The 280,293-nt window shown below is 50.2% G+C and overlaps 11 protein-coding genes, 1 long non-coding RNA gene and 1 pseudogene across 43 annotated transcripts in view; 6 read left to right on the forward strand and 7 right to left on the reverse strand.

Annotated features, from left to right (window-relative positions):
• Window positions 1-32,254: 32,254 nt before the first annotated feature.
• TIMM29 (translocase of inner mitochondrial membrane 29) lies at window positions 32,255-33,865 on the reverse strand. The gene is made up of 2 exons (XM_033133827.1): window positions 33,659-33,865; window positions 32,255-33,585 (listed from the first exon to the last, which is right to left on the reverse strand). Exons 1-2 carry the CDS (start codon window positions 33,750-33,752, stop codon window positions 32,897-32,899), a joined length of 783 nt encoding a protein of 260 aa, XP_032989718.1. The 5' UTR covers window positions 33,753-33,865; the 3' UTR covers window positions 32,255-32,896.
• Window positions 33,861-39,508, forward strand: YIPF2 (Yip1 domain family member 2). 2 transcript variants are annotated; one of them, XM_033133825.1, is made up of 10 exons: window positions 33,861-33,987; window positions 34,136-34,196; window positions 34,574-34,719; window positions 34,811-34,891; window positions 35,863-35,950; window positions 37,153-37,269; window positions 37,349-37,515; window positions 37,589-37,771; window positions 37,861-37,992; window positions 38,091-39,505. In XM_033133825.1, exons 2-9 carry the CDS (start codon window positions 34,166-34,168, stop codon window positions 37,972-37,974), a joined length of 927 nt encoding a protein of 308 aa, XP_032989716.1. In that variant the 5' UTR covers window positions 33,861-33,987; window positions 34,136-34,165; the 3' UTR covers window positions 37,975-37,992; window positions 38,091-39,505. The 2 variants fall into 2 exon arrangements, with proteins under 2 accessions (XP_032989716.1, XP_032989717.1); XM_033133826.1 differs by having other exon boundaries at window positions 33,979-34,196; window positions 37,622-37,771; window positions 38,091-39,508.
• On the reverse strand, window positions 39,501-78,212 carry CARM1 (coactivator associated arginine methyltransferase 1). 3 transcript variants are annotated; one of them, XM_033133822.1, is made up of 16 exons: window positions 77,977-78,212; window positions 53,851-53,976; window positions 51,981-52,087; window positions 50,924-51,028; window positions 48,635-48,745; window positions 47,280-47,457; window positions 45,275-45,365; window positions 45,034-45,115; window positions 41,608-41,693; window positions 41,351-41,440; window positions 40,779-40,916; window positions 40,606-40,695; window positions 40,408-40,520; window positions 40,184-40,261; window positions 39,838-39,906; window positions 39,501-39,682 (listed from the first exon to the last, which is right to left on the reverse strand). In XM_033133822.1, exons 1-16 carry the CDS (start codon window positions 78,197-78,199, stop codon window positions 39,540-39,542), a joined length of 1,830 nt encoding a protein of 609 aa, XP_032989713.1. In that variant the 5' UTR covers window positions 78,200-78,212; the 3' UTR covers window positions 39,501-39,539. The 3 variants fall into 3 exon arrangements, with proteins under 3 accessions (XP_032989713.1, XP_032989715.1, XP_032989714.1); XM_033133824.1 differs by lacking the exon at window positions 40,779-40,916; XM_033133823.1 differs by lacking the exon at window positions 39,838-39,906.
• A 1,474-nt stretch (window positions 78,213-79,686) lies between these two features.
• Window positions 79,687-97,720, reverse strand: C18H19orf38 (chromosome 18 C19orf38 homolog). 4 transcript variants are annotated; one of them, XM_033134003.1, is made up of 9 exons: window positions 97,601-97,720; window positions 92,155-92,473; window positions 90,312-90,411; window positions 88,949-89,254; window positions 86,864-86,956; window positions 86,177-86,204; window positions 85,405-85,448; window positions 84,201-84,238; window positions 79,687-80,327 (listed from the first exon to the last, which is right to left on the reverse strand). In XM_033134003.1, exons 3-9 carry the CDS (start codon window positions 90,340-90,342, stop codon window positions 80,178-80,180), a joined length of 690 nt encoding a protein of 229 aa, XP_032989894.1. In that variant the 5' UTR covers window positions 90,343-90,411; window positions 92,155-92,473; window positions 97,601-97,720; the 3' UTR covers window positions 79,687-80,177. The 4 variants fall into 4 exon arrangements, with proteins under 4 accessions (XP_032989894.1, XP_032989893.1, XP_032989895.1 ...); XM_033134002.1 differs by lacking the exon at window positions 97,601-97,720 and adding an exon at window positions 92,970-94,088; XM_033134004.1 differs by lacking the exon at window positions 92,155-92,473.
• Window positions 96,654-98,942, forward strand: TMED1 (transmembrane p24 trafficking protein 1). Its single transcript, XM_033134006.1, has 4 exons — window positions 96,654-96,920; window positions 97,612-97,709; window positions 97,844-98,027; window positions 98,687-98,942. Exons 1-4 carry the CDS (start codon window positions 96,741-96,743, stop codon window positions 98,903-98,905), a joined length of 681 nt encoding a protein of 226 aa, XP_032989897.1. The 5' UTR covers window positions 96,654-96,740; the 3' UTR covers window positions 98,906-98,942.
• Window positions 98,943-99,687: 745 nt separating this feature from the next.
• On the reverse strand, window positions 99,688-179,499 carry DNM2 (dynamin 2). 13 transcript variants are annotated; one of them, XM_033133999.1, is made up of 21 exons: window positions 179,156-179,499; window positions 155,115-155,188; window positions 145,059-145,208; window positions 143,473-143,676; window positions 140,600-140,698; window positions 136,094-136,254; window positions 133,013-133,155; window positions 128,625-128,760; window positions 127,125-127,192; window positions 126,390-126,528; window positions 124,005-124,091; window positions 121,948-122,018; window positions 118,769-118,820; window positions 117,910-117,921; window positions 113,973-114,086; window positions 108,551-108,660; window positions 107,323-107,434; window positions 106,609-106,773; window positions 103,005-103,237; window positions 101,736-101,987; window positions 99,688-99,818 (listed from the first exon to the last, which is right to left on the reverse strand). In XM_033133999.1, the coding sequence occupies exons 1-21, from the start codon at window positions 179,314-179,316 to the stop codon at window positions 99,779-99,781; spliced, it is 2,583 nt and encodes an 860-aa protein (XP_032989890.1). In that variant the 5' UTR covers window positions 179,317-179,499; the 3' UTR covers window positions 99,688-99,778. The 13 variants fall into 13 exon arrangements, with proteins under 13 accessions (XP_032989890.1, XP_032989889.1, XP_032989883.1 ...); XM_033133998.1 differs by having other exon boundaries at window positions 102,996-103,237; window positions 179,156-179,463; XM_033133992.1 differs by lacking the exon at window positions 99,688-99,818 and adding an exon at window positions 100,259-101,172.
• Window positions 179,500-181,073: 1,574 nt separating this feature from the next.
• Window positions 181,074-190,455, reverse strand: QTRT1 (queuine tRNA-ribosyltransferase catalytic subunit 1). Of its 2 annotated transcripts, none has more exons than XM_033133464.1 (10): window positions 189,976-190,455; window positions 189,670-189,738; window positions 189,436-189,574; window positions 183,822-183,900; window positions 183,589-183,704; window positions 182,785-182,884; window positions 182,428-182,503; window positions 182,207-182,316; window positions 182,003-182,090; window positions 181,074-181,916 (listed from the first exon to the last, which is right to left on the reverse strand). In XM_033133464.1, the coding sequence occupies exons 1-10, from the start codon at window positions 190,216-190,218 to the stop codon at window positions 181,764-181,766; spliced, it is 1,173 nt and encodes a 390-aa protein (XP_032989355.1). In that variant the 5' UTR covers window positions 190,219-190,455; the 3' UTR covers window positions 181,074-181,763. The 2 variants fall into 2 exon arrangements, with proteins under 2 accessions (XP_032989355.1, XP_032989354.1); XM_033133463.1 differs by having other exon boundaries at window positions 181,700-181,916; window positions 182,746-182,884.
• Window positions 190,456-199,500: 9,045 nt separating this feature from the next.
• Window positions 199,501-229,583, reverse strand: ILF3 (interleukin enhancer binding factor 3). 6 transcript variants are annotated; one of them, XM_033133333.1, is made up of 21 exons: window positions 229,285-229,580; window positions 218,884-218,971; window positions 218,001-218,094; window positions 216,993-217,222; window positions 216,652-216,829; window positions 214,463-214,610; window positions 212,943-213,034; window positions 212,469-212,564; window positions 211,711-211,822; window positions 211,190-211,287; window positions 210,503-210,614; window positions 210,293-210,403; window positions 209,757-209,956; window positions 209,230-209,397; window positions 208,669-208,806; window positions 208,385-208,561; window positions 208,136-208,289; window positions 207,936-207,989; window positions 204,203-204,571; window positions 203,394-203,522; window positions 202,871-203,007 (listed from the first exon to the last, which is right to left on the reverse strand). In XM_033133333.1, the coding sequence occupies exons 3-21, from the start codon at window positions 218,001-218,003 to the stop codon at window positions 202,871-202,873; spliced, it is 2,706 nt and encodes a 901-aa protein (XP_032989224.1). In that variant the 5' UTR covers window positions 218,004-218,094; window positions 218,884-218,971; window positions 229,285-229,580. The 6 variants fall into 6 exon arrangements, with proteins under 6 accessions (XP_032989223.1, XP_032989226.1, XP_032989225.1 ...); XM_033133332.1 differs by lacking the exon at window positions 218,884-218,971 and having other exon boundaries at window positions 199,501-203,007; window positions 229,285-229,579; XM_033133334.1 differs by lacking the exon at window positions 218,884-218,971 and having other exon boundaries at window positions 202,339-203,007; window positions 208,669-208,794; window positions 229,285-229,579.
• LOC117037398 (uncharacterized) lies at window positions 229,003-230,924 on the forward strand. The gene is made up of 2 exons (XR_004425518.1): window positions 229,003-229,117; window positions 229,750-230,924. It is a non-coding gene; the product is annotated as an uncharacterized LOC117037398 (long non-coding RNA).
• A 6,752-nt stretch (window positions 230,925-237,676) lies between these two features.
• Window positions 237,677-260,628, reverse strand: SLC44A2 (solute carrier family 44 member 2). 6 transcript variants are annotated; one of them, XM_033133968.1, is made up of 22 exons: window positions 260,488-260,628; window positions 248,480-248,528; window positions 247,229-247,302; window positions 247,029-247,113; window positions 246,373-246,457; window positions 246,082-246,192; window positions 245,951-246,011; window positions 245,737-245,860; window positions 245,543-245,626; window positions 245,337-245,449; window positions 243,874-244,005; window positions 243,677-243,776; window positions 243,510-243,602; window positions 243,249-243,336; window positions 242,377-242,639; window positions 242,198-242,292; window positions 241,545-241,648; window positions 241,356-241,429; window positions 241,200-241,270; window positions 240,979-241,067; window positions 239,758-239,842; window positions 237,677-239,316 (listed from the first exon to the last, which is right to left on the reverse strand). In XM_033133968.1, the coding sequence occupies exons 1-22, from the start codon at window positions 260,516-260,518 to the stop codon at window positions 239,195-239,197; spliced, it is 2,133 nt and encodes a 710-aa protein (XP_032989859.1). In that variant the 5' UTR covers window positions 260,519-260,628; the 3' UTR covers window positions 237,677-239,194. The 6 variants fall into 6 exon arrangements, with proteins under 6 accessions (XP_032989859.1, XP_032989861.1, XP_032989860.1 ...); XM_033133970.1 differs by having other exon boundaries at window positions 237,677-238,939; window positions 260,488-260,627; XM_033133969.1 differs by lacking the exon at window positions 260,488-260,628 and adding an exon at window positions 248,958-249,140 and having other exon boundaries at window positions 237,677-238,939.
• LOC117037687 (PRELI domain containing protein 3B-like) lies at window positions 259,821-263,739 on the forward strand (annotated as a pseudogene).
• A 3,855-nt stretch (window positions 263,740-267,594) lies between these two features.
• Window positions 267,595-276,546, forward strand: AP1M2 (adaptor related protein complex 1 subunit mu 2). Of its 2 annotated transcripts, none has more exons than XM_033133973.1 (12): window positions 267,595-267,752; window positions 268,946-269,102; window positions 269,336-269,403; window positions 270,814-270,944; window positions 271,056-271,203; window positions 271,298-271,424; window positions 271,878-272,026; window positions 272,106-272,177; window positions 274,327-274,485; window positions 275,055-275,180; window positions 275,631-275,706; window positions 276,116-276,546. In XM_033133973.1, the coding sequence occupies exons 1-12, from the start codon at window positions 267,711-267,713 to the stop codon at window positions 276,136-276,138; spliced, it is 1,278 nt and encodes a 425-aa protein (XP_032989864.1). In that variant the 5' UTR covers window positions 267,595-267,710; the 3' UTR covers window positions 276,139-276,546. The 2 variants fall into 2 exon arrangements, with proteins under 2 accessions (XP_032989864.1, XP_032989865.1); XM_033133974.1 differs by having other exon boundaries at window positions 271,884-272,026.
• A 1,276-nt stretch (window positions 276,547-277,822) lies between these two features.
• Window positions 277,823-280,293, forward strand: part of CDKN2D (cyclin dependent kinase inhibitor 2D) — a 2,516-nt gene continuing 45 nt past the window's right edge. Inside the window, exons 1-3 of one of the 2 annotated variants that reach the window (XM_033133357.1) lie at window positions 277,823-277,982; window positions 278,258-278,413; window positions 279,395-280,293. The exon at window positions 279,395-280,293 is cut by the window's right edge and continues 45 nt beyond it. In XM_033133357.1, coding sequence (XP_032989248.1) covers window positions 278,273-278,413; window positions 279,395-279,754 — 501 coding nt within the window. In that variant the 5' untranslated portion in view covers window positions 277,823-277,982; window positions 278,258-278,272 and the 3' untranslated portion in view covers window positions 279,755-280,293. Of the gene's footprint in view, window positions 277,983-278,007; window positions 278,414-279,394 lie in introns of those variants that run through there. The other variant, XM_033133358.1, reaches the window with a different exon arrangement.

The raw sequence follows: 280,293 nt of genomic DNA on the forward strand, positions 1-280,293 counted from the left end.
ACTCAAAATGTCAGTGACACTGTGGTTGAGACCCTTGCCTTAGATCGTCTTCTGACAAACCCTTGAGAAAATGGACCCAACGTGGGCCAAACCCCAACATACACCTCCTGCTGATTTTCTCCTCAGAGAGGGGGGTAGATGCTACATTTTAGCTGTTTTCAGTTCACACTCCCTGTGGCCAGCTTCACCCTGGCAAAGGAGAGAAAACAGAGCTCCTCTGCCAGCCCTGGGGACAAAGATTGAATTTGTCGGTATGTCCACTTTGGGAGACAGTTTGGCAGTTCCTTACAAAACGAAACATAATTATCATTTAGGTTTTTACCCAAATGAGTTAAAAACTTATGTTTATGCCAAAATCTACATGTGAATGTTTACAGTAGCTTTATTCACTAATTGCAGAAATTTGGAAGCAACCAAAATGTCCCTCAATAAGTGAATGGTTGACAAACCCTGGTATATCCAGACAATGGAATATTATTCAGTGATAAAGAGAAATGAGCTATCAAGCCACCACAAGAAGACATGCAGGAACCTTAAATGCATGTTACTAGGTGAAAGAACGCAATCTGAAAAGGCTGCATACTGTATGATTCAAATTCTATGACATTCTGGAAAATCTACATGTGAATGTTTACGGAAAACTGGAGACAGTAAAAAGATCAGGGGTTTCCAGGGTTAAAGGACAGGGGGAGGAATTAAGTGGAGCACAAAGGATTTTTAAGGCACTGAAACCATTCTGTATGAATGATACTATATTGATGGATACATGTCACTACAGCTTGTCTAAATCCATAAAATGTACAACACAGAGAGTGAACCCTAATGTAAACTATGGACTTTGGGGGGTCATGGTGTGTCAATGTAGGTTCCTCAATTGCAACAAATATACCACTCTGGTGGGGGTGATGCTAGTTGTAGAGGCAACAGGTGTATAGGAAATCTCCGTACTTGCTGCTCAATTTTGCTATGAACCTCAAAATGCTCAAAAAAATAAAGCCTATTAAAAAAACAAAAGTGGACAGCATCAAGAGTGAACCCTAATATAAACCGATGGACTTTAGTTCAGGATGAATCAAAATGGGTTTGATTGTAATAAATTTCAATTGTAAATAATGTTCCACATTAATGCAAGATGTTAATAATAGGAGAAGCTGAAATCCATGGGGTGGAGGGCTGAGGAACAGGGAGTGTGAGAACTCTGTAATTGCTGCTCAATTTTCTGTAAACTAACACCGCTCCGAAAAATAAAGTCTATGCGTTTAAAAACTATATGTACTTACTTATAGGAGCACGATCCTCACCAAACCCTATGCTGTACCTACCATCGCCTGCATGTTATAGTTGGAACTGAGGCACAGAGAGGGTTAATAATCAACCCAAGGTCAAACAGTCCTAGCAGAGCTGGCTTATTCACACCAGGGCAGGCGGACTATGGCATCGGTGCCCTTAACCACTGCACTGTACCACCTGCTGCAAATGACAGAAGCAAAGGGAGATGCAGAGCTAGAGACAGGGACAGGAATAGCCTGCCTGCAGGTGACATGTGAAGCATGGAAGGAAGAGGACCCCAGGTGACTGCTGTCACTTGTGCCTAATGGTCTGTGACAGTGCTGGGGTTGGTTTCTTTAGAAGGTCTCCTCTTACATACTATTATTCGTCAGTGTTCTCCAGAGAAACAAAAATAATAGGGTGTGTCCATAGATAGAGATTTGCTATGGAGTTGTGTCCCCAAAAATTCATATGTTGAGGCCCCAACCCTCAATGTGACTATATTTGGAGATGGATCTTTATGGAAATAATTGAGGTTAGATGAGATCATGAGCGTGGGCCTTGATCTCATAGGATTAGTGTCCTTATAAGAGACACCAGAGGGCAATCTCATATTCATTTTCTCTGCCATTTGAGGACACAGTGAGAAGGTGGCCATCTGTAAGTCAGGAAGAGAGCCCTCACTAGAAGTTTCTGGCACTTTGATCTTGGACTTCCCAGCCTCCAGAACTGTGAAAAAAAATTAACTTCTGTTTCGAAGCCACCCAGTTTATGGTATTTTGGTGTGGCAGCCTGAGCAGACTAATAAGACACTGATTTTAAGAAATTGGATCTGGTGATGATGGAGACTGACAAGTCCAAAATCTGAGACCCAGGAAGAACCGATGCTGCAGTTCAAGCCCCGAGGCCATCTGCGGGCAGAATTCCCTCTTGTTCAGGGGAAGCCAGTCTTTTGATCGATTCAGGCCTTCAACTGATTGGATGAGGCCCACCCACATTATGAAGAGCAACCTGCTTTACTCAGAGTCTGCTGATTTCAATGTGAATCTCATCCAAAAACACCCACACAGAAACATCCAGGACAATGTTTGATCAAATATCTGGGCACTGTAGTCCAGCCAAGTTGACAGATAAAATTAACCAGCACAGCACCAAAATAGGCTAGAAACATGTGGGCACAGGACACTGTGTTTGCTGGACACTCTGGACAACTTTGGTGTGGACGTATTCCATTGTCTGGATGGACCAAGTTTGGTTTATCCATTCACTTATTGAAAGCCATCTTGATTGCTTCCAAGTTTTCACAATTAGTGAATAGAGCTGCTGTAAACATTCATGTTCTTGCATGGACATAAGTTTTTAACTCATTTGGGTAAACACCTAGGAGCATGATTACTGGATCATATGATAAGAGTATGTTTTGTTTTGTAAGAAACTGCCAAAATGTCTCTTAAAGTGGACATATCAACAAATTCAATCTTTGTCCCCAGGGCTGGCAGAGGAGCTCTGTTTTCTCTCCTTTGCCAGGGTGAAGCTGGCCACAGGGAGTGTGAACTGAAAACAGCTAAAATGTAGCATCTATCCCCCTTCTCTGAGGAGAAAATCAGCAGGAGGTGTATGTTGGGGTTTGGCCCACGTTGGGTCCATTTTCTCAAGGGTTTGTCAGAAGATGATCTAAGGCAAGGGTCTCAACCACAGTGTCACTGACGTTTTGAGTCAGACAATCCTCTGTTGCGGGGGCCATCTTGTGACTGTAGGATGTCAAGCAACAACCCTGGCTTCTATCCATCACTGCTCAGCACTGAGACCAGAGCCCAGGCTCGCCTCGGGTACCACCCTGGGCTCAGGCTTTGTCTGGCCTTCCCTGTAGAAGCTTCCTCACGACAGGGGGCCCAGTGTCCTGGGTTCCTGTTCTTTCTCTTCTGTTTGGTCCTTTACTGTAATTGACCATCTCACTGTCTGGCGACTGCTCAGATGATGATTGGTTTGATGTGAGCCAGTGAAGAAAGATGGGATTGGGTTTTATCTCTCTCCTCTGTGTCCTCTCTCCTCCATGTCTTCTCTCTAGAACTACCCATGTCCCCACCACCAGGACCTCGTCGGTTGTTCAAAAGACTAAGAATAGGAAGGGGAGACAGTCTCAGGCCCAGCAGCTCCTTTCAGCCTCCAGCTGGGGGTCCAGGAGCAGGGATAACCCTTCAAAGACATCTGCTCCCTTGCCCTGCCCTGCCCTCTGCACTTCCCCGAACATGGGTTCTAGACTGATCTCTCACCACTTACAGATGTCTGTACACTGACTTGGGTACAGAGCCTGGGCCAACAGGGTATGGGACTGTCTCTACATGTTGATGTACAGAACTTTATCAGTCTACAAGACGAATTAACTTATAAAAATTCAGTAACTAGTATTTAATGCTGATCCACTATTATAAAGTATTCTATAGGAAAAAAAAGAAAAAAGGATTCTACATTTATATGACTTCAGAAACTCTTATGTGATAAACGATACCCTCCCTCCAGGGTCCAATGTCCAGTTCCAACTCCAGAGGGGGGACAGATTTGCATATTTATTTGTCTGTTATATAGGTTTACATGTCCAGAATCCTGTTTAAGGTTTTAGGATGCCTTCAATACTTTCTGAAATAAAAATATTTCCTATTTTAAAAAATTTCACCTCTTCGATCCCTGGGTTCTGACCACCAAAAAAATGTCTCCAAACATGGCCAGATGTCACTCGGAGGATAAAATTTGTGTAGCTAACCATCCTTTCACCTTAACCTATTCTTTGGAGGATCACAGCAGGAATGACTCATCACCCTGCCCCCGGGGTTTGTGCAGACCCTGCAGGAGAGCAGGGGTGTTACAGAGCCAAGTGGCTGTCCCATCCACCCCTTTCCATCCACCTCCTCTTTGCCTCCCCTGTAATATCTCCTCCCTTTTCTTCACTGACCTCATTTGCAGTGCAAATTAAACCTGGGAGTGGCATCTGTGAGATTGTGGCAGAACAGGTTGTCCAACCCTGAACTGGAGAAACAAGAACCTGTCTCTGCCAGAGCTGAGGGTTCCATGAACCTCACCTGCACTTATGCTCCTGTCTGCAGGGTGACCTTGGGAAAGGCACAGTGGGTGGGGCCTAAATGGCTCTGCTTCTCCCAGGGGAAGGGTTTCACTGTCCTGGGTTTCTCTGGCAGTTACTTCTCCCTGGGGCTGCTCACCAGTTCTAATGACTTTATAAACCCAAAACACTTCTAGGAAGGCAGAAGTAGACTCTTAACACTGGGAAGTGACTACCACCTCATCTTCGTGAGGGTGGCTACTATTAAGAAAACAGGGCCGGCCCAGTGGCTCAGGCGGTTGGAGCTCCGTGCTCCTAACTCCGAAGGCTGCAGGTTCGATTCCCACATGGGCCAGTGGGCTCTCAACCACAAGATTACCGGTTCGACTCCTGCAAGGGATGGTGGGCTGTGCCCCCTGCAACTACCAATGGCAACTGGACCTGGAACTGAGCTACGCCCTCCCCAACTAAGATTGAAAGGACAACTTGAAGCTGAACAGCACCCTCCACAACTAAGATTGAAAGGACAACAACTTGACTTGGAAAAAAAAATAAAAAAAGTCCTGGAAGTACACACTGTTTCCCAATAAAGTCCTGTTTAAAAAAAAAAAAAATTGTAAAATTATTTAAAAAAAAAAAGAAAAGAAAACAGAAAATAACAAGTGTTGGTGAGAATGTAGAGAAATCAGAGCTTTTGTGCACTGTTGGTGGGAATATAAAATGGTTCAGCCACTGTGGAAAACAATATGGCGGTTCCTCAAAAATTAGAAATAGAAGTACCATATGATCTAGCAATTCTGCTTTTGCATATATGATCAAAAGAATTGAAAGCAGGGTCTCAAAGAGATATTTGTACACCCCTGTTCATAGCAGTGTTGGCCTTAAAAATAAAAGTTATTTTACCAGCAAAAATGGGTTTATTCAGAAATAGCAGAGAATTGCAATTTGGGACATGCAAACTATAGCAAAATCATAGGCAGTCAGAGAACAAAGGAGAAGAACTGTTCTTTCATAGAGGATAGGGGTTAGTTGGGAGAACTTTTATAACCAAAGTGCCTATTGGAAAAAAACTGAGGGCTTGGAGTGTAGTGGCTTTTCATTGGCTGGGTTGTGACAGTCTCACATTGGCTGAGCTGTTGCCAGGAAAGAGAAAAATCTTCCTTCCTCCTGCTGGGATATAGCGTAGAAAACATTTTCCTCTTGGAGATGCAAGGTACATCTCTTCCTGTTTGGGGCAACCAATGATGCATGGTAGGACATGAAAGCTCCCCCTACAGGCCCTCCCTACTCCAATCTTAGGTTTCCTTTATTAATTTTCATAGCAGCATTATTCTCAATAGCCAAGAGCTGGAAACAGTCAAGTGTCCATTGACAGATGAATGGATAAACAAAATATGAGTATATCCATACAATAAATATTATTCAGCCTTAAAAAGGAAGGACATTCTGATACTTGCTACAATGTGGATGAATCTGGAGGACATTATGCTGAATGAAATAAGCCAGACACAAAATGACAAATATTGTATGATTTCACTTATAGGGGGTCCCTAGAGGACTCAAATTCAGAGACAGAAAATAGAATGATGGGTGCCAGGGGCTGGGGGAGGGGAATGGAGAGTTCGTGTGAATGGGGAGAGTTTTAGTTTTACAAAATGAAAAGAGTCCTGGAGATGGACGGTGTGATGGCTGCACAACGATGGGAATATGCTAACTGCACTGAACTGGACACTTAAGAATGGTTATGATGGCAAATTTTAGGTTATGCATATTTTACCTGAATTTTTTGAAAACCTCATAAGCAATAATAAATCCAAGTCACCTATCTCACCTCCGCTGAGCGCAGCCATGTCGTCATGACCAACCTCAGATGCAGGCCGAGAGATGTAAAGAATCTCCAAATGAGAAGCATCAACTCGATCGACTCTACTCGCTTATCCGGTCACTCTGAAAAAAAACATGGAGACAATTTTCATCTGATCAAGATCATGACAGTTGGGCCGGCCCGGTGGCTCAGGAGGTTAGAGCTCCATGCTCCTAACTCCGAAGGCTGCTGGTTTGATTCCCACATGGGCCAGTGGGGCTCTCAACCACAAGGTTGCCAGTTCGATTCAGCCTGAAGAGAGCATTGTGAAGGGGACCTCCAGGTCCCCTCATAAATAGACTGTGTCTCATCTGACAGGATGGAATTATGAAAGCGCCAGCCAGTCCCTGAGTCAGCGCGCACGTGGTAATTACTGCTGGCGGCTGAATCCACCACCAATGGCCAATGATTTAATTAATCGTGCCTATGTAAGGAAGCCTCCGTAAAAACCACAAAAGGACAGGGTTCAGAGAGCTTCCAGTTGGTGAACCAGGTGCATCCACATACTAAGCCCCAAACTCCATGGGGACAGAAGGACCTTGCCCTATATATCTTTTCAACTAGCTTTTGATTTGTATTCTTTAATATCCTTTGTAATAAACCAGAATCTAATAAGTGAAATATTTCTCTGAGTTCTTTGAGCTGTTCTAGCAAATTAATCGAACCTGAGGGCCAGCTTATGGGAACGTCTGATCTATAGTTGGAGGGTCAGAAGCACAGGTGACGACTTGGACTTGGTGATTGGCATCAAAGGGGTGGGGAGGTAGTATTAGTCTTGGGCGATAGAGCCCTTAACCTGTGGGGCTAGATGCCCCAGGTGGGGGGTGCAATATGGATCTCATTCTCAAACTGTGGCTGTGCAGTTTGGTCTGTCCTCAGGGCCCTCTACCCAGGGACTAGCACAGAAGCTTGCTTTTGTTTTATCCCCTCAGAGCAGTCCAGGATGAGGCAACTTCCCAGGTGGCATCTGTCAAAAGCTATAGAGACATATGCTACCCACCGCCATCTCGGGCAAAGGATGGCAGAAGGACCAAGCAACAGACAGATAGATCAAAAGCCTATGAAAAGGAAATGAGGGTGGGATCAAAATGGGACACTAGAAAAAAAAGCCAATCAAACACAAAAGAAGGCAGTAACAGAAGAATGAAGGAACAAAAAAGAGATGAGACATAGAGAAAAGAAAATAGTCCCATGTATTTCTCAGCAGATGTTTCCCCAGCACTGACCATGGCCAGACACTGGAAATTTAACACTGAGAAGTTTCTGTTGGGCACAGGGATGCATCGTCCTCCACACACATCAATTTGCAAAAATAAGCGAAGATTATTGCCAACCAGGGAAGCACAGCCAAGTTTCAGTGTTCAGAGTTTTTCCTGGGGTTAGGTAAGCATCACTGATTGAATTGACTCACTGAAGCATTTCCACGTGGCTCAGTCTCTGGCGCCCTCTCCCTTTTCTGGAGCTCCAGCTGATATCACATGGCTCATCCATCTAATCACGTGGTTGGTCTTCCTGGTGTGGCCAGCCCTCATTCTGAGTATCTCCTTAGCCTAAGTGATCCAGGGTCCCACCATGAGTCATCTAAACAGCACAAACTACCAAGTGTGGCCCAAGGGGCCCACCATGAAGCAACACACTCCTGTCACAGGGAAATCCCAAGGGATTAGGGGTTACCTCCCAGGAGCCAGGACAGAGGCCAGACCTTTCTTTGGATAATTCTTCACTATACAATGTTAAAGTTGAATTTAAAATTTGTCAAAATAATAACTCCTGTCTAGATCAATTGTAATAAAACTGTAAAACATCAAAAGCGAAGAGATGACTTTCAGATCAGCCAGAATAAAGAGATTATCCTCAAAGAAACAACAATTATACTGACAGCTGACATTGCAGAAGCACCATTGGAAGCCAGAAGACAGGGAATCATATCTTCAATACACTGATTTTAAAAAAAACAGTCGACTTTGCATCAAAAATAGTTATCAAGAACACAGTGAAATGAAGACATTTGCAAGCAAATAAAATAGAGTTTGCCACCAGCCAACTTTCATCAAAGGAAATTTTAAAGGACATTCTCCAAGCAGAAGAAAATTTACCCCAAACTTCGGAAGGGCCAAGACCCAAGAAGGAACATTGAATGAAAAAAAGTGGTAAATGTGGTTAAATATAAATGGATGTTGAACTTGAAATTCTAGTAATAATGAAAAATATACAGGTTAGAACTATTTTTTTAAGTAGTATGCTGGCCAGAGTTCAGCCAATGTTTCCCCAGCACAGGAAACAGACCGCATCCCTGATGTTTACGTGTCAGGATGGGCATGTGACATGGGAAACATAAATGTACGAATCCCTGTGTGATCTCCTTGTGGCGAGCGCTCTGAAGGCTGAGGGTCTGACCAGGGGCTGGACCCCAGAAAGTTCTCTAGAATGATGCTGCAGGGACAGCTGAAGAAGGAACTGGCGTTAAGGAGGTCGCGATGGGCGGAGACTGTGTAGAGAGAGCTGGCCACTCAGGACAACTGGTTTCTGTGAAAATGAAGACTGTGAACTTACAACATAGTGCATGTCAGATGTGGTTGTGCAGACTGCCACCTGCCCTCATGCACCAGCTGAATTTATGTGTCTGTGTGCACTGGGCCGCCTCCGTTTGCATTCAAAGCCTGGCACAGGTGTGTGGCGCTACTGCACAGCTGGTGTTGTGTGCAGGGAAGTGTGCCATTTGTTTTTGTTTTAAGTTGAAAGAAGCTGTGCTTCAGCCCAGAAGACGGGTAAGAACCAATCTGGGCGTCGCTTTCATCTCTGAACACAACATGTGGCTGTCTGTTATATAATTTGGGTACTTGTGTGTGATCTTGAAATAATTCCTAACTTAAAAATACTTTCTCAACAACACTAATCATTAGGGAAATGCAAATCAAAACCACAATGAGATACCACTTCTCATTAGGATGGCTATTACATTTTTTTAAATGAAAGAAAATAACAAGTGTTGGGAGGATGTGGAGAAGTTGACACCCTTGGGCGTTGCTGGTGGGAGTGGGAAATGGTGCAGCCACTGTGGAAAACAGTTGCAGCTTGCTGTAGCACATGTCAGAATTTGCTTCCTTTGTAAGACTGAATATTATTCCATTGTGTGCATATATCACATTTTGTTTTCCCAGTCACTCATTAATGGACACTTGGGTTGTTTCTACCTTTTGGCTCTTGTGAATAATGCTGCTGTGAACATGGCTGCTCACATGTCTGGTCAACACCCTGCTTTCAGTTCTTTGGGTACATACCCAACAGTGGAATCCCTGGATCACATGGTAATTTTATGTTTAATTTTTTTTTTTTAATTTATTGGGGTGACAATTGTTAGTAAAATTACATAGATTTCAGGTGTGCAATTCTGTATCACATCATCCATAAATCACACTGTGTGTTCACCACCCAGAGTCAGCTCCCCTTCCATCACCATACATTTGATCCCCCTCACCCTCATCCCCCACCCCCCAACCACCTTACCCTCTGGTAACCACCAAATTACGTTCCCCAGATTAATTTTTATGTTTAATTTTTTGAGGACCTAACTGTTTTCCATCGTGGCTGCAGCATTTTACTTCCCACCCGTAGTGCCAAGTGTTCCAATTCCTCCACATCCTCACCAACACTTGTTATTTACTATATATATATATGTATATATATATATACATATATATATACACACATATATATATACACATATATATATATATGTATATGTATATGTATATATATGTATATACTGGCCATCCTGATGAATGTGAAATGATAATTCATTTTGGCCATCCTTATATTTTGAAAAGTGTTTTAACTCTGTAACAGCTTTCATAAACCCCCAAAGGGTGAGACTTACAGGATTATTTCAAAAGCCTACACCCAAATGCTTAACTTTTCAGGAGAAGTAGGGAGACTTTTCAGAGGACTGAAGGCCACAGATGAGAAGCGAAGCTGGGAAAAAACAGAGCTGCAGACGTTAATGGCCTCGCCGAAGACGAGCGCAGTCTCTGCAGGGATGCCGAGCACTTCCCACAGACACTGTCGCAGGAGTGACATCTGAACTGGCCCACACAGCACACGGCCTACTCTGTGGCTGGCCAGTGCTTAGCAGGACCCAAACAGTGGAACATTCTAAAAGTTCAAGCATGAATAGCATCCAGGAGTGCTGGTTTTTCAGAGCACCCCTCCCTGTTTTCAATTCAAAGGACTATGAGAATTTCAATTAAATACAGAGGGTACCAAAAAAATGTATGCACATTTTAAGAAAGGAAAACTATATTAAAATTGTAATACTCAATATATACCGATAACAAAAGATGAATACAAGTCACATTTGACTTCTGCAATTACAAGAGGTGTTCAAAGCGGTTACCATCAGCGTCCAGACACTTCTGATTACGGCCAACTACTGCTTGAGTAACGTTGACCAAAGTCCATGTTGTATACATTTTTTGGCACCCCCGGTATTTTTCATTTAATTATTTGCTGTGAAGGTTTAGAGCCAACTACAATGTGTAAGAATACAGTCCACTCAAGACTGCCTTCATTTCTGATATTAATTGCAACATCAGAAGTCCTCAAGACCACCCAGGGGTTTGATAATTTACTGGAAAGACTCATAGAACTGACCGAAAGCTGTTATACTCATGGTTATGGTTTACTACAAGGAAAGGATATAGATTGAAATCAGCCAAGAAAGAGGAACAGAGGGCAGCGTCCAGGGGAAGTACCAAATGTACAGTTTCTGTTGACCTTTACTCTCCTGGCATCAATTTGTGACAATACACACAGAGTATGACCAACCAGGAAAGCTCACCCAAGCACAGGGTTCCGAATTTTTACTGGGGCTCCATCATGTGGGCACAATTGCTTCAGTGGTTGATTACCCAGGTCCACTGATACCACATGACCCAAAGGCCCCACCTTAAATGACATAGTGGATCTTTCTGGCCTAAATCATCCCAAGGCCCCGAGGCAAACAAAGACACTCCTATTAGGCATGGCATCTTAGAGTTGACCTCCCGGAAGATGGGGACAAAGGCCATACCTCTTTTGGGGCAAGGTTAAACTCTTACTACACAGTTTCCCAGTCCATTTTCTTCAGAAAATGGATAACTCCATGAAGGCAGAGACTGGAGCAATCTTTGCTGTCTCCCAGTGCCAGGGACTTTGTTGGATATAAAGAGTGGGAACCATTTCTTTTTTAAAAAAAGATTTCTTCCAGTATTGAATCAAAGGACAGGGTGTGAATGTGCCACCAATGACGGCCTGGGTCCTCAGCAGGAATCAGAGGCTGCTAACTTCCGGCTGCCCTCTTAGCTGTTGTCCATAGTAAAGGTTCTTCCTTTGATGGTAAAGGCCACTGCAATGCATTGAATGCTTGTGTCTCGCAAAATTCTTACGTTGAAATCCCAATGCTCAGTGGGATGGCATCAGAAGGTGGGGCCTTTGGGGGGTGATTAGGTTATGAGGGTGATGCCCCCATGAATGGGATTAATGCCCTTATAAAACGGACCCCACAGAACTCTCTGGCCTTATTTCTGCTATGTGAGGATACATTGAAAAGTTGGCCATCTACAACCCAGAAGAGAGACTTCACATTGTGAACAGGCTGCCATGAACACAGGTGTGCAAGCAAGTATCTGTACAACATCCTGCTTTCAATTCTGTGGTGCATATACCCAGAGGTGGAATTGCCGGATCATATGGAAATTCTATTTTTTTCTTCCTGGGGACCACCATACTATTTCCCATAGTGGCTACCATCACATCTGTTTTCCCTGTTATCTTCTAATTAGAACAAGTGATGCTGTCTGCCATGTATGATGACAATAGAAAATTTACTTTGAGAAAATTCATTAGATGAAATGGTGAAGTTACTGAAATAAAATTAAAATTCTGCTAAAAAATCTGGGTGTAGAGCATGTAGAGGTATACCTCCAGCTCTCTGACTGCTTCAGGTGATTTATAGACCAAGCATGAACTTCCCAGGTTGGCTTTTTTTTTCATTCTTTGCCTTATTTGTTTTGTTTTTGTTCTTTTTTCATTTATGTTTACAACTAATGATGCAAACATTTCTGCTTTATCCTGCTAATAATATGGGACAAACCTCCAACAAAGGGGTAGACTAGAAGCTTTTTCTGACATCTTTTCTGTCAGTTTTGTATATTTCATTTTCGTGATGGTTCCAGGCAATATTCACGGATTTGTCAGTAGAAACACAAACTAACACAGACTTTTGGCAGTACATATCCTAGGAGCTGCTGGCATATTAATTGCTTCCCGCCCTTTCTTGCCATGACTGCAGCTAATAGAACCAGGCCCCGCTGTCTCGATGGTAATATTATACCATACCAACGTCACTGTCATCCCTACAAGAACATGGTCATACAGCGGTCCAGGGAGAGCCAGGAGGTGAAAAAAATACTGGTACAGTTTTTAAAGCTCCATTTAAACAATTTCCATCTCTGTAGGTCAAGTTTACAATGCTGTATGAGCAGAAAGACTCATAATGGGCTTCGATTGTTTTGCAATGTAGCATTTCAAAGCAGAGCTTCACGGAGCAATGAATGGCCTAAAATCGAACAGGCAAAGGGACCTTCCCCTGACCACATGCTAAAGTGGAATAACCTTCAAGCTATGGTCTCAAGAGCAGAGACAATGAAGAATCTTACTCTTTGGGGGGGAAAAAAAGGTAGCATTATGATGGTAAGAAACCTAAACATAATCTATGGCCACCAGGATCTAATGCCTGGGATCCAGTGTCATTCATTGCTCAATGATTGGACAGGATGTTCCATTTGCAGCAAATCAGGCTGTCATTTGAGGTCACCTCAAATCTCTCCCTATAAAAGCTATGCTGCAGGATCTAAATTCATGCATTTAACTACAAATAATGACTATCTTAGTCCATTCAGACTGCTGTAACAGAATACCATAGACTGCGTGGTTTACAAACAACAGGCATTTATTTCAGCTCTGGAGGCTGGGAAGTACAAAGATCAAGGTGTTGGCTAATTTGATGTCTGGTGAGAGCTCGCTTTATAGAGGGACATCACACGGTGTCCTCATATGGTGGAAAAAGAGGCCAAGGGAGCTGTCTGGGGTCCCCTTATAAGGGCACTAATCCCATTCACGAGGTCTCCTCCCTCATGACCCGATCACCTCCGAAAAGCTCCGCTTCCTAACACCACCTTGGGAGTTAGGATTTCAGCACAAATGGGGCTTGGGCACAAACATTCAGACCATAACGTTGACTATGTACTACAGGCAGGCACCTGCTCCTTCGTGCCTTCATGCAGTGTGGGTGATGGACAGAGAAAACGTTAACAAGTGCTCACCAGAAAGGCAAAGAAGGGCAAGAGGCAAGAGAGTGATCTCAGACAGGGTGGTCAAGCAACACCTTTTTAATAAGGTGATGCTGAGCAGAGCCCAGAATGAAGGGACGGAGCCAGGCAGTTATATGGGAAAAACAGCTTTGGGGTGGAAGAAACAGCAAATGCAAAGGTCTGACTGTGCTCTGTGTACTTGTGTTTGAAAGGCACTAGGTACTGCATGGGCAAGGGGAGAGAAGTGACAGATGAACCAGGAGGGGTTTACAGGCCACTGTGAAGCCTTTGGTGGTTACTGGATAATCTGTTGCCCTCCCAGGCACCGAGGAAGCATTGAACAAGAGCTGAGGGCTGAAGAAAAGGAGGCCACTGTTTTTATCCCACAGTGTGGTATGTACTAAAAATGAGTTACCTTAAATTGCTTCCTGAACAAGATAGACAGAGGTTTTTTTTTCTTTTTCTAGTTTCTTTGAATAATTTTTTTTTAAGCCAGTAAGCAGCTACAGACACAATTAAAAGGTAAACAAGCTTTAAAAAAAAGGAGATGAGAGACAGCAGACACATCCTTCACAAGCAGGACTCTATTAGTGTTCCCCCACATCCCATAGGAGGCCCAGCTCTCCCTGTAGTCAGCAGTTCTCTCCATTATTGTGCAGGGGGATCAGAGACCATTGTCACGCAGGGTCACTGGTCCTGCTCCCCGCACCAGAACACAGGATATGGTGAGGCCAAAAAGGAACACCTACAGAGCCATGGATAGGGGGTTCATACCATTATATTCTCGCTGGCAGCTGGGTTGGAGACACAGGAGGCAGGAGCCACACTATCCGCAATCCGCCGTCCACTTCTCTGCCAACCAACCAACCTCCTAGCATAGCCACGACAGTTATAGTGGCTAATGGCTCACTGGTTACAGCTGACGGCCAGCTAGCCACAGTGGATGGCCATCTGATTACCGCTGATGGCCATCTAATAACTGAGCCAGTACCTTTCCACGTGAGGCCGAGAGCCCGGAAACTGCTCTCCGGGCGTCTGTCCCCACAAGCACTCAGCATGATGGAGTCAAATGGAAGGTGTACGGGCCCTGCTGAGATCAAGGTCTACAGGTTGGGCCCTAGACTTGAGTGGGGGTTGATCACCCTTAATCTCTTCCAGGCTGTGCTGGATTCCAGAGCTGAAGTCGACAGCAAACCCGACCAGCATCCAGACCCCAAATTGGGCCCAGGTGCCAGCTATCACCTGCATCATAAGGCAAACATTCACAAGACGCTCATCCGTGGGAGGAGAGGCAAAGCAGACGCCTTCCAGTGAAGGGGAGTGGAGCTCGGTGCTGTCTCCAGAAGACCCCAGGCGGCCCAGTAATGACCATCAGGAGCTGCACGCCACTGCAATCCACACTGGGTCTCCAGACAGCAGTGGAATTGGCCACTGGGCCAGCACCAGGCAAAAGACACTCAGCAGTAGAGTCCGCAGTGAGGAACAAACATAGACAACTCAGCCAGAGAGTAGAATGGGGAGGGAGTAGACAAAATAGTCCCTGTAAGGTCAGCTCTTCTGCTTCAGGTATCTTCTCCTCCTGCAATGCCACTTTTTGTTGTATTTTTTGTTTTGGATTTTTTTTTTAGGCTAAGCTACATGGTCTCACTTTAACTCATGTCATCTGATGGGGTCTCTTGCATCCTGGGCCTTGTATCCTCTTAGGTAGCTACTAACCAGGAAGTCCCAGGGTGGTGTGCACCACAGAGCCCAATAAAGGTGATGACATGGGCAGTTATGAAAACTGGCATTATTTTAACAATGGTTTGTAACTCCACTGTTTGTTTTCTACATGATTTAAGAGATTAATACATTTTCTTAAAAATGAATTATTAGCCTAAAAGCCAGTATTATTGTAATGTTGGTTTGTAGGCTCTACATTTTTATACATAATTTAAGAGACTGATACATTTTTTTAAATTGTTTATTGGTTTTGGACACACAATGTATAAAAATGTAATTTTTTGACACTAACAACTGAAAGGAGTGGAGATGTAAAGAAGCACAGTTTTCATATGCTATCGACAGGAAGCTGGTATAAATCCAAATTACAGTGTTATATCTTTAGGATGTTAAATGTAATCACCGTGGTAACCACAAAGAAAATAGCTATAGACTATCCACAAGAGGAAATGAGAAAGGAATTTAAATGTTTCACTACAATCAATTAAAACACAAAAGAAGACAGCAAAGCAGGGAATAAGGAATATAGAAAAAGCTATAAGGTACATGGAAAACAAATAGCAGTATGACAGAGGTTAAGTCCCTTCTTATCGATCAGCTTTAAGAAGGAAGGAAATTCTGACACGTGCAATAACGTCGATGAACCTTGAGGACATTATACTGAGTGAAATAAGCCAGTCACAAAAAGACAAATACTGTGTGAACCCATTTATGTGATTTCCCTAGAGGAGTCAGGTTCATAGAGACAGAAAGTGGAATGGTGGGGGCCCAGGGCTGGGTGGGAGAGATGGGGAGGGAGTGTTTAATGGAGACAGTTTCAGTTTGAAAATATGAGAAAGTCTTGGAGATGGATGGTTGGTGACAGCTGCACAACATTTGTACATGTTTAATACCACTGAACTGTACGCTCCAGAATGGTTAAGATGGCAAATTGTATGATACGTGTATTTTACCACAGGTTTTTAAATTGCATAAAAAAGAAGAGATAGCCTTCGTGGGGACAGAATTTCAGTTTAGGAAGATGGAAAAGTTTTGGAGGTGGTGGTGGTGGTGATGGCTGCCCGGCGTGCATGTGCTGAGTGCCACTGACCTGGACACTTAAAAAATGGTGATGATGGTAGATTTTATGTTACGTGTATGTCACCACAATTAACAAACAATTATGTGAAAACTAAAAAGAAAAAAAATAACAGTTGTCAAACTATGAAAAGACATGTAGGAAACTTAAATGCATATTGCTTAGTGAATGAAGCCAGTCTAAAAACACTACGTACTATATGATTCCAACCATAGGATATCCTGGAAAAAGGCAAAACTATGAAGACTATCAAAGATCAGCATTTTCCAGGAGTTTGGGGATGAGGGAGGAGTAGGTAGAGCACAAGAGACTTTTAGGGCCATGGAACTCTTCTGCAAGTTACTGTGATGGTGGATGCACGTCACTATACACTTGTCCGAACGCATAGAACTGTGTACCACTAAGAGTGAACCCTAATGTAAATTATAGGCTTCAGTTAATAATAGTCATGTATCGATATTGGGTCATTCTTTGTCACTAATGCAAGGTGTTAATAAGGAGCAATTGGGATGGGGAGAAGTGCGGGTGTGTGTGGAAACTCTCTGTACTTACTACTTAATTTTTACAAAAACCTAAAACAGTTTAGACACGGAAGGCTATTAATTTTTACAAAATGCTTGTCTCATCCCAACTGCCTGGGACCAAATCCAGCTCTGTACCAGGGCCAAGGTCACGGCTCCCCCAGGTTGGGCTCCCCAGCAATCTCCCCTTTTGATCCGCGGCCCCTCTGGCTTCTGGTGCTGGCAGTGATCTAGACAAGATGTCGTGTGACGGTCTGAAGAACCCAAGTATCACAGGCATGGCTGTGAGCTGGGTTTTTTAAAGTCCCCTTTAAGGTCAATTTATCTTTGTTCTGGTTGCTCTGGATTTACCAAAATGGGTTAAACTTAAAAAGCATGAGGGAGCGAGACCAGGAAATAAGGAATGAAAAAGAGGTAAGAGTTCCGATTTCACTCAGGTTTCCATGGGAACCCTTAATTGGCATTAAATGCCTTATTTCCCCTCAGTTGGATTCAGTCTGTAATAATGCATCATGAATTAATAATTAAAAACCTATCTGTGGGTATAAATCCATGCCCCTTATTATCCTAAGCCCTTAATAAACACATTCTTAAAAAACAATCAGTATTGGGGAACAGGCAATATCTCCCCTACAGAGCCTGACAACACAGGGTAAACAAGGCGTGTCACTGCTGTGTGGCCTGTCACTCCTGCATGGAATCCCCTGGGGGAGGCCTGCCCAGGGAAGGGAGCTCCAGCGCAGGTGACAACAGCCACTCAACGTGATCACTAGATGGAGGAAGACATCCTCTCGAAGTGGGTCCCTCAGACCAGAGCGAACCCACGCAATTCCCAAGTCATCTCCTCTTCTGCTCAGCCCCTGATTTCTCATTCAACCAGACACAAGCATCCACAAGGGGCTGGTGGCATCACACTCGTGTGAAGTCAGGACTTGGGGCTGCTTTTCTCCTTCTCATCTGTACAGTTGGAAGATCTAGCTGGCACTTCAGTTAACTTCTTTGGGTGCAAGACTCTGGACAATACCTGAATGTTGAAGCAAGAGCCGCCCCCACCATCAATTCCATGAAACCCTGAATTTTATTCCAAAGGAAGCAAGTCCAACGTAATTTTTACCACAAGTGATTTCCAGATCAATCCTTGTTCCTGGCAAAGGCCAGATCAACCTGAATGCAGGGAACAGTGCACTGACTAAAACTGATGGGGAATAAGAGACCCAAGATGATGAAGTAGGTAAACGCTGTGCTCGCCTCATCCCATGAACACATTAAAATTATAACTAAATTAAAGAACAATCAACCTGGAGAACCATCTGAAGTCTAGCTGACAAGAAGTTTTGTTACTAAGGATATAAAGAAGAAGTCACATTGAGACTGGTAAGAGGGGCAGAGACATGAAATGGGCTGGTCCCCTACCCATGTGTGGTGGTTGAAAATCAAGAGAGATATCTCTGCCACGGAGGTTCCTCACAAAGGAGTGAGGGACCCCAGCCCCCTACCCACACCAGGCTCCCCAGGCTGGTGTACAGGTGCTGAGAAGACAAGCCCCTACAACTCCTGGGGATTCTGACCATCCGGGTGGGACAGAAGGCTGCAGGAAACCCAGACGCCCTCTTAAAGGGCCCGTGCAGGTACTCACCCTAGGCTCCGGCGGAGATGGTGACTCTGGAGGTGTCAGAGACATGGGGAGAGACTGAGTTGTGTAACTTCAGGGGGAGGCATGGAGGGACAGTCCTCATTTTCCCTGTGTAGGGCTCTGTGTCCATGCAGCTGGCTGGCAGGCACCATCTTTCCTATGTTGAGCCCACCCACCCACAGGCCAAATCTGAATCTGATTGGCCTGATGAGCAGATCTGTTGGCTGACTCACTGAGATCCCGCCTCGCTTCCACTGCAGGAGGCTTTATCAGCGGCTGAACCTTACGGGAGCCAGTAGGGGGCAGCAGGCCTCCGAGTGTCCTGGCTTTTTGCAGAGCTATCTGAGACTGGTACTGGTGACAGCCATTCTCAGTTCACAGCATGGCCTCTCCCTCGTGCCTCCAGGTCCAGCACAGGCAGCAGACAACCCCTGCATCACTTTGTATCTCCTACCAGGTAGTCCCCGGCCAGTCACAGGCAGTGGCTGACCTCGGCCTGCACTGGAGCCCCTCCCAAGAGGCGGCAGAACCAATATACTTGGACGTTGGTTTCAGACCTCAGCAGAGCACCACCCAATTAGCCCCCCTAGTGGCACACCCAAAGGGCAATTTCAACAGACACCATAGCAGCCCATAAGCTGTGTACATAGCCAAACCCCACATCAGCCTGAGGGCCAATACCACCTCCTGACATGCCAACAGCAATCAAGGCTCAACTATAACAGGAAGGCACATACAACCCACACAAGAGACACTCCTGGAGCACCTGGCTCAGGTGACCAGGGAGACTGTGCCACTGGGCCCACAGGACCCCTACTATTTAAGGCCACCCAGCAAGACTGGGAGACAGAGCAGCCCTACCCAATACATAGAAACAAACACAAAGAGGCATCCAAAAATGAGAAAACAAATACGTCCCAAATGAAAGAAAAGGAGAAAACTCCAGAAAAAGAACTAAACAAAATGGAAGCAAGCAACCTACCAGACACAGAGTTCAAAACAATGCTTATATGGATGCTCAAGGAACTTCAACAAAGAGATAGCAAGCATAATAAAGGACAAAGGGACCACAAAAAAGAACCATTCAGAAATGAATAATACAGTAACTGAAATGGAGAATGCACTGGAAGGAATCACCTGTAGACTACATGAAGCAGAGGATCGAATCAGCGATTTGGAAGACAAGGTAGCATAAAACACCCAATCGGAACAGCAAAAAGAATCCTAAAGAATGAGGATAGTTTAAGAGACCTCTGTGACAACATCAAGCATAACAACATTCACATGATAGGGGCACCAGAAGGAGAAGAGAGAAAGCAAGGGATTGAGAATCTATTTGCAGAAATAATGACTGAAAACTTTTCTAATCTGGCAAAGGAAATAGACGTACAAGCCCAGGAAGTGCAGAGAGTCCCAAACAAGATGAACCCAAACTGGCCCACACCAAGACACATCATAATTAAAATATCAAAGATTAAAGACACAGAGAGAATCCTAAAAGCAGCAAGAGAAAAGCAGTTAGTTTCCTACAAGGGAGCCCCCATAAGACTGTCAGCTGATTTCTCAACAGAAATTTTGCAGGCCAGAAGGGATTGACAGGAAATTTTCAAAGTGATGAAAAACAGGGACCTACAACCAAGACGACTATATCCAGCAAGACTGTCATTTAAAATCAAAGGCGAGATAAAGAGCTTCCTAGACAAGAAAAAGCTAAAGGAGCTCATCACTACCAAACCAGAATTACAAGGAATGTTAGAGGGACTTCTTTAAGATGGGGGGGGAAGATAAAAAATATGAGTAATAAAATGGCAATAACTCTATATCTAACAACAATTGCTTTCAATGTAAGTGGATTAAATGCTCCAATCAAAAACATAGGGTGAAAAAAAAAACACAGGGTGGCTGAATGGATAAGAAAACAAAACCGTTACATATGCTGCCTACGAGAGACTTAATTCAGATTGGAAGTCACACAGACTGAAAGTAAAGGGATGGAAAAAGTTATTTCATGAAAATGGAAACAAACAAGCAAAAAGCAATACTTATACCAGACAAAAATAGACTTTAAAACAAAGGCTATAACAAGAGACAAAGAAGGACCCAGTAATTCCACTTCCTGGTATTTATTTGAAGAAACCCAAAGTGCTACTTCAAGGGGACGTGTGCATCCATATGTTCATTGCTGCATTGTTTACAATGGCCAAGATGTGGAGGCAGCTTCAATGTCCATTGATGGATGAATGGATAAAGAAGAGGTGGTACCTACATACAGTGGAATATTGCTCGGCCAGGGAAGGGAGTGGGTTCTTGCCATCTGCAGTGACATGGATGGACCTGGAGGGTATTGTGCTGAGTGAAGTATGTCAGACAGTGAAAGACAGATGCAATGTGTCTTCGCTATATGTGGAATCTAAAGAACAAAATAAATAAAGAAACCAGAAACAGACTCATAGATACAGAGAACAATTTGATGGTTGCCAGATGGGAGGGATTGTGGGAGTGGGTGTAAAAGGGGAAAGGATTAAGAAGTACAGATTGGTAGTTACAAAATAATCATGGGGATGTAAAGTACAGTATAGGGAATATAGCCAAGGATATGGTAATAACTACATATAGTGCCAGGTGGGTACTAGACTAGTCAGGGGGATCACTTCTTAAATTATATAAATGTCTAACTATATGCTGTATACCTGAAATTAATATAAAATAATATTGAATGTCAACTGTAACTGAAAAATTAAAAGGGGAGGAAAGGTGAAGGGGAATAAATTGTCCAAATCTCCAGGTATAAAACCAATAAATCATGGGGATGTAATGTACACCATAGGGAATATCGTCAATAACATTGTAATAGCGTGGTACGGATGGTTGCTGGACTTATCATGGTGATCACTTCTTTAGGTATAAAAATGTTGAACAACGATTGTATACACCCGAGACCAGTATAATATTGTATGCTAACTATATTTTTAATAAAAATCTTTTTTAAAAACTGATAAGGAAGTGGCTGGCGCCCACCCCAGGAGATAGAAAAGGGGGGAATCTGATGCCCTCTGGTGGTCACCACGTGCCACACACTTGTCAGTTCCACTGCCACCCATAGCCCAAGTCAATTGATGTCACCGTAATGTCCTTCAATAGGTGAATAGATAAACTGTGGTAATCCAACTAAAGGAATATATGCAGTGATTTTAAAAACTGAGTGATCGAGTCACAAAGACATGCAGGAACCTTAAATGCATATTAGTACATGAAAGAAGCCAACCTGAAAAGGCTCCATACTGTATGATTTCAACTTACCTGACAGTCTGGAAATGGCAAAACTGTAGAGACAGTAAAAAGATCAGTGGTGGCCAGGTGTTGGGGTGGGGAGGGATGAACACATAGAGCGCAGAGGATTTTTAGGGTAGTAAAACTATTCTGTATGATACCACATGGTGGAGACATGTCATTCATTATACATTTGTCCAAACCCATAGAATGTACCACACAGAGAGTGAACCCTATGTAAACGATGCACTGTAGGTAATAATAAATGTATGAATACTGGTTTATCAATTGTAACAAATGTCCCCCCACTGAAGCAAGATGTTAATCATAGGTGATACTAGGTGGTAAGGGACAGAGTATATGGGGGGGGCTGTCTATACTGTGTGCTCATTTTTTTGTAAACCTAAAACTGAAGTCTATTTAAAAAACAGCTTTATTGAGGATAACTGGCATAAAAACTAACACCAAAGGACAAATACTGTATGACTACACTTACATGAGGTTCCTAGAGGAGTCAAATTCATTGAGATGTAAAAAAGGATGGGTGGCAGGGGCTGGGAGGGGCGGATGGGTAGTGAGTGTTCAGTGGGAACAGAGTTTCGGTTTTGCAAGATGAAGAGTTCTGAAGCTGGATGGTGAAGACAGTTACAATGTGAAATGCAACAATGTGAATATACTTAATGCCACGGAACTGGACACTTAAAAATGGTTGAGACAGTCAATTTTAGGGGTATTTTAACACAATTAAAAAAACTTAGAGGGGGAAAAATGGGAAATCATACAATTATTTGAAGAAACTGGAAAAATCCCTTTCTAAACTTGGCATAGGAAAAGCCTTTCTAACTATGGCTCTAATTTATTTAATTTATCAGTAAAATATTGATAAATGCAGCTACATAGAAATGAACTTTTTTGTGACCAAAGTCAATAACTAATTGAGAAAAAAATATTTACAACTCAGGCCACAGGGAAAAGCCTAACATGCTAATATGAAGAATTCTCATCAATAAGTAAAGATTAATAACCAAAGAGGAAAAGAGCAAAGGACATGATCAGTCACTTCACAGAAAGCAAAATGAAACCACACCTCAAAATACAAATGACTTTTAAACCTATCAACCTCACGCCTAAAAGAAATGCAAATTACATTTTTCAACTATCACATTGACAAACTCCAAAAACTTGGTAACAGGCCCAGTGGTAGAGGCTGTGGGACAACTGGCATTCCATACACTGCTGGTGGGAGGGAAAAATGGGCCGACCCCTGTAGGGAAATGGCAGTACTGACCAAAATGACAATTGCACACACATGAAATTTACCATCTTAACCATTTTTAAGTGGCATTAAGCACATTCACATTTTTGTGCAGCCATTACCACCATCCATCTCCAGAACTTTTTTCATCTTGTAAATATGAAACTCTGTCCCCACTAAACACTCACTCCCCATTCCCCGTCCCCCAGCCCCTGGCACCCACCATTCTACTTCCTGTCTTTATGATTTTTGCCTACACTAAGTACCTCATATAAGAGGATTCATACAGTATTTGTCCTTTTGTGTCTGGCTTATTTCAGTCAGCATAATGTCCTCAAGCTTCATCCACATTGTAGCAGGTGTCAGAATTTCCCTCCTTCTTAAGGCTGAATAATATTCCATTGTGTGGATGTATTCATATTTTGTGTATCCACTCATCCGTCAATGAACACTGAATCGTTTACACCTTTTGGCGACTGTGAATAACGCTGTTATAAACATGGGTGTGCAGATAGCTGTTTGTGTCCACGCTTCTAATTCTTTTGGTACATCCCTAGGAGTGTCCTATTGCCGTGTCATATGGTAATTGCATGCTTAACTTTTTGAGGAACCACCAAACCGTTTTTCACAGCAACTGCGCCATTTTGCTTTCCCATCAACAGTGCACAAGGATGTCAGTTTCTCCACACCTCACCAACGTTTTTCATTTCTGGTGTTTTGAGTTATACATATTTAGACAAATATACTTTTTATGGTGATACTCCAAGAAATACAGTCTTCATAGCCTACTTCCAAAAATCCAGCTTTCACTTTTTTTTTTTTAAGATTTTTTTATTGGGGAAGGGGTACAGGACTTTATTGGGGAACAGTGTGTACTTCCAGGACTTTTTTCCAGGTCAAGTTGTTGTCTTTTCAGTCTTAGTTGTGGAGGGTGCAGCTCAGCTCCAGGTCCAGTTGCCATTGCTAGTTGCAGGGGGCGCAGTCCACCATCCCTGTGGGAGTCGAACCAGCAACCTTGTGGTTGAGAGGATGCGCTCCAACCAACTGAGCCATCCGGGAGCTCAGCGGCAGCTCAGCTCAAGGTGCCGTGTTCAATCTTAGTTGCAGGGGGCGGAGCCCACCATCCCTTACAGGACTCGAGGAATTGAACTGGCAACCTTGTGGTTGAGAGCCCACTGGCCCATGTGGGAATCAAACCGGCAGCCTTCGGAGTTAGGAGCATGGAGCTCTAACCGCCTGAGCCACCGGGCCGGCCCCAGCTTTCACTCTTAATTTGCTAAACTGTACTAAAAGACAGGAGTCCAGGGATGGCCGGATGGCTCAGTTGGTTAGAGCACAAGCTCTTAACAACAGGGCTGCCGGTTCTATTCCCACATGGGATGGTGGGCTGCACTGCCCACAAATAGATTGAAAACGGTGGCTGGACTTGGAACTTGGATGGGGCCTGGAAAAAACACTCTTACCCAATTAAAAAAAATGTTTTTAATAAATAAAAGACAGGAGTCCATGGGCTATGTGCTCTCAAGCAGTCGTTTGGTCTCTGAAAACTCTCCTCCAAAATGACCCAAATTTCTGTGTTAATATATCTGCTAAGGGGATAAAGGTAGTTCCACACTCATCTTTAACTCCAAAGTGGAATTCTCCCGTGACCCCAAGCTTGGGCAAGGCGAGTGGCTGACCCCATCTGCTGAAAAATGTAAGGCCAGCAGGCTACTCAGCTGTTGTTCCTTGAACCACTCCCAGTTTTGTTTGATGTCCTAGATTTTACTCTACACAATGTAAGAGATGCAAAATGTATAAAGACTAATCCAACCAATATCCAAATACTCGCCACCCAGATCTTCCACTATAGCTAAAGTCTCCAGTGTGCTACTTCCCCATTTCCTGCCCTGGACCCTGCCGGAGATAGTGACTGTCCCAAATCTGGGGTTTAACCTACCCTGGCACGATTTTACATTACAGAGAAGTGGCTTTTGTAGGCTTTTAAACTTTATTGCTTTTTGAATGTGAGCCTTCCTGATTTGATTGATCCTTTCAATAGCATGGTTTCATCTCTGAAATCAATTGAACACTGGTTACTTGGGTGACTAAAATTTCCATTTAAAAGGGCTGGTTCCTCACAAATATTCTTAAAGCTTCTCCTGCAAACTGTCCAGGTCATGACCTTGTGAGGATCTCCTAAGGTTCAGCCGGCTGTTGTCCTTTCAATCTTAGTTGTGGAGGGTGCCATTCAGCTTCAAGTTGTTGTCCTTGCAGTCTTAGTTGTGGAGGGCGCAGCTCAGCTCTAGGTCCAGTTGCTGTTGCTATTTGCAGGGGGCACAGCCCACCATCCCTGTGGAGTCAAACGGGCAACCTTGTGGTTGAGAGGACGCGCTCCAACCAACTGAGCCATTCGGAAGCTCAGCAGCAGCTCAGCTCAAGGTGCCGTGTTCAATTTTAGTTGCAGGGGGCGCTACCCACCATCCCTTGCGGGACTCGAGGAGTTGAACCGGCAACCTTGTGGTTGAGAGCCCACTGGCCCATGTGGGAATCCAACCGGCAGCCTTTGGAGTTAGGAGCACAGAGCTCCAACCGCCTGAGCCACCGGGCCGGCCCTGTTGTTAAACTTTTGATAGAAGGCATTATGCTATACGTAATCAACTTCAACTTGCTTTGATCTCACCCCACGTTATGTTTGGGTCAGGGGTATAGAGGCACATAGAGGTGGTTCATTCATCTTCACTGCTGAACGATGTCTGACAGGGTCTGAATCTTCGTGTGCCCCCAGATTCATACATGGAAATCCCAACCCCCAGTGTGATGGTATTAGGAGGTGGAGCCTCAGGGAGGTGGTTGAGTCACGAGGGAGGAGCCCTCCTGAATGGGATTAGTGTCCTTGTAAAGGCACTCAGGGGGCTTGGCCCTTTCACCACGTGACGACACCAAGAGAAGTCTACAATGCAGGAGAGAACCCTCAGCTGACCACGCTGGCACTTACATCTCAGACTTCCAGCCTCCAGAACTGTGAGAAATAAGTTTCTGTTGTTTATAAACCACCCGCTCTGAGGTATTTTGCTGTAGAAGCCTCGACAGACTGAGGCCGCCCCCAGGATCTGCACATACCACATTATCTATATATCCATTGACGGAGACGTCATCGTTTCCTTTGGACAGTCCTGAGGCATCCACGGAGTTCTCTAGAAATATCATACCTGTGCTCACAGCAGCGGAAGACACACACGTGCTTTGACGCGACTGTCAAACAGTTCTTCTAGGTGCTGCACTAATGTCCATCCCACCAGTTGTAAGAACGCCTGGTTTCTCCACACCTTTCCACACTTGGTACTGTTCGACTTTAACGTTTGCCAGTCTGATGCCTGTGAAATGGCATTTGTGTTGGGATCGCCGTCCTCCTTTTCCAAGCTGACTCAGGTCCACGTGGGCATGCCGGGAGACTGACTAGAGTAAGGACAATGTGGCTGTGGTCTCCACCCGACCAGTCCCACTGCCTCTTCTGGAGACTGACTGGAGGCTGGGACAGCGGCTCTCAAGCGCCTCTGTCAACAGCCTCTCAAAGCCTTAAAGAAAACAAAGATCAATCACTGAGCCAGTTTTCTGAAGAAAAAAAATCTGATTATCTAATTAGCATTTCTTATTACATCCTATCCAGTGATATGCTGTCACTGGGATGTCTACCAAACAGCTTACGTGGGTAGTTTTTTGGGGGGTCAATTTAACTTGACTTCCTGTCTTTGGTTATATATATATATGTATGTTTTAAGGCTCTGGTGAGAGTCTGGAAGAATATGTTAACTCAGGGGGATGGGATTATGAGGCCGAATTTCTCCTACTAATTTCTGTATTGTTTTGATTTTATACAGCAAGCATATTGCCTTGGGAAAAAAGAAGAGTTTTTTAAAAAAGCTTTATGACAAGGGATATCAAAGAAATACTTGCACACAAATGTTCACAGCAGTACTATTCACAACAGCTCAAAGGTGGAAACAACATAAATGTCCATCTTTGGATGAACAGATAAACAAAATGTGGTCCGTCCACGCAGTGGAATGTTACTCAGCCATGAAAAGGAACGGAGCCCTGACACACGCTGTAAGAGAACCTTGAAAACACAGGCTAAGGAAAAGAAGTCAGACATAAAAAGTCACGTATTATATGATTCCATTTATATGAAATATCCAGAGTCAGTAAATATTTAGAGACAGGAAGCAGATTGGTGGTTGACAGGAGCTAGATGGAAGAGGGAATGGGGAGTGACTGCTTAATGGGTACAGTTTTATTTTGGGGTGATGAAAATGTTTTTGAAATAGACGTGGTGCTCACACAATGATGCGAATGTTTTAAATACCCCTGCATCGCACACCTTAAAGTGCTTAATTTCATATTATGTGAGTTTTACCTCAATAAAAATAAAAATTAACAATAAAAAAACTTACAGCCTTACCAAGGCCAACTATCCTAGCATTTTTTCCCAGATTCAAAGTGAGTCGCAGAAGAAAAACGGGGGTAGGGAGGGAATCCCTGGCACATCTCTGTCAACTGCAGTGGATCTAAGAAACAGTTGCCGTCAGGCCCTCCTTGGCTGCACACAAGTAAGATGCTTGCAGCCTCCTAGGCAGCTTCTGGTTCCAGCTGACTCTAGGATGGCTCCTGGCTGTTGCCCTTGTTCTGGCCTCACCTGGTCCAGAGGTGGCCCTCCTCACAGATATTGTTTGCAATAATGAATGACTGTTAGTAGCAGCCATCTGTTCTGCCTCAAGTTGGAGGAAGAGACACGGCACCCTTGCAGCCGCCCTCCGGGAATTCTCCAAAGGGCAAGTCTGGGACTTGTCGTGGGTGGCAGCAATCTCTCCCGAAGTCCCATCTGGTAGCTCATGGTAAATCAATGACAGCATATGGATGGATGCCTGTGCCTCATCAACTCCACGTAGGATTGCAAGAACTAAAGTACTGGGCTCCATTCCACTGGGCCCCTAGTGACATGATACACGCATTTTATCCAAAAGGATAAAGTTGTGAGAAGAAAAGCAGGAAATCTAATGGGAGGGACCAGTCTTACACAGTGGGACACCCAGACATGGTATGCCTCTCCATGTGATGCAATAGTAAACAGCAGCACCCCCTAGGAAGGAACGTGCTGGAACACTTGAACGGGATTCTAATCAAACCTCAGCCCTGACTTCAGCCACCATCTACCTACCATCTCTAAAGAGCAATACACGGACGTGTGCTGACAGCACTACCTACAATGCCGTTTCGCAGAACAAAAGCAAACTAACTGGTCAGCGGTTCCCACGGGGTAAGCCTGGAAGAGCCAGCCGGCTTCTCTGAACCTCGGGTGCCCTCTGCTGGTCTCTCTGATTACAACAGCCGGCACTAAGGACATTCTGAAGGCCAATTGCAGGCCTGGCCAAGCGGGGCCAAATGATGAAAGCGAATCAAGAATACATTTTAAGAGGAAGGGAGAACTGGAACGTGCTCATATTAGATTCAAGTGTCTTTTGGCCCCGAGCGACGCCCACACCCAGGCTCCGGGCTCGATGGGTCCTCCATTTACTGAGCTCTCCCCAGGGGGCGGTCCTGAGCCAGCTCCATGCCAGCAGGCTGGGCTGTCCACAGCTGGGGAGGAGCAGCTGCCCCTCCAAGGTAAAGCAGGAAGGGCAGGGATGGACTGAGAGCCTCAATCTTCCCCACACAGCCACTCCACGGACTGCGAAAGCTTTCGTGTGTTTTTTTCTAACAGTCCTGAGCAGAATCATTCCCATTTACAGGTAAGGAACTTGAGGCAGAGACGTCACTTCACCGCTCCCAGGTGAGTCACAAAGCTAGTGTGAAAGCTGAGATTCAAGTGCTTTTTTTTTTTAAACATGCAACACAGTATTAACTGTAGTCACCACGCTGTACAGTACAGCCCCATGACTTATTTATAAGTGGAAGTTTGTACCTTTTGACTCCCGTCACCATTTCACCTACCCGTCCTCTCAACAGCAACTAATCTGTTCTATGAGCTCATTTTTCTTTTTTAGATTCCACATATAGGAGATCATATGGCATTTGTCTGACTTATTTCACTTAGCATAATGCCCTCAAGGTCTATCCATATTGTTTGCAAATGGCAAGATTTCCTTCTTTTCATGGCTGAGTAATATTCCATTGTGTATACACCACATCTTCTTAGTCCATTCATTTACTGATGGACACCCAGGTTGTTTCCATATCTATTGTAAATAACGCTGCAGTGAACATGAAAGTGCAGGTATCTTTTCAAGTGTTTACTTCAGCTAAATATCCAGAAGTGTAATTGCTGGGTCATATGGTAGCTCTATTCTTAATTTTTTGAGGCATCTCCATACTGTTTTCCATAGTGGCTGCACCAATTTACATTCCCACCAACAGTGCGCCAACACGTTATTTCTTATCTTTTTGATAATAGCCATTCTGACAGATGTGAGGTGGTATCACGTTGTGGTTTTGCTTTGTATTTCCCAGACCAGTGATACTCAGCACCTTTTCATGTACCTTTTTGGCTGGCCATCTGTGTGTTCCGTGGACAAGTATCTATTCAGATCCTCTGCCCATAATTTTTAATTGGTGTTTTTGCCATTGAGTTGTATGAGTTTTTATATATTTTGGATATACATGATTTGCAAATATTTTCTCATTCATCAGGTTGCCTCTTCATTCAGTTTATGGTGTTTCTCTTTAGTTTGATGTAATTCCACTCGTTTTTCTTTTGTTGCCTGGTGTCAAATCCAAAAAACCACCAAGATCGATGTCAAGGAACTTATTGCCTATTTTCTAGTTTTATAGATTCATTAATTTGTGACAAAAGAGCCAAGAATGCACAATGGGCAAAGGACAATCTATTCGGCCACATGCAAAAGAATGCAATTGGACCACTATCTTACACCATACACAAAAATCAAGTCACATGGATTAAAGACTTGATTGTAATAATGGTATTTGTGTATCTAAACATAGAAAAGGTACCACTATTCCCCGAAAATAAGACCTAGCTGGACCATCAGCTCTAATGCATGTTTTGGAGTGAAAATTAATATAAGACCTGGTCTTATTTTACTGTAATATAAGACCCGGTCTTATAGTAAAATAAGTAATAATATAGTAAAATAAGACCGGGTCTTATATAAATATTATATTAATAAAATACTGGGTCTTATATTAATTTTTGCTCCAAAAAATGCATTAGAACTGATGGTACGGCTAGGTCTTATTTTCGGGGAAACACGGTATGTTTATCTGAACATAAAATACGGTACCGTGTGTAGCCTAAGTGTACAATGTTTCAAAGTCCACAGCGGTGTACAGTATGTCCTAGGCCTTCAGTCAGTCACCACTCATCCAGAGCAACTACCAGTCCCGCAAGTTTTATTCACGGTAAATGCTCTATACAGGTGTGCCGTTTTTTATGTTATACCGTATGTTTAGCTAAACATACCTTTTCTATGTTTAGATACACAAGTATTTTTACCACTTTTACAACTGCCTGCAGTATTCAGTACAGTGACATGCTGTACAGGTTTGTAGTCTAGGAGCAGTAGGCTCTACCGTGTGGCCTAGGAGTGTAGTAGGCCGTACCACCTAGGTCTGTGCAAGTGTACTCTGGGATGTCTGCACAATGACGAAATCCGCTAACGACACACTTCTCAGAACACATCCATCATTAGGTGGCACACGACGATAGTGATAGTTACTTATGATTTGCATGCCTTTTTTCTTGCCTAATTGCTCTGGCCCAGGTCAGTTACAAAGCTAATGAGTGTGAAAGCTGAGGTTCAAACCCTACTTTAAAGCTCACTTCTTTCCCAGATCCTACTGCCCTTATGGAAACCGAGACAGTATGTCCACTTTGCTCTTTGTGGCTCTGGGCAGGGCTGAGACCAGAAGGCCTCTTCCCCTGGGCTGGCCAATGGAAGGGGAGCCAACCTCGGTCCGCTTGCCACTTGCCAGCCTGACCATACCAGGTCCCACGCACAATGGCCATGGGTAGTAACTCATTTAAGTCTTTCCACATTTGCTGGGGCTCACACTGGGCTGAGCACTGTGGGGAGATGGGAGCTCATCAGTGAACAAGGAGACCTGGACCTGTCCTATGGGAGCCTGTGTATGGTCCAACATGCAGAGCATGAGGAATACCTGGTCCCCAGTCTAACAGCTCTGGTCCACACGCCTTCGATCAAACTCACGAGGCCAGAGCTCCTGGAGTGGGGAGTAAAAGTATGGTAGAATTCCTCGGGAAAGGCCAACCCCTCCTACCAGAGACAAAGCCACACGGACTTCAGGTCTATAGCAAGCCCCTTAATTCCTATGAACACACTGCGAGTTGTTTAGTTTGTTGCCAACCACTGCTGAGCTTGTTACAGGGGGTTAGCCCCATGGAACACACCCGGGCAGGAAGTCAGAAGTGGCGCTTAGTAACTGACTCAAGCAATGGAGACGTGCAGTCAGTCCTCCTTCAATACTTCTGATCACGGTGAGGAACAAGTCTCACTTTGATGCCAATTGGCTTAAACCCTTCCCTGAAGTTGGCTAATCTCTCTCTCTCTTTCTCTTGAACAAAAATGTCAGGATTTAGGTTCAGAGCCTTTGGCATGTCACACTGTAGGATTAGAATACAGTATAATATTATTTGTCTTTTGTTTTCATTGCATTTTTAAATATTTATTTCGTTTTCAAATTTTATTTATGGCTAATGATAGCAGTACTTAATTTCTGGCAGGATATTATCAGGATCAAGGATGGTGCTGTGAATTTGAAAATTAACTGAGAGGGTTGGGAGTTACAGTTTGAATCTTGGCTCTGCCACAGTCTTGGAAAAATAACAAACTTTTTGAACCTCACTTTTTCCTTTGTAAAATGAAAATGCTGACTTGGAAAACACTCCCCTGCCCCCAAAATAAGGATAAAAATTACCATGTGTCGCATGCACCCATAGTACGAATGGAAGGTTCAACTACCAAAACTTAATAGCAAAGCACACGAATACAAACATGGTAACAAAGCTGGCTGTTTCATCTCCTGGTTTTATTAACTAGCCACAGGCCACCTCGTTAGTCTCATTCTTCTAATAATTTAGTTTTTAAAGTATGATTACCATAACCTAGCTAAGTACCAGCTATGCACACTAACATATTCCTTTCCATAGGATTCTGTTTTCAACATTACTATAGTATAACAAAGGCAGAGTCTGATTCCATATAGACTTCCAGTTCAGAAAACGTTTTATCCTTCCAAGTTTCTTTAATATCACTATCAATTCGCAAATGGTAAAAAGCAGCTTGTTTTTGCAAAAAGTTTCCCTGTAAAATCCAAACAGTCCTACAATGTCAATCTCTAGTTTGGTATTGCTTATGTAAAATGTTACCATTTGGGGGAAGCTGGGCAAAGGGGAAACAGGATGTCTCCGTATTATTTTCCGGTTTCCTATGGGACTATAATTATTTCAACATTAAATTAAAAAAAAAAGTTACTCATGAACATGAGAGTATAAACATCACAGCTAAAAATTTAAAACAATAATCTGAAAGGCCTGAGAGATATACTATACCTCCAGGGGACTGTGAGGCCAAATGAAATAGGCTTACTTATGTGTAAGGCTCATTACAAATTCTGGCAGTGATAAACATATGGTCGCTCTGCTCTCCCAACTCCTAGACCAAGAAGGCTCTGAATTAGCTTCAGCTAACAAGGAACGATGTGAAAGGAAAAAAAGACCCCCTAATTATATGAAAACCCAGCGGGGGAACACTCTGCATGTTATTCAGTCACTCTGCACTTGAGGCTCACTCACACCAACTGCATAATCCGGGCAAAAAGTCTGCCAGGGCTCGTAGCTGCGTTGGGACCTTGCCCTCACTGTGTTTCATCTTGGGCCCTCCGACTGCATAAGCAAGTCGACCTGGCTCAGGGCCAGCTTGTCCTTCTTCTCCTTCTGCAACACCTGCTCCTCCCACAGCGCCTGGTCCACCTGATCGTTGGTGAGCACGACAGGCAGGTATTTCTCGTCAAAGAGCCGCTCGTTGGCCTCCGAGTGCAGCTGATGGGGCCCGACGACGCGCAAATGTGCCGGCAGGTGGAGGAACTCGTCGTCGTTGATGTCGCTGTCGCGCATCCGAGCCCCCAGCACCCACCAGCGGCCCACGAAGCCCACGTCCAGGATCCGGTCCGGGAACTCGTCCCAGCGGGGTTGCAGGTAGCGGCAGCGGGCCTGGTAGAGACTGGCCTGGGCGTCGTAGGGCGCTTCATACACCAGCGAACAGAGGCCCAGGTTCACGTGGCGCAGGCAACCGCGGCCCCGCAGCCAGAGCAGCCGCTGCACGTACGCTTCTGAGTCGCGATTGCGCGTGGCCGGCGCCAGGAGCAGAAGGGTCCCCGACGCATCCAGCAGCGCCTCCTCGAAGGATGCCTCGCTGGGCGCCAATGCGCAGCAGGCCGCCGCACCGCCCAGCAACCCCACGTACACGGCCGCCCTTACTGGCCGGGCCCGCGCAGCCGCTGCCGCGTCCCCGCAGGCCTCGGCGTAGTCCCGGAGCAGCGCGCGGGCCCAGACGCCTAAAAGGAGAGAAGCGCGGTGAGAGAGGTCCAGCCGCTGCGGCTACCTTTCCCTCTGCTAGCGGCTACTCACCCAACCGCGCCCACGCGCCTGGCTTAGAGGCCGCCGCGTCCTCCACCTGTCCGCGGCTTCGCGACCAAAGTCTCTTCAGAGCGGCCGCCGCCATTCCCTTCCGGCTTAGCGACCGTTCTCCGAAGAGAAACGCCAGGTGTTAAAGTAAATGGTCCGGGCAGTCTTATCTGCGCAAGCGCTAAAATTGCCGGAAGTGGCTTCCCATCGGAAGAGGATAGAAGACGGACAGGCTCCGGATGTTGCTCTCTGGGCCGAGCTGGATTGATTGACCAGTAGGCGGGCCGCGCAGGCGCAGAAACCCCTGGCCACGCGAGCTGAGACGGCCTCAGGTAAAGAGGGGGGTGTTGCACCTGTGGGGCAGGGACGGCGAGTTCACGCCCGGGTGAGTGCGGTTAGCCGCCAGGCCCGGCTGGGGGCTGACTCCACGAAGGGTGCCGCGTGGGATTGCGGGCGGGCCTGATTGGCCTCTGTCCTCAGAGCGAGGTCCGGTGATGCCCCTGAGCGACCATGGCAGCGGCCGACGAACTAGCCTTCCATGGTGAGTGCGGCTGCGACCTGGCCAGAACCTCCTATCCAGGTCCCAACCCATATCTAACAGGAGCAGCAGTCTGTTGTAAACCCTGACTCCAGGCATGAAACCGAGCCCTAACTCAAACCCCACTCCAGCCCTGAACTCTGACCTCAAACCCAGACCACTACCCCAGACCTGACCCCATCCTAGAACCAGCCCTCAATTGCAGTCCCTTGTTAGGAGTGAGAGAACACACCTTCCTACTCCCCAAAATTGGCCAGGCCCTGAGTTGGGGAGAGCACTGGGATGACCGTGGTTAGTCTTGGACCCCAGATGAGCAGTGGACCAAACCCAATTGTCTTGACCTCATACACATGCCTGTGTCCCATATTTATTCTCGGTAGAGTTCGAGGAAGCCACTAATCTGTTGGCCGAGACCCCAGATGCGGCCACCACCAGCAGAACTGATCAGCTGACCCCACAGGGGCACGTGGCTGTGGCTGTGGGCTTGGGAGCTGAGGATGAGGTGGAGGAAAATGACAAGACTTCGGTGAGTCACATAAGTCCCTGTGCCCCGCCTCCGTCCAGCCCCCCGTTGACCCAGGCTGGAAGGGTAGTCACTGAAAGCCCGCACTGTGCAGCTTCTACAGGAGGAGAAGCAGCAGCCGGGATTCTGGACCTTTGACTACTATCAGAGCTTCTTTGACGTGGATACCTCGCAGGTCAGGCCCGGGAACCTTGGTGGGAGGGGCTCAGAGTCACGCTTAGGGTTCAGCTACTATTTACTGAGCGCTTCCTGTGCACCTGGGCAAGTTGCTGGAGATACACATGTGGAGAACAAGAGCTTACACCCAGGCTAGCAGAAGTAACAGGTGCACTATGAGGATTATGACGCTATAAGGATTATGACGTGATGACGGGGGCTTTTGGAAACACGGGATGCGCCTGGTATGTTAGGTTAGAGAAAGGCCTCCTGGAGGAGGTGAGGGATTTGCTGAGACGTAAAGAAAAAGGAAGACGTGTCAGGGCAGAGTGGAAGGAAGCATAAGTGTGTTCCAGGCACAGGGGACATCGTATACAGAGGATCAAAAGATGACAGAAGGCATGAACTATACTCAATCTGGTTGGAGAGAGAGGTGGGGGATAGGTAGGCAGAAGCCAGATCACAAAGGGCCTTGTTAGCTGTGTTAAGGAGTTTGGGTTTTATTTTGAGAGTGCTGGAGAGTCATGGGTCTAGAGCAGAAGATTGAGTGGAACGAGCAACGTGGAAGGTGGATCAGAGGCCCCAGGCCAGGGTGGAAGATAATAAGCCAGGGTTAGAGTAGGAAACCTGTTGGAGAGACATGTGGGGAGGAGAATACTCAGGACTTGTTGACTGACCTTACCGGCATTAGAGGAGGCAGCGAGGGCGGCCTAGCGAAGAGGAAGACGGCAGGCCCAGAAGTCCTTCAGAGTAATGGAACACTGGAATATTGAGTGGGGTCTGGCCAGGGGAAGGGGCTCCAGGCCATGGGAACAGCCCATTACAATCCCAGAGGGAAGAACTGATTCCTTTCAAGCAGTATGGAGAGGGGTGGTGGGGGGGGGGGCAACAGAAAGCCTCTAAGGCCAGGGGAGGAGCTTGGCCTCTTTCCTCTGTGGGTGGTGGGGAGCCCTGGCAGGCTTCCATCCTGGGCCCTGGCCTCGCCTCCAGGTTCTCGACCGGATCAAAGGCTCGTTGTTGCCCAGACCCGGCCACAACTTTGTACGGCACCATCTGCGGAATCGGCCGGACCTGTATGGTGAGTGAGGTTGTGCTTTCAGCTCATTCAATTATTCATTCAGCAACTGGGAACTGAGTGCCAGGCCCTGGAATACAGCTGAGAAGAAAACAATCACTCACGGCGAGCATGAAACTTATACTGTGCAGGGTGACAGAGACAAACGATTGCAGAGAGCGATGTGCAGGAAGAGAAGCAGCTGGTGTAGAGGAGGAGAGTTGCCACTTTGCATGGGTTGCTCAGGGAAGGCCCCTCTGTGGATGGTGAGGGAATGAGTCTTGTTGGTGTCAGGGTTGGAGGGAGGGGAGACCTAGGGGAAGAACACTCTAGAAGGGGCATGAGCCCTGTGGCCAAAACACACCTGAACTGCAGAGCACCATTGTCATTGGAGCAGTGACCTGCCAGGAGGCCACCAGGGTGACAGATGGCACAGGCCTCCTAAGCCTCAGTGAGAAGGGATCTTACTTCAGTGCTCTCAGGTGCCCTCTGGCCACTGTGCAGGGCGAGGGTGGCAGCCCTGGTTCAGCTGTGGGATGGTGCTGGGTCCAGCTCCAGGGGAAGGAGTGCTGGGATTTGGGTCTGTGTCTTGACGATAGAGCTGATGGGATTTGCTGACCCACGCGGTGTGGGATGGCCAGAGAACAGCCAGGGACGACACCAAGGTTCGTGCCTGGACTAGGAGGAGGGTGGAGTTTATTGATGGGAAAAGCTGGGTAGGTTTGAGAGGCAAGTGCGAGCGTGGAGGAGGAGATGCACATGTGGAAACATGGACTGTAAACCCAAGATTCAGGGTAGAGGCCCGGACTTGAGACGTTTGGGAGTCATCCGCCCAGAGGTGGCACAAAGCCTGAGATTGAACAAGGTCATGCGAGGGGTGAATACAGATGGAGAGGGGGCCAAGAACTGGGCCCAGCTGGCTCCCTATTGTTAAAGAGGTCAGGGTATCGAAGACTTGGAGGAATTGCCGATGACATGAGACAGAAGCCAAGAATGTGGAGAGTGTTTCCAGAAGGAGGGAAGATCAGCTACGGCACTGTTGAAAGGCCAAGAAAAGTGAGGACTGAGAGCTAGTACTGGATTCAGCCACCAGGTTGTCACGGGTGTGAGCTGAGTTAGTTGGGGTGGAGACAGCCCAGAGCTTGGGAAGAGGCTGGGACAAAACAGGGCAAGGCAGCTGTCCTAGGAGCTCTGGGCCTGGGACCCTGATCGCACCCCACCCGCAGGCCCTTTCTGGATCTGCGCCACACTAGCCTTTGTCCTGGCCATTACCGGCAACCTGACCCTGGTGCTGGCCCAGAGGAAGGACCCCTCCATCCACTACAGCCCCCAGTTCCACAAAGGTAAGCAGAGCAGGCAAGGCTCAGCCCCGGGGTGGGGGGCGGCGAGGCTCCGGGGATGACTGCCTGCCTTGCCCTGCAGTGACGGTGGCTGGCATCACTATTTACTGCTACGCCTGGCTGGTGCCGCTGGCACTGTGGGGCTTTCTGCGGTGGCGCAAGGGCGTCCGGGAGCGCATGGGGCCGTACACCTTCCTGGAGACCGTGTGCGTCTATGGCTATTCCCTCTTTGTCTTCATCCCCACCGTGGTGAGTGCGGCCCTGGAGGGTGGGGGGCAGGTGCCGTGGAGACACCTGTAGCTAGCTGCCATGTCACTCCCAGGTCTTGTGGCTGATCCCTGTCCCGTGGCTGCAGTGGCTCTTTGGGGCACTGGCTCTGGCCCTGTCAGCCTCTGGCCTGGTCTTCACCCTCTGGCCTGTCGTCCGCGAGGACACCAGGTTGGTAGCCGCTGTGCTGCTGTCTGCCGTCGTGCTGCTCCATGCCCTCCTGGCCGTGGGCTGTAAGGTACGGGTCTGGGGTGGTCACAGCTGGGCCTTGGGGTTGGGGGGTCAGCTTGCTGGCCCCGATGCTAACCCCAGGGGGTCTCGGTTCAGTTTTATTTCTTCCAGCCGCTGCCTCTGGAGCACATTGCACCTCCACCCCAGGCCATCTCTCTGTCCCCAAATACACTCCTGGCATCCACCTCACCAAGGACCATGGTGACCTAGGAAGGCACGAGCCTGCAGGTAGGGAACTGTTTCCAGCTGTGGCTGAGGGGCTTCCGGCCTTCTCCTTCCCCTCCAAGTGAGAAGTCAAAGGGTCACTGCTAGTTTCTCTTTTTCAGGTCCAACACGAGGATGCCCTTGCCTGCCCTGCCCCCCAACGATGACTGAAGGCTCCCTTGACACCTCGAGATCACTCTGCTACTTTCCACACTTTTCTTACAAAGCAAACACTTTTATTTTCTATGCAAAGGTGATTCAGAGAATTTATATAAAGGCGGGAGAGGGGTGGCTGAGCAGGGAGCGTCCAGTGCAGCTGTCAGCCCGGAGGCCGCCCACTGCGCATGCTGCTTTCCCCAACAGGACAGGCAGGAGAGCAGACAGGGCCTCCCTAGCCTCCGCTGTGCCCACCCTTCCCAGCGTGCCCAGTTCGCAGGGACTGACCTCAGCTCCACCACATCCAGTCTGGGGATGTTGGAATCAGGGCGGGGGGCAGAAGTAGAAGAAAATTGCCTGTGCTGAAACATACATTTCCTTATTTATTTTGTTTTTTCTATTTTTTGGAGGGAAAGGTCCCTGCAAGGTCCCTTCCCAGGCTGGGAAGGGACCAAAATGCCATCATTATAGTAGGGACTGAAACATCTACAAATATGGAGGGAAATACACAGGCCTAATTTTCGCTACAAGGAAAAGGACGCCTTCCATGACAGATCCTTGAGGTTTCTGTGTCTGCCCCCAGCGGCTGACAGTGACCCTCCCCATCCAGGCCCGCCTGTTCTAGCTCTTACTGGGGGTGGGGGACCCGCAGGGACTTGGGGACAGGACAGCAGCAAGAGGCAGGGGCCAAGGACGGAGGGCCTTCCCGACAGCCAGGGTGGGTTGTACATTCAAGTGTGAGGTGAACCCTTTTGTGGGAGGGGCTGTGGGGCTGCGCAGGCCCAGCCCCACCCTGTCCTGAAGATCCGGCAGGGCCACCCCTCACCACTAACCTCTGAGTTGGGGAGGGGATGCTGGCTCGGCCCGGCCGGCCTGGTTTCTCAGAGGGTCTGTGAATTGACACTGGTTCTTTTCGTAAAAAAATAAAATTAAAAAAAGCAGCATGTCACGCCCATCGTGACCAAGGCCTGGTAGTTGAAGGGAAGGCCCTGCCTGGCCAGGACTGCTTTCCCGCAAGACAGGCGAGCAGGGCAGGCGCCCGGGGAAGGGGCGGCAGCCGCTCCCCACAGGGCCACAGCTGTCAGGCCTGGACACGCCTGTTAGGGGCGATGTTAAACCCAGGTCAGGGTGGAGGGCAGGAGAGGGAAACAGGGCTCCCACGACATGATCTTCTGTAAAACATGGCAGCGACACGCCATATTTGGATGGAGGGCCAAGATGTGGGTGGGTGGTAGGGTGAGGGTGGTAGCGGCAACATTGTGTAAAAAAGTGTCCGAGTTCCCATAGCAAAGAGGCTGTGACCGGTGCTTCGGCTTCTCCAGTACAGGGTTGAAAGCCGCCTGGGCGGAGGGGTGGGTGGGCAGGGTCTTCATTTGGTTTCCTGGTGCTGTCAGTCCATTCCCCGCTGGAGGGGCCTAGCTCCCATAGTGCATGGTGTTAGTTGGGATGGACATGGGCGAGGCCATCGAGATGGCGGGGCCACCCATGGTGAACTGGCTGTTGACCGCATAGTGGGCACTGGAGCTGCCGCCACTGCTGCCCTGGGCGCCGGAGGAGCCTGTGGGGCGAGGCGTGGACACTGAGGGCTGGCTCTGTCCCCTCGCCCGCCCAGCCCCACAGCAGAGTCAGAGGGAGAGAAAGAGCAGGCGAGAGGGCGGGTGGGTGGCCCGGCGGTCAGAGCGCTCACACCCGCGGGACCCACTCCCTCGTTACCTTGGACAATCCCCGTGCTCATTATGGAGCCCATCCGGGAGTGGGTGTGATTGACAATCCCCGTGTTGGCTGCGCAGCAGAGGGAGGAAGGAAGGGAGACGGCGTCACCGCCCCCGGCCAGCCCCAGCCCACGTTCTGCCCGCAGTGGGTGCTGCCACTCGCGATTTCACACCAGGGTGCAGAGAGGGTGGGCGCAGTGGCGGCAGAGCGAGGCAGAGAGGAATGGAGAACCTCAGCCAGGAGCCCCAGGAAGAGGAAAAGGATAACGGCGACGGTGATGCAGAGGCCCAAGTACCCAGGCCGTCCTGGGGGGCACCCCCCCGCACCCAGACCTGGGGATACTCACCTAGAGGGATCAGGTTGTTGTGGCCCACGCTGGAGCCACCGGCGATAACACTGCTCAGGTCATAGGCGGTCGGCATCCCTGTGCCCAGAAAGGGAGGCGTCAGGGGAGGGGACAGGGTCCTGGGTGGGGTGTGAGGGGCCAGAACTGCCAGCTTTTCCCTGGGAGCGCAGGCAGGTGTGACCAGGAAGTGGCCCTGCTGCCACCCACCCGCACGGGGGCCTCACCAGCCACGGCCATCCCACTGCTGAGGTTGTAGCTGCCGCCCGTGTTCCACATGTTCTCCGAAGGGGACGTGTAGTGGGAGCCAGGCGGGGGCGACGGTGTCGTGCCTGTGTATCTGCGGCAGAGATGGACCCATGGGCAGGGCCGATGGGCTGTGGGCCAGGAAGGCGCCCCCCACGCAGGCCAAGGACCCATCGTACCTGAAGAAGGGGTTTTTCAGATCTAGGAGGTTACTGGATTTGGAGCCCGTCTGGTCTACCTGGGCCACAATACTGATGTCGTAGCTCTGTCTGTGGGGAGGGCAGGGGAGAGCGGCCATGAGCTGCTGGGCGCCGGCCCCCTGCCTCCCCCAGCCCTGGGCGGCAGCTCACACCTTTTGTTGGCAATAAGCAGACATGTCCCTGAGAGCGTGTCCCCGGCCTTGGCGAACAGTGGTGACTGGAACAGGCACCGGACTTGGTACCAGTGGGTCAGGGGCTCTGTCGGGGCCGTGGACAGCCACACGGTCATTCTGCCGGGCAGGGACAGGCATGTGCTTTACCGGGCTGGAGCTGCTGCCCTGTGTACCTTCAGCTCTCTCCCCCCAGGTGTCTGCCTCTGACGGGGGTACCCTAGGGCCCTGCAGCTAACAGGCTGGCCATGCACACACACACACGGGGACCAGCCATGGGTGCCCGTCCACCCTGACATCTGTGCCAAGAGACAGACCAGGCCCCGTGAAGGACAGTCACTCAAAACAGGGTAGACACGTTCCCCTCCACAACCACCTCTGGCTCAAAGGCAAGCTCTCACTGCCTTTTGGAAGGGACGGGGGAACGTGGAGGGGTCGCGTGCTGCCCTCCCAGCCCCCAGCTCAGCTTCCGAAGCAGCCAGGCCTGTGGATCACAGCTGCAGGGAAGTCCTGGGAGGCAGGGGGGACAGCATGCTCTGCTCTGTTGCACTCACATGGAGCCAATGAATGCGACGTCAAACCAGAAAGCCAGACCATGAACCAGCCCGGAATGCAGCATGTGAAATTTGAATGGGATTTCTATCCTAGAAGACAAAGGGCAGTGGTTGCCGGGGAAGCCAAATGGGCTGCTAGGAGAGCAGAGGTTTTGGCTGTGCGCAGTCCTGGACCCCGCCCGCCCACCTGCCCTGGGGCAGCAGAATGCCTCTGGGAGCCAGCAGTGGCCCGAGAGGAGGGGCACGGGGGCTAGTACCTGTGCAAATCCCCTTCTTTGGCTTCTAAGAAGTTCACTGTGTACTTGACAGACTTGGCCATCAGGATCCGGATGTCAAATGTGTCCTGGGAGAGACCACAGGGGCGATCTGGCTTCAGGCTCGGGGCCAGCGAGACACGGGAGAGCCTGCCCTATCCTCGAGTGTGACTATGGCCTCTAGGCCATTCAGCAGCTTTAACAGTTCGCCCTTCTCAACCATACTGGGAAGGATGAATAGGTACGACACCATGGAGGACAATTAGGTGACAGCTCTCAAAATGACAAGCATTCATACGGATTAAAGACATGGCAGTTTCACTTCCAGTCTAACCTATGGGTAGATATTCACATATACAAACTCACAAGCATAATGAGATTGTCTATAGCAGTGACGCATTAGAAATCCTCTAATTAAGTCAACGATGGCCCATCCATAAAAGGCTGTGCGTACATACAAAAGAACGAAGAGGCTCTTTATGAACAGATGGAGAAAGATCTCCGAGATAAATTGTTAAGCAAGTCCACAAAAAAACCAAGTTAGAGAACTGTGTGCTGATGTCCGTTCCCAGCTACGATGGAGATTCTCTATCAGACTAATAACACTCTGGCCAAGAACTGTATGAGCCGAATAAAACACAGAAAAAAACCCCAGTTGTTTGAAAGCACTGGAGAGCGACTGCAGCAGCCACAGCTTTGGGGGCCAAGAGCCTAGACAGGAGATGCTTTTTGGCCTGCACCTTTCCCTTTGGGGTGGGACCTTTCAGCAGCCTCCCTGCATGGGGAAAGCAAAGTGGGGGCTCCAGGTTACCAAGGAAGTTGGGACTCAAGGGGCCAAGAGTTAAAAGAAAAGGGAAATGTGGAAATGCAAGGTGGACGTTCTGCATGTGATTTCACATCGTGGCATTTGCCAAGCCGTGAGTTGTGTAGGGGGTGAGGGTTAGAGGCCAAGACACCAAGCAGAAGACCACTTCTAAGTCACTAAAAATCCAAGGAAAGGCTCAGTAGTATTGGCGCTGGGAAGCTGGAATGAGGGGCTCTGGGAACCCCCAGGCTCACTGGGACCACTGAAGGCTCCTGCCTAAAGCCCTGGTTCTCCAGGTGTGGTCCCTTCCAGACTGAGCACCCTCAAGGTCAAAACTATTTACATAATAAGACTCAGATGTTTTCTACCTTTTCCATTCATTCGCTCACCTGTGAGATCACAGCAAAGGAATGCAGAAGCAGAATCCAACCGTCTTCTGTTAAGCCAGATATTAAAGATTTGCAAATCTTTAAAAACCCACTATTCTCGCTGAAAAGTTTTGGAAAATAGTTTTTTCTTAAAAATACTATTTATGTTAATTAAATGAATATTTTTAAATTTCTTGGGCTTAGTTTTTAATACCCATAGATATTGACAGTTATCAATATATACAACACACTTAAACAAAAGTTATTTGGGATTCTCCATTTTTAACAATGTGAAGGGGTCCTGAGACCAAAATTTTGAGAACCACTGTCCTATAGGGAAGCAAGGAAATATACCAGCCAAGTAAAGTCTGAAAAGCAACCACCAAATATCTCAAGTGCATGACAGGACCAAGGTGATCTGTCCATATGGCTAAATGCCTAAAGAAAACAAATCCTTGGAAGGAAAAACATCATCCAGAACCTCTATAATTTCTCATTCTGGCGTTGGATGGCCAGGCACCAAGAGACAGGACCAAAGGATGAGAACAAAAAACCAAGAGAATAAAACAACAGAAATACACTTAATACTTAGCCAGATACTAAAAGTGATCAAAGACTTATAATTAATATATTCAAGAAAAAAGGTGATGTTTCACAGAGAACTGAAATAATAAAAAATAAGCCAAATAAAATTCTAGAACCGAAATTAAGAATTAGAAAATCAGATTAGACATAGCGAAGAGAGGATTAGAACTGGAAGGTAGATCAGTAGAAAATAGGAAAATGACACATTTGAGAGAATAAAGGATGGAAAACAAAGAATAGAGTGTAAGACTCATCTGAGACATGATGAAAAGGTCTAATGTACATGTAATTAGAATCCTGGAAGAAGAAGGAGAATGGTGTGGAGGTATATTTAAAAGAGATACGGCCCGAGAATCTCTCGAAAATAGTGAAAGACTTCAAGAGGAGAAAGCAATAATATAGACTATATTAAAACAAAAGAAGGCAAGAAAAGAGTTAAAAACAAAAACAGGATAAATAGAAAAACAGTAAAATGACAGATTTATACCCATAAAGAGCAGTATTCACAGTAAATGTAAATGGTTTAAATATTTTAATTAAAAGACAGAAAACATTAATCTGGTTCAAAAACAAAACCCAAATATATTCTACTTACGTAAGACAACCCTTAATAAGAACACAAAAGACTGAAAGTAGAATGGCAGAGAAATATATATTATACAAAAATTAACCAAAATAAAGCCAGAGTAGCTGAACCACTATCAGTAAAAAAATAGACTTTAAGGCAAGAAATACCACTCAAGATAAAAAGAGCCATTTTTAATAATGACAAAAGGATCAACCCAACAGGAAGATATAATAATCCTAAATCTGTACGCTCCTAATAATGTAGTGTCCAAAAATATAAAGCAAAACCTATCAGAACTAAATCGGAAAATAAATCTACAATCACTGATAGATAGGAAAAGGAGATCGAAAAATCACTAGAGACAGAAGATTTGACCAACATATTAACAAATGCGAGCTAATTGACAGTAATATAATTCTGCATAATATATATAGTAATATATATAGTAATATAATATAACTCAAGTGATTGATACACATTTTTCTCACTACACACAGAACATAAACCAAGAGAGTTTCATACAGCAACTCTCAAATTTCAAAGGACTAATATCATACAGTGTATGTTCTCTGACCACAAAGTACGAACAGTATGTTGATTATGCTGTATATATATTGAGAAAGAAAGGTTTACACACAGGCGCACACACACACATTTACGTATAAAACTTCTGGAAAGATACAAGAAATACTGTTTGCCAATAGGAAGGAGAACTGTGTCTGGGGACAGGAGTTGGGAGGCTTCACACTTATACTTTTTTGATTTTTAACCATAGAGTCTATATAATCAGTTCAAAAATCTCAATAATTAAAGTCAATCAAATAAACTCAGTTGACCAAGGACCAATTCATCTAGTAACAGTTCACAAGTACTGCATGCCTGCTGTGTGCTTAGCCCTCTTCATGCCTGTCACTTTATTCCTGACGTCTCTGTGAGAGAGCTCTGTGTAGGGGCAGAAGTGAGAACTCAGAGAAGGAAAGTGGATTCCCTAGGGCTGCACAGCTTGCACGAGGCCTGAAGGAAAGCCTGTGCCCCCCACCCGTCACCGCCGAGGAGGGCCATCTCCAGTGCTAACGCGACAGCAGCCCAGCTGCCCCACTCACCACCACAGGCTGCCGGAAATACTCGTCCACAGCGGCGCCTCGAAGGGCCGACAGGTCCACTCCATGGAAGGATGGCTGGTACCTGCAGAAAGCCCCCGCCCCCCACGGCAAGGTCACCAGAGCAGGAGAGCCAGGTGGGGCAGCCTGCCTTCTCTCCCAGCTGGCCCCCGTCCTGCAGTCCTACTGAGAAGGGGGGAAAGAGGCGGGGCTGCCCCTGAGAAGGCACCACACGGGCACTCACCAGAAGTTGGCCTTGGTGAACTGCTCCATGTACAGCTGTTCATCGGTGAAGGGCGCGAGGTGGACATCACCAATGGTAGGGAACATGTTTCCTGGGAGGCAGGGAGGGGTGCTGGCGTCATGGTGGGACATCCCTAAGGCCTGGCAGAGCCTCCAGCGGGCCCCAGAACCCCCTTCCCAGTCCCTCATTCTTTCCTGCGTTCGTGTGACAGGTACTGGGCACCTACTCTGTCAGCGGCCGTGACGAGCACGGACATGCACTGTCTCACTAAACCCGGACAGTCAGCTGGGACTGTCCTTATGTCCCATCACTATGGCTGAGACAGGAAGTTATCCACTAGTCTCAGGGGTAAGTGGCCACGCCTCCAGGGCCCTGCTCCGTAAGCCAGGCAGTGCCTCTTGCACCAGCATCCATGGCCGTGCAGCCTGAGAAAGTGAAGCAGGGGGCCCTGGACAGAGTGAAGCTGAGCCCCAGACTATAGCACTGGGGCCTTAGCTGAGGCTGGAGGCGGGGAAGGGCGTCAGCTGCATCGCCACGGCTGGGACAGGCTCTGGCAGGAAGGTGGACAGCTTGGCCACCCTGTTCGGCCCATGGCCTGAAAGGGGAGCGGGGCAGGGTCTCCATCTGCGTGGCCCAAGGAACAGGTGAGTCAAGGCCAGCAGCACGGAGATACGGGGCTCCCTAGGGAAGCCCAGGCGCCGAGTCACCTGGCCTCAGGTTTGTGGGCCTCCCTCCCTCCTCCTCTGCGGGGAGAGGGCTGAGGCACTAGCAGGAATCAGGCAGGGAGGAGAGCTGTTCCACTCTGGTCCAGAGGTCACTTGTGGGGCCACCTGCCAAGGAGGAGACTGCAGGACCCCTGGCGACATCATGGAAAAGTGCCCCAGCCCTGAAGGCACCAAAAGGGGCGCGTCCTGAGATGGAAGGAAGCCACACTCATGCGGTGGACAGGGGTCAGCGCTGGTCCCGGGCTACTTGACAGGGTGGGGGGCTATGCAGCTGCGCGGAGAGCCTGACTCCTGTCCGTCCTTATGTCCCGTAAGAAAGACCCACTCTGCCAGGGCCTCCACCCCTCGCCAGGCTTAGCCACCTAATGGGCACAATGGGAGGAAAGTGGGTACAGACAACCCCCACCCTGGGCAGCCTGGCTTCCCACACTTACACCTGGGATATGAGACACAGGACACGGCCGTGGGAAATCCAGGAGTGGGGCCCGAGGCAGATCCCTGCAGCCTGAATCCAGGAAGACTGGAGGACCAAAGTGGGTGCTTCCCGCTGACTAAACCACCCCTACCCTCCATGAGGACACCGTCCCCTGGCTTCCCACCCATGTCCTGGCCAGGTACTCCTGTGCCACACGCACACGTGCATATACACACCTTTGTTTGTATAGAAATACTCAAAAACACACACCCAAACTGAAAAATGGATACACGAGCAGACCTTCAGAGCCAGGCGCAGACCCCCGGGACAGATGGGCAGGCACAAACCGTGATTTGATGACCCAGGAGCACTGTCCATGTCCAGGCAGTGACACAAACAGGAGCCACAGATGGCATGCCAGACAGCTACCCCCACTACACACCGACCCCCACCCTGTCTCCCTGGCCCAGAAGAGCACGGGCCTGTCCGGCTGAAGGCCAGGGGCAGGGCTGGGAAGGAAGGCGACCCGTCAGCTCCTCTGTGCCCACCACAGAGCACCTTCCACACCTGCCACCTTCCCGGGACACCAGGCAAGGCACGAGATGGGAGGCATCTGACCTGAGGGCAGCCCCTCTGTACCCTGACCAGGTGAACTGGCAGATGGACGTGTGGTCTGTCTGGGGCCCAGGGTTCCCAAACCACAGCCGGCTGGGGAGGGGGGCTTTGGGGGGCAGGGCCAAGGCCCCAATGCCCTTAGCACCCCCGGACACTGAAACAGGCTAGCAGGGCACTGAACCACCACTGTGCCCATTGAGCAATTGCCAGGGGCTCCCCACGGGGGCCCCAGGCCGGCAGGGACACTTACCGCCAGGCCTCAGGTACTTCTTGGCATGGAGGTAGCTCTCGAGCATGCGCTCATTGAAGAGCATGTAGCCCATGGGCTCCGAGATAATAATGTCCACCTGCTCGGGGAGGGAGACCTCCTCCACCTTCCCAGGGATGACGACGATCCGATCGGTGAGGTTGTTACTCTTCACCAAGACCTGCAGGTGAGAGGGCCGCCGGGTCACGGGGTCCCCGAGCCAACCGCCTGCCGCACGTGCCCAGAGAAAGGAGGGCCTCCAGCCACATGCAGCCACCCAGTCCCTTTGCCTCTGTTGGCACCCTCCCCACGGCCGTGACCAGCCACGGGCCCAGCCCTCCCTCAGGGCTTTCCCTGCTGCAGCTCCAGGTCCCCTGATGACAACTACTAATGGGAGGAGAGGTGGGGGTGGTGGGCTTTGCTACAGCCACCAAAACCGAACTGGGACACACCTTCCACCCCAGCAATTCCAGGGCTAGAAATCTGCCCTATAGACACAGTTGCACAGGGGAGGTGACACGTGTATGAGGAGTTCAGTATGGAATCTGTGCTGTAAGAACTGGAAAGCAGCCTGAGTGGCAATAATAGTCTGTGTCTAAACAAAAGTGGTCCGTCCAGGCAAAGGGACGCTCTGTGACCACTAGAAAGGCAAGGAAGCTTCATGATGACAAGTGCAACAAGCAGGAAGGGAGCAGAGCACGTGCAGGATGGTGGTGGGCTACCATCTGCGTAAGAGCCAGGCGGGGGAGGAGCACACGCTCGCCTCAGGAGCCCCCACTAGCTCTGGAGACTCATGCTGCTGCCCTCTCCCTCTGACAGGGCTGCGCAGCTGGGAGCCGGGGGTGGGGAAGGAAGCACCTTCACTGTTCACCCTTTTGTGGCTTTTAGGTTTTGAACCTTCTGAATGAAGGTTTCAGCGCAAAAGGGAACAACAAACAAATGATAGCTTAAACTAATGAAATGAAACCCTGTTGTTACTCATATTTCACAAGTGTGGGAAGTGGGGTTCAGAGAGATGGGGCGTTCGCCAGGGCTGAGATCCCACCCTGGTCTGTGTGACTGCACAGTCCCCTGAAGTACGAGGCTGTCCAGCCTCTAAAAACCCCAAACGTCCCCTGAACCACTGGTAGGTGACCACCAGTCATGGAGTGCACACCACCTCAGGTCCAGCAAGCCTCTCACTCCTGTAACCACTTGGTTTTGGGGACAAGAGACCAAAGTAGAGAAATGATGTCTCCAGGTTCCCCTGGATCTGGGGTTCAGGTCTCCTGGGGGCTCCCAGCAGGGCCAGTTTCCCCAGGCTGGAGCGGGCACCAGCTGCAGGACGAGAACAGGCTGGGCTCACGTGCGCTGCTGACCTCTGCGTGCTGGGCCATGGTGCTGGCCTCTACCGCGTAGATCTTCCTCGCTCCAGCTTGGGCGGCGAAAAATGACAGGATCCCAGAGCCACAGCCAACATCAAGAACAATCTAAGGGAGGAGAGGCCAGTGAGAAGGAAGCCCCGAGGAAGCAGCGGTGGTCGCAGATGTGCACGTCACCAGGCCCGGGCTCCTGCAGACCCACGCCGCCGAGCGCACCCGGGTCCTGCAGACCGCCTCCCACAGCACGCGCAGCTGCCCACAGCGTGGTTTCTGAGCGGCCTGGAGTACACGGGGGTCCCCGGTTCTGGATCTGGAGATGGTAGAACAGGATTTCTGAAGTCAGCTAGGCTGTTAAGACCATCACATGCTCTTGGACCCGATTCAAGAAGGACTAGTTGAGGGGTGGCCGGTTAGCTCAGTTGGTTAGAGCGTGGTGCTAATAACACCAAGGTTGCCAGTTCGATCCCCGCATGGGCCACTGTGAGCTGTGCCCTCCTTAAAAAAAAAAAAAAAAAGGACTAGTTGAGCTTTGAACTATCTGTGTAGCACAGTGGACACCTGGCTGTCAAACGTGAGCCTGTAGTTTCTCTGGGAAAGAGCGCTCACAAGGGAAGGACACCTCTGAGTCCCTCAATGTGACCACCGAGGTCCACACAGCAGGCAGGAGGTGGGCAGCCTCTGACCCCAGGCCCCTCAGGATTTCCCCACAACCTGGGAGGAGCCCCCGGGGAAAGCCAACACTACCCAAGCCCACAGGCTCCATGGCCTCTGAATCAGCCAGGCCATGCTGTGGTCCTCCCTAGAAACTGGCTCGGAAGCTGAGAGGTGTCCTTCTGGGGCCTCTGCAGCCCTCAAAGGGGGTGTTAGGGGTGTTGATGACAGTATCTCCCAGTTGCGTGCTGACCCCAGCCCAGAGAGGCAGCCAGTGCCAGGGCTGGGGCAGGTGAGCTGCCCAAGCCCTGAGGCCGCTGGGCACAGTCTCAAGAGCTGCTGGCCCCCGTGATGTGGGCTCTTGGAAGAGTCCAGGCTAGTGTATGGTAGAGCATCGCTTATTCTGGATTTCTCTGATTGCTCCTGTGTTAGCGGAACCTGGATAAAAGTTCCTGGTGGACATGTGCACCTGCTTTCTAAAGCAGAACTGCTCTGGGCTGGGCACAGCAGCGGGCAGAGTGAGCGCCCAGAAGGGACACGGGGACAGTTGGACAGGAGGGCCTCAGGGTGCCTCTCAGAACTCAGGATGAACCAATAAGTGGACCCCTGTCCTGGGAGAGCTGGAAGGTACTTTGCTGAAGGAGTGTGCCATTGCCGGGCCCCACGCACTGCTCCAGCACGGCACAGCAGCACACACCAGGAAGCTTGGGGCGCCAGGAGAGTACTGAGAGGCTGCTGCTGTGTCCAGGACAACCCCTCCCCAGATTGTGGGGGTCAAGCCGTGAGGCCCAGGGGGCTCTGTCCTGAGGGAATTCTCAGCAATGTTCGGGGGGTATAACCAAGGCAATGGATGAGGCAGATCCACCCAGACCACGCTGAGAACCCCCAAAGATAAGTCGAGAAAAACACAAGCTCCCATTTAGTTCAAAGGGGGAAAAGAAGAGAATGAACTTTCACTTCTGAACACAGGTGCCCTGTACTGCTCTTTTTACTGCTCACGAGTATACTGCGTGTCCTCAGCTAACGTGATTTCATTCAACATCGTTCATTGCGACATGGATGAGATGCTATAGGAACCTAACTCCCGTTTATACCAATTAGCCGACATAGAACTGATCTCCTTATACGTCATTTCGCCTTAAAGTCGCAGCATTCATCAGCACTGAGGACCTACTTTACACTACTTGGTAATATTGAAAAAATATTAAAAGGAACAACAGAAATAACTAGGTAGTTACACTATATCCATGTGACTTGATAGTATGTGTCAAGACACACAGTTAGGTGGGAAAAAAGTATTTTGCCGGAAGAGCACGTAGTAGAACACAATCTGATTCTATACATATATAAACAAGATTAAAGAACTCTAAAACACGTATGCCGGTACATGCGTGGGAAACATCGGGCAGTGGTTGTTTCGGAGGGAAATGACGGAGACCTTTCATGTCTATATTTGTACATGCTGGGTTGAGTTTTTACAATAAGTGCATTTTGCTTTTGTAATCTGAAAAAATTAAAGATAAAATCCATAAGCAAAGGTAAAAGAGAGAGGCACCTGCCACGGCGGGGTGCGCTGGAAGCCTGAGGGAAGGGGTGTGAGGGAGAGGAGGGGGAGGCAGGGCAGGTTCCGCTCACCTTGTCCTTGAAGTCTGTGTGGTTCTGCAGGATTGCGCGCTGGTAGGTGCCCGTCCGCACGTAGTCCTGCATCATGTTCTGCTGCTGGGACAGGTAGCCATAAAACTGGAACAGAGACACGCCAATGGCACAGGGCACGCGGCAACACAAACGGCCAAGGCCCCGGCCGGCCCTCGACAGAGGAGGGCCCACTTTGGGCACAAACCTCCCGAGGAGGCCGCACCCCCTCTGCCAGCCCAGACCCTACTGGCAGCTGCTGGCTGCTCTGGGAGAGGGACCGGGAAGCCAGAGGCAGCCCCCAGGAGGGACACCGCCACCATCACCGTGGCCAAAGGACACAGCTGGATGCTACCTGCACCTGGAAGCCACCAGGAGAACTCAAGATTTGCCACAGGCAGTGTTCTGGGATCAGGGGCTACCTGCCCCATCTTAGGGGCCCCAAAGAAGTGGAGTAGATCAAAACAGGACCCTAGGACTCAGAGCGCCAGGCGGGCGAGGTGCTGCGGGGTCTCTCTGTAAGACAACGGGCGATCGGGAGGCAGCGTGGCACCTGGGCAGGGGCACAGGCTTTGGCATCAGGCAGGCCTGGCTTCCCATCTTGGCTCTGTTGCATAATAGCTGTGTGACTTGGAGCAAGTCACTTAACCTCTCTGAGCCTCAGTTTTCTCATCTGCAAAATGGGGACAATAATAGTACTTACCTCCTAGAGTTGTTGGGAGGGCTCAAGTGCTTCTGTACCTGTGAAAGCGCTTGCACCACTGCCTGGCGTGCCCTACGTGGTCAGTACATTCTAACTATGCTACCAGTACTCAAAAAAGCCTGTGCACCTGAACTTCACCTGCACTCAAGTCCTTCCAGCAACCCTCCTAGACAGGTCCTGGCATCTGTTTCACAGATGAAGAAACTGAGGCCCAACAGGTGGAGGAAACCTGCCCAAGGTTACGCGGCTAGTAAGGGGCAGAGCCAGGAGGTGAACCCAGATGGGCCTGCCCTGTGCTGCGCGGCCTCCCGGGGGCCACTGGTGGCAGTGGCCTGGCCGGGGACAGCACGTACCCACCTGGAAGTACTGCACGGCGGAGGACTCCTCCGTCCGCTCGCTGAACACCGACCGCTCCAGGGTATGGCCCCGGCAGGTCTTCAGGATGTTGTAGAAGGAACAGAAATCTGGAAGGGGGAAGTCAGGTCATGCATGGCTGTCTCAGGGGTGGGAGGGTTCAGATGGGCCAGTGGCCTTCTGCCTAGCTGTGTATCCTGACTTTCTTCTGTTGAGCATGTGTGACTTGGCAATTTCTTTTTTCCAAAAGCAATGTTGAAACTTAAGGAAAAGAAGGGCAGCCAAACCCGCCACTTGGTGGCTGACACAAGAAGGTGGGTGAATGTGCTCCACACGGCTGTGTGGCCAGAAATTTTGCAGGGCATAAGCCCACCGATCAGGGAGTCAGACTTCTGGGATTCACCCCAGCAAGTAAGTGCAAGTGACACACAGCAGTGTCTGAGCACAGCAGTGGACACAAGGGACGCCACCTCAGTGTCCTGTAACAGAGGACTGGCCAGACCTGAGTGGACACAGAGAAGCACGTCAGGGAACTGACTGCCATGGGTCTGCAGGACTGGATGGTGTCCAGCCTTTCAAATGAACTCTATTCACAGAGTGGTGACCACTAACTGTATCAAGGATAAGAAAGCAGAACAAAATCAGAGACAGACAGTGGAATGGTGGGTGCCAAGGGCATGGGGAGGTAGATGGGGACTTAGTATTTAATGGGGACAGAGTTTGGGAAGATGAGAAAGTTCTGGAGATGAATCAGTGGTGACAGCTGCACAACGTGAGTATACTTAATGCCACTGGGCACTCAAAAAGGGTTAGAGTGGTCAATTTGTTTTGTTACATCTCTGTTACAATTTTAAAAACATAGGAATGAAAGAAAAAAGTAAAATATAAATATCCACGGAGTAGAAAAAGACTACTGGAGGAGTTGACAACACCAACTCTTAAAGGTTATTAGTGGTGGTGTTTTTTCTTATTTTTCTAAACAATGAATTTAAATTTTTTATGTATATAAAAAAAGGAAAGGAAGTATGGAGCATAAGAATGCCTCCGGGTGGGGGATAGTCCCCCACCTAGCTGCTTTCTCCACATCCTGGCCTTCTCTGCAGGTGGCAGCTCTGAAACCTAGTGCACGAGGGTGGGTGGCCCTAGGCTGGCCCAGGCACGGGGAGTCCCCTCCATGGTGGCACTGAGCCAAGCGAGGGGGCTCTGAGGCGCTGCTGGTGGCCATGGGCAAATGGCCTCTTCAACTAGGGCTCTCCCCCAGCCCCAGGGCCACCACCAGGCCCACTGACTTCCGCTCTGCAGTGACCAAGTCTGCAGTGATTAAGCAGTCTCCAGTCTTGGGCGTCCTACTTCCTCCACCTGCTCACCTCCAGCTACCCAAGCCCTCATCAGTAAGCTCATGTGTCCACTTGTGTCCCTGCAGACAGGTCTGCTTAGGACCCTTCAGTGGCTTCTCTCTGTGCTCAGAACAGAGTCCCCACTTGCCTCAGGCCATTGTCTTGCCCCTCCTGTGCTATCAGGAAAGTCGGGCCCCAGGCCCCACCCCACAGGTTCCTCCTGGAGGCCTGGGGTGCAGCCCAGCCAGGCGGTCTGGACAGGCCTCTCAGAGGAGGGGACTTATAAGCTAAGCCCAGAAGGAGCCAAAGGAGCCAGTGAGGGAGGCTCTTGGGCATTCGTTCTAGGCATCGAGAATGTGCTCTGACCAGGACAGACCTCCACGTGGGAATGTGATTCTGAATGGCAGCAGAGCCTTCGCTGGGACAGAGGGGCGGCCTGGGATTTAACGGGCGCCAGGCCCCCAGCAGCCGTCGCCCAGAGCCTAAGCCCCTGGCGCTGGGCACCGTGCGCGCCACCGGGACAGGAGAGCACGTACCGTTGGGGGTGGCGAACTGGATGAGGACGCTGTTGCAGCCCAGGGTGATGATGAAGGACTGCTTGCCCACTCGGCTGCACTCTGTCTCGCGGGACACTGAGCACTTGAACACACACACATCTTCATCTGCGAGGAGAGAGGCAGGCGTGAGCCTACGGCCCCGGGCCAGCGAGCAAGGTGCCTGCCGGCGGCCTTCCAGTCTGGTCCTCACCACCCTCTGCCTTCCTTGGTTCCCCCGTTGCTTCCGGGGTGCCACAAATCCCTCCCTGGAAGTGCAGCCGCGTGCCCTGGGACACAGGACATAGCCTGTCCAGCGGGAGAAGACGGCTGCCCTCTGGGGAGCAGGACTGAGACGGCGGGCTGCCAGAAGCTGTGGGGCCCAGCAAGACATCTTGGCCCAGGACATTCCCTCCTGGAGCGAGTCCTGGTACTAGGTCCCCTGTCCATCCAGCAGACACTAAGGTGGGAAGACAGTGACAAAAGGGCAACTTTGGCAGGGTCAGAGGGTCCCAGGACCTGGCAGAAAGCCCAGGCCCAGATGAGGGTGTCAGGAGTTCACTCTCCTAATGTTCGGTGTCACATGGAGGCAGGGGACCAGCAGCCTTCAGGGCTGAGCGGGGCTGGGGTAGGTAGGGGTAGTCAAGAAAGAATTCTGGGTGACACCTCTGCTTCCTTCAGCTGAGCCCTCTTCTCCATGCATTTATGTGATTATAACCGTGGCCACTGGAGGCAGACAGCCTGGACGCACGTCCTGTCTATGCCGCTGAGTGTGTCACTAGGACAGATCACTTAGCCTCTCTGAGCCTTGCTTTTCTCATCTGTCAAATGGGACTAATGGTGGGACAGGCACAGGGCCCAGCACACCTGCGGGATGCACTGCATCATGTGCCGCCACTATTACTGTCACCAGTCATTCATTCACAGGCACACAGTACGTCCACCTTGGCCCGACTCAGCATCACCAGGCACAGGACAAACCCACAGGACGCTGTGGCTCTGATGTAACGCAGCAGGACAGACGTGGCATCTGTGATGCGTTTTTGACACAAATTTTACCCTGGTCCTATCACAAGGGGACACCAGTTAGTATCAGATCGTGGGACAGTCTTCAATACAACCTGCCTGGTCTCCTCAAAATGGCCAATGTCAGTAAACACCAGAGTTTCTGAAAACTATTCCAGAGGGAGGGAGACTACAGAGACGTTGACCATCAAATGCCAAGTGTGACTGGACTGGAGCTGAAGGAAAAACTTCTCAAAAGCTATAAAGGACGAGTGGGGAAATGTGAATGTGGACTGTAGATGCGATCATTTTAAATGATTTGGATGTGACGATAGCACTGCAGTTCTGCAGAAGAATAAGAATGCCTTTATTCTTAGAAGACACATGTGCAAGTATTTTGAGTGGATTCTTGTGATGTCTACAACTTGCTTTCAAGTGGCTCATCAAATCCTCAACAAAATACACGTATAGAGAGAAGCACAAGTACAAATGTGGCAAAAGGTTCCCTATCACCCAGAATAGCCAAAACAGTCTTGAAAGAGAACAAAGTTGGAAGACTCACACTTTCTGATATCAAAACGTACTATAAAGGTATAGTACCGTGTTTCCCCGAAAATAAGACCGGGTCTTATATTAATTTTTGCTCCAAAAGACACATTAGGGCTTATGTTCAGGGGATGTCATCCTGAAAAATCACTCTAGGGCTTATTTTCCGGTTAGGTCTTATTTTCGGGGAAACACAGTAATCAAAACAGAAGAGTCCTGGCAAAAGGACAAACATATAGATCAATGGAATAAAACTAGAGTCCAGAAACAAACGCTTATGTTTACAGTCAATTGATTTTTAACAAGGGTGCCAAGAACAATCAATGGGGAGAAAATATTATCTTCAATGAATGGTGCTGGGACAACTGGATCTCCACCTGCCAAAGAATGAAGTTAGATCCCTACCTCACACCATATTAAAAAACCTAACTCAGATGGACTAATGACCTCAATGTAATTGTGACAACTATAAAACTCCTAGAAGAAAACACTGGAGTGAATCTTTATGACCTTGGATTTGGCAAAGGATTCCAAGACATGAAACCAAAAGCAAGAATATCAAAAGAAAAACTATATGCATTGAACTTCATCAAAATTAAAAACTTTTGTACATCGAGGACACTATAAAGTGAAAAGGCAACCTATAGGATGGGAGAAAATATCTGCGAATCATGTACCTGATAAAGATCCAGCGTCCAGAATATACAAAGAACTCTCAACAACAAAAAAATAAACCCAATTCAAAAATGGGCAAAGGTCTTGAAAAGACAGGTTTCTCCAAAGACGACATGCAAATGGCAACAAGCCCATGAAAAGACATCATTAGCCCTTAGGAATTGTACATCAAAACCACTATGAGACACCACTTCATACTCACTAGGATAGCTGTAATTTAAAACAAAAAAAAGGGTGGGGGGATAACAAGTGTTGGCAAGAGCGTGGAAAAGTTGGAACCCTCCTCGTACCCTGCTTGGCAGGAATGGAAGATGATGCAGCGTCTCTTTTCCACAGAGGCTCCACAGAGGAGATTCTTCAAAAAGTTAAACATAGAGCTACTATTTGACTCAGCAATCCCACTCCTAGCTATATACCCAAAAGAACTGAAAGAAGGTATTTAAACAAATACTTGTATGCAAATATTCAAAGTAGTACTAGTCACAATAGCCAAAAAGTAGAAACAACTCAAATGTTCATCAACTGCCAAATGGATAAAAAAAATACAGTGTTATCCACACAACGAATTGTTATTCAGCCATAAAATGGAATGAAGCCTTGACACATCTAACAGAATGAATGAAGCTCAGAAACATTATGCTCAGTGCAAGAAGCCAGACACAAAAGGTCACATACATATGATTCCACTTATATGAAATATCCAGACTCGGCGAATCCAGAGACAGAAAGTAGACTGGTGGTTGTCAGGTGCTGGGAGGAGGGAGGATGGGGAATGATTGCTTAATGAATGTGAGGTTTTCTTCAGAGTGATGAAAATATTTTGGAACCAGACAGAGGTGACAGTTACACGATACTGGGAATGTACTAAATGCCATGAATTGTATGCTTTAAAATAGTTTGTTAAAAAAATAGTTTATGCTATGTTAATTTTATCTCAACAGAAAAACGTTCCCAATGGGTGAATGTAGATATGAAGGGTGTTCACTGGGCCCCCTGCCCTCCTCCTGTGTGGACTGGGCCGGGGCCAGGCCCTGGAGGAGGGCTCCCAGGACCACAGTGCAGGTTCTGCCAACCGCCTCACACCTCAGGAGCCAGGTGCCGCCCTGCTGGAGGGTAGGGGCACCGGGTATGGCCAGCCTCCTGACCACACATAGGTAGGAAGAGCATATTGGCAGGGCACCGCTACAGGCTCACAGGGGACCCAAACAAGGTACTCCCAAGTCCAGCTATAAGCGGGTCCCAGGAAGGGACCCCAAATGTTGGCATGGTGCCCACGCCCATACCCCTTCTGGGGCAGGAGATAAGCCAATCTGTCAGCTGCGCCAGGGTGACAGCAAGCAGACCAGGGAGGACCTCTGTTTACGAAGCAAACCGATCAGTTGCCCTAGGTGCCCTGCAAGCTGGCACTAGGCAGGCAGCCACAGGACCTGTGGCTGAGCAAAACTTGGCTGCGTCCACAGGGCCTGGGCTTGGGCCCGGGAAGCTGGAGCTGAGGGCAACCCACCTGTCCCATCATCGCAGTGGCTCCCAAAGCCCTGAAGCCAGTCTTCTGTAAGAGTCACAGCTATGCCACCCCACAGGCCAGTCCCTGGCACACAGGAGATACTCGATAAATATTTAACAAACCAAAAAAAAAAAAAAAGAAAAAAGCTGGACTATGTTCCTACGTGCTTTGAAAAGCCTCAGAAGACCAAGCTCTCAAACTGGTAGTGAAGGCCCTGCGTGACCTGTACCCCTCATTCCCCCACCTCTCCACTCCCCAGACCCTTCCCCACGGCCACACTCCCCGTCCCACAGACCAGCTCTGGACCTTGGCACATGCTGTTCCCCTCTGCCCTTCGCTCGCTAGAGCCAGCCCTCAGGATGATGGCACATGTGGTGACATGCCTCTGCCAGCTGCACATGGCGCTCAGGCTTGCCCACTGCCATGACCTGCAGCTGGGCAGAGCACAGCTGGAATGTACACCCTGCCTCCCGGCTCCCTAACAGCTCCCCAAGGGGAGAGCGTCCCCCCCAGGAAAGGGAGCCTAGGGCCCAGAACACACAGGGCCTGGCCCGCAGTGATGATTAGGTCCCAGCACAGGCACCATCCTCTTGTCACCCTCTATTCAGCCATCGGTGGGCGAGCCACAGAAGAGGCAGGCACTTGAGGCCTCTGTGCCTTGCCCCCAGAAACCAATCTAGAAAGCACCAGCCTTATCCCATCAGCCGGTGTTTTCGGCGGCTGTGTGCACACGGCCGGGAGAGGTGAGGGACAGGGAAGCAAGTGGGGCTAGCACGCTGCTGTGACAATGTAAGACCACAAAGGGGGCTGAGGCCAGGAGGCTGTGCTGGGGTCCCTCCAACGGGAGTTGGCAGAGTTGTGTTTCTTTTCCTTGCAGTAACAGGAACCGCAGGGACCAGGCCCACAGGGGACCCAATCTTCTCCCAAGAGGCTCTCCCAAGGTAGGGTGTGAACTCAGAATGTGAGAGAGACCAACCCAGACCAAGGGACGTTAGCCATGGCATGGATGCCATAATGTGTGCCCTGCTCCTGGGCCCAGCTGCGCGCCACGGGCTGGCCTCCCACCTGCCAGTCAGCCATGTCTGTGCTGCTGAAACTCAGGGGCCCGCAGATGAAAGCCTGGAATCACCAGGGACACCACCACTGGGTTGCCCAGGGGGAAGCCCAGTGAGGTCGGAAAGTCACCCCACCTGCCTTGCTCCCTGAGATGCAAGACCCCTGTAAATCCATGTCACAAAAACAGAGTTCCCATGGCGAGCCAGGCCCGAAACCCAGACACACCCTGCGGGGGCTGGAATGTCAGGATGTCAGACTGCAAGCAATACTCTCCAGGTGCAGGCTGTTCCTACGCTTTACCTGAACCCCTCAGAGCACCCTTGTGAGTATCTACTGTCACTGCTCACATGGGCTCAGGTGAGGAAACGGGCTCAGACAGGTTAAGTATCTGACTCAAAGTCACACAGCAAGTGAGTGGCCCAGATGACTGGCTCTAGGTTGGACCCAACGTGCTGTCCAACCTCTGTGCTTCCAAGAGCAGGAGTCGGCCAACTGTCTCTGTAAAGGACCAGACAGTAAATATTTTCAGCTTTGTGGGCCGTATAATCTCTGCTACTACAACTCAACCCTGCCACAGACAATATGTAAACAAGGAGTGTTTACATATTTTGTGCCAATAATACTTTATTACAAACCCATCAGGGGCATCTGGAGCTGCAGGTGCAGCGAGGCTGAGCGCTGAGCTCCCTTCTGCACCCACTTCCTCATCTGCTCACCAGACACTGAGCATGGAGACACCGTCCCCATCCCGGAGAAGGTGCGGAGAGCGGGTGGCGGTGCCAGGGACGAGGATCTGAGGCCGTGATGAGTGCTGGGGCTGGGGGACAAGGCCACCGTGGGAACCAGCGGTGACACCTGAGCCAGACTGGGAAACGGACTGGGGAGGAATCCTCCCGAGAGGAAACGGCACGTGGGATGGCAGGGACAGTGGGCTGTGGAACTGTGATATGTCATATGCATTTGGTCCCTGGCACAGAGCTCCCAACACTCTTGGAATTTCCTAAGTGATAAGAGTGATAAAGGCCTTTTTTGATTCGTAACAAGCCACTTTCAAGCACTTCAGAACTTGTCAGTAAGGTGACTTTCAGAAAGCCCCTAAGAATCAGGGGGACCAACTAAGTAATTAGAGTTGGAACTTGCAGTCTCCACCCGGTGGCTGTCAATAGCCAATGATTTAATCAAGAATGAAGCCTCCATAAAAACCCAACAGGACTGGGTTTGGAGCGCTTTCGGGCTGTGGAACCCCAGGAGAATCGGAGACAGTGGCAGCCCTTCCAACACACCTTCCTTTTTGTCTCTTCCATCTGCTGTCCTGAGTTATATCCTTCTGTACTGACCTGTAATCTAGTAAATAAAATGTTTTCCTGAGTTCTGAGCCACTCTAGCAGATCTGTCAAACCTGAGGATGGGTTATAAGAAAACCTGCCGTATAACCCGTCGCTCGGAAGTGCAGGTAACAACCTGGATCTGTGACTGGAGTGGGGAGAGCGGGGAGTCCTGTGGGACTGAGCCTTTCACCTGTGGCAGCTGATGCTCCCTGCAGGTAGCAGTGTCAGAACTGAACTGAAATACACGGCACCGAGCGTGGGGTGTGGGAAGCCGGCCCCCCCCCCCACACACACACATTTGGTGATCAGAAGCGTTCAGTGAGACACACAGGAGTGATTTTCCTTGGGAGGGCGCCAACAGGGAGAATGGGGGTGCCTGACGGGGGCCCGGGGAGGTTGCCAAGACAGACTCGCAGGCAAGACGGGTGGTTTGTGGGAGGGTTGTTGAGGGGTCTCAGGAGGCTGAGAGGCGTGACTCAGGCGTCTGGCTCCTCCCACAGCCACAAGCGCTGAGAAAGATAGTCGACAGGGACAGAACTGGGAGGAGACATGGAAGGCTGGGAAGGAGACAGCTCCAGGGGGCACAGGCTCCCGCCCCCCAGAGCCCACCTCCTTGTCAGCTCCCCAGACAGCAGAATCTGGGGGACCCTGAAAGGCAGGGGGCTCCCTGGGCCTGGTTTGAAGGAAACTCCCTGCTCACCACCTCACCCTGGGTCTGGCCCCCGGAAGGGCCTCAGGAGCCAGCATCCTCAGGAAGAGGTGGACACAGGGACACCCGGCTCAGGGGCACTGACCAGCGGTCCCAGGGGATGTGTGAGCCTCCAGTCCCCCCTAGTCACAGCGTCTAACGCAGCTCATCTGCTGTGGTCTCCTGCCTGCTTACGACCCCTCCATGGTTTCCCAGGGCCTTCTGGAACAAGTCCAAACTCCTTACAGGGACCATGAGCCCTGCCGACATCTGCAGCTTCGCCACACCTTTCGGTCTCCCTGTCGCACCCCACCTCCAGGCAGAAGGACTTCTCTCTGGCCTCCATGCTCCTCAGACCCAGAGCACCCTTCCTCTGTTTCCAAGTGTCCCTGTCACCTCCTGCTGGAGGTCCTTCAGCACTTCCTGGACAAGCCTGCATCGCAGGATGGCTCCATATTTACCTCCCATCTTGTACAAACCCAGGGCTCCGCGCGTGGGGGCACTCAGGGATGCTGAGCAAGGGCACGTAGTCAGGAGGCCGGCCTCTTCCCTACATGTAAGAGGCAGGCAGCCAGTATGGGGAACCTGGTACACGGCCCGAGGAAGATCACTTAGCGGCTCAAAGACACTGGACACTGGGCAGCCCCACACCGTAAGTAACCTTTCTGCTCCTACTGTCCTTACCCTGCCTCTGGCTTCTGGAAAACAATGGAACGGGGGGTGTGGGGGTTCGAGCCCTCAGGCTGGACAGACCTAGGTCAGAGGGACCCAGTAAAACAGGGACAAATGCCTGGAATTAAACTCTCCTCCCGGAGAACCTTCCATCCTCATGCAAGATGGGGGAAGTTCTTTCTCTCATGGAGAACAGGGAGGTGGAGCACAAGATGGGAAAGCAGCCTCTAGCTCAGGGGAAAAACAACAACAAAAAGGCCACATTTCAAGTCCTTGCTTCTCTAGCAGGAAAACTATCACAGCCATCAAATGAGAAATAATTAAAGCTATTTATCTTGGCAGACTTGGGGGAGTGGTGGAGGGAGCAGAAACACTTGTCCAAATGTGAAGTCTTTTATTAAATTGCCTCCTGCTGCCAAATAAAATATAGGCTATTCACCTTCTAAAGGAAAAATATTCCAAGTAAAGGGGGGAGTTAGGTGAAAAGAAGGATGAGGCACGGAAAACTCAAGGTGCTCTCCCTGCCTGCCCAGCGCCTTCCCTCTGCTCAGGGCCCCGGGCACTAGCACCTGCCTCCAACCGCCCCGCGCCAAACGCAGACACAGGGACCCCAGAGGTGAACAGGACTCCAGGCCCTGCCTTCCCACGCTGGCATATGGTATGCCAGTGAGAAGGTAGGGTAAGAGGGGCTGGAAAGAACTTGGACTGGGGGAGTTTGATCACAGATGTGGGGTACAATGCAGATTGTGGACTGCCTTGGGGAGCTGGCAACGTCCATGTCAAGCCAGGTGCTGGGTGACGCAGGGCTCGGATCCTGGAAGGGCCTCCCGCCTCCCAGAGGCACAGGCCCCACTGCCCAGGCGGCAGCAACCGAGTTTCCAAACTGTGAGCCCTGGAAGCTTCCCTGTGTCCCTGCGTGGCGTGGTGCCTCTGTGGCCAGGAGAGGGAAGAAGTCACTCTCCGACCACCCAGCAGGGAAGGCTAAGAAGGGCAGTGGTTAAAATGACGCAGGAAGGTGGACCTGGGTTCGGGGCCGGACTTGCCGTTCTCCTGTGACTGGAGGCCTGTGTCCTCCTCTGTCACATGGCGATCATGACAGCCCGTGCTGTGAGATGACACAACCCACATGGAAGGCCCGGAAGCTGGGCTCACCACCTGCCTGCACCCCCGACCTCAGGAGCCCCATCTGTGAAATGGGAATGAAATGATGATAAAGCCCCTCCCTGCTGTGAGAATTCGCTGAGATAGTAGAGGTGGCAGTAAGTATACTAAGTACTCAGGGACCAGGAGCAGCCATCATGGCTGTCATCAGATCAATCCCACCCCGGGAATCCTAACCCAGCCCGGCCTCCCTCTCCAGCGGTAACCGAAGCCGGGTGCTCTGGTGCTGTCCTCAGAGACATTCCGAGCAGCTGCTGCCACACACTGCCCAGAGCCGGGTATTTGAGGACCATGAGGTCACCCGAGGCCCCATGGGCCGGCCCCACGCACCTGCAGCCTGCATCTGGGCACCTCTTCCCAGGACAAACTGTCAGGCCCCGACCTAGCAATCCAGTGCCTTCCTCCACAGCTCTACTTGGAAATGTCACACAGGACCTAACTGGATCGACTGCTCAGAGCAGCAGCAAACCTAAATACGCACTGAATAGTGAACGAGGGTGCGGCCAATGAAGACACAGACTTTAATCTGTACAGGCAGCCACGTTAAGATGACTGAGCCACACCGTCAGGGACAGAACAGTGTAAACTACAGAGGGTGACAAAAAATGAATATATATTTTAAGAAAGGAAAAAACTGTATTAAAATTGTAACACTCAATATATACCGATAACAAAAGATGAATACAAGTCATGTGTATACATTTTTTTGGCACCGCGGCATATGCGCCATAGGTGTAAAATTGAGGTGGGGAGGGAGGAGCCAGGGGCACTGCACACCTGGGGCTTGTCTAGAAAGAAACACAACAGAATGACTTCAGTGGCTGCCTCGGGAAGGGAGGCACACTTTTCATGGACCCGCTCCTCTCCCATTGTTGAAACTGCAGAACTTTCAGCACAGTGGGGTTCTGGGACAGATTTATGCATGCGTGCTTGCATGCGCCTAAAACACCGCGCAGGACAGTCCCACCACGAGACCAAAGTGTAAGGACAGGCCAAACTCGGGAAGGAAGACAGACTTTTCACATTACATCCTCCTGAATCTTTGGAATTTTTCACTTTGTACTCAAAAGATAACGAGACAAAAGGCAATCATTACATCACCGAGACCCTCCCGGAAGTGAGCAGGTGTGACTAGGTGCCCCTCCCAAACCTGCTGGGCCGGGAACTTGGTGGGAACAGGCCCTGCGCCCTCTCCTCTGCAGCCTTGGGCCCTGTGTGACCTAAGGGCCTTCTCGGGCTGGAGGGTAGAGGATACAGGTATCTCAGCCTGCAGCCACTCTATCTCCCAGAGCAGGCCCACCCCCACCCACTCCCTCTTAACTGGGGTGTGATGGAGGCGGGGCAGCAGGCTGGCCAGGTCAGGGCGCCCATGGCCACGAGAGGCTTGGGTTCTAAGCCTGGGGCAGTGGGCCTCCATGTCCAGCAACTGCTACCTGGAAGGCAGGCCGCATAGCAGGGTCCAGTTACCAGAACCCTGGTTCTGGAGTCAGTTAGGCCGAAGTTTGACTGAGTTCTGCCAGCTGCAAACAAGGGGACCGTCACCCCTCCCAAAGCCTCAGCTTTCGCGTCTAAAAATAACGCATTCTCAGTGTGGTCATAAAGACTAACACCCTGTGCCCACCCCAAGACACAAGGGCCACAACAGGTGGCGTTGGCCACCATGTCCCTAAGGCACTGTGGCCAGATGGAAAGAGACCCAGAGAGAATTCTGGCCACAAGACCATGCTGGGCCCAGACCAAGCATCTGGCCCTGTCCCCAGCCTTGGTGACCAGACCAAGCTCCAGGACGCTCCTCAGGAACACGGGAGCAGCCACGGGGCAGCGGCTGACACACACCGGCCTCACACGGTGCCTGGGCACATATTCACTTAGGTTGGGTTTTCAGGCCAGGTCACAACAGCCCCTGGTGAAGACTGACACCCCGAGCAGGGGGAAGATGAGGTGACCTCCCTGGGAGGAGACGAGATGGGGGGGCCTTCCTCTTAGTGGCGTTTTATTTCTTAAGGTGGGGGTGGAAACAGTGTTTGCCGGATTCTCCTTCATTCCTTTCAAAATATTTTGCAATAACTCAACACAGCCACCTCTGCTGGCCCAAAAGGCTTACACTGAGGTCCAGGGTTGGCAATTTACAGGGCAGCTCAAAAAAAATCAAACAGTTAAATCTACTCTAAGAGGGGCCTGAGAATACAGGTTTCCCATGAGGGCTAATCATTTCCAAAGTCACCCAGCGGCAGAACTCCAGGGGGTGCATGAGCAGGGCTGAGGATGGAGGCTCCGGGACTGAGAGGTAGCCATCTGGGGGCGGAAAGGGGGTGCAGAGTTGGGGGGTGAAGGAGGCAGCAACTCCCAGCCTACGCGGGCTTCCTGTTGGCCTGTGGGGAAGGCAAGCCCCCTGCAGGCCCAGCACTACTCAGGCCACAGGCCTCCCCACCTCCTGCTGGGTCTCAACTCAGCTACTGGCTGGGGGTGGGGTGACGACACCCTGAGAAAGGCAGGCAGGCCCACCCTGGGCTGCCCCCGGGCTGCCCACAGGATAGAGAAGAGCCCCTGCACTAGAGACACCCAAAGTCTGTAAATCAGCTATGGTTTGCTTCCCAAAGTCAGAGGCCAGAGAGGGGATACTCAGCAGGGGCTCCTCTCCATGGGAAGGGCGGGCGGGTGTGGGGGGAGGGGGGTGTGAAGACCTCTGCCTTCAGGGGTTAAAGGCTTCTGGCCCTGTAGCCCTGGTCTGGAGGGGCCCGAAAACAAGTCTAATTACGGGGCGTTGGAAGGGCAACCCCAAGCAAAGGAGGCCCAGACAAAGAAAGGGCCTGGCTTTTCTGAAAAGAATCCCAGGGCACCGATTGGGCGGGAGCTATTACATGCAAATGTCTCCCCATCCATGCTAATCAGCCGAAGCCTGGCTTTGTGAGCTACAAAAGGGATGGCAGATGTGCGCCAGTTCCTCGGCCCCTGAAAGCACAGGGGCTCAGCGGATAATTATGAAGAAGGCGGGGGTGGGGTGAGCAAGGCAACAAACAGGCCGCCCCAGCCCCTCGCTGCTCCACAAGCTGGGCCTCCAGCCTCCTTCTTCCCCTGACCTCTCTTTCCCAGCCATGACTTTGAAGCTGTAATTTATGCAATACTAGGCACACCTACTGCCACGCAGTGTGTTAGGTAATTTTCCCAACCACATTCTGCAGAACACTTAGCTTGTTTCTAAGAGGGGAAACTGAGGCACAGAGTGACGACATGCCGCGAGCGGCTCAGCAGCTTGTAGGAGACAGCCTATCCACACCCCGACCTCTGGGAGATTTGGGCCTGGGAGGCCAGAGAGGGCCAGCCTGGGGCGCTGGGAAGGACACAGGCTCCGCGTCGGGGTGGAGCCAGACTGCAGACAGTGTCCCCGAGCCACGACGACAGGGAGGCGATGAGCCTGCCTCCTACAGCTGTGAGGGGGCACCCAAGAGTCCCCACCACCTGCGACACATGGCAGCTGGGAGGGCAGTGCTCTGCAGGGACAGAGGTGGGCAGGGGAGGCCCCTGGCAGACGAGACACTTAAGGAGGCCTGGGAAGCCAGGGTGGCATGAGGTGTGTCATGCCACCCAGGCTGTGCTGGGGGACTGGCCCTCAGGGCAGTGGGTATACTCCACACTCTGGCTCCTGCCGCTGCTGGGCACAGAGTACCCAGGGCAGGAAGCGGAGCCGGTCACGGGTCTGAGGAGTGTGAATGTGGCTCATAGGAGTGGGGAGCTGCCTCGGGCAGCTGAGGGGCCTCAACCCGAAGCCCGAGTGGCTGGGGAGAGGCAAAACCGGTAGAGGCCGAAGGACAGGGCAGGGTTAGCCTCGAAGAGAAACGAGTGACAAAGGAGACTGCAGCCCAGGGCTGAGGCGACTGGAATCCTCACCAAGGGCCCATGTTGAAAGAAAGGTTTGACCACTGGCGCAGAGGTGAAACCGGACGTCCTGAGGCCGCACCACTGGTGGAGGGGCCTCCGCCAGACCCCTGAGGCTCCAGGAGTCCCGCAGGATGCACAGCAGGCTCAGAGGACAGGAGGTCTGAGGTAGGAGGGCTGCCTCCCACCCACCTCACCAGATGTGACTCCAGATGTAGCACAGGCAAGAGGGGACACCGTAAGGACTCGGCAACTAGGCAGGAATGAGGAAAGATTGGCTTTGGGCTCCAGAAGAGCCTAAGGGCCACTGCCCTGACACAGGCAAAGGACGAGGTAGGTACGTCCTCCACATCAGGTGCAGGATCTCCTGGTCACCAGCGCCCAAGAGGCAACAGGGCTGATAGAGGCCCCTGAGCCCACCTGGGGGGCATCCCAACTCTGCTGCCCACCACCACACAGTGCCTCAGTTTCCTCGTTTACAAAACGGGAGTAAGAGCTGTGGCTCCTGATGGGCTATACATAGTGTAGGGAGCAGAGAATGGGGTGAGCTGACTCACACCTGTGCCAAGAGCACACAGCAGTCAGCGCCCTTCAGAGCTGTTCTATGGTTAGGCGAATCAATGAACGTAAAGAGCCTGGCACTGGGCCTGGCTGACACATGCTTGTGCTCGGTAAACATTAGCCATGGGAGGGCCTGGAAGCGCCCATGAGCACGGCCTGGAGATAAGGGGAGTCAGAGCCACGCCGCGAGGAGAGGCCGCGCAGGCACAGAAGTCTGAAAGCTGCAGCCTGCCTCTGCCTTCCCCTCCAGCCCCAGGAAGAATGTGGCGAGATCTCTGGAATGTCCCCTTGGGTCTGCAATAGGCCCCCCAATCTGTCTCTGATTACAGATTCCTAAGCCCCCTGCGGGGCATCACAAGAGCATCCCTTTTTCATTAAGGTGCTGATCTGCCAGAGTCTTTTCCTCGCTCAAAATCCCACCCATGCCTCGTTGTCATGCAGGTTTCTATCCATAAAACCATTCCCCTCTGACATGTGTAACGCATCCAGTAAAAACGAACCCCAGCCACAGCCACAGGAATACAATTAGCGGGGGAGCAAATCCACTAACAAGCTAAAAGAAAAACGGCCCAGACCCACTCTTGCCAAAGCTGTCGGTGATGAATCGCTTGAAAGAGACAGACAAAAACAGGGAATAAAAAGGGGTTCTCCCCTCTCTATGCAAGGAGTGGGAAGAAGACAGAGCCCCTCCCCCCAAAAGAAAAGTCTGGACTCGTTTTCACGAATGCCCAGTGTGGCGGCCAGGGACAGACCCGACAAAAAGTACCCAGAGGCTGAGGCGGTGGCCTGAGTTCTAGTCTGGCTTTGGTGGCAGTTGTGCAGGTGTACACAGCTGTCGGGTGCGCCAAACAGAGCACCTAAGGCCTGGGTGTCTGTGACTAAACAATTAAAATAATCAAAAGAATAACCCACCCAAGGAGACACACGAAGGCCACGGAGTCTCCATATCCGACTCCTGCAGGCCTGGGTGGATGGAGCTCGGTCTCAATTTCCTTCATATAACTGGTTTTCTGGGAACAAAGGGAATAGGGGTGGGGGAAGTCGGGAACTCCAGATTTCTCACCCAAAAGGCAGAGCTGGGCAGAGGAACAAGCATCAGGGCAGGTGCCATGGTTTCCCTGGGCAGAAGGTGCCCATGTCCCCGCCCTGCACTATTCTAGGTCCTGAATCCTGGAACTCCCAAACCAGTCCCTGAAGAGAGGACAGGAGGGTGACCACACAAAGGGAGGGGTTCCCTCCGGAGTCACTGCGGACCAGAAGGGGCTCAGGCAGGCTCTCCGAGGCCACTTGTCTGTGCCCAGCTCAGCTCTCCTTGTCCTGGGTTGAATGATCACCCCCACACCGAGGACACATCTCCTCTTGCAGACCAACCAGCAGCTTGAGGTGATATTTATAATACATATTATACTGTGTATTACTCATCTGCTGTGTGTGCTGGGCTGACACTAGCACACAAAACCGCCCTCCATTTTCCGGAAAGGAGACGACAGCAGTACCTAGGGTCACTTGGCCAGGTCACAAAGTCACATCAAGGTTAGGCTCCCAGCCTATGCTAATCATCCAACAGCTTTTGATCCAGAGCCAGGAGGGGGAAGGGAGAACACTCTAGCCAGGGAATGCAAAGCCGGGGAGAGACAGGGACCCATGAGAGCAGCAGGACTGACCCAGGGACACTGCAGACCCCCGCGGCCTGGGAGCAGGCTGGCCTCCCAGCCGAGCCACTGGCCTCTTATCCTAGTTAGTTCCCTCCTTCCCACCTCAACTCTCTCTCCGGCCTGAGCCTCCTGGCCGCACATTAAGCTCATCAGCTGCCATTCTCTTCATCCTGGGCCTGTGAACCACATTCCCCACAGTGGGAGATGGGGCTCCTTCTCTGCCTTCTCTCTGCTCCCCAAGACTGGACGTGTGCCGCGGGTGGGGATCGCGTCTGATTTGTGCAGCAGGGCTGTGCCTACAGTCCAGGCACAGACATCCACCCTCGCCAAGGCCACCTGCCACCCACTCAGCCCCAGTGAGGCGAGGGAGCCGAGATGCGGGCGTCTAAGGCGCCCCAGGATCACCCTGCTGGGAAAGAACAGGAGACAGAACGGGACTGGCCCACTGTCACTGGGGTCATTCCCCTCCCAACACTCTTGGAATAAACGCCGAGCCCCTTTTCTGGGACCACCCCTCCCCAGGTGCCCTGCACCAACCACGCGGGCCACTGGCTCCTCTTGGCCATGCCAGCCCACAGGCTCACTCCTAGAGAAGGTCTTCCCTCCTGCTGGAGAGCAGACCTATTTCAAACACTTTTACTTCTATTAACTCACAACAACCCCCCAAGGTAGACACCATCAAGATCCCCATTTTATAGTGGAGGAAACGCAGAGAGAGGAAATGCGGACGGTGAGGCCTGGAGGTGGGACTAGGCCGCAAGCCCCCACCTGCTTTCCCCCTGACAGCTTCGATGCCCCATCCTGAGCAGGACCTGGGGATTCCACAACCCTGTCCCGGACCCACCACCCTCCCCTGGCGACCCCGAGCTACAGCGCATGTTATTTTCTCCCAGGCACGGACCACTGGGAGCACAATCATATTCGGGTACTTACTTAGCACATGTCACACAACACCCCCAGTCCCCAAAATGTGGGACCACGTGCTTACTCAGGTGTCACTGTATCCCCAGCTCCTAAAACAGTAACTGGCACACAGCAGAAGCTCAGTAAAATTTTGCTGTTTAAAGTTAGATGCATGGTACCAACCACATAAAACAACAGCAAGCCCACGCTCCATATACTTTTCCAGTTGAAGGAATGAAAAATCGGGTCTCCCCATCTTCAAAGAACTGCTGGGTCCTGTCATCGTGGGTGAGGTCAGCTCCTCTACCTCTCTCTCTGTGCCCCACCCCAGACCTCCCATCTGGCTGGGTCCTGCCCCCACCCCAGCCCTCCAAGGGGGGCCTCCCAGCAGCAGCCCACACTGCAGACCTTATTCCTACCCAATGAAAGCCACTGCCCCAGACCGCAGACATAGAGTGCCTTCCTCTCCCACTGCTCACGCCGCCCCTTATGAGCCAGGGGCACCGTCTCCACTCCCCAATCTGGTCCTGTCCTCCAGGGGCGGTCAGCCTTTCTTGGGTCACAGATCCCTTAGAGGGACGTCAAAAGCAGGGGAGCTTCTCCCTCCCACCAAATGCACAAAGAACCAATGGCAACGCTACGGCTCCAGTTTACCAGATACAAATGGAGTGAAGCGTATTACATGTGTTCCCTCCAGAAAGGTGCCCTTTCTGTCACCCTTTTCTACAATCAAGAAGGCTCCTCCGAGGTCACAGCCACCAACTCTCGTCCCTCTACCCTTACGCAAAACGGCACACAATTTCAGGGGCTCATGAGTCACTTCTCCACCCCAGGAGCCTTGCACAGACTGCAGGTTAAGAGCGCCAGCTCTGAGGCTCCACCCTCCACCAGGAGCAGCCAGCTCTGGCCCCGGTCTGGCCCTCCAGCCCACCCTCTCTGGGATGGGCATCTTGCCCAATGCCCTGGCAAACTGAACTTACCCCCTCCCTGGGTAGCAGGTAGATCCCAGAGAGGGCTCCCCAGAAAAGGAACCCCATTGCCACTAAGGGCTCCTGAGCCTCCTCCATTCTGCTAAATCTGGCCTGATCCAAAGTCCGCCACCTGAGTCATCGTTAAGTTCACACAATCCTCCTTCTGCCGAAAGGCCCTGTACCCCCACCACGTCCACACCCCCACATGTAAGGCTTGCTTGCGTGCCACGTGATGCCTACTTTCCAGCTGTGATCTCACATACAGGCCCCGACAATCCCCACAGGGGTAGCAGGCCGAGCCCGCAGCCCCTTGCCTAAAGCACGTCGGCCCAGTGTTTTTGGATCACAGGCTGACTTCAGAGACAGTGCGGGTTCAGTTCCAGGCCACCGATAAGGCGGGGATCACAATAAAGCAAGTCGTGACGTTTTTGCTGGTGGAAGGTCTTGCCTTCAGTTTGTAAAAAAAACAAAACACCTGTGAAGTGCAATAAATGAAAGCACGATCAAATAAGGTGCGCCTATACCAAACTTTTCAGTTTTATAAAGGTAGCAAGGTGCAGAGGATGCAGACCGTCTCTGGCAGAGCATGGCCTGTAACCATGTTTTGCAGGGAAACATGGGACCAGTCCCACTAAACGGTACGCGGAGATAATAAAGAGCCCCACGTGGCAGAGTTCGGGTCAGGTTAGATTCTGCTGTCAAATGAATAGTAGCCTAGGTTTTCTTAACTTCTGGATTTCCAAATTACCAAGGAGGGGCTGTGGGCCTGAAAAGGTGCAGGTGGAGGTGAGCAGGGGAAGGGGCTGGGTGATGGGTAGTGGGTGGGGCCTGAGACTGGAAACCAGACCAAGTTAGGACTTGGGGCAGCAGCCCCCACCTGCACAGGGCTCAAATTCAGCCGTTGGATGGAGTGTCTGGGGGCCAAAGGAGGCTGTAAGCTAAGGGAAAGATGGCTTCCCACACCCAATGGAGACCTGGGTTCAGAGAAATTCTTCTCTATTTGAAGAAACAGACCACTGCAAGTGAGAGGACAGATGGCTACTGGCGCGAGGACTGTGTTGGGGCGGCATGACCAGGGCCAACTGGGGTGGCACGCCCCTTCTGAAGGTGGCACCATGATCTACCTGGTCTCAGGGCATGTAGGACTGGGGCTGCCAGGCGTTCTGATTTTTCAGAAGTACAAAGTCAGATTTTGATGAGAAGTCACCCAATTTAAAAAATATTGGATGTCTACTTTTATTTTAATCGCACAGCCAAGCAAACTCTACGGGCAGGTCACTTACAACAACCCTGATCAAGGGTCAGGGCCTTTGCCATCTTGTCCCCAATGCCCTGGGCAGAATTTACCTTTTGTTCCATATCACAACTTCTAGACCTGCTTCTGGGGCAGGCTAAGGTGAAACTTATTTGGTTACATTCCTGTTGCGTTCTCTAGTTTGGAAGCTTCCACAGGCTTCTCTCTCCCTGCTCCCATCTATACCACAACCTGCTACCAGAGTAATCTTCAGAAATACCATTTTTATCATGTTAGGCCCCTGTGAAAAATGGCAGACAATTCCTGACCATATCCAGGAAAAGGCCCTGTCACTTGTAAAACGTGACTTGGGACCAACTCTGTTACCTCCTCTTTAGTGCCTCCGTTCCTCAGAGGGATCCCTTTTGCTCCGTGCCAGTCTGCTGTCATCACCCGCCATCCACTTGACCATCTCTCCATAAACCAGGAATGTGCTCCCCAACACTCTGCCTACATCCACATCCTACCCACTGTGGCCAAGGGGACTATCTCCCAGTGTCTGTTCTCCATTTTACCTACAGGAAGAGAAATCCTGAAATTAGCTAAACACATAGTCACTCGGACTAAAGACTACATCTCCCAGCCTCCCTTGCAGCTTGTGGTAGCCACGTGACTGTATTCTAGGCAATAAGATGAAAGGAGAAGCCCCCTCAGCCAGCTTCTGGGCACCTCCTTTAACAGACACCCGGCTTGTGCCCTTGGTATGCTTTGTCCCTTCTTTATCCTGCTGCCTGGAAACCAGGGTGTAATGGCTAGACTCCAGCCACCATGTTGATCCGCAATGACAAGACGTCACTCCAGGAAAAGTCTGGGTCCGAGAAGTTCCTTGAGCAGAAGCTCCACACCAGCCCTGGTCTGCCAATCTCCAGAGTTTAATACAAAGAGCATGAGAAATAAAATGCCATCTTGTTTAAGCCACTGCTGCTTTGGGTCTGTGTTATGCACAAACTGAACCCTAACCACCTTTCTTCACTGAATCACTCTGCAGTGAGATGGCAGGTCCAACAGCTCTGAACTCCAAAGCCAGCTCTGCTGCCTGCCAGCCATGTCACTTGGTCAAGCCTTTCCACCTCTGGTTTTCCTCCAATAAAATGGGAGTGGTGTCCTTGACCTCCCAGGACTGTTTTAATGACCACTGGTAACATACAGCAAGGGCCATACCTGTCAGGTCAACTGGCCCGCAATCCAGAAAGTGTATTCTATCTGGCCTGGGCAATCAGGACCCGGCACAATCAAAACAGACACACACACAATGAAAGGCTTTCTGCTTTCTCTTAAAGCTGTGGCACCCCTGGCTGAGGCCAAGTTCCCACAGTGCCCCCTCCTCCTGCCCGCTTCATTCATTTATCCCAGGGGTCCACAAGCTTCTTCTGTCAAGGGCTAGCAAATAAATATTTTAGGTTTTGCACAACACTATGGTCTTGATTGAATATTCTTCTTTAGGCTTTTTTTCTCCCCCTTTTTCCGCCCCCCCCCCCCACTCCAGTTCAAGCCATTGTTTCTCAGTCTAGTTGTGTAGGACACAGCTCCCAGGCCCATGCTGGTATTATGAGCTTTGCGCTCCCCCCGGCTGAGGTAGTCGTTGCCAGCTGTCGGTCAGACGCTCACAGCAGCTCACGGCAGCTCTCGCCAGCTGCCGGCCACTCACACTGGCCACCGGCCGCTCCTGGCAGCACACAGTAGCCCGGAGCAGCACAGAGCAGCCCACAGCAGTTCATGCCAACCTTCAGCAGCCCAACTCCAGGGAGAGCCGTTGTTCACAATCTTAGCTGTAGAGGGCGCAGCTCACTGGCCCATGCGGGAATCGAACCCGTGACCTCGGCGCTAGGAGCAGGGCGCTCCAACCACCTGAGCCGGCCCTAGGCTTTTTTTTTTTTTTAACTTTTTTTATTTACTTAGGTGTGTTTTTCCAGGACCCATCAGCTCCAAGTCAAGTAGTTGTTTCAATCTACCTGTAGTTGTGGAAGGTGAAGCAGCTCACAGTGTCCCATGTGGGGATCAAACTGGCAACCTTGTTGCTAAGAGCACCAAGCTCTAACCAACTGAGCCATCTGGTGGCCCCCTTTTTTTGTTTTCTGTTTTTTGTTTTTTTAAACCAACCCTTCAAAAATGTACAAACCTCCCCTAGCTCTGACTGCAGGCCTGGCCTGGCCCGCAGCCCACAGTGCCCACGGGCCCTAAGTTATACCATGATCCTTGCCCCAGCTGCCCCCAAAGTCAAGCACTTCAGTCTGCCAACACAAGTTCATGCAGAGCCTGGGACACAGTAAATGCTCAATAAATGACAGTAGCCAGTAGCAACTCATAGGCACCAGTGATAAATGTGAATGTCCTTTCAGTGAATGCCCTCACTTGTCACCTCAGCGTGACACTGAACGTCCTAAAGGCTAGGCACACAGGACAAACTCTTCTGTGCCCACCCCCCTCCCCCAGCTGTCAGGGCGGCTACCAGGAGCGTGACTGAAGAAGTCTCCAGGGTTCCCAATCTGTGGGAGCAGGCCATTCTTCACCTTGTTTTCACAGGGGGTTTTTCTCTGGGGTTTCCGCACTCTGGCATGCCCCCCCACAAACTGAAATTTAGCCTCTGTCAGAGCCAGTGCTGCTCTATATCTCTTCCTAGCCAAGGGGGAAGAGAGAGTCCAGAGAACCAGCCTTACTGACTCGTGCTGACCAAGAAAGAAAAGTGACACAGTCATCTCCAGAAAGGCCGCCGTGGGGCTGAGGAACTGAGAGAAGACTCTGCTCTCCTCCTCGGCCACCCCATCATGGGCTTTCCCGAAAAGCTACCTCCTTTCAAGGGGAGGGCAGCCTGCCTCCAAGAACTCCAGAGGCTGTGCCAAAGCTTCCTTAAGCCCAGGAAGCCTGCACCTCTGCCCAGGGAAAATGGCCTGCTTTTGGTAGCTGCCATTTAGCCAGTGCCATGGACACAGGCCAGGGTGACCTCAGGTGGCAAGAAGGGATGGGGAGAGTTACCCTTCACTGCAGGGTGACTGGAACAGGGCCTTCTGCAGATGTCATTGCTCCTACATGGATGGTGCAGACATCAAGGAACAGGGATGGATGTCCTACTACCCACAGCCAGCTCCCAGCCCTGCCTCCTGAGGCAGAGGTCGCAGCCCAAGGGTTCCTCTCCCATCTGCTGGGTGAGTGAGACAGCTGGGCAGCCCTGAGGCTTAAGAGCTTCCCTCCTAGAAAAGCCAACTTTTCACCACTTCACAACAATCACACCACTGTCGATAGTATCTTAGAAACATCGACTGTTTACTGCTAGACACCCTGCTTCACACCCCCACGGTCCACTTCACCCACATTCCCAGGTCCCAAGGGGCAGGAGTCCCACTGCAGATGAGGAAAGTGAGGCTTTGTGCAGGTGTGTGTTGCTAGAGGTGAGGAAACAGGCTTGGGGAGGTAAAATGGCTAGTTTAAGGCCACACCAGTCAGACTCCATATTCAGAACCCTTGCCAACACTCGAGGTTGCCTCTGTGAGCCTCTCATATGTGAGCCACTGGGAGATTCACGCAGGTGTCCTGGCCAATCCCCCTCCTCACCCAAACACAGATTCGAATCCCAGGGGGTGTCCTGGAAGCACAAGCAGCTAGCAGGACCCCACCTCATGAGAGACAAGCGAGCAGAACTGGGCTCCTGACGCCTTCTCACCTGGCCAAAGCATTCAGGTCCCAGAAGGGTCCAGGTGGGAAAATTGAGACCAGGGAAGGAATAAGTTCATCCCACAAGAAGGCCTAACGCTCCCAGCAGCCGGTTCACCCACAAGTCCTCCCCAGCTGTCCCGTCCCCACACGTCCAGTGGCTGACCATGTCTGACCTTCTCCAGGGGACTGTTGGCCAGCACTCCACACCCTGCAGGCAGGCTCTCACATCCAGGAGCAGCATGCAGCCTACAGCCCAGCCCTGGGACTTTGCACTCCCCGACACCCTTCAGAGCAATGTGTTCTGTGCACCCACCCTCTCCAGGCCTGCTCAGGAACCAGTGCTGCCTCACCCTCAGCAATAACCCAGCCAACTTTGAGGCCATCGCCAGCCCATTATGGGAGCAGGTGCTACCTCCAAAGAAGTGTTCATTTATTGAGGAAACACACTGTGCCACACCCCCATTCTATCGATAAGGAAACTGAGGCACAAAGACACACGGCCACTGGAAGGGCACCAGTCTAGCCCACATAGTAGACCAATAAAAAATATACCCAAGCCCTATGCTCCAGAACCTATGAAGGTGACCTATTTGTTAAAGGGTCTTTGCAGATGTCATTAAGGATCTCGAGATAAAATCATCCTGGGTCTAGGGTGGATCCTTAATCCAAAGACAAGTGTCCTTATAGATAAAGACACAAAGAGAGAGGAGAGGCTGTATGAAGACAGAGGCAGAGATTGGAGTTCTGTTGCTATAAGCCAAGCAACACCTGGAGCCACAGAAGCTGGAAGAGGCAAGAAAGGGTCCCCTCCAGAGACTCTGGACAGAGCGTGGCCCTGCCAACACCTTGATTTTGAACTTTTGGCCAGGAACTATGAGAGAATACATTCCTGTTGTTTTAAGTCACCAAGTGTGTTATGTCAGCCCTGGGAAACTAATACAAGCAGGTTCAGCTGACTCCAGAACCCTGTTCTCAACCCCACACCAATGTTATGTGAGCATAAAAGGGAAGAAAATCTTTCAGACTCCTGGGACTCTATCATCCCAGACTAAGGATCTCAGTTTGAGAAACAGACTTTTTCTTGTTTTACAAACAATGTATCAGTTACGAATTACCTCGAAAAGAGAAGTGTTATCTTCATAGCATGTAACAATTCAAGATTATCAACAAAAGCAGAAAAATAAAAGCTCTCCTGGACAAAGATGTGAATACGGGAAACTGGGTATGGAGTAGATATATGGAACTCTGTGCTATCTTCTCAGTAATCCTATAAACTTTGAACTGTTTTAAAGTAAAAGAAAAGTTTAAGCTGGAGCTTAAGTGTCTGTCCTGAGCTCTGATGCCCACCTGGGACACCCTTCTTCCCTCTCCTCGTCTGGTCCAAAAGACCCAGCTCTGCCCCAGCAAAGACAGGTGCGGCATTGGGGAAACAGACCTAGCTCCTCTAGTTTGGGTTTTTCAAGTCAAGGCACGGGGAGAACCCTGTGTGAACCAACTGCTCCACAAACTTCTCTCACACCCCATTCCCGAAGTGTAAAACAAAAATCACACAGACCAATGCAAATTAAGGGACCCGAGTGACTTCCCAGCACATCAGTGCAAGAAACTCTGAGAAACAAGGCTGAATGAAACAGAATAGCAAAAAGTGAAGGAGGAATCAGGAATGGGAGAGAAGGGATAAGAAAGTGTAACAAGAGGAAGAAAAAGGATGAACTCGGGGTCCTTGGCAAACACATTTGTATTTTTTTTTCCCACTGAAATGTCAGTTTTGAAACTAGCTTCTGAAAACATACCCAGCTTCGCATATCCCCTAAAAGGAAGATCAGAGGACTGGTGGCGCGGGAGGAAACTGCTACCTCTTCGAAGCCCGGCAACATGAAGGAGCCCCACTGGTCCACGTTTTTACCAGGAGCACATCCAGGGGCTCGCACCACCCTCGCGTGGGCCCCTCTCCCCTTATCTAGAAGTTTCCCACTCAGGCTGTGCGCACACCAAGCCCTCTTAAAGGGTGAAACCTGTCCTCTATGTCGTCCCAGACTGGGCACCACTTTCCAACTGTCCTTAGCAGTCCAGGGGGGTCCCCTAAGATGGCCAGAGGCTGCCCACACGGCTCCCTCCAGCCCGCCAGGGTGGCCACACCCGCCCGCGAGACTCCTACCTCTCCCAGGGCCCCCTCCTTCCCATCCAGCCCTCACAACCCCGGCTTCCTCCGAATTCACCTTCCATTCTCGGCCCCCCACTTCCTGTCCACCCCCTCCCAATCTCAGGGCCCTCACTCCCCGATTTCCCGCTTCCCTCAGCACTCAGGGCACCTCACCTCTAGCCACCACGCACGCCCTCTTTTCTCCCTATGCCCCTTGACACGTTCCTCCACACCCCTCACTCAGGGCCCCCCACACCCGGCTCCCTGGGCACAGCCCCACGCACCCCACACCAGGCCCCCACGGCTTGGGGCCCCTTTACCCTCCGGACGCCGGCCCCTCACCCACTGCGTCCCTCCCACCCCGGGCCCCCCGCCCGGCCTCGTGCGCAGCCCCCGCGCGGCGCACGGCCCACGGCCAGGCTCCGGGACCCCGCACTCACGGCTGTAGAGGGCGATGCCCGCCGCGTCCGGGCCGGCGCGCACCTCGAGGCGCAGCGCCTGCTGCTCCGCGTGCCGCTGGATCTCGCCGTTCGCGTCGCCGATGGTGAGGAGGCGGGCGCCGGGGAACACGGACACGGCCGCGCAGGGCCCCGCGACGCCCGTGCCCGTCACCCCCACGACTCCCGTGCCCGGCCCCGCCGCCGCCGCCGCCGCCGCTGCCATCTTAGACCCGGCTCCAGGCCCCGCCGCCGCCACCGCCGCCGCGCCCGGGCCCAGGCCGCCGCCGCTGCCGCCGCCGCCGCCGCTGCCGCCGCCGCGCAGGCCGAGGCAGAGGCCGAGCCCCGCAGCGCCGCCTGCCGACTACGCGCCGCCTCGCTGATAGCGCCGACGGCCCGGGCCCGTGGCGCAGCGCCCTCTGCCGGCGGCCCTGGGCGCAGGGAGGGAGCACGCCGGGGGACGGGGCCAGCCCAGCCCCGCCCCGCCCCGCCCCGCGCGAACGGTCGCCGCTTTGTGAGGTGGCTCCGCGTCCCAGGAACGGCGGGGGCGGGATCGTGCGTCAGAGGGCGGTGCTCGGACGCACGGACACGCCCCTAGACCTGAGACCCGCCCCTAGTGCGGCGCGGCTGGAACGGCCGCCCTAGTAGGGCGGTGCGGGTGCGGAGGCCCAGGAGGGGCGGAGCGGGAGCGCGCCAGGGAGCGGTACTCGGCGGTGTGACACGCTCCGGGTCCCGCCTCGCGCAAACCGCAGCGCTTTGTGAGGCGGCTCCCCTGCCCCTGGAACAGCGGGGGCGAGCCTGAAGCCCAACAACTCCGACACGCCCCTGAAACTGGGCTCCGCCCCGTGGTCCTGCACGGCTTTGTGAGGCGGCTAGTTGAAGTGCGGAGTCCAGCTGCGATGGGGCCCCGCCCCTGTACCGGCCCTGCTCCCTCCCACTGGGCCTTGCTTTGCTTTGTAAAGCATCGGCGCCTGGGGAGAACCAGAGTGAGGGGCGGGGCCAGGGCCTGGGCCACGCCCCCAACTTGTGGCCTCCCCCACCCCTAGCCCACCCTGCTGGAAAAGCAGTTCCAGGTGGGACTTGGTCTCTACCCCGGACCTGAACCCCTTGGGAATGCTCCCTCCTGCGGCACTCCTTCTCTCTTCCCCATCATCTCCATTCCCGTCCCACAGCGCTCCTTTCTCCCATCCTTGGCCCTTCACTGCCTTCACTGTCTCCTCCCCCACAAAACATTCTTGGACCCCCTCCCTCTGAGCCCTTCACTTGGCCCCTTGCCTCCCCTAGTTAACTCTCCCCTCCCCCAATGATGGCTGGCTAGTTGGTCCACCAGAACATGGCCAAGTGACCCTTTTCATACACACACGTATACACACATCCATCTTCCCTCCAAGTACCCCCCTCCATTGCTCCAGGGCCCCATTCCCTTTTGGGGGAGCCAAAGAGGCTTGCGGACACTTTCCATCTCCTCAGCTTCCACCCTTCCCATACCTCCTCATTTACTACTACTCTTTTTTCCCATGTCCCTCTGCCTCCACACCCCATCATTCCACCTCCTGTATCCACCAGTGCTAGGACTTCAGCAGAGACTCTGTGGGGCACTGTCCCCTCCTTGTACCCCATGGGCCTCCCCACACACCACACTGCCTGCATGCAGTTGAGGGGTACTCCCCCCACCCACCAGCTTGAAGGATTCTACTCCGTAGAGGCCTTGGGAACAGCTCAACACGTGCTATAATTAATAACTTAGGCATGCCAGCAGGGCAGACACACAGAACACACCCTCAGGTACCCTATGTTCTAAAAACCCAGTTGGGTTGGCCAAGTCAGGTGTGGCAAGGGAAGAGGAAACCATAGGGCTGTGTGGAGAGCTCAGACCTCTTGTGGCCCAGCTGGGGGCCAGAAGGGATCCTAACATTTCCTTCCTTGGAGATCTGAGAAGCTGGGAATCCAAAGAGAAGCTTCCTGCGTGCTGTCCAGCCTCTGGGCTAATGCCTGCAGCCCCTCTCCCATTCCTGCTCCTCTGTGAGGAAGGTCCCAAGGCCAGGGGTCCCTTTGTCACTGTTCAGTTCCCTGAGAAAGCAGCAGCCAGAACCCCTCAAAGGAGTTGAAGGGACCTTGGGCCCCACGCAGCCCAGCCAGTTCAAATGAGAGAACGCGGAATGGAGGGCAGAGCACGCAGAGAGAGAGGGACCCAATCCTCAGCCTCACTGGCAAGCCCGGAAGGTGCTGAATTCAGGGGGCTCAGGCGAAGATGATGTGGAAGTGGGCCTCTTCCGGGGCCCAAAGTTGCCAGGAGTCGCAGTGGAGCCTGAGAGATCATCCAGGGTGGCTGCATCTCCTTCTGAAGTAATTTTCTTTGTCCATGGAAGAAAAGTAGAGAGAACCGGGTGATTTGGGGTTTCAGGGTCTAGAGTTTCCCCATGTTCTGAGCCTGAGACTCCCTAGTCCATCAGGTCTCATCTCATGCACATACACATACCCCACAGCTTCAGGGCGTTTATCTGCCTTCTGTCCTCCTGCCTTCCTCTCTGCTGAATAGGGGACCAGGCAGCCTGGGTTCAAATCCCAGGTCCAGCACTTCCTAATGGTCTGACCACAGTTGAGTGATCTAACTCCTCTGTGCCCAGTTTCACCTTTTGCACAATGGAGAGAACGCTAACACCCCCTCCTGGGGTTGCTATAAAGCATAAAGGAATCAAATAGATAAAGCACCTGGCCTATCATAAGCACTAAACGTTTGTTAAGTGAACCCAGTTATTACTGTTACCTCCAGCCCCTCCCGTTCTGGGCTTCCTCCACCTTGAAGGCTCCTTGTCCCAAATGCTAGTCAAAAAGAAGTTTGCTGAAACTGAAGCCACTCCCAGTCCTGCTGCTCCCTAGCTAGGTGACCACAGTACAGCCCATAGACAGCTTCAGTCACCTTGTTAAAAAAAAAAAGTCAGCCACACCCCATAGGGTGTGACAAAGTCAATATCAGTGCAGTAGCACAGGATAACCTGGAGTCCTAACAGCTGCTTCATTTTCATTTCAGCCAACAGCACAGCTTTCTAACACTTGTAAAAGAAACTAGAACTGAAAGCAAGGACTGGAACACATACTTGCAGACCCCTTTTCATAGCAGCATTATTCACAATAGCCAAAAGGTGGAAGCAACCCAAGTGTCCATCAGTGGGTGACTGGATAAACAAAATGTGGTGTATACATACAATGGAACACTATTCAGCCTTAAAAAGGAAGGAAATTCTGACTCGAGTTAAAACACGAATGAACCTTGAAGATGTTATGCTAAATGAAATAAGCCAGACACAAAAGGATAAACATTGTATGGCATTATTTCTCTATAAAATGTCCAAAAAAGGCAAATCCCCAGAGACAGAAAGTAGGGTGGTGGTTGCTAGGGGCTGAGGGGAGGTCAGATTGAGAAGTTAATGTATAGTGGTGACAGAGTTTCAGTTTTTCCAAGATGCAGCCTGGAGATGGATGGTGATGACGGTTGCACAACGTGAATGTGTTTAATGCCACAGAACTGCACACTTAAAAATGATTACAACGATACATTTTGTTATGTATATTTTCCACAATTCTAAAAAAGAAACTAGAAAAGATCACTAGAATTTACAACTAAGGAAAAGAAGCACCGTGCAGTGTGTCTAGCATGCTCCCATTTGTGTTGAAAAGGGTGAGCATACACATTTGTTATTTTCACCTTTGCTTGCATTTTCCAAGAAGCTCCTAACAATGGTTAGTTACTCTGTGTGGGTAGAGAGAGAGACCAGTGGGTGGAGAAGGGTTAAGTGATAGAAGAAAATACTACTGTATATATAACTTTGACATGTGGATGTATTTCCCAAAAAAATTTTAATTAAAAAAAAATATGGGCAGTCAGTTGCCTCAGTTGGTTAGAGCACAGTGCTCATAACACCAAGGTCGCCAGTTCGATTCCCACATGGGCCAGTGAACTGCACCCTCCACGACTAGATTGAAACAACTACTTGACTTGGAGCTGATGGGTCCGGGAAAAACACACTGTTCCTCAATAAATAAATATAAACATATTATTTATATATATACATATTATATAAAAATATTAAAAATATATATATATTTATATATTATATATATCAGAACAAAAACACTGAGAAATAAGTTGTTTTTCTGTTTTTCATTGTTTCATTTTAAATATATTTGTAAAAAAGGAAAAATCACCAGGCTAGTGCCTTAAGCCTCGTGGCTTCTCACGGAAAATTTTAGAACTTGCCCTGCCTGCTAGCTTTTTCTTAACAGTTCAGGATTTGTTCCCTGAGCAGACCTCTAAGGGCTGAACAGACTGGCGCCAAGCTCCTTCCTTGCCACCACCTGTTTACTAGTGACTGGGTGGCCAGTTTAAACTTCCCTGCTTCTTGCTCCAGAACTCCAGACTCACGTCTCCATCTGCTCTTGGGCATCACCGGCTGAGGTGGCCAAGCCTGCCCCTCCCTAGAACTCCCCACGCCGCCTCCTTCTTCCTCAGCCCGCTTATCGAATCCAAAATCAATGCGGTGTTTCCCATCCGCAGAATCTACCTGATCTGCGTCTGTTGCTTCTTCCACCTCAGCCGCAAATACGCTGGATCAAACCACTTCACGTACCCCGCCCATTACGTCCACACCCTCCAAATCTGTCCTTCCAGCAGCCGCCAGAGGGCGCCTGTGAGCATCTGACTAGGTTACCCTCCTCTGCTCTGAACCCTCCATGGCTCCCACCTCACTTGGGGTAAAAGTTAAAGTTCTCTGCAGGCGTCCTCAACTCCCCACTTCGTTCCATCCCAGTTATATGGGCCGTGCCATGAACGTGTCCTGAGCTTGGATCAATCTTCCACAGCTACCTCCTGTTTGCCGCCCATCTCTGAGACATCTTGGATCTTCTAAGTGAGAAATGAGCTTCCTGGTCACTCCTAGCCCATGTACTATCATCTGTCTCCCCCCACAGAATTAAGAAGCTCTGAGGGAGTGCGGCTTCGTCTTGTTCTTCTCCAGACACCTAGGAAGGGTATGTTGATCAATCCAATCCTCCCCCCGCCCCCACCCCCCCCACCCCTATTTCCCATCACGGTGCCTCAAGCTGACTAACTCCACCCCAGATGTCCTGACAGCAGTCCTAAGGCGTCCACTTGTCCAAATGGGATCTCTGAGGCCACCTCAAGTGGGACCACCTGCTCCCCACCTGTACCTCTCTCTGTGTGGAGAGGAGCAGCTGAACATTTTCTTGATCCATGGTGTTCCATGGCTTAGATGTCTCTAATTTAGTTTAAACAAAAAATAGTAATAAAGTACAAAGACCAAGGCCACCCCAAGATTCAGCTATGCAGAGGAGTCCTATAGCCCCAGGTTCAAATCCCAGCCTGTGTGACCTGGGGGAGCAACACCTCTCGATAAGAAGTGTGTGTGCAGTGAGAGTCCTTCCCCACTAAAATGGAAATGCACAACTGGGACATTTAAGCTGAAGTCCCAGAAACTGAACGCAAAAGTAGGCTTTTATTTATACCGAGAGGGGACCACAGTGTGCATCAGATTGTCACAAGGCTCCATGACCCCGAAAAACTACCAGGTCACCCAGAGTCCCCTCTGTCACCATTCTGGGGGGTTGGCCCAACTGAATGCAAAGGCAGTGCTGACCCTGACAGCAAGAACCCCCATAGCTCTGCCCATCGCCACATGAAGGCCTGGACATGGCTGCCTCCAATCCCCCAGGATTTCTCAGAGCCAACTCTGAGCTCACAAACAAATCCCTGCTCGGCGATTCTGGGCTTTTTCCAGGCCCCTGAAATTCAGAGAGAGCAGGTGGACCAAACCCGGTGGTGGCCCCCGCCTCCCTGGGGTTAAGACAGTTAGCAGAAAACAGGGACTAAGAAATGAAATGACTGAGCCGGCCTGGTGGCTCAAGCAGTTGGAGCTCCGTGCTCCTAACTCCGAAGGCTGCCAGTTCGATTCCCACATGGGCCAGTGGGCTCTCAACCACAAGGTTGCTGGATCAATTTCCCACAAGGGATGGTGGGCTGCGCCCCCTACAACTAGCAATAGCAACTGGACCTGGAGCTGAGCTGCGCCCTCCACAACTAAGACTGAAAGGACAACAACTTGAAGCTGAACGGCACCCTCCACAACTAAGATTGAAGGGACAACAACTTGGAAAAAAATACACACTGTTCCCCAATAAAGTCCTTTAAAAAAAAAAATGAAATGACTTACGGTCGAGATGGCAAACAGGGAGTTATCAAAGGACATGTCTGAAAGATAAAGAGAGAGGAAAACCAGGACTGGAGCTAGTTTAAATTCCCTGCTCCGTGTCCTCCCCCCAAGCCCACAGGCACAATGTCAACCCAGAGGCAGGGGTGGGATCTATCTCCCAGAATCCTCTTTGCTCCCTTCCAGCCCATTCTGCAGGGTGAACCGTTCATAGCTGAAATTCACAGCTGCAAATTGCATCGTGTTCCTCTCCTGCTCCAAGCCTTCCTTCAGCAGCCTCTCACTGCCCTCCAGAAAACGGGTGCCTCATCTCAACTCCCACTTTCTGGAACACCTTTCAGCTCCTCCCCCATCACAGTTTCTCCCCAAAGTGCCTCATGCATGTCTGCTTAAACATCATTTTTGGGGGGAATCACCTGCCTAGCCCCAGTCAGGTCTAGCTGGCCATAGGCTGTTTTCCCACTGGAATGTGGGCTTGTCTTGGTCATCGACAGAGCTCCCCCAGATCTCAACACACAATAGGTGCTCAACAAATATATGGGGCAGCGAAACAAGTAGAGAGAACGGAGTTTCTCCGTTAGGGCCCTTCCGGAGCATCGTACATCACAGACTGGCTGCCCCTCGCCCCCTGGTGGAAGCCGGCAGAACGACACGTTTGGACCACAAGTGGGGCTCCATTTAAGGACGGCGCCAGGCACTGTGAAAGCACCCGGCTGCCCTGGTGGACAACACAGACTCAATCTGTCCCCGTGGAGCTGACAGTCCCGCGATGGAGGCGAACATTACATACACAACAAGCAATGATTACCTGATTGTGTTTTACTGAGGGGTAAGAATGACAGGGTGCCTGCCCAGCAGCCGCCAGAGGGCAGCGTGGTTACTAAGTGGAAAGTGCAGATCCTGACTAGGGAGTCAGGGGAGACTTCCTGGAGGAGGTGATCTTCAGACTGAGACCAGAAGGATGAAGAGTGCTCTAGGCAGAAGGCAGAGTGTGTGAAATGCCTGAGGATGGGGCAAGGAGAGAAGATGAGAGGTGAAACCTGGGGGAGGAGGTGAGCAGGAAAGGAGAAGGGTGTGTTCTTGACCCTAAGGAAAGTCATCAGCCCTAGAAGAGGTTCAGTAGTAAATAGTGAGGCCTGATGGCATTTTGAGGCACCCCCCACCTGGGGGTGGAGGGCGGGTACAGGAGGGAGAAGGAAACACAGACCTGTGGTGGTGAAGTTGATCTGGGCCCAGCAGGATTCTTGCTCTCTGCAAAGGGATTCAAGAGACAGTGATGACTCACCCATCTCAGGGAGGAGGCTTGTTCCAAGGCCCTCAACTTGACCTTCACTCCCCACCCACTCTCATACTTTCACATCCTCTGTGAATCCTATCAGACGGAAATTCTCTTTCAGGAGCCCCACAAGCCCGATGAAGTCATGATTAGATCTTGGGGCTGCTGCTAGCTCTCTGCCACCAGACAGCAGGGTGTTCTGGCCTTAGGAGAAACTAAGTCCAGGACCAGATGGGACACCCTAATGTCGAGGAACCAGGGCATCAAGGTGGGCACTGCACAACCCCAGGGGACACCACTCGCCTCACCCCACTATCAATTTCTAGATTGACTAGACCCTTTGGAGGTAAGCGGAAGGCTCAGCTACTTGCTCCCTGTGTGACTGAGTGCTGTGTTTCAGTCTCCTTGTCTGTAAAATGGGACTGTTCATAATGCCTGCTTCCAGGGCTGCTATGAGGCTAGTGGGAGCTCCAGTTTCAGAGTCTCCTAGCACAGTGCCCCACACACCTGTTCTTAGTAAGAGGTCCTCCCATCAGAGGGTACTGTTTGGAGTGGAGCTGTCACCCAGCCAGGGAAGTGCCCTTATGTTGCCAGGACCTGGCCAGCTTTCAGCATCGCTAACACACATCAGGAACTCCTGCCCTGGGTCTGATTATTTCTTTCCCCCAAGCCACCCTCTGAGGTTCTCCAGAGATGGTCTCACCTTTTCTTCTGCAATTTTTTAACTTGCACTGGGGACAAAAAATAAATAAGCATTTGTTAGATTTTGGTCCTGGGTGCATCCTGGTTGCAAGTTTCTAAAAGCCAAGAAACCAAAAGCCCCCCTCAGACATTTCTGACCCAGCCTTGCTTTCTCCGCTGGCAAATTGGCTACTCAACAGGAGAGTTACTGCAAACATTTATTTTCCCCAAGTACATGAGTAATGTGTGTTGCTAAATACTTGAAAAAGCATGTAAAAAAATTTTTTCCCCTCCAAACAATTTTTTTAATATTAATTTTCGTGGATGCCAAGGGCAGGGTAGGGAGATGGGGAGTTAGTGTTTAATGCGGACAGAATTTCAGTTTTGGAAGATGAAAGAGCCCTGGAGATGGATGGTGGTCATGGCTGCACAAGAGTGTAAACGTGCTCAATGCCACTGACGTGGACACCTAAAAAGAGTTAAAATGATAAGTTTTGTATTATGCATATTTTACCACAATAATATATATAAATTTCCCCTGCCCACCACCAATGTTGTATTTCTGGAGGGTTCTTCACTGCTAAGTGTTGGAGTAAGACCTCCTCAACTCCATGCTCCTAAAAAATGAGTGTGAGTGGGAGTGCATTCACATGTTCCACGCGTGGCACATTGAAGCCGGTGGACCATGCTTTCTTTGCTGACTGGTTACCTTTCCTGATCACCACGGCAATGGTCACCAGTCCAGCAAGGAGGAGGAAGGCTCCAGCCAGGCCCAAGGAGAATGGCAGGATCCACGTGGCCGCTAGAGGAAAATGGAAAAAGAGAGAGTGGTCAGGTCATAGAGTTGTGACAGGGAGGAGGGATACCTGTCATTCCTGCAGGTTATCTTGGGGGAGCCATCCTGCCTCCCATAACCCCCAACTATGTGGCTTGGATGTAGCTGGATCCTAGAGACTCAGCAAACCTTGTGTTTAGCCAAGTAGCATAGTCGCTCCCCTGGTCATCATGAATGATTCAGGGATGGGCATGTGACCGAAGCTGAGCCAATGAGAGCTAATTCTGGGACTTTGGATAGACCACTGCGAATAGAGGTTTACTCCTCTGGCCAGTATTACAAAGCTGGTAGGATATACATCTGGAGCTGCGGGGCATGATTTTACCACCATGAGGGGTAGGGCTTGCCTGAGAATAAGACACAGGAGAAAGCAGAATTGAGAGGTGGCAAATGAGTCCTGACACCTTTGAGCACCTGGATCCAGCCATGCCTGAAGTCAGTGCGTGAACTGACTTCAGTTCAGTGAACCAACAAATCCCCCTTTGTTGCTGAAGCCAGTTTGAATCAAGTTTTCAGTTACTTGCAGCCTGAAGAGTCCTGCTGGCTTCAGTCTAGATATCAGGGGGTCAGAGGACATCCACCCCAGCCTCACAGTGGACCCTGAGGCCCACGTAGAGGTCAGCCGCAGAAGCAATGAAGCCCCAGCTTGAGTTTCCTTCTCTGCAAAGGATTTGGATCCCTTCCCTGGAGAGAGAAGGGATCTCTCAGGGCAGCCAGGAGCAGATGCCCTGACCCCAGTGGAGGTCAGGAGCTAAGCCAGGAGGGGGAAGGAGAGACGCACACTTGGTATTCTCACAGTGTTAGCCCTTGTTCATTCATTCATCTGGGGCAGGACTGGGGTTGTAACCTCCCCATGCTGAGACCACAGGACCAAGGTGATAGAAGGGGGCCTTTGACAGTGGAACTCAAGGCCAGAAAAGACACAGAGACTGTTCTGTCATTACAACATGTGAGCCTCTGATGGCAACAAAGTTCTCTTTGCAGCTAGAAAGTCCCAGCTGATGGTGAAGCACAGGCTCCACCTGGAGGCTCCTCCATCCCTCCCATTCCTGGATCCAGAGCCCACCCTCTCCCTCATCCTGGAAAGACCACAGAAACACAGCAGTCCTCCCGGGACTCTGTCCCACTCAGATGACAAGCCGGAGTCTCTGCTGGAGCCACAAGGCCCTGCACAATCCTTTTGGCCGTATCCCTGCTCTCGTCTCCTTCCACTTTCTTCCCTGCTCACTAGGCTTCAGCCAAGGGTGCCTCCATGTTCCTCAAATACCCCAGGTGCACACCAGCCTCAGGGGTTTTGCACAGCCTGTTTCTTCTACCTGGAACCCTCCTACCCCAAACACCCATGTGGCTGGCTCCTTATCATTTAGGTCTTTGTTCAAAAATCACCTCCTCAGAGAGGCCTTCCCTGGCCACTCTCCTCTGTACTTAAAATGACACTCTTCACCTGGCTGTATTTCATCCTTGGCACTTTACTTGCCCCCTGCCGGCAGGTTGTATATTTATTGGACTCCTTGTTTATCGTCTGTTCCCATCCCCTCACAATGTCAGCTACAAGAGGGCAGGGACATTGTTTCGTTTACTGCTGAAACTGCACTGCTGAGGACAGTGCCTGGCACACATACACACAAATGTATGTGGCCAGGAGCGGGGGGGTAGCAGAGCATGCAGGTTTAATGTGTGGGGTTTGGAGGCCAGTGGAACCCCAGCTGTGCCTCCTGCTAGCTGTATGACTTGGGAAGTCCCTTCATCTCTTGTGCCTTGGTTTCCTTATCTGCAAAATGGGAAGAATCATTGTACCCATTGCACGACGATTAAAGAAAAGGTGAGTAAGTCCTGGCAAGTTGGAAGCCTGGCTCATCCTGTGATAACTTCCAAGCAGAGGGAATGAATGGCACATGGAAAGGCTTGGCACTGAGAAAATGGAGCCCCGGGCAGTGAACGCCAATGGGTGGGTCTTACCTGGGAAGGAGACATTCACCAGCTCACTGCGGTCTGACAGCTGAGGTTTCCTGTGCTCACCTAGCACACCGTACTGGCAGTAGAATGTTCCTCCCGCAGCCTCCCTGCCGCCACTTAGGTTGAAGGTGACCCCAAGCTGGTCTGCAGGGGCCTGCAGGAACTGGACCATATTCTCCTCTTGGTACAGCGTAAAATTGGCCCCTGGGAAGCCCCTGGGGGCCATGCATTCAATGTAGATGGGGTCCTCCTGGCTGCTGGGGTGTGGGGGTAGCAGTAGGATGGATGGCGCTGGGATTGCCATGGAGCCTGCAATGCAGAATAAGGGAGGGTGGGTGGGTGGGTAGCTAGAGAGGAGGCCAACCTGGTTGTGTACTTGGGCAAGTGGCTCGCCCTCTCTGGGCCTTGGTTTTTATGTACTACCGGAGGCTAGTCATCCCACCCCCACTGCAATGTTGAGGGAATCAAGTGCCTAGCATGTGGTGAGGGGTCACTGCTTTTGAGTCATGTTATTATAGTAAAAATGGTTGTTACACAGCGACGCAGTTACACTCTTGTTACTTCAATCAACAGCACTGACTATATGCCAGGCCCCGTTTTAGGTGCTGGGGACAGAGCAGTGAGTGTAACAGACAGGCAGGCAGGCAGACAGACATGCCTGCCTCGGGGAGCTGAAGTTCTCAAGGAGGTAAGGAGTGCTGTGCAGCACATCAGAGTAATGAGAAGGCTGCGTTAGCTGGGGTGGCCCCGCAGGCCTTCCCTGAAGAGGTGACACAGAAAGAGCTGGGGGAAAGCATTCAGGCAGAGGGAACAGCTTGGGCAAAGGCTGGGAAACTGGGAGGGGCTTGGGGTGTTCCAGGAGGCCAGGGTGGCTGGAAGGGATGAATAGGGAGAGAGTGGGAGGGGAGGACAGAGGGTTTCTATCTTGCTTCCCAGGCTGTGGTGAGTTCCGAGTTCGGTTTTCTGCAGGAGGGACCAATGTCTCCCCAGCTGCCCGCCTCCTGAGCAGAGTGTCTGGCTCAGGTGAGGGCTACACAAGTCCTCCCTTGTCCCCCGGCAGATCTCCGGCTGCCCTGGCCTTGGAGGCCTCAGGGGCCCAGCAGGCTGAGTCATAGGGCATGGGCCCCACTGTCTCCAGCGGGGTGCTGTTTCTGATAGCCGTGATGTGGGGGTAATGAGGGGCCCAATAAGAGAAAGCCATGCTCCTGGGGCCTTTCCAAGGCTCTAGGGCAAATCTGTCAGGGCTCAGCCTTCTCCAGTATCTGGGCAGGGCAGCCCCGCACTGGTTTCTGTCCCGAGAGCAGAGGCCAGGTGGGTGGGCATCAGGGGGAGCGGTGTCGGGGTGGTGCAGGGGTGGAAGGCTCACCAGCTGCAAAGAGCAGGACAGTCCAGGGCATAGCTCCTCCTGCATTTGGCCGAGCAATCTGGCTGAGGCCAGCACGGCCCACAGCTCACCACAACTCCTCCTGTGAGGCCAGAGAAGGGAAAGAAGATGGGCTAATTTGAGTCGAGTGTTTCCTCACTGGCAGGAAGTTGCACACACACTAGGGTGCTGAAAGGCTCTCTCCTCTCCCCACCCCTTCCATGGACACACTGGCATCTCTCCGTGTTTTGGTGGCCATGGTTCTGCAGATAGGAGGGACAAACAGATGAGATGGTTGGGGGTGTGTATATATTTTTTCTAACCCTGAGAGGACTCCTGGAAGTGAGGAAGGGCAAGGGCCATGGACTGTTTGGGAAACTAACTCATGCCCAAGGTACACACCACAACCCAACCAGTGCCAAAGTTCATACACACGTTGGGCAGAGGTGGTAAGGCATGATGGTTAGAGCTTGGCTTCTGTGACCTCAGGCAAGACACGGTCTTTGAAGCCTCATCTTGCTGCTCTGTAGAATGGGGCTAAAAGAAGCAGACAGAAGATCCAAAGAACTCATGGTATGAAGTGCAATGCCTAGTGGGGTGTGAGCCCTCCCAATGTGAAGCCACAGGAAAGAAAAGCCTCAGGAGCTTCACCAGCCAGGTGAAACACTAGCTCCAGAACTGAGGTGATGATATACTTTGCAGGATAAATTGCCTCCCATTTACAGAAACTTCCAAAGGTCTCTCTGACCAGTAGGTTTGCTTAGGTCTCTAAACATTTCTATTCACATCAAGCAGGTCCACTTGGAGGTTTACACCCAGGAAGGATGCAAGTGTGTGGTCACCAAACACCAAAAAGGGCATAGGAGTAGCCTTTTTTCTTTGGACACACAAAGCTCATTCCAACCTCAGGGCCTTTGCACATGCTGTCTCCCCTGCCTGAGATACAACTCTATCACTCTGATCAAATCTCACTTTTCCTTCAAGTCTCAGCTTAAATACCATGTTTCCCCGAAAATAAGATCTAGCTGGACCATCAGCTCTAATGCATCTTTTGGAGCAAAAAGTAATGTTAAGACCCAGTCTTATATAAGACCGGATATCAGTCTTGTATTAATTTTTGCTCCAAAAGACGCATTAGAGCTGATGGTTCAGCTAGGTCTTATTTTCGTGGAAACACTATATTACATCTGGGAAATCTACCCAGATCCTTCTGAACTTAGAAGAAAAAAATCCCCTTGCTAAAATCTCCCATAGTGCCTTGTAATTTTCTTTTCCTGCAATTAGCATGCTTGTTATTTCCAAGGAATTTGTCCATTTCATCTAAGTTGTCAAAATTTATTGGTATAGAGCTGTTCATAGTCTCTTGATAGCCTTTTAATATCTGTAGAGTCTGTAGTGATGTTCCCTCTTTTATGCCTATTGATAATGTTTTCTCTTTTTTCTTGATTTGTCTTACTATGGGTTAATCACTTTTATTAATCTTTTCAAAGTAGCAACTTTCGACTTTGTTGTTTTTCCTCTATTTTCCATTTCTTTGCTTTTTGGTCTTATCTTTATTTTTTCTTTCTTCTATTTATCTTGTGTCTAATTGGCTGTTCTTTTATTACCTTCTTAAGATGGAAGCTTAGATCACTGATTTTAAACCTTTATATTCTAATATAAGCATTTAAAGCTATAAACTTCCATCTCAGCACTGCTTTAACTACATCTCATATTTTGATATTTTGTGCTTCATTATCATTGTTAGAAATGTTATCTTATTTCCCTTGAGAATTTTTCTGACCCATTTTTATTTAGAAGTTGTGTTTCTTAATTTATAAATATTTGGGCTTTTTTGATAACTTACTGTTAGTGGTTTTTTAATTTAATTCCTTTGTGGTCAGAGAATATACTCCATATAATTTCAATCCTTTGAAATTCATTGATTTTTTTAATGGCCCAGCATATCTTGATCCACATTCTATGTGCAGTTGTTTGATATAATATTCTATAAATGTCAATTAGATTAGGTCAAGGTCGTTCACAGAACATGCTTGAATGTATTGAATTCATCCAGCGCTCTTCCTCCAGAGGCACAGGGCTGGGGTCCTTGCTCTCTCCTGCAGTTTCCCAATGCCTACCAGTGCTTGGCACACAGTGAACCATAAATATCTCGATTGTGTGACCTGAAAGCCAAAAAACATTCATTCAGTCTATTTTTGTGGTCCTACCCTATGGGTGTAGAAGACAGAGTTGAGAGATTCCTTCCAGATATCTGACTCCAAAAGCCTGAGGAGATGGAAGAGGGGCATTCTAGGTAGAGGGAATAATGTATGTAAAGGGCTTTAGATATATGTAAAGACTTCATCTTGAGAGCATTTAGTATGGTGCAGGAATCTATAACCTGGAATTCTGAGTTCAGAAAAACACCGATACATGCCTGTATTGGTCAGCTCTCACACTGCTGTCACCCTTAAGAGGGACAACTGAGGAGTCATGGGCAGGGTGAAGGGAAATCAACAAGGGATGGTGACTCCTGGGGGTCTGGGGGCTGTTACCAGCCCAGGCCTGAAGTTGCTGGGGAGGAACCAGTCCTGGCATTTGGAGAAAGCTGGGATTGCAGGCCTTGGTAGAGATACAGACCAACAGGGTGGGAGCCAGGGGATATATACCTAGACTTACCTTTCCTCCAGGACTCAGATCTCCTGCCAGGGCTGAACCCAAGTGGCCAGGTTGATCCAGTGTATAGAGATCACCCTCCTGGGGCACGGAGTGGTGCAGGGAAGGGTGAACAGCTCTGGTGTGGGGTACACAATGACTGCTGAGCACATACTGTTGGAATCTTTTGGTTATAATCTCAGGGGATCCCTGAACTTCAGAAGCCAGTCTGCAAACTCCCCATGGTTGTAAGAACCCTAGGCTAAGATTCTAGGCCAATACTACAAAAGGACCTTACATGATGTGGCCTCTGCTGACAGCTCCCATCTCTTCTCTGGTTACTCTTCTCACCTTCATCACCCCCTCACCTCCTTTCTGCCCCTGGAGCCCTCTGAGTACTTTCTGACCTCAGGGCACTGTTCTCTCTCTTCGCCTTCTCCTGCCCTTTCTACTTCCAGTCTGAGCGTCAATGCCACCTCCTTAGGGAAGCCTTCCCTGACTCCATCCAGGCCAAATGAGCCATACCACCTATAGCCCAGCATTAACTTCTTAGTGCCTGTGACTACCTGAAATCATCTTAGTGGAGTAACACTAGCATGATAGCTCCACAAGGACACGGACAGTGTCTGTGATTCACAATGTCAGACCTCAGTAAATATTTGTTGAATAATGGGGGAGGGGAAGAGTTTTTGTTTTTGTTTGAGGGAAATAAGAATCACCCATTCAGAGCCCAGATGTCAGTGAAAATGAAGGAGTCATTAGCTCCAAGTCCCTCCAGAAACATTGACAAATCAAGCAAAAACAGTCAGAATCAATTTTATCTGAACTCTGGAAAAGAGCCAAAGGTTTATGCCAACCAAGCAAATGCTCATTTGGGAAAAAGGCAACGTGAACATGGCAGGAAAGCTTTGTGGTGTTTTCCCTTTCTCTCATTTCCTTCCCCAGCATGGTGGGTCTCGAAGATAGCAGCCTGTGCCCCCAATATGGGGCCCTGCTCCCTCCTTCCTGAGGGAGCAGAGCAGCCCTCCTTCTCATAGTATTGTTTGTCTGTTCTGACATGTCTGGGAGCTACCTTCAGGACTGACTCCATATACTTGTCTGTTTGATTTAGAATGCACTCCTAGAAAATGCTGTAAGGCAAAGGGAGACCCACAGCCACCTGGGCAAAAGATTACAATTGAGGACAATGACAGATATGCCAAAAGCTGGGAGGAAAAGCTGGGGTGAGAGCTGCTTTGGGTAATTAGAGCATTCAAAAGTACCCATATATATTGGGGAATTTAGAAAGCAACATGCATGACTGGAGCAAAACAAATCCTCAGAAAAGACCTGAGAAGACAAGCTTTCACTTCTGGCGGATCTCTAGGTTCAGCACAAACAGGAAGCGAAGGTTAAGGCAGAGCTGAAAAATGCTCTGGTGAAGTGTTGAAGGAACGCTTCACAGGTTTGCAGAGTGGGAGAGGTTTTTCATTGTCTGTTTTTCTTCCTTTTTCTCTCCATAATATATAAATAACTCTTATAACTTAACAGCAAAAAGACAACCTGATTTAAAAATGGATGAAAGACTTGAATAGACATTTCTCCAAAGAAGATATACAGATGGCCAACAAGCACATGAAAAGATGCTCAACATCATTAGGGAAATGCAAATCAAAACCACACCGAGACACCACTTTACATCCATTAGGATGGCTATAATAAAAATAAAACAGAAAATAAAAAGTGTTGATGAAGATATGGAGAAACTGAAACCCTCCATACGTCGTCGGTGGGAATGTAAAATGGTGCCACTATTGTGGAACAGTTTGGCAGTGCCTCAAAACATTAAACACACAATTCCCATGTGATCTAGGAATCCCACTCCGGGACATACGCTAAGGAATTGAAAGCAGATACTCAAACAAATACACATGCATGCATGTTCATAGCAGCATCATTCACAATGGCCAAAAGGTAGAAACAATTCAAATGTCCATTAACAGATAGATAAATGGATAAACAAATGGTGGTATACCTATACAATGGAATATTCAGCCATAAAAAAGAATTAGATACTGATACATGCTATGATGATAAATCTTGAAAACATTATGCTAAGTGAAATTAGCCAGTCACAAATGATCATATTCCACTTACATAAAATATCCAGCATCAATAAATCCACAAAGGGAGACTGGCTGTTGCCAGAAGCTGGGGTAAGTGGGGGAATGAGGAATAACTGCTTAATGAGTACAGGGTTTCCTCTTGGGCTGATGAAAGTGTTTTGAAATCGGCAGAAGTGGTAATTGCACATTGTGAATGTACTAAATGCCACTGAGTTATTCACATTAAAAGGGTTAATTTTATGTAATGTGAATTTCACCTAATTAAGAAAAATCCATTAAAAAAAAATCACCCATTTTCCACAACTACTTCAAAACGTCCCAGCAGAGTCTGAACAACAGAAAAACTTGAAGTTTCACAAACATGACTGAACATCAACTTTGACATTTAAAAGTGGCATTATGTTCCCCAAGTTCTCCAAATACAGGAAGGAGCTAACAGCCACCAGCTGTATTTGAAGAGTAACTGTCACCACCTGCCAACTTTTCCCAGGCCTATCTTTAAAAGACTCAAAATTTCTGTCTAAACATTTTTTCTTATATTTAGACAGAATCAACCAGCAGAGTCCATTTCTCCAATGACTTCTTTGCTTATCTGTCTGCTTCCCAGAGGAAGGTCGCCTCCAAATCCTCTAAGCCAGACTGAGGGGCAGGTTAAATGGTTGGATGATAAACCTGGAATATAACAGATAATATTTACTGATCGCCTATAACGTGCCTGAAAAAGCATTATCTCAATCATCACAACAGTTCAATTAGGTAGGCCTAGTATCACCCCCACTTTACAGATGAGTAAATTGAGGCACAGCTGGGTGACTGCTTCAAGTAAAGGGTGGGGCATGGTTTGAACTAGGTAACCAGGCTCCCAGGCCCACTCTTCACCTTTTCTCTGCTGATTCTAAGCACCTGGGCTATTCTTCCCCTGGGCCACTTCAGTCACCCTGCTTACGTGCCGGCCCCTCCCTGAGTTTGAGACTCTTGGGGTGCCGGGTGGGCCCACGCCCCTCTATTGACTGCAAGGAAAACCAAGCGCTATGGGCCAGCTCTCATCTCGCTAAATTCTCATCATTTCCAACCCAAAGATGAGGAAAGTGACAGAGTGACGGTTCTAAGGAGCAAAGATAATGAGGGGTTGGATTCCAATTTGGGGAACACGCTTACAGAAGAGGGGAAACACGATACCCGATTAATATTGGAAAAGTCTCTGCCCGGCCCCAGTTGAATCTTTTTATACGCGAGCCCTACGGGTCGCGCGCAGGGACGCTTCCTGCCTCTATTTTGGTCGGGCTCCATAGTCCGGATCGCCCAGCTGTCCTGACCCGCGGCGTATTCTGGGAAAACCGCAGGGCCGTGACTTATTAGAAGGACCCGGCCGCCTCCACTTTAGTTGTCTTAAGGTTTGCCTGAGAAGAACGCATCATTATGGTACTTATTTTTTTTTTATTTTCCATCACCAGCAATTGAGACTAGAAGTGGAGGCCTTTCAGAAAAACGTCTCCAAAAGGTTTAACTTTTTCGAGAGCATCAGGGATTCATTCGGGCAGCTACACTCTCGGAGGTAATTCACTCCCGACTCCGCTGGTTTCGGACAACGAGGAGGAGGGGCTGCCAATGAGCTCCGCCGAGTAGCAGAGGGGGCAGGGCTAGCCCTTAAAGGAGCCGCTACCCGTTAGCAGACCGGAGGGTGACCCGGATGATGGCGGCCGGCGCGGCCCTAGCCTTGGCCTTGTGGCTACTACCGTCAATAGGGGTGGGAGGTGCAGGACCCCCACCAATCCAGGACGGCGAGTTCACGTTCCTGCTGCCTGCAGGAAGGAAGCAGTGTTTCTACCAGTCCGCGCCGGCCAACGCAAGCCTCGAGACCGAGTACCAGGTAGAGGGGTCCCGGCCGAACAGCGAGTAGAGTTAGGGGAGGGGGCGTGGCCAAGCAGCGACGGCGAGGCTTGCATTAAAGAGGGAAGGAGGAGGAGCCCCTACGTTAGGAACGCGGGGGCGGAGCCCGGGACAGCGAGACGGAGAGGGTGGGACAGCGCGTGGGAGCGGAAGGGGAAGGAGTAATGGAAGGCGGGGCTAGAGTGAGACCCCCCCCTCGGGGCGGGGCAATAGGGAATTGGAGAGGAACCCTTCAGGGGATCGGACCCTCGCGGGTGGGCGTGGCCAAAGGGTTGTGTAGTATTGAGTTGGTGGAGTGACCAGGATTCGCTACGAGAAAGGGCGCGGTTTTTATCCGGGATTGGGCTGAAGGCTGGACCCTGTGGTTTTATATGGGGCGTGGCCAAGTACGGAGTGTGGCCAGGTAAACGTCGATCAAGGACTCCCGATGGGGTCGTGACCAGGTGAAAGAGCCGATCCCAAAACTGTCCTATCAGTGGGAGCGGAGCCAAAGCAAGGGGCGCGGCCCGAAGGACGGGTAGGGGCAGGACCAGGTTGCAGGTGTAGGTGTCAGCACTCAGGTAGGCCGTTGGTGGTCTGTATGGGTCTGTGCGGATTGTCCAGCCCTGGCCTTCTCTGAGCAGTGCCCTTAGCCTAGCCCTAGCCCTCTACCCATCTTACCTGCCCCCCAGGTGATAGGAGGTGCTGGGCTGGATGTGGATTTCACGCTGGAGAGCCCTCAGGGAGTGCTGCTGGTCAGTGAGTCCCGCAAGGCAGATGGGGTGCACACGTGAGTTAAGTCCTGCTGCCTGCTGGGGTTCGGTTACAGCCCTGCCCCTCCCCAGCGGCCTCGGGTTACCGCCCTGACTGTTCACAAAGTCCAGCGAGCCGGCCATTCAGGGTCATGTCTGTCTGTCTGCCCAGGGTGGAGCCCACTGAGGCCGGGGACTACAAGCTGTGTTTTGACAACTCCTTCAGCACAATCTCCGAGAAACTGGTGTTCTTCGAACTCATCTTTGACAGCCTGCAGGATGATGAGGAGGTTGAAGGCTGGGTAGAGGCCGTGGAGCCAGAGGAGATGTTGGATGTCAAGATGGAGGACATCAAGGTGTGCCCAGGCTGAGCTGGGGCCACCTCTCCCAGATCTCTGGCATTGGACAGCAGTATGCCCCTGCCCTCCCATCTTGGCTGGGGTCCTCCTTGACCTGACCCAGTCTCCTCTAGTAGTAGTATTCCCAACTTTGTTATATTACCAGTAGCAACTCAGTTAAAAATAGCACATTTCTACGTGTAAACCCTGTTTTAAGGGCTTAAATAACTGTTTAAATCTCCATTAACCATCCTAAGAAGTAGGTAATGTACTTATTCACCCCCCATTTTATTGAGGCACAGGATGGCTAAGTAACTGTCCTAAGGCCACACAGCTAGCAACTGACAGAGCCAATATTTGAATCCAGGCAGTCTGGCTTCAGCAACTGTGCTTTAACCACTAGTAAATACATTCTTTACACTTACTTAAGCATTCAGTTCTCATAGCAATCCTGAGGAGTGAATTGAGACCCAGAGAGGGTAATTAACTTGCTCATGGTCACACAGCCAGTGAATGGCAGAATGAGGATTTAGACTCAGGCAGGTAGCCTGGTCAGAGTCTGTGCTCTCAGCTCTCTTCCCCTTTGCAACATGGACTCACCCCATTCCCTCCAGTTTTATCGGTCTCTGCTCCTCAAAGGACTGAGGCCTGACTCTGCTCCTCTCTATGCCCCACAGGAGTCTATCGAGACCATGAGGACGCGGCTAGAGCGCAGCATCCAGATGCTGACACTGCTGCGAGCCTTTGAGGCACGTGACCGCAACCTGCAGGAAGGCAATCTGGAGCGGGTCAACTTCTGGTCAGCTGTGAATGTGGCTGTGTTGCTGCTGGTGGCCGTGCTACAGGTCTGCACACTTAAGCGCTTCTTCCAGGACAAGCGCCCCGTGCCTACATAGCCCCTGCCCCTGATGAAGTACAGCGAAAAGGAATGGCAGCAGGGTGCATGCGTGTGAGACTTGAGGGTCCCTTCCTGAACTTAGTTTCCTACGGAAGGGAAGGCTGTGTAGTCCGGGCCTGAAGTGGGGCCCTATGCGTGTCTTGTCTTCTGGGCCGTGAATGCTAGCTGGCTTGCAGGAATGAGCCATCCAGAACGGGTGGCTCAGCAGTTGCACCTGCTTTCCTGGAAATTATGCACAGGGGGCATTGTAGCACTTGAATGCAACCCTGGGATTTTTCTGGCCCCACCTGTCCCCTACTGTAAATGTGCCTTAGCCTGAGCCTTCCAGTTGCACCAGCACTGCCTGGTGCAGGAACGGGCCCAGGAAGCAAACTTCCCCTTCCCTTCCCCACTGGCCCTAGGAGCCAGGTGGTGGTGGGAGGGGGGCTTGCGGCTCATGAGACCCTATGCCTTCCTCTCCTTGTCACTCAACCTGAAGCCTGTTGCTGCTGCTGGGGTGGCCAGCTCATGCCAGGGGCTGGGAAGGAGACGAGACTGCAGTGTTCTTGCCAGGACAGTCACTTTATTAACAGGAAGGGGCCCAGCCCCTCGGCCCAGCAGGGGTGGGTGTGAGGTCTGGTAACAGAATTCCAGGAGAGGAGCCTGCAAGACCACCCGCCCCTCCCACTGCAGGGGCCCCAGACAGGGTTGAAGGGTAGCCCAGCCTGCACAGGAGCCTCACAGAACAAAGGGTAGTCTGCCTGGGGACTGGAGCCAATAAATTATGATCATAAAATCACAGAGCCTGGTGATTGGGGCTCAGGGAAACCAGCTGGGACAGACCTGCCCCCAAGGGGGCAGCCAGGCAGGCGGGAGAGGTCTCCCACGAAGCTCAGAAGAAGGGTCTGGCGGGAGCCGATGGAGGTGGTCGCCTGGGCATAAGAGAAAAATCAGAAAGCAAAGTTTAACTGTGTCATCGGCTGGGCCAGGCCTGGGGCCCTGAGAGGGGGAAGTGCTCAGGACTGCAGGGTGGAAAGGGGGCCTGACCACTGCAGTTTGGGGTGGAGGGCTAGGATCCCTTTTCCCTTCAGTGATTCTGACGCCTGCCCCAGGCCTCTGTGTGTGTACTGTGGTGGGGTGGTGGGGATTATCTGCCCCAACTCCTGAGTATTAAGGAAAGCAAAAGCTGTCCTCTCTAGAGCATGGATTCCTCTAGAAGTGAACCCTCATGAGTGAGGTGTGGGGGGAGCCCATGGTAGGAGGGTGGGGTGGGGTCCTCTTCAGCGGTCTCCTGGGGGAAGGCCCTGCTCGGGGAAGGCAAGCAGCCCACGTCCTCAGCCTGAACACCAACACAAAAGGCCCACACAGCAGCCACCAGAAGCTTCTTCCCTTTATTTTAGTTTATTAATAGGATACAGAGTGCAGGCACTTACAGTGGTCAAACCGAGCGAGGAGTGAGCGAGGGTCTGCTCAGAGACTGGCCGCCTGGGGCCCGCCCCATGGGGGAAGCCTTGGTGGGAGCCAAGAGGCCCCCGAGCCTCCGCACCCACTCCGCCCCAAGCCCAAGCCACCCTGGGGACCCAGGAGGAGAAAGGGGCAGAGAGAGGAGAAAGACAGCGAGGCCGGCAGTGCTGAGGGTTCCGGACCTGGCAAAGGCACCTCTGGCAGCCGAAGCTGGGCCGTGCAGTTAATACGGCCAAGGAAGGAATATGTACAACTCGGGCAGGGCAGGCAGTGCTAGGCTGGTGGGCCTGGCTTGCCACCAGGCACTCCCGCTGCTGAGAATCGGACACACTCCTTGCGCCCCAGCAAGGACTGAGGGTACAGGTACCCTTGGTACCTAGTTTTGAGAAGGCCTGGTCTACTCAGGCTTTCTAGTCCAGAGAAGCCCCTTGGGCAAGACTTCCCCATCCCAGCTGGGATTCCTCATTCAAGATGGCGCTCGGGGTACAGCTCCCTTCTCTGCTACCAGATGCCCCATCCCCCAAAGTGCAACACCCCAGCTGCCCCCGCCCCGGGGATCCAGGGCCCCTTCATTCAGTGCTGTGTCCAGCTGGGGATGGGGGCCAGGCCAGCCCGACTGGGCAGGGTATGGAAAGAGTCGGGGAGCCTGGCCCCGACATGGGGATGGGAGGACGAGGAGTGGCAGAGGGCCCAGACCACTGAAGCTCCGGCACCAAAGGTGCACAAGGACCCCCCGAGAACATGCCCCCCGCAGCCTAGTCGAGCAGAGACGGCTCGGCTGGGCGGATAATGGTGGGCCGGCTGGGCGCAGCCGGGGGTCTTCTGCTGCAAAGAGAATAAAGACAGACAGGGAGGGGGAGACGCCAGTGAGGCAGGAAGCAGGGCAACAATGAAGACCCAGGCCCACCACCCTGCCCCGGGTGCTGCCCTCTGCTGCCAGGGTTCCAGGTAGGAGTCTGCCAAGCCCAGGCATCGGTATCCTCGCCGTCCCTCGTTCTGCTACTCTGGGCAGGTCCCCCACCCACCCTGGACTCAGGTTCCTCATGGGACAAATGTGGGAGTCTGGCATGCAGGGTGGGGAGAGGAAGGCCAGGCGGTGCCGTGACTGACGTGTGTGTGTCCTGAGTAAGGAAGCAAAGGCCAAAACCAGGACAGTCCCCACATGAGGAGTCTCAAGATCCGTGGGGGGGTCTACCCGCTCAGGCAGAGGCCAGGCCTGGAGCCCTGGAGTCACCTGACTCGACCATTCCGTGATTTTGGGCAAGGGACTTGGCTTCTCTGGGCCTCAGTTTCCACACCAGTCAAATGGAGATGCTGGTGACTCCACTTCCTGCAGGGTGTAGGCTGGTGGCTCTAGATGGCAGGTAGTGAGGGGGCCAGCTTACCTGGGCACTCCAGGGGGGATGCCGGGTGGAATCCGAACGGGCCGAGATGGGATCTGAGGCGGGGCCGAGAAGGGGTCATTATTGGCAAACACGCTTTGGGGTCCAGGCCGGGATGGGATGGGGGGTGCTGAGAAGGAGGCTGCTACCCCCACGGGCACGGGCATCATGGGAGGCCCCGGGGTGGGGCCCCTCACTGCTGGTGGCCGGCCTGGCGGGTGCACGCTGGACGTGGGTCGGCGCTGTGGAGTGGGGCTGTGGAGGAAGGAGAGGGTGTGAGCTGGAGATGGTGAGCAGGAGCACCAGTCATGCCAGTATGGCCGCCTCTGTAACGGGCGGGCACCAGCTACCACCCGGGGAGATGCGAGTGAGTGCCTGGTCCTGGGCATGGGGCAGTGCAGATGGACTGCGATCCTCCGCCCATCCCCGACCTGTCCTCCCGCCCAAAATGCCTGGCCACCAAGGGCTCCTGCTTCCCTCTGACCTCACTCCCGCAGACATTTCCCTCTCACTGGCCTGGCTCGGGCCTCCCTACCTCCATGACTCCTCCAATCCACCCTCCATAGTCAAAGATCCTACCACAGCCCAGCCCTGCCCTGCAAATGCTTCCAGAGGCCGCAAGCCCCTGCCCTACGAGTCCCACAGGCTCCCCCTGGGCCTGAGCACCTGCTGCTCCCCAGGCTGGATCCTGTGTCTTCTCCCTAAGTAACTCCATGGTTCCCTAAAGTCTCAGTGGGGCTGAGACCTTCTACGAGCTTTCCCTGACCTACCCTCTCCTCCTACCATCTGCCTCCTAACCGTTCCACTGGTTAGGTGTCCCTGCCAGATACTCTGTGAATTGCCCACGTCAGGGTCTCACTTCCATCCAACAGCTCTGGGGCAGAGGGGAGGGGATGTGCTCTTTATGTCCTATGCCCCTCCCGGTGTCCCTGCACCTGTGATTGTAGGCTGTACTCTGTGCCTCAGGAGACTGACCCCTATGGCTGGTGTCGCCCAGGCCTCTTGCCCTCTCTGGCTTCCATTTGGGCTAAAGCAATGGAAGGCGCAGGAGACAGCTGGCACTTGAACCCTTCTCTCTTCTGGTCCCTTCAGGTGAGGTGGGCTAGCAGCTCCCATTCTCACTAGCCCTGGGTGCTGTGCCATCCGGGTCAGGCCCCTTCACCCTGCCCACCCGTGGGTTGTACCCTGATGAACACACGGGGTGGGGTGGAGGGAGCTGGGAGCCCGTAGGCAGCAGCCTCTGTAGCATGCGGGTGACCAGACCTCTCGGACCTGTGGCTGCTGGTGTTCTGGAGCCAGGTGTCATCAACAGGTGGGGGCACAGGCGTGGACACGGTGCTGGTGCTGATGTCCCCGATGATGTTGAGTGCCTCCTTGAGCGCATGGTACATGCGTAGCATGTCGTCCCGCCGCTGGGCCTGGTCGGCCGACTCCTCCATAAGGCTGCCCTGGTCTGCCGACGAATATAGGTAGGCCAGGAGCTCGTGGTGGATGAAGGCCTTCGTCTGGGGACAAAGGTCAGAGAAGTCAGGACTTCCCACCACACCGCCCGTGAACTCAGCCGACCATTGCAAATGGCTGGAAAAGCAGCCACCATACTGGGTCGGGCATTCTTTGTCTTTAATTTATCGCAGAACACATTAAGATATTTAAAATGCAGGTGAGCTTTCCACCCAGCAGTGTTCCATATGATTCAAGGACGCTTTCAAGTGTTCTTCCAACCCATTTCAGGAGATTCTTATTAAACTTATTCCTAGACTCTTACTTCTTTTATTGCTATTTTTTCTGCCATCATTTTGTCTTCAAACTGGCTTTTGTTAAAAAACAACAGCAGGTTCTCCAATAATGTTTGTTTATACTGTTGATGCAATGTCATAGGAACCTAACTCTTATTTATTTATATCAATTAGCCTATAGTATTTTTTTAAAATTTAAGTATAATTGGTATACAATATTATATTAATTATATTAGTTTCAGGTGTAAATCAATTAGCCTATTGTAAAATTGTTTGTTTTTTTTTTAAAGATTTTATTGGGGAAGGGGAACAGGACATTATTGGGGAACAGTGTGTACTTCCAGGCCTGTTTTCCAAGTCAAGTTGTTGTCCTTTCAATCTTAGTTGTGGAGGGTGCCGTTCAGCTTCACGTTGTTGTCCTTTCAGTCTTAGTTGTGTCGGGCGCAGCTCAGCTCCAGGTCCAGTTGCTGTTGCTAGTTGCAGGGGACACAGCCCACCATCCCTTGCGGGAGTTGAACCGGCAACCTTGTGGTTGAGAGCCCACTGGCCCATGTGGGAATCGAACCGGCAGCCTTCGGAGTTAGGAGCATGGAGCTCTAACCGCCTGAGCCACCGGGCCGGCCCCCTAAAATTAGTTTTGTTATACCTTATTTTGCTTAAAGTTGCAGAACCTATTGATGGTAAGTGAGGACATACTGTACTAGTTTCTGTTCATTAATTTTATACTTAGTTCCTGAATCCTCCTATGGGGTACAGTAGTTTTTCAGTTTCTCTTCTTGGGGTTTCTAGGTTCACATGTTCATGTGTACATAAGCTTCAAGAAATAGGAACAATTTTTCCTATTTTTATAATGTTCACACCTCTAAATTATTTTTGTTGTCTAAGTGCATTGGCTAGTAACTCAAAAGAAAGTTAAATAAAAGTAGAAATGGCCAACTCGTTCTTGATTTTAGAGGGGATGCTTCCAGAGTGTCCCCATTCAGGTCAAGAGTGGCCTGAGACTGTAAATACATAAATTCAGTGGCTATCCAATACCTGTTATGAGGTGTCATAACAGAAGACTCCTATAAATTGTCTATATTGGAAATTTTCTCAAACTTTCAACATTTGCAAAGATGATCATAGTTTTTGACTTGCGAACCATGTGAATGCATCAGCTATTTAAACACTTAAATTTTGAGAAACTAGTAAAAGGAAAAATAAAATATAATCTTAAGGTACAGTGAAAACTCCTTTGTTTACTCTGGCCTTAGCTCCCGACTTCCCCTTCTAAGAAGCTTATACAAACTCCCAGAGATTTCTATGCGTATACAATATGTATGTATTTCCCCTCGGTTTTTACACAAATGGAGCCTTCCTGTATATTCTGTTTACTCCATACCTTTTGCACTTAATAATGAAAGTAATTATAGATATGGAGATATTCCTCATTCTTTTTTTATGTCTGATAGAATGGATATTCATTAAACAGGGTATATTAAATGGATGGAAATTTCCAATATTTGGCCACTACAAAACAATGCAGAAAAGAATAACCATGTATGTGCTCAACTGTCATGTGGCATGTCTCTGTGGGAGAAATTCCTGTAAGTAAAACTGAAGGGTCAAAGCATATATGAATTTAAATTTCAGAGCTGCAGAATGATTTATATCATAAATCTCATCTAGCGCCTGCCCAGTGGCTCAGGTGGTTGGAGCGCACACTCCTAACGCCGAGGTCGCTGGTTCGATTCCCACATGGGCCAGTGAGCTGCGCCCTCTACAGCTAAGATTGTGAACAACAGCTCTCCCTGGAGCTGGGCTGCCATAAGTAGCCAGAGATTGGCATGAGCTGCCGTGGGCTGTTGAGTGCTGCCTTGGGCTGCTGACTGCTACCGCGGGCTGCTGAGTACTGCCACGGGCTACCATGTGCCGCCATGAGCGGCCAGCGGCCAGTGTGAGTGGCTGGCAGCCATCATGAGCAGCCAGCAGCCAGCAAGAGCTGCCATGAGCTCCTGCACACAGCCGACTGATGACCAGCGACCGACTGCCTCAGCCGGTGGGGAGTGCAAGGCTCTTAATACCAGCATGGGCCTGGGAGCTGTGTCCTACACAACTAGACTGAGAAACAGTGGCTTGAACCAGAGTGTGTGTGGGGGGGGGAGAAGTGGAAGAAGTGGGGGGAAATCTCATCTATATGTGAAGAATATACCAGGGCACCCACGAAACTTAAGACTGTGAAGAAAGGAGCGAAAGGGAAGAGACAGGATTTTTGCTTTAGATGCTGTTATACCCTGTTTCCCCAAAAATAAGACCTAGCCGGACAATCAGCTCTAATGCATCTATTGGAGCAAAACATAATGTAAGACCCGGTCTTATTTTACTGTAATATACGACCGGGTCTTATCTAACATAAGACCAGGTCTTACATTAATATTTGCTCCAAAACATGCATTAGAGCTGATGATTCGGCTAAGTCTTATTTTCAGGGAACCATGGTAGTTAGAGCTTTTTAGTCATAACACAAATCAAACCTGGTCTAGATAGATTCCTGAATATATACTGCCGAGCAAAAGGCCTGAAAGTGTGAACCACTGAACCCTCCCTCCCAGCAGCCTAGAGTGGGAAAAAATATAGCTGCATTTCACCAAAGAGAAGCCTAAAGCCCTGAGAGGCTTGCGAGCCCAGGGGGTAGGCAGGTAACTCCCTAGAGTAAAGGTAGGCTGGGCCACAGGCCATCGGGGCCGAGGCTGCCAACACCAGACAACAATTGGGGACAGACTCAGTCTGGCTTTGAATCCCACCTCCCACTCCTCTGAGTGGCTTTGGACAGGTTTCTTGACCTCTCTGGGCCTCTGTTTTCTAGTCTACAAAATGGGGGTGATAGCAGTCCCTCTTCTACGGTTATTGTAAGACTAAAAAAAATAATTTAGAGAAAGTGCACACGTGTTGTGTTAGCGTCAATTACCTGATTAATGGGAGCGTGGGCTCCATGTGGCCTGCACCTTCCAATTTCCCAGGACAGGCTAGGAATCCTGAGTTTGATGGTTAAAAGGTGGTGACTCACTAATTTTTGATTTGATAGTGTGTTCAGGTCAAATACAGCTGTAGCTGCCTGAGGCCCTCTCCGAGACTGGCGGCCCTGGGGGACAGGCACTCACGTTATTGATCATGAGGTGCATGATGGTCTTTGGCATGAGGTCGCGGATGGACTTATTGATGATGGCCACGTACGAGTCCACCAGGTTGCGAATAGTCTCCACTTGGCGCTCCAGCTGCGGGTCCATGGAGAAGGTGTTCTCCTGTGCTCCGTCCTCGTTTTCTGCCTACAAGTGGGGAGGGGAGGCGGTGAGCGGTGACCTCAGCCTCAGGCGAGCGTGGGGAGTCTCCCGTCTTTGGAAATTGCTTGCCCTGTCCCACCCACAACCAATCCTCCAGGGCTGGCCCCCGATGGCCACTTTGGCACCATGTGGCCCTGCCTACCCTTTGCCTGAGCTGCCCAAACGGGGGGACCACGGCCCAAAGTGGACTAGATCTTCTCACAGGGGGACTGTAACAACATGTTAATTTGGGGACCGAGGGTGGCCATGTTCACTCTGCCTCAAGGACAGGAGGAGACCAGATCAGACAGGATGCAGTCCCTATGCATCTTGTCCTTGCCTTGAGCTGGAGAATCTTCTGGGCCCTGATGACAAAACCCTCCCCTACCTTTCTGCTTTGTTTGCTCGAGGGTATTGGGCTATGTGCCTTCAAAGAGTTATGGCAAATACAGCCTGGACATAACCCATCCTGTGAGACCCCAGTCCCCGTCCTCTACAAGATGGGGTTAGCTTAGCCAAAGGTATGCCAGCCAGACAGAGCGGGCGGCTCCTCACCTGGTCCTTCTCGGGGTAGACGCCAGCTCGGAGGAATGAGGCCTTCCAGCTGTCCACGTCCTCCTGTGAGTCACAGGCCAGCTCTATCTGCCGCAGGTCCTTATAGACGTTCCTGTGAGGGAGACGCACGTGCTGACCCTGACCGTGGGTGCAGGGAGCTCCGGGGTCTGAGTGACCGGGATTCACTTAAACCAGACACACACACCAGAGGCTCCAGGATGGCAGCAGCACCTGTACCCTATGCTGTCCCACAGGGAAGGCATGGCTGAGACGGCCAAGCTGCCCCAAAGCCTTGGTGTGAGATTTGGGTTTGAGGTTAGGCACGGCCCTGTGACAGAGCTCTGGCCAACTGGTGATCAGTAAGTGGCTGCCCTGAGACTTCTGGAAGAAGTTGTGAAGGGAAGGGCATGCCTTTGTTGCTATTCCTCCTCTTCCCTGCTGCCTGGCACATAATCAGGATGGCTGGAGTTTCCCATCCAGGGCAGCCAGCTTGGATAGAGAAGGAAAGCTGAGGAGTAAGGAGGGCCTAAGCCCAGATGCCTGTGGAGCTGCCCTGGATGGGAAAGTCTGAACTTGATTTTTATAAAACCCCAAAACTTCTATCTTGTTTCTGCTACCATTATTCTGGTTTTTCTGAACTCTTAAATGATACATTCGCTAATATCTTCACCCCCTGCACTGGGGGCACAGGGCCAGGGAGGTGGGATAGCTGCCTTGATGTCACACAGCCCAGAAGAGTTTCCCAACAGGCCTGTCCCACTGCAGAGGCAGGATCTCCCACGTGCCCCCGAGGGCTTCTTAGGCAGAGGAGGGAGGGGGGAGGCAGATGAGCCTAAAAGAGCTATAAAGGTTTTTGGAGCCAGCTAATGGCCAAAGTAGGTCTCAGAGCTTCAGACCTGTCCAGAACAAAGCAGGACAGAGCTTTTCTTACACAAAACAGGAGGCTTGACTGGAACTGGTGGTACAGACGGGGGCGCCTGTGAGCACCTGGGTCAGGTCCATCCCTCGCCTGCTCAGAACTCTCCGCGGCTTCATCATTTCATCCAAGTCTCTGTGCAGAGAGGTCTTCCCTGACCACCCATGGCATTTTTCTGTTTCTCACCTGACTCCCTTTCTAGAATGTAAGACTCCATGGCAGGGACTATAAACCTCAGAAGTGCTCAGTGGATGGTGTTGAATGACTGAAAGAGGCCATCGATTCCCCCCCTGGGGCCCCATGGGCCCTCACCTCTGCTCTGTGTTGAAGATGGCAAAGACGTGCTTGTTGGACATGAAGCCCTTCTCTACATCACGGATTTTGAGGTTGTCCAGAGGCAGCATGTACTTCTTCTCTTTTTCCTGAGGACGGAAGGGGTAAGGTCATCCTGGGTTGTTTAACTGAGCACGTGAGGATGCCCAGGGCTGGACTCAACCACGAGGACCACTGCTAACACCTGATGCTTCCCATCCTGGTTGCTTTACTCAGATGAACTCATCAGCCACCATCATCCCCTGCCTCAGCCCTGCCCCAGCCCTGCCAGCCTCCTTGATATTCCCTGAACTTCTGAGGCGAGCTCCGGCCCCAAGGCCTCTGCACATCTGGGGCTGCTACCTTGAATGTTCATCCCTCCCAATGCCTTTGTGGCTCCCTCTTTGCCTCCTTCAAGTCTTTGCAAAGAGGGGACCCTCCTGGCAACACCTGCCCTGCCCCTGCCTGGATCTCCCTCCCACTCCCACTTCTCCCCTTGGCACTTCCCCTCACGACACAACACACCATATATCTTGCTCATTAACGTAGGTTGCCATCTGTCACCCGGACTGAATTCATCAGATCCTCGAGCGCAGGGACTCCTATTTTAGTCACTGCTTACATTTACACACAGTGACTGCTCAAAACTGGCCAGCTCTGACTCTACGCAGAATCCACTTCTCCCCTCCAGGCTGAGGGAATGAAACCATTAACTCGGCTATAGCCTCACCACAAGACTGAGAGTGCGTTATCACTATGTTCCCACTTACAGAGGGGAGACTAAAGCACAGAGGGGCAGGCAGGGTGTCAGGGGCAGGGCTGGGATTTCGGATGATCCCAGAGCTGGAAAGCAAGGCCCCACCAAACTGATGCCTGAAGCTTGAAACCACAGAAGTGTCACTCGCTTCCTAAGGGCAGCCCCGTTCAGGAAATACCAACCAACGGCCGGGCACAGCAGCCTTGATGGCTTCTGAAGCAACTCTGAGAGGACAGGTCCCTTGGCCAAGGGCATGGGCCTGGTGAGTCACACTCCAGAGTCCAATGCTCACCCACCAAGCACTTACTGTGTGCCCAGCACGGGGCTGGTGCATCATTGTTAGTCCTCACAGTAGCCACCTGTGGGTGTGGTACGCATGCACATACTAACTAGGTTTTCACATGAGGAAACCAGAGCACAGAGCCACGTGACCCACAACAGCTCTCAAGGACCAATGAGAAGTGCTGTTTGTCCATCAGCTCACAGAAACCTCCCCATGTCTGCCAGGGAAGCATGAAGCTCAAAGAAGGAAGTTGGCTGCCGGGGCCACACAGAAGGCAGAGTGGACCACACTGGGACATGTGCCCCAATGCCAGATTTTCTCCACCGCCCTCCTGGCCTTTTACCTTCTAGGCAACTTTGGAGACCCACTCCCTCACCCAGCAGTTCACTTCTTTTCACCTATCTTGTCCTTGGCTCACAGTAAGGCCCCTGAAAGAAGCCCCATATGGCTGATGCTTCCAAATTTAAGAGCAGCCAGTGATGGAGGGAAGGGGGCCGGGGCTCCATGGCTGGTGGGGGCTGGCTGAGTTTCAGGATTATGGACAGGGAGGCAGGAGCAAGCGGCAGGCTTGGTGCGTGGGCTCAGTCCTTTGGTGTTAGGAGCTCAGCGAGCTCTGTCCCTCCTTGACCATGTGTCCTTGGGCAAGTCACTTCCCCTCTGCCTCAGCATCTGTCAAAGGTAGACAGGAGTCGTGCCCTCCTGGTTTGAGGTGAGGATTCACACAATGTCACAATGTGTGAAAGTGCTAAGCATGAGCCCACCATAAAGCTAGTGCTTACGAGGCACCAGGGGTTTTCTTTTGTCTGTCTCGCCCTCGTGGCTCAAGGATCGGCCTACCAGGCTTTAAGCAGGGGGCGAAGCAGGACAGAGCGCTCTTCAGGCTGAGCCACAGTCAGACAGGAAGAAGGGCCTGGAGGCCACTGAGATAATAGCCCCTATATTCAGGCTTCAGATTCGGAGTCCAAGGGAGGGAGAGTGGTAAAGAAATGGTGTACCAGTTATCCCAGGCAAGGCCTGGGATCCTCCTACTTCTCAGGGAAGTTTTGGGGGCTTTAGAAGGGGCCTGACCAGAAGTTTTAGAAGGACCTTCCTTGCCCCCACCCTGCTGTGTCATGAGGAAGGAAGCTTCCCGTCAGCCGGACAGGCCAAGGAACTGAGTCAGTCCTTTCAGACCCCAAGCGAGACGCTACATCTGGAACCGTTTATAGTGATTCCACCCAGTGTACGGCGGCTGCCTCCCTGATGTTGCTGGCGCGCGCGCATGCGCACACACATACACACACACACACATAGAGGCATGTGTGCGACACACACACAGGCACGCACGCACACACAGAGGCATGTGTGCGCCTGCCCCCACCCTGACCCCCAAGGAGACCGTCTCCTGCACACAGAGGCTACAGATCCAAACCCTCCCTTCTCCCCACCCCCTCCTTAGGATTTCCTGAAAACCCACAACTTTCTCCAGATGCAAGCCGGCCCAGCCTTGCCACGTCAGAAGAGCCAGAGCAGATTGTCACGGGCAAAGCAGTGGCTTCCTCGCCTGCTTGGAGGTGCTGAGGCATGGTGGCCCTGCTGCTGCCTGGGGGGCCCATGGGATGAACAGCCGGCCCCGCCAACCCAGTGTTCAGACTACCTGTTCAGGGGGCTCTGAATGTGTACAGTAGTCTGCACATTGGTTAGGCTGGGCTCGGGCCAGCGGCACGTCAGGACTGGGCCCCCCAAACTGCTGCCACCCCCTCAGAGAGGCAGACCTGGAGGTGAGTGTCATCGCCCACCACCCTGTTTCCCACCGGGGTGGAGACTTGGACAGAAGATTCTGCAGTCCAGAAGGGCCTGGGGGGTAGAACAGGCACCAGGGAAGTCAGAAGGAGCCCCAACACTGAGGTTGGGGGTCCCTGGCTGAACCACCCTACTATTCCTACCCTGTGCTATAACCACTTCCTCTTATTTATTTTTTAAATAAAGCAATGTGGATAGACGCCTTGCCCCTCTCCCAGGCTTCTCTAAGCCACAGGGGTGGCCGCCATGTGTGACTGAGGGTCCCGACTGAGACACTAACTTGGGAGGGGTACAGGACCTCACTCCTGCCCCTCCCGATCTGAGCCTGCTTTGTGTCTGGGGCACACACAGGGCCTCTTTCACAGGCCTGCTGGTTCTCATTACTGCCGGCGGGTGCTCCACTTTCTTCCCAACACTGCCCCTGCCTCTGGTCTGGGGCCCCAAGGGAGAGTCTGGGGCTCCTGCTTTCAACCCCCAGATGAGGGGAAAACAAAGGGACCCTCCTTAAGTTCAAGAAAAGAAGCTCTGAAAATTGGACACACAATGGCACCATACAGCGCACTAAGCTGGGGTTTGGGCCCAGAACTTATTCTACAGCTGCTCAAGGCTGGTGTCAAGCCCTGGGGACTCCCAAGCCCAAAGGCGGGGACCAGCCCTGGGCTTGCCTGACAGCTGACAAACCACAGAGCAGGTTGGGTTTCAGACTGTGGGGGCGGAGAGACGGGAAAATGCAAAAGCGTCACCTCACCCCTCACCCGGCCATTTTGAGGAGCTAATCGGGCCACATGGGTTCCTTGAGGAACACCTGGTTGCTCTCCCTCCACATCCCAATACTACGATGCTGTGGAGTCATGGACAACCCCGCACCCTCGTTTAGAAACAGCCACCCAGGCAGGGTCCCTCCCTTTGGGGTATCAGAGCTCCTGAGGCTTCCAGAATATTCTAGGGGTGAGTTTCTGGCCTTGTGTGGAGTAGGATGATTTTACCCCTTATACCCTCCCTTGGAGGAACCACATCCAGCCTAGGCTGTGGGGCAGTGGTCCAGGCCTGGGCTGAGGTGTCTCATGGGTCAGAGAGCTCATGCTCTTACCCATCATAGGAACCCAGTTTTGCTCTGTGAAATGGGCAGAGTCACAGCTTGGAGCTTCAGTTTCCTCACTGACAAAGTGTGAAGATTTCCTGAGGAGGAGGAGGAGGAGGGTGCCCTTTACATGTAGCCTTGGTGGGCTCCCCAGCCAGTGAGCCTGGAATAGGATGTGGGCTTCATAAACAAAAGGGCCACAGACGGGCCTCAACAGACCTCTACCTGCCTTCTCTCAGAGCCTAGGCGGAAGTATACATGGTTGGACCCAGGCCTGCCTGATCCTGCATGGTGTCACTGAGGCATCTGGTGTGGGCCACTTCTGCAGGGGGTCTTCCTAAACCCCAGGTAGGATGGCTCCAGGGGCAACGGGAAGACTGAACTCTCTTCCAAGGGCATCTGCCTGTGCCATCCCAGTTGAGCAGGACACACAGCGGCCATGTATCCAGATTCTGGTCAGGAACACATGAGCACCCTTATTTCCGTTCTTGGGGACGCTAGAGGCCACATGGTGACGGGCATGGGGGCAGCCATCTTGGACTGTGAGGGGAGGCAAAGCCTAGGCTCTGGACAGCCTCGAAGCACAGGACCCCCAAACTCACCAGGGGCCAGCAAGAAACAGACTTCGGTGTTTGTAAGTGCCTTCATTTTGGGCTTCTGTCACAGACATCTACTACCGCCCTGGCCAACAGGGTGACGCAGGAAAATGACAGACACACAATGCCCTTTGCAGGTGACCCTCAGCCCGTGACAGTGGCAACAGGAACCAAAGGAGTGGTTTCACTCCTCGGCCACTATGCCACAGTTATGTTGTTCCCTGAAGAGAACTAAGTAAAGAAATGGGACACCCAGGATGGGAGGATGGGCCAGGGCAGAGGCGGAGGAGGGACACGGACAGACAGGCTGCCCACTGGGCCGGGGGTGCACTTACTCACAGCCGCCTACCCACAGGTTTATGGAGACCAGAGCAGAACTCAGCATGCAGTGCTGTTCCTGGTGCTGTTTTGTGAAGCTTCCCTCTGTCCTTCTCATAAGGACAAGCACATGTGCAATGTTCTAAAGACAGACACTATGGCTAAGCACTTCGCAGTTGGCAGGGGCCACTCTACCCACTTCACAGATGAGGAAACTGAGGCCCAGAGAGACTATGGGCCTGGCTGAGTCTATGTAGGTTGTAGATCACAGAATCCCAGCACCCCAGAAGTCTGCCTGTGAGCCTAAGTCCCTGACATTGGGCTGTGTCCCCTCAGAGCCAGGGTCCCCCTTGCTGTGACTTTGGAGGCTGACGTTAATTTCCAGCCTGCCAATGGCTCCAAAGGGCTGGAGATGTGCGATGCCTGGCACACCCTCCATTAATGGTGAGCTCTAGGCACAGTGGCACTTGGGGAACCTTTCTTTAATGAACGAATAAATGAAAGAACAAGCCAGTAAGTAAATGACTAAAAGAGTGCGTGGACAAGTAAACAACCACCCAGACCACCCATTTTCGCCCTACGGCCACATCATGCCGGCTACTCACCTCCTCATCCTTGTACCAGGACAGAGACTCAGCCGTCAGCACAAACCAGTACTCCTTGGAGCCACCCTTCATCAAGCTGATGTTGTTGATGGTCAGCCAGCCCCTGCGGATCACCTAGGGGGAAGGGTGCAGCTCAGTGGGGGACCCATCGCCCAGCCCGGCCCACCCCCAGCACAGCAGCCAGTGCCCTCGCGCCCAGCAAGGCGGGAAGCCAGGGGACCGTGGCACAGACACCTCCAGCCCAAAAACAGACAACCCAACTCCGCCTTGCCCCAAGTACTTCCCGCTGGAAACTGGCATGAGGCGCTCGGGTAGACAGTCACCCATGCAATGAAGCGGCTCTTTTTCTCTCTTTTCAGGAGCCAACCAGCAGATGCTCAACTCGCAGCCTCAATTCTGCTGCCTGCTCTGTCAGCTCATCTGCTCAGCTTGCCAGGGCGGGTACTCAGTGGGTATAGGGACCTGCTCTGACAATCCACCCCCCCGATCCTGGGGCTCCTTTCCCCACAGGCTCTTTGCAGAGTATAAGGATACAGGGACGCCTACACACAGAGGGCTGGGGACAAAGGTTTGAGCCCAGGGGACCTGCATGGTATATGCTCCATGCTAGCCTCAAGCCCCACGTCCCACTTTTCTCTGCCTGACACGTTGGGGTTCTGGGCTGGGACACCCCATGGAGGGGGCTTATCAGGCCGTAACTGTCACCTGAGTGAGAGGCAGAACCCAGGCCTGTGCAGGAAACTCACCTGATAGTTAAATGCAAGCAGCCTGGGGGGCCATGCTCCCATGTTCCCTGGACCATGGAGGCACATGTGGGTCAGAGCCCTCCACCACTCTGGACGGGGGACCCCGGGGCAGTGGGAAGCACATGGAGGCACAGGAAGGGTCGCCCCAGGCCAGGAGAGCGACAGACTGGGCCAAGCTGCAGAGGGTAGGCTGCGTGTGGCTAGACAGCTGGGAAGGGCTGGTGGTGTGATCCCAGATTGGGGTGGGGCAGGAGCACCCTAGATGGGGCTGCAGGGATGCCTCTGGGGCCCACATACCTTCCTAGTAGGTGGGTCTCATGAGGGGCTTCGCCCTGCCTACTCTAACCTGCCCCCAGGCCTGTTAAATGTTAATAGGTGCCCAGTCCGTGGCCCTCATCTCTCCTGGGACTGAGTGTGGGGCTCTCAGCACAGAGCCCATGAAGGTGGAGGTGGCCACAGAGCGCCCAGAAGTCCCTGCCCAGGCTGGGGACAGCATGAGCTCCACCTAGGAGCCCTTGTTAAGGCCAAGAGCACAGACTTCTCCATATCTGGGATGATGAGACCAGCACTTGAGTGTTGTGGCCATCAGGAAGCAGGCAGTGACGTCTGGCACCTGCCCACCCATGGGCTCCCTGGTGGGCGAGGGGGCAGAGGCCATCAGCCCCAGCAAGATCATGGAATCCTCCCCGGCATCAGGGTGACCAACTCACCCCGCTTTGCCCAGGACACTCCCGTTTAGCACTAGAAGTCTCGAATCCTGGGAACACCCTCACTGCTGGGCAAAGCAGGACAGCTGGTTATGCTGGGGTAAGGCTGGTCTCCAGACTTAGGCCCAAGGCCATTCTGCATGGGACCTGGGAAGGAGCCCCTGCATCTGGCCACCAGCGCCAGCCCGAGCTGTGTGGCTCTGGTCATGCCTGTTCCTCTGCTTCCCCAGCGGCAGGTGGGGGGTCTTCCCTGACTTAGTCCCGACCCACAGAGTGGGTGCTTCTAACCTTCAGTTCAGTCACTGATTGACAGCCAGGGGAGGGAAAGAGGCGGGGTGGAGAAACAGGTTTTCCAGTGCTCCCCAGAGTTCTCCAATGGCGAGGCCTCCACATTCCCGGGTCCAACCTGGTTTCCGAGGGCAAATGTGCCCTGACCATCCCTTGGTGGCCTGGCTTGCCTGCATCCACCCTTGGTTAACAGTTGCCACAGCTAGCAGGCAGGGCCTTGGCTGTGCTGTAGGGCATGTGGCCACGGGGTGCAGGCCACGCCAAGAATGGCGCATCTGAGCCTCAAGGCAGGAGGTTGCTTGTCAGGCCTGGAGAAACCCCTGAGGTCTCTTCTCCCTCAAGCCACCCAAAGAGCTACCTTCATGGGGGCCCAACTGGGGTCAAAGACTAAATTCCACCCCAGGATGGTGCAAGCTGTGGGTGGCGGACACAGGTGCTGAATCTAGAGGAAAAGGAGTACTTGGTCCTCCTCATCCAAAAGCCAGATTTGTGCCCAAGGGGACTGGGCTTAGAACGAAGTGGGGGACGGGAGTGGGGTAGGTAGGGGAGACAGAAGAGGCAGGCGGGGCTCCCACACTCTAGGGTGTACAGCAACAGGCATGCCGGGGAGGGTGCAAGGGCCACAGGGACAGACAGCATGGGCAGCAGGCAAGAAGCAACACAGCTAGGGACCACCAGCAGGGTGTACCAGCCTCCTACTGGGTAAGGGTCCCAACCCCCGTCGCCTGGTCAAGGATGGCAACCAGAGCTGGGATACTCAGGGACCGGTCACACTTTGTGGCCAGGGGTGTGGAATCCATCAGGAAAAGAATGACTAAGCCTCTCGGGTGAGAGGGTGTAGGGAGAAGCAGGCCCCTGGGTTCTTTAGAGGCAGGAAGTCATTCAAGTTCAAAGAGGGTTGGGGGTGACACATGGGAAAATGGGAACCATGGGCCAACGGTAATCCATTTATCCTGCCACTGTCCCACCACCCCACTTTGCCAAACCCTGGCCCTTTCTGCATCTTTTGAGAGAATTCTAGGCCCTGGGCACAAGTGAGACCCAAGCACAGTATCAGATCAGCTACTAGAAAGATCCTGGGGCCTCCAGAAGATCCCTGCCACAGGGCAGCAGTGGGGCCAGACCACTGCCTCAGTGGCTGGGGTGGGAGAGTATCCTGGAAAAGGAGGCCTGTATTAGGGCTGGAGGCCCAAGCCGTGCTTTCCGAGGTGGAGAGCTGGGGCTGAAGCCAACTGCCCAGAGGTGGGCACCTTGAAAAGAACTCTCAGACATGTGCAGTACCTGCTCCCCACTGGGCTGGGCCACACACGGAGAAGAGATATAACCTACAACAGGGATGGCAAATACCACTCAATGTGGGGGCTACACCAAACAACGGGTAGGAACTGCCCGGAGTCCTGTACTGAGAATTCAAGGCTCAGTGGGAAAGGTTGCTAGAATCAACTAGTGAGGTCTGCCACAAGCAAAGGTATGGGATGGGGACAAGAGGAACAAAAGAGCTTAATCCATCTTCATATCTGCCATGGAGGCAGGATAGTGGCAGCATTCAGAAGAGAGATCCCTGATCAATTAGTCATGTCTGTCATGGGACTGTGTCACATACAAAACTATCACATGGGAAAAAAATTTTTCTTGCCAGTTAGTCACATCTGCCACAGAACGGGGAGTGGTGGCATGTTTAGGAAAGAATGGCAGGATTGATTAGTGGTGTCTGCCACGGATGGGCACATGAAAGAAGAGAGGCACAAGGGAAAGAGTGCTGCTGGATCAATTACTAATGTCTGCCATGAGCACAGGAGAGGAGAAATTTCTGCATGGTGATGTCTGCACTGGAATTGGAGTGGCGGCAGTGACAAGTTCCAGCAGGGCTTGAACAAAATCTTCCCTGGCCAGGGATGTGAGGGGAGGGAAGTGTGGGGTGTTACCCGAGTATTTGCCATCCCTGACCTACAGGAAACCAGGTCAACGTGTCAGGAATGGGCTGGAGGGGTGGGCCTCTCACCAGGGCATGTTAGTGTCTGTGAGTCAGCTTATGCCCAGGGCAACACGACATTGGGCATCAGCTGTGGCAGGGGGTTTTAAAGTTAGATTTTTAGTTGTTTTGTTATTTTTGGGGGAAGGGAATGTTAAGGGGTGGCAGGATGTCCACCCTACTAGATTCTCTAATGTTTGCTACCACACTAAGTGGGTACTTACCAAAATCTCCCCCTTTGAAAATGCAAAGTTAGGATTGTGGATAAATCAAAGAAGAGCAGGCGGAGGAAAAGAGACGTAAGGGACATGAAGGAATGGAAAAAAAGCAGGAAAAGCACAAAAATGGGAGGAGAGAAGAGCAGAGGAAAAAAACAGCAAAAGAAAAAAAATTACATGCTATTAATTATATTCATGGTGTTAATATTTAATTCATTATCATCTCCTGAAACAAAAAAGCAACAACATATGTATTACCTACAGCAAGCGCAAAAAAATCATGCAGTGGTTACAGCCTTCTTTTCCAGAGGGCTCTATAATCGTGCAAGATAATCAGCAGAGTCCCACCTCCCCCAACGATGTGGAGAAGCAGGGGATATTGGCAGAAATTTTTACAAAGATGATGATTTTCTCAAAAAAAAAAAGTACCTAATACTCGCAAATATAAGGCTGTTCCTATTTCACAGGCCTCTGGCTGGGCACAACATCAAGGAAGAAAACCCTGTGTGTGGCTTAGGGTTTCTCCAGGTGTGGGGGTCAAAGCACCTCCAGTCTCCTCACTGCTCGTCACAATGCAGCCTCCCATAGGCTCCAAGTCCTCGGAGCTGGTAACCCAACGTGGCCACAGACACCATGAGTGATTGGGCTGCCCTGAGGGTCAAGTTCTAACCATGGCCTTAGATGTTCAGACAGGGCCTTCCAGATGCATAAAATCTGCCCCCTTGGCCCTGCCAGAGCTTTCTTTGGCTCTCAGAATCTGGTGGGACGGGCCACAGGCCAAGTGCCATCACCAGGCTCAGTGGTCCCTTAGTGCCCTCCCGCCCCTGCCCAAGGGTGGAGCTGCGGGCCCTGGAGGGGTGGCTACCTGGTTGGGAATGGCTCTCTTCTTGTTCAGCTGTGTGCTCCTCTGCTGGGCGCTGAAACCAAAGCACAAAGAGGCTCGTGTGGGCAAGACGCCAGGAGGACAAGGAGCAGGAGGCTTTCATGGCCGCATGGGCTATGCTCCCACATGAGGAGGCCAGTGACCAGTTACGGGCCGAGTCAGAGAGAAGTCCCCCTGCACACAAAGGGCTGCCCAAGGGAAAGAGCTCAGGTTCACGGGATGGGAAAACGCACGGAGTTAAACCGAGGCTTTTAGGCCCTGACATCAGCCACTCCTGAGTACCAGCTATTTCCAGAAATCAGTGGGTCCTGGAGCCTCAAGAAGTGAGCATGAGAAACTGGATTCCCAGGTGGCTGGAAGGTAACCATGGTGGCTTCAGAGTAATCTGAGCGCCAGGCTGTTTGGGGGTCCTCCCGCTCTCAACCCTACCCCTGACCCCAGCCCAAGTCCTAAGTGGTTCTGACTTGAGAGATCAGACTGTGGGACAGCTGCTCGCCAATAAAACATCACTCATCTTGGATGGCTGCTGGCCCAAACCAGAGGACACTCAAGGTCAACAGGGAGTGTTTCTACAAGGTCCCTTATTTGTCTACAGTCTCAGATCTTTTTTTCATCTATCCTGTTTCCTAGCTAGTTCATGCCAGAAAATGACTGCAGATGAAGTCCGCATATCTTGTACATGGGCAGGGCACCTACTCATCTCGCTTATTGTCCTAATACATTTCCTACTTGGACAATCATATCACCATCTGCAAACAATTGACATCTCCTATTACTAAGACGTCATATTTTCTTATCGTATTGCTTTAGTTGGACTTTCAGAACAATACAAAAAGGCAAACCACCTTATTTCATTCCTTTACTGACTGCCTCTGGGGTTTTACCTTAAAGATCAAGCGGGCTGCTGGGTAAGCTGTGTGTGTGTGCACGCGCAAAGGAAACAGCTTCTGTTTCAGTAAAAGTTGAAACATTAAGAATGGTGGCAGAATTTTACCCAATGATTTTCCCAACAATGAGTTTATTCAATACGGTTTTTTCTCGGGGCCATTTTTAATGTTTAGAGGACAGTGGGAAGGCAGCCCAGAATATCTAAGCAAAGGAAGAAATTTGATCAATGTCTGAAGCAGACAGGACCAAGCTAAGCCACACATGGTGATGGCTGAGTGCTAGAGAGGTCCCAGATATGGTATTTCCTAAGGGCTTCCTGGCTCCCTCCTTTTCCTGGAGCCACCGTGGCTGCACCTGTCCCTTGCCTGTGCCCAATCAGAGATTCCTCACTGCCCTGGGCAGGGGTTAAGTCCAGTCTTTCCCTTGGTTTGCAGGGGCCTCCTGGTGATGAGGCCTGGCCTCTCACCTCCTCCTTGCATAGGTCTCTCCATGCTCCTGCTCCTCGGCTTTCCTTTCCTGTCTTATAATGCTTTCTTGGAGTCCCCTGCCTGTCATCTGGCTGTCATAACTTCCTCAAGAGGGTCTCTCCAGGACTCGTGCTTTATACCCCTTTCCCACAACCCCTCACTTACTCTACTTTCAAACTCGCATCTTCCTGTGACACTTTGCTCAATGACAAGGCGTCCCGAGCCTCTGGGCTCGGAAGGGGCAGGCCCAAGCTGGCTTGTTCACTGTGCTAGGCCAAAGGCTCTGAGACAGCACTTTATGGCTGTTCAGTGGGCCCTGGGATACCCCACCCAGGGCTGGAGCCCTGGCTTATACCTGGGCCCCAACCCCAGCCATTCACACACCGGGAAAGGCACACAGCAGGCAATACCCACCAGGTCACCAGCTGCTCAGTATGGTAACAGCTGGGGGAGGTGGGAAGGCCCAGGAATCCAGAGGAAAGAGTGGAGTGGTCAAAGGAAAAACAGGAGAGATTGTGAGAAGGAACTGTGGATGAAGTGTGAGAAGCAGAAACATCAAGGTGAGGAAAACAGCAGCAAACCAAAGAGGGGGAGCCGGCATTTTCAGCCCACACACATCTGGCTGCTAGGGGACCAGAGCAGGAGGGGCTACTCCCCAGGTTCTGAGAACCCCACCGGAGGGGCGGCCCATGGCTAGGGCCCCTCAGCCCACCTCCAGCAGGGACAGCCCAGCTGGGGCCCAAAGCTTCTGATCATGCCTTCATTCATTCACTCATTCATTCCACTCACCTACCCTGTGCTCAGCACAGAACAGCTGCCCAATCAACTGTGTCGAGTGCACTAATGAATGTTCTACCCGGGTAACTACTTAGCCCAACAGAGAGATCCCTGAAAGACCCTCTTGCCCCAGCCTGCTAGCCCAAGACTGGGCTCTAGCAGGCCCCTCCTCAAAGAAGCCCCCCGCACTCCCAAGGCCATGCCAGAAGGCCGCCTTCTGGACTCCCATGGGCCCTCCACAGCCCTGCCCTGTCACTGAGCACACTGTATCTTAACTGCCCATGTGCATGTGTGTCCCCAGCACAGGACTTTCCTTGAAGGCTGGGGATCTGGATCTGTGCTTGCTCACTGCTGTCACACAGGGTCTGGCACGGAGAAGGCACACCAGCAATATTTGCTAAATCATACAAGGGAGTTGGCTACCAATGGTCTGTTATTTTATTGGGCTCAGGCAAGATCTTTGTGAGCTACCAGAACAATCCACATGGCACCCAAGCTCGCTGAGGGGGGCCCAGGAGCTGATGGAATAATTGGATGACGCCTGAGACCACCAGCATTTATGTCTATATCCAGCTGAAATCAGAGCTCCCTGATCTGGCCCTTTATCCAGGTCCCACGGAAGATTCTGGTTTAAAACCTATATTGTACGGATGGATGCCATGGGCAGTCCTGACCCCGTGAGACACAAGTAAGTATGGGGAGTCTGGGAAAGCTGCAGCAGTCCACCAACGGTTCTGAGAAGTCCCGTGGGAGAGGAAGCACGGGATGCTGGCTAGCCCTGCCCCCTCCTAATGAGTCTCACCCCAGGAATGTCTTTTCTTCCTTCACCTAACCACAGGGCGCCCCACAGGAGGTGCGCTGGGGACAGTGGGGATGGGGCCGCTCCTGGCCCAGGCAAGCTTCCAGATACTCTCACCCCAGGACCCCGATAGACCCTCGTGCCCCAGCCCACCGATGGAGTCCGAATTCGACTGTGTGGGAGCTACACTGGAGGCCGCCCCACCAGCCGCTATTCTGAAAAGCACATACTTGGCAAATCCGATGAAGTCCTCGTGATTTGTGTTGATATAGGACTGCTCGATGTCGATGAGAAGAAGAATCTGAGGGAAAGAAGGGGTCACTGTACGTTCAGACGGTCCCTGCCTTCCCATGGTTTGATTTACGACTTTACAATGGTGTGAAAGTGATACACAGTCAGTAGAAAGCGTACTTCCCATTTTGAATTCTGATCGTTTCCCAGGCTGTCGACATGCGGTACGACACGTTCCTGAGATGCTGGGCAGCGGCCGTGAGCCGCAGCTCCGCGTCAGCCACACGATCACGAGGGTAAACAGCCAATACTCTGCAGTGTATTCTTTGTGTTAGATGACGTTGCTCAAGTGTAGGCTGATATAAGTGTTCTGAGCACTTAGTAGGCTAGACTAAGCTATGATGTTCTGTAGGGTAGGTGTTAAATGCATTTTCAACCTACAATATTTTCAACTAACAATAGGTTTATCGGGACCGAACCCCATTCTAAGCTGAGCACATCAGCTGGAGCACTTCTCGCACCAGCCAGCAGGGGGAGCCCAGAACCACACTGCTTCCCAGGCAGAAGAACACGGGCAACACATACATGTTGGGGAAGGGGACACGGGTGCTTCCAGACGTCAGGGCCTCACAAGTAATACTGGGCCAACAGAGCAGAGCAAGGCAGTCCAGCGTGGTGGCCACGGGCACAACCTCTGGGGCTGATCACCTGGGCTGCAGGTTCAGCTCAGCCACTGCCAGGCTGTGTGACCCCAGCCCTCATATTACCAAGCCATGGAATGGGGGAGACAAAAGCCATACTTTAAATAATTCACGGTCTGTGAAGTCTTAGCTAGCACTTAGCATTTCCTAAGTGCCGCATTTAAACAGCAAAGATAATGTGGTCAGTTAAGAACATTAAAATGAAACACACGCACATACACACAGGCACACGTAAGCCAGTCGGATGTCATCTCAGATAAGGGGCAGGCCCTTAAACAAACCGTACCCTGTCGGTTCCTGTCACCTCACTGCGCCTCCAAGCCCTCGAGCATAGAACGGGCTGGACACTAGTCAGACTTTGTGGGGTTGCGGGAAAATACTGGGGTGCTCTGTCCATAGGATCCACTGTCGCTGGTTTTATAAAACCTGAATCCTGTCACCCTGGAGCCCATGGATCGACCCTGGCAGTGTTGACGGTAAGGCAATGAGGGGCTGTGGTGCGTACAGAAGGAACAGCAGCACCCTTGCCAACAATGCCAACAAAACGAATTGGAATCTTTCAAGCTTTTTTGATACAGCTTCCAGTCTACAGAAGCTACGAAGGAACAGGGCACTAGATGGCTGGGGAAATCCTCTGTGGGACAAATGAGCTGGTTTCTTCTCCATCAATGTCAAGGGAAGAGGAACCATTCTAAACAAGGTGATATCACAACCAAATACTACACGTCAGCTTGTTTCGGTTCTAGTTTGAACAAACGGCTGCCAAGAGACCACTGGGTTCGGGAAAGTGACTCAGAACGGGTGTTGGGCCGTGTGCAAACAGAATGAAGGCCCTGGGTGCATTCAGCAGGGGACATGTGAGACTCATGCCTGACTACGTGGAGGAGTCCGACTCTCCACCTGTGTGTGTGATTAGATGGTCTTCACAAGAAAATTAAAACGCCTCTGGCAGGCAAATAGATAAACAAGCTGTGGTTCACACATTCAATGATCAAAAGCAACAAACTTTGATAAACCACAAACAGGGATGAATCCCGAATACACACAGCATGCTGCGAGAAGGAAGTCAGAATGAAAAGGCTACATACTGCAGGAGACCATTCACAGAACATTCTGGAAAAGTCAAAACCACAGGGATAGGGGCAGTCAAGTGGTTGCCACGGCCTGAGGTGACGGGAGGGGTTGCTGACAAAGGCGTAAAGGATGAGAATTTTAGCGGGGTGGTGGTGATAGAACCATTTTATATCTTGATTGAGGTGGGGTTACTGTATGCATTGGTCAAAACTCAAAGAACTGTACACTCCAGATTTATTGCAAGTAAATTATACCTGAAAAGTAAGACAAAAAGCCAATACCTGATCCTTGGTTCTCCCCTCCCGTTCCCGGATGTAAGTGGTGACAATTCGCTCTGTCTCCTCTCTCAATCGGGGGTAGGAGCTGAGCTGGGGGGAAAGCAGAGTGGCAGCGTTGGCTACGTCCTCATGGAATGGGGAGCAACATGAACCACACCAGAAACACAAGGGAAGGTGGATGACATGGGGTGGGCCCACCGAGTCCCCACCCCTCTCCTGTCTCATAGCTGCTCTAGCTGGGAGACAGGGGGACAGTGGGGAGACAGTGGGCCGGAGAGAGCAACTGGGTGAACACGCACAAGCAGAGAGGCTTTTCGGGAATGTGATTTGGAGGTGGAAAGTGGCAGAGAAAGTGGGTGACAGCCACCCCCTCCCCCCCAGCACTGGGTGAGAGCAAGGGCACTGAGTGTAATTAAAGCCGCCAGGTGACTGGGGCGAGAGCTCTCAGAGCTTGTGAGTACGTAGTGCTTGTTCTAGGATGGTGGGTCAGCATCTGGGCCATCTACCTCGGTGGGACCCCCTTGTGGAAAAGTGTTCCCCATCATCTCAGCTTTGGAATCCACTCCTCCAACACCCCCAGAGCCTCAGCCTTTACAGCAGTAACCAAACCAAACACATGGGGAGCCCACCTTCCACAGTTTGGGTTACGTCCCCAAGTTGGGGAAAATTGAGTGAACAGTCAAAAACTCATGGAAAACCTATTAAATGTCCCATGACATAAGAACACAGGTCTGCACATTGCAATGTTTCACTGCTTTGGTGATAGTTCAGAAACCCCCTTTCCTTAAGGGTTCCAGGAATGGGCACTGACTCTCATCCCCACCGCCTACTTAGGCAACGCATTTGGCAACACCGAAGTCCTCCCAGCCCCTTTAGTAGCCCAATCTGCAAAGGTGGGCACACGTGCATATGTCCCCCCTTTTGTCTGCCGATGCAAAGTTGAGATGTCACTAAATGACAAGGGGCCCAAAGGAGGGGGTTCCTGCCGAGGCAGAGTCTCCCAGATGCGCAGGTTAAGACTAACAACAAAGGGAGCAGATGGGAGACGAATGCATAGGTGATAATAACAAAACCTTCTGTTACCTTCTCGGCACACTTTTTAATGACCGTGGCCAGTTCTGAGACCACGAGATCAACACACTTCAAACTCGGCTCTTTGAGTTTTACAATCTGTTTTTTCACAATGGCTTCAAAGGCCATGTCGGGGGTGAAGAGCCCCGTCCTGGGTCATGCGGAAGGTGGGACCAAGTAGAAAGACACCCAGGGACAGTGTAGGCCACACACCCGGGACGGGAGACAGAGAGAGAGAGAAACGAGAGTCAGCTGGTTAGTGACATGCATGGAGGAGCCTGTGCCCGCATTTGCCCCGGAAGCTGCTTCAGATCAAAGAGGCGTCCTGGGTCCGAAGGGTGGGCTTGGTCTGGGGTTTACTTATAGAAGTGCTTTATCGGTGTCATCGTACAGATGGATAAGGGCGTGCGGATGCCTTAAGTTTTCATATCTGCGACAACAGGCTCCAGGATGATAGTCTCCAACCCATCTGCGTTTCTTTCCCCTCCCTTTTCCAATCGAAGAAGCTTAAGAAGCAAATGTGGGCTTTTCCAGACTGAGAACAGAAGGCTCAAGCAGAAATCCCCTGCCTGGGAGGCCGACCCAGAGCCATCGTGGACGTGCAAGCATAAACCGCCCACCGGGAAGAGCTTCAGCTGCTTGGCCAAAGCATGCTGCCCTGGGAACCAAGCCCTCGGGGGATCCCAGCGCATCCTGCTGGGTGGAGGTCGTGGCCTGTGAACACAGGCGCTTGTGACCTAGTGGATCTGACAACGGGCTGCCTGGGGGGACAGTACTGCTCCTAGGGAGAGTAAGGGGAATAGCAGAGGCAGTCAGGAGCCAGGCCCACTTTGGGACCCGAGCACTTATTATGCTGTTGGTCTTTAGGCCTTGCTTGGTAACTAGGGGACAGAGAAGTGGCTGGCACCAGGGCAGCCTGAGGGCTCTAGGCATTTGTCAAGAACAGGTGACCACCAAGGAGGTTCAGGGAGCTTGGCCTCCAGCAGCTGATGCGGGGTCCCTCTCTGCTTCCCAGAAGGCAGCAAAGCAATAGCCCAACGACACCCCCAATTCAATCAGACACATGCTAGGCTTGGTATCAGGGTCCCAGGGAGCCCTACCCACCAATATGGCCAGTTCTGGAGGCCTGGCACCACCCCCGCCCTCAAGTTGCATCCACCCCAGCCTCTGTAAAGAGGCCCTGTTCTTGGAAACCGAGGCAATATGGGGGAAAAAGGCACTATGGGACACAGGCTGGAGCAGCACTGGGAGTCTGATACCAAAGCCCCGAACCCCAGTTTCCACACGGCCAGGAGTCCCCTGCCAAGGGGCTGATACCTTACTGGTACACTGCCTAACTGTATTGATTAGCTCCTGGATAACCAGGTCGACACATTTCAGACAGGGCTCTTTCAGCTTGACGACCTGCTTTTTCACAATGGCCTCGAATGCCAGGTCCGGGGTGAAGAGCCCGGTCCTAAAACCATCCGAACCCGGGGGCAAGGGAGATAAGTCAGAGAGAAACAAAGCACGGTCAGCAATTTCACAGGCACGGGGCAGGTTCCCGAGAAAGAACCAAGGTCATGGCAAGTCAGACGCCTGTGTCCACTACCTGAAAACCCCCAGGGTAAGCTGAGGACCCCGTGGTGATATGGGATTGGACGACTGAAGTGACGGCGGTTGCAGGAATACAAGGGGACCCAGGAGGCTCACAGGGGACAGATGCTGGGTTCTTGTCATCATGATTCAAGTCTGGCTCCCCACCCTCAACTCCCAGGACAAATATGAAGTGAACTTTCTTGGCTGACCACGGTAAGTAGGGCTCATGCCAACCGACTGGGGGGCTTAACCAGTGTTTAATCCAAGGGCAGCAGACAGTCCCGTGGCCCATGACAGACTCACAAGGACCGAGCACACCCGCCTTCGAGTACTCCAGGAGACACACAAGGACAGACTTACAGCTACTGAGAACCACCCAGGAACCCTGTCAAGGCCTCACAGTCAGGGCACCCAGAGGTTTGGGGGGACCAACTGGCTGGAGGGAACAGCGGCGACACTCCCTGTGAAACTTGCCTGACTCCGTGAATGTTCTTAATGGCATAGCTGATCTCCCGTCGTAAGTCCTTCTCATCGAACTCCATCTGAGAACAGAGAAAGCAAACGTATGCAGGGACGTACAGGTAATCCCAACAGGTGTGTGTTCAGGGCATGTTATCTCCCGTGTGCATCTGCATTCATAGAATATTCAACTGGTCAACATTTCTAAAAATATTAAAAACTCAGTATCAGCAAGAATTCTGTGAAACTAACACTCTTGTTCTTTTAGAGGAAACATAAATTCATATAAACTTTATGAGTTACTTGCAGTACAAATCAAGAACTTCCAAAAATATATCTATATTGTCACTTGGTAGTTTTTAATGCACTAGAAACTTATCTTGAGGAATTAATAATTAGTTCTATTCATAGAACTATTCATAACTGCTGAAAAATATGAAAACAGCCTAAACATCCAAAAATGGTAGACTGGTTAAGTACATAATGAGACATCAACAAAATGAAATATTGTTTTGTCACTGACAATGCATGAAATGTTTATAGTTTCAAAAGATGGCCACCACACAAAAACAGCAGGGGCAGAGACACATAATTTTTTAAAACAATATACAGAGGATGCCAAAAAAAGGTATGTGCCTTTTAAGAAAGGAAAAAACTGTATACCAGTAACAAAAGATGAATATAAGTCACGTTTGACTTCTGCAATTACAAGAGGTGCACAAAGTGGTTACCATCAGCGTAATTTTAATCAGTTTTTTCCTTTCTTAAAATGTGTGTACATTTTTTTGGCATCCTCTGGATATGTGCACACAAGTATGGATGAATGAATATATGTGTGCTGTGTTTGTGTATGCAGGGGGCTTACTCACTTGCATAAAAATAATTCTAAAAGGATACACATCCAGGTGCTAATAGTTGTCTGTGGGTATTAAGATTATAAGAGTTTTTCTGCTTTTAGCATTGATCTTTAATTGAAAAGAATTTTACTGGTTTTTATAAAAACAATTACGCGGTCTCCATAAAAAGTAAAACTTCAAGCAAAATTTTAAAAAAATCTCAAATCCCAGCATCAAGAAGTGTGAAGAACATCCTTGCAGAGCTATGCAAAGACACACATCTGGACATACATGTGCAATTTCATATGGAAGGACATTATACATATCATCCATTGCACATGCTGGCTCCATAACTTGCCTTCCTTTTTTTTCTCTCTTCAACGTGGTGGGGACATTTTCTCATGTGAAATCACCTCTATTTTCTACGTATTTTGCAAAGAACACATACTGGTTTTTGTCAGAGGAAAAAAATAGAACATTTTGTATAGCTCTGCCGGGAATCTGTAAACTGCCTGCTCAGGGAAGGAAGCCCCAAGGGGACGCCTCCCCCAGGCCACTCTGCTCTCAGCGGGCTCAGGCCTGGTGGCAGGAGCTCAAGACCTCAAGCCCTGGGACGAGGCTGGGCTCGAGACTGAGCAGAAGGGTGCCTGGCAGAGACAGGAGGGCCCAGCCACGCTACCTTCACCAGCTCAAAAGGAAACCGCTCGTGGAAGATGCGATTGATGCGGGCACCCCCAGAGAGCTCCAGTGTGTCCACTTGGTCTCCAGAGCCCTCGATCCTCTTTTCAAAGTCCACCCCAAACTGCTGGACCATCCTACAAGGAAAAAGAAAACCTGAATGTCAAAGCGGAGGTTTGGATGTAGCTCCAGCCTTATGTCCCTCGTCAAGCTAATTTACATCTTTTCACTTTTTAGCAGCAAAACATACACGCAGGTCAAAACAAAGAAACAAAATTCAGGAGCTGCAGGTGGCAAGCATTCGCTACACACCAGGCCTACTCTGTAGTCCTACTATGATTATTCGTTCATTGAATCAAAGGGGGTGGTTACTACTCCCACTTTGCAGATGACAAGAGGTACAAGGGTCATCTCTACCCTGAGGCTTGGCCTGAGCCAACAGGACGATGGCCCCTCCACACAATTCGGGGGGCTTCCGCTGGTTCCCACCATCCCCAACTTGTGTGGGGTGGTACATCACCACTATGGGCTGTGAGGCCTTGGATGGATGGCTCTGCCCTCTGAGCTTTAATTTCTTCATCTGCAAAGTAGGTTGATTGTTACAGCACCTCCACCCAGGGTCACTGTGAGGAGTCTAGGAGTTTCTAGATTTCATCTACTCCGAGAAGTCATCGATCCTAAACTGTACCATCAGTCTGTGCACCCACAAAAAGAGAAAAAATGCTGTCTATTGATGGTAATTCTCCTAAAACTTCCAAATTCAGAGAAGTGAAATTTTTATTTTCAAAAAGTGTTCCTATAATTGACAAAATATGCTAATACCACGTGTGGCCCCTTAGAATTCAGGTCATAAAAAGTGTTGCCGAGGAGTACTGTGGTAATGTGAGCAGTAGAGAGGAACTAAGGTCTTTATTAGCGTCTTGGTTTTCCTTAGCACTTCTTTCTAATCACTCCCCGCAAGTCCCTTGCACTGTCTGCCTTAATCATTTCCTTACTTCTGTCTTCCCAATTCTTGATCTACTCAAGTACAGGCACACCTCGGAGATACTGCAGGTTCTGTTCCAGAGCACCGCCATAAAGCGAGTCAACGAATTTTTTGGTTTCCCATGGCATGTTTGACCTTTACATTATACTGCAATCTATTAAGTGTCCAGTAGCATTGTATCTAAAAAAACAATGTAGATGCCTTAATTAAAAGATACTTTATTGCTAAGAAATGCTAACCATCATCTGAACCTGCTGGAAACGTGGTATTGATAGACTTTCATGATGGAGGGTTGCCACAAACCTCCAATTTGTAAAGAACTCAGTATCTGCAAAACTCAGTAAAACAAGGTATGCCTGTATTGTGTGGGGTTTCTCCGAAGGGGAGCTGCTTCAATGGGGACCAGCCCCCATGGGGCTTGCAGCATGGAGCCCACAGTGCTCTAGCAGAGAGAAATCTAGCTCTTAAGAGCAAATCCAGGAGATGTCAGTGTACTGCTGGGGTGGCCAGGCCCGGCGCATATGAGCGCCAGTCTCCCAGGGGCCCTAGAGTACAAGCCACGCTCACAGAGCACCCTTACCATCTGTCACTGGTTAAATTGTGTCCCCCAAGCTCATGTTGATGTCCTAACCTCCAGGACCTCTGAATGTGACTTTATTTGGAAACAGAGTCGTTGCTCATTAAGATGAGGTCATATTAGAGTGTGACCCTAAGCCAAGGTGACTGGTGTCTTTAGAAAAAAGGGAAATTTGGATGTACCCAGGGAAAAGCCATGTGAAGATGAAGGCAGAGATTGGGAATACCAAAGACTGTCCGCAAACCACCGGAAGCCTCCAGAAGGAACCAACCCTGTTGACACCTTGCTCTCAGACTTTTGGTGTCTAGAACTGCAAGACAATAAATTTCTATTGTTTAAGCCACCCAGTTCGTGGTGTTTTATCACAGCAGCCATAGCGAACAAATACAGCAATTGTCCAGGGCAGGGGAGACTGATAGATGACCAGCGGTCACCAGAGAGACGAGCGGTCCTGAGTGTATAGCCACAATTGCACGTCTAGGAAACAAGCATTTCTGTTTCTAGTTCTAGAAGGAGAGAGACCCATGTGCAAACCAGAAAAGTTGAGGGAGAGCAGGCCTGAGAGATGCCCCCATCCCCTCTGCCTGGGGAAAGAACCTGCCGGGGTCTTTCAAATGATCTGCATTCTAGTCACAGCTGATAGGTAAAGAAAGAGGTTGTACAACTTCGTTCCCTGACACGGAGTGATGACCAAGCTAAGCTGTGCTGGGGGGGACGAAGCCAGATACAGAACAATCTATCATAACAATGGTGACAAAAGGAAAAACAGTCAGCTTTTTTGTCACTGACTTCCTGTGGGCCACATACTGCACGTGCCTGTGCATGACCTGCAGGCATGGGTGCCAGTAACACCTCTCTGCAGGCAGTGTAAGTGACACAGATTCAAATTTAAGTGCTGCTCAACGCAGCGACCCCTCTTTTAGGAATCTGCCCTGTAGAAATCCTCCCATGTGTGCTCAACAATGAATATGAGAAGCATCTGTTAAAGCAAAAAATACCCAAATGTCCCTCAGAGGCGTTGGGTCACAGAAATAACCTACGGGATGGGCCAGGAGGCCAGAAGAAATGGAAGGTTCTCAATGATGCTTCTGTCATTTGTGCTTATTCTGTTTGTTGTAAGGCAACAACCTGAAGACGGAACCAGGGTGCAGAGGAGGGAGAGTTTTCGGCCTCTGCATCTCTTTTATAGTAAAGGCTGAGGAGAAAGTTATGCAACAAGCCATTCAAAGGGACAACCACCAGTGGAAAAGGAAGAAGCAAGGGCCTCCGCCTGTCTGTGTGGCCTGCAGGAGCCAGGACCCACGGATAAGATGCTAAGGAAGAAAGGCCCAGCCCTCCCGGGGGCTGCAGAGTAACAGTAGAGCACCTCCATTGTGATGTCAAAACTACCTGCAGGGCCCTGGTGGAAAAGAATAATTAACGTGCTAAGCCCTGGCGGATATGGCCTGTCTGGAGAGCATCCCCTGGCCCAGTCCTACCAGGCTTCTCCGGCAGCACTGAGCAGTATTTCCACAAGATCCCGCAATGGCCACGAGATAACAGGCGCTGCTGTCATTTTAGCGGCAAGAAAAGTAAGGCTCAGAGAGACATGGTCACCTGCCAGTGGTCGCCCAGCAGGCCCAGGCTTATCCCCAGGCCATGGCTTCTGCAGTATGTGGCCTCTAAATCTCCTCTTAAAATCTGCAAAAGACCAGCGTTCACTCTGTAGAAAGCTTTGCAGAATGTAGTTGAGGTTATCTGGGCTTAAAAGCAGTCTCACCCTAATCCTACCACCATGCACTGCCATGTGGCCGAGAGGGTAGGGGAATGTCAAGCCTACCATGGTCACAGGGGACAGTGTCCCTCTGGTGTGTCTGTGGGAGGAGTCTCACGCATGGAGACTGCCATCTGCCATATGAGCTGCCAGGGACTTTCCGGAATCCACTATAGCCAAGCCCTTACAGCACTCAGGGTCCCCGGCAGGGCAAAAACCAGGAGTCCAGGAGCAGGAGGGGCCCCAAGAGGCACACCCACTCCCAGCCTCACAGCTACACCGTTGCAGTGGGTTCCCCGTGACTCTGATCTGGACTGACAGTCAGGCTAAGGACAAGACGAAGCAGCAGCAGCTGACACAGGGTCCGGCTCCAGCCCCCCCACCCCCCCATGCATGTCCTCCTGGCCCCAGCCAGAGGGCGCCTGTGAGCACCTCAGCCAGGCCCTGCCCATCCTCTGCTCAGAAGCCTCCATGGCTCCCACCTCACTCAGAGCAAGAGCCTAAGTCCTCCCCATGGCCCACAAGGCCCTGCACACTTGGCCCTGAACCCCCCCACTCCCCACTTCTTCCCAAACATTCCTCATTCACTGTGCGCCAGCCCTATGGCCCTCCTCCAAAATGCCGGGCACAGTCCTGCCTCAGGGCCTTTGCACTGGCCAAGCCCCGTTCCCCAGGACTCTACGTAGCTCCTTCCCTCACCTCTTTAGGTCTTTGCCTGACTCTCACTGTCACAGAGCTCTTCTTGACTACTCTATTTGCCCACGCTGGCACTCTCTAGCCCCTTCCCCACTTTAACATTTCGCCATTTCACATACTGTACATTTTCCGATTTACTTATTTTCTGTCTCATCCCTCCCTCTCCTCTCTGTGAGCACATAGGGCAGGGATGGCATCTGTCCTGTTTACTGCAGGGACCGCAGTGCTCAGGACAGGACCTGACACACAGGAGGCCCTTGGGAAATGTTTGTTGAGTGAACGGATGGATAAATGAGGATTGGTGCCCAGCCCGACCCAGGACCCTGTGGCTGGGTGGAGGTCCCAGTGAGCCAGGCTGGGGGGTTGCAGGACACGTACTGCAGCAGGGCTTTGGTTTTGCGTGTGGGGTCGTCGGGCCGGAAGTTCTTGTACTCCTCCACCTCCTTCTCCAGAGATAGCAACTGGCTCTGCAGCTTGCTGCGCAAGGTCGGCAGGGATTCCCGGATGTGGTTTGTCAGTTGCTGTAGGAGAGAGGACAGAGGTCAGAGGTCAGTGGTCAGTGCAGTCATGAGGAAGGGGCAGGCCCGCTCTGCCCACCGAGGGCCATGCCACGATGGCCCCTGAGCCCAGCACACTGCTCGCAACCTCAAGAGAAAGCTGGAGACTCGAGAGAACATCCAGCTGGAGTCACACTTGTGCTTGGGGCAGGGAGAGGTGGCACAGGGCTGCCCACAGCAGTGAGATGCTGCGAACAGCCCGCGGGGCCTCTGTAGCACAGATCAGCTAGGGTGCTCACACCATGGAGTACACGCAACTGTGTGCAACAACTGGGCAGAATGACGTGTGCTGACCCAGAACAGCCTCCCACCAGCGCTGCTCAGTGAAAAGCCCAGGAGGCCACCGCAGGACCATGGACTGAAGGACTGACAGACAGGCGACCGTCCACGCTGACTACAGGACACCAGGTGAATGTGCAGACATGGGGATGGGCCCGACAAACTAAGTTGGACACGACTCCCCAAAAAAGATACAGAAGGGACGCATGAAGTGCTCCCTTCTGTGAAAGAGAGTAAGAACATGTTTTCATTTGCAGAAACAGAGAGAAGGAAGCTTCACAGGAAACAAATGCAGAAGGAAAGGGCAGAACGGAGCAGGGGGCCAGGAAGGAGACCTTTCATCGCAGCCCCCTTTCCTCCACTGCTCTGCTTTTGCATCATGTGGTTTTATTAGTCACACATTTTAAAAGGAGACAGCACTGCAAAAAAGGTCAGGGCAAAATGAATCTCAAGAGGTGTCCTTAGAGAAAAAGCCAGGTGCAGAGCAGTGATAAACACCTTACTGCTCAGGTGAGAAAGAAAGGCGGGAAGGAGGGAAGGCGCGATACAGATACTTTGGCCCTCCAGGCCCTGAGTGTCTCTAGAAGGAAGTCCAGGAAATGATGCCACTCGCACCTCTGGGGAAGGGACCCATCACGGGATGGGAGGAAGTGGAACATTCACTAAATTTGGGCCGTATGCATTCACTTTTTTCTTTTTAACTAGTATGGGGGTGGGGGAGGGAAAGAGAGGGAAAAGAGAAGGAAAGAGGAGGGCAGAGAAAGGGAGAAGGGAAGGAAGAGCAAACCAAAAGCCACAAAATCAGCTAATACCCAAAAAGTGAAAATCTGCATTTTGTTGCCATCTGACCTACAACAGTAAAGAAGTTACAAAGTGTCCATCAAGCTAGACACAGGGCTGAAGGAGCATCATATTCTGTGGTATGAATCCGGGCTACCCCAAGTCCGCTGTGACCAGTGGCCCAAGCAGGGCCCCCTCTGTGGGAGCGGAAGGTCTCTAAAGGTCAGGATCTATGCTACATGCTCTGCAGATCACTGTGGTTTCCAACAGCAACCTAGAGCATTACAACAACTCCAAGTAACTCCTGGGGAAACGGAGGGGTGGAAGGACAACTGCTCCAGGAAGCACCTGATATGGAGCCAGGCCCCCAGGAGGCCAGCGGGGCTGCGGGCCCTCAGAGGAGGCTGCAGTGACCTGCAGGGGATTTTACTTCCAGGGAGTTTTACTTCCCGTCCCATTCCTCCACGCCGCTGCCCAGGCAGACGTGCTTCCTTTCCTGGAGGGCCCCTCCCACTGGACACTTCCTTCCCTCTTTGCTCCCCTAAGCCGGAGCCTGCTCTCTTCCTGACCCCCATCACTACTGAACACTTGATCAAGCATTTATCTGGTGACTTGTTCCAAGTCTGTCCCCGCATTAGAAATCTGCCTTCCCAGAGGACAGGGCCCTGCTCCCATGTTGCCATTGTGTCCCCAGTGTGTACATGACGGAATGACTCTTGGATTGTAGCTCTGAGACCCTGCCACCATCCAGGAAGCTGCCATCAAGTATCAAGGAGGGAATGTTTTGCAACCCCAGACGGGCAGATCAGGACAGTCCCTAAGGACAAGCACTGCATGTTACTCTGGGGCTACATAAACCCCCATCAGGGACGTTGAGTAAATCAGCACATACGCAAAATGATGTTATTAACGGCTGCCTTTCATTGACTAGAAGATGAGAGGCCATCTCAGTGGCCTCCAAAGTGAGACTGGTTAAACAGATTAGGGCCCATGTGCTTAGGAAATACTACACAGCCACAGAAGATAGAGGAGGGCTCTTTTCTGCATGAACAGAGCTCCAGGAGAAACTGCTGAGTAGAAAAAAGCAAGGGCGGCATCCATGATTGTGTCATCATTTATGGTAAGAATGTGATTCGCAAAAGTCCTTTTTGCTTTTATGGACAGAAAAAAAGTTGCGTAGTACTAAGAGTGGTGCCCTGTGAGTTGGATGGAGGCGCTTCCCTGTATACTTTTTATACTGGTTTTGTTTAGGAACCCTGTGAATATATACACACACACACACACAAAAATAGTGAGAGAAAAATAGTGAAATGCTGGAGTTACTGACGTTTGGTACGTCCTGCATTTCACACAGCGTCTGCACTGAGCACTTAGCAGACGCCAGCCCGAGGGGGCGGGGATGGTGATGATTCCTGACTGATGGATAAGGGTGGGCAGCTTGGAGAGGCTGGGCCCCTGGTCCAGGCCACTGGGTCAGAAGCTGACCTGGGCTTTTTTTGGACCTAAGAGGATCAGGCTCTGAAGTCTTCCCATTTAGCTGCTCTGCTTTGGTTCAGCCCAGGTGTTCATAACCCAGGTCACCAAACTCAGGAACTGTATGCAAACTTCTGGATATGTGACTAAATCATTACAATGATAATTAAAATAATAGAAATAGTAATAATAATAGCAATGGTAATAATATTACTGGTACCAACTTACTCTTCATTAGGGCCTGAATCAAAAGTGGATTGAACCCATTCTGCTAAAACAAGAGCTGCTCTAGACAAAGGCCAGTGCCATCGTGGACAATAGCTATTGTGCAGTGTACAGCGTGCACAACTGCACAAAACCACTGCCCTACCTGATTCAGAGTCTTCTGCAGGTGTGGGGTGCCCATGCGGTCAGCCATGTGCCGGTAGGCTGGGTGGGAGAGGAAGAACTTCCTCTCGGCCGCCAGCGCTGTGCGAATGTCTTTCTTGCCCTCGATGTCCTTCTGGCTGCGGTTCACCACACCTATGTAGCCTGTGGGGAGAGAGGGTCAGGGTAGAGGCACTACCAGGGGGGCCAAAGTGCCCAGGTACCCACTGCAGCCCAGGCACACAGGGCCAGGCAAGATGCAGGTGAAGACGCGGATTCTGTCCTACAAAGTCATTGACAGACAGTGACAACCTGTACGCATTATTTAGAAAAAATACAGAGAATGCAAACATCGTGCAGTCGAAAAGCAACGTAAGTGTCTGCAGAAAGGAGAGATTACATCAGCCTGGTTTGAGGGGGGTAGATAGAGACAAGCTTTGGAGAAGCTGAAAGCCACAAACTGAGCTTTAAAGATAGGTAAGGAAAACGTCTCAAAAAGAAGGACAATTTGGGGACAGCTAATTTTGACAGACATTAAAACCTATTCTAAACTTATTATACTGCAAAAGATTGGGTACATTGGGGTATGTAAGTCCAGAGAGATGAATGGAACAGAAAGTCCAAAACCACCCAGCAGTAGGTGGGCACTAACAGCTAACACTTCCAACTCTGGAGGAGGGAAGCTGGATTATTCAATGATTGCTGCTGGCAAAGTTGGGTGCCTCCCAAACTCAATTCTTGAAGGATCATAGATTTACACATAACATATGAAATTACAGAAGTATTTGGAAAAAACATGGTTGAGTTTTAAAAATGTATTTATATTAAAATACTCTGAATGAAACATCTTAACAGCTAACCATGAGTACATGAGAAATGGGACTTGGGGAAAAGGGTTGAGAGAGTGTCTCCCCAATTGAGAAACTTCAGTATTATTTTGGAATTTTTTTCCCAAATGTGAGAAACTATTTTTGTAGGCTAAAAATGCCAGTGTGAAGAAAAGATCTGTACTATTTGGACATAAAGAATAGATAGACAAAAACATAAAGAGGAGGAGAAAAAAGACAGGGGAAGCAGGATGGTTGGTGTTCAAAAAGCCAGAACCGCCAGGAGCCCCTGAGCGTGGGCATGACGCACCGAGCGCTATGGGTGTATGAATGGGTGTCATGGGAAATAATGAAGTCAGCCTGGCGGTAGGTGCTCAGTAAACAGTGGCAGTTATTCATTGTTATTAACATAATTAAAGTTGGAAAAGTAGACTGGGGATAGGTGGCAAAAGGCCTATTCTCTCAGCAGTGGGAGTCTTTCAACGTTTCTCTTGGGAAGAAGAGGAGTGGCACCTGCTGAGTCTTGTGAAGACCTGATTGCTTTTTGTCCTCTCCATATTAGTCAGTATGTCCACTTTACAGATGAGGGAGCCAAGGCACACCCAGAGAGGATCACAGAAAGGATTAGTAGAACCCAGATCTGAACCTAGATCCATGGGAAGCCCAAAGTCTCCAATCACCTGTGTCATCGTGAGCAGAAGGAAGCAACTCGGGCAGAGAGAGGCATCTGGCTTGGGTTTTTGGTTCCTCTAAAGGTGCCAGGGGTCTGAGTCTTTAATAAGCCAAGAAAAGGATCCGGGGCGGCCGGATGGCTCAGTTGGTTAGAGCATGTGCTCTTAACAGGTCAGTTCAATTCCCACATGGGCCAGTGAGCTGCGCCCTCCACAACTAGATTGAACACAACTAGTTGCTGGTGAGCTGCCGGTGGGTGGCTGGATGGCTCAGTTGGTTAAAGCCCGAGCTCTTAACAACATGGTTGCCGGTTCAATTCCCACATGGGATGGTGGGCTGCGCCCCCAACAACTAAGATTGAAAACGGCGACTGGACTTGGAGCTGAGCTGTGCCCTCCACAACTAGACTGAAGGACAACAACTTGACTTGGAGCTGATGGGCCCTGGAAAAACACACTGTCCTCAATATTCCCCCAAAAATTAAATTAAAGATAAAATAAAATTGGAATGTCCTAAATATTTTAAAAAAGGAAAAGAAAAGAAAAAAAGAAAAGGATCCAGCTGGAGGGATTGTGAAAGCCACAGGATGAAGGAGAAAGCTGAAAGAGAGCCTGAGGTCTTAAGTCAGGAGCAAGCATATAAGTGAATGGAGACAGGAAGAGCCACTTTCCTGGAAACAAACAGGAAGGCAGAGGAGGCAGAGACAGTGAGTAGGGAAGAAGGAAGGTGAGGAGGTCCATGTCATCTTGCAGCAATGCTGAGCCCCACTAATGTCCCTTGGAGTCTAAGATGGTGGCCTGAGACGTGTGTGAGGGAGCATGGGGGCAAATAGGGTCTGCTTCCCTCTTCAGCACTGACCCTTCCTTCCTAAACCTCTGACATCAATTTGCTCTTCAACCTCTGATCCTTGCAACCTAGCAGGTTTTTGGGTTTTGTCCCTAACTACGTTCTGTCCGAATCTGCAGCTACCCCATGTCACTTAGTGTCTCAGCAGTGCTGGGGGAAGGTGGCGATCAAGGTCTGAATGTTTCACCCATGCCTATCCCAGATATTGCAGAGGGGAACTCCGGGAGCAAAAGATAAGACCTAAATGGTGCTGGCAAGGTACGAGAGCCAGAAGGTACCCACAGCTGAGAGCTGATCCCAGAGGGCAGGAATGGGAAAGGAAGGAATGCAATTAGGGAAGAAATGGCCTAAAAAAACACAAAGACCTAGATGGACAGTCAACAGTACACAACAGTGAAAATCCAGAACCAACCTAAGTGTCCAACAAATGGGGAATAAGTAAGAAACAGCCAACACACCTCCATATAAGGGAATCCACAGGACCTTTTGAAATCAACTTGATGAATTCAAAGATGTTGAATTCATCTTTGAATTCCCTGTTGTGGGGAAATGTTCTGCTATTCTGCTATGTGAAATGGAAAATCAAGTCACAAAGCAGCACGATGCTGGAGGGCTGGCGTTCAAAACCAGCTCTGCCACTTACTAGCTGTGAGAGCTGGAGCAAGAGATTTAGCCTCTTTGCCTCAGTTTCTTTATCCATAAAGTGGGAATGAGAATAGAGCCATCGTGTTGGTTATCAGAATGAAGTGTGCTCTTACACATCAAAAGCTTAGAACAGTGCCTGGTAAATACCAGACACTTAATAAATGTTTGCTATTCTCATTTTTTGGAAAGGAAAATACTTAGGGGACCCGTCCGAAGATCTGAACCTGAAAACTGAGCCTAATCAGGCCTCTGTCTAGATCTAATTAGCAGTCTACATGGACCTACCATTGGCCAAACCCCGAGTGTGGGATGTGATCTGATTTCTTCCACAAACGAATGCCTTGGAGGGGGAACTGTTCAAACAGAAACTTAGGTATTTATATGTAAAATGATATGATGCCTAGGATTTGCTTAATCCCCCAGGAAGACAATGACAACAGAAAGTAAGGACATGCAGGGGATTCAAGATGAGCTGTGTTGATAACCACTAAGGCTGAGTCCATGGGGGCTTCGTGCACTTCTTTACTTTCAAGAATGTTGAAAAATGTTCATAATACAGTGGTACCTCGGTTTTCGAATGTCTCTGTCGACGAAAATTTCGGCTTATGAAGGCCGTAAATTTTATGGGTCTATGGTATCATTAGATAGTAGAATTCATGCTAAATTTGAAGTTTTAGGGGTTGATTTTAAAGGTCTGGAAGGCATTAATCCATTTTGCATTACTTTCTATGGGGAAACCGCACCTCGGTTTTCGAACGTTTCAGAACTCGAACGGGCTTCCGGAACGGATTACGTTAAGAAAACCGAGATACCACTGTAGTAAGTATGAAAATTAATAAAAGTTACAAATTCTGGGGAACTTTTTGGAAGGAGAGCCACAAAGTGGTAACTAGTGACTATCTAAAAAATCATAAACAGCTGACCCTTGAACAACTCGGGAGTTAGGGATACCAACCTCCAGAGCAGTCAACAATCCACGTAAAACTGTAGCTGGCCCTTTGCAGAAGCAGGTTCCCAACCAGAGTTGACCCTTGAACACGGGTTTGGACTGCATGGGCCAACTGAATTGTGGTCACTTGAACTGCGTGGGTCAATGGAAAAAATCCATATGTAATTGGACCCACGCAGTTCAAACCCGTGTTATTCAAGGATGAACTTTGTTTTCCCATGTTCCCCAAATGAGTGGTGTTAACTGTGTAATTGAAAAATGAATGTATACAAGCAGGAAGAAAAAGATATGTATGTTCACTCAGAAAAAAAGGAGTTAGAAAACTTGGGAAACAGGTGATAGGGGAATGTATCTGGGAGCACTTGTCAAGGTTTCAATAACGAGAACAAGAAAAACAAATTTTGTTCACAAAAAGCAGGGGTGCACCAGCTCTTCTGCTCAACCCCACCTATCTTCCCTGCCCTCCTGTGGCCCTTTGGCCCCCCCAGGTCTCCCTTCCCTGGCCCTGTGGCCTCCCCCTGCCCCACCCTATGGCCCCACCTCGTGGCCCCCAGACCCCACCCAGCCACACCTCTTCTCAAGGGGAGCAGCTTGTTCTCCAAGACGTCCCTGGCATCGGTGCCCTCGTCCATCAGGTCAAGCTTGGTGATGACGCCAATGGTCCGCAGGCCTGAAAGAGCCCAGAGGTCAAGGGCGCCATGAGGAAGGAGCCCCAGGCCACCATGGGTCTAACTGAATCCCCAACTTCCAGGCTGTGCGACCTGGCCCAAGCCGTAATGTCACCTGCCTGAACGCCAGTTTTCCTCATGTCAAATGAAGACAGTAAGAGCACCAATCTCAGGAGGTTAGCCATAAGAATAAACCTGGCACAGCAGGTTTCATTAATAAACCCTGGCCACCGTCATCGTCGTTCGTATGATCAGTGACCGCATCTTGTGGCTGCAGCATCAGGGGAAACCTCATCCCACTTCCGGGTCAGAGGCGCCATGCTGTGTTCTGTGTACAAAGTCCCAACAGAACGTGCAAACAATGGCGACTGTTTCTAGGGTAACCTTTCACCTGAATGGCCAAAATTCCACTCTGGACGCCAGCTATTGAATTCCACTCCTCCCCAGGTCACCCAGAATCCAGAGGGCACCTACAGGGGATTGAGGGAGGCCCAGGGAGATCTCCGGTAGGTGCTAACTTGGGCAATTAGGGGGTGGAAGCATGCCCTCTCTGGGGCCCCTGCCTGCTCCCATTCTGCTGTGAGGTCGGCAGCTGGCATCACCTCTTCAGAGGCCACAGGTGTGAATAAGCACAAAGCTCATGCCTGGTGGGGAGGGGAGAGGCAGAGCAAGGTAAAGAGATGTGATGGGGGAGGGGATCTGTGGGTATCAACTCTATTGGAAATGTCCGATGTCACCAGAACATTGTTTATTAGAGACCTGAAACAACCCAAATGGTCGAAAACAAACAGAAGGCAACAATGGGGCGCCTGGTGGATGGCTGTGTATATACGTCCCTATGGTAATAGGAATGCATGCACACATCACAGAAAAATAAATGAAGACCGTCCCATTTTAAAAATGTGCGTTTAAATGGAAGAACAAACTTTGAAAGAATATCTGCCAAGTGTGGTCACCAGTATCTCTGCAGGGGGAGAGGGGCTGTCACTTTTTAGGTTTTATATTCTACAATGGTGACATTTTTTGAGTAGTAATAATGAATACTTTTACACTTGACCTTAGCCAAAAGGCCGAGAAGCGATTATGAATACTTTTAAAGGCAGAAAAACACTTTTTTAAGGAAGAATGCCAGCATCAAGTTCACAAATGGTGCTCAATGATATTCAATCAGATTTCTCAACACCTGATCAATCCTCTGCAGCGTCTCTGTCACAGTCACACCCCATTTGGTGGTACCAGACTGTGGGGACAGGGAAGCTGTCGGCAGGGGCGGGCCCTCCTGGGAAAGTGTGCCTGGGATGACTTTGGGGGGGGGGGCCGGCACAGCCAGTCCCCACAGAACAAAGACGCTTAACACACAGCCCTAGGCTTTGAGGAGCTTGCAGTCCAGGGAGGGAAAGGGTCATCGGCAGCCACCCAACACTGACCACCCCCTGGACATGACTCAGAGCTAGAAACCGGGGAGCGTGAGCCACAGAGCCCGTCTCTCCAGCTCCTCCTTGGTCCCCGACTCCCTAGAAACCACCATGGAATCAGGCAGTTGGAGGACATTTTGTAAAATGTATTTCAGTCTGTATCACACTCCATTAAACCTCCGACACTCTCAGAATCCAGCCAGGTCCCACGGTGGCCCACGAGGACATGGCCCTGGCCGCAGCCCCACCCTCCCCTCCCCAACCCTCCGTCAATTCAATCTACACCAGCCACCCAGGCCTCCTTGCTGTGTCTTGGGCACCCCAGGCTCAAATCACACCCGGCCTATTTAGCATCCACTGTCCATTTTTCTGGGTTTTGCCTCTTTTTATTCTTCTGGTCTTGCCTGAAAACCTCACATCTTCACAGACCCCTGACCCCTCCCACCCCAGGCACTCTCAAAGGGTTCTACTTTCTTCCAGTGCTGACCTCTACGAGAAATTATCCTACTTGCTTATTTCCTTGTTGGATTCTGTCCCCCCATTGGAATATCAGCACCCAGTGGCAGGGACCCTGTCAATTTTGTCCCCTGCAGGGTTCCCAAGGCCTAACAGCATGGCACGCAGCAGGTGCTTAACTGAGATTTACTGAATAAACAGCCACTGGAAAAGTTTGACCCCGTACGATGTTAAAAGGGGCAACAAATTGGGGGAGGTGTAAAATGTCTATTACATTGTTTTGTATATCTGAAACTAAAAAAAAAAAAAAAAAAAGAAAAAAGAAAGAACTTACACGATTTCCGATTTCCGTAAATAATGTTACTAAATTCTTGCATAAAGAAAAAAAACAAAGTTTCACCCGAATGGCCTGAGCCCGAGATGCCACAGTCGTCCCCAATGCTCTCTGTTGCCCCAACTGGCTTCATTAACTCCTCATTCTTTCATCTCCCCTTCCGGCCCTGAGCAATTATGGAGACATCTCTGTCTTCTCAGCAACCCTGCAGGTGGGGAATGCTGCTCCCATCTGCGAGAAAGGGGAGCAAGCCTCGGGAGGGTAAATAACTTCTAGAGGTGGGATTTGGACTTGCAGCTGGGCTCTTCCCTAAACTAGCTTTCAGTGCAGGCGAAGTGGGGACCACCATGTCCGAGGAGGAATGCCCAACTGCCACACAACGGCCTCCCAGGAGATGCCCTCCAGCACTGCCGGTCCGCATGGGAAATGCCATGTCCCAGGTGGCCTTTTCCTAGAGAGGCCATGTGCCGAAGAGAATGCCAATGACTTGGAATTAAGGATCCTGGACAGTGGCAATGCTCCGAGGCACCTGGAAGAGGGAGCTGCTGCTGCTGTGACGTTCAACGGTTACCTTGGGGGTCGACCTCCTTGGCCATCTTGAGGGCGTCTGAGTTGGCCAGGTCCATGTTAGCAGGGGTGACGGCAAGGATGAGGCTGCTTTCCCGGCTGATGAACTGCAGGATCATGTCCTTAATCTGGTACTCAATGTCTGGGGGCTGGTCCCCCACGGGCACCTTGGTGATGCCTGGGAGGTCGATGAGGGTCAGGTTCAACACTGGGAGGGAAACCAGAGGGAAGGTCATCAGAGCCTGGCGAGGGGAGGCACACACAGCCACTGCAGCCACTGAGCCCATTTCCCCAAAGGCCAGGGGGTCAGGCCTCAGCACTCCTCCTGCAGCAACAACGGGATCACAACTTTTGATCTAGTAACTCCCCTCCTAGGATCCTATTCTACAGACACCGTCTATCCACTCTATTTCAGTGATGGTTTTAAATGCGGACATCTGCATTTGCAGACTGGAATCCTTTTGAATGGCTAAATTAATTCAGCACAAAGATTCGGCCAATACGGAGACTCCATTAAAAACAAAAAGATGACACTCATTAAAAAACACACTCTGAGATGCATTCATACAAAAAGCAGGAATAAATCATTTTTATATAACGCTACAATTTAATATACGTGGTGAAACAAACATATATGATAAACACATGTATATATTCAGAAATGCTTACATATGCATTATCATTTGAAGAACATGAAAAATATTTGTAATATTGGGGGCCAGGGTAGGTTTTTGCTCCATATTCTTTTGTAATTTTTTAATACAAGTCATGTGTAGGGATCATTTATTCAAAAACAAATTTTAAAACTCATCGCAAGGAACCCACACTGAGGAGTTAAGAGTCTGCTGGAATATTCCCCAAGCGCTGTTTGAGCTGGCGATCTGTGCTCTGGACCAGAGGCTGTACGTGGCCAGAGGCTATACATGACCCCAGGCTGCTCTGTTTAAATGATGCAGTTTTAAAATCGGGACATTTTGCCGAGAAATCTGTCCTGCTGGATCCTCTTGAGAAACAGAAATCCTGGCTACCTTGGGCCGGTTTCACTAGCCGCTATGTGGCCATCATCACCTGGGAGTCAAGTGGTTGTCTGCCTCTTTAAAGGACCACACAAAACTGGCAGTTAGAAAATAGCCGCGGGGATGTAAAGTACAGCAAAGGGAATCTGGTCAATAATAATCACAGTCAACAACAATAACCATGGACGGTGTCAGGTGGGTACTATACTTATGAGGGGATCACTTCATAAGTTCTATCAATGCCTAACCACTGTGCTGCACATTGAAAAATAATAAAACATGGAATGTCAACCGTAATTGAACATAATTTAAAACAAACAAAAGGAGCAGCATACAGCTGCAGTTTGTCCCGGTCCCCACGGCTCCCAACAGTCTTCCTGGCGTGCTGTTTTTCTTAGAGCTGAGATCAATTTCCCAGCACCACGTTCCTACCAAAAGTGGGAAGCTACAGGTCAAGAGGGCTGTGTGTGTGTGTGAAGAAGACGGGGGGCAGATATTCTTTGGAACAGCGAGGCCACGCTGACCTGTTAGCTTTCCTGTGCCCCCACGACAGGTCTGTGCCCGCACTGCCTACCGTGTGGAGAGTACACCCGCAGGTTGATGGGAACTGGGGAGATGCCTTTGTTGGTCCCCGTGACCCTGTCGGTCTCCGCTTCGATCTCCTGTCGAACTTCATCAAAGTCTGTAAACTTTTTGGACTTGCAGTGCAAAAACTCGGCATATTCTGCAAAGGGAAAAAAGATGCTTAAAAGAGAAATGGTCTTGCAGTAGGTGGGGAGCAGACAGCCTTGTGGAACAGGAGCTTTGCAAGGAGAGAAAGTGAAGAATCAGTTACAGTTGCTCTAGGAATCTGGGGAGCAATAGATTCCTCCTCGTGACAAGTGTTTGAGGGGGGCACTCCTATAGACCAAGCCCCCTTCCCGTCCTCAGGGATTCCACAAGGAACAAAACTGGCAAAGATCCCGTCCCCATGGAACGGACATTCCCTTGAAGCATTCTGCAAAACTACACATTGTAATAGGAGTCAAAGAAAAGAAAAATCAACAGGTGGATGTGACCAGCATTTATTCTTTTTTGAGGAACAGAAGAGGAAACATTGGCATTCGTCACTCAGGACGTGGGTGATGTACATTTGATGAAACTTCTGCTGTGGTGTCATGTGTCACTGAGTCCTGTGTCGTGAGGTAGAACCTGCCTCGCTGTGGGTCACAGTCAAAAGAGACACAAGCTGCTATCCTAGTGGGATCTCAAGCCACCAGCGCTCGCCAGCTGGCACATGTCCCTGGGACTCATTTGTCCTTCCCCAAGGCACTCACACAGTACAGAACAGGGCACAACTGCTGCCCTCAGCAAAGCCTCTCGCTGCCCCTCCTCCCCTCCTGGCTATTCAAGTGGTCCCCCACCTAGACATGAACCCCTCGGGAGAAATACTTTCTAGGTAGGGCCTCGAGTCGATGTAAGAGATCTCTTCACACCTCTGAGCCCGGGGTGTCTGAAAGCCATACTGACTCTGAGATAAAGGGAAATAAATCAGTGACTAAAGAGGCAATGCTGGTCTTATCATTAGGCCAGAGTAATCCAAAGCACCGATGTAAGATAAAGCAAGAACAAAAATGCTCACTGTAGGATGTAGGTGCTGAGTTTACAGGTGTTTACGATACAAATTCCTCAACTTTTCCTTATGTTTGAACTTTCATAGTAAATGTTGGAAACAAGGCTCAAAGATCACAGCTCCTGCGGTGATGCTAGAAAGAGGGAAGTTAAGTCATGTGGCAAACAGCCTAAAGAGCTGGACCACTGCAGAGACGCAAAGACGTGTAAAACCGCAAAGACGTGCAAAACCGTGCTCTTTCAAAAAGTGAAAAACTGGAAATCATCTCAATGTCCACCAGGAGGAGACCTGGCTACATAAGTCAGAGCAGACATGCCATCAGCTGCCTCAAAAGAAAGGATGTACATGGAGGCCTGCGACAGAGAAAGGCCAGGCAGGTCTAGAATCTCTACCCACAGGTGTTAACGAGACAGAAAGAAATGAGTGCATGGAGGTTCGCCATCCATCACAGTAATCTAACAAACTACCGTGTTTCCCTGAAAAGAAGACCAGGTCTTATATTAAGGTTTGCTCCAAAAGACGCATTAGGGCTTATATTCAGCGGATGTCTTCAGGAGATGTCATCCTGAAAAAATCATGCTAGGGCTTATTTTCCGGTTAGGTCTTACTTTCAGGGAAACACGGTATGGCCAACACTCAGCCCTTGCTCGCTCTGGCCAGGCCCAGTGTATGGTCCCATATGCTCCTTATGAGCGAGGACCTTAGCAGGCAGGCATGTCTGTGATGCCCATCAGATAAGGAAACTGAGGCCCAGAGCGGTGAAGTGACGGCCCAAGCTCAGTGGTGAAGCTGGGATTTGGAATTCAGATCATCTATGTCTAGGCAGTAGCTCCCAAGTCACCTGGCCTTTCTGAGGCCACCTGCAGACTCTTCACCACTGTGGCCAGCGTCAGGGGGACTCCAAGGACTCAGATCTCTGAGGACCTTGTCCAGCATGGGCACCAGCCACTCGATAGCAGAGGCAATGCCAGCTGGAGGATCCAGGCTCACCCACCCCACCCCCATCAGCTGACCCAGGTCCCAAGGACAGTCATGCTGTCCCAAGGACAGCCCTCCACAAGGGCAAGAGGAAACGTTTGGCTGCTCTTCCTGAAACAGCCACCCCAAAATGGAACAGACCTCCAACCCCCACAGCAAATCTCAATTTTCTACCTGCTTAAGCCCTGGGCTCAGCACCCCAAAGAGATCATCTCCCTTCCAGGAGGAGTGCAGTGGGGTGTGGGATGAGAAAGGGGTTGGGGGCCACGACATGGGCCCTCTCCCCTGCAGACGTCTGCCCCGCCAGGCCTGCTGCCTAGAAGGCCCGGCCCCACCACCTCCTCTTTCAGTGCCTGCCTGCCTGTCACCTCTTCCAGGGAGCCTTCCCTGACTCCACGCCACCTGGCACCCCATCCTGTATCTTGGGCCTCCACCCCTACAGAGCCAGGTCACTATGGATCACGTTTATGGGACCAGAACCTGCCAGTTGTGGCTTCCCAGAGCCCAGTGTGTGCTGGCAGCCTCCTGTCTGTGTGGGTGAAGGATATACAGGAGACAGTGCTGGAAAGCTCTGCTTCTTCCTCAGCAGGTCAGTGGGCAGCAGGAAGGTTCAGGAGCCAGCCAGGCCCATCCCTCATCACCTGCCTTCTTTACTGGGTTCCTGGTCACTTTGGAACCATGTGCTAAATTCCAGGTATACCAACATTAAAAAGCTTTCACCCAGCCTGCTTTCCCCCCATAGCACTGACCCTCTTAAAGCCAAACCTTGGCCCCCCTCTCCTCAAAACCCTCCATGGCTCCCACCTCACCCAAGTAAAAGCCAAAGTCTTTACTACATCCCACAGGGGCCTACAAAATTTCCTTCCCCTCCAATTTCTGACCTCAACTCACTCCCGTCCAGTCATGCTGGTTTCCCTGCTCACACTCCAGGACTGCTCCTGCCTCAGGGCTCTTCTGTTTGCCTGCTGGCAAACTCATGGCTCAGTCACCTCATTCAGGTGTCACCTTCTCTGTGAGACCTGCCTTGGCCCACACCTCAGATGACAGAGCTCCCCCTTCAGTGTCTTATCCCTATGCTTTATCCTCCAAGCACTCTAATATCATTTACCTTCTTATTCTGTGTATTTTTTCTGGTTCCCAGCTGGAACCAGAAAAGAAATCTGTGTTCATTCTGGTCCCTGGGGCTCCCTCTGGGAATGCAGTAGGCGCTTAATAATTATATGCATGACTGAATGATTCTGTAAGAACATGGTCCCTACTTTAGCTTCTGTGAGGTGGCCCAGTACCTCCAAAGCCACCACGCTGGATATATAGGAGGCTGCACAGGGACGGGGTCTGACGGGCCACCTGCTGTCTCTTCTCTTCCCTCCCTCCCTCCTTCCTTCCCCAAGCACTTACTACTTGACGACATAGGCCCAGCACCAGCCAGGTTCCTTGTCTGATGGGGAAGATGGACAGTGCGCAGATGTGTCACAGCAGGTACGACAGAGACCCAACAAGCCAGGAACCGGGAGGGTGGCCCACCCAACTCCAGCCCCAGCCCACCCCAAGATGATGGAGGAAGTAAGGGCGGGGATAGGCAGACAGCCCGTGCCCAAGCCGTCTGTTTCATGGGCGACCTTTCCCCTGTCCTAAGGATGCTTGGGACCAAGGGGAGACTACAGAGCAGGGAGGGGGGCTGCCCACTGGCCAGGCTCACTCTCTGTACTTTGGTTTCCCCGTGAGAAAAATAAACACAGGAGAAACAGACAGGAGGGGTTAGGACTGTACGCGTTTGGATGCTGGAGACGATTTAACTATCCACCATCTCAGTAAGTCAGAGGGGGTCTTAGGATGAAGCCCCTAGCTTGCAATACCCGAACAGCTCCTTCTCAACTCATCCCCAGCAGCCAAGGGCAAGCCCCTGCCCACTCTGCCTGGCCAGTCCCTGTTGCAGAGCTGCACCTGTCAGCGCGCAGCTGCAGTGTTTTCAAACCTTCTGTTTCTCATGTGCAGGTAACAAAGCCAGTCCCACCGGTCCCTGGTCCCTGCCACAGCATTTCGACAGCCACACAAACACCCCTGCACTCCTGGCAGACAAGCAAGCGGCTTCCCTGGAAGGAGGGGCAGCAAGTGTACTCAGGCCTCAGGACTCCGTGGGACTGGAGGACGGCTGGAATAAAGGAATAAAGAAGGCCCTCAGCCAGCAGTCACACTGCCAAGCCCGAGGAGCCTGCGCCCTTGCCCACCACAGGGCTCCCCGCCTCAGCCCAACTGTGGGGTCAGTGAATGCACTTGCATTTATTTTCCAGAAGGAGGTTCTGCTCTCCCCACAGAATCTGTTCCCCGCCTCCTTCAGTTCTTGGCTCTAAATACCTTGCTTGGGGAGGCCCACCCTGACCTCCTGATGCCAGCAGCACCCCTGCCTGGCACTCCTCACATTGATACATGATGCGTGTCCCCTGATAACGCTGGAGCTGCAGGAGAGGGACTGAGGGATTTGGTTTCAGTCATACTCTACCTAGTGTGTGGTACACAGTAGCTGATCAATAAAGTTTTATTAGGTGCTGTAGCCTGGGAAGATATCACCCCATGACCGCTAAGTGGGTTCCCACTGTGCTAAACAGCCCATCCCCCAGCTTGGGCATCCCCTCGGCCTCTCAAGAAGGTGTTCTCAGAAGGGAGGTGACAAGTGCATACCATTGCCTCCTGGGGGTCAGGCTACTTGGGGCATGAGGAAGCACCCCCATGACAGAGGCCACGGTCCCCAGACCTGGCTTCTGGACTCTCCTGTTTAAAAGGCGCTCAAGGAGACCCATAGGACTGAAAGCAAAGTCAGAAGATCACCCTCCCCACCCCAAATGCAGACCAGGTCACATGCCTGCTGGCATTTCTTAAGAATTGTGAAATGTCTTGCTGGAACAACCTGACTTCAGCCCAACCCCGCAGCTCAGGCCCAGAGAAGGCCAGTCAGGCACCATATGATGTAAGGAGCCGACAAGAAGAAGAGAGGGAGGTAGGGGTGCCTTGCACACCTATCTACGGCAGCTTCGGTATCCCACAATGAAACGACACAGAACCCAGCGCTGAGGCAACAGGAGAAAGCAATGAAACACAGCGCTGGGCCCACGGGGAGCCCACAAATAGCTTAGATGCTGGTCTAAAGGCACTTGCAAGGCTGCCTGGAGTCTCAGTGCTCTGCATGGAGGGGCTCTGCCCTGATCTTCATGGACAGATCCCATCCTCTCTCTGTTCAGAACCCAGCAAAGAGCAGAACCACCAGGACCACCCACGGCAGCCAGACACGGGGCCTGCCTTCCCCAAGCCTGGTGCAGGCAGGTGTGCGGGTCTGGTTGACTCGGCCCGGGAGGAATTATGTGGGGCAGATTCGATCTCCAGGGACTTTTCAGAGCCTTTAGCCAACCAAGAAGGGACAAAGCACATGGCATCTCCGAAGTTCATTTGGTCCTCAAGCTCCCTCTGACTTGAGACAAGCAAACATGTCCCAGTCTAGGACACACTGCCATCCAGGGCCTGTGATTTACAGTAAGAAATATATTTGGTTTTCCTTCTTTCCTGGCACAGAGCTCCTAAAATTCTTGGCAAGTCCTAAGTGGTAAGAGCCATAGAAGAGTCTAGATACTCGTAAGTTCCTTTCAACCACTCCTGAGTTTGTATCGGGGGAACCAACCCTGTGATCGGAGGACTGGCACTTTCTGTCTCACCCCCTGACCTCCTGGGGGTGGGGACTGAATAAACCACCAATGAGGAATGATTTAATCAATCAGGCCTACATGATGAAGCTTCCACAATAACCTAAAAGAACAGGTCTGGAGAGCATCCGGGTTGGTGAACACGTGGAGGTGCTGGGAGAGGGCATGGAAGCTCCACCCCCTTCCTCACGCCTTGCCCCATGCATCGCTTCTATCTGGCTGTTCCTGAGTTATATCCTCTTATAATAAACCAGTAATCTAATAAATAAAATGCTTCTCTGAATTCTGAGCCACTCTAGAAAGAAAATTAATTGAACCCGAGGAAGACGTCACTGGAACCTCCAATCTATAGCCAAGCTGGTCAGAGGCACACGTGACAACCTGAACTTGCAATTGGTGCCTGAAGAGGGTTCTTGTGGCACCGAGCCCTTAACCTGTGGGACCTGACACTATCTCCAGGTAGGTAGTGTCAGAACTGAGCTAAACTGTAGGACACCTGGTAAGTGTCTGCTTAAAATTAGGATAAGTGCTTGATGGTGTGGAAAAAGAAGACACACCAAGAAGGTGACAGCCCTGGCTGGCATCCTGACCAGCCCCCAGGCTGACCCCAGCCAGCTCCCAGCTTGGTTTCCTCATCAAGACACAAGGTGTGCACCCAACGACCGCAGTCTATAGGCTTTACAGAAAGGACCCTGCCAGGGCCTGGCTCACAGGTAAAGGTGAAGCACAGCCATTGATAATCCCACCCACAGAAGAGAAGGGGCACTTAGCCCCACTGAGGGGACAGTAGTGGACAAAGCTGATCAGTGTCCCTGCTCTCGTGGCACCGGAGTTGGAGCAGGGGGAGAAAGACCATTAAGAAAATAAAAGAATAGGATGATGTCACATAAGATGGGCTGCATAGAAACTAAAGCAGCCGTGACTGGGATGAGGGAGGGGGTCCCCCAGGGGAACAGGAGGATGGCAGCGTATGCCGGGCAGGGAGCACAGTGAACACGAGCGCAGCTTGAGGATGAGAAGGGAGACTGTGGCTGCAGCTGGGGACCAGAGGCCAGCAAGGCCACATCGGGGACACAAAGCCACGAGGAGGAGGCCGGGAGCCAAGTCCTGACATCCCCTCTTTGGCTCCTGTGAGTACCGGCCCAGGTCAAGGCCAGGAGGGGAGGCTCAGGAGGCCTCCCGGTCAACTTCATTCCACAGGAGAACAGTCCCAAGCACCCAGGGTTTATGAGGCCCAGGCGTTGTTCCCAAGGAGGAGCAGGATTCACCTGTGAGCCAACAAACTTCCTAGTGGCTGAGGTCTGAGGTAATTTTTAAACTAAACAGATTAAAAGTAATGTCTCACCAAGACCAGTCTGGAGGAAGAGAAGCTGGACGCCACTGGGTGTCCCAGGAGCCAGAGAGGAGTACTGAGCCCCAGCCTCAGGGCCACGCCACACCACAGGGGGTGCCGGGGCTACAAGGGAGGCGCCATTGCCACCCCATTTTACAGATGAGGAAGCCAAGGCACAAGAGAGTGAAGCTACTTGTCCAAGGCCCCAGACAGGAAAGAGTGGCAGCCTGGCTCCACTCGTGTCCCAGAGAGCCAGGGCCACAAAAGTTTAATCTCTAGGAACAACATGGCCCCCGTAGCCCCTAGAGGGTAGCAGGAGCCCCAGCCATCACCACGTCCCACAATGCACTCAGGTTCCTCCCTCCAGTCAGTGGGGTGTTCCACCTCCACCCACCTCCCTTAAGAGACCTGGAATGCCATGGTCAGGTGGGGAAGGCGGAGTATACAAGCCCATGTGGGACACCTGGCTCCTCTCCCCCACTTGTTACCCCACTCCAGCCCAACAGAATCAAACTCCATCTCCATCTCCATGGCTGCCACCCTGTCCCTACCTGCCCCTGGGCACCTGATCCCTCCTCCTCCTAGGGGTACCTGCCCCTGCAGTGGTCTCTCTGGTCTCTTCTCCACCAGCAGCTAAAGGATCTGGTTAAGTCACACCTCAGCCTAAGGCCATACTCCCCAAGAGTGAGTTTAAGACCGGGCTTTCAAGATGACCTCCCTTGTGCCCTCAGACAAGTGGCTTCAGCTCAGAAGCCTCAGTTCAGTCCTCTGTGAAGTGGGGATAACAAGAATGGAGGTTTCAGCATGAATCTGGGTCAGGCACTGGGCACATATGCGCCCGCAAGTTCCTGCCCTTGGTGTTCCCTGAAGGCTGTTGCTCATCATGTGCTTCTCCTCCCTACCCACAGAAGGAATTTCAGTTCCTCCAAGAGGCCCCTGGGCCTCGGGGCCTCATGGTCCTCACACATAGTGCTCTCTGCTGGGAAGGGCAGTCCCTCCTTCCCCGACAGACCCATTGCACTGTCAGCCTCAATGTACACATCGCTTCCTGGGAAGAGCTCCCTGATGTCCCCACCCGCTGTGAGGGAGTTAGTTATCGTCACCCCACCACACGTGCTCCCAGCTGACGAGGGCCAGGCCTGTGTGTCTCCTTCCTGATCTGTCCCTAAGTCTCCCTCATCTGTCTCCAGGCGTGTGCCGGGAGTGCCAGGAGGGTGGTGGCAGGTCCTGGTCCTGCTTACCTCAGTGTCCCAGCCGGGGACCAGCCTACGGCACACAGTAAGTGCTCAGCAGACCAGTGCTGGGTGACAGCACTATGGAGGTGAGGAGGGAGCCCTCCCTCCATGACGTGGTCCTGACCTTCCAGTGCAGGAAGCTGTTCTCCCAGCAACCTGTTCGCCCAGCAAGCTGCCCCCTAGCAGGCTGGCAACAAGCACACCACAGCAGCTGGTACAGACCCTGCAGTGAGGGCCCCTGAGTGTGCCAGACACTGTTTTAAGGGTGTACCTATATTAAATAACATGGTCTTCATGGCAAACAACCCACAAAGGCGGTGCTATTATTATCTCCACTGTCCAGACAGGAAACACGGCTGTGAGCAGCAGTCCTCCCTAGGGGCCAGACAGCCAGTAAGCCGCAGAGCCAGGACTGGAATCTAGGCAATCTTAGCTCCCAGCCCCTACCCACCAGGGCAGAGGTTTCCCAGTGTGGCCAGGAGCCAGGAGCATCAGCACCACCAGGGAACTCATTCAAATGCAGATTATCACCCTTCTCCCCCATCAACCTGCAAATGGGAAGCAGAAACCCTACAAGCCAAGTCCCCGGAGGCTTTGATCCCCAGACTGAAACCTGCAGCTCTACTGCAGCTCGTCGCAGCACAGCTCATTGGACAGCTGAACCCACAGGAGGCAGCCCATTGGCTCGTCCATGGCCTATGACATGGCAGAGCTCACAAAGAGGAGGTACTCGGCCAATCCACTGCCGCCTCTCATTGGAGCCACGCCCTCCCACAGGTGGGTGGGGCGGAGTCAGAAGAAGAAGGCAAGAGGACTAGACTGGGGCGCAGCTCCAAAATCAGATCCCAGATCTGGTGCCAGCTTCTTAAAAAGGCAGGTAACCTGGCCTGGCCTTAGTTTCCCCGTCTGTAAAATACGATTATATCAGCTGCCTTCTCAGTGTTGAACCGGCCAGGACTGGCACTCCAGGTCAGTGGGGAAGCAGCACAGAGACCCTGAATGGAGACCTCCCCAGGGCTGTGGAGAGAAGAGAGGACCCACCACTGATGGCTCCCCTCTCTCTTCCACCTTCTCACCTGAGATGCTTTCCAAGGAGGCCTGAGTGGGTTTCAAGCTGGAAGACATGCCCATGTCAGATCAGACTTACATGGGAAGAGCAGAAATAAACTGAGGCCACCCAGGGGAAGACAGAAAAAGAAATCTACATGTGGGCCATTCTTTATTCAACAGGAAGTTCTCTCCCAAAAGTCAATGTCATAATTAAAAAAGAAATGGCAGGGATGCTGCTCTAATGAACACAGGAAACATGACAATGGAGTGTAGCAAGGAACTGATCAGGGCAGCTGTAAACCAGCCATGGAAGGCATTTGGGGGACAACTGGCAACATGAGTATGGACTGGCCATAAGATAACATGCAGGAATGATCACCTGTCTTGGGTGTGGTCTGTGACTGCAGGAGAGTGACTTTATTGCAAGGGGAAGCACACTGAGGCATTATGGGTCGATGTCACAATGTCTGCTACTGACTTTGAAAGCGTTCAGCAAAAACATGTTATCTGCAATAGAGCAAGCACACATGGCACCTGGCAGCCTGTTCACGGCTGAGGACTCTTGGGGTGGGGGTGGGTGTTCAGTGAATTGTGCTTCAACTTCCCTGCACATGTGGAAAACGTGAATTCAAACCCAGCCATCAGAGACTCCATCATAAGCCCTCTGGCTCCTGCTGGACATGGTATCTACATTAGTTTCCTGCTACAGCTTCGACGCACCCCACTGTACCTGTTTTTGAGAAGATGAGCTGCAGAATGAGAGGCCGCCGGGTGACGATTCCTGAACCTCGGGGAAGGAAGTCCCTGTGGAGGGGAAAGGGACAGAAAATTACTCACGAGGCTGGTTTTGCAGGACAGGAAGTATGACCACACGTGGTGGAGCAATCCCCTCTTGCAATTTGGGTGACCTCAGCAAAGACACCAACCCCAGCAGGGCACTGGGGAACACTCTGGCCTTGGAGGGTCCTGAGATCATAGGGGGTGGGGGACAGGGGAGGACTGGATGGGAGGTTGGTGGCAAATGGAACCATTTCCCTCCAGCTGGCTATGCTCCAGCCCCAGCACAACCAAAGGGCCCTTTCCCTAACAAATATTTGAACCATCCCCCCCAGACCCCCGAGAGATTAGTATACATGTTTGAAATTAATAGAAGGCCGTGTGTATGATAGAAAGACTGAAAGGAAAGTAATTGATGACAAAATATGATGTGTTTTGTATCCCAAAAAGACAAATCGGCTATACAGGCAGGAAGAGGACCAGTGGTTGCCCAGGGGTAGAAAACAGAGACGAGGGAGCTTTCTGGGGTGACGAAAATATTTTGATACTGGACTGTGATGTTTGCTAATATTTACAGTAAATTTACTAAAAGTCACTGCATTTGAAATGGGCAAATTTCCTAGCACGTAAGTGATCCCTCAATACAGTTTTTTAATAAAAAAATACCTGTTATGTATTTCAATACGGAAATACTGCCTGCACCAACTTACACTAGTATGCGTGGACTCAGGCAGAGTGGGAAGACCGAAAGCCGCCCCGGACCAGTAAGAAAGGAAAGCGAAGGAGCAGGGATCCAGGTAGGCACTGGAGCAGAAACAGCATTTTCAGAGATTATTAAAGCTATGCAAAGGACCCTGTTATTTCATGTAAAATGGAGAAAGAGTCTAGGCTCAGGGAATGTCAAACAAGGTTTGCACCCAGGTAAACGTCTGGATTATCTGAAATCTGTGCAGGACACAGAACAATTGGGACTCGACAGGTGTGTCTCATATGCGGCAAGACAACAGTGTCCCTGGGTTCCTAGCATTGTGTCACTGGTGCCACCTCACTCCTCAGTACTGCGGCAACCAGTGTCTCAGGGGGCACCCGATCTGTGTTGGGAATCCCATCTGGGACCCTGGAGGGCGCCAAAGGCGGCCCTCTCAGCTGGAGCGGGGCATCAGAATCACTGAGGATGTGCTAACCCAGTGTGCAGAAGGAAGGAGGAAGTGCACCTGCGCCACTACACTGCACAGTGGAGTACGTGCCCCAGTATCCTGTGGGCTGTCCCACCACACTCATGCGGCGCCTCCCCCTGGCTGGGAGCAGGGACACAGCAGTGGCCACACAACATGTGGAACTGCAGCCCAGCCTGCGAAATGAGGGGCCCCCATTGGGGTGCTGCCCGCAAGCAGCAAAGCGGGGCACTCGACTGGACAGGCCCACAAAGGGGTAAAGTGAGGGTGGTGCTGGCAGTCGTGATGAGAAGGCTGGTCATCATTATTAGGGCGAGGCCACTCGATGGGGTTCAGGGTTATAACTGTGTGCACTTGTATAGGTGTGTGACTTGAAAAGACCCTTCTAGCTGCTGCAGGTATGAGCGGAGCCATGAGGCAGGCAGAATGCACCTGCGCTGTTCCAGGTGAGGAGGATGGATGGGGCTGACCCCGGGGCAGGGGGTGGTAGGGACCCAAACGGCAGTGGACAGACACTGGGTAGAGCCAAGAGGAGTTTAGGAGATGAGCGGCCATGACCAGGGGCCAGGCTGGACTGAGAAGAACCATGGAGGGCGGGAGGGGCCAAAACAGAAGAAAGAACATCCACAGGACATGCACGAGCCCCTCTAGGATTAGGGGAGCCCAAAGCCCCTGGTGACACAGTCAACCTTCCACACCTAAGGTGCTACCTGTGCAACCTAGCTCCTGAGGATGACGAAGACCCCACGGACTATGCCTGCCCTTCGAGAAGCATTTCATACCCACTTCACGCAGCGTGACACATTAGACTACAGACTCCCATTCTCCCATTTGGCAGATGAGGAGACTGAGGTGCAGAGAGGCTATGTGGCCTGGCCAAAGTCACACGCTCACTCGCTCAAGTATGACTCCTGCCTACGAGCACGATGAGGTGCTGGTGCACCTCATCCTGAGACGGACGGCGTGAGACGTGGGGGTGGGGACAAAGCAGACCCACCATGGGCGTTAGAGGGCTGGGGGCGGGCACGGCCAAGAAAGGCCCCTCTGAGAAGGGAAAATGAGGGGCGAGCTACATGCAGGGGTGCGGTGGGCAGGGCAAGAGAAACAGCAAGGAGGCCACATGCGGGTAACCTGACCCCAAGGTAGGCTTTATCTCAGCCCTCGCCAAAGGGGGTACCCAGTGTCTCTAGGAGAGCAGCGCCCTTTCATAAAGGATGCCATGCTCTCCCAGGGAGGCAGCAGGCCTGCTGGGGGCTATTCTCCTCTAGAGCACCACATGTGGCCTTGACCCCGGCTCCCTGAGGCCGCAGGCCACCTGGCTCACAGGCAGGGCCCTGACAGGTAGGGACAGAGGCACCCTGCACATCAGACACCCTGGGCGCCAGCCCTCTGACGTAGAACCCCCAGCCGCAGCGGTGACACCGCGCGCCCTTCACAAGAATCTCCCACTCTACCTCTTCCGTGCGACAGGAACGCGTCAGTGAGCAAACGATACAGGAGCAGCGTGTGACTGAACCCCCACGCTGACATGTGCGACTAAAGCTGGGTCCTTTTCATTGCTGACCCATGTTCCACTGCATGGATGGACGACAGTCTGTTCATCCATTCACTAGCTGATGGGACATTTGGGGTCTCTCCAGTGCAGGGCCATGAGAAAACTGCTTCGAATATTCTCGTACATGCCTTTTGTAGACATGTGCCCTCGTTCCTACTGCTGAGTCACAGGGTAGACTTGAACTTGAACAGGCAAAACTAGTCTCGGCTGATAGAAATCACAGAGCAGTTGGTTCCCTGTGGGGAAACAGACTAGAAGGGGCACGAGGGGACTTTCTGGGATGATGACAGCATCCCTTGTCTTGATCTGCCCCGCGATTACTGGGGTGCATGCATTTACTTTAAAAATCAAGGTGTGTACTTAAGATCGAATGACTTCCTGTATCTAAGTTACATCTCAATAAGGTCACAAGTGCAAATTAAGTCCAGGACGACAAGCTCATGAAGACTCAGATAGGAAAGTACAGAGAGCAGTGCATTAAAATTTGCCCACAGAAGAATCATTACCATCGCGTTAGTTTCCCCTAAGACTAGCTCAGATCCAAAGTACTTTAAAGCCCATGCGGGTGGGGGGACACTAATTAAATAATTTATGGCCCATCCACAGTACTGTGCAGCCACCAAAAACCAAACAAACAAACTCTATCTCCTGCCGTGGAACTGCCTTCTATATATACAGAGGAAAACAAAAGGTGAAGAAATGTGTCTGTTTTGCGACTGAAGGAAGAAACAAACAAACAAACAAAAGCCTGAGCCCATGGGAGTGGAGCCTGTTGGGAGGGTGAGGCAATGCATGTTCCGGAACATCTCTGAATTGTGCATCATCCACATGGATTCATGACTTTAAAAAGTTACTTTTTTTTTAAAGTAGTTAATCCTTGTCAAGTGCTCACTGTATGCCAGGCGAGGAGCTGAGAACTTCCTAGGGATTTATCACCTTTAGCTATGACACAATCCACCACGATGGTCTGAGCCCCACTTCACAGATGTAAATAGGCCTAGAGGACGCTCAGCTGTGTAGGGTCACCCATCGTCCGGAGCGGCACAGCGTTTACGGAAACACGTGGAGTCTGAGCTTCTGACCAGCAGGTCACCAGGCCTCTGGGCCCTCACAGCTGATGAAGAAGCGGCCGGTGTCTCCCCAGCCGGGGCCAGGCCTTCTGCCACTGGTGTTGGCACGTGCTGTCCTGTGCGTGTTGTGGGTGGGGGTGGGGGAAAGGCACCGAGAACACAGCGGTGACATCACAGACATGGACAGTGAGAGCCTGAGAAGAACATGAGGGCAAGTGTGATGCCCAGGAGAACCGAGGGCTCTGGGCACGCGCAGGGGAAGTCGGCTTTCTGGGGCTGGGACCTGGTGGAGAGCGGGAAGGACAAGTGGAAGACAAAGCCTGGGTGAGGGAGGCAGAGCCTGAAGGGGAGAAGGCTGGGCAGGCGTGAGGGGCCTCGCAGGCCAGGAGCCCTGGGATTCATCCGACTGTGTTCCCAGAAGCTCCCAGGCTGCTGAGTAGAAAGGGCAGGGACACCCATCCTTGGCCTGGGCAGCCCCCAAAAATCTCCAAGGGGCTCAGTGAGCAGAGGCCTGTCCAGCTGTGCCTTAAGGCTACCCACAGGGTTTCCTGGCACACAGCAGCAGGGGCACTCTTGGCACCTTTCCAGTGGCGTGTGGAAGGAACCCTCCTCCCAAGCAGCTCTACCCAGAACACTGACTGTCCACTTATCTGAAGGCGACTTTCAAGCCTCCGTCATCTGCTTCCTCCTCTTGACCCCACCTATGTTCCATGGGTTACCACATCCCTCCCTGTGACTCAAAGCATCTACCTGCCTCCTCCTCCCACACTGCCCTTCATGCTGTGTGACCTTGGGCCAGTTTCCCTGCCTCTCTGGTCTGGGTTTCTTGGTTAGTAAGATGGGGATAACTCCACCCACCTCACAGGGCAGTTGGGTACAAATAGGCATCCCATGACTCGCTCCCCACAGCCTTGGCTCAAACACCTCCCTAGGGAGACTTTTCCCACCCTCATTCACAGCTCTACCCCCGCCCCACCTTCCTTCTGTGACTCATTTTTCTCCACAGCACTAACATTCTATGTATCACTTATCTGCTTCTTGTCTGCCCCTCGCCCATGTCAGCACCCTAAGACAGGATCTTGGGTTTATTCTGCTCCCTAGGACACAGAAGGTGCTCAGTAAGTGTTAACTACGATTATTTCAGCACCTGGCCTCTAATCCATGGGTCCAGGCCTGGCCCCAGGCTTTTGACCTATCCTTCTCCTAGGTTATCTATGACCTGGGCTCCAAATCTCCTTCCTGTAGAGACCACTTGACCAACCCCAGGTTTGACAGGGTCCCCCATCTGCCCATTCCACCACTCCTTGCACCCTCCATATCTGGGATCTCTCCTGCACTTCTGGTCTCCAAGCCTTTGTGGTGCTGTACCCTCTGCCAGGAAACCCTTCCCCACAGGCCCTGCTTACCCACCTGTGGGCAGGTGCAGTCGATTGTACCCCTCCCTCCCAAATACACACACTTCCTACTTCCTCCAACACAGCCTCCAATGGAGGCCTGTGACAGGCTGGGACTTCTTCACCTGGCCTGATCACTGCTGGATGTCCAGTACCTACAACAGTGCCTGGCATACAGCAGCTTTTCATAATACGTGCTGAATGGACAAAAGGAACATGGACTCTGGAGCCAGACAGCCTGGGTTCAAAGCCCAGCTCGGCCCATGAGACATGAAGCCCTGGACAGGTCTCCACCCTCTCTGGGCACTCATCCATCGCGGAGGGCCTGCTTGGCTCTGTGACCTGGCATGACACACTTCACCCCTGTGGAGCCTCAGATCACGGACTCAGGGCTCGTCCTGCCTCTCAGCCCCCACGCTGCCTCCACCCCCAAATGCAACCACTTCTCTCCGTGTCCAAGGCCACCGGCTCAGCCCTTCAGCGCTTGCCTGGACCACTGCCACGTCAGGCAGCCCACCCTCAGCCCCACACTCGGCTCTCCCCACAGTGACCACAGGGCACCTGTGGATGCCAAGTCAGGGCACGTCCCTTCCTGCTCAGAGCCCTCCCAAGGCTACCACCTCCCTCTCTCTCTCTTTTTTCGTTAGTTTCAGGTGTACAAAGCAATATAATAGGCATTTGCACCCCTCACAAAGTGATAACCGCCCCCAATCTACTACCCCTCTGACATCATACATAGCTGTTACAATACCACTGACTATATTCCCTATGCTGTACTTTACATCCCATGGCTATATATATGTATATATTTAATCATAGTTGACATTCAATATTATTCTACTTCAGCCTCAGGTGTACAGCGCAGTGGTCAGGCATCTACACAGTCTGTGACGTGATCCCCCTGGTAAGTCCAGTGCCCATCTGGTGCCCTACACAGTCTTCCCAACATTGTTGACTATGTTCCCCATGCTGTAGCTCGTATCCCTGTGGCTACACTGTGACTACCAATGTGTGCTTCCTAATCCCTTCACCTGCCCCCCGTCGCATCTAACAACCAACCACCAGGTTTTTTCTCTATATCTCTGAATCTATTTCTGCTTTGTTTGCTCATTTATTCTGTTCTTTAGATTCCACATGTAAGTGAGATCATATCGTATTTGCCTGTCTCTGTCTGACTTATCTCACTTAGCATAATATTCTCCACGCCCATCCATGTTGTTGCAAATGGTAAGATTTCATTCTTTTCTATGGCCAAGTAATACTCCGCTGTATAAATGTATCACAGTTTCTTTATCTAATCACCTATCAATGGGCATTGCGGTTGTTTCCGTATCTCAGCTATTGTGAATAGCACGGCAATAAACATAGGGCTGCATATATATTTTTGAATTTCTTTGGATAAATACTCAGGAGTGGAATTGCTGGGTCAAAGGTAGTTCCATTTTCAATTTTTTGAAGACCCTCCAGACTGTTTTCCACAGTGGCTGCACCAACCTGCAATCCCACCAGCAGGGCACGAGGGTCCCCTTTTCTCCACGTCCTTGCCAACACACACTTGTTTGTTGGTTTAGTGATGCCGGCCATTCTGACAGGTGTGAGGCGGTACCTCCTTGTACCACCTCCCTCTCCCAAGAGGCCCTGCACGACCTGCCCAGGCACAGCGCTGCCCTCACCTCCTCCTCTTCTTCCCCTTCCTCGGTTCCTGCCACACTGGCCTCCTCCGTGTTCCCCGAACGTACCAGGCAGGGTCCTGCCTCAGGACCGTTCTTCACACTGGCTGTTCCCTGCGCCTGGAACCCTCTCCCTCCAGCACTCCCATGGCCAGCAGGCAACTCCCAGTCAAACTGTCTCTTCCCAACCCCCACCCCCAATGAAGCAGATCCCATCTGTCACCCAACATCCTGCTCAATTCTACCCGACTGACAACTTCCAGGTTACTGATGTGTTCCCACAGCTGTGATCTGTCCCTTCCAGCCATTAGAAGGGCAGCCTCACAGGCAGCGCCACTCCTCTGGCCTCTCCCCAGCTCCTAACACAGAGCCAGGCACGACGCAGGTGACCAATGCTCGTGGGATGAAGGATCAAACCTGCCACTGGAAAAATGAGACTGAGGCTTAGACAGCAGTGGCGCGGGACCCCACTCCGGACGCCACCCCTTCACAAAACTCCCAGCAGGTTCCTCCCTGCTCAGGAATCCTGCAGGTTCCAGAGCCAGCCCCACCCTTGGCACTCAGCCCTAGTGTCACCTGCTCCACAGTCTCATCTGGCGGCCAAGCCAGGAGCAAAAGCAGGAAGTGACCCATGGCGACGAGCAGCCCTGGCTTTGGGCTTCTCAGGGCCCAGCTGGAATCGAGGCACTGCTCTTTCTTTGTGGACAATCTGGGCAGCTTGGGTCACCTCTTTGTGCCTCGGTTTCCTTGTCTATTCAGTGGGAATAATGCCACCTGCCTCAGAGGGTAACTGGAAGAGTCTGCACAGTTCTTATCCAAAAGAGAGCATTTAACCCATATAATCAAAGGAAAACGCAATACAAAGTGAGTCAGATCACATCCCTTCTCTGCTGCAAAGTGTTCCCGGGGCCTCCGAGGCCCTGAGCAATCACCCTGTCAACTCCCTACCCTCAGCCCCCACCTCCCCCTCGCTCACTAATTGTAGCCAAACCTCGTGATCAAGGGACAGCCAGGAGTCCAAACCTATTCCTGCCTCAGGGCCTTTGCTTGTGCTGATTCCCTGCCTGGAACGTCTCCTCTGTGCCTTTCCACAATCCTGGTTTCCTCTGTTCACTCAGGACTCAACACAGAGCTCAACTCCTCTGAATGTCCCCTGCTGCCCGTGTCCCACATCACCCCGTTTTCATTCTCCTGAGTGGTTTTACAAGGACGGCCACTCCCTGTGGCAGTGCTTTCCAGAGTGAAACGCATTAATCACTCAGACGTCCATCAGTAGGGAATTGGCTAAAGTGGCCTTGGAACTGGCCCAGGAAGCAACCCAGACTACGGGGTTGAAAGCCAAGTGCACTGCACAGAACCGATTATGTCCTCTTTTTTTTTTTAATGCTTGGGCACGTTTCCGGCCTACATAGGGACAAGAAACTTGGAGGTGACACTCAGCCCCTTGACAGAGGTGGTCTGTGGAGTGAGAATGGAAAATTTTCTGTTTTATAGTCTCCAAAGTGATCTTTTATAACTTTTATAATAGGCAAACATTAATTTTTAACTTTTCAGTTGTACTGAGAAGCCCCAAAGCAACTGGTCAGCCAAGCAGCCTTTTCAAGGGTGACAGGAAAACTGCTGGCATTTTGGGATCAAGCTCTCAGTGCTGAGGGTCCCCTAAGGGACCTTCTCATTGCTCTACACACCATCACTCAAAGGCTGGCCATGCGACCTAACGAGCAAGGTCACTCACAGCCTCATCTGTAAAACAGGGTGTGGTGAGGATGGGAAGAGAGGGTGCGGGTGGGGGGGATGGGGACTGGGGAGCACTCGCCGTCTCTGCAGCCCCTGGATGGTGGTCAGGCACATGTGCACCCCCAGCTCCAGCTCTGCTATGTCACCACCTGGAGGGACCGAACTGAACCCAGGCAGGATGTTAGTGAACATACAGGAAGGAAAAAGCCACACAGTGCCCCACTCCATTCCTGACATTCCAGAACCATCCTCCTTGCAGGTTTTTTCATTCAATAGAAGAGTGGGCAGTGGCCCCTGGGGCCAAGCTCCTTCTCAGAGCCTCTTCTAGTGACGGTGCCACACTGTGAGGAACTGTCCCGGCAGACGAGTGCAGTGTGACAGAGACACACCAGGCTCACTGTCCTCCCCTCGTCTCTTCCCCACCCCCTACAGCCAGCTCTCAGCCAATCCTGTCTGCTGACTAAGAAATACCCAGACCACCCCCTTCTCTCCTGCTCAGCCCCAACCCTTAGGCTAAGTTCTCTGGGTCACAGCCACACTGCCCCCATCTCCCTGGGCCTGGCCCTGCCCCATGTGTTCTCAGCCCAGCAGCCAAGGAGAGATTTTCAAACTGCAAGTCAGATCATACTGCACATGTACTTAAAACCCACCCGTGGCTTTCAGCACACTCGGGACAAAATCAGTCTCCTCCCTGTGACTCCCAGAGCCCTGTCCTAGTACTCTGACCTCCCGGCCATTCCCTGCTCGAGGCCCTGGGGGCTGACGCCCCAGCCTGGGCCGCTCAGCCACGAGATGCCCCCACAGCACCCCCACTCTTCCTTAGGACACGGCTGGGAGAGCCTGACTCCCACCTCCCCAGACCTGGCTCTGTCCCCTCCCCGTACACAATCTTTGCTCTGATCTCAGCATATAAGCTCCCTTTCTGCCTCCTGGACTCTAATCCCATAGCCTGTCAGCCCCATGAAGACAAGGATTCTGTCTGCTTTGTTCACTGTCGGATCATAGTGTCTGGCACAAAGCAGGTGCTCAATAAAACGCCTGAGGAGTAAACGGCAGGACCAGCTGGAGTCTCTGGGGTACATATGACACAGCACTGAGCTGAGCTCCATGCATACAAGTCTTTCTTTCACCCTCACAGGGGCTCTCGCTAACCCCTTTCATAGATGGGGAAACTGAGGCTAGATCATCCAGACCAAAGTCACACAGCTAACAGCGCCCCCACCAATGAGGCACCAACCCAATCTGCCTCATTCCTGTCCCCATCTGCAGGACACCATCCAGGTCACCACACATCTAACATCCAGCAACAAAGATGGAAAGGAGATCCTGAATTCTGAAAACAGGAAGGCCAGTCACATCTCCCTGTAGGGACAACTTAGCGAGCAGACGTAGTGGTGGAGAGACAGAGTCTACAGCTGAACAGCTCAGCCACAGCCTCGCTGTGTGACCCAGACAAGGGTCATCCTGCCCCCAAACCTCACTTGTTCCACCTGTAAAATGGGGATAATAACAGTGCCCCCCCCCCCATCAGGCTGTCAGCAGGACTAGAAGGATGAGATGCGGGAAGTCCAGTACCTGGCACATGTAAGGCCCTATTCAACAGGACAGTTCACAAAGGTGACAGGGCAGGGGGACTCTCCTCCATGGCACCTCAAGAAGGACCCTGGCACAGACTTTCCTGGCAGACCTGGCAAGACGATTCTAAATCCTCTTCCTGTCCAACACAGCAACCCCCTTCCAGGAATCAGCCCTGGGCATAGTGGATGCATAAGCCTGAAAACCCTCAAGGCTCTATCAGGAGGGGAAAACTAGAAAACTAAAAGCTCGTGTAGGCGAGTGACTGGACTTAGTGGGACTGGGCCAGACTGAGGAATACTACGCAGCTGTAAAGAAAGCACAGGGCAGGGGAAATACAGCAAGTCAATAATAAAAGCTGGAGACATCAATACCCCACCTTCACCAATGGATAGACCCAGAGACATAAGTCAACAAGGAAACAGAAAATGTAAACACCGTAAATCAACAAGAGCTAACAGACATGTATACAACTCTCCACCCAACAGCAGCAGAACACACATTCTTATCAAGAGCACATGGAACATTCTCTAGGATAGGCCGTATTTGAATGAAGTTGGACTCCTCCCATACACCATTTGTAGGAAATGTCCAGAATAAGCAAATTCATAAGACAGAAGGTAGATTAGTAGTTGCTAGGAGCTGCAGGTGAGGAGTGACTGCTTAATGGGTCCAGTTTCTTTCGGGGGCATGAAAATCTTCTGAAATTACATAGTGGTGATGATCACTGCACAACAATTTACAAGAAGAGGGAGATGGTTTCTCGAGCATTTAATATGCCAGGCAATGAACTGGGGCACCCGCAGCAACTAAGCCACACCATCAGGGCACTCATCTTCTACTGGGTGGAGATGGACAATAAACAAATAAATACGCAGGACAATGACAGGGAGTGAGAAGTACTTCCAAGAAAAATTAAACAGGGCACGAGGATGGAGTAACAGGGTGGGGGCATTTTAGCAGAGTGGCCAGGGTGGACCTCTCGAGGAGTGGACATTTGAGCAGAGGCCTGATGGAAGTGATGAATAAGCCATAGGACCATCTGAGGGGAAGAGCTTTCCAGGCAGAGGAAACGTGCCAGGGCCCTGAGGTAGGACTATCTGTGCCTGACAGGTTTAAGGAACAGTGAGGAGACCAGGTGGCTGGAACAGAGCAAGGGAAGGAGTAGCGAGAGAGCAGAGAAGACAAATGATGGGGCAGGGAGGGTAAGGAGACCACACAGGGCCTTGTGGGTGGGAGTGAGGGCTTAAGCTTTCACACCGAGAGACCTGGGAGCCATGGCGGGTTTTGAGCAGAGGAGGAGCATATTCTTACACGCTCCCTCTGGCCACTGTAAGGAGAACAACCTGGGGAGTGTGGGCAGCGAGGCCAGAGATGCGAGACCTAGGAGGAAGAGACTGCACTGGCCCAGGTGAGCAGTGATACTGGAGGAATAACACCGTTACAAATACTAATAGCGAAGCTCTCGATGTACTGATACATGAAGATCTTTTTTTGTGGAAATCAACAAGCTGATTCTAAAATTTACCTATAAAGGCAAAGGAACTTGACTGGCCAAAACGACTCTGGAAAAGACAAACAAAGAAGACTCATCCCAGAACAAGACAAACAAATGAAAAAAAACCTCATAGACACAAACAATAGTTTAGTAGTTACCAGAGGGTAAGGGGGCAGGGGGTGGAAGATGAGGGTAAGGGGGATCAAATATATGGTGATGGAAGGAGAACTGACTCTGGGTGGTGAACACACAATGTCATGTATAGATGATATATTCCAGAAAACTACACCTGAAATCTATGTAACTTGACTAACAATTGTCACCCCAATAAACTTTAATTTAAAAAAAAAAAGACCCATCCCACCTGATTCAAGACTTACTTTATAAAGCTACAGTAATAAAAAAATGTAGTTTTGGTCAAAGGGCAGATGCATAGAATGGACCCCCACAAACATAGCCAACTGATTTCTGATAAACGCAACTCAATGGAGAAAGAATGGTCTTTACAATAATGGTACTGGAACAACTGGACACTCATACGCAAAACAAATTATAAACCTTAATCTAGGGGCAGCCTGGATGGCTCAGTTGGTTACAGCCATGAGCTCTGAGCAACAGGGTTGCCGGTTCGATTCCCACATGGGCCAGTGAGCTGCACAACTAGACTGAAGACAACAATTTGAGCTGAGCTCCCAGTGGGCGGCCGGATGGCTCAGTTGGTTAGAGCCTGTGCTCTTAACAACAAGGCTGCCGGTTAGACTCCCACATGGGATGGTGGGCTGCGCCCCTGATAACTAGATTGAAAATGGCAACTGGACTTGGAGCTGAGCTGCGCCTTCCACAACTAAGATTGAAGGACAAGAACTTGACTTGGAGCTGATGGGTCCTGGGAAAAACACACTGTTCCCCAATCAAGTCCTGGAAATACACACTGCTCTCCTTCCCCAATAAAATCTTAAAAAATCAAAAACAAAACACAAAACCTTAATCTATACCTCATAAGTCATACAAATATTCACTCAAAAATGTATCCCACTTATAAACCACACAGAAACCTGCACATAAGTGTTTCTATCAGCATTATTTATAATCATCAAAAAATGGGAGACAATCCATTTGTCTTTCAGTGGGTGAATGGTTCAGGAGTTGGTGGTCCAGCCATAGCAGAAACACTATTGCTGCACACAGCGTGGATGGCTCTCAGATGCATCACGCAGAGGGACAGGGATGCATGAGCCCACTTCCATGACATTCTACAAGACAAAATCACGGGGTGGAGAACCCAGCAGCGGGCTCCAAGCGCAGGGAAGGGGAGGCATGACTACAAAAGGGCAGGGGATTTGGGGGATGTCTGAAGGGTTCCATGTGTTGATTGCAGAGGTGATTACTCAACTCTGCATTTGTCAACACTCTTAAAACTGCACGCTAAAATGGGTAATTATCTACTACGTGTAAATTATACCTCGAGAGAGAAAAAGAACAAATGAGCAAGCACTCTGTGCTAATACACTAAAATCTCCAAGAAGTATTGTTAAGTAACAATTTCACTGCTCAGAACAGGATGTAAAGCTGTGTATGGGGGAGGGGATATTCAAAACACATTCCTATTTGCTTCTATTTGCATTGAGAAACTGGGGGGATGCACAGGAGACTGAGAAGGGTAATTAGCTATGGGGGTGCTGGCTGGAGAAGCAGGCCTCTCTGTTCATCCTCTATGATGGTTTTGAACTTGAGGCCATGTTGGACATATCGTATATTCAAACAATTATAGAACCCTCAATGCTTCAGAAGAATGTACACAGAGGAGAAAAAGGAACTTTGCGGTGGGGAAAGCTGAGCCCCACACTTAACCAAGAGATCACGGGCGGCGTCCCTCCCGGTCAGCATCCCCCGCTAAGCCTTGTTGACATCATGGACCCGACAGGATGCAGAGAGAGGGGACACTTCACCTCTGTGGTCTTCCCCCAAATCCACAGCCCCAGTAAAGCATGAGAAAATACTAGATAAAACCTTAAATTTAGGGGTCATGAGAAACAAGAAAAGATGGCGGCACTGTCACAGACCAGCAGAGAATAAGGAGCCATACAAAGGAAATGCAATGTGAGATCCTGGATGGGGCCCTGGGACAGAAAAATATATAGTGGGAGAACCTGAGAAAATCTGAATAAAGTCTGGCTTTCAGCCATGACAATAATATACTAAGGTTAATTTCTTAGTTGTGAGAAGTGTCCCATTGTAAGGTTAAGATGTTAACCTTAGACAAAGACAGGTGAAGGGTATATAGGAGCTTCCTGGATCTTTGCAACGTTTTTGTAAATTTAAAGCTTATTTATCTTTCATAAATCTAAAATTACTCCAAAATAAAAAGTCTGTTAAAAACAAAGGTAAAACCCCCTCAAGACACTAAATAGCAAGGACTTTGCATGAGGTGGTCACATTCTGGCAAGACTTCACAGCCAGAGATGGACTTACAACCACATTGAGGGGGGAACAGGGGACATTTACACATAGAACTATAGAAGAAGGATCTGACAAGAGCCACACACTGAGGGAGGTGGTTCCCACACATAGGGCAATGGAACCTCTGCCTTCCTCTGTGCCCGTCCTAAAGGAGTGAATTTTATGTTACAATGAACAAACAGTAGAATTATTATGCTGTGATTTAAAAAGAGTTGAAAAATCATGCCAGCAGTCCTTTTTCACTTAGAGCTGAGAGTGTGTTCCAGGTAGGGCCTCCCCACCTCAGAAAGCAGCCTGCCCTGAGCTCCTCAGTGATCTGTGCCAAGCGGTGCCACTGGGAGATGCCACCAAACCAGATGCCGCAGAAGCCAGGCTTCTGTCGAAAGGGCTTCTGCCCCAGCCAGGGAAACTCCGTGTTGCAAAGACATGAAGGCATGCCAGCCCAAACCACAGGAAGGCTCTCCAGCGGACTGGGTTGCTCCTGGCCTCGTTCACAGGCCCTTGGTCTAGATTTCTAGATCCCTGGCACTCATCACCCCGCCAGGTAAAAAGTAACTTCTCAAGGCATCATCCTCAAAGCCACTAACTGTCCAGATACAAGGCCAGGTGGGGGCCTCCTGGGTGAGGAGGCTGGAACCCTCCAGAAGGACGCTGCCCATCAGTGCAGAAGACAAAGGTCCTGAGCCTGGGACAGATGGGCCTGTGTCCCGGCGGGGGCTGGCCTGGCCGTGCCAGGGCGTATCACCCAGCAGGCGGGTGTAACCCCAGCTGGGACTGTTCCTGCCTGCTCTGCTCGCCAGCCATCCTACCAGCCACAAAACATTCTTATCACTGGGAAAACGTGTCACGGGGCACAGTCTACGGGGCGCCTCCTCCTACGTCTGGGCATAGGAGTGTCACTGGAGCCCTGGACAGCTCTGCTGACTGCTTGTCCAGAGCCCCATGGGTCTGCGCTCGAGTGGATTCAAATCTAACCAGAGGAGGTCTCCCGTGACAAACAGAGCAGCTGTTCTCCACGCTTTGGCACGTGCCTGGAAGGCCCCTGGGAGTTTAAGTTGGTGTGGGGAGGGGTCTGGCACTGGGCGCTAGTATGTTATGGCATCTCCCGTGGTGGGTATTAATGGGCTGCCAGGACTGAGGAGCAACAACTCCCAGGGGTTTCCTTTCTTTCCTTGGTTCTTGGTCTAAGTGGGCACTTGGGGGACGGGGGGTTGCCTTCAAACCTCAAGTCTCTGTTTTAAGAGTGCTAGAATGCCTGGGCAGAGCGGTGCCCACTCCTGCTGGGGCACCCAGACAGGAAGCAAGAGTCAGATGGGGCACCTGAGTGGTAGTTGTGCAGGGCCTGGGGAGGGGGCACCATCCTAGAGGTGGGGAGCCAGCCCAGGGAGACACCCATGCCTGGCCAACCTCGGGGTCTTAGCCTGTTATTATTATTACTCTTTGTTTCAACGGGGCAAATTACAGCCCTCCCCATAAAGACAAGCACTTGCTTCTGTGCCCCTGAAGCACCCCATGCCCCGGTCCGTTCAGGGTCCCACACCCCCAGTGGAGGGTGAGAGCGGGCGCTGGGAGAGCAGGGTAAAGGTGACAGCACCGAGCCAGGCCGTGAAGAGGTGAGGAGGCGGTACAGACACGCTGACCAGTTCCAAAGCTGCTCATTTAACCCCAGGGACGCAGCTACTTGGTGGCGTCCTGGACACCACCCCCAGGTAGGTGACACCACCACACACCCAGTACTGGCCATCAACTTCCCCGTGTCCTCCTCTCCCACAATCTTCTACACAGGTAGCCCCTGTCCCGGTGCAAATCCTGGGCTGGATGACTGGAAACAGCCTCCACCTGCATCACCAGGGGCTGGTAAATAAACAAAGATGCTTTCGTACCGTGGACTACGACACGGCCGTGCAAGGCCCGATGGGTAACAGGCGTGAGCACAAGCTGGGGCCCGCAGCCCAGCGCGGTGAGCACACAGGTCCAAGTTCAGCGGCCACCTGTCTGCTTCTAACCAGCACGTGCGTGTCCCGCTCAGCTCAGCAGAAGACCGGCCGCCGTCCCAGGAGCATTCCCTGCCCGCCATCCCCGTCCCAAGGCTTCCTATCGGGGCCTCCAGCTTGCACGCGCCTCCACTCACTTCGCACTGAAACGTGCCTTCTGAGAGGAAAAGGACCCCTGGAGCCTCACTCACCGTAACGGCGCATGTGAACACAACCTCTGCTGCTTGCTATGACGGCGCCATTCTCCACCGGGGACAAATACGGGCTGAGCGGACAAGTGGGTAAGTATGGGGGCTCAGAGCCCCCACCTGCCTGCCCCATTCTGCCCCTTTACTGCCTCGTCTGTGAAATGAGGCCGACCCAAGAGGATGTGCAGGCAGGACTCTGCCTGGCACTCGGAGGTGCCTCGAAGACGTGGGAAGGCCATTCAGTGCGGGAGGAAAACCAGAGTCACGCCCTGCTCACCACGGAAGGAGGCAAATCGAACAGGGGAGGCACAGCACTGGTCACCCCAATGAGCACTGCCAGGACTCCACAAGGGTTTGCATTACTCCTTGACCCCTGCCTTGTTCTAAAAACTTCTGAGGCCACGCCAAGGCACAGACAGTGCAGGGGGAGTGAAACCTGGACCCTATGAAGCCAGGCCAAGGGGAAAAGGAAGTTGAAAAGCACGGACAAAGCCAGGGGTGATGGTGCTCCTCCACGTGCAGGCCAGCAGGCCTGGGGAGGAGGCGTCCCAGGCTGGCGCAGGCCCGGGGTTCAAGTCTGACTACCTGCACCCCATCATCCTTGGGCAAGCCTCTGTGACTCAGTTTCCTCATCAACAAACAGGGATCAAGCACTGGCCTCAAAGTCAGTGGAGCACCTTGTGCCAAGGCCCCAGTGCAGACCATGGCACAAGGAGGGCACTGTCATCGACCGTCAGGACGGCCACAGCGACCTCGCGGGCCCCTGGCCTCCATTCCCGAGCCCTGGGACAGCCGTGACGCTCCGAACAGTGTTACAGACATTCCAACCCGGAAAGACCTCTAAGATGTGTTGAGTGGTTGGAAAACAAGTTGCCAAACTGTATAAACAGGGTGATCCCAATTCTGGAAAGGAGACATACTAAAAAAGAACCCCTGCAATGCTGTGTATCTTCTATAGCTGCCAGCACATACATATGTACATAAATGCATGGGGGGTCTGGCAGGCTATACCCCAAACTGAGTTGATGTTCCCACGCAGAACTGGGAGGAAGGGACAGGTGGGCCGTGTGTTCTTCCCCTCATCTGATTTCCCTTTTCATAAGAACACTGTCACCAGTGTTTACTTGTGTAATTAAAATTTAGGACAAGTAGGCCTCCGACGGGCAGCTTCCTGATCCTCACGTGCCTGCTGGTTCTTGCCTCCCTCTCAGGCCCTTTTCCACATGTGCAGCAGGCACCTGGCAGGCCGGGTATGCAGGGCCCTCCATGCTTGCCTTTCCGTCTCCCTGGGACACGCTTCTCTGGGGTCTTCCAGGGGCTGGTTCCATTGCGGGGCACCCACCCCGACCGCCTCTCCTGACGCAGACCCCCCTCTCTTACTACTCCCACCATTTTCGATGCACTTCTTGATCCTCAGAACATTCTTCCTCATTTAACCATTCACCTGATCTCTGTCCATCTCCGTCCCCACTGGGTCCTCAGCATCCGGCACCAAGTAGATGCTACTTAGTCATGCCAACTGGACACACAGCGAATCAAACGATTCCAAACGCCAGAAGCTGCTCAAACTGTGACCTCAGCCCCATCTTCACACACAAGGGCCATGGCGTCCACTGTCCAGCCCGCTCCTGAGCTATGGCCACACCTTCCCATTCCTGCTGCTCCCAGCTGTCTGTCTGGCTCTGGATAAGGAAAGTCAGCTCAGGTCCTGGCTCCTGCACGCCTCCCTGTGTGTCTTCAAGCCAGTTCTCCCCTCTGGCCTTGGTTTCCCCACTTCTAAATCAGGGATGCTAAGAGCATACCTGTCCCCCAGGGCTTCTGGGACTTCGTGGTCAGATTTTAGACACAGCACAGGGTGATGCTCCACAAATATCACCTCTTACTGTGTCATAAACATCAAGTAGCATGTGAAACCGAAAGGACCACTCAGCCTGCTATTCAAGCTGAGGGTAACTCCAAGAGGGAAACCCCCGCCCAGCACCCAGCAGGGGCCTCGCCACCAGTACTAACAGGAACCCAATCATACACGGATGCAGTCTTTCCTCTCCATCCAGCTTCGGAGGCAGGGCAATTGTTCTTTTATTCAGATTGTAGCTAATGTCCTATAAATATCTCATTATTGTCTTGTATTTTTCCAGAGTTTTAACACAATAAGGGCTTAATTACAGCATGCACTTGGCAACCCCAGTAAATTAAGGGTTAGCTGATGTTCCCATTTTTCTCTGTAGTCGAGGGGCCTGTAATTTCAGCATTTTCATTCAAATCAGGCAAAAGCTTGGCAGATGTGGCTCTGAGCCACATGCAAACACCCAGAGAGGCATGGGTTCCATTCTAAGACAGGCCCCTTCTTCCCGCAGTATCTTTGAAAACTCTCACTCCAGAACTTTCCATGAGACCATCCTCTGCCCTCACCCAGGACTGACCTGGCTGATTACCAGGGGATTTCAATCTGCGTACCTAGCAAAGGCCATTATCCTTAAACAAATAACTCTGAGCCTTAGAGAAAGTTGTCTTCCTGGTTATGAACATAATCCCAAAATGAGCAAAAACAAAGCAAGCGTCCACGGGGAGACAACCCACACGTGGAGCTCAGGGACACACATCTTTCAAGGCTTTTTACTACATAAATACAACTGTTCTGAATAAGATGGGATCACAAGCCATTTGGTTTGTGACCTAACAGGTCTTACAAGGCTTTCTGGTCATGAAATCCTCTTCTAGGTCACTCCTGAGTAGCGATTTCACAAATGGTTATCTGGACACATTGTTTGTCCAGCCAGTTCCTACTGTTGGGCATTCTTGCTCCCAATTTCCCACCACCATAAATAAATGAGTGGAAATCATTTTCAGAGCCAAATATTTGCTCACAGCCACCGTTCCTACTTAGAAACAAACCAGGAACAGGACCTGGGGAGTGGGTGTGCATGTGGTTCCCCAGCTGGTTCTGGCTTTCACTGACAGGCCCTCAATTAGTGTTTGTGCTAAAATGCACTGTGACTTATGTTAACAAAGTCATTAGGAATTCCTTTTCTTTAAGGAAAAAGAAATTAACAACTGACCCTCAGAGTCCTGACCCAGGGCTATGCAAAATGCAGGGGTCTAATGTTTCACAAGGATTAACTAATTTGATCCTAGGCCCACTCCCAGGAGAGAGGAACCACTGTGATCCCCATTTTCCAGAGGAGGAAACTGAGGCCCAGAGAACTGAGATCATTCAACTAATGTGCGGCACCACGTGGACGGCCACATTCCCACAGGCACCTCTGGACTCTCCCCACTGTGGCTGACCCGGGTATGACAGACCACCAGGCAAAGGCAATTTGGTTTTGTCCCAAAGAAAGGACAATGGAAATAGCAGCCATATTTCTAAGTGGCTTTAAACATTTAAGATCCATTAGGGGACAAACCAGCCCAAAGGGAAGACCATGTGCCCCATGTCTGGCAGGGACATGAGCCAACGGTGATCCTGCATTTGTCCGGCACCCACTGCCAGGCAGAAGCCATGTCTCCCTGGAGGGACACATCACCAAAGACCAAATGTAAACACAGCTGGAGATGGTAGAGTCCCACGGGCAGCTGTTTCTTGTTAAAAGAAACATTTTTCTTTTTAACATTTTTCTGTACTAGGTGTACTAGACACCTAGTACAGGCATTCATGGGAGCCACTCACTGAGAAAATCCAGGTCAGGCTGAAAATCAAAGGCGAAGCCCTCAGCTTGCCCAGGACTAGGTTCCGAAAGGTAGTAAGGACACCCCCAGCAGCTGTCCCTCAGCTCAGAGCCCTCCCCGTGGCCTACACCCGCCACACGGACCAGGAGGACCAGAATCCCTCCGTAACGTCATCTCCTCCCCTCTACTAGCCTCCAGGTACACTCCACCTCAGCACCTTTGCACTGGCTGTTCCCACAGCCTCGATGCTCTTCCAGCAGATCTCCACTGGTGGCTCTTCCTTCACCTCCTTAAGTCCCTGTTCAAATGACCTCTTCTCAAGGAGGCCTTCCCTGACGCCCCCCCCATTTAAAACTGTAAACCTTCCCCCGCCCCCCTCCACGTGCTCTCCTTAATCCTGCTCTTTTTTCCCCATAACAGTTATCACCTTCTACCATGTTTCTTCTTTATCTGGCCCCTGCGGGAAAGCCAGCTCCCCCAGGGCAGGAGTTTTGGTATCTTGCTCAGGGCTACGTCTACAGCCCTAGAACAGGGCCAGAAACACATTTCAATGAATGAATGAAAAATGCAGAGCATTTTAGGCACCCTCTCAAGTACTCTAAATGGTGTCATTTAATCCTCACTCCACCCTCAATGAGGGGCACCACGTGACATTATTTGCCCTAAGAGGTGAAACACACCTAACCAGGATGCCTGAATGGGGCCTATGAGTAGATATTGTTAACAGCTCCATTTCCTAGCTGGGGAAACTGAGGCTCAGAGAGGAAAAGCTTACAGGCCTCAGGAGTTGGAGGCCTCAACCCTGGGCTCCTCCAGCTCTTTTACCAAGGAAAAATTTCCCAAGCCCCCTCTTACCAGCTCCTGAGGCTAAATCACAAGGATAAAGGTATCTGCTGGTGCAGAGCAGGACAAGCCAAGGGCCAGGAGGCAAATGGGCCTGGGCAAGCACTAGGGAGTGATGGACTGGCAGCTCAAGTGGCTGGCCAGTCCTCGTTTGACCAGGCAGCCAGCGGCTGCTGCTTCTGAGATCCAGGCAGTTGGTGCCAAGTGAGACATAGGAACAGGAGGCCAGAAAACACTGATTGTAACAGCAGCAACCATGGGTACACAGGTACAGCCAAACACGGTGGAGCTGGGCCTAGGACCGAGAGCCTATGCACTACGCCACTAAACTCTAAAGATCTCTGGGTGTTTGTTAGCACTGCAGAAATCTGGATTTTTATGCAAAATGTAACTTTTAAATATTGACAGCTAATTAAAAACAAAACATTTTAAACACCGTGCAGGTGAAATGAAAGACCCAGACTTAGCCCCCGGGGGCCACTGATATGCAACCCCCATACAGGGCTAAGTTAACTGGGTCATTCCCACTCCAACCACATTCTTAGAAAATCCACAAGGAGGAGGCACTGAAATGGAGCAACGTGTGCTGACCCCCAGGCACATACCTTGGACCCTCTCTTGTCTGTTCCTCGAAATCAGTGGGACATCCACTGTACTGGTCCACGATGAGAAGAACAAAACAACAGTTTGACCAAATGCCCAGAAAGAAGTAGGGAGTGCAATTCAAAGTGAAGTCCATCTGCCATCCCCTTGGATCAGGGCTTTGTAGCTGAGGGGCCTTCCCCACATTCCAGAAATAAAAAGAAATTAGTTCTGTCAGAACACACCTACCCAAAGAGAGGCCTTTTGACAACTTTGGTTCTCAGGCCCCAAATTAATGCTCTTAATGAAGGATGTCGCATTGCGGGTTTAGGGGAGGAGGTTGCTACAGAAGCCAGCTCAGTAGGAGCTGGCAGTCACCAGACGCCAGCGTGGATGGGAGAGAAAGGCAAGGGGCAGAGGGACAGAAGAAAGGTGGAGAGAGGAGAAAGACTCTCCCCCTCAAAGCCCCCAATTCCTCACTTAACAGCCTCAAATAAAAGTGCTCAGCTCTCTAAGCCTCAGCTTCCTGGTCTGTGAAATGGGATCATAGCAGTACCACCCTCATAAGGCTTAAATGAAGTCCAGTGTGAAACTTGAGACCACTTTAACTTTGATTAGCTTTTGTTGTCAATATGAGAGGAACCAGCACAGTGAATAATGGCCATATAGACCTACTGTGTGCCAGGTACTATGCTAAATAAGCACTTTCAACATACTATGTCACTGCATCCCTGCAACAGTCTTGAGGGACCATCACCCCATTTTTAGGAGGGGGAAACAAGGCTCAAAGAGGTCAAAAACCTGTGCAAAGTCAAAGGCAACTAAAACGGACAAAGCTTTGCAGATGCCCACCAGAAGCCTGGGCAGGCAGGAAGACGGCCATGCAGAGAGGCCCACAACCCAGGCTGAGCTGACCCCAAACCCACACTTTCTGTCACAGTGGACAGAGGGCAAAGTGCCAGGAGACAAAGCAGCAAAGGAGGAAATTCATGCCACTGGGAACAAAACCCCAGGCCTCCGGGAAAGCAGAGACGGGGCCGCATGTTCAGCTGGGCTCCAAGTGAGCACCAGGCTGGTGGCCTTGGGCAAATGGCCGGGCCTTTCTGAGCCTCCCTGCTCATCTCTAAGGTGGGGATAACAACCTCCACCCTACTTGCTCATCAAGGAACTCAAGACTCTGAACCAAGAAAGAACTCAGCCTGGTTGCCTAGTGGATTAACATTACTCCTTCACACTGATAACAGGAACAGTAATCATGACAATGACTATGACATTATCATTTGACAGCCAGTCACAAATGGAGTCCTTCCCAGAATAGAAACGTGGCCGCCCATCTGGGAAGCAGAAGGGCAAGAGGCAGAAGAAGGGAGAGGGGAGAATCAACCGACCTCATTGGCCACAGGACCGCTTCTCTATATTAGCTTCCTGAATCCCCGAAATAACACAGAGAGTGAAATCTGTCCACTGAACAGATGGGCAAACTGAGGCTTCTCAGGGCTGCCCTGGGAAGACCTTATCCCAGCTCTTAAGATGGAGGCCTGATCAGACAAGAAGTCCCTTCCCAGGCTCCAAGAGGGCCCCCAATTGGCAGGCTTTAGCTTGGTGTCTGGCCCCTGTGTTCCGGGGTCCTGAAACACCCTGTCATTGGCCAGGAAAGAATCCCGGAGAAAATTCGCCCCCAACTCCTAATTCCAACTGACAAGGGAGTAGTTCAAGTCTCATCCTTCAGCTCCCTTCTCTTCTCTAAATTCCTATCACCCCCTACCACAGAGGGTGGGCCAGACAGGGGCTGTTAAGGGCACTGATGGGCAGACTAGAAGGACAGACACTAGGAGAGAGGAACTAAAAGATCCACTTGGAAGAGAGGAGCCAGTGTTTGCCAGAGACCAAACTGAAGAGTGAGGCCAGGCTCCAGGGTTGTCTGAAGAGTCCAGACAACAGGCTCCCCTAGGTCCAGACAGCCAGTCAGATAGCAGAGGCCAACTGGGGTAACCCAACAGAAGGATGGCTAAGTGTTAAAGTCTTTGAGGGGCACGGATGGGCGGCCAGACTACACAGGTCATCCTGGACAGCGAGCCAGACAGCAGGGGGCTGCCCTGCAGAACTGGACAGATGGACAACCAAATGGTGGTAGCAGGCAGGCCTATCCAGGACAGAGACACAGCTAACCAGACAGCAGGGACTGCTCCAGATAAATGAACAGCCAGCCAGACCGCAGGGGTCGGCCCAAAACATATCTAGGTTTTGGACAGAGAAGAGAGACCTATCCCTGACCCACAGGCAACCAGATGGTAGAATTCACCCACTAAAAGTGGGGACCAGAGTCGGCAGCGGTCCACCGCAGCTCCTGGCCCACCCCCCGACCCCCAGCCGGTTAGACCCGCCTTGGGCCTGCGCCGACTCCCCAGCCTTCGCAGGGAGCCCTACACTCAGGGCGTCCAACAGGACCCGCCTCCCAGTCCCGGTCCCCACCGCAGGCACGCAAGCGCCGCAGTTACGCCGGCGGCGCAGGGCGCGCCATTCCCGGTCCGCCCTCCGCGCCCTAGGCCGCCGCCCGCCCGCGGTCGCCGCCGCGCTCGCTCACCGGCCCACGAAGTTCTCCAGCACCGAGCTCTTGCCGGCGCTCTGGCCGCCCACCACGGCGATCTGCGGAAGGTCCAGGTGGCAGCTCTGGCCGATGGAGCTAAAGGCATCCTGCAGCTTGTTGACCAGCGGGATCAGCTCTTCCATCCCGCGGTTGCCCATGGCGCCGGCAGCCCCTGCCCGAGCGCCCAGCGCTCCCCGCCCGCCCCCGGCCCTCAACGACACGGCCCCGCGGCGTCCGCGGCCGTTGCTCCCTGCCCGCCCGGGCCTCGGCGCGACGCCCGGTCCGGCTCGGCCTCACGGTCGCCACTTCATCCGGTTCTCAGGCGACACCCGACCCGAGCGACCTCCCGCCAGGGCCTCGGGGCTGCGCCCAAAGCCCGCGCGCCACGCTCAATTGGCCGGCCAAGCTGCCACTTGTGAGCGCGAACCAATGAAAGTGAGGCACGGACTTAAGGCTGAGTGAGCCTTCCCCATTGGGACCGCCTCGCGGGCTCATTGGATGTTAGAACTGTCGCTGTTATGCGAAAGCCAATAGAGGCGGGTACCGAGATGTCAAGGCTGGTAGGTGGTGTTTCGGGAAAAGGCATGTTGGCTCCGCCTGCTAGAGGGAGGCATGAAAATCCGCCAGTTTTATTGGCAAGAAGATCCTCCAGTCAACAACGCTGGCCAATGATGTTAGGGATCGATCCTTTAGACCTGCGTTTGTCATTTGACGCTACCTAGTTCTCTAAAAATTTCCCATTGGTTTATAAAAATATCACTCCATTCCATTAGCCAACAAACCGAAAGAGGGCGGACTTTAACCTCCGAATCTTAACTCTGATTGAGAACTGTACCTGTCAATCAACAATATCCCGTTCTTACTCGTATTCTGTATGTCTATTAAGTTTTCTGGAGCAGAGGGTAAGGCCCATCGAAACCTCTGAAGGGCGACACTTATTGGTGGAAATCGGTGGTGATCAGCACTTGTTGAGTTGCCAGGCTCTAAATAAAACTACAAGTCCCAGAATACATCTCGGCCCGGGGCTTGCAAACCACCTCTCTGCGCGGGGTTCCAGGGCGCTTCGAAGGTGGGAGTTCAGCGATACTAAGGATCCTAAGAAGAGGCAGTCTAGCTCTGTATTGTCGTCTCCCACTCTCATTCCTATATAAAGTCACACCTCCACGCCTATGCGAATGCTGTATCCTCTCCTCGGATTACCTTCCGCTCACACCCAGTCTAGATGAGACTAAGGCATCCAACGTTGTTCCCCGGCCCCAACTTCGGCGCGTCATGATCTTTTTGAGTACCCATTGAAACTCAGCGGATCTTCTGTCTATGAAAAGACACGTTAAGAAGTGATTTGATCCTCCTGGGCATAGATGGATCAGAGAGAAACTGAGGAGGTCGGAGAATGCAGAAGAGCCCAGTAGGGAGTCAGGAGCTATGGAGGTGGGAAAATGGGCTGATTCGGAGAAACTGTGGAGAGGAGGATGGCAGAGCGGCCTATAGTATATGACTGCTTCAAGCGGCCTGTAGTATATGACTGCTTCAAGACCCAAACTTCAGGTCTCAGAGAGATGGGCAAAAGGAGACCAACAAGATTTGGCATTGCAGCCTTGACTAGAATAGCAGAATAACCTGGAAACACTCTTAACTGCCCATCCATGGAGCTAGTTAAATAAATACTATGCAGCAGCTATAAATAAGATGAGGAACTCCTCATGTACTGACATGTAAACAATTTGAAAAATACTAAGGGGGAAAAAAAGCAAGGTAAAGAACTGTGTGTAAAGGATACCAACATTCATGAAAATATGTACACATGGAAAATTTCTGGAAGAATACACAAACTGATCAAAATAGTTGCATTTTTATGTTATTTGAATGGTGGATCCTACGTATTACTTTTTCAATTTAAAAACCCTTATCTTCTAAAAGCACCAACTCTGTAATTGGCCATATCTGGGTTACATCCTGGGCCTGTTTATTTGCTGGGTGATAAAGACCAAGTGACTTGATTCCCATAAACCTGTTTCTTCATCTGTAAAATGAGGAACATAGCTATTCATGCAACATAAAGTTGCAAAAATACAATACACATAACAACCATTTAGAACAAGGTCAGGCATCGTGTAAGCATTTGCTAGATCACACCTATTGTCATTATCACTGTGTTTTCTGACAACAAGATGAAGCCACATGTTGGGAGAGACAAGGCTAAGGGCATGAGCTCTGGAGCCAGGCTGCTACTTCCTCAATGGTGACCTTGGGCAAGCTACTTCCCCTCCCTGGGCCTGTTTGCTCACCTGTAAAAAGTGGGAGGACAAGTGCCCACCCCTAGAGTGGCTGGGGGGCCTAAGCCATGGGCAAAGGAATGCAGCTCTCACTCTGGGCCACTTCCTTCATACTGGGCTGTGCCAAGTGGTTGCCAGATACCAGCTGTTACTATGGTTATTAGTTACTATCAAAGGGAAGCAAGGGACATCAGACGTGATGACACTCAGACCAGGAATGGGACCAATACAGGCCACCGCCCCAAGAAGGCACAGACACACTCTGAGTTACAATAAAAAACCAAATCCTTCAATATCTTCCAGCCCCTCCCCCTGGCCCCCAAGCCGGGTCAGCTCAGAGTGATTCCCACAGAGGCCAGGGCTTCAGTGGCCCAGGTGGGACAGAGGGTGGGGTCCCCATACATGGTGCCCATGAAGTCCCGCACGAAGTCGGGAAAGCGTTTCTCCACGATGCTGGCGCGCACCGCTCCCATCAGCCGCAACTATGGGGTGGAGGTGTCAGTGTCAGCCGCCTGCCCTGAAGACCCCGCCCCCACCCCTGCCTTGCCCACCCAAGCCACAGGCCCACCTGGTAGGCGATGTTGTGAACAGTGAGGTGGTGCAGGGCGGCGGTGTTGTCGCTGTGGAGTAGTGCGTGCAGAAAGGCCCGGCTGTGCCTGGGGACAGGGGGTCAGGGCTCAGCAGTGTAGCATCCTGCCTCCTCCACAACTCCCCCCCCCCCCCCCCCCCCCCCCCCCCCCCCGCCCCGGCCCCAGATCCCATCCTCTCCTACTTCTGGCAGGTGGGACAGGAACACTCGGGGTCTATGGGGCGGAAGTCCTTCTGAAAATGCTTCTTCTTCAACTGCAGGTTGCCGGTGGGCACCAGGGCAGAGCCAAAGCGCTGGGGGAGGAGAGGGGGAAGGGAAGGCAGGTCAACCATGTTTTCACCCTGTCCCCCACACCCACTTTGGCACTCCCCCCAGGTTCCTGCCTCAACCGCCCAGAGCCTCACCGCTGTCCGCGTGGGGAAAACGCAGTCGAACATGTCGCATCCAAGAGCCACGCAGACCACCAGATCAGTGGCATAGCTGGGGGTGGGGCCATGGGGGGAGACGAGCACAGTACCTCAAGCCCTGGTCACACACCCAGGTCCTCCTCCCGACCCTCAGACTCCCCCTGGACTGAGACCCTCAGAACCACCCCCAGCAGAGGTCCATGTCGTCCTTAGTCCCCTCCCAGGCAGGTCTGTCTTTCCCCCCATACCACAGGGCAGGGGGTGCCCAGAAATCCACTTCCTAAAGGGGGGCTCTCTGCCCCCTTTTGGACATACCCAACCCCCATCAGGTATCGGGGCTTGTCCTTAGGCAACCTCGAAGTGCTCAGCGCCACCATCCTCCAGAACTGGCCCTTGCTCTCACCCCCACTCAGGCCCCCGATGGCGAAGCCCGGCACGTTCCTCTTGGTCATCTCTGCGGGTACAGGGCAAGGTGAGGGGTGGCCAGACAAAAGGAAACACTGCTCCTCTTCTTCCTCTTCCTCCCCCTCTGTGTCCCCATCTCTGCCTCTCCTTCATCTCCACAGCCTTGCTGTAGTCCTGTCACCCTTCCTCTGGGCACCCACTCCAGCCTCCTCACGGGCCTTGTGCTTCCTGTCCTACTGGGACTTTTCTATGGTTCCCCATTGGTTCCTATCACACTCCTACTCAACAGCCCTCCATGGTTCCCCAGGCCCTCAGTGTACCAATTAATGCTGTAGAGTCTAGAGCTCAAGGCCTGGGCCGAAATCCTAGCTCTGCAATATCCGAGCTGTCTGGCTTGGGGTGAGTGACAACAGCTCTATGCCTCAGTTTTCCCTTCTGTAACCTCAGGAACGTGGTAGCTCCCACCTTACAGGATGGTTATGAAAAATCAGTGGGTCAGAACTTAATCAGATCCATGATCAGAACTTGGCATAGTGTCTGGTAAACACCCCAAAATTGATGGCAATTGGAATTACTATTATTCTGCAAACATTCTACTCCATTCTGCCTCTGGGCCTTTGCTTCAGCTGTTCCTTCCGCTTGCAGTGCCGTTTCACCCATTAACAACCACTGTCTGAGCACCATCGCATGTCAGGCCTTTGTGGGGCCCCCAGCGATGTGACAAGCCCTGGTCCTGCCAGCACATGGCTCTACCTTCCAGGCAGGTGGCCCGGAGATCCGCATCTAGCCCACCCTGGATGATGGCGAAGAGATTTTGCTTGTCCGGCCGCCGATGGGCTGCAATGCAACGGTCCAGCCAGCGGATTGATCTGCAAAAGGACCAATTAGCAATTTGGACCTGGTGAAGGGGTAGGGAGACAAGGCTGGCGTGCGCGCGCACGCGCGCGCGCGCACACACACACACACACACACACACACACACACACCTGTACATGGCCTCCTCTACACGTGGCCCCGTCACAGTGCTACTGACCACGTCGTCTAGCTGCATGATGATGTCCGAGCCTAAGGGGTGAGAATGGGGCACTGTCACTAGGAAAGTTCCCACCTCCTGTTGGGGACAGACTGAACCCCAGAAGTCCCTCCTTGGGTCTTGCTGACTTCCACATAACCCCCAATCTGTTTATACAACAGCCAGAGGGAGCTTTCAAAATACATATCTGCTCTTGCCTCCCCCAGCTAACCCCTACCCTGGCACATAGAATAAAATCCCACTTCCACTTCCGCAAATTTACCCTTCAAGAACAAAACATTGTGCGTACAAAGTTATTCATCGTGGTGTGGCAAACACAGCAAGATGGGAACCCAAGTGTCCATCAACAGGGGTCTCGTTAAACAAACCATGGCCCATCCCTTGACATCCCTGTACCTTCCTCACAGTTCCAAAATCCAGACACTTCTCAAAATAAAAGGCTTTTTCTAATGTTTATGGCCATTTCATAGCAAAACCTAAGATGGTTATAAACCTTTCAAAAATCCAATTTATTATGAAGATTCAAAAAGCGTTAATCCAGGGGCTGCTGGTTAGCTCAGTTAGTTAGAGCACCATGCTCTTAACAACAAGGTTGCCAGCTCTATCCCCAAATGGGCCACTGTGAGCTGCGCCCTCCACAACTAGATTAAAACAACTACTTGAGTTGGAGCTGATGGATCCTGGAAAAACACACTTAAAATGAATTTTAAAAAGTAAAAAAAGAAAAAAGTGTTAATCCAATGAAAGTGAAGTGAAGTGTATACCGTATGATACAGCAATTCCACATTTGGATATATACCCAAAAGAATTAAAAGCATGGTCTTGAAGAGATACTTACACACCCATGTTCATAGCATTATTCACAACAGCCAAAAAAAAAGTGGAAGCAACCCAAGTGTTCATCAACAGATGAACAGATAAACAAAACGTGATGTAGACATAAAATGGAATGTTATGCAGCCTTGAAAAGGAAGGAAATTCTGACACCTGCTATAACACGGATGAAACTTGAGGCCATTATGTTAAGTGAAATAAGCCAGTAACTAAAGGACAAATACTATATGATTCTATTTATATGAAGTCCCTAAAGCAGTTAAATTCTTAGAAGAGAAGGGTAGCTGCCAGGTACGGGGGGGAAAGAGGAATGGGGAGTTATTGTATAATGGGGACAGAGTTTTAGTTTTGCAATGAAAAGGGTTCTGGGGATGGATGGTGGTGATGACTGTACAACATGTGAATGTGCTTAATGCCACTGAACTGGACACTTAAAAATGGTTAATGGTAAATTTTATATTATATGTGTTTCACCACAATTGGAAAAAAAAATGTGACATGTAATACCACAGGATACTGCCCCACTGAGACGCTGTGTAATAAATGGTACGTACCCTCTATTATCTTTCTAAAATTTGAAAATTCTGACACCAATCCGGCCCTGAGAATTTCAGATTAGGGATTGTGTACTTTTATATTATATGTTAGAAAAGCTCAAGGAAATATTGCCAATACGTATTATTATAGGAAATTATCACAATACACCACATTAGCCAAAGATGGGGCTATTTGACAATCAGTAAGGAATGATCCAATTGCAGTGGACTGAGATGCATCAAATACATTTAAACCCATGAGTTCATGGTGATCCTAGAAAACTAAACATGAGTTTGTCCCTGCTAGAGATGCAAAGTAATCAATCCATGAAAACTAGTAAATAGTTTTCTAGTTCATTCTAGGGAAAAGAATGAATCCCACGTTTCTTACATAAAATGAACTACTTGGTCTCCCAGGAATAGGTGAGAGACAGTTCTCTTTACAGAAGTAATATGGATAATACATGAAGAAAGAATGACAGAATTAGAACACAGAATTAGAAAGAATGACATCACCATTTTGCAACTCCTAATGGTATAATGGTGCCAGGCAAGAAGCATGGATGGCTCATTGGGAGAGAAGGGCAGACATTAGGCGCCCCCTGATGGAAATACAAGCAGTGAAGTCTTGCCAAAAGGAAGAACTTAAATTTGGCTGGAACCTCTAGATCCATGTGCTAACTTACAGGAAATCTAGGAGGCAGACAAAAACTGTTATCGACACCATGGGAAAGTGATCAGCAAAAATCAGACTGTGTGAAACACTACAGGCAAAGAAACCAGCCTTCAAGAAGCCAATTGCAAAAAAAAAGAAGAAACTCTATACTATGTAATATACATAATATATAAAAGAGATTTATGAGACCTTTCAAACAATTGTAGTATCTGCACATTATTTAGAGCCTGAAGTAAACAGATTACAGACAGAAAAATATGTCATTTATGAAACAACTGGAACTTGGAACACTGGCCAGATATTTGATGATGTCAATTAATTGTGAATTGTTTTTAGGTAGGATGATGGTACTGTGGTTATGTTTTTTAAAAATCCAACTCCTACGTTTTAGAGATACAAATTTAAATACTTATAGATGAAATGATAGGATGTCTGGGATTTGGTTTGATATATTACAGATGATCTACAATTAACTGGCTAGGAAAAAAAAATGGGGTGGGTGGATGGCTCAGTTGGTTACAGTGCAAGCTCTGAACAACAGGGTTGCCAGTTCGATTCCCACATGGGCGAGTGAGCTGCGCCCTCCACAACTAGATCGAAGGACAATGACTTGGAGCTGATGGGCCCTGGAGAAATACACTGTTCCCCAACATTCCCCAATAAAATTTTAAAAAGAAAAAAAAAAAAAAGAAAAACCTTTAAAAAAAAAAAAAAGCTAGAAAAAAAGACCAAAGCCAAAAAAAAATTAATTAATTAAAAAATAAACAGGAGATGTAAGATGGCAATTACTTTAAATCAATGAAGCATAACCGTTCAATGGTATATTATTTGACTATAAAGAGGAATAAAGTACTGATCACACTACATATGATGAACCTCAAAAACATTATACTAAGTAAAAGAAGCCATTCACAAAAGACCACATATTGTACGATTTCATTTACAGGAAATGTCTAGAATATGCAAATCTATACAGACAGAAAGTAGATTAATTAGGGCTCGGGGAAGGAGGAATGGGGAATGACTGATAATGGGTATGGGATCTCTTTTTGGGGTAATAAAAATGTTCTGAAATTAGATTGTGGTGATGGTTGTATAATTCTGTGAATATACTAAAAACCACTGGAGCGTACATTTTAAATGAATGAATTATATGTTCATCATATCTCAATAAAGCTGTTTAAAGAAAAAGAAAAGAAACAAAACAGAAAACAGACAAAGGGAGAAAATAAACCAACCAGAAGTTGGTTTTTTGGGGCTTTTTTTTTAAGGAGGGCACAGCTTACAGTGGCCCAATGCAGGGATCGAACTGGCAACCTTGGTGCTACCAGCACCATGCTCTAACCAACTGAGCTAACCGGCCACCCCCAGAAGTTGGTTTTTGGAAAAAATCAACAAACTCAAAATCAATAAACCCCTAGTAAACTGAAAAAGAAAAAAGAAATTAGGTGGTAGCCGGTTAGCTCAGTTGTTTGGAGCATGGTACTTCACCAAGGTTGCAGGTTGGATCCCCACATGGGCCACTGTGAGCTGTGCCCTCCTTAAAATAAATAAATAAATAAGAAATCACAAGTTGCCAATATCAAGGATGAAAAAGGAGACATCACTACAGACCTATGACATTAAAAGGATAATAAGAGACTATCATGATAAACTTTATGCCAAGAAAGTTGAAATAAAGTTCAATGGCCAAATTCCTTGAAAAATCCAACTTACCAAATCTGATCTAAGACGAAACACAAAATCTGAACAACCCTATCAACATGTTAAATAAAGTGAATTAATCATCAAAAAACTTCCTACAACAAAACTGCAGGCCCAGGGGGCTTTACAGGAAAATTTTATGAAACGTTTAACATAATGGCTGTGACCTGGTGATTGTTGAAACTGGGTGACAGGTGGATGAGGTTGTGTCTGTTTCAGCATATACTTGAATTTAATAAAAGAAAAGCAAGTTACAGAAGAAGACTGTGCCATAAATAACATGTTCTCATAATGAGAAAAATTAGAATAGAATTGAACTTGCTTGTATTTACATCAACTCTAGAAGAATATATAAGAAACTAGAAACACTGGTGGTCTGTGGGAGTGACAGAGATGAACAGTCATGGGAAGGGCACTGTACACATTTTTGTCTAGAAATGTATGCAAAACGTATTCTTGTTCAATTGTTTTTTTAAGGACAAATCAAAACTCACAAGGCCCTCAGGACCTACCCCAGTCACCTCTTTGTCCTCACCTCCCACTCTCCCCATTCCCTCATTCTGCTCCAGCCAGACAGTCGTCCTGACTTTTCTTCCAACATGCCAGTCTTGGTCCTACCTCAGGTCCTTTGCACTGGCTGCTTCCTCTTTACAGAACATATTTTCCCCTTTGGACACCTAGTTTATTCCTCCTCATCCACTGAGCCTACAGACTGAATCATGTCCAATAGTTCCGTGTACTTGGCCTTCATGGTCATAGTTCCAATTTTATACCAGTCTTTTAGAAATTTTTAAATAACTTACTTGAAAAAAATTATACATACATATGATTCCAAATGTTCGAAGTACCCCCAAATTTTAAAAACTATAACAGGATATTCAGTGAAAAGTCTCTTGCTCACCAAGAAAGGAATTACAAAGGGGTACAAGTAAACTTTTAGGAGTGATGGATATATTCTTTATTTTGATTGTGGTGAACTTTTCACAGGCGGGTACATAAGTCAAAACCTATCAGAGGGCACATCTTAAATATGCACAGTTGACTGCAAGTTCATTATACCCCAAGTTAGAAAAAGGAAAAAAAATTAAATGTGCCCACCCCGTCTACCAGCTCCCCATTTCCTCTCCCCCAGGGAACCTATATTACAGTTTCTTATGTTTCTCTCCATAGATATTGTATGCAAATAAAAGCAAGTCATATATGTGGGGGTTTTTCTACACAAATAGAAACATACAATGCACTCTATCTGTACTGTTTTATTCCCTTTTCTAATTGTGACGTTCTCACCAATGCCTGTCTCCCTTGTGGATGTAAGTTCCATGAATAATGTTAACACCCAGCACTATGATTATGAGTAGAAGCCAAAGAATTTATGGAGGAACTTAAAACCACCATCTGGCTAGAAGATGGTAAGGTTTGAACCTGTTTCTTTAGCACTTTACAAGTTGAGAAAATGTTAATTGTCCTTACCAAGGAACTCGGGAATATTGTTGGAGATGGGAGGGGCCTAAAGCCTTACCAATCACCTCTTGTTGAATCCATTATTTCAACATATCTTTGCTCAATTAATTTACAATTTGAGTAATAATAGCAATAGGGTAATAATAATAAAAGCTACTACATGTCAAGCACTGTGCTAAGAGATTTACCAACATCACATGAATCTTGTGAGCTATCCGCTTTTAAGTTGGCTCAAATGAAGCTTAGTGGGAAGGGGAGTGATTAGCCCACAGCCACGCAGCACGTAAGGGGCTGGGCCCGCCGTACCTCTATGCCCGAAAGGCAGGGAAAGGGGCCGCTCCCGGGAATATGCTCACCCAGCGCGTTTTGGATCTCCACGGACCTCTCCGGGCTCAGAAGGGTCTCGTCGCCGTCGTAGGGGGAGTGGAAGCGGACGCCCTCCTCCGTCACCTCGGACAGGGACACTAGGGACACCATCTGGAAGCCGCCGCTATCCTGGGGGAAACCCCACCGCAAGGCAGTCAGGAGAGGGGTTGGGGAGCTCCACCTCGGAGGAGCGCTTTCGCATTCCGGCCCCGATCCCACCTCACCGTCAGCAGATTGTGGGGCCAATTCATGAAGCCGTGGAGACCGTGCGCTTTCTGGATCAGCTCGGGGCCCTGGGTTGGAAGGGAGGGTCAAGTTAGGGGTGAGCGCGACCCTGAGAGCTCATGTGCGGGAACAGGGATAGCCAACTTCGGTCCCCGCCGTTTTCTCGCGCCCAGCACAAGGCCTGGGCCACCGGGAGCGCTCAATAAGCGTTTGTTGACTGACTTTTGGAGGCGTGCCCGGGCCTAGGAGATGCACAAGGGCTCCCCAAGCACCGCCACCACCCGGGACAGGCAGAGCCCACCCACCGGCCTCAGACCCAGATGGTAGGTGTTGCCCAGGCAGATGCGGCAGCCCAGCGCGTCCAGCTGCTCCGCTGTGATGCCCTTCATGGTGGCCTGTGTGCCCACTGGCATGAACACCGGAGTGGCCACCGGTCCGTGCGGCAGCCGCAGCTCTCCTGCTCGGGCCCTAGAGAGGCTGCACTCCGCCACCAGACGGAAGATCCGCGGGGCCGACTCAAGTGAAGTCGGGCTGGCTGCCGCCGCCATCTTGCCTGCCAGAACCACGTGGGCAGGATTCTGGGCGGCGCCATATTGTCTAATGCCACGTGACGTGTGACGCAGAAGCTTTGGGAGAGCGTCAGGGGGACCATGGCAACAACTACAATCGTTTGCTGGTCCTATCTGGGATGCCAGTTCTCTCCCACCCGCAGAGCACTGCTGCGTATCAAAAATTGTCTTGTGATCACTTTGTAAGTTATATAATTGTCTAATCACTATGTTGTACACCTGAAACTAATATAATACTGTATGTCAATTGCAATTGAAAAATAAAAATTTTAAATTGACTTGAGTTCGAGTCCCATTCTTGCCACTTCCTCGCTCTACAATCAAAGCCTCTCTAAGCCGTAATTTTCTCCTCCATAAAATGGGGCGAATAATAGCATCGTGGTATAAGGACATTGTGAAGATTGAATTAGGATAGATGTGTATAGATCATTACACGTTGCCTGGCACAGGCTTTTGTCTGTCTTGTTCATTGCTTTGTCCCAAGAGCTTAGAATAGGACCTAGCTCATAGTACCTGCTCAATCAACAGTAGCTTATTCAATGAAGCAGGAATCCCAGATTTACAGAAGGGGAGGCTGAGGTCCCGAACCTGGCCATATCTATTCATTCAATGTACACCTACATATACATCCCCACTAGTGCCAACCTCCATGCTGCACATGGATAAGAGGCTGGGTCACGGATTTATTAAGCACTGGCTGTGTTCCACTAATAATAACAACAATATAAAAAATATGTAATACTGATCGTTATTGTTGGAAATGGAGCTGATAGTTATCCTGGCCAGCAGAGGGCGCCATTGCCCAGAGTCCCTCTCAGGACCACTGGCCTAACGGCTGATCTGGGCAAGATTCTGACCTTCTAGGAGCCTTGGGTTAATGATGACATTTTCTCAGGGTGGTGGAGAGTCTCACTGGGACTACATCTGGAAAACACCTTCCCCCGCAGGAGGCTCACCTCGGGCCTTTGCATTGCCATTGCATCACTTTTCTGATTTTTCCCATGGCTGGCTCATATTTTCACCATTAGTTGCTCCTAACTCACCCAATCTTAACAACCGTTCATTCTCCATAACTCTGTATCACATAGCTTTTTAAAACTTCTATACACTGACAATGCCCAAAATTTTATTCCTCTCTTCTGAACTCCCATCTTCTCCTAACAGATGCCTCCTTGACATCGCCACTGGGTGTCTATAGGTATCCAAACTCTACATGTTGCAGAGCTCCTGATTGTTGCCCATCCCAAGCTCACCTACCCCCTTCCATCTTTCCCTTTTCAATAATAGCTGCTCAATTTTTCCAGGAGCTCAGACAGAAACTTACGGATAGTCCTTGACTTCTCACTGTTTCTCACATCCTTCATCTGATTTATCAGCAAATCCTGGCTGCTCTGCTTTCAAAATCTAGAGAGAATCAACCACTTCACACTCCCCTCCATAGCTCTTTCCCTGGTCAAGATACCAACAGCTCTTGCTGGGATTATTGCAGTCGTCTCCTCACTGTTTTGGTTTCTGTCCTTTACTCCTTACACTTTATACCTGAAGGCATTTTAAAACAAATGTTTTCAACATTTCAGTATTATGCATAATATGTCTGTTGTAGGTTTTTTGAAGATGCACCATATTAAGTAAAGGAAGGTCCTTTCAATTCCTAGTTCACTCACAGATTTTTATCATAAATAAAATTTTATTGTACACTTTTCCATAGAGAGATAACCATATAATTTGTCTCACTTAATTTAAAATGCCTGATGACAAGTTTTCTTTTCTAAGTTATTAATAGATGTTATTTCCTTTTCTGAGATAAACCCAACTTGATCATGGTATCTTTTTCTATATTTTGGCATTTTATTTAGAATTTTTGCATCTCTGTTATAAATTATATTGGTCTATAATTTTCCTTGCTTGTAGTCGTCTTTGCCTGAGTCTGGTGTTCAAATTATGCTAATCTCATCAAATAAATTAAGGCGTTTTCCTTACTCTTCCTATTTTCAGGAAGAAATTCTGCAAGATTGGAAATATCTGTTCCTTGAATGTTTTATTGTCCACACCTGTAAATCCATCTGGTTATGTATGTTGTTTTCCTTATAGGAATATTTTAAACTACTGATTTAAGTTTTCTAATGATTAAAACGGACTATTCAGGTGTTCTATTTCTTCTCAAGTCAATTCAGGTAAGTAGAGTTTTTCTAAGAATTTGTTCATTTCATTTAAGTTGTCTAATTTATTGGCCTACAATTGCTCCTAAAGTCCTCACATTATTATAATCCCCTCTTTGTGGATTTCAAATGAAGAGATTTAAGTTATTTATAGTCCTTGAATGATGGCACCTTATGAGAATGATCCATGTAAGGGCTCTCTCTCCCTCCTTTCTTCTCTTTAATCCTTATCTCCACAGCCTATGGATTTCTGTACATCTTTTTATTTGATATTAAAATAACTACTACAGTTTCCTTTATGTTATGGTAACCCTTAAATATTTTTGTACGTCCCATGACTTTGAAATTTTCTGTCTTGTTTAAGATGTGTCTTTAGAAAACAACAAAGAACTGGATTTTGTACTTTTTAACTGTTCCAATAATTGCATTTTACTGACAAGTTTACTCTATTTACATTTATAATGGTTACTGGTATATTTGTATCTGACAGTATCTTTTACAGACTTTCTACTTGTGTAGCATCTGTGGGTTCTTTTATTTGCTTTTTCTCTCTCATCTCTTTTGCCTTTTTTGAATTGATCAAAACAAAATTTCCCCTTTATCAATTCATTTTTTCCTCTGATTTTACTGGAACTTATATGCTCTGTCTTTTTTTGTGGACTTGCTAGCCATGTTAAGTGGCATACTTAACAAATTAAAGATTAACCAGTACCTCTACCATATCCCAGTCAACATAAGGCCTCTAGACACTTTAATTCAGAACTTGGAAGTCTTATTTGTCCAGTGTTTGATATCTTGATTGGGTTTTCTGCCCACAAATTAGGCGTTGTTGTTGCTGTTGCTGTTGCTGTTGTTGTTTTACACAATCAGTGCAATATACAGCAATATCTTTGTGACTTCTACTCACTGAGACCTTGATTCTCAGATGAATTTCTGTTTGTCTGCAGAACACCTTTGAGACTTCTTTCAGTAATAAGAACCCTGTATTGATAGACTAAATTTTGTTTACTGAAAAATACATTTATTTTGCCCTGATTCTTGACAGTTTCACTGGGTATAAAATGCTAAACTGATAATTATTTTCTCAGCACATTGAACATATTCCACCTGTGGGTTCTATTATCGCTATTAAGAAGTAGGATCACAATCTAAGTATAATTTCTTATGATCTGTTTTTGTCTTTCTAGTTTCTTTTAAAAATCATTTCTTTTTCATTGCCAGTTTGCAATTTCACAGGATGTGTCTAATTGTGAATTTCTTTTAATTTACCCTGTTTTGGATTCCCTGAATTTCTCCTGATGATTGGAGTCTTTCCTTAATTTTGGAAAATTGTCGGTTATTTTCTCTTTGAAGAATTGCACTTGCCTGGAACTTCGCCTCAGCACAGGTAGTGGAGGGCAGGATGAGAAATGCTGACATCTTGCTGTCCCTCCTGAGGAAAAAGCCCTCCGACTGGGGTCTGGGGGAGAGCAAACCCTATTGCACCAGACTGGAGTGGAGTTTCCATTTCACTGAACTGGTAGAAGGCAGGTAGGAGATGTCAAACACCACAGACATTCACTGTTCTAACCAAATTTTCTTGTAGATTTTCTTGAATAGATGTTTCCTCATTTGCTATATGCCATAGGACCATTTCCAGAGACTTTAAATAGTAGTTTTTTGAATACTTTTTGCCAGTTTGACTGGGGAGTGGATCTGTGAAGCTCCTCACATTAGCGTGCAGGAAATTGATTACCTTTTAATATTTTTTGATGTTATTTCCTATTGAAAATGTTAAATACATTCGCAATGCATACATATATCAAATAATTATATTGTACACGTAAAACTAGATACAATATTATATGTTAATTATATCTCAAAATGAGGGGAAAAGAAATCTCTTAGCAACTATGAAAAAAGGTTAAAAAGATAAATTTTATACTTTGTATACCTTACCATAGTACAAAATTTATATTAATAAATAAAAACACATGTACACTAACAAGAAAAGTAAATATAAAGAAAAATTTAAAAACACAGGAGTAGGGGCGGCGTTTGGCTCAGTTGGTTAGAGCGCAGTGCTCATAACACCCAGGTCGCCTGTTCATTTCTCACATGGGCCAGTGAGCTTCGCCCTCCACAACTAGATTGAAATAAAATAAAAAAACGACGACTTGACTTGGAGCTGATGTGTCCTGGAAAAAGCACACTGTTCCCCAATAAAAGTTTAAAAAACACAAATCACAAGAATTTAACAAGCTTTACTTATGACTCAATTTTAAATAAATAGATTTATTTAAGGTTTTAAAATACATAATACATTACCACATGGTTTAAAAATACATGGATAAAATGTATACTGTGAATTATCTTTCCAACTCCTGTCTCCTGTCCAAATAGTTCTCACCTCTAATATTAAGTAATGGTTAGTATTCATTCTTGTAACACTCATAAGCATATTTATCATCATATACAAGCAAATATGTTGTTTTTTTATTGTTGCTGTTGTTTTGTTTTCAACTGATTTATATTTGATTGATTTATATAGACCAATGGAGTTTTCATTTTCTAGAAACTTTAATACTTTTATACTTTTTATAAACTAATGGAGTTTTTAAATTGTCATTTTGCATTAGTCATGGATCATTGACTCATGGAATTGTCTGAACAATATTCCCAAAACCTTATTACTTATTCCAATATAAGTTTCATAATAGTTTTTAAAAATTCAATAGCAAAAAGAGGAAGTATGGGAGAAATTTTGCTGGTCGTCCCCCAACATTTATTACACTAATACAATTATATTATACCATACCTAGTCCCTGTGACTTGCTTTATGTTTCTTACAATTGTGTTTCTAAGATTCATGCATGTTATATTTAGTTGTGGTTCATTCATTTCTTTTGCAAATCAATGTACCATTATGTATTGGTATAAATACACCAAAGCATACCTATCCATTCTCCCATCAATGGACTTGTGGACACTTTAGCGTTTTTGTGTTGTTTGTTTTTGCCATGATAAACAGCACTGTGAGCATTTGTGCACACATCTTTTTCTCTACCATGGCAAGAATCCTAGGAATGGAATTGCAGAAAACTAGACCAGGTGGATAGTCAACTTTACAAAGCAGAACCAACTACTTTTAAGTTAATTACACCAATTGACATCCACAAAAGCAGCATAGGAAAGCTCCCTTGTGTCACATCCTCTCAAACTCTTGTATTTTCAGAATTCTTAAATTTTGCCAATCAGGTGTGTGTGAAATGGCATCTCACTGGGGTCTCAATCTGCATTTCTATGATTCCTACTGATATTGAAAACACCTTTTCAGATGTTGGAGCCATTTATCAACATCTGTCATTACTTCACTTAGGTTATTTGGCAGCAGAAATCAACATGGCTGAGCTGCTGAGCACTTCATTTTTTAATTTAGTGTTTTGGATATATATATATATATACACACACACATATATATGTATATGTATGTGTATATATGTATATGTATATGTATATACACACATATAAACGTGTATATATATATGGTTTTTTCTTTCATATGAAACAAAAATACAAAATGGCAGTTTTTAGAGGTTGTAATTACAAGAATCTTCATTGACCTATACTTTTCTTTTATACATATCTGCATTTGTAATATTTTAGTTTCAAATGTATAAAAAATTCAGAAAGTGTAAAAGTCAAACTCATTTCCACCTCATCCCCTATCTACTTTCCATCTCAGCCTTTCCTAGTTATATGTTTGATTAGATTCTTGTGTCTTTCCAACATTTCTTCATGCAAACAGAAGCAAATACAAAGCTAAATACTTATATTTATCCTTTTTTTTTTTCACAAAAATGGCCTTGCTAGTTACACTGATAGGACGCACCTTGCTTTTTGTCTACACTTTGGAGACCATCCTATTGTCAGTACATAGTCTCCTTTTAACAGTTGCCTTGTAGCCCAAAGTAGAGGTAGACCATCACTCACTTATGGGGTCTCCTGTTGATTCTCACTTGAGTTGTGAGTAATCTTTTGCTTCTATAAATAAGACTGCAATTAACAATCTTGCATATAAGTAATTTCACAGGGCAGCAAGTATATCTTTAGGAAAAACTTCCAGCAATTGGATGACTGGGGTCAAAAAGTATATGGAAGTAGCCATTTCCCCACAGCCTCTCCAGCACAATTTCACCTGTCCACTTGACAGGAGAACTGTGGTAACTCCATGTCGTTTTAATGTGCATTTATTTTTCTTACTCCCACTGAGGATTGGCATCTATACTTTACTCCCACCTTCTTGAAACACTGTCTTCCTGTAGCTTTTCTGGCCTCATTTTCCTAATTTTTAAAAGTTTTTTTTTAATTCATCCAAATAATAATAATATGATGATGATGATTACCAGCCAACACTGCCAATATTAATGGAGCAGGTGCCAATGTGTGTCAGGTGTCTGGTAAGCTCTACACTCTCATTGCTTCACTTGGCCCTCACAGTACAATGAGGTGGGTATTATTTTTATCCCCACTTTATGAATGAAAAAACTGAGGCAGAGACATTAACTGACTTGCTCATGGTCACATGACTAGTGACCAAGCAACAGGAATTGAAATCTAGTCCTGTGGAGCCCTGTGAAGTCATCCTCTTATACAACTTCTTTACCTGAAGGAGAGGCAGTATTAGGGATTGCAGCACGGAGGAGTGGAAAGGTGACAGCCAGAGAAACATGAGAGGGAGGATTCAAGCTCTGCTATTCAAAAGCCAGGTGACTTTGGTAGTGATCGTCACTCTCTGAATCTCAGTTTCTTCATCTTTAAGTGGGGGCAGAGGGTCATTATGAAAGTAAGCTGGGATCGTCACACAGTAAATGCCCAAATACACGCATGAATATACATGCGATAAACAATACGTAGCACCTACTCTGCGTCAGGCACTGTTCTCACTGCTGGCAACATAGCAGTGAACAAGCACACAAAAATCCGTGCCCTGGAGGGGTGAACAAGAAAAATTACTAAAACATATTTTTCTTGTCTCAGGTAGTGAGGAGTGCTGGAGAATAAAAAGGGCAGGGAAGGAGAGAAGGAGTTAGAAGTGACTATTTTAAGTAGAGTGGTCAGGATCTGACTCACTGAGGTGACATTTGAGTTAAGGTCTGAAAGAGGTGAGGGAGGGAGGAGCCATGATGGGAACTGAGAAAAAGCATTTCATGCAGTGGAAAGTGAGAGCAAAGGCCCTGAGGTGGGATTTGTCTGTATGGTTTGCGGTGTAGAGGAGGTCAACGTAGCTGGAGAGAGTGAGGGAAGGAGCAGAAGATGAGGGTCGGGAGGTCAAACCACGAAATTCTGCGTTCGTCTGACTAGATGGGAGGGTGGGGTGGGATGTGGAGCGAAGCGAGCTCTTTGTATCAGTAGAAGGCAAAGGGGGAGTGGCAGTGGAAGGGGGTGCGGCCGAGGTTCAGTGGCATCGACTTTAGGATTTTTGCGCCGCTCAGTAAGGTGGGCTGGGGGCACCATTAAGTCGCCCCTTGAGTAGGCTCAGGGAGCGCGGTTTCAGCACGCTGGACAGCGCCCCGCACGTTGCCTGGAGACTCAGGGAAGCGGTCGCCTTGAGGACTGAGCCTTCGAAAGAGTCCTATTGGAAGCGGCGCGCTATGCGTGACAGAGGGAGGGCCTGTGAAAGCGTCCTATTAGAAGCGTTTGCTGACGACACAAAGACGCAGCGGGCAAAGTCACTGGGCGAGGACTGCTGGGGGTGGAGTCTGTGAAACGCTTCTTTTCCGAGCGGGGCCTGTTGATTGGGCATGGAAGAGCCGGGGGGTGGAGCGCATTGGCCTAGGGGCGAACAGCAGCTTTGGAAAGGGAGCTGTTTGCAGAAGTGGGGCCTCTGCTGACATCCGCGCCCCTCAAGCGGAGGCCTAAGCATCACCCAAGGTGCGTGACCGGGATTGGGGATGCCCAGTAGAATCCCCCCGACCTCCTCTTCCCAAGGATCACTGCAGCTGCCCAGGGTAGTCCCCCAAACTGGCCTTGAGAGGGTAGTGAGGTCCTGGGACCCAGAAGGGCACGAGTTGGATTTTTGAGCAGAGTGGGGAATCCGGAAACCTCTGGAGAACTGGGGGTTTCAAATACCTCTATAACATTGAAGTGGGGCTCCTTACAACCCTGGGAGCCCGGGGTTTTTTGTTTGTTTTTGTTTTGGCTTTACCCATCGGAGGATGAGGGGAGCACTCCTGTGATATTTTCACAAACATCCTTCGCCTGCTGGGTGTTAAGGGGCTGAGCTTAGGTGGCAGCTTCTTGGGAGATAATGGGAAGACCACGAACCTAGGACTTAAAAGACCCTTGGGTAATAACCTCTGTGGCTACTCCCTAGACATTTCAGATAGTTTCTGCTTGTTTCCCCACAGCAGAGGGGAGGACCTGTCAGTCTGGGCACTCCCTCTTTGCTGTATCCTGTGGCAAAGCAATGCCCTTCCCTTCCCTTTCTGGGACATGCAGTTTTCACCCCTCTTGAGTCTGGGAGCTGTTCCCTCACCAAGTCCAGAGGACTCTGCCGCCTAAGCACCTCTGAACCTCACAGCCTGGATATTCCAGAATTCAAGCCACTTTATTGGTCTGTTGGCCTCCATTCTCACCTCTCCCACACACCTATTCTCTGCCCAACAGCCCAAAGGACTGTTCTGAGGCACGATTGAGCCTGGGGTTTTCCCAGTTCAGAATCCTTCCATGACTCCCAATTACCCTAAGATATTAGAATTCCTCTGGCTGGCCTTCAAGGCCCTGCACTGTGTGCCCCTCACTGGTAGAGCCACACTTTTGCCTTTTTGCAACCAAAATGCTTCACCCACTTGACTTCAGCTCCTTTAAGTCTATTCCCACCGCTTAGCTGACTTTTTGTGCATGCTGTTCCCTCTACATGGCATACCCTTCCCTTACCCTCCCTAATACACCCCTTGTCCCGATTCAACTGTCCTGTCTCACTTGAAACACAGAAAGCTTTTCCCGATACTCCCTGCCCAGCTGGGACAGGGCCCTCTCTTGGTGTCCACTGCCATAGTCCCAGCACCCTTTGCAGGACTGATACATAAGCAATACCCAATAAATACATATTGAGTGAATGAAACAGTGAACACAGGAAGTTTCCATTTATTCTGGAATGGGTTAGAATGAGCATCCAGGTCAAGAAGGCTTGCTAAGGGCAGCCAACATGGGGCTCACATTTGGAGACTGAATCCTGAGGCTGAAAGCCCAGCTGCATAAGAGCCAGGCCTCAGGTGGAGAGGCCCTGCTGACTATGAAAGAATGGTCAATGGTCTGAGGGACTGAATGCTTCTCTGCCAGGGCAGAGCTGGGCAGCTCGGTGAAAACTTCCAGGTCAGACTGGACCTCGGCCCAGACACATCAGGGTGCCTGTAACTCTGCTCATCTGGGGACGTGGAAATCCTGGATCTATGCCCCATTGCTGCTCAGAGACCGCCTTTGGTCCTAGGTAGCCAATTCCCAATCCCTCCCCCCAAAATCAGTCCAAATTCCTGGAAAGGCCCTGCGCTTCCCGTCGGATGCCATCTCAACCCCCCATGCCCATGTCCAGCTGTTCCGGTTGTGTCGTCTTTCTTCTGTCCTTTCTTCCTTCCCTCCAAAGGCATCCCTGGGCCCTCGGAGGTGTTGTATCCAGTCCCGGGTCACTGACCCCCCCGGCCTATCCACCGAGTACCGTATCTTGATCAACTCAGATTAAGCCTGTGAACTGCATGGTCCTTTCTGCTCAAGCTCCAGGTGATCTCTGGCGGTAACTGAAAGATGCACAAGCACTGTCCTCCTGCAATGTGTGGGCCAAAGCATCCCTTCATCAACAGCCAGCTGTTGCCCACCACAGTCCTGGCCGAGGAGGAGTTGATGGAGAAGCAGCGCAGTGAGGCCCTCCTCCAGGATGGCTTCCTGGGCTTGAAGGGCAACAGACCCGGGAAAGCCTTGGTCAGCTCTGAATGGGTGATGCGCCAGCAGCAAGGCCTTCTCTGTGCTCAAGGCAGAAGCCATCTTCCTGAACCCAGCTCCTTGGGGTAGCATGTCCTGAAGGCTGGATACTACTATCGGCCAGCTGCATCACCGTAACAGCACCACCGGTGAGGCCCCCAAGCAGAGTTGGGGTGCCAAGGGATCTGTGCTCATGAGCTGTTCCCTTGGGACAGGTATCCACTGTGCTGCAAAGACGCTGCTGGCTCTGTGCTGTCCATCCAGACCAGTGGTCCTGGCTAATCAACCCCCACGGCTGTGCCAACAGCCCAGGGTGGGGGTTGGGTGAAGCCTTCAGCCAGCCCTGTAGTGGGTTGAAGTGTCCCCCAAAAGGTTATGTCCAAATCCTAACCGCTGATTGTGAATGTGACGTCATTTGTAAATAGGGTCCCTGTAGGTGTAATTTCAGATCTTGAGATGAGCTCATCCTGAATTAGGGTGGGCCCTCATCCAACAACTGGGGTCTTTAAGAGGAGGAACAGTTGAGACATTGAATCTTGTTCAGGAATTTGAATGTGGTGGTGGTCGCTGCTTGGGAAACTGATGGAGACCTGTGTTGACAATGCAGGTAGAGTTTGAAGGCATTTGGCAGGTTTCTGAGTGACACAGGCTCTATCCACAGCCTGTATCCTCTCATCTCAAAGATAAGGTCCCAAGGTCATGTGGGTCTTTTCCCCCAGCCCCTGGATGTGTCTGGGAGGAGCTAGGGTGGGTACCCATCCCTCAGGTCTGTCTCCTCTCCCCACTTGTGCACACACTCAAGGGATCCTAGGGCACTTCAGGCTGACCCAAACGTTCACACTGTGAGCCACCTCTGACGGGCTTCACTGGACACCTCTCCTGACAGACGGGCTGGACCACTTGGTATCTGGGACCTCCTCTGCACCAGCAAAAAGCAACTCTTCCAATATTTTCGAGTGCAGGACACCTTTCTTTCATTTCTCCAAAGCAAATCCTCATCATCTGAAGGCACACTGGAGTTTCTGCTTCAGCGGAGTGATCCTGCGTCAAGAATGGTTTGTGCTTCTCCCAGGGGCCACGGTTAACCAAGCATGGGAGGCCAAAGGGCTGTCTGGGTGGGGCTCAGGCCACGAACACTGCCTGTTCTGAGGGTGAAAAGGCAGCAAGTCGAGAAGTCCCTGCAGAGGGGCAGTCCCAGGCCTTGCCTGCCCACGAGGCTCTTCCCAGAGAGGCCACCTCCTGGGAAGGTCAGAGTTGAGAAGTGCTGCTCTGGGGAGGGCTCCCCCACCTCCGTACTGCTGACATTTAAGTGTAGAATGTTCTGCAGCATCCTTGGCTTCTACCCACTAGATGACAAATGTCCCCAAGCACTACAAAATTGCCCAGGATTAAGAATACTGCTCCAGGGGAATGTGCTGGAACAGGGCTGGGCCACTGCCAAGAACCCCAACTGTGCACTCTGAAATTCTGGACAGTGGCAGTACCAGAAATGAAGGCTGCGGCTGTCACAGAGTGCTACCCCACCACAGACGGTTCTGTGGCTGGGCTTTCTCCTATGTTGGGGTACTGCAGCCAGTTTCAGTTGGGCTTTTTCAAATCAGTTTCCACCTGCCAAACCCACCAGAACATTCTACCCCATGGTGACTTGAATTGCACTCACACCACACCCATTCTTAGAATGGAGAAAACAAAGCATGCTGAATTATGTGAGCAAACCCCAAGCAGCACGGGCCACTAGATCGCACTGCAGAAGGCCGGGAACGGGGTGTGGCACTTGCTGGGACACCGGAACTGGTTGCTGGCCCTGGCCAACTCAGAGTAAGGTGTCTACTGGCCTGGAACTGGACCCTGGAGCCTCTCTGGTGACCAGGGACAGTCCTGCCACCCATGCCTCACTTTCTCATGCTGGCAACAGAGTGGAGAAACCTGCCCATTGCTCTGCTGGAGGGTCAGACACCCAGGCCTACGACGGTGCAGAGTTTTCTTTCTTTTTCTTTATTTGTCTACATTCAGCTGATTTCAGATGTACTGCCTGAATGATCCAGACATACAAAAAACCCACTCTTTCCCACTGGTTTTTAAAATAAAATCTTCACTTATAAAACTGAAACACTAAAGCATTAAAATACAGAAAGCTCGTTTAACTCACTTCACAAAAGCATTAACAGATGAGGTATCCCTTCTGTAACTATTTCAAGACAAACTGAGTTAACACTAACACCAATTGTAAATAGACAGAGGGATACTGAACTGCAAGAACTCAGAAAACTCTACTCAGACAAAGTTGTAATGGCAACTAACAAACCATTGAAGACGCAGAGTCCCAAACACGGCTAAATATGGGTCACAGGACGGGTCACAAGAGTGCCCAGCTGCACCTCACAACACAGCAACGTGGACGGGGTAGGGCGAGGGGGCCCCGGGGGGCCACAGACATGTTAACTGTGATGCATAAAACTGAATCTTACAACGAGGAGGGGTAAGTGCAGAAGGTACAAATCTTCACCCTCGGGGCTTTATCTGTACTGGTAGTTCATGCTGTGGTCTGCGTTCCTGCCGTAGCCGCCTTGTGATGACTGGTAGGAGCTGGGAGGGCCGCTATAATTCTGGCCGGACCCCGGGGAGTTGTAGTTCGACTGTGACGAGTAGCCTCCTAAGGGAGAGAGGGAATGCGATCAGCCCAGTCAGAGGCGGCGGCAGCAGCAGGAGCTGTAACTGGGGCTGCCTGAGTACAGGCTGGGCCCACCGACCCGCACCAGGCTGTTTGACTCTCAGTATTGTCAGCGTTTTTTCATGAAGGTGTTAACATTTACGAGTAAGGCCATTTCTGGCTTCTGAAAAGCTACGAAGCTGGAAGTACGCCTAAGTCCATGCTCACACAAGGCCCCAAGTGCCCGCGTCTTCTACTTCGTTCTTGCCCCACGCAGAAGCCAAGAGGCAGCTGCCACTGCAGCCTTGCCCACGCTGCCACACCCCTCCTCATAGCCTGTGTGTGGCCCAGGGCCCCCCATGCTGTGCCACCTGCAGCTCCAGGCCCACCTTGTTTGCCTTGGTAGGAGGAGCTGCCCCCAGAACCTCCTCCGTAGCCCCCATGTGACCCTGGGTTGTAGGATGACCCGCCTGAGCCGTAGCTGTTCCCACCGCTTCGGCCTCCGCTACCACTGTAGTCTGGGGGAGAGAAGACAGCGTGGTTAAGGGGCCTTGCACTGCAGCCCTGGACGTGGCAGGCCCTTGGCCAAGACCTTGGACACAGGCCAACTTCCCTGTCCTAACTGCTTATATTTGGCATGTCAGGCCCTCCATGAAATGCTGGGGGTTGGCTGGGGCCCCACAAGGTGACCACGCCCTGGGCTGGTCCGATCACATTCTGAAGCCCAGTTCCGAACCACCTTCCCACCTGCTCCTCCAACTCAAGCTTCCCAGCAGTTCAGGAACCGGGCAGCCAGCCCAAGTCCTGGCCGCTGCTGCTGCCCGCTGTCCCATCATGAACCACCGAACATCTACGCTTCCCTAGCTGGGCCACCAGCACAGTACAGCCCACCGGGTCTGCACATGAGGGAGGGAGAGCTGGAGCGAAGTTAATTCAGGCTCTTTCAGGGGCTACACGGACCCCAGTCTCCAGAGTTCACCTCGCAGCGGCTGCCCAGACTGACTCCAGCCTCTTGAACCAGCCTCAGCTCACAGCCTCCGGGGCCTTGGCCGGGGCTCTCTGCTAGACCCGCCTTCAGAGAAAGCGACAGAAGGGAACAGCCAGGTGCCAGGCCAGGGGTACTCTGCCAGCTCCCTTTCAGTCCCTCAGCCAGAGGCGGGGCAGTGCTGCGCTTCTGGGGGACTGGACACCAACTCACTGAATTTGCTCTCGTAGCTGTAGTCGGAGCCGCCGCCACCCCCGGGGGAGCTGTAGGAGTTGGAGTAGGAGGAGTAGTTGCCTTGGCCGTGACTATAGCCTTTCTGCTTGCCCTGCGGGGGGCCGTAGTTGCTGTACTGGCTCTGGTTGTACGACTGCTGCTGGCCTGGGTGGGACTGGTAGCCGGAGCCATAGGAGGGCTTCTGCTGGCCGCCGTGCGGCTGCTTCTTCCCAGCATGTTTCGGGGGCACTGGGGAGTTGTAGTTGTCGCCTTGGTAATAGGAGCCGTAGCCGGAGGAGCCACCACCGCCCCCGCCGCCGCCGCCACCACCGGCATTCCCAGAATGCCCTCCATTGCTGTAGAACTGACCTAAACAGGAAGGCAGCAGGTCAGGTGGAGGCTCGGGGAGACGGGGAACGTGGAGAGGAGGGAAGGTCACAGCTGTGGGCCCTGAAGGCTGACCCACTAGCCCACTGCCCAGGCGGGGGCAGAGTGTGAGGCAGGAGAGAGGAACATCGGCTCCGGTCCCTAAAGCAGCCTGGTCTGGGCTGGCCCAGCCTTCAGCTCCACTCACCCGTCAGCTGATGACAACAATGGATCTTTGCCAAGCAGCAGCACGAGAGCAACTTTTGCAGCGGATGTCAACGTTACAATGAGATGGGCTCCGAGTGCAGGATGACATTCACGACTAGCTGACTTCTACCCAGATGTCCCCAACGATGACAGGAAAAGCAAAGCCCCAGAGAAGCAGCCAGCCCTCCCCCGCTGTGCTGGGAAGAGGATCAATAGTCACAGGCTTGGGTGACCCCACGAAATGCTCTTTAATGAGGCCCCCGAACCTGGTGTCATTCCTGGGAAGACCAACTGGTCTGACCTGGTTCTTGGAGAACCTGGAGTAGAGACTTAGCCACATGACCTGGGGCTTCTCCCTGGTGGGACTTGTGCAAACATGTCTTAAGGAGCAATCCAATAGCCTTGTGGGAAAAGGAGACTGACTAAGGCTGGGATCAGGAGATACAGGTGGGCACTCAGGCTATAGCCTCAGGGCCCCCCAAAGGGCCCCTCCTTATTCCCAGCACAGCTGCTGGGCGCGGGCAGGAATGAGAGCAGGACTGACAAGCGTGCAGCAAGGCCGCCACATTCTCAGGCCCTGGAGCCGAGAATGTCACGGAGAGCTCCCTTCCCCCCTCTGGTCATTAGGTAAGGCACCCAGAACACACGTTCGTCAAGCTAAGGCCCCCACCAGACACTCAGGTGGACCTGCGGGGGGGTCAGGTCAGCTAAGGTGAGGGGGGAGGGGGAACAAGGGTTGTGTGGGTGGCCATCCAGCCTAGGCAGTGGAGCTCCTGGGCTTCCAGAGCAGGTAGGCACGGGCATATCTTTGCTAGCTGTGGCTCTGCCTCTTTCCACAGAAGGCCAGGGCTGGTGCCTGGTCAGCCGGGCTATGGCCAGTATGGGTGGGAGGGGGAGGGGATGCGCCCACACAGCCTGTCCCTTCTTCCTCCCTCCCCATGTTTAGCACCAAGGGTCCCCTGCCTCTTGGGTGGAGTGAATTTAGGAGTCCTCACAAGCCTTCCACCCACTGAAGATGTGCGCCCCACAACGACGTGCCTTGGGTTGTTTGAACAATAATTTGGATAAAACTCATCTCCGCCATGGATTAATGTCTTCAGGCGGGCTGCCTCCCCCTCCCACTCCCCCTCCCCCTGCCCCATCACAAAACCAAGAAGGATGTGCCCCGCAATGCAAGAGAGCACACATGCGAGGAGCCAGAGAACAGGAGGTCCTCTTTGGGTCCCCTCTTAGAGCTCTGCCGCATCAGCAGCCCTTCCTCAAACACGGGAATGAATGAAGACGCCAGGAGTGAGGACTTGTTACTTTAACATGTATTGATTGATTAAAAAAAAAAATAAAGGGATGGGGAAGTTTTCAATGTCATTCAGGATAACTATTTCCTGGTATAAAAAGACATTATTCTCAAACAATAACTTTCTAAAAAAAAAAAAAAAAAAAATACATCATGCAATCAAAGTTTTAAAAAGTTTCACTGAATGTTTCAAACCTCTGGGAACAAATTATGCAGTAACCGTTTTGACCAGTTTTTGCCTGAATAAACACAAAATCTTGCAAGTCAACGCAGAGACAGACTTTTGCTGCAGAAAATCTGCTGATGAGAGCCAAAACCAGGCTTGTTTCCAAGGACTCCCACCAGGAAACAGGGGCCTGAATAAAGAGCCCAATCACTGTGTGTGCCTCTGCACACAGGGAGAAGTCACAAATGCAAGTCTGCACCCTAAGGTGAGAGGGCGGAAGCTTCCAGGGCTTCTGGAATCTGCCATAGCTGCACGCCCGGCAACAGGCCTTACGGAGGCCAGTTCTTCACTGGAGAATTGAGCTACATACTAGGCTCTTTTTGCTTGTTTTAGAAGTCCCATAAAAAAATTAACAACAAAAATTCTAGAATCCCATGCATTGAGAACTGTGATTAGGACTTGCAAAATTCTGCGTTATCGCTCCCTTAAAGCCTGTCTGTTTCTTGCACTAAATGATGGAAGCACAATTTTGATACCTTTGAGAGTTCACTTCTAGCTAAACCAGCCATAGACTATCGCCTCCCCAAACAAACCCACCAGAGCATTTACAAGAGGCGGGAGAGGTAACTTAGCACAATATACAATTCCCAAATGTTCCCAACGTTTTACATGCTTATATAAAAAAAAAAAGTCGGTTGCTCTGGATACGGATGTGGTGAAATTGTTTTCATCACTGTCAAAGGCATCAACCAGATTTGGGAATTTGTTAAAAGGTTAAAAATTCATACAAAACCTGCTGTAAATTAAGACAAAGGTAGATTAAAATGTATCATTATGTCTCTTAAATAAAGTAATGCTTTCCATAAAAAGCAAAGGTGGGCTTTTGCCTTGATGCTGACCAACGCTGGCTCTAGAATTCTGTGCAATTCTGCACAAAAAAATGCACTCTGAAAATTGCTTTCCACTTATTGTGAACTTCAATATGACCAAGTTCAAAGGCAAATCACGATAAAAACTGCCATTGTCTTAAATTCTGCAGGCTAAGAGTTTCAGACAAGCTGCGGTGACAAGCCACGGTTGAGAAACCCAGTGAAGCACAGGGGCACAGCACGGACACTTTGGGTTTTGGAGTTCGAGAAAATTGGAGTAAAAAGTTGATTTTGTGTGCAATACTTTTAGATGCTCTAGGAAGACCCAAAATCATGATAGCCGTAGCAGTCTGTGAAAAAGTCACCTACAAAAGGGGGAGACAGAGCAGAGAAAAAAAATTAGAATTCTTTTGAAAAATGGCACAGAGCGCCACATTTGAAATTCATGTTTTAGATTTCTCTGCTCCTGTAACCCCCCAGTGAAGGCTCCTTCTCAAGACAAGAGCTGTGCACTGTCAGGAAAAGCATATTCACAGAACTGGTGCTTCGTTCGCATGGCTTAAAGCAGAGAAATTTAAAATTTTGACTTTAAAGGAATTTTCAAGTCACACGTGTGTGTTAACATTTACAGAGTAAATCACACTTTTGCAGGATGGGGGGTGAGGGTGGGGGAGGGGGCTTTGAGGACCACTTGACCTAATCACTAAGAACATGTGTGGACCACTCTGAAGTCTCAGGGAGGCTGTTGGTGGGCCACCCTGCTCTAACTCAGGCACAGGAGCTAAACTGCAGCTTCTTCCCAAGCTCAGACAAAGAGAAACACACACTTACTGTAGCCAGCTGTTGCCGAGTTGCCTCCGTACCCGTAGCTGCCATACCCAGCGCCTGGAAGGAAACAGAGAGTTACCAGGGCTGGAGGCAGGTCTCCCCTGTGCCTGCCTCTCCCAGCATCTCAGCTTGACCCCAGGGGACTCACACCCCCCAGGGAGCAAGCCTGGCCCACGGGGACAGGACAGGACAAGGGTCCTCACCAGCATTCATGTAGCCTCCATGGTTGGCACCACCAAATCCTCTCCCTCTCCCTCGACCACGGATGTTCCCTCCTCTTCCCCGCCCTCGAAGGTTTGGGGGCGGGGGCACTTCGTTGTGCATGGGGCCTCCCATGCCAAAGCCAGGGTTATGAGGCTGGACAGGAGAGAACAGACAAGTTACATTCACCTCATGCTAAAATAAACAGAGAATTTGTGCTGAGGCCAGAGATCTCAAGGGCAACTAGTTACCTTAGCAGCAAATTTCGGTCCACCTCTGACAGGCACGGGCGCTCTCTTCTTTTTATTGGCTTCGAGGGCGAGAGGGGCGTCGGGGAACAGCTTTTCTAGTGCCGCAAGGGCAGCGTACGCTTTTGCCACCTTTTTGTTTGAGCCAGCACCTTGAAACTTCTGTCCATCCACCTCGACCTGGGGAGAATGGACACATGTCCAGAGTGATTCAACGCCTCCCTAAATGTCAGGGGAGTTCTCCAAAGACCACAGGCCTTCAGGGGAATGGCCCCAGGGCCACTCACCTCCATGACAAAGCGCTTGTCATGGCTGCCACCAGTCTCTGAGATGAGCTCGTACTTGAGGCCACGCCTCTTCTCGTTAAGCTCCATGACAGGGTTCTTGCCATGCTTGGTCAGGATCGGCCCCTGCTGTTTTACGTTCTCAGGGGAAACAGAAAAGAAAACCAACACACTCAGCTAAGGGCTGTCCAGCGAGTGAAGAACAGCCACACCCACATCATGGCCGAGGCCCTCTGCTCCATGTATCCTGCTGTACTTTGCCACCCTCACCTCCAAAGTCATCTGTGAGCCTCCCAGCAATGCGATTACCTCCCACCCACTCTCTCTCTCTGGGGAATGGTCTGTCCTCGACCAAGGGCCACCCCAGTGCAGATCTGAGTGCTGGGTCAACATTGGCAAAGCCCTCTTGGGTCGTGGCTCAAAGGCTCACTCCCTCTAAGTTCCCGGACTGGAAGGTGACTCCTTTCAGGGGAAATGAAAAGGCCCAGTAACCATCCAGGCTCACAGGACACGGCTGCCTGCCCCATCCTGTCGGGCACTCCGCAAAGCCCACCACGGGCTCACCTCGGCAGCGGGATCTGAGGTGAAGGCAGCGCTGGGGGTCGAGGTGGTTTCCACCACGGGCGGAGGGGCCGCTACAGCCGGCTTGGCTTCCATCTCCTCAGCCGAGTCCTCCCCTTTACTGGAGTCCCTGCCTTCGGCGCCCGTAGGCAAGCCCATATCCTGTAAAACCTGGGAAGGAGACCCACGGGGGCCCCAGTGAGGGAGGGCTCAGCACGGGGGCACCCCGAATCAGAATCTGCTTGGGTGGCATCCAACAATATGGAAGCAGTTTTTTCTTTTAGCTCCTCACATGCCGAGCTATGTGTGGACACCTTCTGCCTATCAGCCACGACAAAGGCATCCCTGCCACATGTGACGTGGCAAACACTCGAAAATCTACCCATTTCAGCGTTCACATGCACACCCTCACGATGCCTTCACCAAGGGCTTAAATAGGGGACAATGGCTCTGAAGGAGCCCCCGATGAAGAAAATGCTTTTGCTGTCTGGGGGACAGGTACGGGCTGCACAAATGGCCACCCACCCTACCTTAACAGCAACGTGCAGCTTGGCAGTCTTTTTGGATGGTCCAGAGGCCTCGAATGAGCTGCCATCGACCTCCACAGACATGGTGAAGATGGGGGCGTGGACCGGGCCGGCCTGGGAAACCAGTTTATACTGCAGCCCCGGCTTCAGCTGGTTCAGCCTCATCAGGGCATTCATGGCCTGCGGAGGCTCTGCCTTCTCCTCTAGAGAGAGACCAACATCACTCTGGAACATCAGTCAAGCCGGAACCGTGGCGGGGGACTGGCTGCTGACTCATCGTGGGACAAGTGGACTGGGCGGCCACATCCGCCAAGGCCTCCCTCTGCTGTTCCCAGCACACGCCACCCAAGGGGTTGCCAGCTGGGGCACATCCACCCCACTTGTGTTTCATACTCCAGTTGTACTTAATAGTTTTAAAAATGACTTAAACGTGCCCCCCAAAAGTAAGGTTTTAAAAAGCAGGCATCTCCCCACTTTGGGGTAAACCTTAACTGGAAGCAAATAGAGAGTAAAGAAGACCCAAGAACGAACGCCTATACCTTTCTTCTGAATCTTCTTCTTCTTTTTGCTCGGAGATTTTTCCTCCCCATCCTCCTCCATTGGGCGTTTCATGGGCGTAATGGCATAGGTGGTACTGGGGGGGATTTGAACTGAAAGAAGAGATGAGGGCAGAAGCGACTGAGAGTCCAGTCTGGCACTCTGCGGAGAGTTAATGAGGCCGCCCGGCCAGGCCCCCTCGGCACGCTTACCTGTATAGTCCACTGGGTTTTCATTCTTTGGTTTCTTGGGCATCTTAGAAGGCAGAGGGTCCATACCCAGGACTTTATGTAGCTGGCCAAACGCAGCGAGTCGCAGAGCATGCTGGAAAAGGGGAAGAGGAACACGAACCTGACTCAGCCACCCTGCACTCCTGGCCAACGTGTGTGCGCTTGCTAATGCCTTCTGCAAGGGGCAGGAGCTGAGGGGTTTGCTAACAGTCTCCCCTACAACAGCAAGGGGTCCCCCAACAGCCAGGGGAGGGCCTGACTGCCAGGGCCCAGCCTTGCTGTGGGGGAAGGCCAGCCTGTGACCACCCGCCTGGAGAGGAATACAGGAGACCCCAACCTGGGGACTGGTTGCCACACGGAGCCACGTGGGGGGCCTGCAAGGGAAGGACCCCTGGAGCAGTCCACACAGCAAATACATCTCCCCGCTGAACTCGGTGTCTGAAAACAGCACTCGAGCAGGCTGAGGGGCAGGCGACAACCACGCGTGGCGCCAGGGGAAAGAAGCAGCCCAGATTGGGGCGCCCTGTATCAGGCATGATCCTTTCGCCTTCAATCCCCAACCTGAGCCTGTGAGTCCAGTGGTGACCCTGAGAATACCCAGTAATGGAACTAGAAGCCAGTGATTACAGACTGGGTAAGGGCTCACGGTGGCAATGGTGATGACTATACCTGCGCACTCTGTGTGATATCTTCCCGTTGCTGTCTGTCTAGATGCCCAATAGCATCAGTGGCTTCTTTTTCACAAGGGTCATAAATGCCAGAACCATCTGAAGGCAGGAAACAAGGAAGATATGCAGAGGATTATCTTTTAGCATCTTGGAAGAGTTGTGCTGGCTGAGGGAACCAGATGCGTTACCCCCCACGCCCCATCCACACCCAGCTCTGGAAAACACGCCGAGCTCGGTGACCCACTCAGCATCCAGCCCATGAGAGAAATAATCCACATGTGTCTCAGAGCAAGGAGCTCACGTGAGAGTGGGTCACCACTGTCCCGGATCCGCCCTGAGTCACAGCTGCGGAGCCGGCACAGGGCTGGATATGATGGTGCAAGAGGGTAGTCACATGCTTCAGCCCTAGGGGGACACGGTGCTGCTGCTGCCCTAACCCAGTCAGAGGGACCCGCCAGGAAGTGGCCTCGGGGCCTTGATCCCTGTCCTTTCCCTGCAACTTGCAAAGCACAAGGCCCCAACCTGGCATCACGATGCCTGACGCCAAGCACTCCAGCACTCTCCGCAGGGCCTCGCCAGCACCCATGGGTCTGTTGGCTGTGCCGATGGACTTCTCACAGAGAAGCTCGAGGGGCTGAAAGAGAAGAGGGACAGTTAGCCAGTGTCGGGGGGGGGGGGTAGCAGATGCTGAGGAGCTGTCACTGTGTGGTGTGTGGAGATGGGCTGGCACAGGGACTCATAACCATCCAAGTTCACAAGTCAGGGCTAAACCAAAGATAGGACACCCAGAGCCGGATTCAGCAGACATTTCTTGAAAGGAGCACATGTTCCATCCGTTAAGTTGCATAGGCCAGGAGGCCAAGTTGAGGCTATTGTGTAGGTACTTGTATATAAAAATACAAAACTCATTCTTAACTGTGGGCTGTATAGGAAAACAGGCAGATGGCCAGAATTGGCATGTAGGCCCATGTGCTGACCTCTGAACAAAAACGGCCACAAAGCCTTGATGATGGAGTGGAGCATGTCATGGTAAGTGTGCTGCCTGGCCAGTCACCTCCCTAGGTTGAGCTGTGCACTTGCCATGAGGGTGCCTGGTCTCACTGTCACCTCCCACCCAGGATGTGGCATACAGTAGTTGCTCAACAAGCAGCTATGATGGGGACACATCAGCCACACCCCCAAAGGGCCACTCCAGCCGTTACCATAAGGTATTCCTGGACTATGGGAGAAGGTCTCTGCCCACGTGACCCCCAGGTGGCGATAGCTACAAAGCGCCTTACCCATCCTCTGAGAGGACCCCAGGTGGGCACTCGGGTGCACAGGTCTCTCAGGACCCGGATGACAATGACACATGACTTCAGCCCATTGGCTCTGGCCTAGAAGAACAAAGCACAGGCTCTTTATACCAAGACACTTCCCGGAACACAAGGCAAACGTGAACAACACAAGTCTCAGGGCGCTACTTTGTCCAGGGTAGAAGGGTGAATATTCACAACCATCAAATGTGTGGTCGCCAGCCATGTGGACGAGAATAATGGCACTCTTGGCACAAAGCAGCAGCAGCCCATCTACTCAGTCACAAGCCTCCTTGGGGGTGTCAAATTGTTATGTGCGCTGTGTTAGCAACTGCACACCTGCAGGTGCTAAGTTCAGCACGGCGTTCTTCAATGTTACCAAAACTTTATGGTGCAAGTTAGCCAAGTTAAACTTAGGAATTCTCTACCGAACGACAAATAGAAGAACAAAATGCAAACCTGGAACCACTTGGCGTGTCGGAGAGACGCCAAGGCAGCAAGGCATTTCTGCCTGTCCAGGACGTCCGGGGGGTCGTTGACTGATAGCGTTTCTATTCATGGATGGAATAAGAAGACAAGGCACAGTTTGACCAAGGGGTTTCTGTCAGGTGGAAAGGGGATGTGGCAGCTTCCTAAAGGGCAGCAGAGGCTCCCAGAATCTCAAGTCATCTCCACCCTGGACCAGGGAAGGAGAAGCCAGAGTGTGTTAACTCTGCCCAGAGAGGAAATCTTAAAAATCGGAGGCCCCTCAAAAAAACAAAAACAAAAAACAAAACAAAAAAAAACAAAAACAAAAAAAACCCAAAAGAAAAAGAAAAAAGAAAACAAGCGGGAAGTTACTCTACAAGGAATAATCCCATAGGGAATGGGACACAGATAGGTGGATCCTATCTTCCAACAGACTGTTACCTTGCTTCCTTCCCATGATCTCCCAATAAATTAGCTATGCTAAAAATTTCAATGGGGGGGGGCCCCGCACACACACACACCACACACACAAAAAACCCACAAAAAAAGGTGGGGGGAGTGGAAATGAACTCCCTCTGTGCTTCCCACAACAGCCATCCCGAGGCATCTGCAGCAAAGGGGACCACCTCTGCCCACCAGGCGGGACTGCCCTAGCCCCAGCCCTTGACAGAGAGAGTCCTGTTGGTCAAAGGTCCAGCGTCCCTAAATTGATAAACTAGTAGGGCTTTGGTAGTTGAAATCAGATATCAGAACCAAGGTAATCAAAGAACAGCAACAGGAGTGCCAAGTGTGAGCCTATGCTGCAGCAAAACCAAAGTGTTTGTCCCTTCTGCAGGCTGTGTATCAGGGATTTGGACAAGGCCTGTTTCCTTCATTTTGTGGTGTGAGATTTGTGATTAATAGACATCCACACAGAAGAGACGCATGAGGGGCTCTGGGTGGACTTGAAGTTGTGAAAGCATTATTAGTACCTGAGGTTTTGTTTTGGGAAAAAAACCACACAACTGTTTAAAACTTTATCCAAAACTCTGTATCAGCTCTTTGCGTTTCAATCACTGCACTGATAAAAGCAGCCAATGGAAGGAGAACAAACGAAGAAGCCCTCAGTTCTGCGGCACCACAAGCTGTTAGTACAACTCCAACATGATGTTCATGCAGAAACCATCTGGTTTTCTTCCATATTTTAAAAATTGTAACATCACCTGAGATTCGCCTTTACAAGGCCAGAGAATGGCTCAACAGAAAACCCAGGTATAACACTGATGACAGATTCAAAGATTAAGATAAACCAAAATGGTGCAATCATCTGAAAAGTGCTACTCACTTTTAGTGCAACGGTTTGGCCAAACTCCCCAGTACCAAAACCGAATGGGAGATATGATCTCAGAGTAAAGGTGGGCAAAACTACGCCGATATCCTTTTAGCAACGCAGTCTAAAACTGAATAGCACATTTGAACAATAAGGGAACACCACGTTTCCCAAGTCCTGCTGGCCTTCTCAGCCTCCCTACCTCCAGCTAATACTTTCTCCATTTCTTCTCTCACAACAGGAGATGTCAGGTGGATGGTCAAGGACAATGGAGGTTCTTTTGTGTTTTTTATCACAATCGCAGCGTCATCAACAGATTGGAGTATTTCGTACTTGTCTTCTGTAACGGCCTAAAAAAGAAAAGGCAACTTTCAAAACACTTTCTCCTCAAGGGAATCAACACTTCTATTTAGCCCTGCTTGTTACTGCAGTAGACAGGCCAACTTCTTGGGGCATGACAGATAGCAGTCCCTTCATCCAGGGGGTCAGGACCTCCCTCTTGATGGCTATGTCTTGGCCATTTTCTGGGTATTTCGTAAAGAGAGAAGTGATTTTCACAGGGAGCTTCATAATCCAACGGGTAAGAGTTTAAGTTCTGCGAGAAGACGAGAGTATGAATCCTCATCTTGTCATTTGATGGTTGTATAACTGGACAAATCATTAATCTCATTAAGACTAGTTTCTAATTTGTAAAATAGACTTAATGACATAACCTACACCACAAAGCTGCAGGAGGCTTCAAGCGGGCCCTGCATGGAAAGCATAGAGACCAGCACAGAATGGGCATCCAGCCACCGCTATTTCCACACCTGGAGGAGTTGTGTGGAATAAAAATGGTGTGAAGTAGTTTGTATCACATGTTGCATATTAAAATATGTATGTGCTGCAAATGAATGTGTCTACAAGGATGGTTACAACAGTCTGACTTCTGCTTTCTTCTCTGTACCACTTATATACCTTGATGAAGAAAATTCAAGCTTTTAATATGGTTTTTTTTAAAAGGGAAACAAAGTATGACGTTCTGGGGAGGACAACCGCACTTTGAAAAATCTAAACTGGGCTTTCTCTCCCTCAGCAGTACTGGCCTTCGGGCTGGAATATTCTGGGGTGTGGGGCTGTCCTGTGTATTGTAGGGTGATGAGCAGTAGCTCCAGCTTCCACCAACTGATGCCATTAGCACCCCTACTCGTCACACTGTGACAACAAAAACTGTCCCCAGAATCTGCCATATGTCCCCTGGGGGACAAAACTGCTGTCAAGAAACACTAACTTAAATCAACAAAAATACACTTTATTTATATCTTTCTCTAAAGAACCAACTCTTTATAAAAAGTTGTCCTTCCTTTAGAAACACACCAACTTAATTTTCTTTAATTAGTATGCTTTCTATAGACGAGGATAAAATTAAGTTAAAAATTACTTAGTACTAAAACAGGAAAGTTTAGGGACTCATCTTAAATACCTCCCCAAAAGTATCTACTATATTGCATTAGTTCCACATTTCAATTCTGACCTTTATCCTGGAACCTAAATTGTTAGTCACATGCGACAGAATGCACGTTTACATAAAAAAGTGAATGGTGTTGCTAAGGAATGAGATTTTTTTGTTTTTCCTTTCTTCTTTTACTTATCCTATCACTAAATCCAGAGTGACTGTGTCCCCAAGAGGCAGTATGTGGCCGAGATGAAGCCCAGAACTCACCAACTGGGGATGCTGGGGTCAGTTACTCAGCATTCCTGCACCTTAGTTACATCTTCCCAAATACTTAGACGATAAAGCCCTAAGAGGAGCGTTGTGAAGATGAAATGATACTTGTGAAGAGCACACCTGGCCTAGGATGGGGTGCAGTAAATGCTCAAGAAATGTCATAGGCTAGTCTTTCTGCAATACTTTTGTAATGAAACAAACTGGTATTTTGCTGTTGTGTTTAAGGAGGGCATGGCTCACAGTGGCCCACGCTGGGATCGAACTGGCAACCTTGGTGCTTTCAGCAGCACGTTCTAACCAACTGAGCTAACCGGCCACTCCTTAAAATGGTTTTTAGAAAGTTTTTGTTTATGGCCAGGTTTGGATCGGGGAGGAAGAGCTAACCATTGTCCAATCTATTCCTCTACTCAATGGTGTCTGGATGCGAAGCTTACGCCCAGGGAGGCCCTAGAACAGCGCTCTGGCAGCAGGGTGCCATCGCAGTCTGCCAGCCGCTGTCCGCAGAACCTTGGTGGCTCTGGGGCGTCCTGCCTGTTACCCATCCTGAAGCCATGAGCGTTAACAGGTGCAAGGGTGGGTTTGGAGTGTGCCTCTTAGCGCACAGCACACGTGGGCATCTCTTCCTCTGCCCCTCATCCCCACTAAGCAACATCCAGCCCCAGGCAGTGGAGGCCGTCACTCACGGTGAGCTGGATGGCCAGGTTGTCAGCCACTTTGTCCAAGAGGGCGGTCGTGGGCTTCTCCTTGCATAGCAGCACCAACTCCAGGTCCAAGTCCCCCTTGAGCAGCAGGCCCTTCGCCACAAGGCCAACACGCATCACACCCCGCAGGGTTCTGGTCATATGCTCTGGCTTCTGCTCCCTGAGAGACAGATCAATGCATGGTGAGGGATTCAGTCTGGCCAGAACCTAGAGGCCCCAGAGAGGCTGGAGTTTCTTTAGAAAAGAAGATGCTCACGTTTATACTGGCCAGTCTCCCTAGGGGGAAAAAGGAAAAAAAGAAACCCATAAAACTTCAAACTTACCCTGCCCCTTCTTTGGTCTCGTCCTCCGGGGGCATGTCCAAGTTCTCAGACTCAGCGTGCTCGCTACTGCCTTTCTCCTGCTCATCGATCCAGTCGGACACAGCTTTGAGAGCCCGCTCTGTGTGGGACACCATGTTCTGGACTGCCTCCAGCTCCTCTTGGGTTGGATACACGGAAGAATGCTTTGCCATCACGTGGCGATCATCATTCACAAAAATTCGCAATGGACGCTGAAAATATGGAAACTCAGTAAAAAACAACGCAAAGAGACAAAGCAACCCACCGCTTATCTTTTAAGCTGCACAACTCATAACTATGCTTTATCATTCGTGTGAAAATAACACTACAGTAGTCCCCCCTTATCCACGGGAATACATTCCAAGACCCCTGGTGGATGCCTGAAACCTCAGGTAGTACTGACCCCTATATATACTATGTTATGTTTCTGTCCTATTTATATAAACCTCTGATAGTTTTTTATAAGTCACGCACAGTAAGAGATTAACAATAAATAAGATTATGACAATATGCTATAATAAAAGTTATGTAAATGTGGTATTTCTCTCTCTCAAAATATCTCATTGTACTGTACTCACCCTTCCTCGTCTTCTTGTGATGTGATGATGACACAATGCCTACGTGATGAGATGAAGTGAGGTGAATTTGAATTGTTTATTCCTGGAATTTTCCGTATAATAATTTTGGACTGCGGTTGACAACAGGTAACTGAAACCGCGGAAAGCAAACCCGCAGATAAGAGGGGACTACTGTGTATGAACACGACTGAAGGTCAGAAAAGTACAACCAAATATGACAGTGTCCTTTCTTTCTCTAGGCAGTGGGGAAAGAGAGTATTTATACATTTCTATATTTGAATTGTTACACTATGTAGTATAATTTAAAAAGTCTAATGAAAACTGACAGAATCAAATGTTTTGAGGCAATACTACAAATATTTGTACATGAATGAAAAAATAGCATCTATGATTTAAAAAACAACTTTCTTACCATTTTTACTTCTTCTGTAGTGTCTGGAAATCAAATTTTGCTTATCTTTTCAAATTATGACAGATTTCCTTGGTGTTATCAATACTGCGGCTATCTATAAGATCAGAAAATCTTTTTAGTTTCAAACATTTCATAGATGGATGAATTTTAGCAGCCAGACAGCGGTGCTGTCTCATGAAGGAGCCCTGTTAGCACAGCAGGACACATCTTTGTTTCCAAGTAACCACCACTAAGCCAAGGTATAAACAACCAATTATAAAATTGCCTAAAAATGAAAACTGGTTTCTGGAAACCAAGTCTCACTTCAGGCCCACAACACTCAAATGATTTTTACTTTTTCTGTCTTTCAACATTTCTTATATAAAGTATGCCAATTCTTACAAATATAAAAACAAAAATATTAACAAGCCTCCAGAAAAATGGTACAGGTAGAAATGTTCAGCAAAATCTTGTGGTATTTGGAGGAGAAGGAAGGAGCTCTGGTCTTTGAGGATAATGAAGACACATAAGGAAAGCAGGAGACACAGGTCCCCAAAAGGTCTCTACAACCTGGAAAGGCCAAGAACCTTCTGAAACGTCAGGTGGATGTGACCACTAAACAACATGGACACACCTGTGGGTTCAGCTTTGCAGCAGCCAAGACAACTGAAACGCACAATAGAAGTCTTCAAGACAAACGCAGTTATAACTATAATTTTGGACTCTTTAAATAGCATGCTGACTACAACCTACTCAATTCCCACTCTGTGCAAATAGTCTGGTCCACAATGAAATCTTCCAAATAAGAATAACAAAAAACCCATCAGCATGACATGCAAAAGATGAATGCACCCATTGCATGCTAACCACCTAGCAGCCAGCTCCTTCAATCTAAGCCAGTTACCAGCTCATCCTGGAAAGGCAGCCACTTCTAGGACAAACATCGATGTGATTGGCCAAAACAAGAATTTCCCACAATTCTTCAGGATGACCTAGCAATCAAAATAAAAAATTTAAAGGTTCCAAAGTAGAACTTGAAAATTTAAGGATGGAATTGAAGGTGATGCCCCTGCAGAGCCAGGCAAGACGAAGGGATCAAAGGCTTCGTGGTAGGGCAGGGAGAAGGAAGGGGAGAGGGGAGTGGAGGCCCAGTCCCTGGGATCAGCTGCTGGCTGTGCGTAGGCTCTTGGTGAGCCACTTGGCTGTCACCAAGTGGGAGCTTCCACACACACCTGGGTCTGAAACCCTGCTTGCCCAGCCGCAGTACCTATGGGGCCTTAAAGCTTCCTTGGAGCTTCTTTCTATACCTGCAATGCGAAGCAGCGGCTCTCCCTCTGCAGGAGACTGAAAAGTGAATGAGTCAACCTATGCAAAGCATGAAGCGCAGATCCCACAGTCCGATCTACACCAACAGGCTGCTGCGGGAGCTGAGTGATGAGGGATGCGCATGCAAAAGCGCCTCCTGTAGTCAGGAATCATCATAGTTCAGTCAGGAACTAACGATACTGTGGTTGTGTTCGCAAAGAATTATCTTTACCTTAGATACATATTTAAAATAATTTTATGGCTGAAAGCACATGCCTAGTATTTGTTCTTAAATACTCCAGTGAGGCAGGGAGTGGAGAGGGATGAAACAAGACTGCACAATATTGATAGGTGCTGAAGCCGGGGGATGGGTACATTGGGATTCATTTACACGTATTTGACAATTTCCGTAAATTTTTTTTTAATGCACAGTAAACTTAAGCACTCTTACAAACTACAGCCATGGCAGGTAATCTAAAAATCAAACCAAAGCTCAGAAAACCAATTCTAAACCAACAAGAAGCAGGCCTCCAGAAATCATAGCCCAATGGCGAGAACCCATGTTAAACAGCCACCAGGCCTGGCCATATCTACACTGGAACCTCATCAATCTGAGAACGAAAGCTGATGTTTCAAGACGTAATTATTCATCCAACATGTACTCAGCGTGTACCTCCTCCGTGCCAGGCCCTGCACTACCTGGTGGGACACGGCCCGCAAGTCCCCTGTTCCCTAAGACATGGCCAGCTAGCACATCCTGAAGGACAAACTCCTTCCGTCCAAGTCTGACAAGGTGCAGGAACCAACGCTTCATTGTACACCTACCGTGTTTCCCCAAAATAAGACCTAGCCGGACAATTAGCTCCAATGCGTCTTTTGGAGCAAAACTTAATATAAGATCCAGTATAATATGATATGAGACCGGGTCTTATATTAATTTGTGCTCCAAAAGTCGCATTAGAGCTGATCATCCAGCTAGGTCTTATTTTCGGGGAAACACGGTACCACCTATTCATCTCACATCCCTCCTCAAATATCAAATCTAGCAATTTTAAAAATAACACAGCTTAAATCAAGGTTCCAGGTGGCTCAGATCTTTGTAGGGTTGATGTTGTCTAAAATCTACTAAAAGGAGCTCCTGGAAGAAGTGGCTGATTCAGTGCCTGAGACAGGAACTGTACCAGGTGGGCAAGGGTCAGTCACACTGCAGTATCCGAAAGCAAGGAAACCCTCAGAGATTGATACAGCCTTGTCGCAAGACATCCGAGGCAACTGAGTATCAAAAACAAAAACAAACAAAAAACACCTTCCACTTATATGAAAGTTCTGGAATAGGCAAAACTAATAGATGAGAAACAATTCAGAATAGCAGTTGCCTTTGGGGAACGGAGGCAGGGAACACCTGGAAAGTAGCCCAAGGGTGCTTTCTGGGGTGTTGGTCACGGTCTCTACATGTTTGGTAGGGGTTGGGTGTATGCAATGGTCAGAACTCATTGAATGGTACACTCAAGACGTGCATTACTTCAAAACAAAAAACTGTAAATACTGGATTCTAGGTAATATTCAGAGGATATCTGTTAACTTTCTGCTACTTACTCTGAAATGCATCATAAAAATACTGAAATGAACAGAACAGATGGATGAACAGATGTGTGAAACCTAAGTACAGTCAAATGTCACTGGCAGAACCTAGGGTGTGTACTCAGGTGGTCACTGTAAAACTGTGTCACCTTGGAATTTTTCATAATAAAATGTTTGAATTTTTCATGTTTCAAATATATAACTAAAATTGATTCAGCACATTACGTTTATGCAATTCCATAAGTCCATAATGATACTTAAGAAAAAACTAATTTGCGGGGGCCAGCTGGTGGCTCAGGTGGTTAGAGCTCCATGCTAACTCTGAAGGCTGCCGGTTTGATTCCCACATGGGCCAGTGGGCTCTCAACCACAAGGTTGCCAGTTGGATTCCTCGAGTCCCGCAAGGGATGATGGGCTCTGCCCCCTGCAACTAAGATTGAACACGGCACCTTGAGCTGAGCTGCTGCTGAGCTCCCGGATGGCTCAGCAGGTTGGAGCGCGGGCTCTACCACAAGGTTGTCAGTTCATCTAGACTCCCACAAGGGATGGTGGGCTGCAACCCCTGCAACTAACAATGGCAACTGGACCTGGAGCTGAGCTGCGCCCTCCACAACTAAGATTGAAAGATTGAAAGGACAACAACTTGACTTGGAAAAAATCCTGGAAGTACATACTGTTCCCCAATAAAGTCCTGTTCCCGTTCCCCAATAAAATCTTTAAAACAATAAAAATTAAAAAGAAAAAAAAACTAATTTGCCACCATTGGAGATGTCTACATCCCAACTCCATGTTCTGAAAATTACTTTGAAAGGTACTGAAGTGCACCCAGTTGGTGTGGGGAATCTCTGCTATAAACACCATCTAACAAATAGAGGTGAGCAGCAGAAAACGGCTCCTTCTCCCACTGGGGATCAAGATACTCATTGTGTCAAAACGGCAGCCGATGGAAAGTGTCTCTGGACATGCACACACCCCTCAAATGCACCTGTTTTCGGCAAATGTCCTGCATGTAGATTTCCATCTGCTGTCTTCACCTCAGTTTAAAACTGGGAACGGGGGTGTGCCTCTGCTCCAAGAGGCAGGACCAGAAGGGACCCCTGATGGGACTCACGGCACTGTGGCTGGCTATGACCACCCCTCTTGGCCCACCTGTAGTCCATTCATCCTGGGCCCTCCTCCTAGACCAGGCATTGGTGGTGATGCCTCCTGACGCAGGTGGACAAAGCGAGTAAGAGTACTCATCACCTGAACTAAAACAAATGTTTAGAAACTGGAACCAACACTCCTCTTTGCAGGGCAACAAAACCCACCTCCCGCATCTCTTCTGTGTGAGCCCAGATCTGTCAACTAAGCCAGCCTCTCCGAAGCCAGCTGCTCTGATCTTAAATACCAGGGAATCCATCTCATTAACAAACAGAGGTCTTCTGGATGAGCAGAAACCTCATCAAACTTTTTAACCAGAAACACTGCTAGCTACCGAGAAGCCGTAATACCCACACACGCAACACTCCACTGCCCCCAACAACCTAACTAAACAAAAGCTATGAATGGCTGCACAAAGCTGCTCCTGCAACCTCGTTCATAATGCAAACCTGGGCACGAGGAAAGCCTAATTTTCACTAGCCCACAGGAGGAATGAGTGGGCAGTGAAGGGTTGGGATGTTAAACACGACCTGCGTGGTTGCAGATGTTCTAACACACAGGAACCAGGTTTCTTTCTTTTGTTCTCAAAACCAGCCCATCCACTGCATGAAGTTACAATAGAAGTTTAAACCACAAAACATATGTTTGCAACGTGATGACCATTTTTCTGACTTCTCGCTAATTAGAATGACGTTCATGGCACTTGCTGCTGGGAAAGAAACATGCCCAAGTCAGCATATGTGGATCAGCAAATGTTTGTCGAACGAACAGGTGTAGTGGCAACACCCTAACAGGTATGGCCCCATTTACCTTCGAGGGTGGACCACCCCTTTCCAGAGTATTTCACAAAACCTTACAGCTATCCCAGCAACACTGGGGAATTGTCCTGAAGTGGATGCTGGTCCTAAAGACTCTGAAATGTACAAGGACCCAACCCAGCTCCTGGCTTCGTGACGTCTGGAACTAGCCTACCATGGGGTATGAAGTGAAATGACAGGCATGAGCTATTCTTTAGTGACTCCATAAACATTTATAGGTTCACATCAAGGACACACAGAAAATGATTTCAATCAAGCAACCCAGGCAGAAGATGCCCACCTCACATCTGGTAATGGACACCACTCTGAGAAATGCGTAAGGCCAACACAAATCTCAAGTCGCTAGTGCAATAGTTCCGAGTTCTGTCTCCAACAATGTCTTTATTGGTTCATAGGGAGGTATAAAGTTAGGAATAGAGGTTCACAAATATTTTCAATGTGAAGGGCCATCCTTTACTCTAAGCTTAATTTTATTTCTATATTTTCAGTGTTAAAATATCCTTTTTTCTTATGAAAAGATGAAGATGGTGTATAATAACTAGTTAAAAAGATATCTTCCTTGGGGCAGCCAGATGGCTCCATTGGTTAGAGCATGAGCTGTGAACAACAGGGCTGCCGGTTCGATTCCCACATGGGCCAGTGAGCTGCGCCTTCCACAACTAGATTGAAGACAATGGGCTAACAAGCTGCCGAGCTTCCAGAGGGGCAGCCAGATGGCTCAGCTGGTTAGAGCGTGAGCCCTCAGCAACAAGGCTGCCGGTTCAATAACCACACAGGGTGGTGGGCTGCGCCCCCTGCAACTAAGACTGAAAACGGTGACTGGGGGGCCGGCCCAGTGGCGCAGGCGGTTGGAGCTCTGTGCGCCTAACACCGAAGGCTGCCGGTTCGATTCCCACATGGGCCAGTGCCAGATGGCTCAGTTGGTTGGAGTGCGGGCTCTCAAACACAAGGTTGCCAGTTCGACTCCCACAAAGGATGGTGGGCTGCGCCCCCTGCCACTAACAACGCAACTGGACCTGGAACTGAACTGCGCCCCCCACAACTACAATTGAAAGGACAACAGCTTGACTTGGAAAAAGTCCTGTTCCCCTTCCCCATTAAAAAAAAAAAAAAAAGAAAATGGTGACTGGATTTGGAGCTGAGCTGCGACCTCCACAATTAGATTGAAGGACAACTACTTGGAGCTGATGAGCCCTGGAAAAACACACTGTTCCCCAATATTCCACCAGCCCCCCAAAACCCGCTGGCATTGTGGAACACCCACAGGTCTTAGAGCAGAAGCCCCAGGTTTGCGTTCACCTGGGCTCCCCAATCTGGCAGCTGTGGGACCTCCAGCAAATCACTTCCCTTTTCGGAGCTAGATCAGAAATGACATGAAAACACAACCAATGCCTCATAGTTGCAAATAATAAGGATTAAAGGTGACAATGTAGGAAAATGGTTTTTCAACTGTAGAACTATATATGCAATGTATCATAGGAGTAATTTCAATTGGATGAATCAATAGAAATGTTTTAAAATTTGCCTGTGAGAGGATATAACTGGGGTTTCTGGGAGGGAATTCCTGCCTGTTCTAGGGAATTTTTTTCACTTTCCCATTCCCAAATCCCGGGAAAAATTGGTCGGGAAATCGGGAAAATCGGCTCCTTGAACCCAGGTGGTTGGTAGTGTCGGCCGCCACTTTGTGGAAACGATTCATCGTGGAAAACAGAAAACAGTTTGTATCTCAGGATCGGGAACGGGAAAGCGAACCAATTCCCAAGAACGGGCGGGAATTCCCGCCAGGAAACCCTAGATATAAGGGAGAAGGTTTAACATGACTCCAAGCGGGAATTATCAAAACCTCTTTCCAATATGCTGTTCAGGTAACAAGGAGGTGAAAGAAGCCAGCACAGGAAATCTTCCACACCTGCTGGGGAAACAGGCAACCCATCCATCTATCCTCAGGGGGAAGCCTTGGAGCATTTTTAAATGTAGAATACAGTTCAACTTCTTTACTTTTCTCAAAGCGGTTTTTCCCCCTAGTTAAGAAGAAAAAAAACCTGGCTCTCGAAGGTCATTAACACTCAGACGTGAATTATTGTAAGGGGTACTTTTAAATGAAAACTTTCCATTTTGAGATAATTGTAGCTTCACCTGTTGTAAGAAATACCAGAGATTAAGTGTACTCTTCACTCAATTTCCCCCACTGTTAACCTTTTGCAGACTAGAGTACAATATCATAACCATCATACTGATATTCACTCATACAGTAAGATCCCAACAATTGGCAAAAGCATCCCTCCTGTTACCCTGTATAGTCACATTCACCTTCCAACTGTCCCCCATGCCTAACCCCTAATAAACACTAACCCATTCCCGATTTCTGTGATTTTGGCATTCCAAGGATGTTAGGTAAGGGGAACTGTAGTATGTAACCTTTCATGATTGGTTTGTTTCATGCAGCATAACTGCCTCAAGATTCATCCAAGTTGTGTATCAACAGTTGGTTCTTTTTTATTGCTAAGTAGTATTCCATGGTATGGATGTACCTTGATTTGTTGAACCATTCACCTGCTGAAAGACATTCCAGTTCTTGGCTATTATTATACAAATAAAGCTGCTATGAGTATTTGTGCATCAGTTTTTGTGTGAACATAAATTTTCATATCCTTGGGATAAATGCCCAAGAGTCCAATTGCTGGGTCATATGGTAGTTGCCTGTTAGTTTTGTGAGAAACTGCCACAGTGTTTTTCCAGAGCTGAAGCCTTAGATTTTAAAAAACAAACTCAAGTAACTTCAAATTCGACTCAATTCACCTTCTCCAACCCTGTCGGCTCACACATCCGCTCTATGAAGCTGTGGTCATTGGTGAGCTCTCGCTGGGCAGCCCACAGACCTCTCTGTTTACTGGGCAGCTATTCCCTCCTGTAACCATTCTGCACAGGCCACTCACAGGACAAATATTTATTAAGTACCGCTATGAGCCCTGGGGCCAGGCTGGTATTTCCATATTGTTGACATTCAGACAGTTTTCCAAAATTATGAATACAAAGGATTATCAACCTGCAAAAAATCATCCACATGTACCACTGAGAGGAAAACCTAACTTGCAAAATGTCATTCTTTAAACACCACACACACACACACACACACACACACACACACACACACAGAGATAAAAAGTAATAAAGTAGTTGAAAGGCAAACAGCTAAAAAACAAGTGGCCTGGAAGATTATCCCAGTTAAGACCTTATCCTTGAGTTTGAACGACAATCCTACTGAAAATAAGAAGGAAGGCTGTTTGGAACGTTCAAGAAAAATTGCCATGGACCTCAAACTGCCAACAGCACTACTTCTCACTGATCACCTAAGATTATAAAAATAGTATGGTGCAAACTTAAACTCTAATAAAAGGATGCGCATTTAACCCTGTGACTAAATGCTCCTTGGAGATCACATATGGCCCACAAGGAAATAGCTGAGACAGTAAACTCCTTTTCCTGTTAAAACTGGTGGGTACATTTTCAATTTCTTCATTATATGGACATTCAATGACAAGAGAAAAAAATTTCAACTGGACATTGCTTTCTCAAGACATCTAAAAACAGGAGATGTTAAAAGTCTGTCTGAATTCCCAACTGCAATCTATAATGGGATCACCTATAACGTGCTGTCTTAGAAAAATCCCACTGGGGTTTAAAAGAGCATAAATATGGCAAGAAACCATTTTTAAAAATTAGTATACTGACTGACAAGGCTCCCTAGCAAACACTTGCCTGGCTGGCTTTCACTATTATTTCTACAACGCTGCTAGCATCAAAAAGAGGCAGCACCAACTTATCCTAAATAACAAATCAAAGAGGGAAGCTAGTTGTTTCAGGAGAAATTGTCAGATGCTGCTGCTGCAGGAAACTGAAGTCAGCTCCATCCCTTCAGGACCGGACACCATTCACTAACAAATTGTGTGCAGACTCAGGTCAAACCACCATCTGCCTCCCATTCCAAACCCTTCCGCTGGGAACAAAAACTCAAATCTTCCTCTCTCAGGACTTTGCATCCAATATAGAGAGCCTAGAAAATCCTAATTCCTGTGAAGGTTCAAAGCATGATGTGAATAAAATGTCACCACTTCATGGGCCATATATGCCAATACTACAATGTGACATTTACATATCGTTCAAAACTGCACAAGGTTAATAAACTTACTGACAAAATGTAGCAGGTCACGTTCAAGGAGGTATAAATCCAAGTTTCTTGGGAAAAGGAATCATTCCTCTGAGCCATAAAAGGTGAAATCAAGAGTAACTGGTAACTGGGGGGGCGGGGCAGGAGGGGGGTCACAGAAGTAATTAAGAGGGAGATGTCCCAGCCCAAATGAAACTTCTAAAGCCTTATTCAGAAGTGAGAACATTTCCAACCCTCACACCTCCCTTAAGCCTAAAGACAGACAAGATGTTGCCTACTGTTTACCCAGAGGAGAGACTTACAGACTTTTCTCACAGACTGCACCTGTCCCTACCTCGGGAACTTATCCAGGGGAGCACGAAAATGAACACGATATATGTATGACATATGAATATTAGCAGCCACTCTTCCCACTGTGGGTTTTTTTGACAGAAAGAATTTAAGAAAATAAGAAAGCCTTAAATTCCTCATTCCCAGGACTATGGGTCTCCAAAAAACAAAACAAACAAACAAAGCCTTCTTAAGTATACTAGAAGGAGCTCAAGGAATTTTTGCCTGTAGACATTGGATGAGTTCAATCCTGAAAAACCAAAGTGCAAACAATTAGACACCACTCAACTCCAGAAAGAGGGTGATTCCCAGGCTTGCTCAAGGTCCTGGAGGGCAGGGAAACTGGTAAGTCAGTGTCCAGTGCTGTCAAGGCCAAGCCTGGCAGTAACTGCCAGCCTCCAATCAGCTCCAGACAACACTAGGGTCTGCACAGATTCCACTGGCAAATGGCAGGGACCAGGAACTGCCCACACGGCCAAGAGACAGCTCAGGAGCAAAGACCCCAAGAGTAGGAACAGGGATAGTAGCACCTGCCTGTGCCCTACAGCCTTATCTTATTTTCTTTTTTCCAGCTGTGAATGAGCCAGCCTCTGGTTCCCACACTTCATTCACAGCTTGAGCGGCTGCTGTCTGTACATCCCACGAGACCACACACAAAGCATCACATACAATGCATAGTGGCAGCACTGTGAGCAATCCCTGGAGATTCCCAACCAGCCCCCTGAAGGAAAGAGAGACTAAATTTGAGTCCTAACTTCAGGTGACACCTTGTGTTTTCCCGTGGACCCCAAATATGCCACCAGACCACTAGCAAAAAGGAAAGACTCCTAAGCCATCAGAAATACAGATTCACAATATGGAATACGCGAAATCTACAAGAGGGAGGCTTATCACAGAAATTAATGTCCCCTAAGCAGAATCCCAAGCAACTTTAAATAAATTTTGAAAATACTGATAAGAGACGGCTTACTCTCCCCAAGTTTAGACACTGAGTTGGGCGAGAGCATGGTGATCACTGTACGCCACGAATTAATTCATCCAGGTGGAGGATTAACCCGGGCACAATCTCAGTCATTCAACTACTTGAGGAAATAAGGTAGAAGAGAGTTTTTAACACTCATGTTTGGGTCCCAAACTTGCAGATTACAGTGCACCCAAATATAGCACCGTATCACCATTTTGGGAAAGGATGCAAATCCTAAGCAATGTGAAAAAGCTCAACATCAATGAAGCACCTGTACTAAAGAAAGGGAAATATCAAACCTTCCCCCAAGTTTAGATCCTGATATGGGGGAGGCCTGGATGAACAGAGATTTGGGAACCCAATGAACCCAAAAAGGCCTCCTCTGTAATCCGCGTAGGGACAGGGTTCCAGGGAGGGGGTCCGCCTCTCCGCGCCATGTAAAGACAAAGGAGGCCACGTTTCCCGCCTCCGGAACCTGGGACCCTCCTGGAACCCGGGGCGGGAGTGGGACAAAGAGGAAGAGGGGGTGAGGAGGAGGGGTCGCCCCTGCCGCGCGGGCCTGGATGCTTCAGGCCCGAAGGGGGTGTGTGCTCCCAGCACGTGCGCGCACGCGGGGCGCCGCCACAGACAAAGCCCAGACCGGGGGAGGCTGCGGCTGGGGGCCCGGTGCGCGCGCACCCCCGGCGCGAGGCGCTGCCGCGGGACGAGGGGCCGCGAGGGGGGGACGGATGCGCGCGCACCGGGTCCTCGCCGCCGATGCCGCCATTTTGTTTCCTCGGCACAATGGGAGAGAGTAACGGCCGAGCGCGGGAGCGAGGCTGGCGAGAGGGTAATGAACCAAGCGCTAGGACGAGGGGACCGGAGAGAGGCGGGGAGCGCGGGGCTCCTCCGGCCTTGTCACCACGACACCTCAGCCGGGACCGCGCTGAGAGGGAGGACGGGAGGGGGAGGGGCAAAGGCGGGAGCAGGCCCTGCCGCCGCCACATTGGAGCTTACCTTGTTGGCGTCCCCTTCCCGGACCGCAGCCGCCGCCGCCCTCCTACCACAGCCCGCCGGGGTCTCCCCCCAAAAGCCACGCGGTGCGCACCGGGCTGCTGAGTCCAACTGCAATGGCGAGAAGAGGAGGAGGAGGAGCCGGGGCCGGGGGCGAGCGGGCGGTCGGGCGCGCGCCGGGGAGGTGCGGGACCACGTGACACGTCGGAGCCCCGCCCCCTCACCGCCGCGTTGCTGCACGACGCAGGCCTAGCCGACGACGGAGGGAGGGACGACAAGAGAATTAGAAGGCGGGCTCTAGTCACGTGACAGGAGCGTAAACGTTGTTTAGCTTGTCAGGTGGCATCGAGACGTCTCCCGTTTCGGAGCCTTGCTTGATCCTGGGCCACGTGACAAGGACTTGTCTCTTTCCTTTTGCCGTACTGGTCGGCCTGTATCTTGTGACAACATCGGCTCTTTTTTTTTAAGGGCGGTTTTAAGACGCCATTATCACGTGATGCGGAGCGAAGGGCGGAGCCTCCTGCACCTTCCAGGCCGCCATCTCACAACCGTCGCCATGAGTACGTTGGCGGAAACGACTCTGAGAGGCTCTCCAGTTAGCGTCCTGCTAGTGGCCGGATCTCGGTCGAGGAGGTGTGGCCTCGAAAGGAGACCGCCCCACGGCGCTTCCATCCCACTCCTCTCATCACCCGCTATAGGTGAAGACCCGAGGTGCCTGTACAAGGAACGGCCGGGCCTGGAGCCTCCGAAGGTTAGAGCCGATCTGGTCTGATCTTCCAGCCTGTTTCACAGATGGCGAAACTGAGGCACAGTCAAGAAGGAGACCTGACACGAGGATTCACGGCGCCTTCGTGGGAGAACCGGTGCTGCGACTCAGACGCTCGGCTAACAGCTTGGGTCTCATTACTAAAGGTCCTATGGACCGAGCACCGTTTCTTTGCAAGCCTCGTGTCGGTGAATGCTCCCGGACGCCTTGTGAGATCCCCAACGTATACAACTTGTGCCTAAACTAAGCCCCGCGCCCCTCCAGTGTCAGGATTTGGCTGGCGTTCGACAGACGTTGCTAGGCAAGTTGGCAGGTGCGAGGTTGAGATTCAGACGCTGCCGAGATCCGGAACAAGGAGTTGTTGAAAAGGTTTTCTACCTGAAGGAGATGAGAAGTCGTTCAAAACTTGCAGCCTACTATCGGGTCTTCCTAGCAAAAACGTAGGGACGGTGCAGCTAATTTGTAAAGGATGCAAGATCCAGGGTCTGCCCTAGGTTTGAGTCCCCTGGCCAAGGACTAAGCCTCCGTTTCCTTATCTACAAAATGATTATTTTTTTAAAAAGCACTTGACAAAATTATTTGTGCAGAACAAGTGTCCCCAATTGATAGCTATTATTTAAAAAGTAAGGTGTACAAATATTACTGAAATGGGGGCATGCTGTACCTGCATTTCTTTTTTATTTACACTAGTTAGGATTTTGAACCGATCATCTATTCACGTGATATAAAAGGGTGTGAGAAAAGTCTTTTCCTCCCCCAGACACTCTCCTCGTTGGCAGCCATTGTAAAGTTTTTTGTCTCTCCAGAGATGTTTTACTCCCAGAGATGCTTAATTGTATTTTTATTGCTGTTTTTCACATAAATGATAGACATTCTGCATCTTATTTCCCTTCATTACTTGGAGATCTTTCTTAAACAAATAGAGCTTGAGATTGAAGAAAAGCTTGGTAAAATTAATGGCGCGTGTATTCAGACAGTTGATTAAAGTAAGTTTAGATTGTTCGAGGTCACTAATAATAAAGGTGACAGCTGACTTGAACACTAAAGTTAGAGATCAGCAGTGTCTGAACGGAGTGAACAGGCTCCGAAGCAGAGTAGCTTGACTAAGCTAACAGCGCTACCAAGTGGCAGAACGGGGAAGGTTTCTAGTTTTCTGACTCCCAAGTCCAAAACCTTTCTTGGGAGGGGCCCACAGTTAACATTTAGGAAGAACTTGCTTTCAAGGATCTTACCCCGTAAGGCAACCCCTACCAGCGGGGCAATAAGCACAGTAAGGGGCAGGTAGGATCCTGATTTCAAGCCGACTTTGGATCAAACCACAACCTCCATGGAGGAGCCCTGGACAGATCTGGAGAGTTTTTCAACCTCAGAAGCTTTGCTGGAGTAACCAGCCTGGAGTCAATGCTGGACAGTTAATGGTTGTGATTGTTACCTACTGGACTTATGGCCCATCAAATCCAGAGGATCCACTGGGTTGCAGTTAAAGTGGAGGAAACCACAACTCCCTTAAAAGTGCAGTCTGTCTGGGCCTACCCCTACCCTACCTCACTCACCAGGAGCTGCTGGATAGGAGGTTTTCAGCCCAAATTCTGACACACTGCATTTATCATGCTTCTTGTCTGTGTTCTCTCCTTGGTCACCATACAAGTTGGAGACCTAAGAGGCTAGCTGTCCTCTAGTCCCTGTATCTCCACCCTAACCCAGCCTCCTACCTTTGCTTTTCTATTACAACATGGTTAACAACCCTGCATGTACAACCATTCTGTCACCTCCTTGCCTTAACTGACGCCCCCTATTGTCCAGCTATAACCTTCTCTTCCCTATTACACCTTCCCTTTCATTGGTTGAAGATTAAGGTTTGTCCCCTCCTTTTGCAGTCCCTCTAAACAGTTTTTGCCATCCTCAGGGCTTTGATGTCCTCATGAACATCTTCCATTCATTGTCTTCAGAGATTTCTACCACTTTGGCCCTCCCCCCAACTCCTTGATCACACCCAAGAACTCCCCTTGAAAGCTTTCTGAGCCAGGCCAGCTGCCTTCCCACCCTCTTAGTAGAGTAGACATGTGTTGCCCACAGTGTTTTGGGGAACCATCCCTCTAGCTTGCTAAATATGTAGTTCCGTTGGCAGGTCCCCACTGCCTGACTCCAAAACTAGGCCCATGACTTGGCCACAGTGAGTAGCTTAGTAGTGACAACATCTGGTCAGTCAGAGCCAGTGAGTACTAGACCTGGGACTTTAGGGTAAGAGAAGCCAGAGAAATGATCTTGAAGCCAGAGAAATGTAAGGTGTGGTTAGAGGGATAGGAGGTATATCTTGATGAAAGAACTTGACAGAGAATGAAACCAGCCCCAAAGAAAGCTAAACCAAAAGATGGAGTGAGAAATGGTATGGTGTTTCCTCAAAAAAATTAAACATGGAATTACCATATGACCCAGCAATTGAAAGCAGGGTCTGGAAGAGATGTTTGCACTCCCATGTTCGTAGCATTATTCACAATAGCCAAAAAGGGGAAGCAACCCAAGTGTCCATCAGTGGGTAAAGAGATAAACAATGTATATTCATACAATGGAATATTATTCAGCCTTAAAAAGGAAGGAAAGCCTTCCTTCCAACATGGGTGAACCTTGAAGGCATTATGCTAAGTGAAATAAACCAGTCACAAAAGGACAGCTACGGTATGATTCCACATGAAGGAGGTTCCTAGAGGAGTGAAATCCATCGGGACAGGAATTAGAGTGGTGGATGCGGGGAAGGGAACTGAGCAGTTGTTTAGTGGGGAGGTTCAGTTAGGGCAGATGAGAGAGTTTTGGAGATGTCTGGTGGTGATGGGTGGACAATAGAGTGAATGTGCTTCATACCACTAAACTGCACTTAAAAATGGTTAAGTGAGGGGTGGCCAGGTAGCTCAGTGGTTAGAATGTGGTGCTGATAACACCAAGGTTGCCAGTTCAACTCCCCGTGGGCCACTGAGCTGCACCCTCCTTAAAAAAAAAAGTTAAAGTGATAAATTTTATGTGTAGTTTATGACAATTTTAAGAAATTAAAAGAAAAAAAATGGAGTGAAAGTGAAGTTAGGTTGTGCCCACATCATTTGAGCTCCAGGAAGTTGAGACTTGTGGGGAAAAAAATACACAGCCACACACAGTGATGCTATCATTTGGGCCACGTGTGGGACCCCAATCACCTTCAGGTCATCATCCTCACCTGCCAGGACCCTCGCTGCTGCCCTAGTTCTTGCCCTGTCATCCCACAGAGTAGCTACCTGTGACTTGCCTGCTGGACTTCCTCGTTCTGAGAACCGAGACCTGCCTTTGGGGAACCACCTCTCCTCTTTGTTCCTGCCTCCCAGCCTCCACCTGGGTTTGGCTCATGAAACCCACAGCTTCCCTGTCCAATGACTGGTTCGGAGATGACAGTTCACTAAAATGGGCCAAAGGAGAGGCAGACCGGGGATTTGCCTCTGATCATCTGAAAGTTCTTTCTGCTGGGGCTACTGGCCTGGGAGAATGTAAGTCCAGGATATGCAGCTGTGTCCTTTGATTGTCCTTTCACACCTTACTACAGTCATTCATTCAAGCACCCTCCCACCTCAGGGCCTTTGCACTGGCTATTCCGTCTCCCTGAAACGCTCTTCCCTCCATATTCAGAGCTTCCTCCTCCTCTCAGCTCTCTGCTCGAGTGTCACCTCAGAGAGGCCTGCCTGCCCTGACCACCATTTCTTAAAGAGCAATATACAATTACGCTGCTTTATTTTTCTTCAAAGTGTTTATCACCACATATTATATATTGATATTATCCATCTCCCTTGCTAGATGGTAAACTCTGAGACCAGGAAACAAGGTTCTTGTTCACTCCTATATGTCTACTATGTGAAGTGCCCAGCTCAAAGCACTTGAAACAGCAAGTGAGTGTGAGTGCATGAGTCACCCTCCACATTGCCCCACTCTGTGCCCAAGTCAGTCCAACCTTACAGATAGCTGCGCCAAAAGGGAACGCCCCACTTCTTTTAACCAACTTAAAAAAAAATAAGGTATAATATACACAATCCTAAGTGTATAGCTTGGCAAATATTTGTATAGTGTACATCGGTGTAAGCACCACCCCAATCAGTATAAGGAGTACTGTCATTGCCCCAGGAAGTTCCTTTCTGCCCTTCCTATCCAATTCTCTTACATCGCCAGGATTAGCTTTACCTATTCTAGAAAGTTGAAAAATTGGAAACACACAGCATGGCCTTCTATGTGTCTATTAGTTGCCTGGACCACTTTGAGTTTTCAGCCATCCTATACCTGGCCAGCACACCTGTGCCTGCACGCCTCCTTTCTAAAAGGTCAGTGGTGCCCCTTCCCCTGGTCTGGCCTCATCCTGAGTCATTCTGGATCTATACCTCTCAGAGTTGCAAACCACAGAAATGAATGCTGGCTCACCCAAACAGAGAAGAGCTTTGGTAAAGCCTGCTGGTAACTCCCAGACCATGCAGGAGGGTGGGAGGAGCTGGCCTGGAAGAGCATGCAACCGGGAGCACCTGCTAGGGACACACTGAAACAACCATTATATAACGCTGCCTTCGTGAAGCTGACCTGGACGGGGAGGCAGGCAACAAACAGTAAGCAAGGAATATATGTCCCGTTGTGGCAAATGCAATGGACAAAAACAAAGTGAGGTGAGGGGTGTGCAGGGCTGGGGCAGGTGCAATTTGAAGTCAGTGCACAGGAAAGTATGGGGAGCTGAGGGACAGAGGGCAAGCAAATTGCTAGAAGAGCTTTCCAGACACACGGAATAGTCAGTGCAAAGTCCCAGAGGTTGACCATACTTGTGGAAGGAGCAGCAAGGAGGCTCCAGGGGCTGGAGTGGGGCAAGTGACAGAGGATGGGAGGAAGGGACATTTAGGAAAAGGCAGATAGTTTCTACAAGGCCCTGTGGACCCAATGCAGACAGTGGCTTTCACCCTGGGTGTGCTGAAAGCTGTGGGAGGGTTTGGGGCAGTGGAGGGATACGACCCATCCTGCACCACTCCCTTGCACCACCCTCACGTCCCTGCTCTCCGCCAACCCCAGCTAAATTTAACTATCTATTTGCACCTCACACCTAGGTGAGTTTGAGAAAAAAAGGAAGAAAGAAGGAAAAAAACCAAACCACAACCTCCCTAACATTTCTCGTTCATGTGGTGCTCTTCCATGCAACTAGACGATATCTCATACCTCCTTTCTTCCCACAGCTTCCATCTCCCCACGCTCCATTCTCAGCTAATGACCTTCCTTCTTTCTTTCATGATAAAATAGTCGTTCGTGTCCATATTCTTCTGCCACTACAGCCACGAGCACTTGTGCTACATTCCCTGCCTTCCACTTAGCCCCAGATGTCCCTCTCTGGTTCTCCCCTGCACCCACTTTTTTCCTTTTTTCCCCATGGCTCAGACCTCGACTCTCTCTATACTCACTCCCCAGGTGATCTCAACCAATCCCATGACAGACCATGAAAGACCATCAAAACACTGAGCATTCCCGATTGCATGCCTCCCGTCTGATACTTTCCCCTGAAATCCAGGCACACACATCTAACCATCTACGTGACAGCTTCCCATATTGCATTCAGCAGGTCCAAAGTCTACCTACCTGTAGAGGACACTGTCCTATCCAGATCCCTTTGGATCTGCTTTAGTTTCTTTGCATCATTACCAGAGTTTTGCATGTTTTTGCATGACAGCCTGCACTTGCCACTCTCAGGGCACTACCCTGGGCTCTGGACCTTGTTGCCAATGCACCTTTGTTGCACATTTAGAGAATGAGAAGTACCTGGGAGCTTAAAGATTCCGCCTTTAGTCAAGGACTTACCAGTGTAGAACATCTTGGGGAAGTAACTCACCCTCCAGAGCTCCCTGCGGGATTTGATGCCCTCTGCAGGATTCTGCCTGAGCTTGCTCCCTTGCAGCCCTGCTTCCTCCTGTTTCTTTGGCTCTTTATTTCACATTCCACATATAATCAATCAGGTCCGTTCCATCTTCACATTATATCCCAAAGCAGATGCTTTTCATCCAAGACCACCTGAGTCTCGTCTACCATCAGCATATACCCAGACTAGTGCAGTGGCCTCCTCATTGGTCTCAGCGCTCCTTATTTTGTCACAGTCTTTGCACACAGCAGCCAGAAGACTTTGAGCCCGCATAAAAGACTGCGAACTTGAATGCTGCTGTATGCTAATAAGCACTAACACCGTGCACTTCCCCAGGGCCCAGGACTGGGCTAAGCCCTTTACTTTACTTCAGTTGTCCCTTGCCCGTATACTGAAAGCCTGCTGTGTACTCAATCCTGGTGCCCTGGGATAAGAGGGTAAAGAAGAGGCAAGATCTGAGTCCTTTTTGAACCGACATTCTGGGTGGAGAGACTGACACTTAGTAAGTGTGGAAACACAAATAAATAATTGGAGATTGTGACAGGTGCCATGAAAAAATAAACAGGATGATGTGGTCGTCACCAAGAGAGGCCAACTTTAGATGAGCACAGGCTTCCTAGACGAGGTGATCCCTGAGCTGGAAGGGGAAGGATGAGGAGCTAGCCTTGCAAAGAGCCAGGTGGAGAGCATTTCAGTCACTAGCCCTGGGGCCAGGGTGGCTGAATGCGGCAGCGCGGAGGTGATGGTGCAGATTGGGCAGGGCCCTGTGGGCTGTAGTGAAGACTGGCTTGTCCTCTGAGTAGGGTGGGAGCCATGGAGGGTTCATCATCAGAAAAGAGGTGTGAACTCAAGTGTCCACAGGTGCCCTCCTGCACTGGTGGGAACAGTGGAGGCAAGGCGCTTAATGGCAGGAGCTAGGGACCAGGGGAGGGCTGCACTGGTCCCGGTGAGTGATAAAGGGGGCTGTGAGCTGAAAATATGGGGAGAAGTGGGCAGGTTTCGGAGCTGTTTTGGAGTCGGGGCTCAGAGGAGCTAGGGTAAGGAAAAGTATATACATAAGACACTGGGTATGGGCTTTGGGGTCAAGGAGACCCGGGCTGAAATGCCTTCTAGGCCCCTTTCCTACTGGGCAACATTTAGAGACGTCGCTCAACCTCCCTGCCTCACTTAATTGATGGAGTAATAGAAGTAGGGTATGGAACGCATATAGGAAGTACTCAAAAAATGGTGGCTAGTTAAGAAAAAATTCCAGGGGCGGGGATATATAGGGTAGAAAGGCAGTTAATATGGTGGGGTAGTCATCCCACAGGGGAGTGACCCATAGCTGGCACCAGGGGGCAGCAGCGGGCCTCCAGGCAGCCGGGCTGGGCGCTGCTTTCCAAGTCCAAAGCGGCTCAACTAGACTGTGGCATCTCAGGTGCCGGGGCCAGGGAACAAAGCAAGCCTGCGACCACGTGTCCAGACCATGTGACTGAGAGGAGGGGGGCGGGAGGTGGAGAGGCCAAGGCCGCCTTCTGGAGTCTAGGCACCAGAACCTAATAAAGGGCATTTGTTCATGAGAAACCTGAGCCGCCTGCATGATGGAATTCAGGCGGAGACAGGGGCCAGCAGACAGGGCTTCCTGCCCCTCCTTCCTCTGGGGACAGTCGCCCCAGCTCTAGAATCCCAGGGCAGTCAAAGCCGGGGTTCCCCCTCCCAGCCTCCCACTGCCCCCACAAAAACTCCAGGCTCAGGCACTGTACAATAGGCACTTTATTAGTGGTTGGAATGCAGTTACACGCAGGGGTGTGTGGACAGAACGGGGGTGGGAGGTCTGACAACAGGCACAGTACAGAGACCCCAGGCAGGGATTTCTCCCTCTCAGGGATCCTGGACGGTGCTGATGAGCAAAGACATGAAATCGGGGGCCTTAGGATATGCTGCAGGGGAACCAGGAGACCAGGTCCCAAGTTCAGCAAATTTGGCAAAAGGATCTTCAAGATGAGATGCCTGGGCAGGGGGGCCTGTGTGCCTGTGGCATCTGCCCCACACCCCTTCCCCTGAAATCATCCCTTGGGTGGATTCAGTTTCTTTCCTCTCTTACAAAGAGAGCTGTGTCAGTAACTGGAGGTGGGGGAGGCGGACTTCAGCCCAGCTCTTCTAGCCGCCAGCAGGTTTCCATTAGGCGGCTGTTAGCAGTCTCCTCCCTCCAGCTCCCCCAGCGTCCCAGAATAGTCTCACTCCTCATATCCCATCAGCACGGCCTGCTGCTGCCTGGCCTGCCAGGAGACACCCCCACCTGGGCACGCACTCCCACCCGCCATGCCAGATAAACAGAAGGCACTCCTCTGTGGCCCCATCTCAGCTGTTGAGACAGACAGAAAAAAGCTAATATACGCTTTAATGCATGTCCAGCTTAAAAAAATAATAAAGAAATGCATGTGGCGACCTGTGAGCCAGTTGTTCAGCTATGGAGAAGGGGCTCAGTCCTGGCTTGAGCAGACACAAGTGAACAGAGCCTTTCGGAACTGGAGCTTACTGTGGCCACTGCTCCAGCAAACAAATGCCAGTCGTACCATGAGACAGAACAGGAAGCTTGAAACAGCCCACAGAGGTTGGGCTCCATCGTATGCCAGACACATCAAGAGCCCTCATGGGACTTCTCCCCATCCAGGCCAGTGAGGGCTGGAGTGACTCATTGTGCAGTCTTGAGGGGGCTGCCATGAAAAGTCTGACTGCCCCTTGGCGTGGGGAAGAGATGCCACAAATCCTCCACGTACCTGGAAACTGGGGTAATTGGATGATGGGGGATGGCAGTGACAGGACTTCAGGTTAGCCCAATGGGCTAGGGGTTCTGACCCGGCTGCCAAGCACCCAGAATGAGACTTTCCAGGGAGGTGGGGGAAGACAGGGCCTTTAGGACTCCACCTTCTTGTTGGTCTTGTTCAAAAGCTTCTTAAGGTTGGAAGACATGAAGTAAGGCCTCTCGGCCGAGCCATCATTCCTCTCCAGGTCCTCCACTGTGGAGAGAGACCCCAGAGCAGGTGGCATGAGGGGAGGCCACAGGCAGGGGCTTCTGGGTACACAACACGGGCAGGCAGGGCCACAGAGAAGCCCCAGAGGGTTAGGAAGCAAGACATACTGGGGCTGGAGGAGCGGACTATAGTGGGCTCGGGAACGGGACACATACACGCTCCCCACACTCCCAGGCAAGGAAGCCCCGCATGCACCCCCAGTCTACAGGGAGGAAGCAAGGAGCAGGCCTCCCTCCTTCTCTACTCCTCGACTTCCACTCGCTTCCCCTCCTCCGCACTCCCCTTCAACAGGATGTCTCTCAACTCAGGCGACATGAAGTAGGGTCGCTCCTGAGAGCCGTCATTCCTTTCCAGGTCCTCACCTGGGCTCCCCCCAGGAACCAGCAGGGGGAAAAGAGGGTGGTCAGGAAGGGAGGGGAAGAGGGAGGCAAGGAAGAACAGGGAAGCCAGCAGGCATGGAGGAGAGGAAGAGAAGAGAGAGAGAAAAAAAACACAGATGGAGAGACCAGAGTTAGTCGCAGCCACACATTGCCCCCCCAACAAAGCCGGAAACTCGGAAGCCAAGGGCCCGGGGGCAGAGCATTGTAGCTGCAGCCTGGACCAGGGGACAATAGGATGGAGCAGCTCTGAGCGCAGGAGGAAGCTGAGAGGGCATGCCAGGGCCCTAGGATGAGGAACAACTAGTCCCTGGGAAGCTGGGGGCCCCAGGCAGGTGACTACGTGGCCCCGTGGGAGAAAGACGTTCTGCCCAGAGGGGAGAAGTGAGTCAGGACCCAGCAAGGGCCAGGGTGAAGGTCACTCACAGAAGCAGAGGAACAACGTGTCCACACACATGCCGTAGACGCTGAAGAAGCCATGGGCAATCAGGTAGGAGCCGATAATCACTGTCTGGGTGATGGGACAGGAGCTGTTTCTATCCCAGCTCCTCTCAGGGCAACCCCCATCCACCCAGTCCCTCCGAGGAAAGGATCACATCATTCCTCTACTGAGAAGCCTTAGAATAACCACCTAACTCCTCACCCGGGGACAGGACCCTACCATCCACAGGACATTCCTTATTCTCTTTAACCCCAGGGACTTGGCACGTGCTGTTGCCCTGACTTGGTCTAGTGGATTTTGCCTCTTCATTTTTCTGCTTTAAGCTCAAAAATCAAGTCCTCAGGTACCACCTCCTCCAAGAAGCCTCCTCTGATGTCTAGACTGTTTTCTGCTCTCTTAGTACTGAGCACCCCTCCGCCGAGGCCTCATCTGGCTGCATTTTATGGAAGTTTAGGGCATTCCAGGTTTTGCCCCCATCCCCACTAGACTGTGTCTGTCCTGATTATTGCTGTGCCCCAGCAATTTGGTGACTCACAGAGCCTTGGTGGGTACCTGATAAAAACATTTACTAACTGAAGCGAGTGAACCTTAGAGAGATTAAATAAACTGCCCAAAGTTACACATCCTAAAGCTAGCAAAAAGAGATAAAAATGTAGGTCACAGGGCTCCAAGACCTGCACTCAGATATAATGCTTCTCAGAGTGCTGATCTAACCCCTCTACCGCCTCCCCACTTCACTCTCTCCACACCAGCCACACTGGTTTCCTCACGGCCCCTGGCATGGTCCTGCCTTAGGGACCCTGCCCATGTTCCCTCTGCCTGGATGTTGCCTACATCTCCTTCAGATCTTAGATCTCACATCGCTTCCATAGTGACGCTGCCTGGACTCCCAGACCTGTCCAAATCCTCCACCACAGGTTCCAACAGTTCCCTAATTCTGCCCTGTGGCGTGTACCAGTTTGCAATCACACATCTACCCATATCATTATTGATTAATGTCTATTTACCTCTCGACTATAAGGCCGGTAGAGGGAACCCCGTTCTCCCCCTATGTACAGTACATAGTAGGTGCTTGATAAATGGTTGTGGGCTCAATAAACAACCAATCCCCTACTTCTGACTGCCCACATCTGTCCAGTCAAAGGAGACCAGGTGAGTCCCAACACCTTCTCCCCCCGCCTCTGCCCATACCCAATGGTCCATACCAGTATAGGGACCCAGTAATAATTGAGAGGCGGTGCTGTGTCTTGCACGATCCTAATACGATGGGTGAAGAAGAAGAAAGCCAGGATTCCTGGAGAGGGGTTGGAAACCGAGATGGTTGTGAGTTCTAGCTCAAGGAAGTAGCACCCCCAAGACGCTCCACCCATCCCAGAAGAAGACATGAGGACACCACAGCACCACAGGTTGGGTGAGCAACACTCACCCACGCTACCCACAACCAGAAGTTTGCCCAACAGGAAGAGGAAGTCAGTAACTTTGTCCAGGACAGCCACTCTGCAGGGACAGGTAAAGAGCCGGTGTGAATGCTGGCTCAGGGATCAGGGGAAGAGGGAAGCGGTGCCGCGGTGTGTTTCCTGACCTGATGATGTTTCTCATGAGCAGGAAGAAGGCATTCCTGGCTGAGGTGCAGAAGTTGGTGCCATAGATGGCAATCTGGAGGGAGGTAGGGGGGAAAAAGGATCAGGCCCCCTAGGTGGGAATGAGGGCTTCTCCCAGCCAGCAGGAGTCGGTGGGTGGGTTCTGGGTCCCGGGTCCCAGGCTGACTCACCATGATGTAGGCATTCCTGTTGAGGAATTTGATGAACTTCTCCAAACACCAGAAGCAGCATTTGAGACAGGTCATAAGGAACTTGGCAAACTTGTTGTCCGCAGCTGGGAGAGAATGGAGGGACACAGAGATGAGGGGATATCCCCCTCCTCTTTATGTGTACTTGCTGCACAGTCCAGAACTCCCAGAGTCCACCTTCTCAAAGAGACAGGAAGAGGAGACATTCTGATCCAGGACCCAGGACATCATGCCCTCAATGAGGGACCCACTCTTGAAGCCTGTCAGCCCAGCCTCCAAGACAGGAACCAATCACAACCCACATTGCTGCTCTGGCCCCGCCTCCCATGCAGAAGACAATCTTTGCAATCCTTGGCCCCAACCTATAGTACAACCAATCCCAGCCCCACAGCCCCTCCCTTATAAAAAAGAAAGCAGTCTTAGCCCCACCCTCCTCTGTGCAAACAAATCCCATCCCAACCCTCTTTTCAGGAGAAGATGGGAACCAATCAATCACCCAAGCTCTTAAGTTCCCCCCTCCTCTCCGTCGTCAGAAACCAATCACTGTCCCACCATGTTAGCCCCCCCAGTCCTAATCTGCCCCTGAGCCACGACTCTCCAATTTAAGGCCAAAGCCAACAGCGTGTGCACCTCACCTTTTAGGCGCTGATCCAAGTACTCCAGCATCACTCGGATGATCTGTACAATGGCCAGAATGAGGGCACCAAAGGCCAGGGAGCCTGTGTGGTACCTGTGGGCCAAGGACATGGTCAGTGACTGGGCCAGGCCTCCCTCATTCCATCTCGCCCTCATCCCCAGCCCACTGGGGTCCCACCTGAGTGCCCGGCTGAAGGCAGAGAAGAGCGGGAAGGCAGGCAGGTCATCTGGCTTGTGCAGGGCCCAGTAGTAGGAGGCGAAGGCCCCAGCTAAGGTGACCTGGCCCAGAGCCAGCACGAAGTTGGCCAGCCAGAAGAACATGAAGGCATTGAAGATCTGCAGGCCCAGCAGGGCCTGGTGGTAACCTGACTCACCCCCATAGAAGGCGAACTGGCAGTGGGCACCAGGACACAGGCGGGATTCATTGGAGGAGGGGAAGGTCTGTGGGAGGGACAGAGCCCAGTCACAACCCAGGAACCTGAGGTTCGGAGTGGGCTCTGGGCGTCAGGCCTGGGTCAGCTACAACATGGGGTGGGTCAGGAGTCACGGGGATCAGAGTTAAGGGGTTGGGGGCTCAGGATTGCAGCTTGTAAAAGGGGTTCTAGAAGCAAGGCTAGGGATCGTGGACTTAATGAGTGTCAGTGAAGCAGGATAGGCTATTTTGGGGATCAGGGTGGGGTCACATGTCAGTGGAATGACCATGTGGACAGGACAGGAGTGGCAGAGATCAGTATGTGGACCACAGGTGTAAGGTTAGGGGTTTGTGGAAAGCAAGGAAGGGGCTCTAGAAGCAAGAACTGGCCATCACTGAGTTAAGAGAGGGGTGTAGGGCAGAAAATAAGGTCAAGGGGGAAAAAGGCAGGTGGTCCAGCACTCAGGGATGGGACAACTGCCAAGTTGGATCTCTTCCCCTCCCTGCCCCCCATATCCAGCACAGGACAGACAGCGGGCCCCAAATGTTTATTGAATGGTCCCCAAATAGGGATGAAAGGTTTCCGATCCTCTATGGGCTGCTGGGGAAATAGCCACCCCCCATCTCTGGACACCCACCTCAGGGTTGCAGGTTTTCCCAACAACTGGGCAGGTGTTGACATCACCAAAAATCTTATAAATGGCTTCGTTGGAAGTGGACAGGAAGCTGGAGGCTCGTTAAGGAACCCGAGGTCAGAGATTAGGGACTCCCGGGACTTGTGAGAAAGGACCCTTTCCCCCACCAGGTTTTGGCCCTGCCCCCAAGCTGCAGGTCACTTTTAGGCAAGTTTGGTCCTTAGCCATCCCCGGGGTTGGGGGTCGGGGTCTGATGGTGGATACACAGCAGTGCTGGCCCAATAGGCGATGCAAAGGCACAGCAAGAAGAAGGTGACCAGTGGATATAGCATGGAGCACATCACGTATCCCACAGCCCTGGGGAGGAACAGACACAGGCATCAGGGCTTGAGCAGCCCTGGGACCAACCCAGCCAGACCCCTGGCACCCACCTACTGGCTTCTTTGATGAGTGCAATGGCAATGAGAATTCTCTTCCGTAGAAAGATGAGCAGCAAGATGATAATAACCTCGAGGATGGTCAGAATTATCACTGCAGGGGGCAGGGGGTGTCTGAGTCTGCCAGCTGCCTGGGCTCCCCATTCCCTCCCAGGCCTCACTGGCGACAGGACTGGGGGTTTGGGACTCACTGAAGGCCAGCCAGGTCTGCTGCAAGTGCAGGTACACTCGGAGGTCTGTCTGAAAGCCGAGGTCCATCAGGGAGATGTCGGAGCCAGCCTTCCCACGCAGTCGGGAGTACTCCACGTAGCAGTGAAATATTCCTGCACAGGGGAATCACCAGGCTGTGACTGACCTCAGCCTCCCAACTGCTTCCCCAATGTTGCACAGCAGGTACAACCACCCCGATTTAACAGAAGCAAAAACGGTGGCTGAGAGAGGCGACCATTACTTGCTCGTGCCTCAGGGCCTTTGTACTTGCTATCCCCATGGCCTGGTATCTTCTCTCCCTGACTAGGTCTTTCACATCCTCCAGTCTCTGCTGAAAAGTCACCTTCTCAAGAGCTCTTCCAGAAACCTTCCTCTTTTTAGAATCTAAACCTCTCACACTCCAACTTCTTATCTCTCTTCTAGCTTTAGAGTCCGAGAGGGTTTTCTGGTTTGTTTCTTGTCTACCTTCCCCACGCTCGGAATATAAGCTCTAGAGGAGCAATGATTTGTCCTGTTTCATACATTGCTATAAGCCTAGGACCTAGAAAACTACCCAGGACACAGTAGACACTCAATACATGTTTGATGGCCAAGTGGCCTGAGGCTTTCTCCTGACCCCCTTGCCACCTTGTAACAATCATTTCATGGGTAGGGAGGGAGGACATGGATTGGTTAATATCCAGCGGGGTAGCATGAGGGATTTTTAGCATTCCCCTTAGCTCTTTATAGAAAAACTTATAAAATACAGATAAAATTAAAAGAGCCTAGTCACCTACGAGTAAAATGCCAGCACCCAGCTAGAAACCACTATTAACATGAATATTTTAATGTCTGTGTCCTCAGATTGGGTTGCATATCAGGCATCTTTCCCCTTGTAAAGTTTAAATGAATAATCAGAATATAAAGCACTGGGTTTTGAGCTTGGCCTCTGGGTTCCAGAGGCCTCACCTCTCCAAGGCCCTCCCCCATCTCCTCCTCACACTATCTTCTTTTCATTAAGCCTCCTAACTAGTAAATACTAATTATCCCCATTTTATAGAAGAAGAAATTGAGGCACAAGGAGTCACTTGCCCAAGGTCACAGAGCAAGGAATTGGCAGAAACAGCATCTGAACCCCAGCTTTCTGGTGCCAGAGCACGCATCTTTAGCTGCTGTGCTAAGTAGTCTCCTTGGGAATGCCTTTGGTGTTGATAAAATACTGATCCACACCCTAGTCTGGAAGACTATCGTTTAACCCACCCCCCCCCAGCAATGAGCACTGAGACTGTTTCCCAGTGTCTGCTGTCATAAACAACACTGAAACGAATATCTTCACGAATCTTATAAAAGATACAGGTTGTCTGATGGCTTAGGAGAAGATGCTTGATGAGCCACTGCCAGGTCAAAGGGCATGGGCATTTTGCAGACTGTGGTAGGGGTAGGGCGCAGGGAGGGGGAGACGCACCATAGCCCAGCACCAGAATCACCATGACAATCATCACCCAGACCATAATGCCAGCCAGGAAGCGGAGCAGCACGATGAACAGGAGACTCATCACCATGGCGATGACCAGGCCTCTGGGAGATAAAATGGGGGCATGAGCAGGCCCCACCCTCTCACCCGCCTCAGACTGCCTAGCCCGGGGAAGGCCACCGTCTCTCACTACTTACATGATAATCCAGTACCAGGAGACTGTGTAATCTTCAAATATCCGCATGGCCAGCTGCCGCGCCTCCAGGACCCCGTTGGCCTTCCTAGGGTGAGGTGGACAAAGGGAGTGTCCCCTCCCTCATCGGGCCAGGCCCAGGGGATGCCTTGTCCCACCCAGGAAAGCGCAACCAGTACAGTGGGCCACAGTCCTCACTTGGCGCCTTCCACCAGCTCTGTGATGTTTTTCCGAGTACCGTGCCCATCCTCATAGGTCGTCTCATTGCCCACCATGAGGACCCCCTTGTGGGCGTGGATGGCTGGGAAGCATCGCCGGGCCACTGCATGGAGCAGGGGGTGGGACAGCAGTCAAGTGGAATCCCTTAAATCTCCCCAACACCCCACCCAAGCTCACAGGACCCCAGACTCACAGGGTGTGCTGGGAGTGAGGACAGCAGGGCAGTCGCCATCCCGAAGCACCTCAGCCACACTCTGCCGAGAGAGGGGTGGTTAATTCTCCAGGTCGGCACTCTCTACCTGGCCCTGCCTGGGATCTCCTCACCTTGTCTTTCGGGAAGCCAGGCACGCAGAACTGCTTGTAATACTCAAAGTCCTGGGATTTGTAAGCATTCAGGTAGGTGAGGTATCGGTCGGGGCACTTCTCCACGCAGATCTTGAGGGGGGGGGGGCAGGAGACAGGGTTAAGTGGGTGTCCCCACTCAGAGCAGAAGTTCCATCTCCGATTCAACGGGGAAAAAGAAAACTCTGGGAGAGAAGCCATCACTACAGAGGGAAAAGGACCTGGTGATGGAAATTGGGGACAGAGAGGGGGGACAGGAAGGGGACAAGTTACCTGGGGGGTAGGACACTGAAATTCCAGCAGGACCAGGGGGCTGGCACACTTCACAATGTTGAAATAAAATAGGTAAGGTTTGTTCCTGGGGTTGGGGAGAGGAGATGGAAATTGTCAAGCCATCTCAACCACCCCATATAAAATATCTGAATGAAAACAATAATATCAATAATCACAGCAGTAGCAACTCCATGTCAGGTGCTATTCTAAGCTCTGCACACCTATAGGTTCATCTAACCATCACAATAGCCCAATGAGGGTGGGACTGTTATGATACCCATTTTAGAGATGGGGGAAATGGGGCCCAGAGAGGTTGAGACACTTGCCCTAGCTCACACAGCAAGGGAGTGATGCAGCCCTCACTTTTACAGGTGAGATAAAAGAACTTCCTCTTTTACCTCATCTGTTCATGGCCACCTGATATCAGATCCAATACTGTCTCCTCTCTGTCTCTCCCCTAAAACGTGGGCCGCCACAGGACAAGACTCTTAATATCTCATTTAATATTGTATCCCCAAGGCCTAGAAAAGTGGCTGGGGATGGTGGGAGTTTTATCAACACTTGCTGACTGGAGTAATGGACCTAGAACCTTTTCCCCAGAGCTCACAAAGCCCACTCCTCCCCAGACCCACCAGGGCCCAAGGAGGCAGACTTACGCATTTTTCGTGCCCTTCTGCCCACAGAACTCGCCTCGGCTATCAGTAGGGTAGATTACCTTTCGAGGGTCCCCATGGGTCCAAGCTGTAGAGAGATCCAGGGACACTGAGGTGCTGTTACTCCTCAGCACCAGCCCCACTCCTGCCCAGAGGCTGTGGCTTGCCCTCCCACACTGGAACTCCGAGGCCTGTCTACGCACCTATGATCCCTACAGCCACGTAACCCACGATGGCCAGGAGGAGGAACACACAGCAAATGATGTCTGTGCAGCCCCTGGGGAACAAGGGACAGTGTCAGTCAGGGTGGGAGCCTTAGTGCCCTGCATATCATGGACCCATTGTATCCTGCACACATACTCACATCCATGTGTTATTTGGACACATGTCCCTGAGAGGTGCGAATGCTGTACCAAAGTGTACATGCATTTTAAATTTTAATACCTAATGATACACTGTCCTCAAAGAAGTTTGCAGCAATGTCCAGCTCTCTTTTGATTCAGAGTGCCCATTTCCCCACATCTTTACCAGCATTAAATAGTTTTTAAAAATTGAAGCTATTTTTATAAGATTAAATATGAACACAATAAAAATTAAAACCACATGGGAATGTGTACAATAAAGAAATAAGTCTTCCTTTCACATATACCTGCCCATAAGTAACCTCTGCTAAGGATTTCTTGTGTCCTTTGGGCTATTTATTAGGTACAAATGTTTAAAAATTTTTTTTTTGTTAACTCAAGTGTGACATGATACAGCCACTGTTCTGTGTCTTGCTTTTTTTGCTTAATATATTTAGGAATCCATATCGTTACTTAGGACTCTTGTATGTATTAACAGCTGTGTAATATGACAACCTAAGGATCCACTGTAACTTAGCTAACTAGTTCCAAAAGACAGACATTCAGATGGTTGGGATTTTTGCTATTTTCCAAAAGACAGCTATTTCATACATTTTTGTCCGTGTGTGCAAGGTTTATGGAGAATTTTCTTCCTAGAATTTTAATCTTTAGAACAAAAAGTTGCCATTTGAAAACTTCATGTTTCCAAATTTCCTCCAAAAAACTGCAACAATTAGTTTCAAAGCAGAGCATATGTATTTAAATCTTTGCTAATCTGTGATGGGAAATTCTATTTGGCTCTTTTAAATTGCATTCCTTTACTTTCCAGTAAGTTTGAGCATTTTTCCATAACTTCATTGTCTACCAATTTCTTGTTTTAGAAATTATGTTTTCTAGTCTTTTGCCTGAATTAAAACCCACACGTGCGCGTGCACACACACACAAAACATTTGTAAGGACTCTTTGTATATTAAAGAAATTAGTCCTTTTATCGTCAAATCGCAAATGTTTATCACCAGTTTGTTGGAGAACAGAAGGGGGGGTGTGAAGAAAAAGGGGGGAGCAGTATTACCAGGCACACCCCACACATACACAGAAACCTAAAGCCCTTACCTGTTGTAAATGGGTCCTTTGAAGGTGGGATCATACTTCTGTGGAGTTCCTGGAAAACAGCAAGATTGAGCTGGGTGAACCAAGGGGCTGGGAGGCCACCCTCTCCCAGATGCCCCGAGGGGTATCCTTGGTCCCAGAAGTGAGTTTCAGAAACCCTGCGGATTTTCTGCCTCACTCATCCTCCAGGCGAGCACATCCAAGCCCAGCAGAGCAAGTCAGGGATGGGGTAGAAGTTGCTAATTGGATTCATCAGCTGGAGGCCACCCACTGCGGAGGGGGCTGGAATGGGGGGCCTCCTGGGAGCCAGGCGGAGAGAAAAGGGTCCAAAGTGGTATCCCCACAGGAGGGGGATTCGAGGGCAGGCCCTTTGGGTGAGGGGTGCTGGCAGGTGATGGTGGGGGTACTACAGACAGAGAGAGATCCACATTTCTGCTGCCCCCTCCCAACGGCGAGGCCCGGGTGCGGGAGGACTACCTACCGTGCTTTCCGTAGTAATGCTGTCGCTCGCCCCCCATCCCTGCGGGAGCCCAGTCCCAGCGGCAGCCCGCCTGTTCCCGCGCCCCCTCGGCCCTGAAGTCTGGCTGAGCGGGCGTCCCAAGGGAGGGACCGAAGGACCAACTGGCGGCGGCTCCTCCCAGCAAAGAGCCGGGCGGGGCGGCCCAAACCGGTCTGACCGGCCCCAGCCGAGCGGCTGCCTGGGGTAGGCCGGGATAGAGGGAGGTGGGAGGAGAAGCCGGGTGGGGCGGCAGCTGCGCCCGCCACTCACTCGTGGGCCGAATTTAGCCCTGCCCGCCCCCTGCCCACCCGCACCGGGGAACCCTGTGACTTCACTCTGGGGCCTGGGCCTGCCTCCCCACCCACCAGGCCACACAGCCTAGCACACCTCTCAACCCTGAAAGGGTGCCTAACCCCCCCCATCCAGATATGGAAACTGAGGCCCAGGGAGGTCAGTTGGCTGGTGGCTGACCCCAAACACCCATTTGTAGAGTATTTGAGCTGAAAATTCTCAAACCAGTGAATGTATTTTATTTAGGGCTGCATTTTTTAAAAAATTAAATGCCAACAGTTAAACACTGGGAGAGTCTATATAAAAACCACATGGCCAATCTCTTGAAAACCAACAAACTGGGGCTAGGAACCCCCACACCACATCCCTGCATGGCACTGCCTTAGGTGGTCCCTTTGTAGATCCCAAGGCTACACGCCCCGAGCTTATCATCCCTGCACACTCTCATAATGTGAGAATGGATCCTGAAGCCATTGTTTTGTAGAACAAGTATTTATTGAGCACCTACAGGGAGCAGGCCCACAGCTGGAGTGGCAAATCAGACTCAGTCGTGTGGGTCTGTCCTTGTGGAGCCGACATCCTACTGGGTGGCCCTGGGCACAAATGCTCCTTCTGCCCCATTGAGCTAGAGGACACTTAGGCCGGGATCTTGCCTTCCCTGAGCCTCAGTTTCCTCAACTGTGAAATGGGGCTAAAGTATAAAACCAACACTTGTCAAAGACCAGGCATGGGATGACAGAAGGTACACAGTTGGCATGGAGTTTACAGTTGAAATGGATGTATTCCAACTGTATGGTCAGTTTAGGAGTGTTCAACTGATGTAGGAGTATACAGTAGGTATGGGGGTACCTCCAGTATGGGGCATAGTCAGTGTGGCATTATACAGTCAGTGTAGTCATATGGCTGACATGGTGGTAGATAATTGCCGTGGGGATGTTTAATCAGTGTGGGGCATACAGTAGGGGTGGAGGTATACAGCTGGTGGGAGGTATACAATCAGCATGGAGTTGTACAGGTGTAGGGATGTGCAGTTGGCAGAGGGTGCACTTCAGTTGGCTGTACCCCCCATGCCAACCATCCACCCCCATGTAAACTATATACTCCCTCAATATGACTGCATCTCCCAAAAGCCACTGGAGCCAGTTGTATACAGTACAGTCAACTATATACTGTCGACATGAGGGTATAGTCAACAGGAATACACATTCAGTGTGGGGCATACAGTTAGCATGGGATTATACAGTGAGGTCATATACAATTGGTGCTTAATAATTACAGCTGCTGCCTCAGAGTCAGGCAACACACCCCACCTCCACCCCACTCTGATCACTAATTCAGTTCATCTCTAGAGAAAGGCCACCTCCCCACAGTGGCCTCCAGCTGTAGAGGCCACACCTGACCCCTGGCCCACAGACTTCAGCAAACAGGCCAGGCTCCAGGCTCCAAGCTATGCCCTTGAGTGACCAAGCCTCCTAAAGAAATCCTGCGGTTTCCAAAGTCCCTGCCTTTTCCCTGACAGCTGAAAGGCCAGCTAGTCCCACCCCACCCATTCTGAGCAGTGCCCAGGCCGAAGCTTCTTTTTCCAGATACACTAGGTCCCTTGAGGACATTCCTGCAGACTCAGGACTTCAACCACTGTCTCCATCCTCCGTCCTCATGATTCCCAAATGTCGCTCCCCAGGGCCTGCCCCCCCCCCCCCCGCCCCAGCTGCACGCCCCTGTGACACCTACCTCCCAGTGCCCCACTGGGAGGTCCTCATGGGGGACCTTATGGGCGTCTCACACTCAGCATGCCACAGCTGAGCCCCTCCCTGATCATCCGCCAACCTGCCTCGACTCAGAAATGGCAGCTCCGTCATTCATCCAGAATGCTCAGGCCAGAAACCCGGGACTCTGCTTAACATCAGTTCTGACTTCAGCATCTACCAAGAATCCAACCATTTCTCACCCCCTCCTTGGCCCCCACCCTTGTCTCCCAGCTCCCACCCTTACCCCACACTGTCTGTTCCTCCCACTGCGGCCAGAGGCGTCTTTATATACCTGAGTCGGCTCGTCCCTCCTCTGCCCAGAAGCCCCATGGCTGCCACCTCATTCAGAGAAGCCCAACTCACCATGGCCCACAAGGCCCTGCCATCTCTGCCCTGGCCCTTCACTGCTGTCACCTTCTCCCTCTTACCCCTTTGCTCATTCCATTCCAGCCTCACTGGCCTCCTGGTTATACCACAAACTCACCAGGCAGGGTCTCACCTCAGGACCTTTGCACTTGTTCCCTCCACCTAGAAAGCTCTTCCCCAAGATGTCCATGTGGCTCCACCTCCTTTAGGACTCCGCTCAAACAGCACCTCCTCAGAGAGGCCTTCTCTGACTATTCTATCTAAAACAGCACCCTTTCCCCTCCATCCTATATCATCACCTTATTTTGTTTTGTTTCTTATCACCATCTGACCCGTCATACATTTACACGTTGATCGCGGTCTGCTCCCATGCCAGAGTAGGAATTTATATCTGGTTGGGTTTTTTTTTGGCTTTGTTTCCAGTGCCTGGCATAGAACAGGCACTCAAGAAGTGTTTGTTGAATGAGTAACCACAATGTATAATTCATGTTTGTATAGTTGACCCCTGAGCAACACAGGTTTGAACTATGCTGGTCCACTTATACATGGATATTTTTCAATAAATGCGTAAATGTATTTTCTCTTCCTTATGATTTTCTTAGTAACATTTTTTTCTCTCGCTTACTTTATTGAAGAATTTAGTATATAATGCATATAACATTCAAAATATGTGTCAATTGACTGCTTATTATCGGTAATGCTTCTGGTCAACAGTAGGACATTAAGTTTGGGAGAGTCAAAAGTTATACAGATTTTTGACTGCACAGGGGGTCGGCACCCCTAATCCCCACATGGTAAACTGCATAGCTAAGACTGAAAATGAAAATGTAGCTTCGAGTTTTCCAGGTGTGCATATTTTAAAACTTAATTTGTGAATTTTATACATAAAATAATTTAATACATGGCAAATGTGAAATTTCCAGTTGGCAGGAAACGGATAAACCAGTCAGTAGGCTTGACTGTTCATTTGGAAGAAAATAAAGGCACACAGAGCCAAACAATTCCACATAGATTAGTCATGCAAATATATAAAAACTCAAATGATTACAAATATGAAGGGAAAACACAGGAGCATATTTCTACCATCTAAAAGGAGGTGAGACCGGTAAGGCAGGAGGATGAGATAAGGGAGCACTGAAAATTTCTTGTGTCAGCTGAATGGCAGAATGGGAGCAATCACATAATGGCTGGTGCTAACAGAGGAGGACCTTTTGGACACGGACTCCCTTCTTTTCACCACACTGGAGGTCCTATCATCAACCCATTTTATAGCAGAGGAAACCAAGGCTCATGGAGGGGAAGCAGCTTGCCCAGTCATCTAGCAACAAGTGGTCACGAGTGGGAGCCACTGAGGGTGTTTGAGTAGGAGCATGACAAGGCCAGGCTGGGGAAGGGAAGACACTTGGGGAAGTCTCAGACAGCTCTCAGGGAAATTGGTGGCTGCCTATGGGTCAGCTGAGCCATGACCTTGCTGTGTGAACTTGAGTTATCTCTCTGTAAGATGGAACTAAAGATGCAGAGGGGCACCTGGCATAGGTGTGGCTCGGGCCTGGCCTGATGGGCACTTAGGAAATACAAGAGGGGACACTGGTACTGTCATCCAATGGCTTCCACTAGTTCTCATGAACATTAGTAGGTGGAGATAGAGGGAGGGGTGAGGCAAATACTGATGGTTTCTGATGAGCCTGATCCAATCCCTGCACAATGGGAACCTGCTGAATCTTTGCAACCATGCTGCAAGGTAATAAGAAAAGTACGAATGCCTCCATTTACTGACCTATTTGCCATGTGCCAGGCACGCTTCTAAAATGTTACACAGTTGAACTCAGTTCATCCTTAGAGCAACTTTGTGAGGTTGAGCCTATCATTATACCCCCATTTGACAGATGAGGAAACTGAGGCCCAGAGAGAAATAACATGCAGATAGCCACAAAGATGGTGAACATAAAGCCAGGCCACCAATTTCTGACTCAGTGTCTGTATGAGTTTCTTGTGGCTGCTGTAACAAATTTATCATCTTCAGGTTCCAGAGGTCGGATGTCCAAAGTGCATCTCACTGGGCTAAAATGAAAATCAAGGTGTTGGCGGGGCTGCATTCCTTCTGTACATTCTCTTTCCTCTTTCCTGTACATTTCTTCCTCTCCCGCTTCTAAAAGCAGCCCTCTTTCCTTGGCTCATGGCCTCTTCCTCCATCTTCCAAACCGACATTCCCATCAAGCCCACATCTGCTTCCATTGTCAGTGCCCCCTTCTCTGACTCTCCCCAGCCTCCCTCTTTTCTTGAGAAGGACCATTGTCCTTGGCCTACTTGGATAATCCAGGATAGTCTCTACACCTCAAAATCCTTAATTTAATCTCTTCTGCAAATTCCCTTTTGCCATGTAAAGCGACATAGTCACAAATTCCAGGAATTCGGATGTGGACATCTTTGAGGAAGACCATTATTCTTTCTATCACAGTGTTTTTACCATCTAGGCTAGGGGTCGACAAACTGTCACCAGAAGGGCAAATCTACCCGCCACTTGTTTTCATATGACCCAGAGCCACAAAGGGTCTTTACATTTTTAAATGGCTGAAAAACATCAAAAGAAGAAGACTATTTTGTCATATGAAAATTATGTGAAATTCAAATATCAGTGGCCATCAATCAAGTTTTCATGGCACACAGCCATACTTGTTTTCCTACTGTCTGGCTGCTTTCACACTATAATGGCAGACTTGAGTAGCAGTGATAGAGACTGTACGTAGCCTGCAAAGCTGAAAATTTTTATTCTCTGGCCTTTTATGGAATTTGCCGCCTCCTGATCTCTAGGCCATGAACCAACATTTGCTGAATCCACGTCTGTGCCAGTATGTTTCATGTGCTCTCCTTGTAACAACCAGAAATGGTAAGGCATGTCATTCATTCCCCTGCAATATGGGTGGGGAAACCAATAAGCCCTTTTCCACCCCAGGCTGCCGTTATCCTATCTGGAGAATGGGACTAATACTTGCATTTGCTTTGTAGGTGTTGCCAGAACTTGATACTCAAAAAGCACTTAGCACAGGTCTGGGGTACAAGGCTTCAACAAACCCTAACCAGGAGTGTGGTTCCATTTGACAGAGGGGGCAAACTGAGACAGCTTGCTCAGACCACATAGCTGATGAGGGACAAAGCTGTGACTCAAACCAAGGCCCTCTGGCTCCAATCCAGGCATTTCCTTTGGCAGATACTGGAAGAGGCAGAGCTAAAGATATGACAATGGTGGGAAAGGACATGTGGAAAAGTTGGGCCATTAGGCCTGGCTGAGAGCAGGGGTGGGGTGGGGAGGTGGCCGTTGGGTTCTGGCTTGGCTGGGCACGACAGCCAGCTCACCCAACGCAGCGGGCGTAGGCGATAAGGGAATTAACACAGGCTACCTAGTCACAATGCTGGTGCCAGGACATCAAGTGCCACCCAGCCCACGTAGCTTCTACAGAATGGCCAAGTCTCCAAGGCCTGCAGCAGCTCAAGACCTGGCCACACAGCCAGCCTGGCTTGAGCCTCCCCTACCTCCTTCCCAGAAGTATGTGCCTGAGGAATGGGCTTCCCAGCTGCCCAGGTGAGTCCCTTTGACAAAAGGTTTGGGGACAGCATCTGAGTGGGAAAGCTGGAAGCAATTCTACTGGTCATAATGCTAAGAACAAAAGATAGAGTACCTACTGTGTGCCAGGCACCAACCAGACATTTATTTCTGGAAACTCATGTCATCCTCACAAGGTTCTGAGGGCAAATGGCACAATATAGAAACTGAGGCACAGAAATGCTTCATGACTTGCCTAAAATCATACAGCCAGCAGGAGGTAGGATTTGAACTCTGCTCCTGACACCATGCTCTTGAACTCTATGCTCAATGAATAACTGATTAACTGCGTATTTACCATGGACCAAGCTCTGAGCTAAGTATTGTACCTACATCAGTTCACTGAACCCTTGAGGCCGGCCCCAGAGGGAGCCAACACTGTTGTTAACCCCATTTTATTAATAAAGAAACTGATGTTCGGGTATATGAAAGGCATAGATATGAAAGGTTCAGGGATATGAAACATAAAGATAACACAGCACTAGGAAGAATGGAGCTGGCACTGGAACTGAGCCAATGCTGGCTTCCAAAACCTGGCTGAGAGTCAAAATTCTATGGTTAGCTTTTTTGTAGATGTGTTCATTTATTTAGCATCTTGGTACCTGGTGATTCATGTCCCTCAACTAGTGCTATCGCCTCTGTCCTGGTCTCCTGGTTTCTGCCATTGTAATCCCTAGAGGCCCGGAGCACATGTGAACACCTAAGCCAACCAGGTCCCTGCTCTCCTCACAACTCTCAATAGCTCCCATCATTCTCAGAATAAAACCCAAAGTCCTACCCATGACGCACAAGGCTCTTTATAGCTCCACAAGTGCAGTGCCTGCTGTGTCTCCAGCATCTAGAACAGAATCTGGTACATGGTGCCTGTACAATGTTTGCTGAAGGAAGTTATAAATGAACTTGTTTATATTAAGTAACCTATATGCTTATCAAGATTAACAAAAACAAAAAACAAACACCTTATACCACAGCAAGAAGTCAGACGAAGAGAAATCACTCTTCCTCTCACCCCTGGCCTGGAGCCCTTACTTCCTCTCCCTGGAGGCAGTTCCTCACTGATTTCCCTTTCTCCTTCCAGACACTGTCTACAGTTCACATACATAAGCAGATTTGTAGCTATTTATTCCCCAGTTTTGTCATACATATTTTTCCCACTTTGCTACTTCACAGACTAGCATAATGGCACATTGTTTCCCATTGGAGAGGTTAGACCTACTTCATCTTTTTACAAGGCAGCATAGTATCCTACTCTGGGAACAGTATGGTTTTTCATTAAACCACCCCCAAAAGCTTTAAAAGGATACAAATGCCACACACACATACACACACAATTAGTACAGTAAGCTCTGGAGACTTCTTGGTTGTTACCTCTAGGATGAGGACAGCTGGCTGAGGGTTTGTAATGGATTCTTTCAGATGGGAGACTAAAATCCTGTGTGCAGTTGAGGGCTTATTTTTAATCTTCAGCCCCCACACGGAGAATATATTAATTTTGTTTATATAAGAGTTTAAAAATCCTATTTAAAAATAACCCTCCCTTTGAGGATTTCTGGGGCAAGGGCATGAGAGAACTTTCTGGGGTGGTGGGAGGGCTCTTACCAGAAATCTGCAAATTTGTTGTTGTTGTTGTTGTTGAGGGCCAAATATTAAAGATTTTAAGCTTTGTGGTTCACATATTATCTCTATTTATATGCTTTTTTTAAAAAAACAACCATTTACTGACATAAGAGCTATTTTTCGTCCACTGGCTTTACAAAAACAGGCCACAGCCCAACAATGTGAATGTATTTAACACTACTGAATTATATACTTAAAGACAATTAACATGGTAAATTTTGTGTTATGTATTTTACCACAAAAATAAAATAATAATAATACTGACAGGCCCTCCTTGGGCATGAGGGGTTCCTGGGGTGCAAGTAATATTTTTCTCCTGAGCTAGGTGCTGGTTACATGGGTGTGAAAACTCCTGGAGCCTCGTAAATTTAGGACCTGTATCTTTTATGTATGAATTTTCTGCTTCAATAAAATGTTTAAAATATTCCCGTTTATTGGTTAAAGATAAGATGGTCCACCCACAAATGCACTATTTGATGCAGCTGTCAAAAATGATTAAGGGGCCGCCCAGGTGGACCGCCATGCTCCTAACACCAAGGTCACTGGTTCGATTCCCACATGGGCCAATGAGCTGCGCCCTCTACAGCTAAGATTGTGAACAACAGCTCTCCCTGGAGCTGGGCTGCCATGAGCACCAGAGGTTGGTATGGGCTGCTGTGTGCTGCAGCGGAATGGGCTACCATGCGCTGCCATGAGGAGCCAGCAGCCAGCGAGAGCTGTGGTGAGCTGCCGTGAGGGAGCTGCTGTGAGCGGCCCGCCGATGACAGGGGGAGCACAAAGCTCATAATACCAGCATGGGCCAGGGAGCTGTGTCCTACACAACTAGACTGAGAAACAACAGCTTGAACCGGAGTGGGGGGGGGGCGGATGATTAAGGAAGCTTTACAGGAACTGGCATGGGAGATCATCTCCAACATATATTAAGGGAAAAAAAAAAGCAACATGTGGAACAAACACCTTTCATTCAACAAATATTTGTTGAGCAGACACTGTGAATACACCTTTAAACCAAAAGGCATGCATTCCTGCCTCATGAAGCTAGCACACTAGGGATTTGCCGAGTTTTGTTAAATAAATAAGTAAATAAAACAGCCATGAAATAAGGAATATGTACACACTTGCATGCAAAGGTCTAAGACCTGGATTCCATTTGGAAGAAAACACAAGATGTTGTAATACTGATGGACGCCAGGAAGGGAGTGTGGTGCTGGGAGAGGAAACAAGGCGACTTTTCAGGATAAAGCAATAAAGTCTTTTGTATCTTTTGTATTTTGAAGCATGTGAATGTATTATATATTATCTCTTTGTTTTAAAGTTGTAATTAAGAAGTAAATACCCTCTCCTAACATTTTTTTTTTTAATCAGATGCCAGAACCCCATTGTTGGCTGAGTTGGACTCTCGTGAATTGGGCCATGGAATCAGTGTTTTTAAACGAGTACCATTACTTTTTTCCAGGCTCCCCCCATCACAGTGTATTGTTTTGGGTTCTAGAATCTTATTCCATGCTGCTCGTGCCAAGGGTGGGCTGGGAAGGAAGGCTATGCTCATCGCTGACCCCGTCACTCTTGGAGCCGCTGCCTTCCTGTAGACATAATGTCTGCTGAGAAGGGAGCTTCCTGCCCTGCCCAGGCCAGGCGCATTCTATGTCCTGACAAGGCTGCTTCTCTATCAGCTCACAGAAAATCTATGTCCCCACTATCACCAGCCCCAGAGGCTTCTTGAGCACCTGGAGCTTGCCAGAAATTGGGCAAAATGCTTCCCATCACACCCTGCCCTACACATGAGGATACAGAGTTTCAGAAAGGTCACCAGCATGCTTAGGGCCACACCGCTCGTAAGTATTAGAGCCAGGATTTGAGCCTATGTCTGCCATATGTTACCCGTAAATTCACGGAAGACATTGGGGTAAAAGGGAAAGATATGGGAGCCACTCTTGCACACTGTTCCTAAAGGAAAGGGCCTCATTATCTGGTAGGGTCTTCATGGGGCAGCCCAAGGGGCCCAGGTTTTTGGTTCTGATGAGAATGAACTATTTATAAGCTAAGCAAGACCTTCACCCACTTTGAAGAGACAAGCCCTATGGCCTCCCCTGGGGGAGGTGAGGGCCTGGCTGCAAAATTCAGCTACAGCATTCACTGGAGGCTCCTCTGAGCCTTATAGAAATGATTAAGCAACTGTATGGTTTGTTTCCTGTTCCCCCTGCCTGAAACACACTTCTCCCAAATTTTCCCACAGCCATCGGCTCAACCTCCAGCCTTTCATCACCTAAAATAACACCAGATGATTTCCCCCACATATATGGTATCCCGTTCTTTGCTTCACAGCACTAACAACCTACAATTACATATCTATTCCCTTGTCTCTGAGGTCAAGGATTCTGCTTTGTTCACTGCTGTGTTCGCAGTGTCTAGACCCTACCTGTGAGATGCTCAATAAATACTTGTTGATGAAATGTGCTCCCAGTGCCCAGCACAAGGTGTGCTGAGCATAGAGGTCCCCTGTCTCGGGTGTGAGCCAGGCAGGGCCTGGGGTTTGCTCAGGCCTATCCATGGCTGGCTCCCTTTGGCTAAATTCAAGGCTGAATGAATCACATCATTGTCCACTCTGTCCTCCATCCTCACCCCAGTCCAGCCTCATGGAGACCAAAGAAAGATCCCTCAGGTGCTGCCCACAGGCAGGCAGGGCCTGACCTGGACCGCATGCTGAAATTTCTAGACCAGAGACAGCTGGCGACACCCAAGGGATGCACAGCATGAGCAGTCACAGGGTCTGGGGCTTGAGCCAAAACCAAGAACAGGGGGGCCCCTCAGGAGACTGGTATGTAGCTTCAAGCAAGGAGGGCAGTGGCTGGGCAACAGCCAGGTCCCCAGCCTCTGGGCAGGGAGGCTCGCAGCCTCCTCTAACAGTCTCTGTCAGCAGCCTTCTGAGGCCACAGTTCTCTGTGGGGGAGGAAGGGAGGCACAGCTCTAGTAGGTTTTTCTTTATTTTTGAGCGGTTTCCGGCCCCTTCCCCAAAGCCACGCAATCTCACAGTTTCCAGGAAGTTCCTGTCACTCAAGAAGGGGTCGCAGGGCCCCTTTGCCCTAGGGCAGTGTCTCCTAGGGCCCGTGCCCAGCTCATCCGTGGGGACCCAAAATGGAGAAGGAAACTGAGGGCCGTACCCCTCCCCCCGCCGTGAGAAACAGGGAAAATAACGCACAGGAGGGTGTGGTTGGAGAGGGGCCTCATCCTGGCCCCACTCCCTGGGCCCCGACGAGAAGGCCGCCCTGAAAGGTTCGCAGGAGGGGGGTCCCAGTCGCCTGGATCCCGCAAAATGGCAGCAGGCACCCCCAACCGCTTGTACAGGGTGAGGAAAGTTTCCTAATTGTTTCCGGCTTTCTACCTGCCTCCTCACCGGAGGTGCTCTGGAGACCTGACGGGCTCCTACCCGTGCATTCAGTCTGCCCAGTCTTGCCTCAGTTTCCCCAACTGGCCGAAACCCCAGGACAACGACTTCCAAGGAGATGTGAGTAGGAGGAAGAAATGGACTAAAAGGACTGGAAGAGAAGAGGGGTTGGAGGAGTTTGGGGCCCTGTTCCTTTTCGGAGCCCCGGTCGCCGCGCATCCCCTCCCCCACCTGGCATCTGAGCCGCCCAGATAACGGACCTCCCCGGGAGGAGCATGCGCCATGCATCCCAACCCATCAGCCCGAGGGAGAGCAGAGGCTCCAGGTAGAGGACCCGGGGCGATCTAGCGGGAAAACAGGAGGTGGGCTCGGCGCAGAGAGTGATGCAGGCCCGGGAATCATGCGGGCCCCAACTACAACGCGGGTGTTTAAGATATCAGACATCCCCCTTCCCCAAGGTCTCCCCAACAGCAGAGGCGACCGCGGGCCAGAGGCAGCTCCTACCGTAGGCTCCGTCCTTCCGCTCGTCCTCCATGGCCAAGGCAGGCGGGGAGGGGAGTCCGAGCCAGCGCGACCCCAGCCCGGGAGGGCGGGAGGCTCGGCCCGCTGCAGCGCCCCGCCCCGGGCCGGGCCCCGCCCTCCTGGCCTGCTCTGCGCGTCCTCTCCAATGGGAGCCCCACGAGGGCTGGGGCGGAGCCCGGGGCGGGGGCAGGCTGCGGAGGGGGTGGGGCCTCAACCTTTGTTTCCCAAATAGGCTCAGGCAAGACCCTCTTGATGTGTTTGGTGCAAAAGGAGCAGTTGTCTTTCATTCATCGATCCACCCATTCATTCGTCAAATAGATATTGAGCGCTTGCTGACTGTATGCCAGTGAACAGGCTAAATGATGCCATGTTTCATTCATCACATTGGCAAGAATTTGAGTTTGGTTAACATCAAGCCGGGTGAGCAGATGCTGTGGGTCAGAATGTTATCTGGCAGAAGGATTAAATAAAGTCCAAATGGTGTCCATCCTGTGCGATTCCTCTTTGCCATCGCAGGCATGTGTGCATTGGAAGTCCATGCCAAAGGGTGTGACCTGCAGCTTTGAAAGTTACTGTGAAAAATGAGGAAGACATACATGTCCACCAACAGAGGAATGCATAAACACTATGGTAGGGTCACAGGAGGGGCTACTATGCAACAGATAAAACAAATGAAGTCATCAGCGAAATGCAAATTAAAACTCAATGGAATACCGCTGTTTGCCTCTTTGTGCGGCCCAGCCTGTACATCTCTCAGTCTGCTGGCACCATGAAGATCTGGACTTGGGAGCACGGCTTTGACCACCCATGGGAAACTGTTACAACAGCTGCAATGCAGAAATCCCAAACCCTTTGAATCCAAGTGTGATTGAAGTTGATGTATTGGACAGATATATAGATCCTTCTGCAAAGTTGCACAGTCATAGACTTAGCACAGAGTGGGAACTGCCTTCCATTCTTGTTTTATTGTTGTTGTTTTTTAAAGATTTTATTAGGGAAGGGGAACGGGATTTTATTGGGGAACAGTGTGTACTTCCAGGACTTTTTCCAAGTCAAGCTGTTATCCTTTCAATCTTAGTTGTGGAGGGTGCTACTCAGCTCCAGGTCTAGTTGCCGTTGTTAGTTGCAGAGGGCGCAGCCCACCATCCCTTGGGGGAGTTGAACCGGCAACCTTGTGGTTGAGAGCCCACTGGCCCATGTGGGAATCGAACCAACAGCCTTCAGCATTAGAAGAACGGAGCTCCAACCGCCTGAGCCACCGCCTGAGCCACCGGGTGGTCCCTGCCTTCCATTGTTAAATCTCTTATTGTGTAGCAAGAACCAAAACATGTGCAAGAATATTCTGTAGTTGATCCTGTGGAGGAAACAATGGAACTTAAAATCCACTAGTATTTCATTTACAAATATGGTTTCAGTAGATAAGAGACTTATAAACAAACCACATCCTCAGGACCCAGAAAAAAACTTGAAGAAGCCATAGTCATTGTGAAAGGAGTCAGTCTCAGTAGTTATCTCGAAGGACTGATGGCAAGTACGATATCTTCAAATGCTAATAAGGGCTGAAAAGCAATGAAATGAGTAACATAAATTAAATGCTGACACTGAAGAATTGATGGCTTCGGCAAGAGGGGGCATAAGGACACCGATGGCAGCAGCAGCATTTGTAGAGAAACGATGATGAAAGTTGGTATACAACACCCAGTACCCCAGGTCTTTACTAGCTGGCAATATATTTATTTGTTATTTAAAAAATACAACTACAATTTAGGTAGAATATTTTTTAATGAGCTGAAGAAAGGCTATGTGACTTTTGATCAAAACAAAGAGGTGCAGGGTTTCTAAATAAAAAGGATCATCCGAAATTTAAAAAAAAAACTCAATGAAATACCACTACACACTCTCCAGAATAGCTAAAACTAAAAAGAAAGACAGTACCAAGTGTTGTCAAGGATCTAGGGCAAATGGGACTCTCCTCCACTGCTGGTGGGAATGTAAGATGACACAACCATTTGCAAGAAGGTCTGGGAGTGTCTTATAAAGTCAAATGGGCACCTACCATATGACCCAGCCATTGTACTCCTAGGTATTTACCCCAGAAAAATAAAACTGCTTAAAAAAAAAGAAAGAAAAGAAAAACCCACAAAGACATGTAGACAAATGTTCATAGCAGCTTTATTCATAACGGCCAAAAATTGAAAGCAACCCAAATGTCCATCAATGGGTGAGTGGTTCAAACTGGTCCATCTAACCATAATAAGGAATTAACTATTGGTAAGTGCAACAGTATGAATGAATAAAAAATAAATAAATAAGCTTTATGCCCAGTGAAAAAGGCCAGACACCTTTGTGTGAAGTTCTAGAACAGGAATAACTAATTACTTTATGATACCAGAACATGATTAGCGGTTGCCTTTGCAGGAGGTAGTGACAGGCAGGGCCACGGGGTGGCTTCTAGGGGACTGGAAACAATATTGTGGTTACACAGATGGGTTCAGTTTGTGAGTTACTTGACTTTCTTATATGCTACATTTTAAAAATGGAAAATTTTAAAATAATTTAAGAAAGAAGGAAGTGGCTCTGCAGGTTATAACAAGAATTGATGTTTGTAGGGAGCTTATTCAGCATTAGGGGAGGAATTAAGTGCTTTATATTAAATCTTTATATCCATTTTCCAGTTGGGGAAAGGGACACAGAGAGGTTAGGCAACTTATTAAGTGCTTTTCATTAAATGCTTGCAACCATTTTCTAGCTGCGGAAAATGGCACAAGGAGGTTAATTTACCCACAGTCACAGTTGGTCGGCGTGGGGCTATACATGTCTTAGAGCCTGACTTCACAACCCACACGTGGTCCCTCAAGCACAACCCTGACAGTGTAGCCCAGCTGGGCTTCTAGGTCCTACTGGTGAGTAAAAATAGCAAGTGGTGTTTAGTGTTTAGTCATGTATGGTGAGAGAAAGAGAGAGAGAGAGAGAGAGAGAGAGAGAGAGAGAGAGAGAGAGAGAGAGAGAGAACATCACACACACAGGCGCGCACACACACACACACCTTCATGAAACTAAAGAGAAAAAGATCCGAACACTCCAGTGGTTGTTAGAGGGAGCAGGATGGAGTGGGGCCAGCAAAGGGGACAAGATTTTCTGATCTGTGTTCTCTCTCTCCCTTTTTTAATCGCAGGGACTATTTATTTGTTTCTCGGGTAATTAAAACCCTATTTCAAAAAAAATAGATTTAAACAAGCCAGTCACAAAAGGACAAATACTGTATGAATCCACTTACAGGAGGTTCCTAGAGGAGTCAAATCCATAGAGACAGGAGGAAGAGGATGGTGGTGCGCGGGGTTTGGGGAGGGGAGGGGAGTGAGTGTTTAATGGACAGAGTTTCAGTGTGGGAAGATGAGAAAATTCTGGAGATGGATGGTGGGCACGGTTACACAACAATGGCAATGTACTTAATGCCACAAAACTGTACATTTAAAATGAATAAAATGGTATGTTATGTATATTTTACCACAATAAAAGTTTTTAAAAAATAGATTTTAAAAAATAAGACGTAACACAGGTGACAGGGGACAGTTGGGAAAGCCCAGAGGAGGGATCTGACCTAGACGTAGCATGGGAGCTCAGAGAGGGTTTCCTGAAGCAGACACCTGAGAGCTGAGTGAGAATGAGGTACAGAAAGCAAAAAGGGGCAGGTATGCACTGAGCGGTCAGGTGCCAGAGGAAAGACAGAAGGACAGAGAGGAACTGACATTAGGGAAGTCAGTGTGTCTTGGGTCAGTGGGTTCAAGTGGTGCCTCATGGGAGAGGTCAGCAGGGGTCTAACTGTGCCAGGCAGGGCAGCTCTGAGCAATGGGGAGCCATAGTGGATGAGAGAGTGAGGGTGGGTGGTAAGAGCGGTGAGTTTCAGAGCGATTCCTTTAGTGGTGTAGAGAAGGGATTGAATGGGGTGCCTAGAAGCGGGAAGCCTGAGGGGAGGCTGGGCAGCCTATAGGCACAGAGGAGGAACTGGGGCAAGGCCACAGGCCCTTGGGACAGGGGAAGCTGCAGCTGAGGCGGGGCAGCTGCTTACACAGAGAAGCTCTGTTCTCTGACCCCACTGAAGCTTTTGGGCTCATAAATTTTTCAGCCAAACAGGTCTTGAGTTTCAGATTCCAGGGCGCCTGGCCCCAGCTTTTGCGTCCTATTTACTGCCTGAAAACATCCCAGGGCCCCAGGAGAAGGGCCCTTGTGAGGTTCCGTGATGCCAGGGCTGGGGCTGGCAACATGTGAAACCCCCGAGTCACCTTCTGAGCTTGGGACTGGTAGGATCATGGAGGACATCCCTCTTTTGGGCAGAGCCAGCATAAAACCTTGGGGTTTGCTGGGCTAGAATTCCAGCTCTGCCACTGCTAGCAGGTGACTTTGTATAAGTCGCTCACTCACTGAGCCTCAGTTTTTCTCTGTCAAATGATGATAATAGGTTTCCCTAATTCTAAGTGTTGTTTCTTGGAGGGGTTCCTGTATGGGAGACTGTGAGGGCAGCACCTGGGTAGAGTGAACCCCACAGAGGCCTGATCTATTGCTGGTCATAGTAATACTTGTACCCCACGATGCAGCAGAGCAGTTGGATGAAGGCTGGGACGCTGCTTATGAAGACTCAGATTCAAATTCTGACTCTGCTTCCAGGCTGTGTGGCCTTAAGCAAGTGGCTTCACCTCTCCCTGCCCCCGCTTCTTCTGATGTAAGAAGACCAGGTCTTCCTCTCAGGTCCTGAATTATCAGGAAAACCATAGTTGGGAAGACCAGAGTCAAAGACAGCAAAAAATAACAAACTTAAAAGAAAAAAAAAAAAAGACATGAAGAAGTACTGGAAGATAAGTGCCCAACGAATGTGCAGGACTGCCGTGGTTATTGTGTTATTGTCAACGACAGATGCCAGCGGTGGGGGAATGGGGAGCTCTGAGAGCCGCAGCTCTCTCTCTTCCTTCCCTCAAGTCCCCTGCAGGGATGCCCACTCCACCCCGCAGGGGCTGAGGAAGGTTTGGGGCTGGCTTTGGGGAAGGAGGAATGAGGCCTGGGAGAGCTGAGTGTCCTCCCCTGCAGGCCTGCAGGACGCTCTGTGAAGCAGGATTTGTCCCAGCCAGGCTGAGATTGAATTTCCCTTTTCTCTCCTCCCCCAAACTTCCCTGCAGACCACATCCCACAGTCATGGAGTGGAACCGGGGTCCACAGTAGTTGATGTGCAGGGAGAAGAGGCACTGTGCCAGGCATGAGTTATGCCCAGAAACTCAGTGAGCATAGCCTGTGGCAGCAACACCATGGCTGCTATGCCCATTCAACAGAAGGGAAGACTGAGGCACAAGCGGTGCAATCACTAACCCAATACTCCACAGTCAACAGTAGAGTCAGGATTCAAACCCAGCACCTGTGCTCTTAACTGCCATATAGTAAATACTAATAATTATAGCAAATAATAACAACATTATTAAGTGTCAGCTACATCCCAGGCATTGCCCCAAACATCATGTTGCATGTAAGAACTCATGCAATCTACATTATAACTTAATTAAGAACGTGCAGTTACCAGTTGTATTTCACAGATGTGCAAACTCAGATCCAGGGAGAGGAGGCCAGGTGCCTGAGGCCACCCAGCTGGTCCATTGCATACCCAGGACTTGAGCCCAAGCAGCTATAACAAGCGCTCAACAAGCATATATAAACAATATATAAACAACAACAAAAACAATATTGGTACCGGCTTTGTGCCAGGCTCTGCACTGGGAATCTTTCTCTTGGGTTGTCCCGATTCATTAGGTTGTAATGGAAATTTTTCAAATGCTAGCCCTTTCTCTGATCTCCCTGCCCACAGCCCCTTATTCATTCTCCAATGCGCACTCTCAAACCCTGCTGACAGTTCAGTTGCCTCATCATTCCCGTCCTCCCTCCTCTCCAGGGATCATCTTATTTTGGGGTTTTTATTTTTATATTTTATTTTTTAAAAGATTTTATTGGGGAAGGGGAACAGGACTTTATTGGGGAACAGTGTGTACTTCCAGGACTTTTCCCAAGTCAAGTTGTTGTCCTTTCAGTCTTAGTTGTGGAGGGCGCAGCTCAGCTCCAGGTCCAGTTGCCCTTGTTAGTTGCAGGGGGCGCTGCCCACCATCCCTTGTGGCAGTCGAGGAGTCGAACTGACAACCTTGTGGTTGAGAGCCCACTGGCCCATGTGGGAATCGAACCGGCAGCCTTCGGAGATAGGAGCTCGGAGCTCCCACCGCCTGAGCCACCGGGCCGGCCCAGGGTTTTTATGTTGTGTGTCTGTTGCCCTTCCTAGAATGAGAGCAGTGGAGTGGCTTTGTCTATGTCGCCATCCCTAGCACACAGAAGGTGCTCAATAAATACTCACTGAGTGAATCATCAACAGTATCATCACCATAATGAAAGAAGCTTCTATATGCTCAGTGCAGCACACAGTAGGTGCTCAATAAATGTTTGTTAAATGAATAATATTATCGTCATAATAGTAATAACCATTTATCTCTTCAACATTCTATCAACATCTTAACGTCACACAGTAGGAGCTTATAAATATTTTTGGAATGAATAAGAGTAACATTAGGATAATAATAAAAGCAGCTACATTTATCCTACTTGGAGTGCAACCCACAGTTCCTTTCACTGAGTGAAAGAATGTACTAGTGAGTAAATATCTGAGTGAAAGAATAATTCATAAATTTTTATTGTATGAATGAGTGAAAGAATGAATGATTTGGACAAATATTATTGAGCGCCCAGTGCTGGGCATTGGAGACACAGACGTGAACAGGACAAAGTCCCAGTCCTATTGGGGCTGACATGCGTGTAGGAAAGTCAGAGGAGGAATAAGATAAATGGATGGATGGGTGAAGGATGGACGCATGGATGAATGGATGGATGGACGCACGATGGATGCATGGATGCATGGATGGACGGTCTAGGGTTTCCACCCATCAGCACTCCTGGGTGTGATGGGAAAGTGAGGCAGGGCAGCGGTCCCTTCTGAAGCCCTGCCCCTTCCAGCCCCCGCATTCTTCTTGTACGCCGACAGCGCCGCTCACCTGGCGGCCTCCCCTTTAAGACTCACCTGTGCGCGCTCACCTGCGCGCGGGCGCTTCCGCAGGAAGAAGGAAGCAGCGCCGCAGTCGTCTCCTGACCTCCCTCCCCTCCTCCTAGATCTGCTCGCTGCCTCCATGTCTGCCTCGGCTGTCTTCATCCTCGACGTCAAGGGCAAGGTGAGGCTGGGTGCAGGGGTGGGGCGCAGGTGGGGGAAGCACAGGTGAGGCTGCGCTCCCCCGGACCCAGGGTCGGCTCCTCCGAGCAGGCAGGGAGGCCCCAGAAAGCCCTGGGGCTTGCGAACACTTCCTCCACCAATCCCGGGGAGTCCCCGGTACAATCCCATCTCCGCTGTTTACTAGCCGCGTACGTGAGGCAAGGGGCTTTGCCTCTCTAAGTCTCAGTCTCCCTATCCTTGGAAATGGGAATAACAGAGGTTCCCACCCCATAACAGTTAATACAACTGCGTGTAAACCACTTAGCACAGTAGTCTTGCTGCAAATATCAGACTTTCAAAGACAGAAATCGTTATTTCTATCACCATCATCATCCACAGTATTAATATTTGGGGAAAACAGCAGGAGCTGGGAGACCCTAATTCCCCTTTGGGGTTGCCTTGTCCCTTTCTGAGCACCCTCTCATTCATCTTGTCATTCAATAGCAATAATAACAGTGGTGGTGAAAATAACATTCCTGATAATAATAATAGTAAGAGCTAAGGTATTTGAGGACCTGCCGTGTACCCTCCCTGTTCTAAACACAGGACTAAACAACCTTACCAAGTAGATGCTATTATTATTGACTGCTTACTGCCTGCCAGACACATCTGTATGAGCTGAAAGAGAGATATGGGCGTACTTTTTTTTCTTTTCTTTCTGTTTGGCACAGTCTTTTTCTTTTACTTTTTTCTTTCTGTAATCTTTCTTTTTCTTTCTATAATCTCTCCTTCCTTTCATCTTTTTTTATCCCAACCTCACCAGTTTGGTGCATATGAAGTCCTGGGCAAGAGCAGGAGTTCTGGAGCCCGGGCACCCTGGTCCATCTCCCAGTTTCCCAGTTACTATGGACATGGTTCTTACTTCAGTTTCCCCATGTGTACATGTCTACCTTACAGGGTGTGGTGAGAACTTGATCAGCAAGCAAACATCCAGTCTTTAGTAGAACAGGACCTGGACCTCAGTGAGGGCTCTAGACACATTAGCTATGGTTATCATATACCCATTTCACAGAGAAGGAAACTGAGATGCAGAGAGGCAGAGCCTTGCTCAGGCCCCTCGACCAGGAAGTAAGGTCAGAACCAGGCACTCTGATGTCCCTGGGTGGAGGGTCCTGGGATCCCAGTGGTGACTGGACCTTCTCTGCCCACCCTTAGCCCCTGATCAGCCGCAACTACAAGGGCGATGTGGCCATGAGTGAGATAGAGCACTTCATGCCTCTGCTCATGCAGCGGGAGGAGGAGGGCGCCTTGGCCCCGCTGCTGAGCCATGGTCGGGTCCACTTCCTGTGGATCAAACACAGCAACCTCTACTGTATCCGGCTACAAGTGGGATCCGTGGGGGCTCAGGGTGTTGGCAGCTTAGACCCAGAGAGGGTAGGCTGAGGACAGCAGTTGCATCGCACATCGGTGGAAGCTCAGGCAAGAGTGGGGTGGAAATAGGCAGAGATGGGGGAGCTGATGGGGGTAGGGTGGGGGGTTCAGGATCTGTGTTCCATTTGATCCCTTTCCCAAATGGCACCTTTTTCTTAACCTCGCTGCCCACAGTGGTGGCCACCACGTTGAAGAACGCCAATGCCTCACTCGTGTACTCCTTCCTCTACAAGACAGTGGAGGTAGGTCCTGGCCTCCCATTGGCCTGCTGGTCTGTGTGTCCACCTGTCTTGCCTGCCTCTTTCAGGATCCATCTCTCATAAGAAGCTTTGCCTGACCTCCCTGGGGGTGCCCCCATCAAAGCCCCATCACTCTGTGTTCTCACTAGCTGCTATGGGATCATCTCTCTCTATAGGGCAGGGATCTAGGGGGTCATTGAGAGGGTGTCAGTGCTCATATATGAGTCAGAGGGAACTGGGTTCCAATCCCAGCTCCCTCCACTGCCTGGCTGTGTGACCTTGAGCAAGTCACTTCTCTCTATGCCTCTAAACTGGGGGTTACAACAAGTCCTGCCACAGTGTTGTACAAATTGATCAAATTCATACCTCTAATATGCCTAAAACAGTGCTCAGTATACAATAAGTGCTCAATAAAGGTTTGGTGTTGTTAGCTTTATCACTAATGTTATAAAATCATATAATGATTTATTGAGTGCTTACTATGTGCCATTCTCAATGACTGAGAAAATGCTTAGTCAATACTTTTTAACAAGAAATATCTATTGGTTTGTCTTTTCTCTGTCAGACAAAGAGCAGACACAGCTATGCATTTCCCTGTGTCCTGAGGAGACATAAAGGAGATCAAACAGGAGAATATTAAATCAGTGACCGGGATGTTAATGTCACCATAGCCTGACACTCATGGGAGGGGGCCTCACTGAGGAGGTGGTATTTGAGCTGGTTGACAAGCAGCCCTCTGTGAGGCAAGCTGGGGGAAGAGTGTCCCAGGCAGACAGAATGGCTTATGCAAAGGCCCTGGGGTAGGAATAGAAAGGTCAGTGAGATTGAAGCAGAATAAGGATTGGAGGGTGGTTCAAATCTTGGTGATTGACAGGTTTCTGCTATGGTTATGCCTACTAATTCCCAGGGGCTCCTAACTTGGGGTTCCCAAACCTCCACGGGCCTGTAGTTCATGAACTTAGTCATATTTATGTATAACAGATTTCCTTTGCCATTCTATTTTATTTTATGCATTTACAAATCTTATTCTGAGGTGGGTCTGTGAATGTCACCAGATGTCAGATATGCAGGGATCCATGGCCCGCAAAAAAACAACCGTAGTTCTGAGTCCTTCCATTTCCTCTTCTGGGAAGTTTTCCTGGAACTCCCCACCTCTGAGCTCCTACTTTCCTTGTGTTTTCCTCATTATTGTACCCAACATGTTGGATTATATTACTCCTGGTACCAGTCCATTTTTCCCACTAGACTTTTCCATGAGGACAGGGACCCTTTGAATTTTCTTCACCATTAATATACAGGCATTGATATACAGTAGGCACTCAATAATTGCTTGTTGCCTGGATGGCTGGATCAGTGGGGACCCAGCCCTACATCAGCTGCACCTCTGTGGGTATCTGCTCCCTGCACCCCCAGGTATTCTCTGAATACTTCAAGGAGCTAGAGGAGGAGAGCATCCGGGACAACTTTGTCATCGTCTATGAGCTGCTGGATGAGCTCATGGACTTTGGCTTCCCCCAGACCACCGACAGCAAGATTCTGCAGGAGTGAGTAGGCCATATGGGCAGCCACAGGGCAGGTCACAGGTGGAAGGAAGTCAGGGAGGGCCAGGGGAGTGTCGCTGGGTCCACCTGCTCATGCCCCCTGCCTCCTGCTAGGTACATCACACAGCAGGGCAACAAGCTGGAGACAGGTAAGTCGCGGGTGCCACCCACCGTCACCAATGCTGTGTCCTGGCGCTCTGAGGGCATCAAGTATAAGAAGAATGAAGTCTTCATTGACGTCATAGAGTCTGTCAACCTGCTGGTGAGCCCCAAAACTTTCACCCCACCCCTACCACGGCCTGCGGGCAGGCTAGGGGACCCTCTGCCAATTGCCCCCACCATGCGTGCATCCTCAGGTCAATGCCAATGGCAGCGTCCTGCTGAGTGAGATTGTGGGCACCATCAAGCTCAAGGTGTTTCTGTCCGGAATGCCAGAGCTGCGGCTCGGCCTCAATGACCGCGTGCTCTTCGAGCTCACTGGCCGTAAGTGTCTGGAGAGGGGCTCATGGAGGAGCCAGAGACCCCCTCTGTATCTGGGGAACCAGAGAATTGCAGCCCCTTCTGAAATAAGCTTTCATGTGCCCTCTGCTGGTCATGGCTAGCAGTGCAGCTGCTGGTTCATTGAGCAGACGCGGCTTCATTATTGAGTGCCAGGGGCAAGGACAGAGAGCAGTGAAGAAAAAGATAAATCCTGGCCCACTTGGCTGGCATTCTAGACTATCCTAGGAGACAGGATAGCATCATATTTAAAATATTCGCTGGATTCAGATCCTAGCTCTGCCCCTGGCCAACTGGGTAACTGGGCAAGTTACTCAGCCACTCCGGGCCTCAGTTTCCTCATCTGTAAAATGGGGGTGATTGTAGCAGTGGGCGATGAAGGTAGAGGTAGGAACCCTTCCCTGGGCCCCGGGGTCACCCTGCATGCTTGGCTCCGAGTTTCAGGGAGCAAGAACAAGTCTGTGGAACTGGAGGATGTGAAATTTCACCAGTGTGTGCGACTCTCTCGTTTCGACAATGATCGCACCATCTCCTTCATCCCTCCTGATGGCGACTTTGAGCTTATGTCGTATCGCCTCAGCACCCAGGTGAGGCAGGGTCAAGTCCTATGGCAGGGAGCAAGAGTTTACCCCAGAGCCTCCCAGAACTCCCCCTTCCTGTCTGCAGGTTAAACCGCTGATCTGGATTGAGTCTGTCATTGAGAAGTTCTCCCACAGCCGTGTGGAGATCATGGTCAAGGTAGGCCGGGGGAACAGTTACTCACAGTGCTTTATCTGTCCCTCCTACCCCCTCACCGATCTAACTTCATTTCCCACCTCTCTCCTGGTTTTTCACTTCCTTCCAGCCATACTGGTCTCCTGGATGGTTCTCAAACATGCCAGGCACCTTTCCCCCTGTCCCACCCCTGGGCCTTTGCACTGGCTACTCCCTATCCCTGGATCACTCTGCCCCCCACCCATGACTCCTATGAGTCATGAGGAGTCATAGGTATCCTCATGACTCCTTGTCTCATCTCAAGTTCTTTGCTTAAATGTCACCTCAAAGAGGCCTTCCCTGATTTCCCTATTTAGAATTGTATCCCCCAGCATTCCCCACCTCCCTTCTTTGCTCTGTTTTTTTTAATTCTATTACTTATCACTGTCTGATATGTTTTACTTACATATTTACTTTTTTAAAAAGTGTATTTATATGATGTAAATAATGAACGACCCAGCTTATTCGAATGTACTTGACCAGAGCCTCTGAACCCCTACGTGCCCCTTCTCCAATTCCTGCTCCCCTCTTGCCCAGAGGTAGTCACGATCTTGAATTTTATATAAGTTATATGCTTTTCTTTATAATTTTGCCACCCACATGTGTAACCACCAATATTTTGTTTTGACAGTTTCTGATCCTCATATCTGTGGATTCAGGCTGTATGTTTTATATATGACTTGCTTTTTTCATGTAACTTTGATTTTTAAGGTGAATTCTGGGAGTCATAGCATAGTGCATCCACTTCTATAGCTGTAGAATATTCTACCATGGGACTCTTCTATGTCCATTCTCTGGGTTGTTGTCAGTTCTTGGCTATTCCAGTCTGCGTTGCCATAAACAGCTCTGTGCCTGTCTCCTGGTGCCCCAAGCAAGGGCTTCTCCAGTGCTTATAGTTTAGCCCTCTTTTACTAATGAGGAAACTGAGGTCCAGGGGACTAAGATGTCACTCATCTAAGAACTTGGGTCCACTTGGCTCAAGAGTCTGTGTTGTTAGCTTTGACTTTATTCCCCGATCTTGGGGTCTCAGGAGCTGGGTTGCAGAGCGGATGGTCACCGGGAAGGGTCTTGATGCTCCCCAATATCCCCATCTCTACATGCAGGAAAGGGGAGGGGCCATCAAAGCTAGTGCATTTCAGGAAGAGTGCCCCCCATTTACTTCCATGTCCTCTGCCCCTGATCCTACTTCTCAAATATCCCTCTTCAAATGAATAAATAATAGTAGTCATCATAATCCTAGCTACCACACATGGAACACTTAGAATTCTTGTATTAAAACTTGTCCTGTATCACAAAACTCTAAATATACAGAGGCTGCCAAAAAAATGTATACACATTTTAAGAAAGGAAAAAACTATTAAAATTGTAATACTCAATATAGACCGATAATAAAAGATGAATACAAGTCACGTTTGACTTCTGCAATTACAAGAAGTGCTCAAAGTGGTTACCATCAGCGTCCAGACACTTCTGATTATGGCGAACTACTGCTTGAGCAATGTTGACCAAAGTGTCCACTTGTATACATTTTTTTGGCACCCCCGGTATATGTACTATGTCACACAGCTCTAGATATATAGTGTAACTTCATTTATTTGTAAGGAGTGTATGGGATGGCTGAGGATGCAGACTTAATTTGAATCCCTACTGTACTAGTTACCTGCTATGTGATTTGAGCAAAGTGCTCTTTTTGTGCCTTAGTCTCCTCATCTGGAAAATGGACATTAGGAATGGATCCTACTTTAAAGAATCAGTGAGAGGGCTAAGTGGTTGGCACATGGCAGGGGCTCCATAAATGCCAGCTCTTAAATGAAAACTCTTCTGTGACAGGCTGAGAGGTGTCATTTTGAGCCAGGCAAAGGTGTGTGACACTTTCCAAATGGAAGGCACCAAGGGCAGGGTCTCTGGAGTCTCGTGGGTGTGGACCAGCTTTGCCACTTGGCTGTGTGTCTCCAGGCAACTGCCTTAACTTTTCTGTGCCTCTGTTTTCCTCATCTGTAAAGTGGGCAGGACAGTGGTCCCACTTCAGGGATGTAGAGGCTCTTGATAAGACCGCACACGGAAAGGGTTTGGTGAATAGTTGCAGAATCCATGAGCAAATTCTTTGTGCCGCATGCTCTCTCCCCCACAACAGGCCAAGGGGCAGTTTAAGAAGCAGTCGGTGGCCAACAGCGTGGAGATATCTGTGCCGGTCCCCAGTGATGCTGACTCCCCACGCTTCAAGACCAGCGTGGGCAGTGCCAAGTACATGCCTGAGAAGAACATTGTGATTTGGAGTATAAAGTCTTTCCCGGTGAGCACTGGGGAAGGGCGGGGATCTGGGGGCACCTGCCCCGACTGCTTGAGGGCCTGGCAGAGAGCCAATGGGAAAGCCACATCTGCATGCACATGGCTGTCCTTGGGGGGGTAATAAAGCTTGACACCAGGCCAGTATGGTGGTTAAGCTCCCCCTACTCAGCTCTGGAGGAAACCAGCCCTGCATTCAGATTCCTACTCTTGCCTCTCTGAGCTGGATGGCCTTGGAAATTCCTCTTCCCATTAGGGAGCCTCAGTTTGCCCATCTGTGAAATAGGCAGGACCATGCTACCCACATCCTTGGGTTGCTGGAGTATTTGGCCTGACCCTGGAATCTGGTTGTGGGTGGGTGTTCATCAGGGCCTGAAAAATGGGAGATGGTCATTAGAAGCACCCTCCCAAACAGCCTTTAGAGTCAGAAGCTTTGGCTGTGAATCTTGGCCAGGAGCCTTTACTTTCTTGTCTGTTGAATGACCTGAGACTGAATGTGCTCCAGGGGCTGCTGTGAGGATGGTCTGGGGCTTGTAGGAGCCCCTCGGTGTGTTTGATACCCCCATGTGCCTTCAGGGGGGCAAGGAGTACCTGATGCGCGCCCACTTTGGCCTCCCCAGTGTGGAGAAGGAAGAAGAGGAGGGCCGGCCCCCCATTGGGGTCAAGTTTGAGATCCCCTATTTCACCGTCTCTGGGATTCAGGTGAGGGAAGCGGGCAGGGTGGCTCTTCTCCTTGACTCCTGTGGGTTCTCCTCTCTCCCATCTCTTGTCTCTCAGGTCACTGCTGTTCCCTGGCCTGGGTCTCCTCTCTTTCCACTTATTACTTCGTGCCACCTTCTTCCCCACTAGCTCATTCACTTGGGTCCCTTTCCCACCCTCAAGCTGTGCACCATTCCCTTGGCCTGTGTCACCCTGTCCTCCCAAAAGTGCCTTGTCTATTTCCTTATACTACGCCATCTCTTTCCCACTGTCCTGGACTACCTTCCTTACCCCCACTCCCACTGCCCATGCCACATCTTTGCCCCAAGCCATGTCACATCATTACTCCCAGCGTGTGCCATCTCATTCTCCCAAGTTGTGTCACATATATTCCCCAGACCCCAGCCAGCCCTCTACACCAAGCCTTGGCCACCTCCTTTCCTTCCCTTCCAGGTCCGATACATGAAGATTATCGAGAAAAGTGGTTATCAGGCCCTGCCCTGGGTCCGCTACATCACCCAGAGTGGTGGTAAGACAGCCCAGCTCCCTGGGACGACAGGGTCAAGAAGAAAGGGATGGTCGTGGGGCTTTGATATTTTGTCGCTTAGAGGGCTCCAAAACTCAACAGGCCTGGTCTCAGGCCTACCCCATCTTTGTCACCATACCACCCTGGGCCTCAGTTTGCCCATTTTAAAAATGGGGGCAGTTGCCAGTTCCTGGTTTTGGATGAGGGGCTGAACACATAACACTCCCATTTGCTGCCTAGAAATAGGCTTGTTGCTGTGGTTACAGTTCCTATATTTGACCCCATCCTTAATTTTGTTACATCCTCACAGGGTTGGTTGCTCATGGGCACTTGGGCTGGGGAAGGGCGGGGACTGTCCCTCTGTTCCCTTTCTCCAGTTCTGAATCAGGCCCTGCCCATTGTTTCCTTGCAGATTATCAGCTTCGTACCAGCTAGAAGGGAGAAGAGGTGGGAGCGTGAACATGGGCCTCCCTCCCCTTAGTCCTTGACTGCACACTTTAGAGGAAGGGAGGGAGGGGATGTGGGGAGGGTGTATGTGAGCAGGCCCTGGTTGGCTTAGCAGTTTCTTGCTTCCTGCTCCCAGCACCTGGCCTCCTCCCGGCCTTGTCCTTTACCCAGAGGCTGGGAGGGATGGTCTCCCTACCTCCTTCTGCCTTCGGACTCCCCACTTCCACTTTTATATGAAGAAAGAGAGGAGGGGCTTGAAGGCCCCCTCAAAAGTGCCTTCTTGCCAGTAACCTGTCTTAGGGGGTATTGGAGCCCCTTCTCCTTCACAGCTGCTGAGCCCAGAGGCCCACCCCTCTACGTTTTAGAATGGCATTAAAAAGATGAATTTAGCCACTGTGTATGTTTCTTGGCCGGGGACTGGGGATGCTAGGGACTGAATTGCTGGGATGGGAGTGAACAACAAATCTATTCCTCAGCCCTGGTGATAGGTCATCTGGGCTCGCCCAGCTGCCTTCACCTCCGACCCTTGGCTCCGGACTTCCCTCCCCCACCACAGTCAATTCCCCTCATAGCCGCCAGAGGGCGCTATGACTTCTAAGTCAGATCCTGGCTCCTCTGCTCACACCCTCCCATAGTTCCCATTTTGTTAAAAGTCAAGTCCTCCCTGCAGCCCACAAGCCTGATCTGCAGTCCCATTCCACAACCTTCTCTTTACGTCGCTCTTCCTGGACACAACAGGGCCTTTGCATTTGTAGTACCCTTCACCTGGCATGCTTTTCCTTAGATATCCACATGGCTTCTTCCCGTACCTTCAGGTATCAAATCAATGTCACCAACTCAGGGTGGCCCTCCCTAAACTCTATTTCAATGGCCTTCCTTTCCCAAGAGACTACCACTTACTCCGTTTTATCAGCTCCTTAGCGTTTACCACTCTGAAAGGACTTAATTGTTGTCTTCTTTCGCCCTAAACGTAGACGCCCCAGACGCAGGTGCTGCTCGGCTCGCTTAACAGTTGGGCGTCTAGTACACAGTAGGTGTTCAGTAAATGTTCGAATGAAGACCTCTGTAAGAATCACCTCCCAGGCTCAACCACGTGGCAGCTGCAGCATGAACTTTCCTCTTCGCCTTTACACTTGCTGTGCCAGGGCTAGCTCAGTCTGAGCCAGAACATGATTCCTTCTTTCACCCACTCTCATTTTCCCGTTTTATTTTCTTCACGGTGTTTAACGGTATCTTAAATTATTTAGGTGCTTGAATGTGCGCTCCCCAGCGCCGGTAACGGTTCCTGCTGACGGTGGGTGAATGAAAAAACGCTCCGCGCCTCGTAAGGGAGAATAAATGCTTATCACCGAGTGAATGGTGGAACCCTGGACTGGGCAACCCCAGTCCTGCCTCCCTTTCCCTCGGAGGTGCAGAGGTCCTGGAGCAGCCCGCGCTACCATACCCCTTGACCTTTCTCCCCTGGGTCAGTTAAACCGGCCCTCTTTCCCGCGCGCCAGGCGCGTTTGAAAAACCGAAAACCCCGCCGTTGCCGGCGGTCCACCGGTCGCCGCCTCTCGACCAATCAGGAGCGGCACCGCCCACACCGAAGCGCAAAACTTCCTCGGCGACGAGTCGCCATTGGCTACGCTGGATGTGTGGGCGGGGCGCCGCAAGGTCGCGCCCCGGGCAACGCGGCTGGGCTACTATGTAGCGAGTTCATAAGAAAACAAATCCGTGGCGTTAGGGGGCGGGGCCTCGAGCACGCTGGCTCCTCCTCCCGGCTGTCGGCTAGGCGGCCGCATCGGCCGCACTGGCTCAGAAGAGACCCCGCCCGTCGAGGAGGAGGGAGGGTGAGTTGGGGGGAGACCCAGCCCCCAAGGGGCGGGCGCCGGGTTGGGCACTGCGGGTGGCGGAGGGTTGGGCCCAGCTCCCAGCCCCTCGCGACCCACCGGCTGACAGAGGGGAGGAGCCCGCCTGGAGGGCAGGGGTCGCACCGGAGCCTCCGACTGGCAAGCCGGGCCAGTACCCTGGCTCAGGCCGGGCGCGCCGCCGGAGGGTTGTTCGGGCCAGCATCCGTGGTTTGTCCCGTACTGACCGCGTTGGGGTGGGGCGGGGGGCTTCGCAGGCCGCCAGTGTCGATATGCTGCTGGAGGAGGTCCGCGCCGGCGACCTGCTGAGCGGGGCCGCGGCCCGGGGCGACGTGCAGGAGGTGCGCCGCCTTCTGCACCGCGAGCTGGTGCATCCCGACGTCCTGAACCGCTTCGGCAAGACGGCACTACAGGTGAGGCCAGGCCGGCGGGCAGCGAGAACTGGGATCCCATAATCTGGCCCCAGTGGTGGCTAATTGGGATCCGGTCCTCCATCTCTGGGCTGACGTTGCTCCCTGAGGTCCCCTTTCGTAGGTGGGTGGTGGATGGTGTTAGGATGGGGGAGGGGAAGTTTTTCTGTCTCTGGAGTATTCCTTGTTCTCTGGGCGCCGGGGATTCGGTTTCCCTGGGGAGGTTCTTATTCCATGAGTGAGGGTTCAACTTCTTTGGATCCCGGTTTCATGGGACGGCTCTGGTTTCTTTGGGCTTCTATGGGGGGATTCCATCGATGGAAGAAGGGATTATCTGAGAGGTATCCAGTTTCTTTGCGGGGCGGGGGTGACAGGAATCTCCATCCCTGGCTTTTTTCAGATTTCTGGTATATTATGTGAGGTTCCAATGGAGGAACAGTTACAGATTGCATGGTAGTCCTCATTCCGTGCGAGTCATTTTATAAGGGAACCCCATTTCTTGTGGGGTCAGGTGCTCAGGGGTGCATTCTGATTATATGGGAGGGGCTATCCCTTTGAGAAGGGGTTTCTCCTTTCCCGTGAGGGGGCTGTCAAGTTCTTTGGGGAAACGGTTCTCATTCTATGAGGCCAATTTCCTGGAGGGGGGTTTATATTTCCTGGTAATTTCCCTTCTCTGAGGGGTGTTCTCTGGTTCCTTGGGGGAGCTTCTAAGGTTCCTTGAAAATTCCTACAGGGGCTATTCCCTAGGGGGATGTTTTATCTTTAGGGGAGTGACCAGTTTCTTGGGGGTCCCTATTCCTTAAGAGACCTTGTTCTCTAGGGTCTCAAACAGCTGCCCTCAAGGACTTGTGTTCCCTGGGCTTTCCTCATTCTCCAGAGGACCTCTTCTCTGCTGTTCCCTATTTGTGAATGACCCCTCTCTCCAGTGACCCCTTTTCCTGGAATCCCTCCCTTAAGGACCCCCTACACTCTGCCCTCGCACAGGTCATGATGTTTGGCAGCCCCACCATCGCCCTGGAGCTCCTGAAGCAAGGTGCCAGCCCCAATGTCCAGGATGCCTCTGGCACCACTCCAGCCCATGATGCAGCCCGCACTGGATTCCTCGACACCCTGAAGGTTTTGGTAGAGCATGGTGCTGATGTCAATGCACCTGATGACACTGGGGCGCTCCCTATCCATCTGGCAGTGCTAGAGGGCCACAGAGCTGTGGTCAGCTTCCTAGCTGCTGAGTCTGATCTTCATCATAGGGATGCAAGGGGGCTCACACCCCTTGAGCTGGCACGGAGAAGAGGGGCTCAGGATCTCATGGACATACTGCAACGGCACACGGTGGCACCGCTGTGACCTGGGGCCACCCACTCCAGCAACAGGACCCAGCTGGGTTTTATGTCAGTAAAGGAGGAAAGAAACACTTTCTCTTCTTGCTCCTCCTGCCCACTGCCAAAGGTGGAGGGGCACCAGTTTGTGGCTTATTGGTGTTGATTTCTGGGGGGTGTGTGTTTACGGGGCATTTCTCATTTGTTTTTCTCACCCCTTTTGGTGTGTTGGGCAGAGAAGGGCTCCAGCAGTCAACAGCCACCTAAACGGTTCAGTTTTCTTCAAGCCCCATACTGCTGGGGCTGCAGATGAGTCCCAAGGGCAGAGCGTTTAAAGCTTCAGCCCCAGAGTGAGGTCATCGCTTCCAGGGCTCCTGGAACCTGGCGACTTTGGCTGGCTGTACCCAGAGACCTCAAGTGTGCACACTGCTTTCAAGCATGGGGGGAGGGGGGAGTTCCAAATGAATAAAAGGGTAGCATGAGTTCATATTTTGTTTTCCAGTCTCTTGTACAATGTTAAGAAAAAGATTCTATTTATTAAGCTTTATGGAAAAAAGTTGTGTGTGA

The sequence above is a fragment of the Rhinolophus ferrumequinum genome, chromosome 18, assembly GCF_004115265.2.
Source record: "Rhinolophus ferrumequinum isolate MPI-CBG mRhiFer1 chromosome 18, mRhiFer1_v1.p, whole genome shotgun sequence".
In the NCBI taxonomy this organism is placed as follows: Eukaryota; Metazoa; Chordata; class Mammalia; order Chiroptera; family Rhinolophidae; genus Rhinolophus; species Rhinolophus ferrumequinum.

Excerpts from the sequence above, each read along its gene's own strand:
- TIMM29 (XM_033133827.1), bottom strand. The coding sequence starts at position 33,752 with ATGGCGGCGGCCGCTCTGAAGAGACTTTGGTCGCGAAGCCGCGGACAG. Across the intron at positions 33,586-33,658 it reads AGGCGCGTGGGCGCGGTTGG|GCGTCTGGGCCCGCGCGCTG; the intron begins GTGAGTAGCCGC and ends CTCTCCTTTTAG.
- YIPF2 (XM_033133825.1), top strand. The coding sequence starts at position 34,166 with ATGGCAGCGGCCGACGAACTAGCCTTCCATG. Across the intron at positions 34,197-34,573 it reads CGACGAACTAGCCTTCCATG|AGTTCGAGGAAGCCACTAAT; the intron begins GTGAGTGCGGCT and ends TATTCTCGGTAG. Across the intron at positions 37,516-37,588 it reads TTGTCTTCATCCCCACCGTG|GTCTTGTGGCTGATCCCTGT; the intron begins GTGAGTGCGGCC and ends TGTCACTCCCAG.
- CARM1 (XM_033133822.1), bottom strand. The coding sequence starts at position 78,199 with ATGGCAGCGGCGGCGGCGGCGGCGGCGGGGCCGGGCACGGGAGTCGTG. Across the intron at positions 53,977-77,976 it reads GGGCATCGCCCTCTACAGCC|ATGAAGATGTGTGTGTGTTC; the intron begins GTGAGTGCGGGG and ends CTCTCCTCGCAG. Across the intron at positions 41,441-41,607 it reads AAAGAAGGGGATTTGCACAG|GATAGAAATCCCATTCAAAT; the intron begins GTACTAGCCCCC and ends TTTGTCTTCTAG.
- C18H19orf38 (XM_033134004.1), bottom strand. The coding sequence starts at position 90,342 with ATGCCCTGGACTGTCCTGCTCTTTGCAGCTG. Across the intron at positions 86,205-86,863 it reads TGCCGTGGTGATCAGGAAAG|TGCAAGTTAAAAAATTGCAG; the intron begins GTAACCAGTCAG and ends TTTTGTCCCCAG. Across the intron at positions 85,449-86,176 it reads AAAAAATTGCAGAAGAAAAG|AGAGCAAGAATCCTGCTGGG; the intron begins GTGAGACCATCT and ends ATCCCTTTGCAG.
- TMED1 (XM_033134006.1), top strand. The coding sequence starts at position 96,741 with ATGATGGCGGCCGGCGCGGCCCTAGCCTTGGCCTTGTGGCTACTACCG. Across the intron at positions 97,710-97,843 it reads AAGGCAGATGGGGTGCACAC|GGTGGAGCCCACTGAGGCCG; the intron begins GTGAGTTAAGTC and ends CTGTCTGCCCAG. Across the intron at positions 98,028-98,686 it reads TCAAGATGGAGGACATCAAG|GAGTCTATCGAGACCATGAG; the intron begins GTGTGCCCAGGC and ends TATGCCCCACAG.
- DNM2 (XM_033133988.1), bottom strand. The coding sequence starts at position 179,316 with ATGGGCAACCGCGGGATGGAAGAGCTGATCCCGCTGGTCAACAAGCTG. Across the intron at positions 127,193-128,624 it reads TTCCTTTTGAGCTGGTGAAG|ATGGAGTTCGATGAGAAGGA; the intron begins GTAGCGTGGCTG and ends CTCTGTTCTCAG. Across the intron at positions 101,988-102,995 it reads AGCAGCCACAGGTCCGAGAG|CCCCACTCCACAGCGCCGAC; the intron begins GTCTGGTCACCC and ends CTTCCTCCACAG.
- QTRT1 (XM_033133463.1), bottom strand. The coding sequence starts at position 190,218 with ATGGCGGCGGCAGCCAGCCCGACTTCACTTGAGTCGGCCCCGCGGATC. Across the intron at positions 182,885-183,588 it reads CCGGGCCACCTGCCTGGAAG|AGATGACCAAGAGGAACGTG; the intron begins GTAGAGCCATGT and ends CTGTACCCGCAG. Across the intron at positions 182,317-182,427 it reads TTTTCCCCACGCGGACAGCG|CGCTTTGGCTCTGCCCTGGT; the intron begins GTGAGGCTCTGG and ends CTCCTCCCCCAG.
- ILF3 (XM_033133332.1), bottom strand. Across the intron at positions 209,398-209,756 it reads AGCTGCACGTTGCTGTTAAG|GTTTTACAGGATATGGGCTT; the intron begins GTAGGGTGGGTG and ends TCTCCTTCCCAG. Across the intron at positions 203,523-204,202 it reads CAGCTACGAGAGCAAATTCA|ACTACAGTGGTAGCGGAGGC; the intron begins GTGAGTTGGTGT and ends TCTCTCCCCCAG.
- SLC44A2 (XM_033133967.1), bottom strand. The coding sequence starts at position 248,994 with ATGGGGGGCGAGCGACAGCATTACTACGGAAAGCACG. Across the intron at positions 246,458-247,028 it reads CAGAAGGGCACGAAAAATGC|GAACAAACCTTACCTATTTT; the intron begins GTAAGTCTGCCT and ends CCCCAACCCCAG. Across the intron at positions 245,627-245,736 it reads GAGCTGGTGGAAGGCGCCAA|GAAGGCCAACGGGGTCCTGG; the intron begins GTGAGGACTGTG and ends ACCTCACCCTAG.
- AP1M2 (XM_033133973.1), top strand. The coding sequence starts at position 267,711 with ATGTCTGCCTCGGCTGTCTTCATCCTCGACGTCAAGGGCAAG. Across the intron at positions 271,204-271,297 it reads TAGAGTCTGTCAACCTGCTG|GTCAATGCCAATGGCAGCGT; the intron begins GTGAGCCCCAAA and ends GTGCATCCTCAG. Across the intron at positions 272,178-274,326 it reads GTGTGGAGATCATGGTCAAG|GCCAAGGGGCAGTTTAAGAA; the intron begins GTAGGCCGGGGG and ends CCCCCACAACAG.